The sequence below is a fragment of the Mauremys mutica genome, chromosome 23, assembly GCF_020497125.1.
Source record: "Mauremys mutica isolate MM-2020 ecotype Southern chromosome 23, ASM2049712v1, whole genome shotgun sequence".
Classification (NCBI taxonomy): Eukaryota; Metazoa; Chordata; order Testudines; family Geoemydidae; genus Mauremys; species Mauremys mutica.
This window is the reverse complement of record NC_059094.1, coordinates 19,407,314-19,695,671: the sequence shown is the minus strand read 5'-3', so window position 1 is coordinate 19,695,671 and position 288,358 is coordinate 19,407,314. Positions and strand designations below refer to the sequence as shown.

Genomic DNA, 288,358 nt, shown 5'->3' with positions numbered 1-288,358 from the left:
GTGAATGCAGTTTCTGATTTTTCTAATATCCACTGAGGATCCCTCCACTTGAATTGGAAATCCCTGAGCCTTTCTTTGCGGTATCCTAGGACAGGAATATAATGCTGGAACCTGGCCTTTGTTGTTGGCCTTTGATAGCTCCCTCCTTATGGCAGTAACCTCGAAGAGGTAAGGAACATGTCTGCCAAGTGTTGCTGGGGTCCTACCTTGGACTTCAATAGCAACTGCCCCTCTAACCACCACATGCTCCTTTCAGGGTTCGCTCTCCAGCATCAGGAGGCGAATTGTGTCAACATGGCTTGTTAACTAAAACCCTAATTTCTTTCCTCGGTGTGTGAGGCCTGTTAACATAAATGTTCATCCAGCACCAAAATGCATCTATCGCTACTCCCACACCTCCCGCTCCCTGCACACCCACACAGGGATTGTCACAGTTTAGCTCTGAATGAATCAGGTCATCGTTTTCGTACATTCCCTGTTTGAATTTCAGGCTGAGCTACATGTTCCCTGTAATCTGTCACTTGATTATACACGAGAGTCTCCATGCTCCAGGTCAGTAAGCATTCCCCTGTAGCAGTTGAGAATAGGCCAGGCCAGAAAACAACAATTCCATTTCAGGAAAAATTTTGAGGTTTCAAATGTTGTTGTTGTTCTGATGAGGAAGGAAAATGAGGCTTTTCGAATTCTTTCCTGAAAAAACACCAAGGCAAGAGCCCCACCCCAGAAGAGCCAGCCACCAGGCTCTAAAGCCATTCTCTCTCTCGCTCTCACCTCTCCTGTTGGAGCGGTTCCACTTTGTACAAATCATTAACTATTCTTTCACTCACCTGGGATTGTGGCAGAGCCAGGTTCTCCTTGCTCTGAACCAGGAAGAGCTGCTCCATGGTAAAGCTTCGTCCAAGAGCAGGTTGTTTGTTTGTTTTTTACTCCCTCTGAAGCACCACTCAGTCAGCTATTAAGGCAATGTGCTGATGACAAATCCTACATTCCCAAGGATTCGGGCTGTTTCTGCAAGTCACTGCAAAACCCTAGCCAGCTTCCTGCGGAGATACAGTGTTGATGCAAGGGGCACAGGTCTCTAGCCAGTTTGTTTTGTCCCATAGAGCCTCTCCCAGAAACTTTAGACTAATTCTTCCTGCAGCTGTAAAGCTAAAGTAACTACATCAGAGGCAAGTTTCCTAGGCAGTGTGGTAGCCCAGGAACAATGACATCCAGTGGAACAAAAACAAAATCCTTTTCTACAGGCTCCAGCTAAATTGCCTTAAGGCTCTGAAATAATCAATAAAACATCACAGCAGCTGTATCTAGGCTGGAACTGTCATTGCCTTGGGAAAAGCACTGGGGCCTGCCATTTCAGGTAATAGGTTTTGATGATTATTCCAGCCAATGAAATGCCTTGCAGGATTTTTGGCTAGGGCCTGGCATCAGGCTGTTGAGGCCCACACATACACACACACACACACACACACTTACTTTTTTTTTTTGGCCTTCACAAATAAACAGCTATTGGGTTCTGCTGCCGGAATGGCAGATTTATTTGTTCCACGTCTGTGCTACGTCTTGGGGGGTCTGACCTCCCCGTGCGAATTTGGCAATTCACATTGTACCTCATTATGCTGAACGGCACCGTGCCCAGTACCTGGGCTCATCCAGTGGCCCCCCTATGGTAGCTGCAGGTGTGGTGAAGTTCTGCGAGGAAGCAGACAAACCCCAACGAATGCAAGCCATCAATGCAAAAATGCTAAAACGTCAGAAGCCCTCACTGAATTATTTACTATTAAGCCTTTTGTCCTGATTACTCGCTCCCCGGGGAAAAAAATGAACGGTGGCCCTTACCAGCATAAGTGTTTGATTTTGTCTGCTGCACACAAGCCCATGCAAATATGTCCATGTCAAACAGAGTCCACGCAGGCTAGACTGCATTTTGTCTGTGTGTGCGTGTGTGTGTGTGTGTGTGCGTGCGCTAGTTAATAGGGTGAATTTTGGGTTGATTTCCATGCCTCAGGCCCAGATACGGCACATAGCAAGGGCCAAGGGGGGAGAGAGAGAGAGAGAGCGCGAGACTTTGCAAGGTAATAGATGCTCTAAGCATGCAGATGCTCAGACACTACTGATCTATTAAACAAGATTTTTCTAAAACTTGTTATTCAGGCTCTGTGTTAGCTGTTAAAAGAAATAATAAAGCCAGGAATTGTAATCCCTCCTCCTTTGAGGTCACAGAGGATAAGCCACATGGATCGTAGTGTACCCAGCCAGCGAGATGTCTGACTGAAGAGTCCAACTCTGACCTCAATTTAGACCATATTTTTTCTTCCCAGGGGTGGCAGGGTAGTTAGCTGTCCTTTCCACAGAAACATTAATTTTGGTACAAGAGCTACCTTTTATTAGGCTAATAAAATAATGGTCTTATAAAGTTTCTGGACCTTAAAGGTCATTTAGTCAAGGGTGAGAGACAATGAAAGGTAACAAATATACATTCTGCAGTGCAAGTTTCTTGGTGGAGGTCACTTTAAATGTTTAAAATAGCTGTTACACCTAGTAATGTGCTGTATGTTAAATAAACCAAACCTATTTCCAAGGCTTAGATTTGATTTTTGTTTTGCTCAAATGATAAAAATCTGGAAAGGGGATAAATTAAAATAAAAGTTTTATGACATATTTGAAACAAGTGAATGGTCCATGCTCTACTTGATGTAAAAGATATAGTCTTGCCTACAAGGTCCTTTTTATTCCACTGTCTTCTGAACCTTTTAGTATCCTTGCAACAATCCTTTGTGACTTTGAGGGGGAAAAATCCTTTGTTCTGAAGATGGAAAGGAAAGAACTTTTGATGTGAAAATTTAGGAACTTCTTTAACAACCTGGTTTAGAGAATGGTGCTTAATATGATCATGTCTTCAGCCCTGAATCTGCATACGTGACTACCAATAGCATGAAACATGCCTGTAAGATAAACATGCTGAGAGTCAGCACTAGGACCGCTTCAGCCATCACCGGATCTTATGTGGTGCCCAGGGCTTGTGCTGACAATCTTCAGAGGTAAGAATTTCACTCTCTGAGAACATACACCAGTGGACTGTGATTTTCAAAGCAACCTAGGGGATTTAGAGACACTGAAATTAATTTCAGCAGTAGAGAGAAGATGAGCTGAATCACAGAACAATTTGGGTTTGAAGAAACTGCTCACAGGTCATCTAGTGCAGTGTTTCTCAATGACCGGTCCACGGACCAGTACCAGTCCCTGACACAATTTAAGAAGACAGCAAGCTTGTTCCTGGTATCAGAAAGATTGAGAAACACTGATTCTAGTTCATCCCTCTAACATTTAATTGAGGCAGCAAAAATGTTTAATTTCTTTTTCTTAAGTGTTAATTCAGCTATGTTAATTTTTTGAACATGAATAATTTGATGTACCTATTTTTTTCATTGTTTGTAATTGCTGGTAATCATGCAGAAGGTCTCTATGCTTGATGTGTGTTGCTCTTTTTTATGTGAAATTTTATATATATATAAAATCTGATTATCCAGTCATAATTTATTTTGCTGGGCACACATTTTGTGCTGGGACTGCTGAATCCCATGGACACTGTGCTGACCAAGTGATTCAATTTTATCACCTGTTGCCAGGGAAATAGAGGAGCTCTCTCTCTGTCTCTTCTAAACCAGAGTGCAAGTTGTATGGGAGTCAGTCATCATTAGGACCAAATTTTCAAACTGGTCTCAGCCTACCCATTGCAAATGGTAAAAAAGAAGTTTGGGAGTACAGGTTTTGGAATGCACAATTTTTTGCATATGGCAAATATCCATGAACAAAAATGTCAAGCTCCAGTCACCGGAGTGCCAGGACACAGCTGAAGAAACCAGCACAGGAAGTTCCACCCAATCAAATAGGGCTAGAAATCTAGAATAGTTTTAATCATTATTTTTTCCTTCCATAAGATGTCAAATTAACGCAATTAGAAAAGACCTTGTGAGCTTTTTATTGATAGCTTGATTCCTTCCTCTGATATATGTTGGGTTTTATTTATTTTCTTTTCTTAATGGCACTGACAACATGTTGGGTTTCTCTTTTCCCAGTCCTGGAATCCTTTAGAGTTGGAAAATGCAATGTTTTCCTGCCTTCTTCCAATCCTGGGTTACATTTAAACCTCTCTCAGCAGTTACATGATTCACTTGTATTAATTGTTACATTAAATTATATAGTATTGCTCAGAAAGACTGTTAATTTAATTTTCCTGCAACTGTGTTCAACTTAAATTTTAATCAAAACTGACAGCAGCAATTTAAATCAGGTACTGTGTTATATCAGCTCTAAGAGGACCATGTAAGGTATGAATATTAAACTGCTCAAGACAGTTTGCAACACTAATACAATTTAAATATGAACAAGCCACTGTGCTACAGATTTTAATTATTCATGCTCTCCCAGCAAGCCAGACTACATGAGGGAAGAACTGTGCTGAGCTCTTACAGTAGGACATGAAAGACTATTAGAATTCTGTGTAATGCTGATGTTCCAGGAGAGAGACCTGGGCCTTCTAAACAGAAAATAGGTTTAAGAGTTGGCCTATGAGTGAAGCCCCAGAAAACTTATGCTCCTTTTAGCAGACTTAGAGCAAAATTAGATTAGAAACTAGGCTTCCATCTTTATAACCTAAACAGTAATGCATGGTGGGAAGAAGAAGGAAACAAAAGCAATTTGCAGAGTCAGAGCAAACATCTCAAATTGGAAGCAAAACTAGGAGTGTTTTCCAAACAGCTATAATGTTACTGAACTTTTCCAAATGAAAGATCCCCTTTCAAGCCTTGCCAAGTATCTGCATGGTTTCTGTTTAGCATTTCCTACAGCTGATCTGCACTCATAAATCACTCGTCCAGGAGATAAAGGCCCTGCTCACTAGTGGAGGCTGGCTAATTTGAAAAATAACAAACAGCTGGTGTGTACTCTAGTCACACTGATGGGCTGGTGAAGCAGCTTAGGAGCCAGGTTGCTGCTTGGTACTCAGGCGACATCTACACTTGGAGCCAGAGTCTGATTCCCAGCTCATGCAGACATACTCCAACCAGCTCTCATCAAGCTAGGCACTACAATTAGTCATGGACCCAGGGCAGCATGGGCAGCAGCGAGTGGCCAGTGGGGGCAGAGGCTAGCTGCCCAAGTACAAACCCGACTGGACCCCGAGGGTAACCCTAAACCTAACTCAGCACTACCTCAGTGTCAGCAAGTGTGAGCTGGGAATCCCCCACCCAGCTCCAAGTGTAGCTGAAGCCTTACACACACCTTTTTTGCTCTCTTTGCTTTCCTGAGAACACTGCGTTTAGAGTGCATTGATTTGCTGAAAATATTAATTGCCATTTTTGCTAAGGTGAAGGCAATGGGCGTGCATGGAAACTACGTGTGTGTTTCCATCGTCCGACAGACATTCCAGCAGCAGACGTGATGTGCTTTATTCCAAAAGTGATGTATGTCTTTGTTTGCCTCTGAAGTGAGATCTGCGTAAATTCATAATGGCCACTGTAATCCCGCTTTGCTATGAGAAGATGGCATTAATAAGGAGTGTCACAAGCTATGAATTTTATTGTGGTGATATTTATTATATGTGATATACAGAGGGAGAGGATAATGCAGGATGTACCAAGAATGATGTTTGTTACAAAGAGTAGAGTTAAATGGAAATAAATTATTTGTGCTGTGTTTAGGAGGTTCCACATTCTGTAGTAGGATAAGAAGCTGTTCAGAACTGTAGGTATAGAAGAGGTAAACCTGAAAAGAGAAAAAGAAAAATAGATAAGCTCTTGTTTACACACACACACACACACACACACACACCCCTCTTGGCATAGCTTTGTATTTGGGAGGGAGACCTGTTCTAGAAATGGACAGAACGAGGATAATTGCTATCTGTGGCTGCTATGGGAACCATAACTTTGCAATTCCAGACTTTTATGAGCATAAAGTTTCAGCCAAATATACGGCATTAATGTAGTTTTTGGCCTGTGGTTACAGGAAATCAGCCAATACATGGTTAATGGGAACACATTAGGAAGTGGCAATTTTCTAAAAATAAGGTTTTGTTTGTTTTTCTTAAAGAAAGAACGAAATTTGTTCCCATTCAAAAGCAAAGCCATTAGGGACAGGAATAACCATTTTCTGCCATTGAGAAATGAAAAATCTCCTACCTCCCGCCACTCACTGCATCTGGACCATTCAGCTAATTTGTCAAGTCTACTCATGGCGCAGTCATTATGCCAACCCCATCCCAAACCTTGTCAACCGGAGGATTGCAATAGATAACTCGGCCTCCATCACACCGAGAAGATTCCTCTCGTCTGTCATTCTCCCAGCAGGTGGGATTTGTCTCTGTGCCGCAGGGAGGGAGGAGGGGTTCAGTAGCAGTGAAGAGGGGATCTGGGTGGGTTACTCAGGTTCTGCTGGTATCAACAAAAGTCACATGGTCAAGTCCCTGCATGAGCCTTGAACATGTACCCCAAGCACACGGACTCTGCAAGCCACGATTTAAAGACCTTCCCTAAAGTGCAGCTGTCAGGCCAAAGGCCTCCCATGCATTTTTGTTGTTCACCCTCCCTACAATACCAGCACATGGCCCCCAGGTTCTTTCAGACCATAGACCTGTCGTGTCCATGGGCAGCAGCTGTGCTGGAGGCTGCAGTCCATTCCATGCAGTATATTCCATTCATCCCTTGGGCCCCTGGAAAATTACCAAGGCAGGTATGGGCTGAGCAGAGTTCGGGTCGTCTCGGCTTTGTAAGAAAGGCAGGGCCTGGGCCCCGGCCCAGCGCTAGAAACCAGGAACACAGAGTTCTCCTCCCAGCTCCAGCAATGACTCCAGCAGTGGCCTAAGGCAAGTCATTTAACCTTTCTGCCCCAGCTTCCCTGACCTAGCGTGATGATCGCATGGGGGGATGACAGTGAGAATTACATTGTGTTTGAAGAGCACCTTTAAACTCCCCAGTGCTGTCTATGTGCTAAGTATAATTATGATTATAAATTATAAACCAGCCCATCTTGCTGTAAGTTTAACTTGCTTCTCATAAGTAGCAGGCAAACCTTTCAATACAGGGAAGTCAAGAAATAAAAGCATCACTCCATTATGCACATGTAACTGTACTCCTAATAATTCCTATTCACTTCAGGCTTTAGTATCTTTTATGTAGGAATCACTTATACAATTAAAGTAGTTCCCTTTCAGCATTCAGGCTGCCAGTAACATTGTTCCAGAGCAGCTGAATTTATAAGTAGCGACATGAAATGTAGGCGATAGTAAAAGGTCAGAATGTTTCCAGTTTTGGCCTGGATTGTGGACACATGACCACTGGACACAGACTTCCCAGGCATACATTGCAAACACAAATGGCCTTTTAAAAATTGCCTTGTTAATCTGCTTTTGCAGGTAGATGTAGCCTCTCCATTTCAGCAACAGGCAGCGTTGTCTCTGACAGCCTTTATGACTCCCCTTCAAGAAAATTAATAATCCAGGTCCATAATTTAGATGAGGCATCCTTCTGATGTTATTTAGCTTTGCCAAAAATTGGTTTGTGTAGACGTAGGCAGAACAAAAGTATAGGTGGTCAGTTCCTTTGATTTGTACTTTGTATTATCCTTTTAAAAATTTATAGCATGTTTTCATATTACTACCAGGCTGTTTTTTAAGTGTTGACTGGGCCAGTCGCTCATTACTTACAGTAATATTATGGGAAAGAAGAGCAGAAATGGACATCCTGCGCCCAAGAGTTCTGTCTACATATAACCAGAGGCAGAAAAATTAAAAGGGAAAAACCACCTTTGTTTTTTGAAAAGTGTTTGTTCTCCTAGTTCCCTAGACACTTCAACATGATGAGTGTGATAGGGATAAAATGCATTGTACAGTAGTTTAAAGTTACACAACACCTAAACATGATGTGTTCCTATTTCATTCTGAAGGATGAGGAGGTTTTTTTACAGTAATGGAGGCAGATCAATGAAATATGAGTCCAATGTTTTATTTTGTCATTGCCTTATTTTACAAGACACAAATATTATGTCAACATTTTGTAGTTACAAAGTACATCGGTTTCACCTGGTAAATAGAATGGGACAAATTCACACCTGGTGTAAGTAAGTGTAACTCCATTTGAATTAATGGAGCCACGTCTCTTTAAACTTGGTCTGGCTTCAGTTTCATGTCCTCACATTCTAATCACTTGTTTTGGAAGAAGACATGGAGAGAAATCCTAGTCCCTTTGAAAGTTTTGCCATTGACTTCAATGGATCAGACAACAGTGTTTCCAATGTCCTGGCCCTTCTCTGTTGATGACAAGCCATTAACGTTATTGGCACCATTGTTATTATCATCATGATAGTTGTGGATGTGGAATTCCTTCCATTCTATTTATTAGTCTATTTTTGTTTTCTTCCAAACACTTTTATTCCCAGGTATTTAACTCCCCGTGTAAAGATGCATCAGTGACACACTGTGGAGATTTTGGAGTGGATTCGACTCTATGGCAAAGTGTAGTCTAGAATCGTTTCATACAGTATATTAGAGAAACCAAAACCAAGAGAGAGACAAGAGGGGCCAGATTCACTGGTGCGCTCTGGCTGCTTAGCTGCCAGTTAGCAAGATTCCCCGTCCACAACCGGACCTTCCTCTGAAGCTGCTTACGCATGTTTGAGAGGTGGCATAACATCTCCATTATTCACTTTGCTGTCTCCAGAGAGGAGCAGTGACAATTCTGTTAGCTTTACAGGAATTGGACCCTCTGGACTAGATTTGGCCTGGTGACCGTCACTGGAGGACTGATCTACAGAGACGGCAGTCAGTGGAAAGACTCCCATTCACCTTACTGGGCTGGGTCAGGCTCTCTAAGAGCACTAGAAAGTACTTTTCCCTTCCCCCTTTAAACACAGGCTTAATTCTTAGCAGGAGTCGTCCCAATGACAGGAACTACCCATGTTCTTTAAAGTACGTTCATGGCTAAGCACTTTGCTGGATCAGAGCCTCTATTCTTAGGTACGACATGTGGGTAAGAATGCAGTGCCCTAAGAGGACATTTCAAACCCACAAAGACTAAAACTGTCTTGAACTTGTTTCTCCATCATTCCAGACCCACGGGTTCTTCTGCAGTGTGACCTGTTTCCAGCTGTGGTTGCTGGCCAGACTCTGGCTCAGAGGAAGCCTGAGTCAAAGTTAAATGGGACAAATATTGACATTTTCAGCCCTGACAGATTTCAGTGTCTAGCAGCCAAAGCCAATAGCCCCTTAGTCTAGAGAGCCTCATTGCAATGGATTCTGAAAAGAGCATTGGACAAAGCAGCATCAAAACAGTCTGGGAAGAATAAATGTTGGTTAAACTCTTCCTTCTGGTTGGTTAGAATCTTTGACTAGTGGACTTCCCCAAGACACTTAGCACTGCCTGCTTTGCATGGGTTGTTACGAAAAACCAATGCTGAGGAGGACTCTAGCAAAGCTGCCTTTCTCCCCTCTCCCCCTGGGCTCTGATGGAGGCAGGGCACAGAAGTAGCCCCCCTAGCGTAGAAGCCAGGGGGCTACTAACCTATTTAGGGCATGATTTTCATTGGTGCTGAGTACCTAGCACTCGTGATGATTGGCAGCTGGGGATGCTCATCATCTCTGAAAATCAGACCCCCTAGCATTCTTGAGAAACAACTCCCTCCCCTCAGCAGCCTTTGGGAGAGACAGACTGTGATAACAGTGCGGTAAAGGAAGATCATTTGTAAATGGTGCACCATGGAGATTCCTCTTGGAAGGATAGGCGTAAAGTCCTTTTCCAGTGCTACAGTAGCTGACCGGTTGTAATTCATGCACACAAGGTTCTGCTGTGTTCATTTTTAATACTGTATATGTCCTATATGTGTAATCTGCATCTACAGATAGAGTGTCCTCCTTGCCCGGTCACAGATGCAGGCATAATGCTTCCAGGCAGTTTTGGCAGCTTGGTCTTTCAGTCCTAGTGCTTTTGATCTCTGGTAGTCCAGGTGGAATTGGCTTCGGACTGGCGCAGAAACAGTTGAATGGCTTCCATCACACTGGATCTTCAGACCCCAAACCATATGATTCACAGATAATTTGTTCAGATCATGCATTGAGCAACTCTGAGGAGCCTCAACAGGCTAAATAAACCTGCACACCTAGAGCAATTATTTTATTATTGTTTTCATTTAAATGAAAGCTTTCCAGGCTTAAACTACAGTCAAGGGTATGTATTTTTCCCATAATGCACTGCATCTCTTTTCTCCACAACGGACTGTTGACCATCTTTGTATAATAACCTACAGAGGTGTCATTTCAAGTTCTAGCTACTGCTTGTCACCACATGTGGAAACCATGTAGAGAATAACATGTCCAGCCAATCCTGTGTTTCTGCACAAGGTACAATTGGAATGGCAAAGGGTCAAATCCCTCAGTGGCAATAACTCCAGGGAAGTCAGTGGAGTTATGGCAGCAGAGAATTTGATCCATCATCTTGCAGATAGTAATATATATTCCAGTTGCATCCATCCTGAACAGCAGTATTAAATGGCCTTACTTCTGTCCTGGTGGGAGCTATGGGTTGCCAGTTTCTCAATTCCATTCAGAACAGGATGGCCAAGTTCTGTTTCAAGGTGGCAATTTTCATTGGGCGCTCCCCTCCCGCAACACAGTGTCCAATTTTCCTTTCTGCTTCTGCTACAGGATTTCTGGAGGACCTCCCCACTGTCAACCAAACAACAATGGTCTCTGGAGCTTCCTTTTCATTTTAGTGCCATTCCACTTGATCTTGCAGATCATTTTCCTTCAGACAGGTCATGGTAGGCAGCTGCAGACATGTTGTGTAAGTTAGAGCGGATGAGAATAAAGTAATTTGTTTCCCATCATACAGAACTAGTATCCAGTGGCACAGACTGCATCTGCAGCCACTATAGAGTATGAAATGCAGCAAGGAGTCCCAGCAAAATAAGTCTTGACTGAGTCCCAGATGCTGCCCAAATACACTGGGGCTGGTTTCTGACTTTTATCTCAAAAGGCATCAGGATGGTCAAGAAAATATCCCGAGTTCCTCTGGGTCTGTGCAGGGCCGCCCAGAGGGGGGGGCAAGAGGAGCAATTTGCCCCAGGCCCCGAGCCCCACGGGGGCCCCCACCAGAGTTTTTCAGGGCCCCTGGAGCGGGGTCCCTCACTCGCTCTGGGGTGCCCGGCAAACTCTTGTGCGGCCGGGCGCAGGAGCTTCTGCCGCTCCCGGTCTTCGCCGGTGGGGGGTCCTTCCGCTCCGGGGCGGAAGGACCCCCCAGTGGCGAATTACCGCCGAAGATGGAGCAGGACCCGCCGCCGAAGTTCAGCCCGGTCTTCGGTGGTAATTCGGCGGCGGGGGCCCTTCCCTTCCGGGACCCGCCGCCGAAGTGCCCCGAAGACCCGCGGCGGGGCCCCACTCCACCAAATTACCGCCGAAGACCGGGCTGCGCTTCGGCGGCGGGTCCCGCTTCGGCGGTAATTCGGCAGCGGGGGGGGCCCCGCCGCGGATCTTCGGGGCACTTCAGCAGCGGGTCCAGGAACGGAAGGGCCCCCCGCCGCCGAAGACCCCGGGCCCCCGGAATCCTCTGGGCGGCCCTGGGTCTGTGTGAGGCTGATGTATGAGTGTAGCCAGTTTGGCTTTGATACAAGCCAACAGGAATTTTCACCCAAACTCTGACCCCCGTGATTCTTTGTGAGGTCAGATCATTTTGCCTTTTATCTGTATTACGGTAGTGCTGCGAAGCCCCAGTCGAGACCAGGCCTGAGGATGGTAAATACACCAGAGTAAGACAGTCCCCGCCCCAAAGAGAAAGAAAGGGAGTATTATTATTGTCATTTTACAGATGAACACCTGAGGCTCAGACAGATTCAGTGACTTGTCCCGGGTCACAAAGGGAAGCTGTAGCAGAGCTGGAGATGGAATTTAGGCCTCCTGAATTGCAGTCAAGTGATTTAACCACAGAACCAGCCTTCTCTTCCCTGGTTTGAGAGAAGCTGGAGCAACCTAACTGCAACGAGAGAGAGATTTGGGTTGGACACGGGGTTGGCTCTGCTCTGTCACACCAGCACAGAGACACAAGATGGCTTCCCTGAGACCCTGTCAAGTTCAGCCACCTGAATCTTCCCATGATTTCCCCTGAGTGAGAGTCATAAACCTCCTTGTTGCTTCGAGAGAGAGAGAGAGAGAAATGAGGTTATTCCCTGCCTGAAGCTAGCTAGCAAGGAGCTGTAAGTCATCTCTGAGCCCTGCCCTCAACCCCATGGTATTTCTCATGTTGTTATCTCTCTCACTTAGATTATAAAATCCTTAGAGAAGGGCCCTGGTCTTCACGCTTGTCTGGTAAAGTGCCATACACACCAATGGTGCAATGAGCGCAAATATTGATCATAAAGAAGGCAGTAAAGTTCTGCCACAGTTGGGATCTTCCTCTAGTGACATCCTGTACTTATAGGACTACTAATGCCCATTGTTTAGGATAGTGCACTAAAAGGGTCTGCTACAGGACCAAAAAGAAATGTCTAAGGGTGTGTGACAATCATAAAGGCTGAAATTCACCCCATGCAGAAATCCAGCAAAAAACCCTTTGCATCATGAGCCAGCAGGAGTTTAGTAGAAGTTTGGTGCTGCATAGTCCTTGTAGGGATGAAGTGGGAATTACATGTGGCCTGCATCTCCTGCTGACACTCCACTCTGGGATGGATTTCATATTGGGCTGGCTGAATCATATTAATGAATTGTTTATTCAATAGATCTATTTTTCCACTGTCCATCAATAGAGTTGTATGAATCAAAGAACATTTGTCAAACAAATTATTCATGTTGTTTTTTTTCTTTCATTTGTAAATAATTCATTCACAAATAACTGTATCTACTACCTGAGCAGCCCGCACGATAAATCTTGCTCAGCTTTGGGGCTGCTTTTGCTGTTCTGCACAATTTCGTGCCTCCATATTTTTCACTTGCCACAGCTGTTTTCCAGAATTGCTCTTGCCATATGGAAAGCCTGTGAAAAATGTTTGGTGTTTTGTTGTTGTTGGGTTTTTTTGGGCGGGGGGAGGGGGGGTTGGCATACTTTCCACTGCAAATTCACTTCACTTGAAAATGGGCCATTTTTCACTGAAAATATTTCCAAGCATGGCTGTTTTGCTATTTGAAGGCTGGTAATGCTCACATTCGGGGGGTGCGGGGGGGGATAAAGTCACATCTCAGTGAGCTTTGGCATGTAGTAGGGCTATTTGCATGTGCCCACACCACTACACTGACATTGTTTAATCACTGCTTTATTATAACATTTCTTTTGGAGAAAAGAAAGCCCAGTCTTCGAGGGTGGCCTGAATAACACTGTGGCTTTCTGACCCTGATTATAGTTATGGTGACCCCTCCAGGCCCCAGCCGAGGTCAGAGCCCCATTGCGCTGGGTGCTGTACAGATGGATAGCAGCAGCCCTGCCTGAAAGAACTGACCATTCTAATTCCCAGGACAGACAAAGTGGGCAACAAGCTATTCTCAAAAACGCAGCATGTTCCCTCGTTGTAGTTCCTGTTAGCTGCACTTTCTACATACATTGTATTCCTAGTGGGTTCCAAGCGCCTGATGCTCATTAAATATGCAGCTTGGAGTGATAAAAGACCTTGAGTATTTGAAGTGCACAAGGTTCTTCGTTGTCTGTTCTCCTTTCAGACCCTTGCAACAGCCATCAGAATGACTGCTTTTTGCATGTGCATCTAAACATGCTACAAAGGTTTGCTTTACTTACACTGGTCTGACAACTTTAATAACTCAGTTTAACTGTAACATTAAAGGGCCTTAGGATATTAGATTCAGAAAAACATTCACCCCTTACTGTTAGCAAAAATGGCTTGAGGCAAAGCCTCCAGAAGACATCTGTGAGATGCTGCAATTTCCGACAAAACCCTCTGTAGCTCACCAGCAACAGTGGGGCCGGGGCTGCCTGGAACTCTCTGTTTGGGACTGTTATGAGGCTAATGTCGGCAGCAGCAGTTTGCAAACTGTTTACATGCAGGGTTGGGCCCAGAGGCAGTTTTTAGGAAATGAATTATTCAGCGATTATATTAGTGACAAACTTTCAGAAAATGTCAGGAAAGTGATGCTGGGAATGTTAACTGTTCCCAAACCGCAGAACCTCACTGGCAGGACCGCCAGGGCCCAGAGCTCACATCAGTGCCCCACCGGCTATCTCTAGTGCCTTCTTGAATATATTGTGCCCTGTAATCACAGCACCTCCCAGCCTGTACCCAGGAAATGCCATGCCAGCCTCTGGCTCAGGGCACTAGAGCAACACCTGAGTTAGTCAAAGATATGCAGGGGCCAGAGCTCCATGGAAGTTAATATACACACATGGCACCAAAGTCAATTGGCAACACTGATTTACAGTGGATGAGGATCTGGCCCACTGAGTGTGAAACCTGATTGGTTTACATGATTGGCAGTGGAGTAGGAGCAGAGACCTGAATCTAATGAGCAAAATGCATGAAAACCAGATGGATATATTGGCCCAATTCATTCTCCGAGTTCCTCCTTCCCCCTGCATGAATGCAGGATCTTCTTTCAAATCAGTGGCTCACATTCTGTGAGTCTTAATTCCAGAAAATGCCCAGAGAGATTTGCTCAACAAAGGACGGCAGAGTCTGGCCCAGACTAACTGTCAGTGCCGCTCAGTGGGCAGGACTCGTGACTCTGTATATCTGGAGTAGATACTTCTGTAGCTCCCATTACTGGATTATCTCAGCACCTCACATTTTTAATGTAATTATCCTCACAACACTCCTGTGAAGTAGGGAAGGCCCAGGGGTGAGCTGGAGCCGGTTCGCACCGGTTCGCACGAACCCGTTGTTAAATCAGAACTTTTTATAGGGAACCCGTTGTTAAGATTTTGGCAGCTCATCACTGGGAAGGCCCGTTATTCCCTGGTACAGAATGGAGGCACAAAGAGGCTAAGTGACTTGCCCAAGGTCACACAAAGTCTGTGGCAGAGCAGGGAACTGCACCTTGGTGTCCCAAGTCCCAGGCAAGTGCCCGAACCAGCAGGCCGTCCTTCCTCTCAGGTTTCCTCAGCTCCCTGGCCGTGAGATCATGCACTGAGTATGGGGCTTCTTAACCCCCTAGCATCTCCTTTGCCGTTCCTTGGAGGGATCCCTCCCGCTTAGAGAGTCTGGGCCACAGCTCAGGTTCTCACCTGACCCCTCACACGACTCTCACATCTTCACCCATTTGAAACCAACACGGAAATTAAAAAAAACCCCAAACAAATCTGATTGTCACTTGACTGGGGCCACTAGAAAAGTGCACAGTCTGCACTGAACAGTTGTCAGATGGCCAGGACTAATTCCCATCAGTGGCTTAGGGAGCTGGGGGCTGCGATTCCCACCTTGCATAGACGTACCCGCACTAGCTGGGATCAAGCTAGCACCTAAAACAGACGTGTCGCCATGGCTGCCCTGAGGACTATCCTGCCCGACTCCCTGGGCACATCTGCGGGGAGCTGGCCTGAGCCACTGCCCATGCTGCTGCAGACACACTGCTATTTTAAGGGTTCAGCCGAGCACAGCCGGAGTGGGAATGTCAACATGGGCTGGGAATCACATCTCCCAGCTCAAATGCAGACAGACTATGGATCACGTCACCTCCAAGAATATATTTCTAATGGCCTCCACAATATGAGCAACTTTTCATTTTCTCCTCTGTCCAAGGGGATCTCTGCTACACAGCTGGTGCCCTCTAACATGACAGCTTGCGAGTCCACCGTTTGTAAAGGATCTACTTCCAAAGAAATCCATGAAGGTTAAACTGAGTGTCGCTATGCAGCGATATGCAAAGCTTCCCATGTGGCGGTTTGTAAGTAACGCTTTAGTCTAATAGATTATGGACAGGTTGGTGAGGACAGACTAATGAAGTCATTTACAACAATCACTTGACAGACACTGAAATGTCTCAGTAATATAGACTGAAAGTCTCCTGACCCAACACTTCTCTTGTTGTCACTAAAAGAAGAAAGGGAAAAAAATGTATATAACAGTTGAATAAATATCTCAAGACAGCAATAAATTAAGTCGTTCATTACTTAAGTGGCTGCTTGAATCTTCCTAAATGTTCATACTTCTTAAACAAATAAATGGCCAGGAAAGCCTCTGACATTATACAGATATCTGGGGCAGATCCTCCTCCGGGGTAGATAAGTGTAGCTCTATTAACCTCAGTGAAGCCACACCAGGTTACACCCAGTGCGTACATGGATGGATTATTTTCTATCAGGACCCCATTATGCTGGGTGCTATACAACTACCTCGTGAGAGACAGTCCCTGCCCCAAGAGCTTATAATCGGCATCATCAAAACAGATTTATTATCCCCAGTTTACAGATGGGGGGACTGAGACACAGAGAGATTCGGGCTCACAGCCAAAGAGAGAGCCTGTGGCAGCGGCAGGAATTAGATCCCAGTTTCCCAAATCCCAGTCAGGTGCTTTAACCACATGGAGACCCTTCCTTTTGTGCAGATAGCCACAGTTCCGTTTATCCCTAGATAAAAATCTCATGTCTCTGTGTGGGCAGAAGAATTCTGGACAAAAGTTTCCATTCCTCTGTGACTTTGAAACTGCGTGGATGGAGCAAGCTTGGGTGTTGGCTTTTCAAGACAATGGCCATTCCGAATTAAAGAGCCAGATAAATATTATATACTAAATGGGAGCATTTTACAAAATGGCTTTTTTCCGCCTCCTCCTGGGGAATTATTGACAAATACTGTATGGCCTCTATTGTTCTGCGACAGTGCAGTGAGTGGTAGTGAATTATACTCCTGGATTCTCTCTCTCCGAGTGGTGCAATATGCAGGCAGAAAACAACGTTGACCTGAGATCTAATTCTACAAAGCACAGGGACATTTTGTCAGCTGAGCTATGCCCCTGTCCTCCGGCGAACAAGGCATCAGTCTGCAGAGCTTTAGCAGTGCAATGAAAGCAAGCACTGGAAGGGAAACAACAAATGCACAATACATTAGAGAGGCTGCTGTTGGCTGAACTCATCAGTGCAAGTCCCTGTGCTGGCAGAAGGGCCTGCTTCATTTTTCGGCAGGAATTATGTTAATGTGGCAGCAATTTTTTGCCGTTAGCTTCATTCTGTAAATGTCATTTTAACTGCCCATCATCCTCACTGGGATTTCTGAGAATCCACCAGAGCTGACCTGCAGTATAGCGTGCACACATTGTAATGCTGTTTCTCATTCTATACCTACTTCTATGCAGCTCGATAAAGGTTTGGGGCTACAAGAGGCCAAGGGATAAGAAGAAACTTCCTTGCGACAAGGCCATCTCACAACTGCCTTCCATGGGGTTTCTTGCACCTTCCTGGAAAGCAGTTGCCTTTAGCCACTCTCAGAAACCAGAGCTTGTTCTAGATGGAGCCCTGGTTTGACCACCCTGGGAGTAACCATGTTCTGAGGCATCTGATGCTCATCCAAACTTTGGTGTTCCCTAATCTTCTCCCTCTGTTCCTCTCCAGTATTCCCCTCTAGTCAGCTCCCATGTAACACTCCAAGAGGCCCCGACTCCCCGACAGCGGGAGTGAGAAGGGATGGATAGATGCCTACTGGAAGGAGCAGGAGAAGAGTGTTAATCACATGCCATTGCCTATTTTCTACCTTGTCTAATTAACTGGGCATAGGAACCTCCCTGCCATCTGGATGCAAAGGAAAAGGAACCTTTCCTAACACTTGCACCTACTCCTGAATCCCAGCCCAGGATGGAATGAAATCAATGCAAGGTAGAAAGAACAGACCAAAGGAGCTGTAACACCTGATTCGTCTCTTAGAGGGTTTACCTGCTTCCCATTTTCAGTCAATTTGGCCAGGTGCATGTGCTTGTCTGGGCTACTTAATCACAGGGGACATCTTTCCTTCTGCAAGTATTTTTCCACTCTGAAAGGTGGGATATTGTTCCCATTATAACACACTCCTGCCCATCCCCCGAATCATGACCAGTCTGGGTGCCATGTGGCATCCTAGCACATTTCTAGTGAAGCCAAAATCTCAGATACAGCCCGTTGGGTTCTCTTTCTTTTAACACCTCAACACAGGCTGCACTTCTCCTGCTCCTAAAAAGCTGCATCTGCCAATGTCTCATACAGAGGAGGGAGTGGTTAGTTGCACCAGTAACAGCTGCAGCCTTCTCATCTGGGCTGCTGCGGTCACTCCATACCTCCAGGCAATGGAACGTGAGCATATGGGCCTACTTGCTGGGTCTTCCAGGGCCAACACGAGATGGAACAATTGAAATTCCCAGAAGCTGGTGACTTCTGCTAGTTGGTGTCAGCTGATGCCATTAGTTGCCCTACAGCAATGGAGTTAGAGGAAGCAAAAGAGCCAGATGGGATACCTGTGAGTTTTACACCACACGTTTCATTCTCCCAAAGTGCTTCGCACAGCAGTGAGTCCGATCTCTGGATGGGAAGGACTATGGAGGTAAACGGAGCAGCTGTTTTGTGCTCAGCAATAGACACAGCCTTGCACGTTAGCAAACTGCCTTCTCGGGAGAGACACCACGCTTTCCTCACCCTTTCCTGAAGAGTGCTGTGAGAGTCCCACAGGTCAGACAGAAGGGACCTCAGTTTGAAATCTCAACCTAAGGCCTGCATTGACTTGGCACTGATCCCAGCATCACCACTGGGGATGCTGAAAGCCAAAATTATAGTATTATGGTCTCTAGAGTGACCAGACAGCACGTGTGAAAAATCAGGATGGGGTGGGGGGTAATAGGAGCCTATATAAGAAAAAGACCCAAAAATCGGGACTGTCCCTATAAAATTGGGACATCTGGTCACCCTAATGGTATCGTCAAGTGGCTCCAGCCATAATCAGTGCCCATTGCGCTGGGTGCTGCATAGACATATAGTGAGAGACAGGCCCTGACTCAATCTAAATAGCCAGACCAGGGAAGGGTCATTATCTCTTTTTTACAGATAGAAAACAGAGGCACTGGGACACTGATTGATTTGCCCATTGTCACACAGGAAGTCTGTGGAGGAGCTGGAAATAGACCCCAGCCCTTTTCTATTGCAGTGCCATGTCTTACCCACCACGCCAGCTTCCCTCTCAACTCAAGCCCTGTTGCCATCTGACAAAGAGAGGCCTCTTGAATGTATTCTGCACGTCTGCTGCACTCTGCACCCTGTTGTATTAGCAGAGGACTGGGAGGAAGGTTACTCACCGCTGCATGATGTGGTTCTCATCCTGAGAAAGGAGGACCACCATCACCAGGAAATAGGGAGGAGAAATTCTGCTGCTGTTTTAGTTTATCATATTGCGCCTGACCACCAGTCAGGGGCACATTCCAAACAGATGGACAGACGAGATATATAGAACCAACACTTGCCTTTCCAGAGGGTGGACATTTTGTACGATTCGGATCTATTTTACAAGTAACCGAAGAAATGTATTGAACATTTTTGTCAATTACGTGGGAAAAGAGATAAAATCATCCCTGATAAAGTTTGCGGATGACACACAGACTGGGGGGAGTAGTAAATGATGAAGAGAACAGGTCACGGATAAAGAACAGGCTGGCTCGTTTGGTAAGCAGGGTGCAGGAAAACAGTATGAGTTTCAATACAGCCAAATGTAAGCTTATGCATCTAGGAACGAAGCATGTAGGCCAGGATGGGGGACTCTTAATCCTGGATGGCAGTGTCTCTGAAAAAGACTTGGGGGTCGTGGTGGATAATCAGCTGAACACGAGCAGAAGTTAATTCAGGGAAGGTCTCTGGCCTGCACTATGCAGGAGGGCAGATGAGATGATCCCTGGGAACCCTGTTGGCCTTAAAATTTATAAATCTATGAAAAATCTGTGTTGCACAATATAGAGAAGCCTTGGTAGTGAGAAGTTGCTCCGGGCCCTCTCTCTGCTTAATGTCTGGGCTGGAGTGCAGCTCAGGGGCGGGTGGTCTGAGGCATTGTAAAGCTCACACTTGCGTTCTCCTGCTTGTGCTGTTCTCAGGGGCGAGTCCTTTCAGAAAACAGAGTGACATTTAATACTGTGTTACTTTACTGGCTCGTGTGTGCAGCCTACTCAAGGAAGTGCATGATTTACCAAGCGGCTTATTAGATTTTCCAGAAACTGCTGCCAAAATAGATGTTGCGAATTATCTGCAGACATAGCTGCCACATGAAATAAACATCCGCAAAAGGGCCTATTGAGAAAAAAAATCCTCATCTCCTTGAAAGAATTCAGTGGTGAGAATTTCCAAGAAGAGCAATGAATGCAGCGAGGGCTGCAGAGGAGCAGAACGAAGGCTGGCAGGAGCACTTTAAGCGCAGGCTATAATTCCTAGGTGCTCCCACAAACTTTGCCTCTACGCAGCAATCACACCTGGTGAGAATCGGCAGAGGAAAATGATGGCAAACAAAGGGTGTCTTTGCTATTATGCTGTGGAATGAAAAACGGCTTCATCTTTCCACTCACCCCACATGACCCGGAAACCCTCTAGTTTAGGATTCAAAAGCACTTCTCAAAATAAGTGGGACATGGTCCTGACCTTCTGCACAGAGATGAATTTCACCCCATAACCTCCCAGCTTACCAACCCACATCCCTTAATTCACCGTAGCGCCCACAATTATGGGCTCTGAAGCATTAAGCCCAAGAGTGAAGGATTTATCTCGCCCCCCACAGAACACACTGAACTGGATTGTGTTTGCAGCCCCAATTCTGCCTCGGGAGTGGCACGTAGCTCCCTCAGTGGGTGTCTAGTAATAGTAATAATTGGAGATATACCAATCTCCTAGAACTGGAAGGGACCTCGAAAGGTCATTGAGTCCAGCCCCCTGCCTTCACTAGCAGAACCAAGTACTGATTTTTGCCCCAGATCCCTAAGTGGCCCCCTCAAGGATTGAGCTCACAACCCTGGGTTTAACAGGCCAATGCTCAAACCACTGAGCTATCCCTCCCCCAATCTGCCCTCTGCTTTGTCATGCGGATGCATAGTCTGCTCCTTCCACATGTCCCTCATGGCCGAATATCACCCCAAATGTGGCTCGGCCACTTTCCCCACCTTGTCACCTTGATGCTGACCCATGGGAGGGCCATTTTGTTGGGCTGAAAGATGCATCCTTCCTTCCCTAGTGCTTGGAGGAGCTGCAACTCTCTGCTGCCCCACTCCTGCCTGGGTCTCACCGGCATGCCCTAGGCCTATAGAGCCACTGGAAAAAGTCCCTGGGAGAGTAAGAATAGAGGTAAAGAAACTGCTTGTCTCCCTGTAATGGGCATTATCTGTTTCTTGCTTATGTAAAGGTGTTCAAATTCCTCCTCCCTAAAATTATTGCCTGGCTCTTCTCATCTTGCTGAAGGTGTCTTATCCTGTCTCCCTCTGCTCCTTGCAATGTCTCTCCTCTGGAATACACCCACTGAACATTTTTGCCTTAGGTCTTTAATAAGAGGAATTTTGCCATAGCTTATTATTGCTAAAATTAAATGTCACCTTGGGTTTTCCTCGCTCGCTTTAGCACACTCTGCTGCTGTCTTCCACAGCTATAAAAGGAAACTTTATGACTCTCTGCTCTCCATTTCTTAACTATTGCATGCAAAGAAGAAATACTCTTTATTTTATTTTTTTAAGCTGAGCAGGAATGGAGATGTTGCTGCATGCTCAGTGCACAGGGACCCTCTGGGAAAACTGCACAAGCCTTTACAATTGATCCAGACCAGGTCTCTGAAATTCTAAAAAAAGGGGGAAAAACACAGATGCCTTATTGATTTGCAAGCCTGTGGGATTTTTCTCCACTTGTTCATCAATGAAGATACTATTAACCTACAAAGCATTTCAAGCTGTCCTGCTTTTACTGCCTAAATCCTAAAACCGAGGAGTGTTTATTCATGGAAATAAGGCAATAGCGGGTAGTTTTTAACTTTGAAAGAAGTTAGTTGGTGGGAGAGAGAGTAAATTCACAGCTACCCTGATGTCTAGGATAATGGACAGCCTGCGGGCAGGTATCCCAGCGTCTAGAAGCTTCATCCAAAGTTATTTAAACTCTTCTCACCAGAAATCCAATGAGAATAGAGCTCTCCCAGGAGAGATTTCCTGGGATTAGCATGGTTGAAAATAATTTCCATTGGGCTGGCCTTCCTCTGCAGAGGAGCCCCACTCAAGTCCATGAGCCCTGCTGAAGTCAAAGGGTCTGCCCCGAGGTGGGCTGGTGGTTCAGGACGTTGCCATTTTGACTTGGAAAGATGCAGAGAATGAAAATAAATAAATAAATGCTGAAGTTACCTGCCGTTTCCAACCCCCTTGAGAGCTCTGGGTCTGGAAGGCATGACGTGGGCTTCCCCTGCTCAGGACCACCTAGATTCACCTCCTGCATTACAGCCAGTTTGTCTAACTCCCTTCTGCAACAAAGCCAGCCCCCATCCTCCATCCCCAGCGCAGAGCCTCGCCACGGCAACCCCTTAGTCAGATGGAGAAGATTACGGCTTAGTGCCACAGGCTCTCTCTCTCTCTTATCTCTCTCAAAAGTGTAGGCGGCAATGCCACTCCTGACAGCCCAGGGAACGAGACACACACATGGGGTGAAATTCCATGGCCGGTGTTGCCCAGGAGGTCAGACTAGATAATCTCTGAGTCCATGACTAGGAGGCTAACTTGGGTTTCTGAGCGACACTTCAGACTGGGCCTGCCTTGTATTATTTCACAAGATTCCCTCTTGCTGGAAGGCACAATGGTGTATATTACAACCCATGTTCTTTCCTTTTCGCTGATAGCTGTTCACTCCCTTTGCTTTGGGCCGTGTGAGTTTTGCTGCTGCGCTTATGGGTCATTTACAGGTTTTTGGAAAATCCTAACTCAGATCTCTTTTGATGTTTCATTTTATGGAGGATTCTTCAAGCCTCATTCCCTTCCTGAAAGCATGTGGCTCCTTTCCCCCAAAACAAATGATTTGGATTCTTTTGAAGATGCCTTGCCAGCATCAAGGTCAAGCTGGGTTCATTTTTAATGGCATATTTATGTTCCCTGTTACACAGGTGCATATGGAGTGTTTTGAGACTTCAAGAAGACCTGACTTACTAAGTCAAAATAAGGCACTGGAAATTAACTAAAAACTAGCCTGACTAAAGAAGTTATTTTATGTTTTCATTAATATGTTCTGTAGGATTAAATCTGGATTGACTTCCCAATTAGCTATGAATGTCTTCAGTCGGAGCCAAGTTACTGTACAAGCCACTATGCTTTTTAATTAACCAGAAGAGTTGTTTCGTCAGCTGTTGTAGCTGCTAAGTGGTTTTCTTTACAAAAGCTATTGGGTGTTTGCATGAAGCTAAGGGGAGCGGAAGCAAAGGCATATCAGAGCGTTATCATGGAGCGTGAAAAGAGTTCACCCTGGTCCTAGATTTACATTAAAACAGTGCACAGAATTACCTGCTAATTTCTCACTAAGGCAACGGCCACCCTTGGAGCTGGGGTATGATGCACCCTTCCTAGCTCTCTAAAAATAGCAGTGTCGCCGTGGTGCCATGGGCAGTGGCAAATAGCGGCCTGGGCGAGCTGCCCCGAGGACATCCCCACAGGGTCCAGGCGGGTATGTACTCGGGGAGGCAGCCCATGCCACCACTTCTTGCTGCACGCCCTACCCCAGCTCACTACCATGTCCAGCTCTCTCTCTCTCTCTGTCTCGATGAGCGCTTGTGCGAGGATGTGAGTGTGAGCCGGGAATCACACCCTCAGCTCCAAGCGTAGCTGTAGCCTTACAGGCAATTCCCCCACAGATCACTTAATGGCACAAGGCCTAGGCACCATGAAACTCCCACGTACCCTGTATTCTGAGCATGGAAGTGGTGCCCAGTCCTTGTGCTGGCTCCCTGTGCAGGGGGGATTTGATCCTGGAGGTTTCTATGTGTTTACTGCTGTCTAACAGGAAAACAAACACTCTTTGCTAGGACTGACCCCAGCATTGTGAGGTGCTGGGGTTCTCGTACAAACACCCGTGTCTCATCCTACGCCACTGGGGGCCAGGTCTGTCTGCAAGGACAGCAGACGAATCTGGACTGGGACCCGAGAGAACTAGGTTCAATTCCTGACTCCACTACAGACTCCCGATAAATCTCTCGAGATTAAGGATGGCCCCAGCATTGGGGCACCAGTTGGGGACTTGAGAGACCTGGGTTGAATGCCCTGTTCTGCGCAGGCTCCCTCTCACCTAATCTCTATCTCTCTCGGCTCCCCCTGCTGTAAAATAAGGCTAATATCTCCTTTCCCCATACCGCCTGCCTTGCCTATTTGGACTCAAACCCTTCGGGGCAGGGACTGTCTCTTACAGTGCGTCTCCAAAGCATGTAGCACATTGGGGTCTCTGGGAGCTCTTGTAACATGTAGTAATTATAATAATAAAGAGGAACGGGGAACTAGAGCCAGTCAGATGCTAGTAGATGACCACGTTATTCAGGACATAGACGTTTTGCACTGAATAATTTATTTAATGAATATTTCAGCAGCTCTTTTCTTTACAGCTAGAACCTTGTTTGAGGAGGGGTGGCTAACATTCTCTGGAGTGCGATATTGGAGAATGCAGCACATAATTTAATTCCCCTATTACCTTCTCGTTCATGGAGAACACAGTTTCACCTCCAAGCAGGGAATGGAATGTGTGTGCACATGCATTAATAGGTAAAGGATGGCTTAAGGACAGACCCTGTAGATTATTCTAATAAAGGTTCTGAGCCTGGTTAATCTGGGAGAGCTATATGACAGATAGGAGAAGTCTGCACAAAAGCACACTATTGCACCGCCAAGCTTTTTTAAAGACCTCTTTCTAGATAAATGTTCTTGAATGCAGCAGATCCTTTTAAAAGGAAGTTAGCCAAATTGAAAGGAAACAGAACGACAGCTCTGGAGAGAGATGTCCTACATTTATCAGCAGGACAGCTACAGCACTGGGTAGCAGCCATGTAGGATTCCCCAATTAATGTGCCTTCACACTGCCCTGAGGGGGATGAGAGAGGAGCTCAGACTCCTTGGCAAATTTAATCTTTAGTTCCTCTACTAAAACTCCTAGTAAGGTGCCATGGATAGTTATGTGGGTGGCTGTCTACTAAGAACTGAGCAAAGGCCCTCATCTCATGTCACATAGGATCACCAAGTAGTCAGATAAAAGGAACAGGAGTACTTGTGGCACCTTAGAGACTAACACATTTATTTGAGCATAAGCTTTCGTGGGCTACAGCCCACTTCATCGGATGCATGCAGTGGAAAATACAGTAGGAAGATCTATATATACACAGAGAACATGAAACAATGGGTGTTACCATACACACTATAAGAAGGTGATCAGTTAAGGTGAGCTATTACTATAGTATTATTATATAATTATTAAATAACCTTACTATAGTAATAGCTCACCTTAACTGATCACTCTCCTTATAGTGTGTACGGTAACACCCATTGTTTCATGTTCTCTGTGTATATAGATCTTCCTACTGTATTTTCCACTGCATGCATCCGATGAAGTGGGCTGTAGCCCACGAAAGCTTATGCTCAAATAAATTTGTTAGACTCTAAGGTGCCACAAGGACTCCTGTTCTTTTTGCGGATACAGACTAACATGGCTGCTACTCTGAATCCTGTCAAATAGTCAGATAGTTATCACTTTGGGTGACTCCACCTGCGACTTTAAGGTGGAAATATCTGCATAGCCATCACATCTCCCCAGAGCTAAGCCAGTCTTCCTTATGCTACTCCCCGCCTTCCCTGAAATGCATATGAATTGGTTCTCTGGGGGCTTTGCACAATTTTTATTTTGCTAAACAGGATTTTTTTTTTCCAACAACCATATTTTGATGTAAGTCTTGTAAACAGGGGACTGGTTTGTTCAAATGCTAAACCCAAAAGCCCTTCCACAGAAGTGATCAAAACTCTACAGTAGTAAACAAGATGGCCTGACAATTCGATTAGGGAAGTCTGAGTGGATTCATGGGGAGGGGGGGAATAGACCTAAGGGCTTTATTAATTGCTTGGCAGTACATGGAAGGAGAAATGCAAAGTAGTTAGGGAAGGAAAAAATAATCAAGCTTCTCTTCTATTCATCTGCATGCCCTGTGTGTCGAATGTGCATTGGAAAGCCCTACAAGTGCAGTACAGCCCAGAGCCTGCAGTACAAATGCTAAGTGCCAAGGCAAATGGAAAATTTAGATCTCTAGAAGAATTGTTCAATATTTAACGTCTTTTCTTTGCAATCAGGTGTACCCATTTTGATTCCTTTTCAATTTGCACACCGTTTCTCAAATAACTACTGGGGGATAATTACAGTGCTTTTCACAAATGAAGTATGGAGAATACAAGAAAAGAAACCAAGCTGCCAATATCACTGCAACAATACACAGATATTGTCTCGCTTTGACACAAAAAGCATTGATCTTCCCTTCTCTGTGACTGAGCATATGGAAGACAAATAATGGAGGGGGACAAGACTGTACAAAAATAACCTGCTTGTTCTAGGGAAAGGCTGGGTTTTCAGATGCAAAGACAAGCAGCCGTGAGAAGTTTTTGAGTCTAAACTTGGTTGCTCCTGAAAGTTCCTGTTTGCTTATTTTTAACTTTGAATGAACTGTACAAGTAATTTGATTTTATTTAGGGAAAAAAACCAACTGCTGCGCATTATCACTTGCTACCCTGATCTCTAAGGTTGTACCCACTCATCATTCATATTAACTAGTCTCATCCTGTCTCAAGCCCTTGCAGTAAATGATGTTGTCCATCAGCATGATGGATGGACCTAAACTACGCTTGGTCAGTGGAAACTGATGAGATGACAGCCCTGCTCCACAACCAAGTTACTGCCACAATTGTATCTTTTGGAGATTAGCCACATTGGTCAAGTTTGTTGTCAAGGACCTGGCCTTGCCTTTTCCTTGCTGTTCCTGTCCTGATCCACCATCGCCAATCATGCCAGACTGGGTGGTGGTCCCTGATGTTGATCAGTTCATCAAATTTAACCTGGGCAGTGAGTTTTATCTTGGAATAAAGTCTCTGCTCAGAAGGGGAGTCTAATACATTAAGCCCTCCACCACATAGCCCCTGGGAATGCTTTATTTTAATGGCAATTGGAACAGTTAAGAAGAGAAAAGGAAACAGATCCCTTTTCCTCTTTTAACGATTCCTAGCAGGGACAGATCACAAAAGGGTATGGAATATGTCCCCAATAAGTAAGGCCCTTAGGTCCTTCGTTTGAATGTATTTGCATTATCAGAAAAATCAGCAATGCTGCCTTTGGTGAATTTTGCCATTGGCTTCAATGGAACCAGGATTTGTCTCTTTAGATTCAGTGTCCATTATTCTGTAATTCACAGGGAATAAAATACCGAGTTAATTCCTACCTATTGTATTTATCTGGCCCCCACTGCCAGAGTGCCTGAGCACCTCACAAACTGCTCTCAGGTGTTTACCCTCGTCTGAAGAGACTGACACAAGTTTGTGTCTCCTCCCAAAACACTGAATAAAAAGGGTCCAAGTTAAAGTGTAGCTGCTCTGCAATTTAAACTCACCAGTCCCGCGTGGAGGAGTAAGGTGTGGGAATGACCAACCTGGGTCTTTAAAAAATATGTATGTAACACACTGGCCAAGCATATCATGCACCCCGCTATTGGCTGGTCCTCAGAGAAGATCAGAGCCTACTACTGCTTCTAGCTGAGGGAGTTACTCCTTTACATCAAATGGTCGAGGCCAGCACGTCAGAGCTAGAGAATCAGAATTCTGTCTCCGCTGATGATCTGCCTGGGGTTGTTATATATGGTTTGGGGTTTTTTTTTGTTTTTTTTTGCCATTTAAGACCCTTCAACATCCTCAGAGTGGAAAATTCACCCAGCCTGGACAGAGGGGGCTGAGTGTGATGGGGCTGCACTCTGAGACCCTGCGTTCTTTCCCTGCCTCCCAGCGGCAGAGCTAAGCGCTGCCAGGAGAGGAGCATGGCAGGGAGCGGGGAGCTCAGTGCCCCATGCCAGGGACAGCAACCTGCACGTGCAGCACCCAGCAGCTTCTCAGCTTGCTCTCACCATCTTTGTAGTTTTTCTCTCCCTCTGTTTCAAGAGCCGCCTCAGCCGCCTCTGGAGGGAGATGGGGGCATGAGGGCCCCATCCCCGCATTCCCCAGCTGTCTCTGCGATTGTTGAGGAGGGAAAGGAACAAAACTGAAAGCCTGGCTGTGGAATCTCCCTTCCCGACTGCTCTCTGACTGGCACCTGTTTGTGGCTCAATAGAGGTCACTCGGGTACCTTCACCAGCACGGAAACGCACCAGATATCACGCAAAAAGTGCCAAGGCAAATGCTGTCTTAGGCCTGGAGCCACATGCCTCATCGTGTGTGTTATAAACACAGCCACACTGGGCTGCTCTCACGCTTTGCAATGGGCAGCTTTTGACATTCAATATCAGCCCAGAATCAGCAAAAGCCCTGAGTAAATCACGCAGCACAATCTTCATCATTTAATGGCCACTGTACATCCATCCCCACAGAGACCTGTGGAACTTGTGTCAGCAAACCCCACTAATCTGCTAATGTCAGATTGAGAACAAGATACGATAACTGCCTGAGCATCCCTTACTGATTCCTAAAGTCAGAAAAGTTAAGCCTGAAAACATAGGTGCACTTGTCTTTGCTCTCACTTCCTCGGCTCATCTTGAGCTTCTGACAACTTTAATTTTTCTTTGTATCTATAGAAGCAACCCCCACTCCTCCAGGTGCTTCTCTGCTTTCATTGTCACTCAAATGTCACTGTCAGCTGAGAAACAAACAAGGACATTGTGCTTTCATAAGTGCCCCAGCGCTCGGCAATGGAACGTTCAAGGACCGTTTCTGTCAGGAGCATAACAAGTTAATCTGTTCAGCCTTATGATATACCTAAACCTGGTCAGTCTGCAGTAGCTCCAGGCCTTGAAATGTTTGGGAATAATTTTGATACCGCAATTATTTTGCAATTTTGAATCTTTACTGGTAACTTAACGTGAGGCTCTGAATAACAAAAGCCAGGCATACAACAGTGCTTTAAACAAACGTCTCCTCTGACGGGCTGAAAAGCATGAGAACAGGGATGAGCTGCAATTATGGTTTTGCCCTATTGTCTGTGTGACTGTAGCCCTACAGACTAGAGCCCCATAGTGCTGGGTGCTGGACAGACACACAATGAGAAACAGTCTCTCCCTGCCTCAGAGAGCTTTCAATCTAAACAGACCAGACAGCAAGTGGGAGCAAGGAAGGATTCAGGAACAGAGGTTAAGTGCCGTGGCCAAGGTCACATAGAGAGTGTGTGGCAGAGTGAGGAATTGGCTCCTGAGTCACAGCCCCATGTCTTAACCACATGCTCGCCTGCAAAGTGCCTACATGCCATCCAGCTCTTTGCCCTCCGGTCTGTTCCTCCCTGCTACCATCATGGGACCTTCCTGTCCGAGCAGCAAGGGGCCCTGTGTGTGGGAGCAGCCGCTCGCTCCTAAGGCTGCTGCTGGAGAATAGTGGAGAGCTGCATGGGAGCAGGCTGGCGTTATGCTGCACCCACTCGCAGGCCAGCTATGGACTTGCATAGTCTGCAATGGCCTATTCCCAGAAACTGTCTTCTGCCTACACTGCAACAGAAGTTCTCAGGCACTGGTCACGGTGTCTCTTTCAGACAAGCCTTCCTGATATCGGTTGTTTTCTATCATCAGACTACGTGATAAAAACCCAAGTAGATGCTGCCAACTTTAAAATGGCAGAAGGAATAAACTGTGCTGAACAACAAACGTATTCCATTCCAAAGGCAGGTCCAGGCGTGTTTTCCAAGTAGGGAAGCCAATGAAAATTAAGCAGCTAAAACTCCATTCAATCCTTTTGAAAATGGAGGGGATAATGTTTGATCTCCTGCCATTAATATTTGATGGGAAAACCCCTGAAGCCGTGGTGAAGGAAGTGAGGATTTCATATTCCATTATTGCTCTTCAGATCCCCTGCCCCGGGTGTCACTAGCTGGTCTGCTTTATGCAGATGTGTATCTCCAAATTCATAATCCATTTTACTCTGTAATCCACTTTCCAGAGGCCTTTCTTCTTCGCTTAAACAAACAGACTGCTGTGCTACCGTGACTTGCCAAAGCCCCTCTATTGCTATGCGTTATTCCAAATACAGCATTTATCATCAGATAAAAATGGCTCCCTCAAATTGTTGAAACAAGAACATTATGACTGATGCCCTCTGGTTTCTCTTAACTGTGGCCAAAAACATTCTTCAGGCAATGCCAGAGGCAGCAGAACGTCTGGTTTAATATCCTGCTTCCAGGATGCAGATAAACAATTTATAAGGCTAAAACAAACATTTTAAAAGTGAGGCTAAAATCATTGCACTGGTTAGTCTTTGTGTGGAGGGATTTGTTTTAGTTTATCTGAGTCATGGTCGTTCTGCACCTCTCTTCAAACACACCGAGCAATTGCAATAGGTTTAAGGTAGGAGCCACCAAACAGACTGGATGGAGAAGTGTTCAGCCTACCAATGTCCAGACACAGTCAGAAGTGGAAGAGTTGTGGTGCGCAGTGCCCAGTACAACTAGAGATCAACCAAAATTCGGTGAAATTTTTAAAAATTTCAAAAAAAATTCAAAAAATTCTCATGAAACTGCTTTGTGCCAAGATGTTTTAAAAAGTTTTAAAATTCTTGTACAATTTTTGTGTGTGGCATTCTCTAACCAGCTCTGATTACAAGTGACTGATCCTGATTTTGGGTCAAGATTTTCAAATCTGGTGCCGAATGTTAGATGTCTAAATTAGTGGCCTGTTTTTAAGAAGTGCTGAGCTTGTGCATGATGATGAGCACCCAGTTACTTCAAGAGTTGCTGTAGACACTCATCATCTCTGAAAAATCTTTTTGTGTGTGGCCCAAATATGGATTCAGGGGCGTAAAATTGGGCAGACAAGTTTGAAAACTTTTGTTGCCTGTGGTTTTAATTATTTACTAGGGATTCTAGAGCTAGGACTGGTAGTTTTTATGTCTTGTATGTGTTTGAACTCAAATAAATAAATTCATCAGATCTTTAAGACCAAATTCTGCTGATTTACAACAGTACAAATCCAGAATAATTGGACTGAAGTCAGTGAAGTTACTCTAGATTTACACCAGTGTAAGTCAATGGAGAATTGGTCCTTAGTTTTCATCTTTGAAATGGCCATCGACAGCTCTTTTTAGGTCAGTCAAATCTGAGTACACAGCACAATGCTGGGCAAGCCAAGTTCCAGATGATATTTAAAAAACATTCAAATATTCCTTGCAAGGCTTTATCTTGTGTTTGGAGATTGGGTGGGGTGGGGTGGGGTGGGTGTGACACTTGGGATTCTTCTGCCCGCTCAAAGACCAACCTGGCACAGATGGTCAGAGATGCAGAAGAGCTGTTTCTCCTTCCTCTGGTTAATTTCTCCATCGCTCTGGAAGGCAAGAGGTAACTTCTCAAGAAAAAGCTGGTCAATACCTGGGCACTGATTGAGTGTTCAGCAGATGTTTCCTATACACCCACTCCTCTTTAGCGGTTCCCATTAGTTGTTATCACACCCTGATTGGGCCTTTTATTCTCCTTCTTAATTTCTCCAGGTTACATTTGGCCTCCTGGATCTGGATTCTCTTCCAAAGCCTTATTCAGAGAACACACCATCTTCTCTTCCACCTGTCAATGCCTCTGGATTTACAGTATCACCAGATTTCATCCAGACTTGATGCCTTCACCATCCATGTGCTCTGTGTAGCTACAAAGTCCATATCTGGCTCTAAGTTTAGATTCAATTTAAGATCGAGGTCCAAACTTCTACCGAAGTCTGGGAGAATCCATGATCAGGCACTGGGTCCCAACTAATTAGTGCTTTCTGATCCGACAGGCTGACATGTCCTTCTGTAATGCACCCCAGCCAGGTGAGTTCAATCCCACATGCAGGATCATTGCTGGGGACCACGCATGATCAATACGGAGGACTAGCTAAGGCATGCAGTGCCGCAGATAATGCATCCATTCATCCCTCCTGCAGAGACGCGGCTGGGCCCGACTGTTCTCACTCACCCCCATTGGCACTGCTGTGACTCCACTGATGTCACTCTGGATTTACAGGCAGGGTATGATTCAAAGTCTGCTGAAGTGATGGGGAGTCTTTCCACTGACTCCAGCAGGCTTTGGATGCGGACCCGAGCAGTCCTCTGTAGCAGATTGAAAAAAGCATTAGGCATGTTAACGCCCATCCTACCGCCCTGTTTCATGGACAGGGATTGTGCAGATGATGGGTTGAAACCATTCTGGAAAATGACCTGTGCCTGACTTTGGCAGACTTCTATTATAAAACCTCAGTGAGATTATTTAAATCTAACTAGCAACGGTAACTCAGCAGGGTCATTCTGTGGGGTGTGAAAATCAGCTCCTCTCTGCCCACAGCCAATGTCCCAAAATATCCCAAGCAGAAATCCAGTCACACTAGCATGCAGGAATAGTTCGGTAACTCTTGCTCCTTCCTGTCAGCCATCCCCTTTTTAACAGAGGCACTCGAAATTGGAAGTGACCCAGTTTAATTTAGAATAATGTGAAATGAATCCCCATAGAATCTCTCACCCATGAAGGGTGATTACATTTCTTTCCCATGTAAGAAAGACCTTAAATAATGATGGGTCTTACGGGCTTCTCATTTGGGGGTGGGGTGGGGACATAAATGTGTCCCCTTCATGGGTGAGGTGTTGTATATTTGTTATTATCTGGCAGGGGAAGGAAACAGAAACAAAGAGAGATGTTTAGAAGGGAGGCATGTGAAATGACTCAGATACAAATGGAAGCAGTAGCAGTCTTATTAGAACACAGGCATTCGTCTGGATGCAAAGCAGAGGGAAATCTCCATCTAATTCAAATACTTCGGAGTTTAAAGCTGGGTTTGAGCCTTTCAGCGTGAAGTTTCTCTCTATTCTCAGGACCAGAACAAGGATTATAAACAACTTAAGTCCCACCCCATCTAAGTTCTCAAAACAGGGCTTAGGGGTGCAGAAGTGCAGCCCGCATCTGTGAAGGGGGGTGTCATCCCAGAGCACCCTACATCTTAACAATTCTTTCCAGTCCGTGCCACATGAGGTCCTAAGCACACCCACCGTCAGGACTTTAAGACAATCCCTGAGCATAAGGATGAGCATCATTTCTGTATGTTTTAATTTTAAAGTGAATAAAGCCTCTCCTCCCCCCACACCCCAGGAATCTAACCAAAACATTTCCCGCAGTGCTGCCACCGGCTCAGGTGTGTGCAGGGTGGGAGGGGCGGGCTGGAGCACACAGGGGTGCTGTTGGGGGAACTGTTTCTGCCACCATGTTAGCGAAACCTGCTGTAGATGATGTCTAACAAAGAACAGAAATTACAAAACTAAATCAATAGCTGCAGCAATTTTCTTCTCCAAATGAGATGCCTCACATAATGGAAGGCCCAGTGCAATGAGTCTCCCACTGAGCACATGGGTACGTCTCCTCTGCATCTGGGAAGTGTGGGTACAGCATGGACACTGGAGCACACGCTCAGGGTTCTGTCTGGGGGGACGAGCCCATGCCACTGCCCATGTTGTGACGGCGTCATTGCTGTGGTTACTCATGCCAGCTTTCACCTAGTTAGGTCAAAACTAGGGTAGGTACCTGTACAGGTGCCGCAGTCACCCCCACCCCTCGATGGCTGTGCAGACATTCCCAGTGATGCAGGGCTTGTCTGCATGGCAAACGCTGCAGCTCTGCTGCTTCAGTGTAGACACTCAGTGAGTTCTCTTCTTGGCAAAGATTCTCCCCCTCCCCGAGAGGAGGTAGCTCAGTCGAAGGGGGATTTCTCCCATCAACTTAGCACAGCCTGCCCAGGGGGTTGGGTCAGCTTAACTGTGTCACTCAGGGGGGTGGATTTTTCACCTAATGTCCTAGTGCAGACCCGGCCTGAGCCAAACTCAGGCAGAGCATCTGTGGCAGAGCCTGGCAGTGAACCTGGGTCTTCCAATGCTCTAACCACTAGACCATCCTTCTTCCTTCCTTCAGCCCTGAGCTGAAGAGTTTGCCAGCGGTGAGCTGCTGCCAGACATGACACCTGCCGGGCAGGAAGGCATCTTCCCAGGCTTGCTGGAGATCAGCCGGAGGAGGCAGAGCTGGGATGGAGCTGGGGGGAGGGACCATAGAGGCAGGAGCTGAGGTTCAAAGGGATAAGGAGGTGGATGTTTTGCTTTGTTTTGAACTATCCTGTTTTGCTTGGTTCTGCTGTGGGAGCTAATCCCCAAATGCTCTTCAGTCACTTATCCACCAAGCTCCCCCACCCTGAGGATTTGCCTCATGCTGCAAAGGGCTCTTTAATGCAAATAAGGCTGCAGTCCAGAGACAAATAAGCCTCAGGTGCTGCTTATGTGAGTACCATAGCAACCAAGTGGAGGGAGTTATCCTCATGAGTTCTGCACCTGTGGTCAGTTGCAGCTCTCTGAGCATGATCAGTTATGGGGTACCAGGGAGGAGGATTTACCAGATGACAGGAGTTGCGCCCATGTGTTTCGGTTCCTTGGGCCAGGTTCCTTCATTGAGGCAGGGAAAGAGGATTTAAGGGTCTTGGAGGAAATTGATCAGGCCCAGCATTCAAACTCAGGTTCCTAAAGCCAGGCTCCAAAGTCCATCTTCAGGCACTGAAAGAAGCATCCTGGTTTTCAGAGATGTTGAGCGGTGACAGATTCCACGAGGTCAGTGGGAACTGCCGATGCTCAGCACCTCTGAAAATCCGGTCACTTTGGAGCCTAAATAAGGCCTTAGGAACCTAACCCTCCTTCCGGCCAGAGTTAGAAGTGTGGAGCCAGGCCAGCACAATGCAAAGATACCCGGATAACACGCTCATTTCAGAGGGAGGTGGCATAGTGAGTGTGATAGAAGTCCATCATTTCATTGACGAGGGGTGGGGAAGCCGGTGACGGAAAATCCTGCAGCTCTGCCCAAAATAGTTAACGCTGCCCCTATAAAATTCAAACTGTGGCTTGGATTCTCCTTTGCTCTCTAGTGTGTCTGCAAAGGAGCTCAACTTCACAGATTATGTTCACCTTCCGGCATAGAGACTCAAGTTCTCATTTCAACTTTCATTCTTCATAACCTCCAGCGAGGGGGGAGAGAGAGGGAGAGAAAAGAAAAAGAAGCATTAATAAACCCTACCTAAATTAAAATCAGATCTCAAATTCCACTGGAAGTTGTTCAGAAGGAAACAGAATCAATTGCAGTCTGTTCCCAGTTCTATAGAGCAGCTTTATTGATTTTGTTATGTTAGAAACAATATAAGAAATGCTTCTTATTGTTCATTTTAAGCTCAATACCAACAGTGCAATTTGACTGACAATTATGAGTGATCAGTTATCTCATCCAGCCAATCTCCTGCTACCCAGCCTGCCAGAGCCTGCAATCATGTATTATTGCTTGCAGGTACATTTTTAAATATTGGCTTGCTTTCCACAATGATCGGTCAGAAATAAACTGAATTTGCTGATCAATTTCGTTGACTGAATGCAACAGTTATTAATGCCTTCAGTTTGAAATTGGCTTCTAAACTTTTCTGATCCATTAGCTATGAGCCCCATTGATCAAAAAATCCATCCTTGTGGTATTGTGTATTCAGGGGAACACATGGCACTTTTCAGAACTCCTGTCATCTGGAGGGAAGACTTGATTTTTAGAACAACAAAAGCTGATAATGTAATTCCAACACAATAACATCCTTTTGTGGGTAATGGGGACAAAACTGTCTTTTAAGTGCTTCTTCAAATATGATTTGATTTTTTTCAAATCATGAAATCCTCTCTTTCCGCCTTTGTTTGCATTGTACCCGCTCTTTTCCTTCCACGCTTTAGAGAAATACAGAAACACAAGGTGTTTCTCAACTGGCTCTGAATCTCACCAATATCCTATCAAACTCCTTCGAGTCACGGTAGTACCAAAAGCCTTTTGGCCTTTCTCCTGCCCATGGCATTGGAAAAGCATGGCCGGCGTCTCACTTTGGGACCTTAGGGCCTGATCCAAACCCAGTAAAGTCAATGGAAAGATTTCCACTGCCTTCAATGGGCTCTGGATAATCTTCCTGTGCCTTAGTTCAGCAACTGTCGAATGGGTGGAATACTTCCTTTCTCAAACATGCATGCTAATACAAAACCTTAACAAGTGACCTCCGCAGTGTTAAGGCAGAATAACTTCCCAAAGCCACAGGTAGCACAGATGTGTGGATAGAAAAACATACTGGGTCACTGGTAAGGTTTTGTGCTAGAGTAGACACCTGCTGAAGCTGGGGTACATCTGGCTTATGGGTATGGTCAAGAGATGGAAGTGAAAGCTTTGGAGCACTGGAGTGGGTTTTCAGGAGTGCTGTAGGCAGGAGGAAGGTGAAAACAAATGCACAAGTTTTCCCCCTTAATGTATTTCCTTGCTTTTAATGTTTTGAATGGATGGGATGTGTCCTGCGGCAACCTTAAAATACCACTAAATGTAGTTTGCTTGCTGATAATAAATACTATTTCTTATGAAATGCAAATCTGTTACATAACACAATCACTTAACAGGAATGACCCTAACAAAGCAGGCTTTTGCCTTCACGTTGAAATGATTAAAGATGATACTGAATTAAGAGGAGCGTCAACCATTTTCGAGTTTAATCATCACTTCCTAGTACTGCAGATCGGACCAGATAAAACTGACAACATGCATTTCTGTTCTCAAACAGATTTTATTTTTATTTTAGTTGGTAAATATGATGTAATAAACATCCTTCTCTTAGAACACGACAGACTGGATTATAACCATCCTGTCAGTATTAAACAAGATTTTCCCTCAGAGTTTGTCTTATATTTGCACAGTCTTGGTGTTTAAAGGGGAAGTTAAAGACTAATGAAATGAAATGTATCTACATTGTAGGGCAGAAAGCAACTTCTAGGTGCAGGAATCACTGGGGGAGGTTCTCTGTCCTGTGTCATGCAGGAGGTCAGAGTAGATGATTGGAGATTTTTAAGAGCAGGTTGGACAAACACCTGTTAGGGATGGTCTAGATAATACTTAGTCCTGCCATGAGTGCAGGGGACTGGACTAGGTGACCTCTCAAGGTCCCTTCCAGTCCTATGATTCTATGATCACAATGATTCCGTTGGGCCTTAAAATTGCTGGGAAAAAATGAATTAAAAAAAATCAACCGTGAAAAATCCCCAATTTGAAAAGTGGACTGTCTGGACTTCCTCTTCCACGCTGCAGCCTCACTGCAATCAACGTGGAAGTTAAACACCTGCATAAGTGTCTTGCTGGCTCAGGTCCAGCAGGCTCACCAGCTTGCAGGACTGCGCCCCCTAGAAGGGCTTGGTTTTGTCAGAGTTACTCCCCTAGATGTTAATGGGAGCCAGATGGATGTGGAGTGCGAATAGTACGTCCATGCCCACAATCCCTTGGAACACACTGCACAAAGCTCACTGTGGCCTAATTCAAAAACAATTTCTAAGCCTCCAAATTACAAACAGCCATTTCCAGTGCAATTTACCAATATTTAATGTGGTCATTAAGTATCACCTGGCAAAAGGAGAAAAAGAAAAAAAATGGTGTAATTCTCATGTAGTTAAATCCCCCTAAGCATAGCTAAGCACTGCAGGGAATTACGCTTTGAGCAGTCTAGCATTAGTTATTCTCCCTCTTGGGTTTGGGACATCCCTAAATATTTCTTATTGTTACCCAAATCATGGGATCATTCACTATTCCCTAAAGGGTGAGTGGAAAGGATGAATTTGCTGGTGAAAATGGGAAACCCGAGAGCATGTGGTCAGAATTAAGTGATGTGAGCTCTGCATCTCTCTCTGACCACCCCTGCGCTCTTGAGAGGTGTTGGCGGGCTCCTTTATGGCTCTCTCAGTCCCCTTTAAAGTGAGCTGGTGGTCTCTGCTGCAGTACAAAGCCTGAGCACTTAGGGCCACCTTAACTCACCTTGAGTTGGACCTTATTGTGCAAGGAGTCCTGCTGGACTTTTCTGCAAAGCAAGGTACCACTCTTTGTTGGAATTTGGATCCCCTGGCCCTTGAAGAGGGACTGCTGTCAGGTAAGTGGCATGAGCCAATTTAACTCTGTGTATGTGATTTGTAATTTCAGATAATTGGCTGGGTGCTCAGAGCTTGCGCGAGGCTCTTGTTGTTGTTCATAAATCGAAAGGAAATCAAATGAATAAATACTCTCCCTGAGACAGAGAGGCAGAGTCCGGCCCTTCAAGCTTTGCCATCATGGGCACCCAACTCTTCTACCAGCAAAACCAAGAGGGAAACACAAGAGAGACTGAGACAGAGAAACCCTTTCCACTGCAAGGCGCCAAATACAAAGGAAAGCAAGAAAGTGATTTCCTCAAATGACCAGGAAACATTAAAGACACCTCCCCAAGATGGGACAAGGAGAAGCCATGCCTGACCTGGGAGATGGAAAGAGACAGCATTGTGCTCGGAAGGAGCAGCCTGACATCTGCCCAGGAATGACAAACCCCAAAGAGAGTGTGTAACCCTGGCCTGGCTGGGTCATAGCGCCTCCGACAGATACCTGAGGAGTCGGTCTTTTTCTGCGTCAGCATTTGCTCTTCTTGTCCGGACAATAAAATCTCACTCAGTTGAATTGACATTGAGCCCCTTTAAGGAAGCAGGATCCTTGACACTCCTCTTCGGTAGCGCCCTGTGAGCTGGTACATCTAATGGTAAGCAGGGTAGGGACTTGAGAGTTTCCTTGAAGTCACCTATGCTCACCCTCTTGCCTGCTATTTTGAGCAGCTCTGGGGATTGACCTATCGGATGAGCCTAGGATGGAGTAGAAAGAGGATGACACATTCTCACCGAGGTTATTACAAATGCAATTTTACTAGAAATGAACGTGTTGACCTGGTGAATTATGGCTTCAGTTTTCCCCTTAAAATTTCGATCAAACAATGCTGACAACATGAGCTTCCTAGCCACTGAAAGATTTCACTTGTCCTGTGCAGTCCTTAAAGGGGCCCATCCCCAGCTGGTGGGATTTCAGCAACATGTCTTCGTCTTTGCACTGGCCCAGAGCTTGTTCTGGGAGCATATTACAGAGATGACTGGTTTGTGTCTGCGTCTCACTCTGGACACATTCAGTGCAGTGTGCGACCAGCGGGCACAAAAAGCCCAAGTACCCGGTGTGAAATGGGAGAGGATAGTTAATGCAAAGTCCTAGGAGCCAGGAGAGCTGCATTCAGTTCCCTGGGAGTAACCTGAATATTGCTGTGATTTTTGGTATCACAAAGGCAGGCTTCCAGGGTGGTGAGACAGATGGGCGTGCTCCAGGGGATTAAGGCTGTTATAGCACTGAGGGGGTCACACTTGATGCTTGTTGGTGAAATCTAATTACAGAACACACAACCAGTTTGGGGTTTGTGCCCTGAGGATGGCACCCACGTTCGGCTTGACAGGGTTAGTCAGGATTGCACTGGTGGAATTGAGTCCAAAATCTGGCCCACTTTTTAAAGCTCATTCTAACAGCCCTCCACTCACACACAAACACACAGAGAGTTTGCCAGAGCCCTTGTGATTTCTCCTTTCTTATGAGTAAATTTGCTCCTGCAGCTTATTCCCCACGTACAGCTAAATCATAATCTTCTGCTTGGGACAGTCTAATATTTTCTGTAGCTAGGAATGGTGATATAAACAGTGGATTCTGTTCTGACACGAGGCGACGAGTAAAAGCAGCAGGAGCCAAGAAACCCTTCACAAACATGGACAAGGGTCTCCAGGCAGATAGATGCCTTTTGGCATAGCAGAAAATAGAACATATACATTAGCAGCAGAATCCTTCCCCAAGGGGAATGATTCTTATAGGCACCAATGACTCAATAGTTACTTTAACCCCAAACTAGTAAATTGCAGAAAATATGATGAAAATTTGCATGATGGCCTTTTCCAAATTGGCCCAGTGCCTTCAACATATTTAGAATTAGCCTCTCCAAGAAGAAAGGGGCAACACTTTGCTCTAAGTGGCTCATCACAATGTTGAATTAACTTGGCATTCACGAGAATAGCATTCGCTCGAATGACATCACTTTGAAATGTACACTCAATTTACATCCTCCCAGTCTAGAGTTCAGCTGTAATTTGTACGTGTAAATGGACATGGAGAACAGAGGTACAATAACCCAAGACAGATTTACCCTCTCAGTGACACTGGGCTGCACTGACTCAGCTCCAAAGAAGTGGGGGAACCACCAGGAGTTTAAGACTGAAGAGGTAAATCCTCTCCCTGCTTGGTACTTATCTGCTTGCAAATGTTGACATAATTACTATGGGTGAAATCCTGCTCTCATGACTCAGGGAAAATGCAAGGAAAGGAGGTTTCCTGGTGGCAAACTCCCTACTTTCTGCACTCATTGGAGTCGAGTTCCAGGCTGGCTGCACAGACAGCACTTGTTAGTAAAGTGGTCAAGGTAGTGCAGTGAGCCAGCAGTTTCTTCACTTGCAGACCAGTGGTATCACATGTGCTATTCACCATTACTGTTTGCACTAACCGGGTGGGGTTTTCAAAAGAGCCCAAGGGATTTAGGAGAACACGTCTCCAATCTCCCCCATAGTGCCTAGAAGCCCTGACTCAGCTTGAGGCGCCATTGTGCTGGGCATTCTACAGACATTTAGTGAGAGACAGTTCCTGCCCCAGGAGCTCACAAAATCTAAATGAAACAAGACAGACAAAGGGTGGGACAGAGGAAAGGTTATTATCAGGGCTATGATTTTTTCACAGAGGTCACAGAAGTCACGGAATCCATGACTTCCAGCGACCTCTGTGACTGCATCCCACCGTGGCAGGAAACTGCAGGATCCCCCCACCGCCCAGGGGGGCTGGGAGCTATGGGGTACCCCTGCCACCTGGTGAGGGTACCCGACAGCTCCCGGCCCCTGTGGGCAGTGGGGGGACCCTGTGACTCCCGGCTGCCATAGGTGCAGGGGTCACCTGGAGCTCCAAGCTGCCCTGGTAGCAGAGGGGAGACCCTGGAGTTCCCAAGCCCCCACAGGTGGTGGGGACCTCAGAGCTCCGAGTGTCCCCCACAGCTGCCTAGCTGCTCCAGGCAGTGTGGAGACCCCACAGCTGAGCTCCTCATTTTGTCATGGATATTTTTAGTAAAAGTCACGGATAGGTCACAGGCATCTGTGGATTTTTCTTTATTGCCTGTGACCCGTCCGTGACTTTTACTATAAATATCCACGACAAAATCTTAGCCTTAGTTATTATCCCTGTTTAGCACAAGGCACCACTAGATGAAAAGGCTTCCCAGGGACCATACAAGAAGCCTGTAGCAGACCCTAGATCTCCTGAATCCCCGTCTAGTGCTTTAACCACAAGACCATCCTTCCGTTCTATTCTCCCATGGGGACTAAACTGATTAAATGGATTCAAAACTGGCTGACTGATAGGTCTCAAAATGTAACTGTGAACATCATCATCAAGAGGGTCCGTTTCCCGTGGGGTCCTGCAAGGATCGGATCTTGGCCCTAAGCTATTGAACGGTTTTATCGCTGCCCTGGAAGAAGACATAAAATCATCACAAATCAAGTTTTCAAATGACTCAAGAATTGGGGAAGCAGTGAATAATGAAGAGAGGTCACTCATTCAGATCAGTTGGGCACAAGCAAACCGTACAAGTTCTAGTACAGCTAAGTGTAAACGTATATATCTAGAAACAGAGAGGGCAGGGCGTACTTACAGAATGGGGGACTCTATCCTGGGAAACAGAGATGCTGAAAAAGAAGATTTGCGGGGCATGGTGGATAATCAGCTGAACACGAGCTCCCTGTGTGATGCGGTGGCCAAAAGGGCTAATGCAATACTGGGATGTGTAAAAAGGAAAATTTCAAGTAGGAGCAGAGAGGTTATTTTACATTTGTATTTGGCATTGGTGTGATTGTGTCACACCGACCAACCCCAGTCGCTGGTGGGCAGGATCAAATCTGGGACCTCGGGAGCTTTGTTCATGAGCCTCTACTACATAAGCTAAAAGCCACATGGCTGCACGTGCTGCTGGAATACTGTGTGCAAACCTGGTACCCACAACTCCAGAAGGATGTTGATAAATTGAAGGGGATTCAGAGAAGAGCCACAAGAATGATGAAACGATTAGAAAACGTGTCTTACAATGATGGACTCCAGGAGCTCAATCCATTCAGTTTAACAAAGAGAAGGTGTCATGGGTCTACCCTCACTTGAAACTGGGGGGTTTCAAGGTGAGGACCCGCATGCCACCATGTCCTAGGGTCTCACCCCCACTTTGAGCTTGTGGGTTCAAAGATGGGGACCCGACTTGGTTTTTCTCTAAACTAAAATCCTAGTTTAGATCTAGTAAGCTGCCACCACTCAATCAGGAAATGTGGATTGAGACACAGTCCTTCCCCAAAATCCTAGGGGATTCCAAGAGCCCCAAATCCATGGAGTTCTTACACCCAGGAGAAACAAACCATTCCCCCTGCTTCCTCCCCCCTCCCTTTTTCTAGGAGAGAGATACCTGATTCAAACTGCTTGAATCAAACCCAGGAGGAACTGTCTCTTCCCCCCTCACCTTCCCCTGAATTTCCACAGAAGAAGGAATTAACCAAGTCCAAAGAAAAGAAAAGAATTTATTAAGAGAACAAAAAGAAAATACAGAATCTCTATGAGCCCAAGCTGGACACTCATAGGGTATAACCTTATCAATCTCTGGAGAGAATCCCCTCTCCCCCTTTCTTTCTCAGTGAAAGCAAAGTAACAGCAAACAGGAATAAAGAATTTCCTTTAGCAAACACACAATTGCAAATATAGAAATCAAATCATAAGACTAATTCGCCTTTCTAATTAATACTCACTATTAATTAGTAGAAACTACTCCAGGAGAACTTGGAGACATGACTGGTCTCTTTTAGATTCAAAAAGAGTTCTCCCAAAGAACACGGCCAAAGGCTTCCCTCCACAGAGATTTGAAATTATCTCGTCTCTGATTGGTCCTCTGGTCAGGTGGTCACCAGGTACTGCATGTTAACCCTTTACAGGTAAAACAGACTTTAACCCTTAACTATCTGTTTATGACAGAAGGTTATGGGGTTACTTGATTATGAGGAACAAATATTTAATAACGATCTCTTCAGTCTCGCAGAGAAAGGTATAACATGGTCCAATGGCTGGAAGTTGAAGCTAGGCAATTCAGACAGGGCAGGAGCAGGGACCACAGCAGTTCTCAGGATTAGTGAGTCACATCAGGAGTCACCAGAAATACTCTGTGGACCCTTACTCAGAAATACCTTCACTGTTTGCTTAGTGAGCTGCGAGCACCACAGCAGCCCAGTGCTTACTGACAGAAGATATTAGCATTATTTATGGTTTGCATTGCAGTTGCACTTAGAGGGATCAAAACCTCACTGTGGTAGGTGCTGCACATACCAAATATGGAAGCACAGTGCCTGCCCCAAAGAGCTCACGATCTCAAATAAAGAACTTAAATCTAAAAGGTTTGGCATTGCTGCCTGAAGCGACCCAGATGCCTACAACAGCTTTGTCGCACTGGTTCCAGTTCCCCGTGTTAGTTCATTGTACACACCTGCTGTCGTGCATCTTATCCTTAGAGGGGAAGTTCTGGGAGGCAGGGAGCACCTTTGTGTTAGATACACATTCAGCACCTAGCACAGTGGGGCTCTGGTCATCAGACAGTGTTTTCTCCTGACTTCTAACATCCTATGGCACGATCTTTCTTCATGCTGGAGACCTCAGCTCAGATACAACACATCCTGTAAGCTCCCTCCCTTCCAGCAGACATGACAGAGCCACAGCCGACTCACAAGTGATTAAGACAAGATTCTAATGAGACTCTTCTTATTGCCGGTACTTTGCTGTAACCATTAGACCACACTGGCGGCGAGCTCTGACTCGCTTTAGATCAGCGTTGCAGTGTTCGTGGGTGGGCTGCTCTCTCTTCGCTTGCTCTTCATTTAGCTTCTGAATTGTAAAACGTTATTAAACTTGGCCTTAGCAGTTTCACAGTGGCAGATGAGGCTGTCACACTGCCAGCAGTTGAATTATTAGTCAGTTCTGTAAGGCTTTAATCTACTCAGAGGATTTTTTAAAAATACATAAATGAGTATCTTTATGTTTAATCTCTAGTCAAACTGCTCCTTACTTGGTCTTTAAACTGTTAAACATGAGACTATGTAATTGTGTCTCTTCCATAGTCACATCATTCGGTGCTGTGCACAGACTAAATGGAATAGGTTTTGGTGAGATAGTGATAACATTTCTCTCTCTCTTCTCATTTCCATACTGTCTCTTTCTGAAACATGTGCAAGGCTGTTGCATTAGCATTGGAATAGCTGTCGGGGCTAAGAACATGTCCACTTCCCATCAAAACCAAAAGCCACTTGGCCTCACCACTGTTACATATAACTTGTAGCTGGAGGTTAACGGATTGACGTTATGAGCTCTTAGGTTTTTGCTAATAAAAGCAAGAATACAACAGCATGTACAGCAGCAGCCAATGTCCACACATACTGGGAACAATAAAGGTGTGAACAGAGGTATTTAAATATTATTTTTTACTGAATACTTTGACAAAAAATGGCTTTTTAACCAAAATGAAAGTTTGTCAGAAAGTTTTCATTTGTCAGAAACATTTCATTTTGGTAGAATTTTTCAGGTTTTTTTTTTTTTTTGAAATACAAAAAGTAGGAACCTACATTTTTCAGTAAAAACATTTTGTGGTCAGTGGGGAAAAAATCAGTTTCACATGAAAAAGTTTGGTTTTATTTTCCAAAAACATTTACCTAAAACTGAAAGGGTTTACCAAAAACAGTTTTCTGATCAAACAAAACCCACATTTTTTTCATGGTACATTAGTAAAAACCCAACTTTTAAAAAAATTTCCCCTTAAAAATAATTGGCATTTTCTAGCTAGCTTTAAGGAATTAGCATGTTGGCTGATTCCCCGGCACAACACACACGCTAAATCCACATCCGGTACCTGGTGCTTTGACCTATTTAAAGCCGGAATTTTTGTGCCCCAGCTCAAAGCTTAAAGTGATCTGTGCAAATAGCAGAAATGGGGCCAGAACAAGGCAGTTCAGATCCAGATTCCCTCCAGTAAGGCATATGAGTTTGAGCCTCTCTCTCTGTCTAACTGGAAAAGTAAATAGCTAAGGCAGAAGTCATCCTTTTCTCGACAAGCCACCACTTGAGCAGCGGGGGTCCAGTCTGAGATGGGGAACAGGTGTCTAGGAAATCAAGCAAGTTGAAAATTCACAAAAAAGACTTCATGACCTTTTCTCCTGTACCATTTTCATTTTTGGAGTTCTATTAGCTCAACTAGTTACAAAAATACATAATCACCCACAAAAATATCTATGCAGTTTCCCATCTGCTCTGTGGAATGGGATCTGTCCTGGGGATTCCAGTAGATAAAGCAGACGGGGTTTTAACTGGATTTTTTCCCCCCACAGGCATTAGGTATAAGAAAGGGACTTGGATAAAAAATGTAAATGTATCCAAAGGAGTCAGTTGCCCTTAGGTTTGTTCGGTATATGCTGTGGGTGGGGTGGCTGGAGACTCTCTCCACCTGCAAAGGAAGCATGAGTTACAGTTGACTGTCTGCTTTCATTCACAGTTTATTAATTATTATTATTTATTATTATTAATAATAATTTCAGTGTCCATGGTAGAGACAGGCCTGAATTATCTGGAAAACTCTGGGTGCAACCTACACACAGGGGTGGTTTTATCTGAACCCCTTCCCACCCACAAATCCAGGAACAGCCCCGAAGTCCCAAAAAGCAGTGAGTGGCTAGCCTCAGTACCCAGGACTGTCTATGCACTAGGCCGCAGCATGGCCTTTAACGCTCCTGTGTCCCACAACACCAGTCCGTGTTACCAACAGCAGCGATGTGCATATGTAAACACAGGGGCTAGTTATATCCAGGGATATTTTCCAAGGAGGTAACAGATCAGTTTTAGCAAAAGCAGAACCACTGGTTCAGAACTACACTAGTCTTAGCTGCAGGAGGAAAGACAACTGAGGACTAGCCAAGACACCACCAGGCTTACAATCTCGTTTACGGTGGAGTTGGCATTGGGGAAATTTGGTGACTTGGAGGCTCTGGAAACTGGGAGCCCTTGTGCATGGGCAGCGCAGGGAAAGCAGGTTGTTCTCTGTGGACCACCTGTGTCAGCCGACCCGGATGGAACACCTACAGGAGCAAGAGGCAAGTTTATACCCTGTGATCACATTCAGTTCTTGGCCTCTTTCCCAAGACAGCAACGGTGCCAGCTGCTGTGGTGGGGGTTTCTTAGATTTTTTGTTTGCTTGGGATGTGGATACTTTTACACCTGGCAGTTGCATGGAAACCCAATTAATTAATTTCAACAGGCCACTGAATCCCTCTGCTAAGCCAGGCACTCCCTTAGTTGGTTTCACTTTATAAAACTGCATATTGCAAAGATTTCAAAGCCTTGGCCACACCCCACACTGCTTACACTTCAGAGCCTAACCAACTCCTATCTGAGTGGGTGGAAAATGTGCTTCCCTATAGGCAGGTGATTCCATAACTGCCTAATTCATTATTTCTTGTACCTTTGTGACAGATTTGTTACCAGTCTGCCTGAGGCATCAGGTGATCAGGCTGAGGCCACAGGATCTTTAGGGGAGGAGATGAAGGAACACACCAAGTGACTACATTTTAAAGCTTTATTAATAAAATCCCAGCGGTGAGTGCTGGGTGCTCCCACGTCACTCAGAGGAAGGAAGAAGGCCTTAGCGCCCACGCCCAGACCCACTTTCATACTCACACACCCACGACTCGAGGCTGGCCAAGCCTGGGTGTCATGTAAGAAGAGGGGGAAGAGTGGACGAGAGTTCTGCCCTGTGCACAGGCTGTCCAGGGGCCGCTGTTGAGCTCCAATTTGCTTCAGTTCTCAGGAGGGTTTAAGTCCTGGGGTCTTTTGGGGGGCGTTTCGTTCAGGGACCTCTGTGCCTGGTGCTCTTTGTCCCAGTCCAACCCGGCCTTCCGTGGCTTCCTCAGCTTTCCCAAAACACATCAGCTTCAGGGACACAAAGCTGTTGTTTTCCCCCTTGCTGGCCTTCACCGTCTCACTATTTTTCGCAGCCCCTGCAGTTCTGTTCAGCTGAATCCTCCTTTCTCACGGCTGGTCGGGGTTGGAATCCAGGCCCCCGTCTTTCTTGGCAGGCAGCCGAGAGTCGGTTGTGTGCCATGGCCTTGGGCTGGAGTCAGCGTCTTATCTTTGGTCCTAGCTGGAGCGTCGAGTTAACCTGGTCCCTTCTCCCTTCCTCCCCCTTCAGCCTCTTGCAACCTGCAAAAGAATCTTTCACTCCACACTCACACCCTCAACCCTTCCCACAATACACTTCACTACATATACAAGCACTAGCAACTTCCAATGCTAAACTGCTTACCCCGGGGGACCCCATGGCGACTGTGACACCTTCACCTAAAACAGCTGGTCAGAGACAGGGTCCTATGCTAGATGGGAAACTTGTCTGATTTGTGCATGGCAAGTCCTGTTACTAGGCCCATTGGAGTATTCACAAGAATTAGGGAGACAAGATATATGTTCAGCTTCAAAAATCATTATTTTTCTCTCTCTTAAAACGTCACTTCCTACTTTTCCTTTTAGCACTTTTGAAATATCAAATAAAACCAGATTAAAAATGTGTCAATTAGCCAGAAAAAAAAATGTCCCTGTCTCCCTGTGCAATGGAATTGCAATACATGCATGCAGCCTCCCACTCCTCGCCTTTCAATCTATGAACACTACATGCTGTATGATTCTTTTTCAACAGGATAAAACATCAAATTGTTTATTGCTCGCTAAGCTGAAAAGCACTCAAATTAACCTTGTGCCCTGGCACTGGCAGGTATGAATAACAAGTATTTAAGTGGTGCAATGCTCTGGTTAGCATCAGCTTAAGAAGCAATACTAGATCAAGTCAGAATAAAACAACTTAAAATCTTTAGCTAAGAGGTTTGGTGAAGATGAATCTCCTTGCTGCTAGGCATCTAAGTTGCAAAACAAGTGCTACCAACAGAAACTGACACAAGAAATGTCCCTCTCGGATTGTATGTTTGTGTCTGTTCATATTTCCAGGCAGGGTGGTCAGATTTTCAGTGGGGTTGAGCACCCAGTTTTGACTGAATCAGGGAGTAGCAGGATGTTCAGTACTTTTGAAAATCAGGCTGAGTTTTTATAGCACTGATATCCATCACTCTAGATAATTCCAGGTCCCACGCCCATCACCAGAGTAAGAGCCAGGTACCCTGGTACCCAGAAAGAGAGATACCTCACGCAGAGTAGGAAAAAAAACAGGAAAAGCAGCTTGGTTTTCACAGCCCACAACAACAAGAGGAGGGTTGCGATAAGAACAACATATGTATTTGTAAATGATCTTAATCCATTACCTAGGAAAAGAGTGAAAAACAGGGCTCTGCTGAAATGTTTCTGCTGGGAACATTTCATTTTTCAGACTGATTTCACCCTAGCCTAGGCTTTTGACAAGGAGGATGCATGGGTGTCTTGGGGGAGGGAAGATGTGTGCCAGTGGGAACTGGTGCATGTAGTTCATTGAAAGATCTTTTTAAATCCCACTGTATCAATTGTGCTGTTGTATTGTTATTTTATTGTGGTAGCAGTCAGAAGCCCCAGTCAGGATTGGGAGCCCATTTGTGTTCAATAAAATACAGAGTAAGAGACAGTCCCGGGCTCCAAGAACTTATTTTCTAAAGCAGAATTTTAGGCAAGTGCCCTGTAAACACCTACACACCTTTACTCATGTAACTTTACTCATGTAGCATAATCAGATTTCTTCTGTGAGTGAAGTACATCCATCCCATAAATATCTGTTGGATTAGCATCTAAGTTTTCACCCTGGTATTTTTTAGTCCATCTGTCTTTGCTGGTTTAATACACTTGTGGGAGTTTTTCCCCCTAGATTTTGGTAATTCCTGGCTGGCTGACTTTGGTACCCTTCCAGCCCTGACTTCAGCCCAAAGTTATTTTCTGAAGGGCCCAGGCCCTCTCACTGAACCCTATAGAAAAAGTATTATGTTTGCTGCCTCTCCAGAGACAGTGAAACACTCCGACCAGCCAGCCTACTAGACACAAGCACTGCACTGAACTTACCCAGCACTGATGATTAATAATGAAAGCAAAACACGTTTTTTTAATAAAAGAGCCTGGATTAAGTGATAACAAATGAGAAAGATAGGGAGGGATGGTGACAAGCCAATAAGAGTGAAAACACACATCCACCACTCTACGGCTATGTCTGCCCTGGTACGTTCGTCGTCAAAACGTTGATTGTTCAGGTGGTGATAAAGAACGGCTACTCGGCGCACCTTACAACCGCATGGCTGTAGCGACACAACTGCGCTGTTGTGAGGTGCACCGTGTAGACACAGCCTAAAACTTTGTGTGGCGAGACACCATCTTTGTTCAAAATGGTTTTTCTCTCACCCACAGTCTCCTTTCCAGCTTTTCGCTGGCTGGCCTGGCCAGGATCCATCCAGAGATCAAATCACTGGGTTTCTTAGTCTCTTTAAAGTGAAGGATAACTTAGGAGTTTGCTCCCCCTCTCTTTCTAGTTCACTGAACCTTGGAAATTGAGTCTTCTGAAGGGTGCCCCTGTCTATGCTGAGTAGAGGAGCCAGGAAGTCTGCAAATTAAGGCTCCATACTGGTTCCTCCCTACCCCCACCTGGTGGTAGGTGCTACGATGCAAATGATCATTTCCTGCTGCAACCCCTGGATACATAACAAATCGCCCGTTGAATTTGGGCCACACCTGATGTGAGGAGTCCACATCTTTCCTTTGTCTAGAGAAAACCTGCCATGCCATGCCTGGTTTAAACGCCTTTTAGTCACAGTCAGCAAAGCATAACATTAGTGAGTATCCATGATTTCACAGACAGCGCTTTGTCACAGATTTTACAGTGATATTATTGACCAGTGTGTCATTAGTTTTCAGATGATATCTTGCAAAGCAGAGTTTGTACAGAAATCATCACAAAGCATGTAGGGTGTGAATACCGGGTTGCCTCGGGTCCCACGGTCCAAGCCTTTTTGTGTAACAATTATGCAGAACAGCCATTGCCACATCCTCCCCACATAACATTATATTATGCCCTCTCTGCAAGGGGCTGGTCCCACACCACTCAGATCAATGGGGGATTTACCCAAAAATGGAAGCAGGGCTGAGTTTGAGAGGTGATATAAAAGAACCATAAGATGAAGCCGGCCAAATTAATCTGTGGTATAATTCCACTGAAGTCCGAGTTTAACAAGCATCTGAAATAACGTGCTCTTTGCTTGCCCTTTGTGTGTGGACAAAAATAGGTATGAAAGACTCATTCCAAGTCTTTGCATGGGTAATTAGCCATGTGGGTAGTAAATTGTCCTGTGTGTCTACAGGTTGGCAGGTGCCCAACCTTCTGCTCGGCCATTTGGTGCATTTCTCCAGGAATAAGAACTCTCTTTCTGGGTTTCACACAATGGATCATGTTTTGTAGCTGACGGGAGAAAACAAAGTACTTGAGAAGTTATCAAAAAGCCAAGGAGCAGCCCAAATATTTTTGTAAACTGGTTCCATGTAAAGACAATTGCAAGCAGAGTAATTCCATAGCCTCTAATTTTCTTGCCTGACAAAGCAGGCATAGTTTACCCATCAGCTGCAAACAGCTTATTCCACCAATCCCAAGGGTGGAAGTGGCTTGAATTTTTTTTTTAAAAAGGAAGAAAGATGGCTTCCTATGGTGGCAGAAAGGGAGTGACTATGTTTGTAAAGCCTGCGTGACTCCACTCCTCGTTCCCCTCCCTGTCAAGCTCAAAAGATTATAGCGTAGCACAGGAAAGGGAACACAGGATGGAACTGATTGGCCAAAATGGTTTCACTTGTCAGATGACAAACATGTGCTGTGATAAAGATAATAATTTAAGCCGGCCTTACTTACTCATTTGCTCCCTGTTGCCCTTTTCAGAGTACAAGACATGCTACAATTTTACAAGTTCGCCTGCTGTTGTATACCATTGATTAGCTGACACATGGCACGCAACAGATCTGTTTTGCATACGAAGCCTGACGGTTTGACTCTCTGGGTGCTAAGATTACCTACTTTTGTTCCTTGCTTGTTGGCGATGTGCATCCATATCAGATAAAAGGATGGACAAATTCCAGCCAATGTGTGCAAATGCTGGGAAAAATTCTCTGCTGGTATAAACTGGTGCAACTCTGGGCACTTTGGTGGAGCTGCATGACTTTACACTAGTGGAGAAAATGGCCCATTTTCTCAAACCTGGACCTGCCAATACTTTCACCTTGACGAACTTAACCCCAAGGTAGTTCAGTGAACCTTGGAAATGGATTCTTCTGAAGGGTGCCCCAGCTCTACTTCACTAGTTTATGCTGAGCAGAGGACCCAGGAAGTCTGCAAGATAAGGCTCCATGTACCAAAGGTTTCAGAGGGGTAGCCGTGTTAGTCTGTATCAGCAATACAATGAATCATCTTTGTGGCACCTTAGAAAATAACAAATGTATTTGGGCATGAGCTTTTGTGGGCTAAAACCCAGTTCATCAGATGCATGGAATAAAAAATACGTTAAGCAGTAAATATATATTTCAGCACATGAAAAGATGGGAGTTGCCTTATGAAGTGAAGGGTCAGTGCTAATGAGGACAATTCAATTAAGGTGCCCTATTCTCAACAGTTGACAAGAAGGGGTGAATATCAAAGGAGGGAAAATTACTTTTGTAGTGCTAACAAGGCCAATGCAATCAAGGGGAACATTGTCCATTTCCAACAGTTGACAAGAAGGTGTGAGTATCAGCAGAGGGAAAATTACTTTTTGTAGTGACCCAGCCACTCCCAGTCTTTATTCAGGCCTAATTTGATGGAGTCCAGTTTGCACATTAATTCCAATTCTGCAGTTTCTCATTGAAGTCTGTTTTTGAAGTTTTTTTGTTGAAGAATTGCCACTTTTAAGTTTGTTATTGAGTGTCCAGGGAGACTGAAGTGTTCTCCTACTGGTTTTTGAATGTTACAATTCTTGATGTCTGATTTGTGTCCATTTATTCTTTTGCGTAGAGACTGTCTGGTTTGGACATGGCAGAGGGGCAGCCACACCATCAGGGGCACATCTACCAATGTGATATATGCTATCATGTGCCAGCAATTTTCCCCCTGCTGATACTCACACCTTCTTGTCAACTGTTGGAAATGGGCAATGTCTACCTTGATTGCATTAGCCTCGTTAGCACTACAAAAGTAACTTTCCCTCTGTTGATATTCATCCCTTCTTGTCAACTGGTGAGAATAGGCCACTTCCACCTTAATTGAATTGGCCTCGTTAGCATCGACCCCCCACTTGGTAAGGCAACTCCCATCTTTTCATGTTGTATATTTCATGTTGTTTCATGCTGTATATTTATACCTACTTACTGTATTTTTCACTCCATGCATCTGATGAAGTGGGTTTTAGCCCACGAAAGCTTATGCCGAAATAAATTTGTCAGTCTCTAAGGTGCCGCAAGGACTCCTCGTTGTTTTTGCATGTACCAAAGGGATTGCTAATGGGGTCAGCCTTTCACCTCCACATAGCTGCTCCCATTCCTGTTCAGAGCAGGAATAGTAGAGAGCAGTTGGCACCTAATTGCTGGTTAGTAGCTTATTTAAAAATAGTTAGTGGCTTCAGTCCACTTTACAGAAGACAGATACCATGGTGATGGGTTTGATATAAGAACCAGAGTGGAACAGACTAGGTGTTCCCAGCTCAAGAAATTGCAGTTTGTTAGAAGTTTATGCAGAGTGGCCAAGGACTGAATGATTATAGTAATCATCATGACACTCTGCTCTTTCCGCTTGCACAGTGGTGTAGCAGAGGATTTATACAGGGGTGGCTTTTCCAAGGCTGGAGGAGATCCACTTTTCAGCATTTTAAATATTGACGGGGCAGGGCAATGTTTAATGACAGTTTCTGTCTCCCACGTTTTGTGAGTGGCAGATGAAAGAGGTGAGCACAAAGAACACAGTCATACCCTAAAATAAGCTGTGATTCACTATTCAGTGGGTCATGACTCCAATGCACACATCGTAACAGTTATGTGGCAGAACCGCTTCCAAAATTAGCTCTGCGTCACTGCTCTCCTTCCTACATCCTGCCTCTCTTCCCAAAAGCCGCACCTATTGAATATCTAGGGGGCTGCCTGCCTGCCTCACTGGCTGAAACAAAGGGATCCCTGCATGCCAGATATTCACAGGTGAACATGTGCTGCTGCCGATCCATCAGCCCAGCATGCCACCTGCCAGTTGCTTCACACTAGGCATGAGTTTGGAAAGGGATCCACGGGAGAGGCAAGCTGTGGCATAATTAATAAACAAACAAACAAAAAAGACATTTTTCCTTGTTGCCCTAATTATTTCCTCACTCTAAAATTCATTAAGCCAGCCCCAGGCGTGAAAGTCTGGCAAACTTTCCTAATTTGATCATCGCTTGTCATTTGGGTTTTTGCAGCTTTGGGTGCAGCAGGTGTCTCTAGCTATGTTCCCAGAAGGCCTATGGTGCAGGGTCGGGGAACCAGCAGGATGGTAGCAGAGGATGTGTCTTAAAACTAATGACACCAAGATGAGGACCCGGTTCCTATGATTCTGCCAGCCTCAGTCAAAATGCTCTGGGCCAGACTCTCAATACACTCACCCCGGGTTTGCATTGCTGCAAAGCCACTGACTGCACTGGAATTTCCCCCAATCTGCTCTGGTGTAAAGTGAGATCACACAGGCTCCCTGACTTTCAATTCCTGCCACAACTGCCCTAGTCAAATCAACAGCTTGTTGCGAGAAGGTGGTTCTCACAAAGGCAGATGGTGCAAACTGTTCCACGGAATGAAAGGGGAGATGCTTTTTGATCCATCTAGACACATGGGCCACACACAAGGCTCTGATAACAGTTCTTCCCCCATAGCATTGCCACCCCACCCACAGAAATATTCATGTAAAATTAACGGGAGTACAGCAGGAGGTATGAACATCCTTCAAGTCTTCACAACCTTCACAGAGGGAGTTTGCTCTCCCATTTGACAGCAACTTCCATTCTTTCCATGTGTTTGCCTTATTTTCGCAATAATGCATTCCACAGAAGTGGATACATTTCAGACTCATTATTACACTACAGTATGTACGGATGGAAATGTACATCGGGTAGTGTAGCAACATTTCTTCTAGTAGTTTATACGGGACTACTGTAACACACTTTGCAGTAAAATCATATTTCTCCTCTCACTTTAGTGTCTAGTCTATTTAGCTGCACAGTAATGACTTTATACAGTAGGTTTAGCTGCAAAACATGCTTTCCTGGCAAATCTACAGGAATGTGTCTAGTGAGAATAAACTTGACAAAAATCTAAGATGCAGGAAGTCTCCGTTTGACTTTCAAATGATACTGCCTATGTGATTTTCTAATGGAGCTGGAAGCACATTCACTATCTTGCAACCCTTTACAGATATATGAGAGGTTTATGGCATTTCCAGAAGTCTTTAACTCTGTTGTCTCTGTGTGAGGGGGGAGGAATCCTTTGTAAGATGTACTAGCTGATGAAAGCATTGACTGCTCTGAGTCTTGTGGTGTATACAGTATTGCTGTAGTTCATAAGAGACAGTAAAATAAACTACTGTTCAGGCTCCTAGTGATGCATGGAAAAAATGTTTCTCCCATTATAGATGATGTGTTGAGACATGAGTGGATTTTTTCCCCTGTCCTTTTCTCTCTCTGAATCAACAACATACAACGCAGAACAAATCTAGGTTGTAAGCTCTTTCTCGTATATGTTCTTACACTGCCCCGACCTCAGTTAATTCTGTCTGTCTTCTAAATGCTACCATAACATAAATGTTAAAAAAAACTCTATTATCCTTACTAAAGTTCTTTGGGGCAAGGACTCTCTCTCACAGGTTTGCAGAGTGTCTGCCATAATGGAGCCCTCCTGATGCTAATCAATGTAATAACAATTCCCAGATTGTCTCCAAAACCACACTCCCTCCCCGCTGGCCAAAGGGCTTTCTCTCTCCACTGCCTGTACTGTGGCATATAGGAAGCTGGAGGAGAGGTTAGAATGAAAAACAGATAGGGTTAAAAAAAAGTGTTTAATTGGGGTGGGAGAAAGGAAAGAAGAATCTTCCATAACGGGTGAACCTGTGAACCACTAAAGTGAATTTAATTTAGCAAACCTATCAATCAAGCTGCTAACTGTCAAACTTAAAAGATAGCTGAAAATATTTCAGCAGAGGGCACTCAAGACCTAGGAATCTGTACTTGCCAAATCTTGCATATTTACTCTGTAGTATTTTATAAGACTTTAGCACATGAATCTCAGTAATGTGAGCACTGGGCCTCATATCTCACGTTGATTGTGGTTATATTATACCCAACGCATATAAATCTAAACAAAATTGATGTGCACGTGGCTAATTCAAATGAACCAGTTTAGATAACCATTGTTTTGGGGTTTGTTGGTTTGTTTTTAAATGATCTTTTTTCCCTTCTACAGTATTGTGGAAAAAATGTCCTGAAGGTAGAAGTGCTTATATCAGGGGTCGGCAACGTTTCAGAAGTGCTGTGCCAAGTCTTCATTTATTCACTCCAATTTAAGGTTCCGCGTGCCAGTCACACATTTTAATGTTTTTAGAAGGTCTCTTTCTATAAGTCTATAATATATAACTAAACTATTGTTGTATGTAAAGTACATAAGATTTTTAAAATGTTTAAGAAGCTTCATTTAAAATTAAATTGAGATGCGGAGCCCCCCGAACCGGTGGCCAGGACCCAGGCAGTGTGAGTGCCACTGAAAATCAGCTCACGTGCCGCTTTCAGCATGCGTGCCAAAGGTTGCCTACCCCTGGCTTATATCATATCTCTTTGTGTGAGTTTCATCCTTCCTAGGTTGTCTGAAACATTCATCTTATTTGAAAGTGTCCTTCACTGATCAGCAGTTTTTTTTCTAGATATTAATAAAATGTTTCAACATTTTGTCCTCTTTTGTAAGCAGTTCCTTTTATATTTGAAGAGAAAAAGCTTTGCATTAAAATTAATGGCATTTAGAACTTCCATAAATCTTCAGGCTTGCCTGTGGATGAGAGAACATTAAGGTTCTTACGTATACAATCAATGTAACATGTTCATGAGTGTCATAGTTCTATCAGTATAACAAATACAGCATGAACTACTAGGTGTAACCACTGCAAAAACATTTAGTAAAAGAGTCAAAAAAAATACCATGACACCTTAAGCTACGTGTGACCACACAACTTCCTAATTCATACAAATAAAAAGTATTCTATGTTTATGCACTGTAAATACAGTATTTAATTTGCATTAATTTGTTATGGATATACTGTGAAATGATGAATTACTGCCATAAAACTATTTTCACTATATTTGTGCATTCTGCAAATAGATTTTACCACAATCAATGGAAATCACATAAGAATTGTAAAACAACAATGTTATGCTATTCTAGTGAAGGACAATGGAACAATCAGTTTTCTGCAAGGTGTTCTAACAACCTGTGATGATACCACTTCATTCTCTTTTGAGTCTTCCAGGTCAATTTGTATTGTGGTCTTAGACAGACAGTAAGGTCTTCAAGACCAGGAAAGAGTTGATTTGGATTTTTTTTTAATTTTGTACAGCACCTTACATGCACTGTGTAAATAATTACATTATGTTGAAATTCAGTTAACTGGGATGTGCAACATTAATTCTGCATTTCACAGAGCGGTTTTCATAATGTTTACAATTGTTATGTTATTGCCAGAGCTATAGAATAATTCATCTTTGGTTCACCTCCACTGCAGTCAATGTATGAAACTGGCCTATTATCAGTAGGTCATTCCACACAGGTGTGTTAAATCCATCTACTGCAGCATGTTTCAGTGGGAATTTGTATGTAAAAACACATATGTAGAGTTACAGGCTCTCTTCCTAAAAACATTCTGATGTGACTAGGACAAGGACTCTGAGCTGAGGTTCCAAAGTGTTTTGTTATTGACCATGACATAGAACAATCCCAGGGCAATGTTTGGCGTGAGAGGGGAATTTTCTCTGGTGGGAGCATAGGCCAGAAAAGAATGAAGCTACTAAGTTGCCTATGCAAGAGAGAAGGGTGCTGAGAGCAGGCCAACCAGTGAGAGAGCCAGGGTGGGGCTTCAGGAATACAAGGGAGGATGGGAAGGGAAATATATCAAGGAATGGCCATCCTGTTCAATTTTTCCCCTTGCAAGACTCTCAGCTTCTATAAGGATGGGCAGGAGATATGAACCCAGACAGTCTCTATATACCACATTTTCTGCTGCTAGACATTGCAGGCATTTTTGTTTGCCTTGGTTATGTTTTTGCTGTTGTTTGCAGCTCTCTCTCCCCTCTCTGCCTCAACTAACAATGCAGAGCTCTCTCCACGAAAGCTTGCACCATCCATGGCCTCTGCATACCATCTAACCTAGGGTGACCAGCTGTCCCAATTTTATAGGGACAGTCCCCATATTTGGGGCTTTTTCTTATATAGGCCCTTCTTACCCCCCCTCCCATCCTGATTTTTCACACTTGCTGTCTGGTCACCCTATCCAACTCCAATCAAACAGCAAAAGATAAACTACACCCATGCTCTGTGATTAGTATTTATACTACACTTCACCCATCCATAGGCCCTAGTCAGGATCCGAGGTCCGTACTGTGGGTATGTGCAGCACCCAGCACTAAGAGACAATCCTTACCCAGTAACAAACTAACCCAACACATCAGTCTGCGGCTGGCTTTTACACCTAAGGCAGAGACAGAACCCACTGACTTAAATAAAATCAACCCCCCTTTTCTACAACCTGCCCAGACTGACAGCAACAAGGAATAGCTGCCTGCCTTCCTCGAGCACATCTGTCTGTGTCTCAGTACAAGTAGCCCCCAGCTCCTGCCCTTTATGAAGAGCTACAGCTGTCCCTCATATCAGCCATTAGCAGGGAGACACTTCCTCCATGCCCTTTCCCTGACTCTTTAACCACCAAAGCACTGTCAGGAGACGATAGAAATTGTCTTCACTTGAAACACCTTCATGTATACCCAGGATGTAGGTAATGAAATCCCCCAGGGGCTCAGGGCCTCTGCATACCCACAGTGCTACCAGCTATCAGCATTTCTCTAGGATTTAACACCTGTGCAAATGACAGCTGGAGAGCCCTGCCCCCACTGCTTGGTAATTGACCTAATCACTCAATGGGGCCAGGCGGAGGGAAAAGTCACATCCCTTGTGAAATTAGGTCCAAAGCCTATGTCATAATTTTGGTAATTTGTCTGTAGCCCAAGCAATATATTAGAGCTGCTGTCCCCACCAGTTACTAATTCTATAGTCTAGAGACACATACAGGTGATCAGACACCCCGGTGGTGGGCACATATGGATACCTGTCTAACCTGCTGTGCTACACAGATGTGCTCACTAATTGCTGCAGAACATAAAAATCAGAATCTTTCCTTCTGTACTTAAGGCTGATGGGGGGGGAGGGGCTTTTCCTCTCTTTCTTTAAGGATATGAATGATAAATGCAGGTTCATGGGGGCTAGGACTGTGTTAATTGCTCAGCGATAGGCCAAAGATATTAGCATTCCCTACAATGCTAGGGGGCTTTGAGCCTACCACGGAGAAACTGAAAAGACAAGGAAAATGAAAAGGATGAATAGCTACAGCCTATTAGTACCTTTGTAAGAAAATTAAAGATTTGCTCCTCAGATGTTCCAGGCAATGCAGTTGCAGACAGCTGGCAAATGAGAGCGATTGGGGGTGATGGAATAGATCAAACTATTTAAAAGAGAAAAATAAAGGCCCCGCAGCCTGGCCCCAGCAAGCTGACAGAGCAGCCTGCTTATCTGGTGAATTTCCAGCCCTTTGTCTCTGTCACGGAGGTCGTTAAACTCTTCTAACTGCAGAACCCCGGGCTGCTTGGCAGCGCCTCTCCCTGCAGCTCTGGGATTCCTCTCACTTCCCACCAGAGGAGCTTGTTTTGAGCCAGTGTTATGGTCCTCGGCCCCATCCCCTTTACCTGCCAGCTCCTCCCTGCAAATAAACTCCGGCTGCAGGATGCGCAGCCTCTGCCCCTTCCCTTCCCTCTGGCCTCATGCAATGCCCTGATCAGGAGGCGCTGCCCCGACGGGTCTCCCTGCTCCAGGCTGAAGTGATGCTGCGAGGCGGAGAGAGGCTGCACCCCCCGCGCCCTCCCTGCGAGGCAGCCCCAGCCGGGCGGGGGGAGCTCCCGGTCCCCTGGAGAAGTTTCCCACGGTCACTGTCCGGGCTGCCTGGGGGGGCTCCCTCCCCCGCCTGTGTCCTCACCCAGTCCTCCTGCAGGGACACCCCTCCCCGGGCACCCCACTGCTGCGCCCCCCCGCACCTCAGCCCGGGGCTCGAGGGAGGGTGACAGGCTCGCACGCGGCCGGGAGCAGCCCCCCAGGCTCGCGCCCCCTCCCGCGGGTCCCAGGCTGTGCGGGCTCCGCAGCCGCGGAATAGCCCCCCCCCCAGAGCGCACGCCCGGGCGCAGGGCTGCGCGTGTCCCGGTACCTGAGCGGGCCGGGACGAGTCCTGCGCCCCCCGACGGGCAGCTCCCGGGGGCCCGGGCGGCTTGAGGCGAGGAGCAATCGCCTCTGATTGTCCCCCGAGACGCGGAGTCGCCCGCCTGCCCCTTCCCAGCCCCCCGCCTCCCCTGGGGGCTGCACTTTGGGGCTTTCGTTCCCCTCCACACTCTGCCCCCCCCGTGTGTGTGTGTGCGCGTGTGTGCGCGTGCAAGACTCCACTCCAGGGCTTTGTGCTCACCAGCGATAGCATCAGTGGTAGGAGGGGACAGAGACTCCGGCAGGCTGAGCAGTCAGAGCTTTTCTGCAGGTGAAACCCTGCTCGGCCCAGGCACCAGCCGGCGGGGCTGAGCCGGCGCCGCTTCCGTGGGACTTACACGGCGCAGGCTGCGGAGCCCCGGAAGATGTGCCATGAGCCGCCTCCCGTCGCCCCGGCCTGCCAGCTCCGCCTAGACCCCGGGCACCGCCAGGACACGCTCGCCCTCGGGTCCTAGGGCGGCGAGGGGACCCCCACGCGGAACTTGCCGGGAGGCGTTTTCCCCCAACGATGCCCCATTTCTGGCTCGCTCTGCGGAGTGCGCTTGTGGAATACTGGGTAGGGCTCCTGGTCTGCAGCTTTGGGATTCGGGATTCGCATGGGATGCCCCATGTCATCCGGATAGGTAAGGGCGGGGGTGCTGCCTTCGCGCCCGGCTCCCCTTGGGGGGGTGAAGGGACGGGGGGGCTGTTTGCTGGGGGGGGGCTGTTTGCTGGGGGGGCTGTTTGCTCTCGGGGGGGGGGGGCTGCTTGCGTGGACAGGGCTTGCCCCAGCTTTGCTGGGATTTCTGGCGGCTCCCGGGTAGCCAAGTGCACTTTCCAAAAGGAAGCAACCAAAGTGCCGGCCCGATGCCGCGGACAGGCGGCTGCGGGCCCGGTTCGGTGGGGAAGGGGAGGGTCCGAGACCCACACACCAGCTGGGATGCTCCAGCAGCCTGGCTGCTGCTGGCACACGAGGCGATCTGTCCGGGGGGCGGCAGCCCTGGGGCGGGGAGCGGGACCGGGCTCGGGCTGCAGGACACTTCAGGTATTAAAGACGCCGGGCAGGGCGGGCAGGGGATGTTTTCGGAGAAAGGGCGAGACACCAGCTGCGGGCTTGTCGGGACTGAGTCGGTGCCGCCCCCAGTGACTCCTCTCGCTGCTTCCCACTGCAAAGGGGGGGGGGGCGGCTGCCAGGGCCCAGCGGGCGTCCCGCGGGGCGGCAGGCCCGGGAAGGGGCTTTGCAGAAGGGAAAGTTTGGGCAGCGGCTTCTCCGCGGCTGGGTGCTTTGGAGGCGGGGTGCTGGCCTGGGGGTGCCCCGAGCAGGAGCGGGGCCGTGTGCACGCGAGGGGAGGCGCTGGGGTGTGGGGGCTATGGCACATGGAGAGGAGTGGGCGCTCGCGGGGTGCTGGGTTCACGCCCGTGGCTCTGGCCGGTCCGAAGCGCTCAGCGGGGCGTGGCGCGGAGCCGGGAGCTCGCTGCTGCTGCGGGGAGGTGCAGCAACATCCCGATGCGCTGGCTGGCGGGAGCTGCTTGTCACCGGGTTTTCTGGGGGCTGAGTGTGACGGGGGAGGGGGGGTTACAGCCCTAAAAGGCGAGGGGTCAGATGCCGCGACTCCCACTGCCTCTCCGCCCAGGGCGGGCAGCTAACGCCGGGCAGCGGCGCCGGGCAGCCAAGTTTGGGCTGCGGAATATCGGAGGTTACGGGAGGTTTCGCCCCCCTGCAGTCATTGCACAGCCGGGCAGGCAGGCGAGTCCCACATGCGCTCTGGTTACAGCTACGGGTCCACTCCGGAGCGTGTGATCTCGGGACGGGCTGTTGGTTCTCCCAGCACGCGAGTCCACCTGCGGGTTGTGGTTGCGCGGTTGTGGTGCACAAAGCCAGGGGTTTGCTCTGTGCCACGGGACACAACTGTCCTTCGAGTTTTACAAAGGGACCCTCCGGGCCGCGTTCTCGCGGCTGAACAGTTGTCAGTGGAAGGGCTGTAGGGAGGAAAGCAGCGCGGAACAGGACCTCCGTTACCCAGCTGCAACTTCGCAGCAGCCCTCACCAGTGTCTGCCAGAGGAAGACAACGTAGCTGGGCCACACATAAAACCGGCCAGTGTCCTGAGAGGCAGGTGTAATCTCTCCACCCATGGACTGGTTTCCAATGACCACCTGAGCCAGCCTGCCCTGGGGACTGATGGCCTGATGCAGGGAGTCTGAGCACCTGCTGTGTCTGGGAACAAGATACTGTGGCCCTGAGGCCTGATGCTGCCGTTGTATCCACAGAGGCAGGCTCCTGTGCAGATCATCATGGATTGAGGGGGAAGGCTCAGGATCCAAGGGCAGGGTCAGGGGCCTTTGCATGCTTCCTAAATCCAGCCTGGGGGAGTTCAGCTGTGTAATTGCAGATCCACAGCTCTGAAATGCCCCTCCCTACTAGGGTGGTGGAAACTGTAGCATGGAGACGGTGCAGACCCCTGCATGGGCTCCATGATTCTGTGTGTCTCCGTCAGCTCTGTGGAGCAGAACCCCACTGTAGCTGGCCCGACAGTCCTTACTCAGGCTAAATTCCCAACCAAGTCCATGGAAGTTTCATCTGAGAGGGGTCAGGCATCTCGAGTTCCAGTCCTGCAGCTGGATGCACTTGCACAGGAGCACAGGGGTCCAACATTATCGGATCCAATTGCAATCCTGGGGCATTGGGAGCTGCAACTTGTGATCCGACTTTCTGCCCTACCAGGCACCTGGTGCAGCCATGTCGTCCTGAACAAAGGGGCTGTCAGATGCTGCCATTCTGACTTGGTAGTGATTTAAGGACTGCACAAGGTATAGGGCAGTGGAGAATCAGGCTCAGTCACTTGACCCACAGTGCTTTGCACTGTCATCTGCCTAGCTCATCAGAGCGGCAAGCTGCCCCCTGATTTGCCCAGCCTTCTGAGATACTCAAGCAGACACTTGAAGGGGATCTTATTGGAGGGGAGGGTGCTCAGCACCATAGAGGATTAGGCCCATCTTCCTGGGACCTCACAGTGGCTCAATGGAATCATTCAGCAATAAACTCCAAGGCCGAGTGGCCTCAACCACCCAGGAAAAGTATTTTCTGCTGGAGCTTGAAAAGGCTCCAGGCACTTGCTGGAAGAGCAGAGAAGAAAGGGACACTTCACATTCAGGTGATACTAAAAAAAATCATCATGAACCTTCCCCCCCCCCCCGGATTGTTCTCACTGGCGGAGACACTGTAGGTCTGATTTGCCGTTGCCTTGCCCACCCCTACACCAGTGCCGAATGCCGCTGAGTCGGATGGGCAGGGTTTTACTCTCACACTAGCCTGGCGCAAATGACCCCACAGTGGACAGCCAGGCCTTCCTTCCCTGCAAGCACCTCTGCTCCCGTCAGCGTTGTTAAGGGTTGATCGGAAGGGGCTGCTTTTAATTTCTAAACTTAAAAAAGCCAAATGCCTACCTCTGGCAGAGCATAACTTGGTTTGGGTCAATGAAATAAGAAAGTTAAAATGCAGAGAGGTGACTGAGGGTGTAAGGAAAGCTACAAATGCCTTAGCGCCATTCATTTAAAATTGGCGTCATATTTTCCTCCCCTTGGGTTCAGTTGAAAAATGCAGATTTTTCTCTCTGCATTAATTTGCCTGTCAGTTTGTGCACAGCTACACTGATTCCAAATCCCGCTTTTAATGACTAGAGTACACTGAGACATGGAAAACTCCCGAAGAGGTAGCCTTTGTGCTTTAAAAACAGTCAAGTTTTAAAGGCTAGTTTGGTTTCAAATGAAACTGACAATTGAATACGTGCCATTTGAATTCTAGGGAAGGCATCCAAGACAAGGAAGGGAAGAGCCAGAAAGTGCCTTCTCTCTCTCTCTCTCTCTCTCTCTCAGATCCTCATAATGGGGGAAAGGAGAGAGGGAAGAGATCGATAATGTAGAAAATACATGCCTTTTTTTAAATTATTAAATGGGAGTTTTCCCCAGCATTTTCAGCATCTATTTGAATTTTATGTGATCCATCGAATATTTTCAAATATTGCACAGAAACCTCGGAATAGATCTTCTATACAGTCAAGTTGCTGGATTCAGCTCCTAGTCATACTGGGGTAAATCCAGAGTAACTCCACTGATTTTTAACTGGAATTACTCCAGATTTTCACCGTGCACTGAAGAGAATTTAGCCCCCAGTGGTTTGTGATAGTCAGATGCTGGATGTGAATGTAATCAATGGAACTACTCCTGGTAGTAAGTGCTGCACTTGATAATAAGTATTTGCAGCGTCATGCCCCATATGTAGTAAAAGCTGCTGCTCTGAGGGTGTATAATATGATTAAGCTATTTTAAACAGCATATTTATCTGGCCTTTCTTTTAGATTAAAAAAGCGGCAGCAGCACTCTTCATGAGTGGTACACGAGAGCTTGCTGCCATCTTGTAATGTCTGAAGTTACTAACCATAACGATGTGAAGTGTCATTACTGGAGATGATGTCACACTTAGGATTTCAAGCATGTACTGTTTTTAACAAATGCATTTTAGTTGCTTCAGAAACTACTCAGAATTATGTCAATGCAAGCCCAGAAAGCAAAACCTACGTAGATATGAACCAGACAATATGAATGCAAGACCAATCATAAATAATAATATACAAGAGGAGAGTGAGTGGTAGAATTTAATCCACTATTTTAATGTTTGCAATTTTTGGTTGTCTGGTCTTTTGTTATTATGTAGCACCAGCCCTATACATATCCTGAGCCCAATCCGACTGCCTTCATGTACATGGGTTATCTATCCTGCTGGCTTTAGTGGATTACAGCAGTGAATAAAGGCTGCAGGACTATACCGTTTTCTGAAGTGCTCAGTGATATGTAGGTGCAAATTACTTGAACCTGTGCTTTCATTTCTTATATTGTCACCAGAACCCTCAGTACATACATACCACATCCTCCTCTATGCATACAAGGGAGCTATTGTCTGGAGCGAATTTCTTTGTTTTCTGAATATTTGAAAGGATTCACTTTCCCTTTCATTTTTCTTCAGCTTTAATTTTTTTTGTTGTTACTAAGATTACATTTTTCTTTTGATTTATTTCCATAGATTGTTATACTTCAAGCGTGATAGAAGGGCCCAATCCTGTGTCACTGAAGTCAATGGGAATTTTGTCATCTATGTCACTAATAACAGGATTGGGCCCTGACTGAACTTTTAAAGAAACAGTCTTAGATAGCTGAATTATAGGGCTTTGTCTCTTATTTTCTCTTTTTAAATTGTGTCGGGTAAGGGAAGAGGTCAGGGCATCGATTGTTTGGGTGATTTGCAAGTAATGCAGGAGAGAGAGACAATTGGATTGTAGTCGGCAGGGGAAAATGATCATTGATTATTTTTTATAAATACGTAGAAAATAAATTTGGAGCATAATTATCCTTCCCTGTGAGATCAGCTTTTTCAGGGCTTATGACTGTGTGTCTGGGATATTTTTAAAACCAGATTTCTAGTTTCAGCAAAGGAAATTTTATTTTTTAAAAACTCAGATTTCCCGAGGCGAGAGAGATATCTTCCAGCAGGGATCTGCACTGAATGCTATGGGATTTGTGAAGGCTGCAGGAGGTAATTCTCAGAAAGGCAGGTCAAGTATTATTCTATTCTGCTCAGGCTTGATTAATAGTTTGGAGAAATTCTTGTTTCAATGAGAGAGTGAGGGAAGGGTTGGACTGAATTATTGCCGGGCTGTAGAACAGGAGTTCCCAGGTGTGAGGGGTTGCTAGGTTTTGCCTGTCTTTTCCTAAATAGTGTAGCTGCTGGCCCCAAGCCAGTAGGAAACGGTTTAATGGTTTGTGTTCAGGGGAGTTCCTTGCCCTTAATCCAGGGTGTATATGGGATAGAGACCAACCCTATTCATCCTTCTATTATGAAAACATCTTATTTACATAGTTATTTTGTATAAGCCTCTCCTAATCCTACACACACAGACAGAGGGCCAGACTCCAATTAACTCCAGTTTTCTGCCAGTGGAGCCCCGCTGGCTTCAGCGGTGCCGGATTTACACTGGTGTGAGTGAGATCAGACTCAATCCCACGCAGTTTGCAGCAACTCTCCCAAGTCCATTGAGTGTCACTGCAGCCGAATGGGCCTAACACTTATCTTTGAATTTGGGAATCACTGAGTGTAAAACAATGAGAAATTTCTTTCAGTGACTGGTGATGCGATGAAACATTGGTGTGTAGGAGCAGACAGAAGCTGAATGAAGATCAATATCACCCCCCCCCCCCCCGGAAGCAAATAGCTTTAGACAAGTGGCTTCCTGCCACCTGGGATCAGCATACAGACTTAGAAAACATTAACTTGAGGAATCTTCCCTTCCAGCCAAGCTGACTGCACAAATTCCAGCCATTTTATTCTTTAACGGGAGGTGTAAACAGAAAGAACTGAAACTTGAATTCCATTGGGCTGAGTTAGCATGAGTTAGTCAATGCCAGCAAAATGCCCCTTGGCCCAGATTCTGACCCATTTACACAGCTGGTGTAAATCTGGAGTGACTCTTTAGAAGTCAGTGGAGTTACTTCCAATTTACAAAGGGGTAAATGAGATCAGAATCTGGTCCCCTCTTGTATCAGTGGGAGACACAAGCCCCCACAGGGAAACTGATTTCCTTGGGAATCTCTGCTTGTTTGCATGTTGCATTTTTGCAAGTTAAAACTTTTTTTTTTAATCACTTGTCTGCTTTTGTGGCTCTTTCTGTATTTCCAACATCATGTACTCATTGCTCCAGCTTTTTATAACTGAAAATGTTATTTCAGGTCACAAGATCCTTTGTGTCAGATAGTATATTTTAGTGATTTCAGCAGACTGTACATATGGCAGAATAAACGGTTGTTGGCATATTAGTTCTCAATGTATTTGAATAACAACATTACTTCTTTATTGCAGAGAAGTCTAATTGTTTGATCTCAGCTTCCTCTTGAGAAACTCACACAGGGTATTAAGATTAAACTTGAAAACTGACCCCAGTTAAACACAGGAATAGGAATACAGCTGAAATAAATATAACCTCTTGTGTGCAGCAGCTGCTGCTGCTTCCTTGTATGAAACAGACACTTTCTCAAGACTTTGTGTGCACTGATCCCTAGTGCACCTTTGCACAAAGTGAAATTCAGTAGGTTTATGTAGAGCTGAAATGATGCATTGGCCTTGGATGGACTCTGCATGGGGTGAGTTTCACCACTCAATCCTTAATGGTAATGGGGCCATTAACTCTGGTACCAGGTTCCATATGGTCTGTCATGAATGCCCTGTAATAAAGGCTGGATTGTTAATTTCGTGCCTTGCCACCTACTGTTTTCTACCTGCTGTGCAAACCCCTCCTTCTTATCTTGATTTCTGCTTCTCTGGACCCTTTCTGTTTAAAGAACTAAATGAAGATTGATTTTTAAACCTTCAGCCTGCTTCTGAGAAGACTTTTAAAAGGCTTTTGGATTCTATAATGCACAGAGCAATAGTAAAACCCAACCAATCCACAGCAAAGCTCTCTCTTCTTTTTGTAAACCGAGCACTTCTTTAATATGGATAAGGAATTGCATTAAATTAACCATGCTAAATAAAATGTGGGCTTGCCCCATGATAATCTGTTGTTGCAATATTGCCAAGAAACTGAAAAGCCGGCATTTAAAGAGAGCTAATGTTTGTGGAGTGCTTATTCTCTCGTTTCAGCAGAGGGCAGTGTTTTTCATTTACAGTTGGAGTGCTTTGTAGGTATAGGGAAAATCATATTTTCAACCACTTCTCTCCTTCTAGCTGTTGAATGTAGCTCCTTCGTATTAGCCATCATAGCTATTTTACAACCATTTGCCAGGAAGGGGTTTGCCAACCTAGCTAGACTGCTAGTGTCTCTGATGGAAACATAATAGGAAATAAACCCCCAGATTGCACAGACTGTTGGTTGTGAGCACTGTCTACTAATCCAATGTACTGCATTTCCCCTCTCCTATAATGCTGTACATTCTTCTCTCTCTCTCTATCTCTCTCTCTCTTCTTGGCGAATGGTTTAATGTAATGCAGTCTAGACAGCTTTTTTTCTTTGCATTCTCAGAACATGGACTGGTCAGAATCTCTGTGCAACACAGATAACAGCTAGAAAGCATCAGAGCCTACTTTAAAAAAAATAGACAAACCCAGGAGGAATTCAGCAGCTGAAAACAAGGTTAAAAATTTGTGCTACTGGCAGTGTTGCCAAATGGAATAAATGTGGAGTCAGGAATAAGGGATTTTTGCTGAAGCAGATAGGCTGAGTTTGGTCCTAAAGCTATTTGTACCTATTTGCTGAGACTCTGCGGATACATCTGTTTGTGCTGCCTTTGAGGGATTTTGGGGTGCTCTCTGTCTTAAAACACACAAGAGTGTTAGCTCTTTGAGCAAGGACTGCCTTTTATAGTGTTTGTGCAGCACATGCCACACTAGAGCCCTGGCCTGATGGGACTGCAATGTTTAGTAATAACAGTGAGAGGGTATTTGTTAGTCTGAACATTAAATCAAATCCAAAGGTGACATCACAATCAGGAGAGCTTTACGCATGGGGTAGGCCCAGTTCTGTACTGCATCTTTATTCTGATGGCAGCATTCTGCATTCATTCTACTTGGGATGTTATTCCAAACCCCCTGTCCTCCCTGTTTATGTGCCACTTAAGTCACATGTCAGCAGCATCCAGAGCCTCAGCACACAACACTGTGAAGCTAGGAACTATTTTCCTTTACATTACAATTTTCTTTCTTTAGCTTTCATTGCAGACAGGGAAGTTTCACATGCCAAGTGTAACCTGAGATGTTTAATCATCTCTGGTGCATTGAAATCCTCAGGCCCAGGGAGACACTATATATTCTGCTACAACTTGATAATTTTATGGCACAAATATATTGCCATGGACATAGCTGGTTTGTTCCGACAAGGAGAGAAGGTGGCTGTGATCAATAAAATGCAGGATTTTCACACGTTGTGTAATAGAGCTGTGGCATGAATAATTCCATGACTCAGCTCAGATTTTCTCTAAGGATATGCCCAATTGTTCTTCCTTTGAAATATAATTTAAAGAGCTACTAAAGCAAACAGCAATTAGCAGTGATAAAAGGCTACACCACCATAGCATTATTAAACATGTCTATTACACTAACACTCGTATGCCCCAGTCAGGATCAGGGTCCTATAGTGCTGAGCCCTGTACACACACAAAGCCATGCTCGCTGCCCCAAAGAGCTTACAGTCACAAGTCTCTTTTCTAGTGCTTCCAAATGCTGGAGTGCCAACCAAGCAAGGGCTACAAAGAGAGCAACAAGTTTTGGAAGTGCCATAAACTCTCCGGCTTCAGAGTATGAGCCACCTGTTAACTAAGGGGATCAGGAAGGCACCCCTCTGAGGAGCAGATTATCCCAGAACAGCTATGGTGGGGTCTCAGTTTCCTGCACCTTCCTCTGAAGCAGCTGGTGTTGGCCACCGTCAAAGACAGGATTCTGCACGAGATGGAGCCCTGTGTTGGTCCAGTCTGGCGACTCCCATGTTCCTGTGTTTAGTGAGGCAGAACCTGTCTGGGATCTGAATGCCATGCGAAGAGAGAGGCTTCCTTAGTTCATATCACATATGGAGTGAAGACTAGGCCCTCAGGCACAGCACACGGCGCAGAGAATAACCGTCCCCCTTTGTTCTTTAGTTCACGGTGACATTCAAATGCAGCCACTGTGCAGCACAAGGCTGTTAGACTTCCCTCCAGCAGTTCCTTTCCAGTCTGTGCCATTTATCCAGTGGCATTTATCTACTTCCCTTTGACTGACCACCTCCATGCATCTGTTCTGAGCATTGTCCTCTCGCCTGACACCGGGAACGGCAGCACACACGGAATACATCATTTGCTTGTGATGCGAAGCCACACAGGAACACCTTGAGCTTCTTGCTGGGCTGACGTTTCCTCATTCTCTATCTCCTGGTTGGTATTGCTGGGAAAATAAAGTTGGTAAAGGGATCTTACTCCTCCTGGGTGAGTGCTAGCACAAGGCTTCAGACACCAGGTAGTTCCCCCTTCAGTCCTGATGGCTGAAGTTGTGCCTAGATCTTGTGCCTGGGGTGAATAATTTCACCCCATATCCATTCTGCTAGTGGCAAGAGTGAGACCCGTGTGTTCTTGCTGGGTTAAAGTGTTTGTGCTTTAGTTGCAAAGGGCTTGTGAACATTTATTCCAGTCTTCCTGGGCAACTGGACCTTTCTACTCTGCCCACAGGCCCCCACCACTCTAAAGAAAATATGCCTCTGAATCCCTGAAATTACATCAGAATCTGGAGTTACAAAGTGGGAAAGCAAAGTTTTTCAGTAGTTGCTTAAGGCTTTGTTCATTTGATTTTGAACATTCAGGGAGGCAGCGTCGCGTAATGGATAGGGCACTAGACTTTAGCTCAGGAGACCTGCATTCAATACTTGGCTTTGTCACTGAGTGACCTTGAGCAAGGTGCTTCATGGCTTCGTGACTCAGTTTCCCCATTTGTAAAACAGGGATAATGATACTGACCTCCTTTATAAAGTGCTTTGAGATCTGCAGTGGAAAAGTGCTATGATCTATAATATTAGTCATACATTACTATCTATATTATCCTGTAGGCCATTGTCACAGAATACTTCTGAGAGTCACATTACAGATGAATTATTACGCATTACGGATGCACAGTTCACATCCGAGTGCTTTCTGATTTTAAATGGAAAATTGGGATTATGTTAATTCACCTGGAATCTTTTATCTGGTGCCTGATGCTGGAAGCCTATCAGTTCCTGAGCTTTATTGAATTGCTTTCTACCGTCACATGGGAATCCGGGCACCTGGCAGGGGAGTGCTCAGATGCGGGGAGGGAGGGAACGGGGAATCAAACTTGCTGAGAATGCTAAAAAACCACCAAGGGGGTGGGGGTGGGGGTGGGGGTGGGGGAGAGTCATTCTGAAAGGGCTGGGGAGACTCTGAGCACAGGGCAGGTGAGAGGTTTGTGCAGTTCTGTTCAGAGAACTGTCAGGTAATGAGGCTATGGGAAAAGCATGGGAAGAGAATGTCCCCCTGGTGATCATACAGTTTAAAATAATGAGCTGGAGAGGGCTCCTGTGGGAGTGGTGGATGAAATTCTGAAGCCGTTGGCACAATGCTTAATCGAGCTAAAGTAAAAGAAAAGGAGGAAGAGGCAAGATTCCTGGCTGCCTGAATAGAGGTTCCCAATGAGTGGGAGGCGATGTCGCCTGGCATTATAAAAGAGCCGACTGTAAAGTGACTGCAGAGTTGAAAAGACCACGCGCGCTAAGGTGAAGGGGCAGCACAATTGAGAAAAGCCGCAACGATCTTTGTTACACAGAAAAGCTGGAGAAACCTGGACTCTGGTTCCCAGGAGCATCCAGGGGGCAGATGGCTGGCAGGGATAGCCCCGGGGAACGCAACACTCCCCCAGCCAGTGTAATGATGGTGTGAATGGCTCCAGGGGAAGCATGTGGCTGGGGACAGGAGGTGGGTAGTTGGAGCTGAGAGGGGGTAATGCCATGTAGGGTTGCCAACTCTGACTGAAGCTATTCTGGGAGATTTTTTTTCCCCCAACATGACATAATGTCATTTTCTTAAAATATCGTTTTAAAATCTCCTGGGTTGCTTTCAGTAGTCACTGGGAGATCGATGCTGATTCTGGGAGACTCCAGGCCAATCCTGGAGGGTTGGCAACCCTACAGCCATGGTGCTTTGCACTTTGGCTATTCTGGTTGTCTAAAGCAGGTGTAAAGTACAGCAGCCCCGGGGGCTCCGGACGTCCCCCTCCACCAGGCCCAGAGGCGGTTAAAGTTCCTGTAGCCCCCAACTCTGCTTGGCCGTGTCTCCTGAGAGCCGCAGCTCAGAATCTAGCCCCTGTTCTTGTCCCTACTGATTTAGACAGTGGCAGGCCCTCAGTCTACTTTTTTCACTTTAAGATCTAGATGGGGAGGATTTATCGGCGATTCACTGAGGAATCTAACCCACAGATTCATAAGGCTCCAGTCACCTGGTTATCTAAATAACAATATACAGTTCTGAAGGAAACTCAGTGGGGCAGACGCTGGACCCCGCACAGGGCTAAAAAATGGAGATTGAAGAATATTCCTAGACTGTGAGCGTTTTAGAGCAGGGACCATGTTTTCCAACATGCTCATACGACCCCTAGAACAATGGGGCCCTGATCCCACCTGGGGCATCTGGGCACAGCTGAGATATCACTAGTTCAGAATAATTTGCTTGAAGAAATGCTGTGTGAAACTAGAGAGGGCAAAGCCAGATGGGCTTCACACAGCCTCTCCTTGCTGGTATTCCTAGTGGTTTATGAGGATCATCTTCATGTAACTCCTGTATGGGGGAGAGGCGATGTCACTGTCTGGCAGCAGTGCTGTGCACTCTAGCTCATTAGATCAGGAAAAGAATCTAGGCCATTACTTATTACAAACTTACTTCTTTTTTTTATGGTCTAACAAACAGGAAGGTTTGTCAAACCAGCTGTTAATCAGCTCCAAAGAGGCGGATGCTTTTCTCTTGAGATGCATTAATCCCAATTTTATCTCTGCTGTGATGATTTGGTATCACAATGAACACAAAACAAAAACAAATCAACCCCCGAACAACCCCCCAAAATGAAAATAGGCCCCTTTAAAAAGTCTTGTGGGTAGAGGCTGTCTCCTGCCTGCCTGCGCCCGACTGATTCACTCCAACACCAAACATGGGATATTTGCATCTTGGATTAGCTGGGTGAAAAATATTTGTAGAAGTTAATTTATTGCTAGCGAAAAGTGCCAGGTTATTGGCCCTGGAGACAGAGGCCCTCTGTGCACTCTCAGAACAGGTCCAGCTCCCGCGTGGTGTCTCTGCCTGCGGGCAACATACATTAGCTTTATTCACTTCTCTTCTCTTCTAGTTATTTAAGCTCTGATTCAGGAAAACATCCCCATCTTAACACATGCTCAACCCACCGGAAATCAATGGAACTTATGTACTTATCTAATTTCAAGCATTTGCTTATGTGCTTTCCTGAATCTGGGATTTATATTCCACTCAGTGCTATGGGATCTAACTACCGAGCATGCCTGGATGAACCACCTTTAGGGCTGGCCGGTCTCCTGATATGCAGTGGTGCCAGGCACATCACAAATGCTTGTTGAGACTGATCAGCCGGAATGAGCCTTCAGTCCTGGATAACTGCTCAGCCTGAATATGAGAATGTCAGTTCTTGCCATGATGGTGGTTTGTGATGTCCAGTAAGAACGGGACTGAGAGTGTCTTGGAGTATTGGCTGGTCCTTGGGTGGTAATGACATTTGCTCACTACAGCCTGGCCTTTATCCAACATGGGACTTAGAGATGAAAGGCCCAGTCCTCTGAGCCAGCCAACACTGAGGTGCACAGGAATGTGTCATTCTAAAAACGCCCCCTAATCATTTTTGTTGCCCTCCACTGGACTCTCTCCAATTTGTCCACATCCCTTCTGTAGTGGGCGGACCAAAACTGGACGCAATACTCCAGGTGTGGCCTCACCAGGGGACCACCCTGGGAATAAAAGAGTTTAGTGTCCACGGCATTGTGTCCTTCATCTGTTCTCCCCTCTGCTGTTCTGCTGAGGCTTCAAACAAGGCAGCTAGTTGGGAGAGTGACAGCCTTGAAGAACTGGGCTGAGGTGACCACAATCTCATTTCACACAGGGCACCAGAGCGGACAACACATGGCAATTGTTTTCAGTCACAGCCAAAATGGGTAGAACTGGGCCATTTCCTGGGCTGACTGAAGTCAACAGAGATTCTTCCATTGGCTTTAATGGGAAAAAAACATCCCCCCGTTAGATATTTCCTCTCTAAAATATACCTACTACCTTGGCCTTTGCTCTCATTTATTAATCCTGTTATCAGGCATTTGCATTCCCAGAGAGTTCTTAAAATGCAGCCATTCCTTGCTTGGTTTGTTTAAAGGCCTTTCTACTCCCATACCCGGAGAGGCAGAAGCAAGCTCATTGCTGACAGCCCAGTGATGGCGAGGAGGGTGGATGCAGTAAATATTAGAGAGCAGGAAGCTGGATGGAGACATGGGGCAGCGAGTGAGCAAGGCAGAGGCTGGACCCCCCTTACTGATAGATCAGCAGGTGGGTTTCCTACCCCGGCTCCACTCACCAGGCACCCATCTTCTCTCTGCCTTGCCTGGGTTTTGCCTTTTTTCGCTGCTGCTCTTGCTGTTCGTTGCCCTCCCCCGCATTCCTTGTTGAAGGGCTACATGCCCCTGGGTGGGCTCATGCAATCCTTCCCAGGAGGCATCCAGTGCTCTCCATTGGCTTCAGTGGGCTGCGGATCAGGCCCTCTGCAGTGTCACATTTCCTGCTGGAAGCAGGATAGGCCTGGGGCCATGCAGCTTTGTGTGTCCTCATTGCTCCTCTCTGACCTCCCTGGGATGGACCAGGCCTCTGAGGCTGGGAAGTGCTGCAGCACGGAGTCCTGACTGGAGACCCCGGGTTTTAGCATCTGTGACTCTGACACCCTTCCTGTGCAATGACCGAGCAGTATCTGTGTAACCAGGCGCCTGCCAATAAGGTTATTCCACTGAGACACCTCTGCCGGCCACACAGCTTCAGGAAGGAGACTGCAGAGACCCAAGGTGGTATTCATCCGTTGGACACGTAGCAAAAGATACATAACATTTACCTTATAAGCTGAGGCTTTTCCTTGCTTGCCTAAGACAGTGACTCCCTTCCCCAGATCTGAAGGAGAGCTCGGTGTAGCTCAAAAACTTGTACCTTTCATTAACAGAAGCTGGTCCCATAAAAGATATTGCCTCACCTACCTTGTCACTCTCATATCCTGGGACCAACACAGCTCCAACAGCACAGAGGGACAGCCCAGCTATGTCACTCAGGGAAGCGGTGTAGTTAAGCCGATCTAATGCCTGGTGTAGACAGTGCAAGGTCAATGGAGGAATTCTTTCACTGACCTTGAGGAGGTAGATTACTGATGCTGATTGGAGAACACACTGCAGCTGTGCCACTGTAGCATTTCGAGTGTAGACAAGCCCCAGGACAGATTTGTAATATTTTTCTCCTTCTCTTTTTTAAAAAAACACTGGATTCTTAGTGTAGACAATGATTTATTGAATAATCAATTTCCTTATCTACCTAATACTTTGAAGCAATCTATCAGTGCCAGATAATCAATCTAGCCTGTGAGTGTGTGTGTGTCTTTGTCCTGTGTGTCTTGGTGTATCTTTGTCAGGGCAAACGAAGTTTTCATTTTCATGTTATTCCTTTTTTCCCCCTATGGGTTTTGTTTATGGTGCATAAAGGAACATCCCGATGTTCTATTACGCCTTACAAGTTTTACAGGGCAGAAGAGGTTTATGCAGTATGAATATAAAGGGCAATGCTATAATGCAAAGGGCAGCGAGACATTCTGAAACACAGAAGGGTACACAGGAAGGTATGGAGATAAATCTAGGCAGATTACCATCCCCAGGTGTCATTCCTGTTTATGGAGAGAGAAGATATTTGGTGTAACTCATGCTCCAGGTCACTCAGCTGCACTCTCTGAATCTGCTTTGCATTCTGGGCCAGTTACATTTTTCTTTGCCTGACCGGTGTCCTCTGCCCTGGCATCTTATCCTGTTCTCCAGAGAGTCTGCTATGCCATGTGCTCAGAGTGCACAGAATTCACCCCTGTGCAGAAGGGCTACCACAATTCCACACCACTTAGGGGGTGACTAGGTCTTGCCTAAGCCTGTGATTGCAGCCAGTGGACAGGAACTGACCTGCTTCTTCAGCAGGAGAGGCCTCCTGGGACTTTTATGGATAAAGACGGCCTGGTTCCCTGTGTCTAAGGAAAGGGGGAATCAAGAGAATGAACCATGGGAGGAGGCAAAAAGAGTGAAGCTTTCAAAGAAAGAGGGGAAGGGAAGAACTGAGGGGTGGGTTTGATCAGAATGGAGGTAGGATGCAAATTCTTCTCAAGTTCAAGCTTGTCTGCAGCTGGGATTCTAGTTCATGCCTGTTAGAAAGCCCTCCAGAGCCTGGGTTTCATCTACGCTGCTGCATTGCCGGTGGCCACCCCGTATTTCTTCCTGCTTTGAGAGCTGGCCGAACAGCAATGGCTTTGCAGTTGCATATGTTCATTTGTCATTTTACATGTCCCAGATTCCATGCAGTGCGAGGGGACCAGGTCGTTTGCGTGGCTGAGCGCAGAGACAGCATGTTCTAGTGCAGTGAACTGAACACTGGCCCGCACGGCGGATTCTCGTTTCTAATCCCACCACTACCACTCACCTGGTAGTGTCCTTGGGGGAGGCACTTAACGTCCCTTGTGTCTCCATTTTCCTACGAACAAAACAGGGACACTACCTCCCAAGAGGGCTTGATTGTTTATTTGCACAACTACGGGGATTTGAGGCACGGTTGTGCTGGGCGTAGTAAGAGAGTCCTTGCCCCAAAAGAACTTACAGTCTAAATAGGCAAGCCAGAGGAAAGGACTTGTCCAAGGTCCCATGGCAGGTCAGGGCGAGGAATGGAACAACCCAGGTCTGCTGACTACCAAGCCAGCAGCCGCTGCACTGAGCCACACAGCCTCTCTCATGCCGCTCCTTTGGGGATGAACTCAGATTCATACCGTGCCTTGAAAAATGCAAAGCACAATATAAAATGCTAAGAATTACTGGCACAGAATAGTATTTATTTTTGCCAAATGCAATTGGAAACCTTCTTTTTTTTTGTCAGAACCTGATTAAAACTTAAAAGTAGAAGCTCTCTGTAGAGCGAAACTCCCTGCAGCAGATTGGACCCATCCACAGGATGTGTATTTTGTTCTCTTTTGCACCTTTTTTTAAATTTGAAAACCCAGCAGAATTGCCACTTTTTAATTTTCCAACATCCTCAGGCAGAGGGACAAACAAATATTCATTTTTCACACCCATAATTAAAAGCATCACCCAGGAGAATGCTCTCCGCTTAGAGGGGACAAGTGAAGTAGAATTCGGTGTATTCCAAGAGAATCGCACTCTGAGCCTAGGTAGAGCTTTCAGGTGGAATCCTGGCCAATTGACAAAACTCCCATTGACTTCAAGGGGGGCAGGATGCCATCTACCTTAGGTATTCAAAGGCCTCCATAACTATAGTAACTGAACACCTCACGATCTTTAGCATGTTTATCCTCACCACCCCCTCTGACGCAGGCCTGTGTTGCTATCCCATTGTACAGATGGGGAATTGAGGCACTGAGAGACTATGGGACAGATTTACAAAGGTATTTAGGCACCTAAAGATTGAACTCAATGGGAGTTAGGCGCTTAACCTACTTAGATGTTTGTGTAATCCCACTAGGCACCTATCTGCATCTTTAGGCTCCAAAATACCTTTGTAAATCTTGCCTTACGGGACTTGCCCAGGATCCCCCAGGAAGTCTGTGGCAGAGCAGGGAATTTAACCCAGGGCGGCTGCGGCCCAGGCTAGCACTCTAACCACTGGACCATTATTCCTCTATTCCACCCTTAGTGCTTCAGATGGGTTGGATGATTTGTTAAACTCTGAGCCTTCCAGTGCTGGATGGCCTGAGGGTGGCAAGGTAATTTCAGGGGCATAGTTCAGGACCCATTAGCTCAGAAGTGTTACTGACAGAGATTCATTTCTGAAAAGAGTACATACATGCAATAGAGGATGCCAGTCCATGAACCCCATTTTACGTCTTTTAAGAGGGGAAAATACTATATATGCTATTTCCTGAGTATCTCCCCAACTCTTGTGCAAACACACACGGGACATAACCCCTTCCAGAAGGGTGAGATGAACGCATCAGGGACTCAGGTAGAAAATGCGAGTCTCCTGGAACCCTGCAGGCCAGCACAGATGTGTAGAGCATGAAGGTGTCTGAAGCTGTGTGTCCATTGCTCTAATGCCCCCAAACCCACACTCCTGTCAGGGCAGCAGGACTCTCTATTAGTGCCCTGTGTAACCAGTGTGGGAACAGTGGCCACCCCAAGGCTTGGTCAAGGCTTGAGTGCTTCTCCTTTTCCCTGTATATTTCTATAGGCTTCAAAAAACAAGCCCACTGATGGAAAGGGCAAGATGGCCGGTTCTAAATCCAAGCAGGAGGAGGAGACTCTGTGGAAGCAGGGCGTGAGGACACAAAAGCACCTGACATCAGCTGGGCTTGGGGTTAGAGTTGGTTTAGAAACGCTTGCAAGAATATTGCCCTCTTGGGGGACCTGAATGAATTCTGTTTTCAAGTGCTTGCAGTCATGCTAGGCAAGGCCTCAGATTTATGTTTAATTCAAAGGACTTCACCTTGTACAGAGCCCCCTAGCACCTGGCTAAGACATTGCCTCAATTGTATGGTGAACAGGGAGGTGAGAACAACATCTCCTTAGTCACCAACAGGACTTCCTGCAGCTCCTTGGTGGGCTCCAGCCAGCTGGTATCATGTAAGCTCTTTGGGGCAGGGACCATCTCTGTGTTCGGTGTCTGTACAACACCTAGACCAAGTTGCCATTGTGCTCTTCTTGGGGATCCTAGGAAGTACCACAATACAAATCAAAATAGTTATTCAAACCCTCTCCTCCTGCTACAAGAGTCCCTTTAAAGGCACTGTACGGCTGTAGTGTATTTAAATGCAAGTGAAATCTGCTCTCTATGGGCAGCAACATGTTTCACTCTTCATATTAATTCTTCAAATCTGTTAAAGATGTTCCCTGTTCTTAGAAACTTTGAAGCTTTATGAATTATGTGTTGGCTGCATATGATATCGCCCAGTCTCCCTTGCATGCAGACACATACTGCTAGCGGCACTCCATATCCTCAAAGACCCATTTGTGCCTCACAGGGAAAGTAGAGGCCATTTTAATTCCCTCCACCATATTTTCTGTATTCCCTTTCCAACATAATTTATTTCTGTAAGACCAAATCCTGCAGGGCTTAGTTTGACAAAACTCCAAATGAGATCAGTGGGCATTTTGCTTGAGGAAGGCTCCAAGATTTAGGAAGGCTCCATAAATATTTGAATGGAAATAGGATGTTTTGTTTCTTTTAGTATTCCGGTGCTTATCCCGCACCTGAAGCTGAATCCTCTGCTTGTGACATCATAGTTCATTGCAATGGAAAGGACCACAATGTCTCAGAAAGGTAAAATTCATCCCTGGGCAGGGGGCCAGAACCAAACCTATGAACCTCTTTAGTACCATGTAAACACTCAAATTAAGAGTTTTGCTGACCCTCTGCTTGGGATGAATGTCATCCAGACAGGGGATTAGGATCTCAGATGACGATGTAGTTGATGAACTGTCAGATCTCACTTGCCCTTTAAATTAAGGGGAATTATAAATAAAAATCCCAAACAGAATCTGTCATCCCAGCATTCCTCTGTCCTCCCTGGAATTCTTTCCCAATGATGTTTCTCGTTAGGCAACATTAGTTTTGTACATATGCCCATTAATTTATATACTGTTCGGTTGATGATTAGTTAAAATAAACTCAATATTTGTTTTACTTTTTAAATATAATGTAATGTTGGTTATTTGAGTGTGGAGTGGAGGAACTTGAAATACTTTCTTTTCTGCAAAACTATTTTACATTTTGAGTGCCGAGGCTTCTGAGTCTGGATCTATTTCTCCCAATTAGAGAGAGAGCAATAGCATACTAAAATCTCTAACCCAACCCGATTTGCATATCATTATCCATAATGCTTTACATTATGAATTCACATTTAATTTTAGTACGTTTTGGAGGCAATTCTAACCTAATTAAATTTCTTTCTTTCTCCAAGAATCTGACACTTTCCCCCCTTCCTGCTTGAGACAACAGCTGAGCCACACAAATGAGCCACAGGAAAGCCACGCGACAGTTGTTGGGATTTAAGTCTTGGCAGATGTGGTTTGCCATTTAGTCTTGCTTAAATATTAGTCTCACTTTGCTTCCACTATAATTCCCCGAATGCCATCCACTCAGATCCTCATTTTGCAAATTACCCAAACTCTATTCGTCAACCTCATGCCTCAAAAGTAGAGAGAAGAAATTAATATAGCTTAAGTCTTGGGCAAGCTCTCCTTTTTCCTGTTTGAAAGAATAAATTGGATCCATTTGCTTTCTTAGCAGCTGGTCAAGATTTTTGTTCATAGATGCAGGCCAAGTAGAATAGGCTTAAAAGTAGCCATGTTGATAGAGTATCACTATTTTCTCAAAAGACAGCAACTAACATGGGCAAGAACTGGGCTAATTTTTGCAATGTCAGTTATCAGTGCTGTGAGTGCAAAGAATGGAGATGACGATGCATGATGTATGAGATCATTTTTCTTCAGGAGATCACTAATACAAAGCAGTGTCTCTAATCACTCTACCAACCTGTACAATAGAACGCTGGTTTTGATTAGCAGTAGGACTGGTCAGCACCATGGACAGTAGTAAATGACAATCCTCCAGTATCCCTGGCTATGATCTTCAGTTTTCCTGAGCTCTGATGCTAGGGGCTGTCACTGGTTTCAGGGGCTGGAGTGGGGTGGGGACAGCCAGCCCTTTTACCCAAGTGAATTATCTGGCATGACGCTTGATGGGAATCCGCAGGGAAAAGGGCTTGTCTGCTGTTCCTCCTTTGTTGGCACTACACCAGTCCAACCCCCTAATGTGGATGTGCTGTAGTAGTGCAAAATCAGTAATTTACTAGTGTGTCGCACTAGTGCAAAGTGGGTAACTTACCAGAGTGTACTGCACCAGCGCAGAAAGGGTAATTAACAAGGGTTTTATATAAATCCACATGCCTCTGCATTAATGGTTTGTGGCCATATAATGCATCAGTACAAGTACATCAATGAAAAGTTCCCTAATGTAGACAACTCTAAAAGGGGCACCATGTATCCATTTTGGCCCCATTCTGTACATGTATTAAATTATCTAACAGTTCATCTATCCATGGCACTGAAGTGCCTGTTATTCTGGCATCTATACATATAACATGTTTAATTTTGAGACATAGTTCCTAGGTCACAGCATATAATATATGGGAGAAAACTGGGCTTTTTAGAAATTGCAGGAAAAAGTTCCACAAGAAATGTTTTGAAATTTTAAATTTCCAAAAAAAAGCCCTTGACTACTCTAGTTGGTTGAAAAACAGCAGAGACATTTTTGTGAACAGTTTCCATAATAATTCACAATTTGTTTCAACTAACTCTAAGTAGGATAAATCTCACTCTTAGAAATAGAGATGGGTGAGAAAAATCCATTAATTATTACTAGACATATTTAGCAAGCAGGCCATCTGAAACCCAGCACTGCTCACATATCTTCAGTGGGAGTGTTATCTGTGGGAACCCCCCAGGGCGCTGGCCCCGAAGGTAAAGAACAGGAATTAGACAAGATGTTCTGTACCAGACAGGAGGGAATCAGTGGGGCTGACAGGCGGGCTGGTGCGCTGCGCTAGCACTATAACACACGTTTTTTTGGCCAGTTTTCAGTTGTAAAATTCCTCGCAAATACGCCTTTCATTTTGAGCTTGATGTGAGTTTCAAGAGGCCAGTGTTGTTTTTTGAGAGGCTGCAGTCCTTTGCACACATGCATGGCAGAGTTGCTATCATGCCTGAAATGGACAGAGATCTTTGCTATTTTTAAACAAATTAATTCTCACCAAAGCCACTAAAATGTCTGACCTCAAGTGCCTCCTTCCTTCTGGCTTTTCTGTGCATCGCTCCCCTGTAGCTGGTGTTGGGAAGCAAAGCAGTTAGTAGGTTTCCTTGTATTTTAAAGAACTCAGAAGGTCACTTCAATTTGGACGAGACTACTAATCATTTTAAAACAGTGCCATGTTGGCTACACAGCATAAAACACACCTACCTGCCTCTCAAATAGATTTGGCTTGGGTTGTTTCCTCTCCCCCACCAACAGTTTGACCATCTCTATTTAGTGTTTGTCCACTGGTTTGATATATATTTTTGACTGCATTATTATTAAGGTCACTTTGTGTGGCTAGATGGCTTTTTGTGCCTTGCGAGTGTTGGTGGGAAACCTATTTCCATATGAATAATGAATGTTTATGCCAATAGGACTGTAATTCATAAATTGTTACGACAGCTGCATTTTGAAAGGAAACACAGAGAAACCAGGGTAATAAACCTTGCCATCAAGGGAGTGGACTTCTGAGTCTTGGAAAATTTTCTTGCCCAAGGATTATTTATGATTATTACCCAACAAAATGTGGTTTTGCATTTTTATTGGTTGCAAATTACTTGTAAACTCACTAGGGAACTAACGATTTTTCCTCTGCAGCCCATGCCACTTGAGAGTTTTTTTCACATTTTTATGGCTGATATATACCATTATATTCAATTTATAGTAGCAATAATTACTTCTAAATCAGTCATTATTATGGAGAACAATCAGTATGTTAAAGGGTTAACCGCTCTGGGTTTTCAATTGACAAAAGCTGGACATTAGCAATGACTCATTTCAAAGGGATGATAGCTGGGGGCCTGTGTGCAGTTTTTCCTTAAGCAGCAATGACTGCTGCTTACTGACTCTAATGGAGAACACTGATTATTCATGTTCCTAAACACTTTCTCATTAATTTTACAGCATTACTGGATGCTGCAGGGTCAGATTTCTGAGTTTCTTTACTAGCATTACTTGCCAAATAATGCAGCTGAGCAGATTCGCTGGGCTGATTCATTTTTTTAATGAGGGGATAGAAGGAACTTTGGGAAGTCCAGCAATGACTTTTTCTCCGGCTGGCTTTTGAATGTGGTCATAAGACTTGGTGCTGTTTTCTAGTTAGCTCAAGATGGAACCTAAAAGTCTCACATTTCTGCACTTCTCTGTTGGATGATGCGTTTGGCTGCATGGCTGGGCCGTGGCACTTTGGATTGGGCCCTTGGGAGAGTCGCTCTGCAGAGGTGCTGAGAACCCAAAGCAGGGCAAGGAAATCACGACCTACGAATAGAAGAGAGCAATGACCGGAGGAGGGTCGGGCACGAGGTCGATACGCTAGACTGGGGCTCAGGTGATCTTGTTCAAGTCCCAGGTCTACCTCTGAATCCCCACGCGGCCCTGAGAAAATCCCCTAGTCTGTCTTTGTCCATCCAGACTGCGGGCATTACAACCTTCTACTCTTCCCACCCTTCATCTCTCTGATCTACTTAGACTAAGAGGTGCAGGGCAGGGACGGTCTCTTACTATGAGACTGAACAGTGCCTGGCACGAGGGCTCGCGATGTTGCTGTAATACAAATAAATAATCATTAGGAAAGTCAAGAATGGAGCCTGCTTATCTGGCGAGAACACAGGCTCAGCGTCCTGTGTCCAGAGGCAAAGCATTGCAGGAGTTTGTGGGAGCTGACAGACTAAAGCGATGGGAATTGGAATCTAATGAGACTAGAACAGGATGTGTCCTGAAGTGGAGCCCGTGGGTTGGGACCGTGTCTCGCCTGGTTACATGCAAGTACTTTTGGAGGGCCTGACCCTTCCTCGGGGCCCTCACTCCACTGGGGCCTGTCCCCAGAACCCTGCAGCTCTTGCTGCCAGCCTGCATGCGATTTTGCAAAGGACAGAAAGCGTGTGAAAAGGCTGCCCGAAGCAGGCCTGGATTCTAAGCTCAGCTGCTTTCCCTAATCTTCCCCGTTCAGCTGAATGGCTCAGCCGTGATGGGAGCCAGTCTGGCAAGCAAAATAGCTCAGGGTGAGCTCCCCCCGAAATGTCACATTTACTGTATTTCTGCAAATTGAATTTTCCATGAAATTGTTTGTAGAGGTGCGACATGGTGGCACTCTCCCAGACATAATTATGCATGTCACAGCCAAATATAAGTTAATAATAGAATGCCCTTTGAAATTACCTGTGGATCTTTTCATACAGGAGAGAGTGCATGTAAATGATGGGCAGTACCATTTAGGAGGAGTCAGAGAGATGCGTGTGCTAGAATTTAAAGGCTTTTAGTCTCTGCTTTCCCTCCCAGCAGAAACTGAAAACTATTTGCATTTTTTCCTTGAATTGCCTGGATTCTTGGAATGGATTATTCCAGTCGCAGGGCGTCAGTTCTACGTAGGCCCAGCTCAGAAGGCTCTATCAGTGCTTGCTAGGGTGACGCAGCCCACTGGTCAGTGTGCGCATTATGCCACCTGTCTGTGCTTGTTCCAGCCCCAGCAACACAACCCAGCTCGTGCTATACAAACCAGGCTTTACAGATACAAGAGAGTGTCATTCGGTCCCCTTCCTTGGTGTGTTTTGTGGGACTCCATCCTGAACAGGACAAGGGGGCAGGTGCTCATTTGCGCCAAATGAGCCGTCGTGCACATGCTCTTTCCTTCATGGACTGCGAGCAGCTGGACTCAGAAGGGCAGGTATCAAAATCTTCCCCGTTGGCTTGCCCCTGCCTTTGCAGAGCCCTCTCATTGTTTTCCTCTCTGAACTTTGCCCATCCTTGCTGGGTCTCTGGGTAGCAAATGCACCTTAAACCATCAGTGGGGGTGGGGGATTTCCAGGGCAGGATGATCACTCTTTGAAATAAGCCCATGGTTTCAGTAAACAGCAGGCAGCTCAGATCGACCTTAACAGAAAGGTTAAGTGGTTCCTAAATTATTCATTGTCATGGTTACCATTCTGCTTGTTGTTCTCCAAGTGCCACCTTGCAAAACCCCTCCCAGCTGAGATGCAGGTGAGAGCTGCCTTTCTGGATCCTGATGGCAGCTCAGCTAACCCCTGCCCTTCCTGGGGTCATGGGCTCCTTTCTTGTGGCTTGCTGAATGCAAGAGACAAATGCTTCTAAGTGTTCATTACATTTGGGAGGAATTCTGGGCCACTGGTGTATCAATAGCTAATGCCTTAGCTAGAACCAGCAGAGGATTAGTCAGTCAATGGAGTTTTCTGTCAGAGTAATGTTACAATTTGTTCCTACTGTCTCTGCCTTGTATGTCTCTTTCCTTCTAAATGTAACTTTATTTAAAAGTACTTTCCGACCTTTCCTGGATTCCACTCCCAGCTCTGCCACAGATTCCCTGGGACCTTGGGCAAGTTACTTAGTCTCTCTCAGTGCATCTACACAGCATGTGGCGGCAGCGAGCCCTACAGGCTTGGGCTCATGCTATTGTGCTAAAAACAGCTGTGTAGACAGTGCTTTTAAGCTGTGGCATGGGCCAGAGCTGGGGCTCTGACACACACCCCTCTCTAGGCTTCTGCCCTGAGCTCCAGCCCTTGCTGCCTCATGCACCCTGCAAGCTCGAGTCTGTGGACCTGAGCTGAGAGGCTCGCCACTGTGGGCTGTGTAGACGTACCCTCAGTGCTTTACTTCCCTGTCTGTGTAATGGGGATAATGGCACTGTCCTACTGGACAGGGTGGTGTGAGAACAAATACATTAAACATATTGAGGGGCTCAGATCCTAGAGTGGTGGAGGCCATACAACTACCTTCAGTAGCCACCTGTTAAACCAGTGAGACATTGAGTTTACACCCCAAGATGCTTTGGCTACAGGCATTTTGAGAATCAAGTGCCTTAAATATACTTAACTGCATATTTAATTTCGATTTTCAGGGGTATTTACTGAGATTGAACAACTGCGTACTAGACGCCGGTCTATAAAACCTTAAAAATATGCTCTTAATAATCCCTTGGTATTTAACTACCATACAATAGTGTCTTCTATTATATCCCAATTAAATCCCTATTTGAGACACTTAATTAAAAAAGTGACTATAATAAGCTCCAGAGAATTTACCTTTCTAGTCAGATCCCCCTGATCTATCTCTACCGCCCTGCACGTTTGTTACTATCATACCGAGGCAGCATATATCGAATATATTACTACATTACGGCTTGGTTTTTAATCAGGGCTTTTGTGCTGTGATATTACAGGGAGATTTTCTTCCAGTCGACACAGCTCTGGCGTCTCTGATGGGAATGGGTGCTCGCATTTTCCTCAGCAGGAAGCTACCCAGGCCCCACTGTTTGGTTCTGGGAGAGCTGAACTCAGCTGAGGAACTGTGGGTGGAGGGGGTGGCCAGGTGCTTCCTGCTACTTTACATCTTCCAAATTCTAGAGGTCCCCAGGTGTGGAGCAGACTCCGGTGCTCGTTAGGGTTAGGGTTGGTCAGCGCCCCGGGCGTGCTGCTGTGCTGAGGTTCTGATCGGAGGGTGGGTAAGGCCATTTCCCAAAGGGGTTCTCTCACAGCTGTGCAGCCCTTTGTAATGGGTGCAAAGACACGGCTCTAGACATTTCGCCGCCCCAAGAAGGGCGGCATGCCACGGGAGGCGCTCTGCCGGTCGCCGGTCCCGTGGCTCCGGTGGACCTCCTGCAGGCGTGCTTGCGGAGGGTCCGCTGGTCCCACGGCTCCACTGAAGCCGCGTGGGACCAGCGGACCCTCTGCAGGCACACCTGCGGGAGGTCCAGTGGAGCCGCCTGCCACCCTCCCGGCGACCGGCGGAGCGCCCCCCCGTGGCATGCTGCCCCGCTTGGTGTGCTGCGGTCTGGAGCCGTCCCTGTGGAAAGGGGCCACACAGGAGGTTGGAATCAGGGTCAAAATCTTGCATGTCAAATGGGGGAGCCTTGAGAATACTGACCCTGCATCACCATCTCCAGTCCCGGCTTCTGGGCAGCACTCTGCACAGGTCGCTCCTTCAGTTAATGATTATAACAATGGGATCCTTTGCATTATTAGTGTGTCTTCTGCCAGCCTTCCGCGGACAGGCTGAATGGAACCCTTGGGGGCACAGGTGTGAGGCCAGCTGCTTGCCATCGAGTCAGGTGACTTTTCTTCTTTAAACTTTCATTTAATTTAAGCATGTTTTAAAATGGCAAAAGCTTTCACATTAGACTCTTAGTCTCACAATGTGCCAGAGTTTTTAATTCATGTTAGTGAAGCTTCTCTGTTGATTTTCAGCCTGAGAGTCAAAATTCAGGCACCGGGGGGAGAGAGACACTCCATGACAGACACTCCAATAAGTGTATTTGTTTATTTGCATGTTTAAAATACAGCAATTTGTTTATATAAATACTTTTGGGGGGAAAAGTGAGAGGGTTAAGGCACTGTGCTGGGATCCAGGAGATCTGAGTTCACTTCCCAGCTCTGAACCAGGTCACCTGTGTGACCATGGGCCTGGCACTTTGGGAGAATTACTATTCCCATGTTACATCTGGGGGAACCGGTGCATGGAGAGGTTAAAGAGTCTGACCCAAAGCCCATTGAATAGAATGGAAAGACTCCCACTGACTTCAGTGGCCATTGGATCAGGCCCTGAATCTCTCTGAGCATCAGTCCCCCCAGCTGTAAAATGGGGCTAAAAATACTTCCTTTCTCCCCATTGTTAGTCTGTCCCATTTATTTAGGTTACACTCTAGCAGGCAGAGACTCTCCGACATTGTGTACGTGCAGCACCTGGAACAATGGAGCCTTGACTTTGGCTGGGGCCTCTCAGCAATACTGTAATAATAACAAACAACAACAAGGTGGGAAAAGTGACATTTTTAACCTGCTTTTTTGTCTAATGAGCTGCTCATCGCGCTCCACAAAACTGTTCTGGGGAGCAAAGGAACTTGCAAGGGCAAATAAAACGTATGGCTCCTCGGGGTAACCCCTCTGAAGTCACTGCATTGCAGTGGCTCTGGTGTAACTGAAGGGACCTTCGATTCAGAGAGAAAAGGAGTTACTTGGACTGCAGCAACCTGCCTCAGAAGTGCTCCCCTCAGCAGGGCCTTGTGAAATGGTCTATGTGCCAGTCCCAGGTCTAACACGGCTTCCCCAAGTCAGTATCTGGGTGCCTCTGTTTTCGATTTGTTGCAGTTGCTCAGTGGTAGTGAATTACAGAACAAACCAAATGGATTTACAAATGCAGTGTCAGTTTTCCTAAAGGCAATGGATGTTCTTTCCTTTAGTAGGCAAATAAAACTAAGCACAGCTCTGTGATGTAGCAGCTACTTGGATTTTGCAGAGGATTGTACGGCAAGCAGTGGTTTCTGAGCAGCCCATTACCATAATACATACAATACCTTATAAAAATCCTGTTTTCCCCATTTCAGCGCTACAGTTACATTTCATTTACAGTCTAAATCTAATCAGAGGATCAGCGTAGATCTTGGCAGAAGAGCCTTTTCTAGTTCTGGGAGTGGGGAATCAAAACGGCTGCACTCCTTTAGCCCAGCAAAGTGAGGGCTGCAGAGATTTGAGAGAGAAACAAGCCAAAATACAAAACCACTTTCCCAAAGTGATGTAGCCGAGTGCCAGATTGTCTGAGCTCAGAGACATCCGTTGGCTGGATAATAACACTGTGTTTAGGGGAGAAGAGTAAAAGATGGTGGGGGGGGGGGGGGGAAGTGCTTGGAAGGAAAAAAATGGAAACACTTTATCCCAGCCCCCATAAAACACAGCTGCCATTTCATTGTTTAGATTTCATGTGCTGCTAATTATGCACTCTTGTGTTTTCTGTTATTTAATGCTGGCTAGTGATGGATGCTCCGTAATCTTATGTAAGAGAGAGCGCATTTGTTTGCTAAGGCTAACTGCACACAGTCTGTTACTGTGTGGCACCGAACACTTGGAGGGCGGGTGCCTTTCAATGTTATCCATGAAAGCCAGGCTTCCCCCACAATAACCCTCATTAATCAGCCCCCTCTAGTTTGTGAGCATCTGGGACCATGGTGTCTTCCTTGGGTGCCAAAGCTTGCTAGGAATTCCACTTTGAAAATCCTTCAGTTGAGCCCCCATTCTTTGAATTGTATTTGTTTTGTTTAAAGTGCCTCCTGGTATTGCAGTCTTTTAGGTTGTGTCACGGCTGTGTTCACATTGAGCTGAAACTTGATGTGAAAGGGCTCCACTTAGAGGGGATCAAACTTCATTTATTTCTGATTCTAGGCCTGAGATTTTCAAAATTAGGATCCTAAAGTTAGCCTCCTTTGTAACTGAAAAGAGCAGCCCATTCTGGGTAACATTTCCAGACGTGCCTGAGTCACTTTTAATTAGGTTCCTGTGTCACTTGGATGGTTCAGAAAACGTTACCCCTTTTGACTGAAATAGAGCTGCTGGGCACCGAGTCATTTTAAAAATCAGGCCATTTATCCAGAAGCCTAAAATATGAATTTAGGGGGGAGATTTTTCAATGGGTGCCTAATGGGTTTAGAAGCACAAGTCCCACTGAAGGTCAATGGGAATTCTGCTTTTAAGTCCCTTGGGTTCTTAGGGTTGATTCTCAGAAGTGCTCTAACTTTAGGATCCTATTGTCAAGTTCTTCATCCACCTACCGGCACCTAAATGAAAGTGGCTGGATTTCAAAGGTGCTCGCCACCAAGAGATCACACAGACTGAGGAGAGCTCCAGCTGCACAGTCTTTGAAACACAAGGACCACTTTTATTTAGGTACCTACAGATGGAGTTAGGAACCTAATTTTGGGCATGCAGGTTTGGAAATGAACCTTATATAACAGAGTTTGGTATTTTGAGGTACATAAGGATAAAGCATAGAAACTACCCCAGGACTTGTCTGCTATTCTTGCCATTTTTTAAAAAAATGGCAATTGATTTTAGAGAGGGCTGGCAGAATTCAATTTTTTAAAATAATTTTGTCAGATATCGATGTTTATTTTTAAGCTTTTTAAATTTTTACTGGTGTAATTTTTCACAGTTGTGGGAATTATAGGAGGCGTCAGATAGTTATTAAATAGTAGACACTAAGGTTCAAAAAAGCTAAAGCTTTATAAACCATTAAAATACAAATTGTCAGCATCACATCTGAGAATATAGAAAGTAAATATCCTTAAATCAAATCCTACTTATTTTTGCTATTCATTCGCCAGCTCATTTGTAACAAGCTTTATTCTAAAGTCTAGATCACTAGAATTTTTTCTCTAATAAATTCTCAAGCAGCATTTTTCTTACATTGCCTATCTGTAAATTTTGATTATTGTCCATGGAAATATTTTTTCATTGGCATGTGTGTGTGCCTATCGTGCAATTGATGTTCACCAACATTTACAGATAATTTTATCCACCAAGCCTACTTTTAGAATGTTTTCTATTGTATCTTTATTGTCACAGCTCTAATTTGTATTCAGATAGTCATGTAAATACAGACTGATAGAGCACTCCAGGTCCTAAATCATGAGATGATCTCTCAAGTCAACAAACGGCATTTTTACAATCCTGTGTCAGCATTCACGTGATCTGAGAAACAGCTTGTTCGGGGTGCGGTACTGGCTTCATCATCCACCAGGACCAAAGTGACTGGCATGCATGTAGTGTAACTTCTGCTCAGAATAGCCATGCATTCTTCCTGTGGCATCTCTGGAAGCGAGATTAAAGCCCCAGCTGTGAACAATCAGTTCCTTAAAGACTAGCCTATCAAGGACCTGTACATAGACACCCATTTTGAAGGAGCCTTGACAACCTTAAAAGGCTTAGATAAGGCAGGAAAATAAAGGTTGCATAGTCAAAGTGCTGAGTTCTTGCAGAGCTTCCTGAAGTTATTTTTAAACATGGTGTCACAGGAGAGGCAAAGCTTCTTTCAGTGCAAAGGCTCAGAGAAGGATGGAGACAAAATGTGCAAAGCGGGTGAGTCTCGGAGAGCCAGAGGGCCCTCACTCATGCTGAATAGCACTTCACTGCATGAGTAATCCCATTAAGATGAATAGAACCAGCCGTGGAGTAAAGTGGTACCCAGCATTATATGCTCACAAGCTGATTGATGTACATACGCTAAGGGAGTCTCTAAGAAGATGGGGGACAATGCGGTCGAGGGGATAGGTATTGGGCAGGGAGATGGAAGTTCTATCCCCGGCTCCGCTGGATGATCTTCGGCAAGTCAATTTACCCTGGTTGTGCTTCCCGCTCATTTCGATGGTAAACTCTCTGGAGCAGGGACTCTCACTTCCTGTGCATGTGCACGGGGACCCTGCACGTAGCTGTGTCCTCTAGGTGCCACTGTGATACAAATAATTCTAGGAGCAGCGTGTGTCTAGGAGTGGGGAAGTGACTCTAGATTAGATTCTCTTACACATCCTCTGACTCAGATTTCTTGGGCCAGAGGTGACGTGTGTGCAGTTGACAGGCTTTGGGAATATAGCGCACTGGTAACTATTACCAAGCTGGAAGCTCATCAGTCATGCTTGTGGTGGGTGAGTTTATTCTTTAACAAGGGCTTCACTTGTCTCAGTGATAATGAAGCAATTAAAAATAACCCTCTGATTTCAGCTGAATACTCTGAGCAGCCTCGCCTTGAGCACATTGAAGCACTACTTTTCTCCTGGAAGTCAGTCTCCAACAGACTTCTAAGGGCAGCTTCTAAGCACAGGCATAACTCTTCAGCCGGTCACCAAAATAAGAGCAATTATTAGACTGTCTCTCTGCCACTCAGAAAGCCACTGCTTACAATCCTCTAATGCCATTACAGTCAGTATCACTTTAGCTTTAATTGCTAAATGTTGCTCTAGACTAGTTGTCTTGCTACTCTGTGTGTGCATGTGTTTGTGTGCACGCGCTCGTCCGGGTTTCAGAATGTAAGGAAAGTTTGTGGGGGTTTTTCTGTACATTTCAAATGCTTCATTGTCAAACTGGCTAAAAGCCCTTATTTATAAAATGCGTGCATCCCTTTCAGTTCAACTGAAAAGGCATTAAAATAACTGCAGCTGTGGAAGGAATAATTACAGCTAGATTTTGTCAAGGACTCTCTTGTCTGATGTTGCCATCTGTGACATAGTGAATGCAAAGATCATTTTAAACATAGGCAGTTAATGTAGGGAATAATTCAAGAGCTTTAGATATTTATGGTAAATTATTTAACTTTATAGTTGGGTTTTATTGCCACATTATTCCATGTGCTGAGGATCTCTGCATTTTCTGTTGTCCTGCATGTATTGAGTTTCACTTTGTAGCAGAAAAGTGCGTTGCAATAAAAGCAATACTTCAAACTCTTCAGAAATGTTTCTATGGCTATATCTGCCTACCTACCTATCTAGTGTTCCTCCAGCAGAATTAGATCTGTTATCAAACAAATTCTTAGCACATTGTCACTGATGCTTTTAAAAAAAAAAATCTTTTGAAAAAGTCCTGTCATTGATTGTTGATCAAGTATTAATACTGACCACTTCCAGCTTGGCTTATGGTAACCTGTCATAGATGCTGCTTTCTCACCATTCATTTGCCACTTTCTCTTAGGAGAATGTTTTACGGTATCCTCCTAGGAGAATGTTGCTATATTATTCCCCCCCAAATTAAAACCACCTGCCATCTTGGGAATGGATAAATGGCTACTAAAATGAAAGAGAGGGGGCTTGTCCTGGCTTTAATGATAGTCACTGCTCTGTCAAAGGGGCTCATGTTGCTGTGAAGCCAGTGACACTATCAATCAAACAGGGTAGAAACAGCCAAGCGGGGACTGGTTGCTGGAAGGATCTGAATGCTCTGTGCCCAACACTCACACAGTCTAAGAGTGTTTGTATTTTCTGTTGCTGCTGGCAATTAGCACATGGCCCATTCCCCCCCGTAGGGTTGCCAACTCTGACTGAAGCTATTCCGGGAGATTCCCCCCCAACATGACCTAATGTCATTTTCTAAAAATATCCTGTTAAAAGCTGGATTTCTTTCACTAGTCACCAGCAGCTCCATGCTGATTCAGGGAAATTCCAGGCCAATCTTGGAGGGTTGGCAACCCTACCCTCCTTGTAGCACAATAGGACTGGTGAAGATTTCTCCCCCTTTGTCTCTGGGTGGCATTTCTTTAACTTTGCCTTGGAGCGGGGCTCAGAGCTGCATAGACAGAAAGGATACATCCAGGAAGAGGACAGAGTAGCTCCCTGTGTGTGCTACTGGAGCTGCATGCATCCTCCCTTCCCTTGTGCTGTAGGCTTTGCTATCGCTCCAGGCTAAAAGAAAAAATCTTGGGAGCCAGCTGCCTTATGCCCTTCTTGGTGTATATGGCGGGAGGTCTGTGACTTGAGGGAGGCTGAGGTGTTGCATCTGAGAAGATGGCAGGCCTCTGCCAGCGTGCAGGACTATGACAAAGTGGACTTTCTAAAGGAACAGCTACTGCCTCCAACTGGCCTTGCATCCTGGATTCTTCACAGCGTTTCTGCAGCTCCGAGACAGGAGATCCCAAATGGGACTTGGTCCTGGGATTTGGCTGCTACTTTTGACCACATAAAGCCACCGTATAGCTGCATGGATGGAATCCTTGTTTGGATATGCTTCCCAATTCAAAGAGGAAAGCAGGAGAAACTCTCAGCACAAGGCCTCTTCCTCTTCTAATGTATGCCTGCTGCTACTTCTCCAGCTGTGCCTGTGGAAAAGAGAAATGAGATCACATCTGCTGCCGCACACCTCTGGGGTTCCTTAGGGCCCCTGGTGGTTCTTTCCCTATTAATCAGGAGGCAGTCATCCTGCCTACTCAGACAGTCTCCCCATGCTTCAGCTCATCGTTGGAGGCAGCAGCCCACAAGAGAGTCCCTGACTGGGACTGAGCACGGGGGAAATCCTACAAAGGAGGAATTGGTTTGGAACAGGCCCCTAAAGGTATCATTTATCTCAGGGAGACAAGATGCTCATCTCATGAGACAAAGGAAGGATTTATAGCCAAATGGTCACTTCCATAAGCAATTTCTCCAGCTGCCATGGGCTGTCGGCTGCAGCTCACAAGAGAGAGGAACCCAAGCACAGCTCAGTCCCAGTCAGGTTGGGAAAAAGTCTGTCTTGACACTGCTGTGAGTCTGATCAGCCTGTCACGTGGGATAACGAGGAAATGAGCCCGAGGAATGGCAGACCATTGGCTGTCTGAGGACACCTCAGGGTAACAAGCATGACTTGCGGCAGCTTCCTATTCATCAGTGTCTACAGAGAATGTGGCAGGGTTAGATACATGCTGCTCCATCATATTTAGGCCTTAAAAGGGAGTGGGACTGGCAAATGGCATCCACAGTCAGATGTGGGGCATGAGTTCTCCTGCAGACCTCCACCAACCTGCTAGAGTGCAGAGGCTCCTTGATTCAGAGCAGTCACCGAGTAACCACGAGCTTTTTTTCAGGAGCAGGGGACAAGGAAATTCCATAATTGCCTCTCAGTCTTTCCCAGGCCCCCAGCTGTTTTCACTAATTCGGAATTGCTAGATCGATTAAATAGAAACAAGGGCTCTAGATTCTTACTTTATGTCCTAGTTTCATCAGTGGAAGTTGCCAGCTGTACACGCCCTTCATGTATGTTCTCCAAGATTCCTGCTTCTTATCCTATACACTCTATGGTTTTCTTCACCCGGACATAGTGTCTTTGAGCTGTTATCTCTTCCACTGTAGCTTGATTCAGCCCGAAGATATAGAGCCAACATGAGACACTCTTTGCTTTGTGGAAGCTGCAAATCTCCTCAATTTTGCCTGGGCTGTAGTTAGCCCCTCTAACTCCTTGTTTTGCTAGACAGACCCTTGCTCTCTGAGTACAGCCTGGCAACTGGGTTTGTTACAGTCGCAACGCAGATCATTTGCTTTGTACATTACATACTGTGTCTCTCTCCAGTGCAAAGGAAGCTGAGTCTGCAATAAAGGTCACAAAGCGACCTTTTGGGGAGCTGTGGTAATCATAACTAAGAAAAGATGAAAACAGATTTCCTTCTCTCTTTCTGTACACAAGGGAAGCTTTCTTAATTATCACGTTTACAATTTGCCATTTATTTTCATCTTCAGCACCATTTCATTGCTGGTGCAATATTTTTTCTTTAAGCTATACTCTTTTCACCAAATTCACATTGAAAGAAAAACAGTCGTATGACCCCCTGTTGTAACATAGCATATTTCCACATTTTTGTCAACATTTCAACTTTCAGATATTGTGACATTCTGTCTTGGATCAGTCCTGTACACTCTCCTGAAAAGTATTCATGTTGTCTGGCAGATTCTTCTGTCTAATCTAATTCAATCTATCCATTGGTTGATGACTCCCATCACTATGGGAACTGAATGCCTCCAAAGAATTTAAAAATAGAAATAGTAATCTCGCTTTCTTCTTTTGCAGCCAGAAGCTGTTAGTTGTGTGTGCGTGTGTAAAAAATGATTGAAGCTAGGGTGAAGAAATTAGTTTTGAAGTTAGTTCTGTAAGATCCATGGTTGTTCTCTCCTGTGGCAGTAAGTCCAGGCCTATTTCTTGTAAAAGTTTTGTGTCATGAGCCTCAGAAAACTTTGACCTCCAAAATGCTTTGATTTGGGTATTGGGTTAAGGAGGTTCATAATGGATGTTTCTTCATTCAAAGAGATTTGTACATCCTCAGTAGGAATCAGATCTGAACACTCACCTTAAGTCTCCTGGTTTGTTTTGTTTTGTTTTTTTAAGGCCGACTGTTGTAGTGAAGGAAATGCAGAGGCTGCAAAAATAGCTCTGTGCGATGAAGTGTAGTATAAAGAGATTTGTATTTCTCTTGCTCACAATCTTTCAGCGCACGTACAACCAAAGACTCCACTTTTTGTCAGGTGAGAGCCTCATTTTATATTTTAGCTGAGTGACCAGTACTTATGTTGATAGATGCACAGAGAAGTCAGGAGCTAACGCATAATTCCTGAACTTGACAGGCTACCTTCTGCAGCTCATAACTTTTATACGTAAAGAGAAAAGATGATGAAAGTGTTTGCTTTGGACCTATAGAGGCTGGATTGAGAGTCCCTGATGATTAATTATGGTAATGGCTAAAGATCATGGAACAATGTGCAGACATGGCTTCTCTACCTGCTCTTTTTGTTTGGGTCTGTTACTGACACGCATTGTATCAAGATCTGTTTGCAGACCGTGTCAGAGCCTGTGGAGTGCCTGTATCTATGGCTCTTTGACTTGGGATGTTAAACGCCATTGTAATCTCCTGCCTTATAGAAACGCCGCTTTATAAAGCTCAGAGCTGTTTGCCTGGATGGATCGTGTCAGTCACATAGACAGACCTTGTCCAAATGTTTTCTTCTTCCTGTGTATGAATGTTACGGTGTGTGTGTGTGTGTGTGTGTGTGTGTGTGTGTGTGTGTGTGTGTGTGTGTGTGTGTGTGTGTGTGTGTGTGTGTGTGTGTGTGAGAGAGAGAGAGAGACAGAGAGACCCTAAAGCTGAGCTCCCCAAAGTTTGAGGGCAGGTGGGTATATGCATGAGAAGCTGGAGCTGAATTTTGTGGCCTTCTGCATGTCTGTAGTACGGACTAATCAGAACTCCAGACTCAGGCATCACCAGACCTTTGGTGAGGACCTGGATACAAACTTTCCAGCTCAGCCTCACCTCTAGTGTCTATGTTGAGCTACAGAGCTACACGGCACTTTACAGAACACAGAAGACAAGGTCTTTGCCCTAGAGCGCTTGTAATCTTCACAGGAAAAAATACCATACAGAACAATCATTAGAGCTTGAGGATGTGGGGTGATTGTGCCAGTGAAGAAATCTATTTACAAACACATGGATCTATGTGAAAGTCCAAAACTCATGTAGCCTTCTGTCAGTAGGCCGCGATATCAGCACCTTCTGTGACCGGCATCCTGTTATTATGGGCATTATTATTATACTTTGAGATCTTCAGATGAAGTGTGCAATATAAACGTAACATTATTTACAAATTGATGAAGCCCCAGCACCTGGGTGGGAATGGCGAATCACTTCATCCACCATTGAAATTTAGCCACTTCTGGGGTGAAATTCAGCTGCTTCTTAACAAAGCACAGACTCCTAGGACTGGAAGGGGCCACTCCTAGTCCAGCCCCCTGCACTCAGGGCAGGATTAAGTTATCTAGGGTAACAATGCTTCGCAGCCGTTTAGGTCAGGAAGTGAAGAATGCCGAAGGTCAGGGCACACCCAGGTTTTTACAGCACAGATCACATCTTCAGAGAGATTCTCATGGGCAGCCTCTCCTCTCTCCTTTGTGATTTTATAATACATCCCCATGGCTACAAAGAGCAACTGCTTCCAGGGCACAATTAAGTATTGGAAGCATTTTTAGCTTCCTTTAATGTGATTTGGCAGCTGGGAACAAGGAAGAGGAACAAGCCTCCCGTGACCAGATATAGACATCAGCAAGTGCTGAGCTCACCACGGCTAGTCCTCTGGCCCCAGCGTGCGAGCTGCTGCCAGGATAGCGGGAACGGCGAGGGAAATACAGGCTGGCAAGATGTACATTTCCTGGAGCTGGAATTTGGCCAGAAGACTGAGTCCCACTCCAGTGCGCTTGTGCAAAGTGCAATGAAGTGTGTGAGAAGCATTTCCAGCACTAATGTAGCGCTGGGGCCTGGGAGCTGCAGTGAGGGGCCAGCAACTGACTCAGCATCGCTGCTGTGAACAGCGCACGCGCTCCAAAGATTGGGCCAAATTCTCCACTGGAGTCACAGGATTTATATCAGCTGAGAATTTGGCCCATAAGGCCAGTTATGGGAAGAAACAGGCATGAAAAGGCCCAGTGTTTGCTGGAAACCCTCCTGTTCTCCAGTGTCTTCACCTCTAGCTATTGTGCTTGTTAACTCGAATTAAACATTCATAATTCAGAACTCATTGAAACATGCCTTCCAGACTCCCAGACATATCTGCCGTGGCCAGGATTAATCACAAGTGATAATTATTTCATTTAATACTCTAATTATAACTACGGCTCTAATAAGCAAATTCATGCATGTTAACGTCCAAGAAAAGGAAAATACAGAACCAGACAAGCTCTGAGGGATGACTTGGATGCATCTATTGGTCTCCTTGTGATGCGGTGTGCAAACCCCACATGAGTCAGGAAATGGTTGTGAGCTATTGGGGGCCAGTCAGCCCCACCCAGAGATACCGGAAGCAGGTGTCAGGCTTTGAGGTGGAGCTCAAAGAAGAGAGCCCTGCTCAGCAGGTGGCAGGCCGAGGTCAGGAACCGAGGAAGCCTGCTGCCAGTCAGAGCCTCCCTGAGGGCAGGCTGGCCTGGCCTGGCCTGGCCTTGTTTGGTTGCTGCTGACTGACAACTTCAGCTAAGCCCAGACAGGGTGGAAGAGTTTGTTTTCTTGGCATGTTGAGGAGCCTGGAAGGGGCAGAGAGTCTGCCAAGGACTGTGCCCTGGACAGGAGGAGGCGTTTATGTCTCTTGGTATTTATGTTGGACTTTGGGCACCCAGTGAGGGCTGGAACTCTGGCATGACCTAGCCAGGGGCAAAGTCACTTCACCCAGGAAAGTGTTGGAGGCCGGATGGGTTCATGGAAGACCAAGAGGGAAACAGAGGCAGAGCCACTGCAGCCCCACACCACATCACAAGAGAGGACACACGATTGCACTCTTGCATCTTTTTATAAAAAAATCTGCAACAATGGGTGTTAGGAAAACCCGCCTTAGTTTGAAAGGTTGGGAAGCCACAGGAGAGAGGGGTGGCAGAGCTGCAAGAAGCTGAGGGGTAAGTAGTGGAGAGAGCTGGTTGTGAATCTTCCGATGAAAAGTTTTTGCTGAAAAAAACCCCCACATAGTTCATGAAAGACCCAGCTCAAAAAAATATAGTAAAAAAGTTATAAAAGGGGTAAAAAAAAGTTTCAGGATTATTGAAATAGAAGCTTTGTTGAAAAAGTCAGCACATTTTGTTTTGAGATTTTAGGAAATTTACAATTCACCAACTTCGATTCCTGAGTGCCCAGGGCTATGATGGTACCATGGTCCGGCCCTGGGCATTACCTCCTTTGAGACGTTGGCATTTTCCTTTGCTTCAGGGGTGGGCTTTTTTGTTTTTATATGTTTGCCACATGCCCCTTGCCCTGTGTTCAGCCAGGCCTGCAGGGAAGAGCAAGTGTGCCGAACAGATCCACGGGAAATGGCCCAGCTTTGTGACTGTCAAAGTTTTCCTGGGGGCTGAGTGGCTCACTGCAGCTCTAATGTATGCATAGTGTCTTGTCTATATTCTGCACCATGCTACAGGGGAATAAATGTATTCAATGAAGTATTGTGCAGCTGCAAATGTTTAAAAATATCTAACTGTATGTAAATTTATGTAAACTACAAGCGAGTATATCTATGTGTAGCTGTGAGGTGTTATGCGTCTGTGCACGGACACAGGTACGCTGCTCATAAAATCTGCATAGTATATTTAAACATTTGTAGGTATTTAGGATGTGGTGAATCTTCCCCTTAGAGTCAATTTATTAACAATCCACTCAAATTCAAAATATTTGGATTCAGCAATCCTTTGTCCCCAACCAAAAATATTAATTCTCGATAATTAACCAGTTTTCAATCTCATTATCCAATTACATATGGTATAACAAAAATCATATGAACACCAAGCACCTCCTAAAACAAATGATAAAATAGATGGTCCCTTTTTATAGCTGGAAGCAATCCTGGTGCTTTGTGTAAGGAATCTCATTAGTCTGAGCTATTGATATTTTATAAAGCATAGTTAAGATGGTTCTCTGGGCTTATAGCCTGTATCCAGTGGGAAATAACAGCTAAGACTTGGTATCATCCAATTCCATAAAGGTGATTTGTCATGTATTGCGCAGGTGTGTTTGTGTGTATTCATATAGATACATAATACCCTTCATATGGTACACTATGCTACACATTCACAACGAAGTCCCCTGTGACAATGCTTACTGTACTTTGCATGTCGATATCTGTCTTGTTTCTTGTGTATGGAGAATATATTGTGCTGCTTTAGTTTCCGGACTACTTCATAATATCAAATGATAAAAAAATCTGCATAACTCTAACAGTGCAGTCAAAATCCAGTTGCAAATATTATGTTGTTTATTGATAGCTCCATAATATGGTGAGGTAGATTGCCAGACAGCTGCATTTCCTGGCATTTAAAAAGAATTCACTGTAATGTATTGTAATGCATTAGCATAATAATTGGTAAGCATTCGCAGATGAATAGTTTACTGACTGATAGATTTTGTACAGAAACTGTGAAGGTTACATGGAGGGTGAAAACATTTCATTGTGTCAATGAACATACTTAATTTTTCTGGAAGTGCTATTTAAATTGTGCAGTGGTATGACATTAACATAACAAAGACATAATGCATTAGTTTATGCTATAATAGGGAACACTGCCATATAGTCGCTTAATCAGGTGACCCGTAAAGGATAGAGGGCTAGAGAGTTCTCCCATCCCCATGGATAGTTCTCTGAAAACTTCAGCTCAGTGCGTAGCTGTGTCCAAAAGATGAACAGAATGTTGGAAATTTAGGAAAGGGAAAGAAAATAAGACAGAAAATATCACTACGTAAATCCTTGGTGCTCCTGCAGCTTGACTACTGTGTCTAGTTTTGGTCACCCCATCTCAAAAAGGATATAGTAGAAGTGGAAAAGGTTCAGAGAAGGGCAACAAAGATGTTCAAGGGTATGGAACAGCTTCCATACAAGGAAAGACTAAAAAGATTAGGGTTGTTCAGCTTAGAAAAGAGACAGTTAAGGATGGGATATTACAGAGGTCTATAAAATCATGAATGGCATGGAAAAGTTACTGGAGAAGTGTTATTTAACCTTTTCCACACAACAAAAACCATGGGTCATCTGATGAAATTAATAGGCAGCAGGTGTAATAGAAACAAGAGGAAGTACTTTTCCACATAACACACAACTAATCTGTGGAACTCATTGCCAGAGGATGTTGTGAAGGCCAAAATATAACTGGTTTTAAAAAAGAACAAGATAAGTTCATGGGAGGACAGGTCCATCAATGATTATTAGCCAAGATGATCAGGGAGGCAACCTCACACTCAGGGTGACTGTAAATTTCTGACTGCCAGAAACCGGGAGGGGAAGATACGGGTGGATCACTCCAAGTGCCCTGTTCTGTAGTCTCCCCCTCAAGCTCTGGGACTAGCCACTGTCAGAGGCAGGACACTCAGCTAAATGGACCATTGGTCTGACCCAGTGTGGCCGTTTTCATTTTCCTAGCTGCTGCAATGTGGAGCGATTAACCTCAAACTGCCTTTCTGTGTCTCACCCTCACCTCTGTGCTGCCTTCCCCTCACTTTCCAGGATGGGCTATTGGATCTGTTAGTTGTTTTGCTTTTCTAAATTATCAGTCTATCAGGATAGAAAAATGCTGTGAATCCTTTCCATTAGACACTTCTGCGACTTGCTCACTAAGAACAGCTTAGTCAGTTAACGCGTGGCCCAAAGAACAGCTCATCTCTCCAGCTGGGAGGGGTGTAGTGTAGGAGTGTGAGGTGCAAGAGCTGGGTTCTAATCCTGCGGGTGACCTCCTGTGGGACCCAGGAGAGCTTAGCATGCTTCTTTCTCTGCCTGTCTTGTAGGTTTGAAGCTGTTTGGAGGGCAGAGATTGTCTCTTGCTGTTTGTATAAAGAATAGCAAAGTGCTCCTGTAGTGATAACTGAACCCAAACCCCAATTACTGGGTTTGAAACCATTTGATTAATCAGCTTTCCCCTCTTCCTCCTGCATGACTCATTCATCTCTGCTGAATTTCGTCTTGGGAACTAGCCACTGCTGCCTTCAGACTTCACAACTCTCTGCTGGGTCAGTGCCCACTGACCTGGGGGAATCCCTGGAGTAGGTTAGATTCCAACAGAGCAGATGGCCAGAACTGAGGAGAGAGAGGACAGGACCTAACGTATCCTAGTACAGTGTTGGCAGGCCCTGCTGGGAGCCAGGAGGGATGAGGGAAATGGATTTGGGGAGGGTCTGTGGGAAGGGAAGGGATTAATAAAACAGTGGGTGTGGGGAGGGGAGGCAGATCCCCTGGGATTGAGAGAAGGGTGAGCGAGAGAGGGAAAGGGAACATTGGGACCATTTCTGAGCTGGCCCTGATTGCTAGAATGCTATGGTAGATTATGAAGATGCAGGCTGGGGCAGGAACGAGGAGGGATCTGGAGTTAAGAGGATGTGACCAGGATTTGTGAGAATTAGGCTGGGTTTGAATTTACTCCAAAGTTTTCTCTGGGTCCCAAGTTCTTGGATGTTAACAGCTGTCTCCTGGGTTCCCTGTAGACATGTGCAGCATCCCGAATAATTTACATGCTTTGGCTTCTGCCTCATTCTTTTCTTTCTTCGTTTTTACAACATTGCCAGGCTAACAACTTCACAATTAACTTAGAGAAAACTGAAAAGCTAATTGAAAGGGACAGAGCTGAATCTCTTGAAAAGGACGGTTGAAAGCATTCTGAGTCATTCTGTATGCTAATTTCATTATTGCTCGGATCTAATTGGGGGAAACAGATGTGAGAGGAAATAAAAAATTCCTGCCTTAGAGAAAAAAAGTTTTAGCTCCATCATGACCCAAATGAGAACCGAAGAGGATCAGTCGTACATATGCACCTTTCCTGCTGAAGAATCCCAAAGCATTTCAAACGCGTTGCTGACATCCAGCAGCACTGAAAAGCCTCCACCTCTACATCAGGAACTGCAGCCAGCAGGCTAAAGAACAGAGAAGGGAGGAAACTTTTTGTCCAGGGCACAGGGGCAAAAGCAGAGTCTCCCAAACAGGACTACCAGCCCTGCAGTTTCTGTGAGGAATTCACAGGCCGTTCTCATTTTAAGATCTCATTTGAAAATCTCCTTTACAGCAAACTGTGTGCATGGAATTCACTTTAGTCACATCCAGAATGATGGAAGGACGAGTCAACTCAATCACAATGCACTTTTCCTCATCCTGATGTTTGGCATTTGCTGTTCTTTTTTGGAAAATGGCCATGGAGCGGATAGGAAGGAAATCGATGAGACTTACACCAGCCAGAGTATGATGTCCTTTAGATGGAATTTTTAAGCCATCCTGTCATGTGTATCCATCTCCCCCACCTTTTGCAGAGCATTATATCCTCTTTATAGAAGTCTGTCGATTTGTTTAGAAAAGTTATGGGTTTTCTATTAGATTTCCCATAAGAGGTTTTCTGCCCACTAAAAACAAAAGCAAACATTAAATCTACTCTGCAAATGTGCCCAGAATTTCACTGTATGCAACCGCCCTGCCTAGACAGGGATTCCAGGGAGTGCAGCTACCCAGCATTTGGTCGATGGATTTTCCTCCTGTGCCCCTGAAGCTATACATAAGGGCACCCCAAAGTGTCCCCCAACTTGTTGAGTATGATTCCAAGCCACTTGAGTGACCATTCCAGGGAGACGCACTCAGTGGTTGCTTAACAGAGAGGTGGACTTTCAAGACAAGATTCGCTGTGTGTATGGAGGGACTAAGCCAGAAACAGGACTGAGATACGGTGGCCATTTCTGAGTGGCTGATAAAGATTCCGGGGGAGGCAGGGTGCGTATCTGGCATGCTTAGGAGGAACTCCTGTTATGCCAGGCACATGTACTTCTCGAGGCACTGAAGAGACACAAAGCTCACGCAGCAGGATTGTGTGTGTCTGTGTGTGTGTGTGTGTCCATCTTAACTCCTTGCTGAGTGTTAACCCTCACTTCTCTCATGGTGAGTAATGAAAAGGCATTTGACACCAACCCGGGTCTTCGTACTGTGGCACCCAGCCCTCTCCACTTTCTTCATCCTCAGATAAGAGTCCTCATCTCAAAAGGAAGGGTGCACACTCTTCTCTAGCTGAGTACAGCAGAGACAGAGAGCCTGCACTTGACACTACATGTTCACCAAGGAAACCTTCAGCGTACCAGGAAACCTTTATATTAGCCAGCACATAAGCACCTGTATGTTTCCTAGTCAAAACAGTGAAGGAAATGATTAAACAGCTCTCTCTCTTTCTCAAACATTATTTTTAACAAAAAAAGTGCTTTTATTAAAAGCTATTCACAAATGCCCCAGCATGTCTGACTTTCTTATTCTAACTGGCAATAAGGAATTTGAAATGTAATTTATGGTAACAGATTTTTTTCTACTTTACCTTGCAATATGTGTTACTTTAACAATGCTCCAGCGCTTCGCAATATCAGGGCCCTATTTGCTTCCACTAGTAAGAGGCACAATTACCTGATCCTGTCACTGTGCTCTATATCTTGTTAACACTTTGTGTTACAGTGCAACACTAACACCATCATTACAATAGGGAGATGGTTAATTATGACACACTTGGCTCCTTACAAGTGATAGACAGTACAGGAGCTTTTATACATATCCTGAATGATCTTCGTTTACAAAACAGAAAGTAGCACCAAAGTCTTGAGAACAAACCCCTTCACCCTAGTTTGTGCCCTTAACATTGGTTCAGAAGATTATTCTCTTTCCTCTCTCCACTTAGCAACATTTTCAGACATTTGTCACTCATCATTTTGCCAAGAAAACACCCTGTTTACCTTCTACTATAGTGGCCATTTTTTTCTGTAGCTGCGCATGACGTAACATCCTGTAACTCTGCTGCTGGGTCACTTATTCTGTACAATGCGTTTTTACATTTTAAGTTTGTTTTGAGCTATTTTCTACAGACAGGATTGTCTGGTGGGTCAGGGGCTGGACACTAAACTCAGGAGATGTTGGCTTCAATTCCCAGCTCTCCCAGAGACTCCTTAAGGTTCCTTGGGCAAATCTCTCATGTTCTCTGTACTTCTGTTTCCCCATCTGTAAAACAGGGATGATACTTCCCTGCATGAGGATAAAGCCCTAAATTGTTTAGAACCACTCTGAGGGCAGGGATGGGAACCATGCAAGTACTGGGTAGAAGCTTGGTACATGTGTATGGATGTTGTTTTGTAGCTTCAGAAGTAAGTTAGGCACTGCACAGAAAACGTAAGAATACCGGATCCCTGCATTTAAAGGTTTAGAATCTAAATGGGATTAGCTAGTAACATCCATTGGTTTCCCTGTGCAGTTTATTCACCAGCAGAGCACTTGGTATGATGAGTCCAATCCATGTGTTTTATCCTCTATTCCATTTACTCCTGAAGATGCTTTTTCAGCAGTACAATCCAATGAGGGTGGGGACTCACTTTACAAAAGAGGTGGCAGGATGAAAATAATTTGGAATTTTCCAATCACAGTTTGCTGGGGCACTGGTTGAATAAATCTTAGAGACAACTGAAATTCTCCGAGATAAATGAAACGAATCCCAGCCAACCCTGACAGTTCTCTTGATCCAGGCTTTAGAAATGACTCCGCTGTGCTAGACGACCCATACAGCTGTACGTATCCGGCATGTGGCGTTTCATCTTCATTGGGGAAGGGAGTGGGAGTTGCTTAGCTGTAGAGTAGAAATGGGAAGAGACAAGAGCCCAATGGGCATGGCCAGGCCAGACTGCTATTGGGGAGGGAGCTTTGTTGTGATCTCGCAATGTGAAACCTGTCATTCATCAGGCCAGATTTAAGCCTGGTGAAACTGAACCCTGAGGCAGTTTGTCCCATTGTGCCTAGGAGAGCTGGGGAATGTACTTTGCAGGCAGCCAGAGAACAGAAAATGTTGGCTATTTGCTGAGCCAGCGTTTGCAGACCATGGGCCAAATGGAATTACACCATTGGTGTATTTGGTCCGATCAAGAGACAATAAAACTTGCTGCAGAGGCCAAGTTGCAAGTAGACTGGCAAATTCCACTTACTGTAGCGTGTTTCAGCATGGTCCTGAATCTTTCCCTCATCCCCAGTGATTTGCTACTAGGAGTGCAGAGTAATTGAATAGGCAAGACAGGTCCTAAGCAACGGGACTGACCTAAAACTGGCTGGCGAGGTGGGTTCTCTGAAAGCAGACCAGTGTCCCTTATTTTGCTTGCAAATAAAGCAATCTGAATGTATTTATGTAGCTGGGGGTCTTGGTTACCAATCTGAGCGAGAAAAGGGAACTAAAGTGGCTGCCAAGAACCAGGACGGCGCTAAGGGACTTGTTGCAGGGAGGAGGTTTCGGAAGCAAAAGGCCCTGCTAATTCCAAATCTCTGGTATTCCACTGACCAGGGGTGGCTGAGCTCCCGTCACTCTCCTGGCAGCTGCTGGATACCCTGGTATCGGAATTCATCCAACCCATTTCTATTGGCAAGTGTGTCTCTGCACGTGTGTTGTGAGCCCTGGAGTTACAGTGAGCTCAGCAGTCTGTACATATTTCATCCATTCCATAAATAGCTCAAAATCAGCATGCAGGACACATGGGCATGGTTATGCCAAAGACAGAAAAGAATCTGTTTAACTCAGGATACATTAGGATTATTGCAACTACAAAAGAAAGTGCTGGTGTCCACTGAGCTATCGTTCCTGCTTTTTAAAAATTCAGTAATTTACTCCCATTCAGATATATTTAGCAGTTAGCATGAAAGGGGAAAGCTAACTGCAGATGGGACTAGTCAGTGTTGAATGGATATCATTGTATGTACACAGGTGTGTGTCCTGCACTTGAGACACAACATGCAGCTCTCTCTGAGAGTTTACAAATGCCATCTATACTATTCACCTAATAGGAATAACAAATTGTGTTTTATTTCCTGGGACCTGGCCAACTGTTCTAATGGAATCACATTGATTCAGAGCTATCTGTAAAGTGGGGCCCACAATATTTGGTGTTTTTCTTAAAGCATCAGCTCACAGAGTCCTGTGGTTACTTGAGAATCTCAGGGGTTTTTTTTTGTTTTGGTTTTTTTTGGTATGTTTCTAGCCACTGTGTTTACAGAGAGAATCTGGAAAACACAACCCCCTCATAAGGTCTAATAAGAATAGCCTGAAATGTATTAGTTTAAATACTCATGATTTTTAAGCCAACCTTGTGATATTTTGGAGCCCAACTCACAGTTTAGGGTTGGCAATGGTGTCCGAAGACCAGGCATGGTCCAAAATACATTGAACCTGCTCCTTAATCCATGGACAGTGCCCAAGTGGATGAGGTTTGGAGACAGCCTCTGGCTCAGAGGAGACTCTCTGACGTACTGAGATCATAGGAGAGAGTTTGGCTAAAGCAGAAGGCTCTTGGTGGTCAGGGAGGGGGAGTTTACTGGGGGTAGGGGAAGTCAAAGGTCAAAAATGGACATTGCTGCTCTCAGTGGGCTGAGATTCCTGATAGTTCTTATTCCTTCCAAACATGGCTGCCGATCTAGGCAGTGGCCAACTGTTGGAGCTTCAGAAGTAAACTAATTAAAGAAAGAGAAGAGGCTGCTCTGGCTTAACGAAAGGAAGAGCGTGCAATCCCTCTGTAGTGATAAAACTTCCCACCTCCAGGCCACCACTCACCTTGGAAACTTCACTTTCCTCCACTCCCTTCATTACACCAGAATAAAGGTGAACGATTCGGCACGTGGGGGAAAGGAAATGTTATGGAATTAAACTGGAAAAGAACTGCAGAAAGGTTACTCTGCTTCATGCATGCTCTTTTGAAAGTGTTTTGTGTGCACATGTAACATGAATTGGGAGTGATGGAGAAATTCCCAGCGATAATTACGATTTTACAAAAAGAAAGGGTGACATTTGTGGTGATATTAATCTCGCTACCTTTTCAAGAGCAAGTGGGGCATGTGAACAGTGTCTGACTTCAGCATGGGATAATAGACTAGTAAACTTAATTTGTTGCTGTCCCAAGGGGAGGAAATTGAAAAGTCTCAGTCTTGCTGTTGGGACTTGGGATGAATCACTCTATTTGCTCAAATCGTGGACTATCAAACAATAATCAGAAAATGATAATGGGCCTGCTTGGCAACAGCCCTGCCAAGACAATTGCATCAGTTCCTGGGACACACACTGCTGGCTCTTAGCTCTCTGCGATGCTCTCCCCTATAGTTAGGAAACTGGGGCCACCAAAGTTGTCTGCCTGATCAGTACATCCAAAGCCTGGCTGAGCTTGTTACAAAGGACACACCTTGCTCTTCCAACATACCTTTCTGCCATATGGACACTCACAACACTGACAGCCTCTGCTGCCAAAAAATAATAGAATAAACCCCCCAGAAACAAATCAACCCAAAACAAACAAACAAAAAATCAGACCCACAACCCCTCCCACAAGCAGAGCCAGAGTCTCTAAGGTGCCACAAGTACTCCTCGTTCTTTTGACTATATGAAGTCTATTAGGGACTTGGATTCTCATATCTATCTGTGGGTTTTATACTGGGCCCATCTTCGTAACACCTGGGAACCCTCCATGCAAAATCTGTAGCACTAGCAAAGAATCAGACCTCTTTCCCCCACCCAAATCATTGAGATGCTGATAGGATTTCAGCCACAAGTTTACATTCGAGTCACAAGAAGGGTATTGGTCAGAATTCTCAGATACATTGAGATCCCTTAATCTCATTCTGGCTGAAGTGGGTGTCAGTAATCTGCATTGTCAAACCCACTGGGTTTATTCTACTTTTCAAAGCAATTTTCAGATGACCTATGGTTGTCACTATTCAGAAAAGGCAATACAGTATTTACCAACAGTCACCATGCACCTACGTTGACCTTTTGCTGGAAAACATTAGACTCATAGACTCATAGACTTTAAGGTCTTGCAAGAGGTATTATAAAATGATGATGGATGGAGCAGACAGTGACATTAGAGAGCCTGTATAATATTCACACATATAAACGGGGACAGAAACTGGCCCAAAACTTCACCCCAAATTTGAACCATGCATGGACAGTTCTATGAGGTTCAAAAAGGCTTTTTTTGGTTTCAGTTTTCTTGCTGAGCCCTTAGTTCATGATTTTCAGGTAGAGTCAGAAACATAAGCCTGAATTTCCTGCGGCGGAGTCGTTCTCAGAGAATTTTCCACCTTTTTTGAAACCAGGCAGGAAAGCCTGGGAATTTCCTATGGCAACTTCATTGCATTGGGGTTGCAGCACAATTGCCAAAAGCGACTTCTGGAGGTGTATCCATATAAAGCCAAGGATGCGGAAACCCGCAGAACCTTCACTCAGTGCTTGAAGTGGACCCTCTTCTTAAAGATCAAAATTGGATTGTTACCCCCTCCACACACACTCACGCTTTCATTTCCCTTCGCACTGCATGATCCCAGGTTAGTCAGGGAACAGAAGCACCCAAATTCTGTGAGAATCCTCATTTTGGTGCCCAACCATGAGCAAGAAGTACACACATCTCAGATTGTAAAATGGGCTAATTGACCTGAAGATGAAATACAGTGAAAATAAATAAGTTCTTGGGACTTAATTGTTGCAAGCTGGAGTGGGGAGGCAGCTAGAGGAGATGCTTTGCCCGGCAGAGCTGCAATGTGCCCACTAAGTTAAATGCTGGACTGTAGCTGAATCCAGTGCAAATAGAGCTGGTCGTCATTTTTTGAACAACAGCAACAAAAAAAGTGTGTCTACATTGGCCATCTTTTTTTAAAGTTTCCTGCTTTAGAAACTTTTTTTTATTTTTCTGAATGCCTGATTTTGATTTGGTCAATTCAATGGTGTGTTTTTTCAAAACGGAAGTTTGGTTTTCAAAAACATTTGATTAATTCAGCAAAAATGGCAGAAAATGACATTTCAGACCACTGCGAAACACAGTTAGATAAAAGCTACTTTTGAATTTGTCCAAATTCCTGCAAATGTTTGTCTATTTTTTACCATCTCTATTTTCAATCAGTATAAGTGATTAAAATTAAGCTAGATTAATAAAAGCTGAAGATTGTTAAAAATTGAAATAAGTAATGCATGTAAAGACTATTTTTTTAAAAGATGTGAATTTTCATTTAACAATATCTCTTTAAGGCCCCACTAGCTATTCTGCAAATTGAGATTGTGTCAATATATAATTCTAGTGAGGGCTTTGTCATTGGTTTACTGACCTCTTGAAATCTGAAGGATACTTCTTGTGTTGCAGGCATTTATCATATTGTATTCTGTGTGAGAAAGAGGGACTCATTCAGCGTATAACATCCACTTAAAAAAAAAATCAGATGTAATACTGCCTCAGCAAATACAAACTTGTAATAGTCAGCTCTCTCAGAGAAGAGTCTTCACATTTCTAGTATCTAGGAAAGGAAGTAAAAGGATAAAAGGGCAAAGAAATACAAAACAAAGACGTTTGGAGGATGTCTTCCTGTAATTCAATAATTACCAGCATTGCTGACACCACAGGGAAACAGATTTTGAGCCTGCTGAGAAATGGGTAGAATGTTAATAAATTTGGGGTTGCTGCCATTAACTTTATGGTTCTGTGGCGATTTAAATGCCTTATTTCCATCAGGGCTGCCTCTGTCTGTGGATACTTTCATGAGAACATGAAGTTGGCTGAGTGAATACAGAGTGGTCATGGTGTTCAGAAGAACATAAGATGCTAATGGAATAGAGAGAGAGGAGCAGTGAATACATCTGAGGTTACATAGTCAAGGAATTTTAATGAGACTTGGGTTTCATTTGAGAAATGTAAGTAGAAAAGGGAGAACATCAATATCATTTCAAAACATCTATTCCAGTCTATGTTCCGGCCTCTGTATCTTTCCTGATCACAGGAAGTGCCATGAGTGTATTGAACTCCCTTGTTAACTTCCTGCCTGACCCCAGACTTGGAAAGCAGTTGGGGGGGAGAGAGGCTCTATGTTTAACTAACTGAGGCCAGATTTACAAAGGTATTTCAGTGCTTATAGGCACCTACTGGATTACAATAGCACCTAAACTGCTTAGGCACCCAATTGACATTGATTTCAGTGGGAACCAGGGGCCTGACTTGCTGGGATGACAAAAGCACCTAAGTGCCTATTTATTGATCTATTTAGGCACCTAAATACCTTTATAAATCTGGACCCTAATCCTGTTTAAAGCCCAAGATCCCACTAGTATCCAAGCAGCTGTCCTTTCCAGCAATGTGTTGGAAACTTCCGCTAGGCTTCCAGAGATCTCACTCCCCTGATTTGAGGTTTATTCCAGTCTGCGCCTCTCTCCATGTTATGTACATTGACGTGTGTGTGTGTTTAAATAATAACTTCCTGAGGCTCATTCCCATATGGATCCTCTGTGAAGTTTGCCTCCCTCCTGGATCTGCCTTCTCGTGCTCCCAGACGGGCAGTGGATTTAGCACAGAGAATCTGGGGGCGGGGCAGCACAGGTCCCAGAGCGGGCAGGGAGTGTGGGGGCAGCTATCCAGACAGTGGGAGCAGAGGTCAGGAAATCAGGTTCTGCTGGCTGTACAGTGCAGGCGGCTCTTGGCCAGGGTCCATCGGGGGAAAGAAGCATCCAACTCCCAACGAGTCAGTGAGACTTCAAGAGTGGTTCTGGGCTCCGTATGAAAGAGGAAGATGTCACAGAACAGTGACCAAGTGACCAGCACGTCAGGCTGGAGCTAATGCTGTCTGGCTCCCGAGGAGCGAGCTCTCTGGGCAGCACAGTCCCCTGGTTGCTCCCAGTGCAGTATCCTTTTTCAGAAGTGCATGAACCCCTCCAGTCACTTCGCCTTCGCTGCAGTCTGCAGGGGGCCAGCGGGGAAGGAGTTAGTACGGTCCTTGCTGAGGGCAGCCTAGACATTCACAGTTCGGTGGTATGCAGTCAAGTTGTATCCTGCATTAGAATGGTTTGTCTGCACAGCCCACTATGCTACCCCCATCTATATTGGATAATAGATGCCCCTTTGGCAGGAGCAGAAAGTATTTCATTACAAAAGTAAAAAAATACTAAGGGGAGGGGGAAAGTGCTATCTCAGCTGGTTGCATAAACAGCTAAAATAAGCAATCTGCAGGCATCTCGTTAGGAACACAGAATAATAATTTCTGTTCTGAGTGGCGATAGCCATGTTTAATTTATTGTGGCAATGGTATTATGGCCTCAAACTTTATTGTCCTTTAAATTATAGTGCAGTCTATACAGAAAGTAGACAGGGTCCTAAATCATGCATTATCGCCTGTAAATTTGAAAATGAATTGTGGTTTTTTCCCTATAAATTGCTAACTTCACAGCTTTTGTAAAATAAAAATAAGAGTCATGACATTTATTTTATTTTAATTAGTGAGGAATTTCCTCCTCTGGGGTCCTTTCATTTCCCTCTTCCCCTTCTCCTAACCCCTTCCTACTCCCTGCAGGCCTCAAAGATCTGGGTGTGATAATTTTGGAGTCCAAAGCTTTCCATATGGGGTGGGGAATGAGGGAATTCACCTCTCTTGGAGGGTGCTCTTCATCTGACCCCAGACTCTGTGTGCTACCGCAGGCTCAAACGCAGAGCATTGCCTTGGCTCAATATATTGCATGCAGTCTGGGCTTATTTTCCTTCCAAAGGCAGCATAGAAGCAACTCCGATGACGCCAGCCCTACTTGTACATTATTTTTTCCTTTGTATAATGGCCACAATGCATGTGTTGATTGTACCATGGAGCTAGTGACTCCGTTGCTTTGGGGACAGTCCTATGTATGCATAAAGCCAACTGCATCAAGGCAGAAAAGTCCATATTTGACAGGGTGACATTGGTGTAAAGCAACGTAACTTATTCTCTCCCACCCTCCTTGAAATAACAGAACAATCAATAATACCATGGGAGTTGATCTGTGTTCAGAGAGCCTGCAAGCTTAGTCTTTATTCCTCACCTTTTCTGAGTAAAGGGACAGCTGGTCTCTTTATATTACAAGGCCTGTGACTCTTCTGCTGTCTTTGTGAGATCCACTTTTCAGCAGGTAATTGAAATGATAAGAGAAGAATGATTCTTCCCATCAGCTCCGCTAGCCTGGCTACTGAATTGTAATTCATTTACAGGCACTGGCGGGCTGCTCATGTTTTGTCATCTTAGACCTGAATCTCTGGATCCAAGGCTTAATAATTTTTTGCCTTGCCCTCTATATTCTTCAGGTTTAGCTCCTCCAGTCTCGTTTCAGATTCCATTTGCTGCGTACACCATGTGCTGCGGCGTGCAGCTTTCTCCTATCGGAATGTCACCGATGTAGAGCAAAGATGGGATACTTCAGGGGAGGGAGATGAAGGAGCATGTATACAATGGGGCTGCTCACCTGTACCTGCGCTGCTTAGGGAAACGCTCCTGATCCAGTGACATTGGATTATCATTTCAGTACCACACTAAAGGCTCAACCAGCCTTAGGGAGGGCCCTGTTGTGCTGTACAAACATGTGGCGAAGGATGGTGTCTGCTATAAAGGACCCATGGTCTAGACAGACGAGATAGATAGATGGGAGGAAGGAAGGAAGGATTATTATTCCTATTTTGCAGATGGCCCACTGAGGCTGAGAATGACCAAGGGATTTGACCAAGATCACACAAGTCGCCTGTGCTGGAATTTGGAATTGAACGCGGGTCTCATGAGTCCCCAAGCCCATGATTCTTCTGGCTCTTTTACCTTTAATGTACTAAGCCCGTTCCAGCCATCCCCTTAGACATGAGAGGGGCTGCTCCTGGTCACAAGGTCATTCCCAGGCCAGAGGGACCATTGTGATTGTCTAGTCTGACCTCCTGTACAACACACACCATAAGACTTCCCTGAATTAATTCCTGTTTCAAAGCAATAGCTGTATTTGAACTGGAGCAGATCTGAACAGCCAATCTCAAGTCAGTATCCTCCCTATTAAAAATGTGCCCCTTATTTCTAGTCTGACTTTGTCTTGCTTTAACTTTTAGCCACTCAATCTTGTTCTACCTTTCTCTGCTAGACTGAAGAGCCCTTTATTATCCAATTTCTATGCCCCGGGTCGGTACTCAGAGACTGTGATCTTGTCACCCCTTAACCTTTCCTTTGATAAAAGGAATAGACTGGGCTCCTTGAGTTATCACTACAAGGCGTGGTTCCCAATCCTTTAATCATTCTCCCGGCTCGCCATTTTATCAACGTCCTTCTTGAACTGTGGACGCCAGAACTGGGCACAGGATTCAGTAGCAGCCACACCAGTGCCAAGTACAGAGGGAATAGGACCTCCCATCCTACACGAGATTCCTTGGCAGTGACCGGGGTTCTCTTGCACATTCATCTATCTCACCATATAATAGAACATTGCAGTACATAGGCCTATGGTTGCTAAGTCACTTTGCAGCTCTAATGATGCAAGTATGTTGGCCTTCCCCCAGGCAAGAAGGAAAATGCATCAGGTGAAATGTTTGTATGTTTGTACACCTAGAACAAATCGTTCTGCAGTTGCGGCCAATGGGGAATCTTGATAACCATAGAAAATGCAGTAAAATGAAATTCTCTCCTGTAGTGCCCAGGAAATGCCATTGGGCCTGCTGGATTTAAACAGACAGCTTGTGACTGTGTTGTACCATTGCCCTAGTGCTGTTGAGGCAGCATGCTCAGCTAGAGGGGGAGGGAAATGCCCCATGTTGCTGGGCTGAAGTGTGCTAGAGGAAGCAGAGCTCAGCCCTCATCCCCTAGAAGGGGGTGTGTGGTCACTGAGGAAAATGGAAGGAGGCCAGGCAGCACTTCCCCCAGAAGAGCACAGCCGCACAAGCACGTCGTTCAGCAGAAGAGAGCATGCCAAGGTGTGCCCGCGCTGCCTCAGAGACTGCTGAATAAAGGCTCCACTAGAACAAGGGAATAGGGCCTGACTCACTTCTCATGTACACCAGTATTTCACTGATGTAACACCACTAACCGCAGCAGCTACTCCTGCTTGACACCAGCATAAGAGAGAGAAGACTCAGCGCCCCAGCCTCCTCCAGTCAGACATCACGTCCATGAACTGCCCAGCGTCCCTTCGCTGGGTCCATTCCCTAGAACGTTTGTTACAGGCTCCTCTCCTTCACTTGTATATTCCTGGCCATCCAGGAAGGCTTTGATGTTTTGCAGCAGGTTTCAAAGATGAAGAATTGATACAGGAGGCAGCCAGGGAATTGATCCAGGAGGCAGCTTAAGTCAGAACCAAGTTCATTGCTTGTTCCAGGCTATTCATAATACCATGAAGCAAAAGGCCCCTCCCAAGCTGCAGAGACCGGGTAAGAAGGTGGGAGGAACAAATAGTGAGCTGAGGAGAAGCTTGTGGGCACAGTGGTTTGTTTGCCGACTGTCTGTCCTAGGCCATATTGTGTATCCGATATCTGTTCTGTGAATGAGTCAATACTGGGTTTGCCAGAGATGTCTTGGCAGAACTTTCAGACAGAGCCCTGCCAAATGGCGCCTTGGCGCACAACAATAATTAGATTTTGGTAATAAAATAAGTGCAGGAATTCCTGGTGTGGAGTGAGGCTAGCACTTGATATCCTGGGCCCAGTCCTCTGTTCACCTCCGGTGGTGTAAATCAGGAGCAAGTCCCTTGAGGTCAGCAGAGTTACACTGGTGCAAAATGCAGGGAGTGGAGAATCAATCTCCTTTTCCATTATCCACTTTCTTTTGCTGTGTCCTTTTTTTACCACAGTTTTTTTAGCCCTGCTGTCACCCACTCCGGGAGAGTAAAACTCAGAGGGCTCCATACAAATGATAATAGCACAAATGAGAAAAAGCTTATTCTGCCCATGAAAGTGAGACTAATACTCCCTGTGCCTTTCCTAATGGGGAAAAAGGCTGAATTACGTGTAGCATAACATGTGCACTGATTGGAACAAGTTGGGTGAAATATGGATTGTTAACTTTCGCTGCCTCTCGGACACATGGTGCCCATTCACAAGAGAAACCACTGGACATAATATTTTACATCTATACAGCACCTGTTGTCCCAAAGCAGCTCATAAATCACATCAATACAGCCCCATTGGCATGCAGCTTTCGGGAGGTGGGGGTGGGTGGGAGGGATGGGGAAGGCAGTAGCCACACTCTGTACTAATGGGATGGGGGCAGGGTAATTTAATTTTTGAAATTACCCCCTTCTTCCCCCATATAACAAACCCAAAGGTGATTCAGTTTTAAACAACTACGTGTTTTCTAGCTTATTCTCAGCCTTAAAATAGGAGAAGGCCTCCAAGCATGAGTAGCGCCAAAGATACAGGATAGAGACCGTGGGGCTGATTCTGCCCTGCCTTGAACTTCAGCTGGCGATTTACACACGGGCAGACAGACTTCAAAGTGGATGCAAAATGTTTCCATTCTGAGGGGAGAATAGTTCACCTCCTTTCACACAGATGTATGTGACGACGACACCAGGCAATAAGCAGTTGCGAATCAGGCTCCGTATTTCCCCTTTCGTTAGGATCTCTCCCCCACCCTCTCTCTGCTCCTCTATTCGTAGACCCTCGCAGCTGGGACACAAATTCAATAATGGATTAAGTCAATCTTGAACCCCTGAAATTTGAGTGGGTTTGAAATGTAGGAAACATGAATGTGCTTTTCTCTAGTGTATTCTATAAAAAGCAAAGTGAAAAGTCCCCCAACAGTGTATCAGCATCAGAATATCACTAACAGGAAAGTGATTTCTCTCTCGCTTCTATTTTTAAACAACCTCCCAGAGTCCACTCTGCCCATCTTCTAGGGAATGTGTTCCAAAGCTTAACTGGTTTGACATGTTCATTTCTGTTTTCCTCAACGTCTCTGGCATCCTCTGATTGAGCATTAAGGCTTGTTTGCATTCTCCAGCCTGCAAATGTATTTCCAAATCCTGATGCCCCAAACACACATGAGACAGTGGGCCTGTCTGTGACACAGGCATTCTGCTTAAGTGAATGATTGTATATTAGCTGCTGCAGGCCTCTGTGTCTGCGAGCCGTGCTCTGGTCACATCCCTTCCTGCGGATGATTTGCTTTCTGGATAATAGCTTCTGGCATGTAGCACAAGAGGCACTTTTTTATTTTATGAGCACTGTGGAGGCTGCATTGCCCAGATTTTTCTGTTCCATTTTGCTGCTAACACAACTTTGCACTTCCCCTCCATCAGCTGCTCCGATAAGAGCATTATAGGGCCTGGCAGTGCCATTTAATGCTGCCCCTGTGTGCAGCCACTCATCTGGTACAATCCATTTGGAGAGTGAAACACAACCTCCTTGAAGCAAGTCCTGCCCTTGATTGTATAACAGAGCAGTGCTGCGCTGCTGGGTCAGTAGATGGAGCTCATTTCAACCAGTCTAACTGCTGGGAGCTCTCCAGATAAAGAGCTGCTGTTGGAAATGCCAGCCTGTTCATAATACTTAGCACGTACCTAGGGCGCAGCATATTCAGACGTTAGCTACTTAATCCTTCCAGCGCTCTCCAGTTCATGTCCCAGATCCCTGCAGCATCGCCTCCTGGAACACCAGGCCTCTTGCTGTGCACAAAATCTGTGTGGCCAGGCACAGTTGTGGAGGGGGAGCCCTGCTGCCTCCAGCAGCTCGAATGCTGTGCCCTGCCCACAGGCCAGGCTGCACAGATAAGGTGTTCCTGTCATAAACATACAGCTAAGGGTAGCATAAAATCCCTCCTTTACCTGTAACGGGTTAAGAAGCTCAAATAACCTGGTTAGCCCCTGACCAAAAGGACCAATAAGAAAAGATACTTTCAAATCGGGGGCACGGGGATGGGGAGGTTTGCTTGTGCTCTCTTTGTTTGTTTTCTCGCTGGATGAGAGAGGGACCAGGCAGGAGAAAACATCTCCTAAAAAGCTACCTGAAATGAGCATCTAAGATTACAAAAATTGTAAGTAATAGCAAGGAAATGCATTAGCTTATCTTTTGTTTTAGCTTGTGAATTTTCCCTATGCTAAGAGGGAGTTTTATTCCTGTTTTTTGTAACTTTGAAGCTAAGCCTAGAGGGGAATCCTCTGTATTTTAAATCTTTTTATTTAGCTTGTAAAGTTACCTTCCATCCTGATTTTGCAGGTGTGATTCTTTAACTTAAAAAAAAATTCTTCTTTTAAGAACCTGATTGATTTTCAGTGTCCTAAAAACCCAGGGGTTTGGTCTGTGCTCACATTGTACCAATTGGTGAGGATATTATTATCAACCCTCCCCAGGAAAGGGGGTGAAGGGTCTCGGGGGAATATTTTGGGGAAACAGGGACTCCAGGTGGCCCTTTTTCCTGGATGTTTATCTAAATCACTTGGTGGTGGCAGCAATACCTTCCAAGGAGAAGGAAAGGATTTGTGCCTTGGGGAGTTTTAACCTAAGCTGGTAGAAATAAGCTTGGGGGTCTTTCATGCGGGTCCCCATATCTGAACCCCAAGCCAGAACTGCAAGAATTGAACTATCGCATTCAGGAAATACCCTGGGCAGGCAGCTTTATAATTCTATACTCGCCCAGCTCCTGGGTCCAGAGCTGGCCAGTTAGTGAATAATCCAGTGTCTGAGCTCCATAAATCCCTGGGGTCCATAGCCCCCATTATCCTGCCACCTCTTTCTCTGACGTCATTGAATCCTGTACAGCCAGAGCGAGTGGCACAATTCCCTTATTCAAAGAGCTTTGCCCAGCCCCATCAGCTTTTCTGAGTGTTAATGTATTGGACAGTATGTGAACTTTTTGTTCCTTTCCACCCAATAGCAATTAATCCCGGCACAATTAATATGACGACAACACTTCAGTGCTGTGGATTTTTGTTCCCCTGAAGTGACAACACTGCAGAAAAATGACAGACCACAGTATAATATGTCTCCAGGGACCTGCCAGTGACCCTTTCACAGGACATATGTTCTATGCGGTAACACATTTAAGGGTTTCACTCACGTCTTGTTCTATTTGCTGAAACCTCCACAGCTTTTCATCTCACTCATAAGGATTCAATACTCACTCCTGGACCAGATTTTGCCTAGGTTACATGCAGTGTATTCTGAAGGCGTGTGCTCTATATCTAGATCAGTATAGCTGGAGACAGTACCTGTATAGGTATAGTATTAGAGGGGTAGCTGTGTTAGTCTGGATCTGTAAGAAGCAACAATGAGTCCTGTGGCACCTTAAAGACTAACAGATGTATTGGAGCATAAGTGTCTGACGAAGTGGGTATTCACTCATGAAAGCTCATGCTCCAATACATCTGTTAGTCTTTAAGGTGCCACAGGAATCTTTGTTGCTTTATATAGGTATAGTCACTTTTTCTTTCCTCCACTTGGGAGGGCCAAAGCACAGCTGGATTCACAGGATCCCAAGCAATACAATCGTCCAGAATCATCTTTGGGAGCAAGATTATAGTTAGAACTGAAAATTGCACAAAATGCCTCCTCAGTGACAAAGATTGCAGGGAGGCTGGGGAAATTACCCCTGGCTCAGTATGTTTTTAAAAGATTGCAGTCTCAGGCTGTGCCTTAGATGCTCAGAAGCGGCTGAAGACATGTAACTCAAACAGCACCATTGGAGTGGACTTGTGGGAGAGCAGGGAAAGCAGAGGCTTCTCTCAGGAAGACGCTGAAAGGTACACATGGCTGCTGGCCTTTGTACCCTTCAGAATCCCCAGAACCCCGACGCGGTCACAGGTGTTGTGAATGCACCTTGGCTGATTGATGAACTGCTCCCCACCGCTCACAATAATCCACACCAAATATTGCTGGGGTCTTTGTGGAAGTTTAGAAGAGAGGAACGGGGGATGTCTCTGAGCATATTATGGAGTCTCATTGGATGCACCATGTCTAGATTTAGATTTCTGAGCTGCTTCTGCTGACTCAGGACCAGATCTTGAAGATCCTATTCAGGATAATGCAAGTGTTCAGCATCTCTCAGGTTCAAACCTTCCATGCCAGAGCCCATTGTGAAAAGCAGCAGTCCTGATACAATTGCCCAGTGGGGACACATCACTCTTTTGAGACACTTGTGTGCCATCTGGTCAGCAAGCAACACCACTGAGTCTATGTCCAGGAGACTCCAGGAAGTGGAAACGGTTCCTGAGTTGGTGCTGTAAGTGGATCTCTATCTGGTCTGAGTTCTGAATGTGCCCCTAGGTCCTGTATAGAGGCTCACAGGTTGTTAAATAAAGTACTGCTGCTGGCTTCAGGTGTGCTGACATGAACGCTATATATTCTGAGGCCTGGACTACACCTAAAATGTAGGTTGATATTGCTACTTCTCTCAGCAATAAGAAAAATTCACACCCCTAAGAGACATAGTTAAGAACATAAGAACGTACACACTGGGTCAGACCAAAAGTCCATCTAGCCCAGTATCCTGTCTGCCGACAGTGGCCAGTGCCAGGTGCCCCAGAGGGAATGAACAGAACATGGAATCATCCAGTGATCCATCCCCTGTCGCCCATTCCCAACTTCTGGCAAACAGAGGCTAGGGACACCATCCCTGCCCATGCTGGCTAACAGCCACTGATGGACCTAACCTCCATCAGTTAAGCCAACCTAAGTCCAGTGTAGGCACCACTGGGCAGAGGGAAGAATTCTTGCGTCCACCTAGCTCCTGGCTCTCAGAGAGCCAGATTAACCAGAGCGATGGAAAAAGCCCGTCTGTGGCTTTAGCAAATGTCTCTGCTTTGGCACTACAATGGCACTGCAGCAGTGCCATGGCTGGGCAGCGATAGCAGAGACATAGCCTGAGAGGTGCAATGACTTCCCCATAGTCACCCTGCACTCAACAGCTCAGTCCCCTGCTCCTAGCTTCTCGGCTGCCGCCTCCGGTGCTCTCCTGGATGACTGCAGGAGATCTCCCAGGGCTGGAATGGGTGAGGGCGGGCTGCTCTCTGGCTCGATTTCACCTCCTGGGCACTGCAGACGGCCCTGTGGTTTTAGTCATTTCCATCAGCAAGGAGCAGCTTTAGACCAACTGGCGGGAAGGCGTCTGCTGATGTCTGAGCGCTGTGGCTGCCAGGCAGTGCTCCCCACTCCAGCCTGGTCACCAGGCGCAAGAGTCATATAACAGGTGTGCTAGTTTCCCACTCCCTGATTTAGAACAAGCCTCTGTGCTGCGGTTCTGGGGTGCTGCAGGCCCCACTCCCGGCCTGAGATAAATGTAACGTGTGAGCATTATCGCAGGCAAGACCGGGATTTGCACCTTGCTACTTAGAGAACCCACGAGAGCTGAGAGTTAGCTGGCTCGGCTGAGGTCTTAGCCTGGTAACAGAATAGTTCCCTCAAAAAGTTGGAAAGCCACTGGATCAAGTTCCCTTTAGATTTACACATTACCAAGGGAATGTCCTTCTCGAGGTGCACTGCCCCCTCCCCAAGCTGCCCTGGGTCTGTGGAGTTAAGGAGAGCGAATTGCCTCAAAGATCTGCCCCAGGAGGAGTGAAATCACTTCATTGAAGTGCAGCATTTGGGAGTCTGTCCATTTAAAACGTCGTTGTTTCACAACTGAGACTCTAAGTCATTTGAATTAGTGTGGCTGAGACGCTGGGCATTGAGTCATTTAATCTCTCTAAGTAACTTTCCTGTTCTGGGCCTCTGCTTACACAGCATTGGCATCCAGCTCTGAATCTAAGAACAGGATGCTCTCATATATCTCTTGCTGATCCTTCCATATTGGCAGACAGAGGACCGTCCCAACCAGAGGACCGTCCCAACCATATGTATGTATAATATATATACATACATATATAATTATATATATATATAATACACACTTGGTGCCTTGGAAAGGCTAATTTCCCAAAGCCGAGGAAAATTATGAGTGACATTGACTGGGATGAAAAATTAAGACAGAAGAATGCGAATGAAAATTGGGAGTTCAAGAACAGTTTATTTGATGGCCAAAGAGCCACGATTCCACAATCAAGAAAGAGGACAACTTTGGGTAAAAGCCCATCCTGGCTCAGTGGGAAAGCAAAAGCAGCAATTAGAGTATATTTTATATATAAGATGGAAAAAGGGGAAATAGGAAGTAATCCATATAAATCAGAAGTTATGAAATATATAAAAATGATAAGGGAAGCTAAAGACTTCAGGGGAAAATCCATGGCTGTCAGGACAATGAACAACACAGGAGATTTTTTAGTATCTTAGGAACAAAAGAAATTCCTATAGTGACATAGGCCCATTATCAGATGGAGATGGTAGAACTGTTAATAATGAGGCAGAAAAGGCAGACATATTCCATAAATACTTCTGTTCTGAATTTGGAAAGAAGCAGAATTATGTACTTGAGGATGATGAAGTACTTTCTACCCCATTAATAACCAAGGAGGGGTTTTTACAATATCTACTAGGGATAAACATTTTGAAATCAGCAGCCCCAGATAACTTGCACCCATGAATCCTAAAAAGAGGTAGCTGGGGAGATCTCTGGCTCACTGATGTTAATTTTTAATAAATCTTGGAATACTGGGGAAATTCCAGGAGACTGGAAGAGTGTAAATGTGCCAATGTTTAGAAAGGGCAAGCGGGATGACCGGGGTTACTATAAACCAGTGGAGCCAGACATCAGTCCTGGGCAAAAGAATGAAAAGCTGATACAGGATTTAATTAATAAAGAATAAAATGAAAGGAATATAGTCAATGTCAGTCAGCATGGGTTTTATTGAAAATAGGTCTTGTCAAACAACCTGATTTTGTTCTGTGATGAGATTACATGTTTGGGTGATAAAGGTCAGTGCATAGACGTAATATACTTAGAGTTTTGCATGGCATGGGACTCAGTACCATGAAACATTCTGATTAAAACAGTAGCACTATATCATATCAATAGAGCACATATTAAATGGATTAAGAACTGACTAACTGACAGATCACAAAAGATATCATTAATGGGGAATTGTCATGAAATGTCAGTGTTTCCAATGTCGTTCTGCAGGGTGTTCCCTGGGCCCAACGCTCTTCAACAATTTAATCAGTGATCTGGAAGCAGATGTAAAATCACTGCTGACACATAGATTGGCAGAATGGTAAATAAGGATGAGGACAGATGAGTCATATGGAGTGATTGGGACTGGATTGCTTTGGGCCCATTCAAATAAAGTGTATTTAAACACAGACAAATGCAGAGGGGAGATAACATGGCCCAACATACTCTTGGCTCCTGTGAACTAGCCATTCTTGCTTATGTATCACATAAGTTTAGTCAGTTAAATCTGTCCTTGTATTGACTTTGAAACCCAGCATATTACTGGAGCTGAAATGTGGAGGGGATCATAGGCCACAGAAAAAACATGTCAACAAAGGAAACTAACTTAGTGCATAGCATAAAAGGCCACCCCCTTCTGTCTCCCACCGTTTAGTCTCATTGGAATGGAATGGAACAACCACTATAACCCAATACTGAATGATAAAGAAAGAGGGTGTGTATGAGTGGAAGAAGCACATCTACTGTTTGTGGAGCAGAAAGAAAGGGAATGAAATAATGAACAGGCAAGGAACTTGGGGGAAAGATAAATACATGAATAGTTGGTGCATTGGGTCTGGAGGATTTTCACAGGGGGTAGGTGTTGTGTGCTGGAGGTGGAGTGGACACTTCCAGTTCTCTTTGCAATAAAAGAAATAAAAGCAAATTTAAAAATACCTTGAGGAGAGTGGGCATTCTCTTGCTCTCCAAGGGTTGTAATCGGGTTTACATGCATCATTTGAGTGGAAAAGTCTCCTCACTTTGATATTAAATACTTTTTTAAATCCTTGGCCAATGAATTTATGAGCATAAGAATTGCATTCTTGGTACAAAGCAATGGTATGAATGGTTATTTTTTCAACCGTAGTTAGTTTGCTTTGGTCTTTCTCTCTTCCCCTCTCTCTTTCTCTCCCCACTGTGTCTTTTAATGTGTTTAAATCTTCAGTAGAAATTAACATGTTCTTTGTGTTCTTGAATGAAAAGCAATAGGGACTTGCCAGCTCTAACTGCAAAAAAACAGAACACTGCACATTTTGGAAGCAGTTAATTATTCTGCTATAAACAGAAGTTTATATAAATTTGTAAGTGTACAGCAGAGCCACTTAGGTTATCTCTTGTATTGCACACTACCTCCTTCCTGCACGCCAATCAATTGTCTGTGTCATTTTTATCTTCTAGTGGATCTTCTATCTTCTAGCTGTATAATTGTCAGACACCAAATAATTTCATTAGGGAATGTGAGGAAAGATGCATCCTGGTTTTGAAAGTATTATTTCCAATTGGATCAGCCACATGAATTCTCTGTGTAGGGACATTCAATAAAGGTTACTTTGCTTTATGTGCTTTTCCACAACGTAAATCTAGTGTGTGACTCCCAAACTTTAGGCTCCATTGAGTTTGTATTGACAAGGGAGATTTTCTGGCTACCAAAAGCGACAAAAGGCTGCAATGTCACTACTGATTTATTTCTGCTTGGGAAAGCCAGAGATATTCCGCTTTGTGGGGCCTGTTCCCCAACTCTAACAGTTAATAACTTTCCAGCCTGAGAATGAATTTATTCCCTCTTACACTTTCTATGGGCAAAATTCACCCCTGTGCTGAAGGACAGCACCAGGTCTGTGCATCACTTAAGCCCTCAGATTAGGCCTTGTGCTGGGGCAGTTCCAACCTGCATTTCTGCGGTTTGCAATAGCATTAGAAAAATGCAACATAATCAGAGATGGTTCACCTTTTTCAACCAACACTTTTTTCCATTGAAAAATGCAGTTTTGTCAAATTCACAAATGCTTTGGGTAAAAAAAGTTTGATTTTTCTGAAAAACTTTGGATTTTCAGTTGAAAGAATTTAGAATTATTTTGTGGAATTGTTTGAAATGTCACTGCGATAAATTGGGATTTTTCAACCAGTTCTAATTATGATTTTTTGAGACCATCGTGTAGCTTTCAGACACTAGAACCAAATATCTGAACTGAGATACAGTATTGTTCTGGATAGGCTGGAGAATAATAGCATGGATCCATTTAAAAGAAGCCTCGTTAAAGTTAGATTATGACGAAGCACATGCTTTGAAGCCTTACAGAGTAGTGATCTCATCCTTGTTGCCAGATGCTGAGTCTTTTGCTCGTTTATTTAACCATATGAACAAATCACATGTGCAGTTGGGTCCAAAGAACCACATTTACTAACTGCACACAAAGATGCAAGGCCTAGTTATAAACATATTGCTGCTCTAACTGATTTCTGGTGTGTTCCAAAACATGGCACATGGACTATTTTAAGTTATACTACCCTAGAGAACTTAGTGCCTAGAGAACGTACCAAGAATTGGACCTAGGAAGATTTTGATGCTAAATGGCCTGGAGGAAGGTCTTTGTTGCTGAGAAATCTCCCTCTCTCTCTTATTATTTGCCCACCATTTTACAAAAGTGGGTGATCATTGACAAGTGAGTTTTACTGGATAGAACTGAAAGCGTAACCGCATGATGAATGGATTAGCACGTCCTGGTTAAAGCTGGGAAGCTGGAGTCAGAACTCTTGGGTTCTTTTACTGAGTCACAGTGTGACTTTGAGTAATTCATTTCAGCTTCATTTTCTCCTTATGCTGTATCTCTGTTCCTTTTGTCGCCATGATAGCCCATTCGGCATGGTCCTCTGCTAATCTCTTTGTGGACGGATAGTCCCTTTGATCCACCCAGGAGACCACTTCATCCATCCAAGATTTTCTTTTTCTGCCTTGTGTTTTTCTGCCATCAACTTTCGCCCCCGGTACCCATAGACATGCATTGCCCGCTGAGCCTCGTAGAATGTGCCCTGCAAACCAAAGGTCTCTTTGGTAAGATCTTTAATGAGTATTTGCTGAGCTCTAATCATCTTCAATACATTTTTGTTGCTCACACAAGCTAGCCATGATATAGAAGAGTTCTTCTATAACATCATCATTTGAAGGATTGTACTTTCGTTATTATCAGTTGTTTGAATGTCCATGTTTGACAGCCATAATGAAACACAGGCAAAATATACATCTTTAAGAATCGGGGTTTGGTCTTCAGATTTATGTTCTTTCTCATCAGGAGTTGATTCTTACAGAATCTCTCTTTCGTTCTGGCTATTCTGATGCTGACTTCAGTATCTGATCTTCCATCTTCCATAATAGTGCTTCCTAAGTAGCAATAATTTCTCACTTACTGTACAGCTGTGCTGTTCGCTGGAATCTTAAATGTTTCCCCAGGATCCTTGCATACCCTAGTTTTTCTCTTGTCCACATTCAACTCCAGAGCGTATACTTTGCATATTCATAAATAATCTCCAATAACTTCATGTTTCAGAGTAGCAGCCGTGTTAGTCTGTATCCGCAAAAAGAACAGGAGTCCTTGTGGCACCTTAGAGACTAACAAATTTATTTGAGCATAAGCTTTCGTGGGCTACATCGTGATGTGTCCGATGAAGTGGGCTGTAGCCCATGAAAGCTTATGCTCAAATAAATTTGTTAGTCTCTAAGGTGCCACAAGGACTCCTGTTCTTTTTGCCAATAACTTCATGACACCGTCTAAAGCAGTCAATAACACTGTGTCATCTGCATAGCAAATGTTATTCACCTATTTTCCATACATCTAAATACCATATTCTGTTTCTTTGATTAACTTCAAACAAACATTTGCTAGAAATGTTGAATAAAGCCAGTGACATTACACAACCTTGTCTCTTGCTTCTTGATCTCAATTAGATTTTCATTTTAATTTCTCCTTCATTGATCTAAAACATCCTGTAGGTGACCAGCAGAGGTCAGAGATAGGATTTAAAGATGTCATACCATGAGCAGCCAAAACCCATTCCTCTTTGTTGTGTCGCTTGCACAAAGTACACTGGGTATACTTGTTTGGATTTTTAAATGAATCCACTCAGCCCGTTTGTGTGTTCACGTCCTGCAAATACAGAAAGACTGAAGGAGTTTTATTGTGATGAATTTTTGAAGCAAGCTAATTTCACTCTCATGAGCACCTATATTCGACAGAAACTGACTTTTGAGCACCACCATGTGAGCATTGATGCCAGAAGTGCTCATCCAGCCTCTTCCAATCCGGTGAGGCTCCGAGTACACACACTCCTGATGGAGTTCCTGGCTCTGCACACCTCACGTGACAAAACCATTAGGGATTAAGAGTGGGCAGGACCTCATCATATTTTATGTCTTGTCCAAAAGATGGAGAGCAGATGATATGAGCCTGGGGTCAGGCCCAATGTAACAAATCTTGAGTTACTCCTTCCTATAAAGGCATCGGTCAATTCAGCTTCCATGGTTGAAGCCTGTGATAGATTTTTTTTCTTCGCATCCAGCCCAGGGCTGGATTATTTTTTAAATAGAGTCTATACACAAAGGTCTCCTCAACTTGGCAAGTGCTAGATAGACTGTATCTTCCTTTGTAGACTGCTTGGAAGACATGAGATGTTGAAGGGAGCCATGTTAGAGAGGAAACGACACCCCAGATACAACTATCAGGCATTTTTCTTAGTGTGCACTTCAAGAATTAAGATACAAAGCAGTACCTCCCAACCCAAATAGCACGTACTGTATACATGTCAGAGGATTGAGTGAACAAGCTTAGCAAACAATGGAGCATCTGTTTGCAAAAAGCAGACAAAGAGCCAATAATCAGGTCTATGCTTATTTTTTATATCATAATTCACTGCTGGAGTGTGGAAAGTCTGTGGCTCGACTCCTGATAAGCAGCAGACAGATAAAAACATGGTTACCAGCTGTTGCTGCTGGCACCATCATCTGCATTGCAGCATGATCGGAGCTGTTCTGGAACTGGAGTGTGGAAGTGCTTTATAAAACTACAGCAATTCAATTTCAAATGAAGGGAAGGAGTGAACAGCTGAATCCTGTTTCTTTCTCTTTCTCCACCTACTTACCTATCAACCTCAAAGACTCCTGGCACCATGGTGCCTTCTAATTTTCCATGAAATCTGTTTTCTGCATGGGAAAAACAGAGGAAAGCGAAATCCCTAAAGAGAATGGCCTCAAATCCCGTCATTCTCAAAGGAAACTCTGGAGGATTTTGCTGGAGGGAGGTGAGCTCACGAAAGGGTCAGACTGGTACTTGGGCAGTAGCTTGTCCTAGGTTGAAATGCTCTGAGTTGGCACTGGTCTCCAGTCACAGGGTGCTGCCAAGTGAAAAGAGTAGAGAATGTGGGACCTGGCTGGGGGGGGGGCTAATAGGACACACACCTTTTCACCCCCAGGCCACTGCTTCAAACCCAGCCCAGCTGGGCAGTGACCGAGCAGGTGGGCATGGCCTGGTTTCCTGCTGTCAGACGTCCACCCTCACAAGTGAACTCCCTTGTTGGCAGTCCTGGCTGTTCAAACACAGCATGGCAGTGAGGAGACATGCCCTCATCCACCCCCCGGGATAACCAGAGGACTCCAGCCTCCGGGGTTGCTAGACCAGTGTCTTTGACAAGCACCGGGATGATCAGGGCTAAACTGAGCATGGACCTACCAATTGTGTCCTCTCACTTCTATCCCCATCACCAGACTTGCTTTTCTTCCCAGCCCCACTGGGAAACTCCTGTCTCATTCCCACTGCTGAATCCTTTACCCGTCTCCCAGGCTAGATAGCCCGCTAGCCCTTCCAGCCTCAGCTGGTCATGCTCTGCACCTCACAGCTGAGTCTGAGCCCCAGGCTGCCTACAGTAGTAGTTCAGAGTGCATGTCTACATGATGTTGGGTTTCTCCTTATTGTGTCCTTAGGGAGGTTGTGATGCCATTAGCTAGACGGTGCCTAAGTTCCTAGAGGTGCCTTGAAACACTTGGAGTTGGTGCGTCATTGCAGCTAATGTTCTAGCCCACATCTGTGTGTAAGTCTGTAGTCACTGCTGTCCAGAGAAAGATGTTGTCAGAGAGAGCTACTTCCTAACTGCTAAGCAGCTACTGCTTGTTCTCTCTGACACCCTTGGCCCTGTTTCTCTGACTTGCACAAAACCAAACCATGTTTTATTAAGGAAATACAGGTGGGTCCTGCTGTGTCTACAGGACACAAGGGCAGTGGCAGTTGGCCACGTCTGTGCTGAGCCCATATGGTGCTAGGTGTCCAGGCTCCCACAACTTCAGTGTAAAAACCTGGCATCAGGAAGGAAATTAAAGATTTGAAGCCAGAGGGTAACATGCTGGCACAGAGCTGAAGTGACAAGCAGCATCTGACCAGGAAACGGTGCATCACCGAACTCTGCACTGAAATGAGTCAAGAAAAATGTCCAGTGCAACTTGAAGAACTTTATCAAATTCCCACAGGGAGCTCCAGATGGCCTGTGCTGCTCGCCCGGCTTTTGTTGTTCATGTAAAGGCTGCACAGTGTGTTTCAAAGGCATTTGTGATAATAATGGTGTTTGCCATTTCCTTTCCCCTTCACCATGGATGCATGAATTTTCTTTTATTTTCCATTGAAGCAGGCAGGGTCTCTCTCTCTCTCTCTCTCTGGCATCTGTATGGCTCATTTGAGAGAGGAAGGTCTGAGAATACACCAGCCAGCAATTTCCCCATGAGATTAGTTATGCTGCCAGGTCTCTATGGGCAGAGGATAACACCCCAAATCTTACATCATGTCATAGCTTCTCTGGCAGGTGCTACTGCTCGAGCAAGCCTCCATCCTGCCTCCAGAGTCCAATATTGCATTACTGTTAAACTTTGCAGGTTTAAAATCACAGGCACGTGGCTACACATCCTAACAGAGGATGTGTGTACAGCATGAATAGTTGACATTCACACGAAGATGTTCATATGCATTCAGAGTATCTGGAGAGCGCAACCCAGGTAACCAAGCACAGACCTGTGCTCAGAAATATCTGGTGAGACACAAGACCTCATGAGGGTTGCAGCAAGTGTCATGACCACCCTGCCCTTCCCATACTGGTGAATGGGGGGGCAGGGGGTTCCTAGGTACATCCTAGGTAGGGTTCTGATCCAAATCAGAACTTAAGCACATGCTTAACTTTAAGCACCTGAGAAGTTCCATGGGGCTGCCATGGCTGGAGGGTCCTGGTATGGAAAAAGAATTACTGCAGTAGATACATGACGGCTAATGTGTGTGGGGGGAGAGGGGTTGACAATTTTCCCCATCAAAATAGGTATTTTCAGAGGAAATATTTGTTTAGTTTTCATCAAAACAAAACAAAAACACACCCCATGTTTGGAGAAAAAAATTAAAACAAAAACTCCTTGGTTCTCATTGAAACGTCACGGGAACAAAAGGTGTTTTCCAAGCAGCTGAAATAACTACCACCAACTATTTAATGCTCAAGTGAAACCAAACTCACTTTCTGCCTCGATGCAAACATCCTTCAGATCTCTCTTATTTAAATATTCAAAGTAACACTCTCTCTTGAATGCCAGCCTGCACAGAACAAATCCTGAGATCTGTTGTATGTGGCTCATTAGCCTCTGGAAATGGGTAATTCTGTGTATCCACGCAACAGGGATGACACTGGCAAAACATCCTTCCCCCATGCTCTGCAGCTGTACAGGTTTGGCCTGGAGAGCCCAGGCCAGCCCCTCCACTTGGGTCAGATGGTCCCACTCCCTTGGAGTCAACAGAGTTACACCAACCGGCTGAGGATCTGACGTGCAGATGTTAAAGGGCAAGAGATATAATTAAGTCATTGCTCATTCAGTCCTTCTTTTTGATTCTTCCCTGGCATTTTCCAACTGCCTTTCTCCCTTCATCTGTACTTTCCTCCCTCCACTTGTCACTGTAGGGATCGGTTTTTTAGATGTGCATGTTTAATTAGGGTGTAAATGCCACTCGGTTGTGTTCCAGAATGTTAAGGTTTGTATTTTTCTGTAGAACTGTGTTTTCTTTCATGGAGTTAGAGATTTATTAGCTCATTTTCACACCTTTTGGTGTGTAGTTTTGCCTGTTTCCTGGTTAGTTACCCAGAAATCCCCCATTTTCCAATCTTCTTCTGTTTGAATTTGCTCGGGTCTCCTTTCTCTTCAGCAAATTGAGGTTTATTTTCCTCTCCCACTGTCTTTGGGACTTTTCTTGGGAGCCATTCTTAGAGCTGCATTTCCGCTTTATGTGTAGCTGCAGATGTCTTTGTAGTTTCCATAATTAGACAATACCTTGTCATTGAGCTGTGTGATGTGATGATGTTTTTATATCTGTATTTATCCCTCTGAACAATGCCTTCTGCCCCACAGAAATACTGAAGGAGGGACCAGTGTGCTGCTTATAACACACTAGCACACAACGTAATCACCTCTGCCCTTCGTTCCAATCAGTAGATGAAGCTCCTGCAGATTATTAGAGAAACCATTAGAGCTCTGCATTGTTGCATGGTGTTGTATCTATGTTTGGGAAATGGGAGGAGCGTGGAAATAAAGTCAATTTAGACTTAAAGAACTTGTAACGTGGAGATTAAGCAGGTCCCTAATGCTGTGCCCGAAAACACCTCTCATTAATCTGTGTGAGCAGCACATATGCAGCCATGGCATAAGTAGGACAAAAGCGATGCTGAAGTAGAGCTAAGGGTGTCTTGGTTTGTGACACACTGTCCAGGTCCACTCTGGGGTATATTAGCCACCCAGATGGCGGAAGGAACCTTGAAGTTTTGCTAGTTTACTTTGTACAGCTGGTTAACTGAAATCTGAAAAAATGCCATTAAGTAGAACTTTGCACTGTTCTACAAACGTTTTAAAAGGGGCCTTTAATCTGACCTCCCCTGTTTGCACTTGCAGATAATTATAGGGGGTGATTCGTCAGCATAAATGTAGCTGCCAGATATATATATATATATATATATATATATATATATATATATATATATATATATATATGCAGTTGTGGTTGGGCACGTGTCCTTGTTTGCTCTTCCAAAAGGAATACTCCCACAGCCACATGCAGGGACACAAGGTTTTAAATATCAGGCTCTTAGTGGCTGGTACTTGACTTTCAATGTCCTGACCTTTCCACACGCAGTTCCCGTGTTTGTTTTTGGAAAGCCCTTTCTGTTATTGCACTGAAGGAAGCTCCGTCCTTCAATATTGTTTTAGCCAATTTATACAAATTGTGTCTCAGCGCAGACTGCAAAGGTCACCAGAAAACCTGGAGAGTTATTTGGTGCTCTAAGTAGAGTCTAATGCATCTTTTGACACAGGAAAGAGATGACCTGAATGCCACATTATTAACTCAGAAAGAGGCTTTGCTTAATTAGCATCCGAGTACTTCTCCAAAAATTAGAAATCAGATTGGATATCTATCCATATGGATGGGGGGGGGCGGTATATATACGCAGGCCCTCATTTATATGTCTAAGATTTGGAAAGAGCTATTCTAAAATATTACATTTTACTGTCAGGGAATAAATAGGTCATGTAAAATAGGCCTAAGACTCTTGTTTGATTTTTCACAGTGCTTGTATATTAACTCTTCACAGAACAAAGAGAAAAGGAGAAATGTGTGCCTGTTTCCACAGAAAGCTGTTCTCACAGAGACAGCACTTTGCCATCAGACGAGCATTTTGACTCCTTTAGTTACTGTGAAACAAGTAACTTTCCTTTCCTTTGGCCCAGTAGAGACACATTCTTGTGACTCCTTGGGTGTGGCAGCTCCACACTGAAACAGATCCAGAAAGCAGGACCCAGTACACGGAAGGGGAAAGGTTCTTCTCTTTGTTGGCTTATTAAGAAAACATTCTTTCCATTAACGATCGGTGAGCATCAAGAGGGAGAAAGAGTCAGTTAGAAGCAGCATCCAAAAGTTCAGAACATCTGAATACAGACCTCTCGCTTTTATCTGCCCCCTTAGCTCCTTATACAGCCCTCCTATTGGCTCCCCTATGTTCCTCCAGCTCCCATTTCTCCTGCTGGCATAGGGGTTTGTACTGCCTTGGCTTTTGACTCACTCATTCACCAAGGTCCTTTGAAGAGCTCTTGAGCCACGGCTCCTTTTGGTGTTGAGGAGGCAACAAGTTTGCTGCATGCATACAGAGCGTGCGCGCCCTAATGTGGATTTATTACTGACTTGCTAGTGAGACACAATAAAAAAAGGATAAAATATCTATTTTCATAGGCTCAAGATTTCAAGCAGTGGGAGCCAAGAATGAATGAGCTTTGAGCATGGAAGAGAAAAGCAATGTGTTGTCTGTACACACACACATGCACACACACAGCCTCATGTGTCTTTCGGTAGCGTGGCCTTAGAACTTCACACACACCACTACAAATGTATCTTCACCAACAAAACTGTGAGCAAAAAAATCCCCATTTACCAGCAGTTTTCGTGCAAGTGCTGGAGCGAGGGGGAGTAGCAAAATAAAAGCTGGTTTTGAAAAAGGAAAAATTGTTTTGGTGAGAAAAGCTGATTCCGCGTCAAGTATAGTGAACTTTCACCAGGAACAAATTCACAAAGAGGTTGGTAGAACCCCTCTTTTCACACAAAGCCACCTTCACTAGTAGAAATGGTGAGATTTCATTCAGGATGAAATTCGTGAATTCACATGATTTGCTCCTAAATGCTGGTGGGATGGAATCTGGCACCTTCACACCGAACTCTTGCCAAGAGTGGATCAATCCATCCTTTTAAAAGATACTTATGATTAATTATGTGTATTACTGTAGCAGCTAAAAGCTCAAATCATGTACCAAGACCCCATGGAGCTAGCTACAAGCACATAACAAAGACAGTCCTTGCACCAAAAAGCTTGCAATCAGGGTATCTGACTCAGTGGATACAGACAGACAGAAGGGGTAGCCTAAAGAAACAATGACACAAAACAATTGGTCAACATGAGAGGCAGTGATATCAGCACACAGCTGCCTAATTGTTGTCAAGGTTTGTGAAGGATATTGTCTAAGCACAAAGCACTTCTGCTTCTGAAAAGTCATGTGACTGGATCTCGTCTACACTCACCTACATTCATTTCCTCGGGTTGAGCTGGTTCTGAATTAGGCACGTGGGGTTTGGGAAATGTCTTTCTTTAATTCCATTTCCCTCTTGTCCTTGCTTCCAGTGCACTCACTGCGTTGGTAAGTGTGTCCTTGGCAAGAAGGGTTTTTTAGCTGCAGGACTACAGAGCAAGGGCGGCCGTTAATCCAAAGACATGCCGTTGTCAGTGGTGCTGCCGCAAGGTCTCTCTTCAGATTCCTCTTGTATCTCACAAGGAGACACTGGTGAAGGGCGTGATGATGTGGGGAATCTGTCTACACAACTTATGAGTTTTCTGTGAGATGATGAACTCTCTGATCTGGACATCTGGTGAGCAGAACTTTAACTGGCCTCAGTGTGGGACTCACCTGCATTAGGCAATTATTTTAAATGAAACCCCCCTGTCCCCATTTGAGAAAGAAGGTTCTGGCTGGTTTCCTCACCTGCTGATGCTTTTTGATGAGGTGTCCAGCTGCTGCACAGAGCTGCGCCTGATAGATCATGTCTCGGTGTTGGGGGAAGCAGAGCTGGTTGCACAGATGGTGCAGCATTCATCTTGCAATTTGCCAGAATAAATAGTCATTATTGACTGTATTGTGCTTTATTTATTTCTTTGCACTGGCATTCCTGACTGGAGCAGCCTAAATCCAATGGTGAATACAGGGTGCAAGCGATGCCCTGCCTTAACTCCTAGGGGGAGCCAGCAGCGTGAATGGTACCCGAGCCAGGCTGCCCACACGAGACAGGCAGGTGCATGGCAGGTGAGGGTGGGGGAATCTCAGAGTGGAGTGCACCTTACTGAGACTCAAAAGAGGTGCAGCAGGCACCCTCCTAATGCAGTGTAGGTGCAGGGATATGGGGCCTCTCCCGTCGCAGGGCTGTGGAGGATTAGCCAGTTATGGCAGGTCTAGGATGGCATCATGCTCTGCGGCTGCTGTGCCGATGTGCTGGGGAACAAGGGCCTTGGGGTGGGGGAAGGATTCGTGCCCCTTCCTCCCCTTGGTGCACTGCAGAACTCAGATGTCCCGGGCAGGGATGGGTCACTCGCTGCTGCAGCTGTAACCGAGGGCTGTATCCCTGTATCCCAGGTGACTGCTGGGCGTCCCACTGGCAGACTGGCTCCTTGACAATATGCTGCAGGCAGCAAGGACTGTTTCAGACGGCCACACATTCAGTTCCCAGCACAAACAGTCTTTCTTTGGTGGTGCCCAATTCCCTTTGGAGTCCCTCCCTAGCCCCGCCAGGGGTGGAGAAAGGCAGGCGCATGGGTAGGGCCTGGCCCTGGGAGCTGGAACATCGGGGCTCTCTCTGATCTACAGACTCCCTCTGTGGCTCCAGGGAACTTTCTGTGAGTCACCTGGAATGTTCTTTCTTAGCCTGCTGCAGATACCGGGCTGTGGGCAGCAGAGAGTCTGGCTAGTGGGGTGGGGGCGGAATGGGGGGCTTGCAGCAGGGATCATGGCCCTCGCTCTGCTCCATGGCCCACAGTGAGCTGGGCTCTCTCAGTACATCTGGCCAGCCCACTTCCTGCACAGCCTCCTGCAGAGCCCTGGCCACTGCTTTAAAACTGCTTTCATGTGGCAGCACCCGTGGGGGGTGGAGGTGGGAGTGACAACCCTGATGATATCCTGCCTGGGGAGAGGGGGTGTGGGTATAAATTCCCTGTGGGAGCAGAACTGACCAGTCTTCACGCCCCCCTGCCCCAGTGGGGTGAATCTGGCCGATAGGACTAGACAATTCATGTTGCTTGGCGTTTCTTTGCCGCCCATCACTGCAACGTGGACCATGTTCCAGGATTCAGTTTCACCAGAGCCCAGCCCAGTGCAGCGTGGCATGTCACCACCTGGTGGCCACGCTTTTACGCAACCTCGCATGCCCTACTGACAGAGCCCCGCACCCAGCTCCGGGGGTGCGAGGCACACGGCAGGTTTAAACGGGAACCAAATGGGAGGGGTCCCCTGGATGAGCCAGTAGGAGAAGGGTGGGAGACAGCGAGGAGCCTGTCCCCATGTGGAGCCCCTTTTTAGCATATGTTGCATTCTGCACTGAAATCCTCTTTGCTGCCTGCCCAGGTAGCTAAGGGTCATTATGCTGGTGTTTATTTTGAAATCAAGCGAGTCCATTAAAGTTGCCACATCAAGAGAAACGTGCCCCTTTGAAATCTGTGAGTTAGAGAGAGGCTCTTCGATACTTTGATTAAAACAGAGTTATAATAGCAACATGTTCTTCTGTGGCAGGGATTGCTAGCTGGGCTTGTTACATACACCAATGCGTGCCACCAACATGTTCATACTTGTCCTGCTACAAAAATATGGCTGGGTAGCTATTATTTCCCTACTAGAATGCGGAGCGGGAAGTGTTGGCACTTTCTGCCATCGGTTCCCATACAAGAGATTAGCCATTTCATAGATTCCAAGGCCAGAGTGTGCCCTCCTGGATAACACAGGCCAGAAAAGGCCCTGCAGTGATGTTTGTTTTTGGAAAAGCTCGGCTCTAGTTCAAACAGGTGAGCCCGCTAGGAGCAGAGTGCCCCCACAGGTGTGCACAGCGAATGCTGTAACTCTAGTGGCAGCGGCTAGTGCTGCTGCTAACAAAGGTGAGGAGAGTTAAAGACTTTTGGTTAACAGAAGCAGGGTCTGGTGATTAAGGCATCAGATTGGACTCAGGAGATCTGGGTTCCAATCCTGCCTCTGCCATGGACTCGCTGTGAAATAACCTCTCTACCCCTGCTCGAGATTCCCGTATACCCATCCCAGAATCCCATGTGCTTTTTTGGCCACAGCGTCACACAGGGAGCTCATGTTCAGCTGATTATCCACCACAACCCCCAAATCTTTTCCAGAATCTCTGCTTCCCAAGACAGAGTCCCTCATCCTGTATGTATAGCCTACATTCTTTGTTCCTAGATACATACATTTACACTGAGTCAAATTGAAACGCATAGTGTTTGCTTGCGCCCAGTTCACCAAGCCATCCAGATCCCTCAGAATCAGTGACCTGTCCTCTTCACTACTTATCACTCCCCCAACTTTAACAGGTGATGACTGTGGCCAATTCACAATCTCTCTGCACCTCAGTTTGCCATCTGTAAAATGGGGCTCGCAATCCTACATTTCTCCTAGTCTTTTTTGTGTTGTCTGTTCACACTGTAAGCTCTTCGGGGCAGGGATTGACATGTATTTGTACAGCACCTTGCACAACGGGGCCTTTGATCTTGGCTGTGATCTCTAGGCACTACTGTAATGCAGAACGGTGATCATAGTGAGGTGCCAAAAGTGCCCGTGGGTAAGTTGGGTAAAAAAATCACGTGGTGATTTCTGCCACCCCGGTGGAATAATAGTGGAGGGGCTCTCAGTGCTGAAGACAGACAACCTGACCAAGGTATCCAGAGAAGTGAGTGATGCTTGCAGCTGTACCAGCAGCAACATTACCCAGCAACCTTCTCAAGCCAGCTGAGTGGGAAATTGCTGATTGGAAGCTGGAATCTCCCCAGCTGCAGCATCTGTTTAAAATTCCAAGGGTGTGTAAGCGAATCCCCCACTCTGTGACCTCAGCCACTGTTTGTGTTCCTGCTCCAGCTGCTGCAGACACAAGGCTGGAACTCTGCATAATTGTCTCTGGACAGCTAGACAGGGGGAGAACTAAGCAGTCAGGTGTTTGGAGGGAAAAAACCCAAGCCCCCATTTTGGCTAAGCTCTGTGCACGTGCTTTGATGGCGCATTAATGAATAAAGTTCAGCCAGATCACTGTGAGCTCAGAGAACCTCAGCAGGAATAAGCAGTTGAATGAGAGTTCAGCATGCTAATCCTGTTTAGGTTTCCATATTCATCTCTGATAGGATATTGCAATATCCTAATTGCATTAAGGCTCAGCTACACAGTGCAGGCCGGGTAGCGGTTGGACCAGTGGAGCTTTCTGATCTGACTGAGCCTGCTGTCTAGATAACACATCATCTTCATTTCCATTATGCAGGAATTCCTCTATACTTGAGAGCATTAATAAAGATTTGTTAGTTCAACATGAATGCTGTAGGAAGTGCCTCCCAAATCTGAATACTCCATGCGGGGCTTGCACGCGGCCACATGAATTCAAGTTTATTATGGAAATAAGAACTTTTTTTATTGTATTGCTGAAAGGGAGTATGGCAATTAAACGCCTTTGAAGGGAGCGTGAGTGCCTAGGGTCATGGATACTGAATGCTTTTCACGGGCAGGAGGGGGGTTGTGAGTTATTTCTTGCATCTAGGTCTGGGGTAGGAAGAGGAGGGAGGAAAGCTGGAGCCGTCATGCATCAGGATTCCAGCTGCGACATTCAGCTCTGCAGCTGCTTGGCAGATGCATCAAGTAATGACCAGCTAGGAGTGAGAGCCATGTGGGGGTGATGGGAGCTGCTCGACAGAGCTCAGGTTCTGGGTGAGGAGAGCAGACCTGTGCTACGTGAAAATAGGAAATTGCATCATGGGATTGCATGGAACTAGACTGCAGTCCTGGCTCTGCTTTAACGGATACCTGCTCCTAGCGCCTCGACAGGTAGGTTACATCAACATAGACTAGTGTGCACATGGCTAGAGAGGTGGCAGGAGGCCTAAGGGAGTCAGAGTGAGCACAAGGGGATCTGAACTTGCACATTGTGCATCTCCAACTCCGGATTTCAGTTTGGATGAGCCTCCAAATACGAACATCCGGCGCTTTTTCTGAAGCTGGTTATGGAAACAAGACACCTTTCTACTTACTCCTGGAGCCTGGCAGTGTGCTTATACCGCCATCAAGTTAGCATTGCAAAAGCATCTATCAGCACAATATCTAGGTGCTGTAGAATATGTATCCCAATTCACCAGACCACCAGCCTGATCCCTGCTAGCGCCCCATTTTCAGCAACACCCTTCAGAAGTGCTTTGCATCCACTGAGACACCCATGCCCCTGGGATTTTCCAGTGCAGTCAGTGTTTTAGGCCCCTGTCCAACAATAAACTCATCAGCGCATGGAGCCTTTATTGTATGTGCTGTACAGCTCCAAGTGTGACGTTGGGGCTCTTTGCCCTGTTTATTTCTTAAATGTCACAAGGTGATGGCAGGATTGGCAGGACTGCATCTGGCTCCAGGCCATGTATCGCACACGTGTTTGGAAACTGTCTATTAAAAGAAAGTGAATGTTTCCAAGCCTCCAAACCAGTCTGATAGGAGACGGAGAGAGCGAGCACAGGAGTGCATGGGGATGGGTGTGCGGGCCCGCCCGGTGTGACTGCTGAGTGAAGGTTCTGCCTGCTCACATGAAGCACAGCCTTCCCCTCCCGCATCATTTGGCCTCAAACATAAGACATGTCTGCAGAGCACTGATCCACTGGAAGAAACGGCCAGCTAAAAATAACTGTGTTAGCGTGAGGCAGGCTTGCAGATTCTCCCTTGGCCAGGGCTGTCCTCAGGGGTCTGTGAGAACTGAAAGCTTTTCGCACACAGCCAGGAAAAAGGCCCCTGGAACGTCTTGCTCTGTACTCTGAGTGTGGAGAGATTCCCCCCCACCCCGCTGAATGTGTTAACACGGCACCAGTTTTGTTCCCAGATTCCATTGCTGTTTTATCTGAGAAAAGCAATTATAGCTGAGAATCTCTCCACTTCGCTGCTCTTGTCATCCTGGAGAACACTTCCACTACATCTCTCCGCTGATCAAACAGCTGCAATCTGCTAACGAAGGTGCCACATCCCCTTGTGAGGAACTGCAGCGAGAGCATCTCTGGGCAGGCCAGCTCCAGCGAGCAAACCTCTCCTCGAGCAGCTGGAGGGACTCACACACGCTCTTGTGTGTTATGCAGGCAGGATCACAGGAAAGGTGTTCAGATCATGCAGCGAGGAGAACCATGCAATTACTCAGGTGGATGGGACTAGTTTTCACAGTGGGAGTATTTCTCCTTTCCTCTGGAGAACAGGGCTGTGCGTGTCAGAAGCTCCCGCCCATATTCAGGAGTCGTGTGTAAAATTCAGAAACCCCAAAGAGTAAATTTGTGACTTTGCTCCCGCACATTTTCACAAGTCAAGCAACTCTCTGGGGTGGTGCAATGCCGGTTCCGTGTGTGCCCAGGCCCTCTCACAAGACTTTTCCTCGGAGCCCCTCTCTGGTGAAAGACAAACGATCTTCCAGCCCTTTCCTGGGTAGCAAAGGGCCACAGATGTGATCATCATTCCTTTTAAGGTCAAAAGGGACCACTTGGGTCATCTAATCTGACCTTCTGCATAAGATGTGTCTGTATCTGTATTAGCTGCTCTGCCAGCTTTTCAGGGATGGTTTCACCATATCATTTCTTTTATTTTTGCAATGTAAAATGCGGATTCCCCTCCACCCCATATGGATAAAGTGGGAGTTTTTTGTTCTGGGAAGTATCCCCAAACCTGCCTCTTCTCAGCTTTGGGGGAAATGGCACAATGGAAGCTGGCGGGGCCAAGGCAGAAAGGCTTGCTAGTCTCACTATGCGTCTGGCAGAGCCCCGTCTGCAACCTCACTAATTACCAGGGAGTTCTCCGCTGCAATGATGCACAAGATGAAAACGATTGGAGCAGGCTGCCTTCTACGAGCAGAAATCAGAGGGATCCTGCACATCAGTGCATCTGCAGCTGGCAATGGCAGTTGGGGGCGGGTTCAGTGATACGGACACTGACTGCGAGGAACTGCAGGTGCTGCCTGTGGATACCGCAGATCTAACGGGAAGATGCTGCTGGTTCTGATGGCTCATTAGCACAGGGGGAGGGAGAGGAGAGATCAGATCCAGATCAGGGAGGAGAGGATGCCCCAGAGAACTTGAGCAACAATAGGAAACACTCCTGCAATTATCTCAGTTGTTTCCTTGCTTTGGGCTGCAGCCCTCTTGCCAGCCCAGACTTTCTATCCAGCACCATTGCTCATCCTGAAAAGCAAATAGATCGTGGGTAGCTATATGAGACAGTCAGCAGGCAGCGGAGCCTGCTCTTTTATTAATGGGCATGGCGGGGTGTGTGCGTGCGTGTGCGTATCCCAGTAATCCACACACGTTACATTTGAGGATGTAAGTACCTTCCCCTACTCCCTCGCTGTCAGTGCTGCACATACACCCAGGGCCACAGGGTATCGCCAGTGCTTGGAGACGTGACGTGCCAGCAATGGAGGAGTCTGGCAGTAGGCACAGGGGGAGGATGACAAGGCCGCAAGGCGACCCAGCTTGGCAAGCAGCTAAAACAGGAAGCATCCGCACTTCACAGGTCAGTTCACAAGGCAGGGGATGAGAGAGCACACCACAAAATGAGACCTAAAAGAGATGGAGCATAGGACCAAGTTTATGGGCCTAACACTGCCTAGAACTCCCAGGGACTTCTGCAGGAATTTTGAGAATGCAGATCCTGCAAAGCTCCATTAGATTGCTAGGCTTTTCCTGTGCACTGCAGTTGTAACCGTGTCTTTTCCTGTCCAGCACGGGATCGTTCTCTGCAGAACATCTCTGAAACCCGCCTCGGCAGCGCACCAGCACCAGGGATGAGCCGTGCAGAGGCCTGGGGCTGGGTCTCTGCATAGGAGCAAGTTTCATTCCAGCGATGAGGAATTCCACCACTTCCCTTTGGAGGCTGCTGTCCCCGCCCAATCGCCCTTGTGGCTGACAAGTTTCCTATCCTACACTGACATAAACAGGAGCTGATGCCTTCCAAGTAGTGGGAGACAGTTGTCATATCCATCTCGGAGCTGATCTCCGGTTTTATCTCCCTCACGGGCTGAAGGGGCCCAGGTAAGGCTCAGCCCACCTGCCACATGCTGTTGGGTTTGGCCACAGTGTCTGTGGTGCGTAGAACACGTCTGGCCTTCCACATCATGGCCATTTGAAACAGCCGCGGTGGAGAGTGGGGAGGCCAGAGGCAGCGTGGTGCAGGGACCCAGCAACCAGGGCTTTACAAACCAGCAGGCAGATGCGGTGACCGGATGACTGGAGACGCTGCCCTGGAAGGAAAGAGCCTGATTCTCACACTGCCTTGCAACTTGTGTTCACATTGACAGCTGGCAGCGTGGGTGGGAACAGCCCCCAGGTCAAGATGGCAGAGCGTGACGCCAGCTTGCGCAGGGGGAAGCGTAGGTGCACTGCAGAGCACTTGCTGTGCTGAGTGTCAAGGTCTCAGCCTTTGCTCTGGGCAGGTGCTAGGAAGGACCGTTCAGAGAGAAGATGGTCGTGTGGTTAAAGTACTGAACCAGCTTGGGAGATCTGGATCCAATTCCCAGCTCTGCCACAGACTCCCAAGTGACCTGGGGCAAGTCCCTTCATCTCTCTTGCCCTCAGTTCCCCTGCCTGTCAGATAGAGATGATAAATTCCCTTTCCTTCCCCCCTTTGTCTGTCTCGTCTATTTACATGGTTAGATCTTCAGGGCAGGTGGTGTGTCCATGTCCATGTCCGTATGTACACACAGTGCCTGGCACTACGGGGCCCTGGTCTCTGGGGGGGTCTCTTGGAGGGCCAGAAAGCATTTCAGCCTGAGTACATAAAGAGGGAGCAGAGTGGGGAACTATCAGCTGCACCCCATCTGATGGCCATTTTCATGGTCTGACAGCAAGGGGCCAGCAGACATTGATTGAGAAGGCCTGTGGCTGACCCCCAAGCGTTCGCTTAGCAGGAGCGATTGTTTCTAAAGACCGGGCTTTTCGAGGGGGAGGGGGGGGGGGGAAAGACGTTTTTTTCCATAAGCCTGGGTCTGCCAATGTGTATGAAATATTGGTTAAATACTAATTGGATAACAATATATTCTTTATGCTGAAGAGGGCATGTCTCTTCAGTGGAAGTTAATCTACCATGGATGAAATGATGAGCAATAGGCTTACTTAAACAGGGTTATGTATATTCATTGTCTTAATAAGGGATTTGGAAAATATGAGCCCAGGAGCAATCTGGAGAGTTGAAATTGAGGTCATTCCAGGCAGTGTTTTTATAAGTGATATTTTAAAAGTGAAATCATGACAGAGGCCACTTTTCCTGCAAGTTACTGCTTGAGATAGGCCCAGACCAAAGCCCATAGGCCTAAATACAGCCAGACTAGGGGAAGCGGAGATCTGGATCCAAATGTTGAGGCTCTGAACCCATCTGCCTCCCTATTCTCCTGCCGAGATTAGCCACTCCCAGTAAGGCACCAGTGGCAAAGGAGAGGAAAGAGCAGCCCCTGATCTTCCAGTGCCATGGGAGAGTGTGACTGAAAATGGGGGGAACCCACACATAGAAATCTTAGATCTCACTTTATTTCTTGGGAGATTTTTCACTCCAGTCCAGTGGAGAAAATGTCGGTTTCATCAAAGTAGGAAGGTGCTCGCGATAGAAGCAGGCCCCTCTCTGGAATAAACAGCAGCACCGACATGCTAGCCCTGGAAAGTCGTCCCTTAGGAAGCAGGCAGCAAATTTAATATGGTATAATGCAGTCAGGCCAAGCAATGAATGAGACGCACTATACAGTGAGGGGTAAGCGGCCTACACGTTACTAAGGAGCAGGGACAGCATGAGGGTAACAGGGCCGGGAGCGCTGGACTGAGATGACTCTACACAGATCAAACGGGTCTGGCCACACAGATCCACACTTCCATCACAGGAAGGATAAAGAAACAGCTCCGACAAACTCATTCTACATGGGTGGGGGTGGGGTTTAAACAATTTTCAAATGATTTTTTAATTAACCCCCCAATCACATATTTACTCTTGGGTTAGAATACCAGGATATAGTAAGAAAAGGAGTTGAAGTTCTCTCACGTTTGTAGTGTGGTGGCTTATAAAGAAGAGCAGACAGTGAGTTTTCTAGCATGTGCTTGGGGATCTGGCCAGTTCAGATGTGCACATTAGCTGTGAAATATCACCCGGAATGGCAGCTTCTTCCCATACTCCATTCCCAGCATGCAGCAAAGGATTTACACTTTATAATTAACTCTTGTAACTTCACTGTAAAATTGGCTTAAAATCTCGTCTGCAGCTAGGGATAGATTCCATGCAGAGCCTTTGGTACTGTGCAGCGTCTGCACTGAAATCACAAAGCTCCCGGTGCAACCAGAAGGAATTCTTATTGATTTTCAACACCAAAGTCATATATTTTAATTATTATGGCCCTTAGATATTTGTATGAATTAGCGACTTTTTAATTAAATCAATTCATTGCAGCACACAGTACATTTGCTCCTTGGAGTGCAGCTGAGTTTTAATGCTAGTTTCCAAAGACTGCTACTGAATGCTAGATTTTTTTTCAAAGGGAAGCTGGCAACTGGCCTGCAGTGTCATCTGCTAATGCATTCCTAGACTTCCACACAAATCTGCCTCAGTCTTGAACCACAGCATCCCTTGCTCGTCCAGTCCTGGAGCCCCACATGCAAGTCTGGCCCTGGAGAATATGTGCAGAAGAGAAAGTCACAAGGAGCAAACCAAGCATACAAATTGCTCCCTCTTATTTCTCCATGGGGGACACGCCACCCAGAAGGGAGTGGAGAGGAGTTGGGACCATAGCCCTGGACTGGCCTGCTAGCTAGCCAGCCCAGCAGCGGGGATCATACTGCAAAAGCCATACTTCCTGCAGCTCCAGGAATGGAGGAACCTGCTGGAGTCACCACCATTCCCAGAGCCCGCGTCTCCATGCAATCCCCCAAGCAAGTGCTTCTGATGCACAATGGGGCCCAGCATCACTCAGACTACGTTATGACACACAGCCGTATCAGTGCATCTGGCAAGGGGCACTTGCATCGGTGTCTCTAAGACAGACTCGATCCTCTTATCGATCCATCCCAAGCTTAGAGTATAACTGTTTGGCTTGATTTGTTGTTTTTCAAATCACTCCACGGCTCTGGAGTTAGATCAGGCCTCCTCCCGCAGATCTCAGTCCCCCAGACCTGTTGTTCTTGGCCAGGAATAACATATTCAAAAGGTGTCTGGTGCATTCGATGCAACATTCTGAATGGCTGTAATTCACATTCTCCATCATTGGCTGTGCCCCTGCTATTATCCAATAGACCAGGGGTAGGCAACCCATGGCACGCGTGCCGGAGGCGGTACGTGAGCTGATTTTCAGTGGCACTCACACTGCCTGGGTCCTGGCCACTGGCCGGGGGGCTCTGCATTTTAATTTAATTTTAAATGAAGCTTCTTAAACATTTTAAAAACCTATTTACTTTATATACAATAGTTTAGTTATATATTATAGACTTATAGAAAGAGACCTTCTAAAAACGTTAAAATTATTACCAGCACGCGAAACCTTAAATCAGAGTGAATAAATGAAGACTCGGCACAGCACTTCTGAAAGGTTGCCGACCTCTGCAATAGAGATTCCCAATGAGCACCAATAGGAGATTCCCACAATGCCTTTCATAAGTAGCCTTGAAATATATTGAACTGTTATTACTAGTGTTGAGGACAAAGCAGATGCTTGGGGTGATATCAGCCTGTATTGTTATAATATTCGCTACAGTTCGCTTTCAGAGGAGCTGTTCCTGCATCTAGTGATTTCTCGCATGGCTCTTTGTAGCTGAAGGCATTGCTCGAATTCACCTCTAATAAACCTGTCCTCTCTTAACTCAGAAGATGACTTGGAGCTATTGTCCTCAGATGCAGAGCTGTGATCTTTACCCCACTGTTAAATCAGCTGTGACTTTTGCCTGATCTACTAACTGAGGAATTACCTCTGCAGGACTTACCAGGGAGGAAGGCCTTCAGTGTAAGGTAATGGGCTGGGACTCAGGAGGTCTGGGGTCAGTTTCCAGTTCTACCGCAGACTTTCTGGAGAAAAATCATGTCCTCTCTCTGTGCCCCAGTCCCCCCATCTGTTAAATGCCAATAATACAGACATGTTTTATTAGTACATGATCACTTGGGTGGAAACTGCCTTAGCACCTGCACATACAGCCCCCCGCACAATTCAGCCTTGATCGCAGTAGGGCCACCCGGAACATCTCTGGGTTCTCCCCGTGGCCTGTGGACTTTTCTCTACATCCTCATGAATATGTGATCAACGAGGGTGAAATTCACAATTGTATATTAAGAGCCATGTAGGCCCCACCCCCCATTTGGGGGTACTACATGATAGACCCAGAACCCACAAGAGCTGTGCAGAGCCCAGCAGCACCTATTCTAACCCAGGAACCGCAGTATTAGCCATTGAAGAGCAACCTAATATCCTGCCCATGGATTAGGGGAGAGGGTTCTGCCCCATAACCTGGTCTGGTTACTCACACCCAGCCCATTTGCTCAGGCTCTCTGTGTACGTCACAAAGAGGAGGGTGATTTTCAACCCCAGATTCCTGGATTTACAAGGAAGATGGTAAAGAAATCACTATTCAGGAGGCTTTCCCCCTTTTCTCTCGTAGCCAGAGCCCAGGATTCTAGGGAGAGAAAACTGGATGCAGCAGTGTTCACAGCCCCTTTCATGACCACTAGCCACACGTACTCCACCAACTGAGCCTCACTAGCACAAGTAGTTGTGGTAGGTGTATGTTTAGCTGCACTTTACACAAGGGAGAATTTCATATTGTTTGTTGGATGGCAACATTCTCAGTTTGCAACTCCCACTTCACCCCATATTGTGTAGCTATCACACTGTGGGTACAGACAAAGACACAAAGTGCAAAGGACATCAGGAGTCCATTAAAATAAAATAAGGGACTAATTGAAGATCCCCTAGGAAACAGATTTTATAAAATCCTGGTAGCAGCTTCTGAAACAATGAACAATCCTTTTTAAACAGGTCTCTTTAAGGTAAATAAGTTTCTGTCTGAAGCCCACCAGCTCTAGATCATACTTTGGGCTGAAATTCTTAACCCGTGATGCGCCTCTGAAACTGGCATAGGTCCCCCATTGCTGACACTAGCATAAGCTCCTGAACAGAATTAAATTCCAATCTACATCAAGCTTCTGAGCTGTGCCACATTCCCGGCCAGAAATATACTGCTGAGCTAGGCTAACCCTCCACCCCAACCGCTGTCTCAGAGCTGGAGCAGGTTTCCATCTAAAATCTGAGTTCCTAAAGCAGAGTAGGAAACAGGGGCCTAGAGACCAGTTTTATAGTCCCCTAGCACCACCCCTAATAGCTTCTGGCCACTCAGCCGCCTCCACCTGATCCTAAGTGGACTCACACAGCCAGCCACAAATAGTGCAGCACCTCCCAGCCCAGCAGTTGGGGGGAGGAAAAGAGAAACCAGCTCTGCTGCAGTGGGGTTTTTACTGTCTAATCTCTCCTGGGGGTCAGAATTTTGATGTTCCTCAGGTTTCATTGTGTGAGGGATCAGAGTTCAGTTCATTGCTGGAGGTAAGATTCCTGCATCTAAATCCTAAGTGATTTAGAGCTGTATCACCCTGTAGAACCACTTACATTGGATTTGAACCTATTAATAAGGTTCCCCTCTCGGTCTCCCCTGGAGTTGGAATGGTGCTAGGGATTTCCAACTCTTTGAGTTGCCAAACTAGTAACTTACCCACTTTATTTCCTGACTGGTTCTTAGTTTGCTTTACTCAGAATGAATGGGCAGCTTCATTAGCATGTATTGGGTTCAATTCATATTTAAATGCAGTCAGTTCCATCAGCTTTACATTAGCAATCGCTCCTCAGAAAAGGAGGCGTTTTTCTTTAAAACCATGTGTAGTCATGGTTAGTCACCCCCCTCATTTCCAAAAGGGGGTAGCAGGGTTGAGATGGGGACGGTGCCCTCTAACCTACCTTTTACCTGCCTCTGACACAGACATGTGCAGAGCAACTGGCTGCTCAGACCACTCGGAGGATGTTTTCTGTCCCTGTTTCAGTTCTCCAGGCTTGCTGCCCCACTGCAAACCTTGCTGTAGAGTTGACACTAGCACAGTAAACTCGAAATAGGTTTCTCAGCCTCTAGGGAGGTGTGAGCTCCCAGGTCCCTTTCTGGTGCAGGCTCAGCTCTTCACTCCATTAACAATTTCTGGACTCTTCACTAGAGCCACATGCAATTTCCAACCCCTTTGTTTCTCCCCCTCTCTTGCACTGCCCTTATGTGATTCATTAATTCCCTGTGAAAGTCCCCCCTGCCCCTGTGCATTGGGCCAGCACAAGGGTTAGGTCACAGCGATGGGCCATGTGAGCCTCCGTTTAAGGCTATCAGTGACGTACTGGCCTCCTATGCTGGGATGGATTCACCCTGAGCGAACTGTCAATCTTACAGCTAACGGTCTCCCTTGTGTTATTAGCCAGCTAAAGTCTCTCTTGACCCAACAGAGAGCGAGAGCCTGATCCAAACTCAGTGACCTCAGTGAGTGTCTTTCTGCTCACAAACAACATGAGCCAAATCCCATCTTTGTTTACATATGTGGAAGGCCCTGTGCAGAGTTGGTTGGGTGTGAATGAGGGCACGCTAAAGCATCGTGCGCATTTTGCAGCCAAAAATCAATCCTACAGGGTACAGCTGTGGCAAAGCGTTAACTGTCCACTGCAGCTGCCTCCTTGCATGCAGCTTTCATTTTCCCGTCCCTGGAAGGCTCCTCATGTGAGCTGTGCTAGGGGCATGAAATGGGGCCAGTAGGGAGGCTGAGAGGACTAGCAGCTCTGCAAAGCACCTGAAGGAATGATTCATGAACTGGGTAAATTGTTCGTCAGTGTGAATAAGACCCTGTATCACTGCCAAGGTCACTAAGACCCATGGAGACTTGTGCTCCCTGTGAGTTGCTCTCTCAAGTGTCACATTTTTACAAGAGATCAGAACGTTTTTGAAGGAAGAACTTGCTCAGCTGGGTCAATTCCTCTTGTAGTTTTATGTTGCAGTTGCTTTGAACATGGGCATCTTCCAGTGCTTTCCTGCCTGCTACTTTCTCTGGGTTTAGCAGAGTCCCACTTCCATAGGCTTGAAAATGGAGATGGTGGAAAAACAGAAAAAGGGTCCTGGGAATTTTGGCTTCTTACCCCAATTTGTCATTTTTCAAAATTTTCTGCCTTTTAAAAAAAAATGGTCACTTTTAGGGTGAGGGAAGCCCCCCCCCCCCCGGGTGTAACTATGCTGAACAGTCCAAATGAGCAATGCTGGCGGGGGGGGGGGGGAGGGAGGAAGAAGAGAGAGTACAGAGGCTAAAGAAATTTTTTTCCTTACCAGTTTCCATTGAAAACCATTGAAAACAGGCAGGATTCTCTAGTGCCTGGCCAGACTCTTAGCGAGATGGGTTGGCAAAAACCATGATGTTTTATTAAAAAATGACATTTTGATGAAAAATGGTGTTAATTGGAAAAAGTCAAACCCCTTTTCTCACCCTCAGCCACACAGGCAGTTTGAGGCTCCACCTGACTTTCCTGCTCAGCCTGTTGCTTTGGCAGTGATGGGAAGAGCAGGGGCTGCTCAGCCTGTACTGCTGCTGCCAGCAGATTGCAATGGAGGGGCAGGTTTCCTGGCCGCATCCTCCCTGCTCAGTGGCCAGAGGAGCTGGCTGGGTGCAGAGGGGAATGTGAACTGTGCTAGGAAAGGGCTGAACTAACTTCCTCCCTGGCCAGAGCAGGCGGCAAGCATGACTGTCTGAGCAGCAGCTCATTCTCTGGCCTGCTCCTGGAGCACAGCAGGGCAGAGTGCAGCCTAGCCCCATAAACAGTTGTCTCCTCGTGGCATTCACAGCATGTTCTCCCCCTTTGTGCGCTTGGCTTGGCATGGTTCCCCACTTTTGCACCGGTACATCACCCCAAATTCTAAGATGGCACCAACCCTTTTAACTCCATGAGAACGGGTGCTAAGGAGGCTAAAATAGGTCTCTAAATTTCCCAATTATGTCTTTCACCTGCCCCTTAGCAGCAGCAGCAGCACAGACCAATTTAATCACTCACCCAGCACTAGGCATTGGAGTCTACCCCACATGGTCCTTTGAAACTTCTTGAAATCTATTACAGACCTTTGATCTTTTCCTACATAAAGGGCATTCTGGAGAGAGTGGATAGCATTAAACAGAAACAATTTTTCCATGGGGCTTTCTTTTCTCTCTCTCTTTCTTTCCTTTTTAAAGAAACCTTCATGTGACAAGAAGAACACTTATAAAAAGGCCCAACCAGGCTGAGTTTTGGGGTCATTAGCTCTTGAGTGGAATTCATTGTATTCATTTTATAAATGGTGAAACAGAGTCAGCTTGAAAATTCAGCATCTATTGAGAGCAAATTCAAAGCATGTGGCATCAAAATCACATAAAGCTGAACTGTTAAATATTTAGGGCAGATGATGAACAGCATGTCATAATATTTGTTGAATTGCATTTGCTATTTGATGCATCGTCTCACTTAAAGCCCTGACTTTTGCAGGCAGCAACAGAAGAATAAAAAACAAATCAGTTGACTGCCAGTATTTGGTTATGAGTGTGTGATTTAATTTAGACTTCATAAAACTAATATTGCATGCTAAATACCAGGTGGATATTAATTTTAATTAACGGAAGTTTAGCAATGCATAATTAACAGGCATTCAATTCACATACAATAATTCTAATGTAATGTAGGTAGAATCCTTATTTGCACTCCATTTGAATTTTCATATATGGAATCTTTTTATTTTATTACCATTCAGGGTCATACCTGGAAAGTAGTTCTCTTTGGAATTTGAGTGCTCGTGGATGGTATGGGAGACTGCAGGTTCTTGTTCATGTAGGAAAAATTCACCCATGTGCAGAAGGCTGGCACAAGGCCACTAGACTTACGTTATGTCTACACCTCTGGCAGAATGTGGAGTACTGTACATAAGACGCATGCCTCCCCGCCCCAGCTCAGGTATAAATAGCAGTTTAGATAGTGAGACACTGCTTAGGTGAGAGGAGTAAAGACATGCCAGAACCTTAGGGTGTACACCCTGCAGGGATCTCTGCACACTCAAGCACCGCCTTCACGTCTGCACTGCTATTTTAGCACTGCAGTGTCCTGCTGCCTGAGTTGTTGTTCACCACAGTGAAAGGCTCCAACCACCTGGGAGCTTCTGGAGCTTTTCCCGGCTGCTTTTGCACTGCCAGAGCCTTTCAAAGCCGGGTGCAGCTAGCCAGACCCTGCACACCGTCGCCAGTGTATACAAGGTCTGGTACAAAGCCCATTGAAGTCCATGGAAAGGCTCTGCTCCAAATGGCTTAAATGGGGTTAAGTAACAGAGCCCGTGTGCTGGCTCCACTCCAGGAGGGCAGAGAGAGAAGAGGCAGTGGCAGTAGAAGGTTCTCTGACACATCGTCCCTTTGCTAATCTGTCTCCATCCAAACAGGGGTGGAGGGTGGCACCATCTCTAAAGATGAGAGAGCTGGTCATTCCCAATGCCCATTCAGACCTTGCCTTCTCTGCCCGTGCTACTAACAAGGGTGTTGGTTGCTGATGGTTGCTGGGGATACAGGCACTCGATGGGACTGGACTGGGATGATATCATCCTGGCATCACAGGCTCACACAAACAATGACCAGAGGGTTACAAGCTTTGGCCATTTCCATTCCAGGCTGGATCCGAGCGCGTGAAATGCTATCTATCGCTCCTAGACAACGTTCCCTTCCCCGGCAGTGCTTTCTTTCCCTCGTCCTGACTCCGGACATGTGGCGTTAGAGCTGATCAAGAAGTGAAAAACGACTTTCACCAACAATGCTGGAATCTCAAAGGGTTCCAGATTGATCCATTTCTTTTCAAAATTGTACTGAGAACTTTCTTAAAAGGATATAGAAAATGTTTGTTGACTGAACACCTGGCTTTTGGCAAACAAACAAGGGAACAAAAATGTTTAATAACTATTTTGACAACATTTGGTGTTTTCAATACACATTTTGATTTAAATTAATACAGATTTTTCTAAATACACCTCTACCCTGCTATAACGCGACCCGATATAACACAAATTCGGCTATAACGCGGTAAAGCAGCGCTCCCCCGGGGGAGGGGAGGGCTGCGCACTCCGGTGGATCAAAGCAAGTTCGATATAATGCAGTTTCACCTATAACGTGGTAAGATTTTTTGGCTCCCAAGGGCAGTGTTATATTGGGGTAGAGGTGTAAGTCCATTTTTTTTATAGAAAAGATAGCTGCGAAACTTTTTCAAACTCTTTTCAGTGCAAGCTACATACTGGATACAACTACCGTGAAGCTGGTAACTCTGAAACCAGCATCTGAAGGATCAGCAGTTGCTGAGAGTAAAACAAGTGGGCTTTTCATAATGTCTTTTTATTTACACTGATTTTTATCTACATTTCCTATTTACGCTTTTTTAAAGAAAGTCCCATGACTTTCCTCCTTCCACTTGTTTAGTGGGCTGAATTCGGTCCGTCTGTGGTATTTATGTGATCCCACCACTATAGTATTTGAGCACTTCACAGTCATTGACATACTTATCCTCACACTACCCCTGTGAGGTCAGACAGTACATTCTACAGATTGGGAACTGAGGCAGAGAGAAGCTAAGGGACTTGCCCAGGGTCACACAGGAAATTGATGGCAGATCAGGCAATTGGATTTAGGACTCTCACGTCCCAGGTCAGCACTCTAACCCCTGGCCCATCCTAAGTCTCTGCAAAAGATGTTCATGATTTTCAACCACCTCTTATTCTTCCAGTGGATTTCTACTAGCGTAACTTCATTGACTGAAACAAAGTCCCACCTGATTTACCTGGGCAAAAGTGAGAGGAGAATCAGACCTGTACTGGAGAGGGGCTGGTGGCCAGAGTGCAATGGCCTGTGCTTAAAACCATTGCAGGTGTGCAATTTAATGGCCATGTTAATCAGATAGCAGCAGGTGTACTGGGGAGTCTAGTGCTAATATTGAGCTTTGTAACATCCATAATAAATACAAAGTACTTTTACTATGCTGCAGTCTTTGTTACAAGCCCAGTCAATCACACACACAAGCCTGGATTTATTTCAGTTGTTGCATCGTTTTTCTGCTCCAGATTTTCGGTGGACTGTGCACCAGATGGACAACACATATAATACAAGACTTCAGCACGGACAAATATATTTTTCAGTGTGTTTTATTGATGGCCATGTTGCCTAAAAATGGTATTGTGGATCCTTAAGAATTTCAAGCTTTCAGACACTTTTTTTTTCTACCGTGCATTACAGTTTAAAGCATGCTTATGGTCCCAAAGAATGGCTATAAAAATGACACGTCTGTGTACCTGATTTCATCTCCCATCAGTGAATTTCCAGGGTAAATTTGCTGAGTTTACACAAATCAAAATAAGATTTTTATTTATTTATTGGTGAGTTTCTCACTGCCTGTGCTGCCAGCTCAGCCTCATGTCTGGTTATGAAATTGGGCTCATTCTAATATGTGTGGGCCCCACCAGCACCACAGCTTCTGGAATCAGAACCTATCTGGCTGGATGAGTACCATTAAACCCAGCTCACTCTCCAGCAGCATGAACTAAAGTGGAGACGGACAAATACCTTGTTCCAATGCCACTCCAATGGAAGCCAGTATAAGAAAAAACTTGAGTTTGTAATTAAACCAACCAGAGTAAGCTCAAGAGAACCTCTAGTTACCACTCACAATGGAGTTACTCAAAGCTTTAAAGATGTTTTGTTTTAAACAAGTAGGCCAGAGTTTTCAAAGTAATTTTGAGAATCTCAGTTTCTGGGAGCCCCTCTTGACCCATGTGAGTGCACTGTACTTTCTCAAAACTAGATCCTTTAAGGTGTCTGAACAACCAGTAATAGACACTTCCAAACTCCCTGATCAGTTTTGACTGTTCTAAAGTCTGCTTATCTGGTAAATTAAAAGTTTCTTGGCATTTTCATTGCCCTTATCTTGATAGTGCCCTATTCCCAGGCACTTGTGGTTCTTTTTGTAATTAATAGAGCATGCTAAAAAAAAAAAGCCTGTTTCATTTTAATCATGTTTTATGCAAATTAGAAATGTAAATATCATGAAGAAATCTGTCGCTAACTTAATTTGTTTCTGCTGTAGCACTGTTGAAGGCCTTTGATCTCAAATTAGTGCTTTGATCTGCTCCCTTGATCAGGGTTATGCACATGCTGTTTGTAGTAGACGCTCTTTCTTAGACGTAAAAAAAATAATATCCGAATGGCTCATTCAAAGAAATAGCACAATAACCATTGCCAGTTAGACTGCGCAAACACGAGGTGCAAACGACTGAAAGTTAACTACCAGAGAGAGATTCCCAGCCGATGTAAATTGATACACCTCCACTGAAGTCTTTGGAGCCATGCCAGTTTATGCCCCCAGTTGAGGACTGCACCAATAGTTTTAAGTTAAAAGAACAAGGAGTCCATGTGGCACCTTAGAGACTAACACATTTATTTGAGCATAAGCTTTCGTGGTTTGTTAGTCTCTAAGGTGCCACACGGACTCCTCATTCTTTTTGCTGATACAGACTAACACGGCTGCTACTCTGAAATCGGTCTTAAGTTAGTGACTTACAAGATTCTGACATTTGGGTGAGGAGCGGGGGAAGTAATGCTCTCCAGTACGTACTGCTCACTTCTAGTAGCACCCACGCGGTGCGAGGCCCTGCCAACATTCATAGAAAGACCCAGCTCTGGCCCTGTCTTTGGGGCTGCCTCTTCCCCAGCTCTCCCCCTCACCCACTGCTACTCAACCGCTGCTCACAGCTGGCAAGGACAGAGGTTGTTAAGCCGATTAGCACAACAGGCAAGGGCTAGAGGGGATTGAGGGAGGAAAGCTCAGTGGTTTGAGCCTTGGCCGGCTAAACCCAGGGTTGTGAGCTCAATTCTTGAAGGGGCCACTTAGGGATCTGGGGCAAAATCAGCACTTGGTCCTGCTAGTGAAGGCAGGGGGCTGGACTCAATGACCTTTTGGGGTCCCTTCCAGTTCTAGGAGATGGGTATATCTCCATAACATGCATTTTCCCCTCTCTCAAGTGGCACTGATGGGCCCTATGGCATCTCCCTGGGGAATCTGTCCTGTGTGTGGGAGTGGCACTCAACAAACATTCATCTGTGTGCCAGGCCAGCACAGCTGCTGCAGAGCTGAATAGCTGGTAGAAGAGAGACGGGAAGGAGAGTTAAGAACCACCAGCCTGGTGCCTGGATGCCCTCCAGAGGGCTGGGTCAGGAAAATGCAGCGAGAGCTGAGAGATTTGGCCAGTTCATTTGTTTCTGTGCAGCACCTGGATTTAATCCCCAACAAAGCCTGATCTTTATCTAGGGCTGTTGGTTAGTTTAGCAGGACGTAAAATGCAGCCAAGTGGCTTTGTAGAACAGCAGTTAGAGCCTTTGGGTGGCAAGTCTTGTAGAGAAGCTGGCAAAGTGCTGGGGAAAAGCCTTTGGCCTGATTCTCCGCCTGTCCCAATGCACATCAGAAGTAATGCCCGTGAGTTGAGGTGAGGGCTCAGATCAGACTTTCATAGGGGTTAGATTATCCCACATGTGTCTTGGGGGTTTCATGTACTTTCCTCTGCTATGTCTGGTGCTGTCCATTGCCATAAACAGGGTATTCAACTGGATGGACTATGGGTGTGATCTGGGAATGTCCATGTTACTATCTAACTCAATGGAACCACTCTGATGGTAAATCAGCAGTAACTGCACCGAAATTAATGGAAAAGTTTAAATATTGACTCCAAGGAGGGGCCGGTGTCTGTTCTCACTTACACCAGTCTTATACCAGCCTAACTCCCGGTAATTGAAAAGTTACTGGTGACTGGCCCTCTCTGTTAGGCAGGGGGCAGCAGATCCCCAGGGAGACAGTGACCTTGCTGGGAAGGGACCGGAGCCAGGCACTGCATCCAGGAAACCATAGGAGAGCCACAGGGACATGCCAGCCAGTCAGCAGGGAGCAAGATCTTCTGGTCTTAAGTAAGTTCAATACACTCAGGTGACAGCTGGCTTCTCCTGGAGATGGCTGCAGCTTCCCCCTAGGCTAGTTCTCCAGGGGGATGACAGCTCGACCTCCCCAGACCCAGTGGGTATCCAGGGCACTATGGAGGCACCAACTTACCCAGTCCCCAAGGGCGGTGATGAAGCCCTGGCCACAGTGCCCAAGTTACATCCCACTGTGTCTGTCTGACAGTGCTGGCCCATCGTCCCATCAGTGTGATTCCCAGGACTCGAGTGCCCTGACGCATTCCTGCAGCATTTGATGTGACTTCTGTTTCCAGTTGCCAGCCTAACTTTAAATACAGCATTTGGTGCTTAGGTGCCAGTGGTCAGTGCCCTGTACGTATGCCAGACAGAAAGGGAGGGTGGAGAAACACAGAATCATGAACTCAGCTCCTGGCAGGTAAGAGGAAGAGTAGGAATTCACCATGAGGGAACAGTATGAGTTAAAATGTCAATACATTTCCAATATTTACATCTGCCCAGAGATTCTGTTACTGATTTGGGATCTTAAACATATAAAGATGCTATTAGACATTTCTGTACCCACACAGATGTGACAAAGTGGGGTTTTCCTCCTTATTATGTTGTACATGAGCCTATGTGAGTCTTACTGTGTGGGCCTCAATTTCCCTGTGTATTGCACAATGCCTAAGTGGTGGGAACTGGGTGTGTGACTTTTGCTGAGACCCTCGAGGACAGGTGAGGCGGCTCCAGCTCCCAGGAGGGGGATGCGACCAGGTGACACTTTGCCCAGGAAGTGAGACAAAGACCAGGAGGAGGGCCCACAGGGATGTTGGAGGTTGGGTTGCTGGAAGCTGGGCAGTCTGCTGTTGGGGACTTGGAGACAGAGGAGTCCAGGACGTCCGGCCTGGGGTTCCCCTAAGTTGGACTTTGCTGAAAGTCACTGATTTCTGTGCTAACAAGTTCTGTTCTACGCTGTGTTCTTGTCGACTAATAACCCTTCTGTGTCACACGCTGGCTGAGAGTCACGGCTGACTGCAGAGTTGGGGTGCAGGGCCCTCTGGCTTCCCCAGGGGTCCTGCCCAGGTGGACTCACCAATGGGAAGTGCACGTTGAGAACAGGGGTGCTAGATGCTCTGAGGTCAGTCCCAGGAAGGCCATAGCCAAGGAGACTCCGTGCCCTGAGTCCTGGCTGGCTTCATACCAAGCAGTTCCAGAGCATCGGGCCTGTGACAATGAGCGTTGCTGTTTGGCTGTAATGTCTGAGAGGAGACAATCCTACATCCAGAGATGAACGATGGTCTGGTGGTTAAGGCTGAGACAGGGACTTTGGCTCTGCGGCTCTGGCTCTCCGGTGGGACCACGGACAAGTCACTTCGTCTATCTGTGCCCCCGTTCACCAGCTGTGGAAAGGGGGCAATAACCTTTCCTTTCTCTGGGTTATTTAAGTTGCAAGCTCTTGCAGGGCAGAGATTAGCTCTTACTATGTATGTACAGCACCTGTGCTGTTACTGCGATCCATAGAATGGTGTCAGTCCATCCGTCCAGTGCCAGGGAGATGAGCTGGATCTATTGGGCCGTTCCCGTCTCTGACACTGGAGATTCTGTTGAGTCCGGAGGTTGGTCGGGGTGTTGGGAGTATCTCCCAGCTCTTACCTGCCTTAGCCCTGCTGCTAAAGCCGCCTGACACACCATGTCCTGACCGAGCTGCTCTTGGGGGAAGGTAGCAAGTTAACGCCGGGAAGAAGCTGCTTAATTCCTTCTCTCCACATGAGGAGTCACATCCTTGGCTGAGTGCTGAGCACATGTGGGAGGGCAGAGCTCTGGGGTCTGCGATACGCCTGTTACAAACACTATGCTGCCAGGAGCAGCCCCTGAGCATGGTAAACATATAGGTACAGACCAGAGACAATCACAGCGATAGCAAGAAAAGCCCAGAGCCAGTCCAGAGCTCATCCCTTCCCCTACATCGTCCTTATGCCACTCAGCATATGGTCTGACCCATAGTTATGAGATGTTTCAGGTGCTCATTCTGCGCTCATCAGCATGGCATCTTAGCCGATGAGATGGTATGTATGGTGGCACATGAGAAACAGCATCTCGCTAAAGGCGCAGAGGATTATAGAGATGGTACCAGCTGGGAGGTCACCGCAGAGCAGGTGTCTTTTGTAGATGACCTTGACCCCAAATCCCTGTGCTGTTGAATCAAGCCTGCAATCCCAAACAACTGCTGACCTGAAAGCAAGTCCCCTGCCCTTTGCCAGGAAAAGCCCAATAGAACTAGGCTGTTGTGTTGGCCAAAAGCGGCATCACTTCAAAGCCACCTCCAGAAAATGTAGGCAGGAAAGCAAAGACTGTAATGAGTGCAGAAGACTCCCTGAGAATCCTCCAATCCAGTATCAACCCCCCACCTTCTGATCTGATGGGTTCTACTATCCATAACATGCAATTTCCATTAAAGGTGGCTCACCTTTTCAGACTCTCCCTATCTGTTTTTCATTAAAAAACAAGCCACCATATTCCATTAGTTTCTCATTTAGTGTGTGTAAAACGCTGAGACGTACATTTTACCCAGGGTGTTTTTAATCAGTTAATTTAACCAGAAACATTAATAATGTATTTCTTTGCCCCTTGACTGCTCATCTGTTAAACAGCTTATACATGGGAGAATAATGTCACCCCCTGTGACATGAAGCATCTAATACAGTGCGAATGGAATAAGATTTTGCATGTTTAATGCCAAAATGAACAAAGAGGAAGATACTGTCTCCTGGGAATGGGTATTACGGGATGAATAAAACCACTGCAAAGGACTTGTCTTTCCTAGCAGCCAAGCAAATCCTTCCAGAAAGGACACACATTTTCTGTACTTCTTTTTCTGCTTGGATTCAGTTTCTTGGCATTTCTCAGCACATTTTTGTTATGCTGCAAGACATGGTTAAAGCCGGGTCTCGGTGAGGTGAACTTTCCAGCTTCAGCTGCATCCATGAAACCTCACCAAGGTATAATGGCAGGTGCTGGAAGCTGGAGAGCGCTGAGACCAGTTGAGAACTGAGCTGCACTCAATGGGTGAAATTCATGCTGTGCAGAAGTCCAGCAAGAGAGGCCTGTGTACCAACGGAGTCCCACAGCCTCAAAATCGGGCTGACGCAGGACTTTAGTGGCACGTGGTCCTCAGGCCTATATGCAGCAGAAACTTTCTTCTCAGCGCTTCTCATTCATTTTTAGCTGATGAATTTAGCAACATCAGTTAGCCTGACTTTAAAAAAATCTGCCTCCTTAAATGCAGACATGGGCAGGAGACCCGAGCTGCAGAGGAGCAGAACCTGCTGAAGTCAGTGGGGAGCTGCAGTTGCTCCGCACCTCTGGAAATCAGCCCACTTATTTCTGTGCCCAAATTGGGAGTTAAGTCCCCATTTTAACTACCCACATTTGCAAGTTTTGGCCATTTGTACTGAAGCCTAGCAGGGAGCTGCTCTCCTGGCCCTCACGGCTCTGCCCCAGGGAGTCTGAGCACGGAACGGGAGCCTGTGGCTGGGAATGCCTGGGATTTTGTCGTTTGCGGTCACAATCTTACCTTTCCGTTCAGCATCTTTTCACTGCATCCCTGGAGCTACGGGCAGCAGTGATGAGATGCATCCTGCTGTGCAACAGCCTTGATGTCACACCCTGGCACGGGAAGGGAAAACGCTGCACCCCCCGAGGGATGAGAGACTCCATTAAGGAGATTTCTCCTTCCTCCAGTCGGCCTTGTGTGGAAGCAAAGCAGCACCTGCTAAATGGAGACTTTTCCCCAAGGACGGCGGGACCCACAGCAACTCTGCCTGACCCTCTTAGTCATGCTGCTAACACCTCTCTGGCCAGCCTGATCTTCAGTGTTGTGCTGAACTTTACTCTTACATGGAAAGGCTTTTAAAATGCACCCACCACGAGGATACTTGGAGATATTATGCTCCGAGCCGAGGAGAGGGTTTCCAGCAACAAGCACTTCACTTCTCCTTCTTGGAGAGAGACTGTTTGTTAGCACTGAAGATTTGGTTTTCAGTCTGACACTTCTAAGTGCACTTGGGATTGGAGCCCAGACACAATCTCGTGTTTTCCCCACAGTTACAAGGTCGGAGGACAAGCTGCACAGAAGTGAAACGAATCTTTCATTGGGTAACTAGAGAGAGGCGGAAGCTGGCTGGGCATGTCCTATGCCACGATGCTTCCCCGACCTTTCGGCCACAATGGCCAGCATGATTTGAGACAGGCTCTCGTGCTCTGGCTTTCGACTTGCATTCTGGATAAACCAATCCAAGCCCAGTGACATGCTGGGTGTGAAATACCGATGCTGCTGGTGCAGATGGTTCCCACGGCGTTTCCTCTCCAACCCCCCCCCCCCAGACTAGAGAAATCTGCCTTGGCAATAAAATGCCACAAAAATCCTCCGTTCAGGAAGGTTTAGAGAGGAAGAATGGTCCAGAGGGTAGCCTGGAGCTTGAGACACCTGGGTTTATTTCTTAGCTCCCTCACAGACACTTCATGTGGCCTTGTGCAGGTCACTTTGTGTCTCAGAGCCGCAGTTCACCATCGGGGCAATGGGGAGAACAGCCCTGCCCTGCCTCACAGTGGGGAAAAATGCCTTAAAGATTGTGATGTGCTCAGAGGTGACGAGGGCTCGCCAAGGGCCTGAGACAGACAGGAAACCAGCGCATAGCTAACGGGCCTGATTAGGATCTGTAACTGGGAAGTGACTCCACTGAAAACCACTTCATCACTGTGTATCTCAACTGTATTGTTACATTTATTCACCTACTTTTGGGTTATTGCTGGTTATGTATCTTTAAAACAAACTTTGTATTTGTGGATAATCTAAGCACTATAGCCAGATGGACAGACACTCTTTTCTCAATCTGTGTATTATATAATTTTTTTAACATTAACTTTAATAAAATGTTTAAATCTGAGTGCTTCACAGAGCAGGGTTTATTTCACCCTCAGAACCCCCACTCTGAGGTTTTAGCTTCAGATGGTGAACCGAGAGGAGGAAAGAGATGAGGTGATTTGCCCAAAGTTTCAAAGAGAGTCTGTGGCAGAGCCAGACTCTGAACCCTGCCTCCTGAGTCCCAGGCCACTGCCTTAACCACAAGGCCAGCCCACCTCTCTGCCTCAGGGGAGTCGCACCAGTTCCACAAAGCTGTGTGGAGACACAGGCCACGTCTGTTTGCCTCTGCTGTACCCATCTGCACACCAAACCTGAACCCATTTTACAGAGCTTAGCCTCTGAGGGCTTTCTCCAGCCCCAGGCAGAGGGGTTTAAGGTGTCTCTCTCCTGAACAGCCCAGACTGGAGATTACTTCCAGGAGCCTGCGTCCAGGATTTACAACGAGGGGTTGGTTTTTGGTGAGCAGCGCTGGTCCTCTGTAGTTTCCCCAAGCAGTCTGTTAACTCCTCCTTGGCTACGGTTCACGTAATCCAGGACAAAGCTAGGCTCCCAGTTCGAGGTATATCGATGGTTAGGACGTGATAGCCCCGTATGCTGATTGTTTGGGGTATGTGTATTTACAGAGCCCCCCGTGCAGCTTGGGAGCTGTGGAACGGTACGTGAAATGCCGGAGAACCGGAGGAGTTTCATTGGGCCTGAAGGTTCCCCATCCCAATCCCATGAGCCCGCCACTGCTTTTCAGCACATGGCGTCATGAGGCTAGGGCCCAGGGACCCATGAGCGGCAGATGAGATGTACGGCTCCCTCCCGGTCACCAGTAGATTTCCCGTGCCCTCTCTGCCACACACGCTTGCCAAGCAGTAGGACACTAGTCAGCACAGCTCTTTTCAAGCCAGGCTATTGGGGAAAGGGAAATAAAGCACGTCGGGTCTGTCCCTTAGCTCCAGCTGAGTTGCGCTCAGTGGTAGGATGCGAGCTGAGGAGGGAGGAGATTTACCCTGTACTTGGAGGCTGTTCAGGAGCCTCAGGGCTGCTCCCAAATACACCCAGTTGCTCATGGTCCCACGCAGCCCTTCCAGCAGCCAGGGGTAACTGGAGCTGTGGGGGGCTGCAGTGGGGTGATGGCTGGATCTGTGTCACTCAAGGATTCCCCTTGTGCAGGGGAAAGGCCAAGGTGGCCAGACCTGCATTCCTCCCTGGCTTCCTTGATGTGGCATGAAGGAGTCATAGTGGAAAGAAGCCCTGGTCCCTTAGAAAATGCAGGGAGAGGTGGCAGAAGACATGCCCTGGGAGAAGGACGTAGGGCTGCCCCAGGAAAGGCCCAGGTCCCGTCTTTTTTCCTTTAGAAAAGAAGGAAAACGCTGACTAGAACTCTGCCGGTGATGTTACAGTCGTGACACAGCCCTGCAAAGCCAGTCTCTGACGCAGGGGCTGCTTGAGAGCAGTTAATATTCACACGGAGAATCCCCTTCGGAGAGCTCAGTCCTGTAAGTAACAGGCAGCTGATCCCCCAGGTTTCTGTTGCAGTCAGTCCATGCCTTTGTAGCCTCAAATTGCATCAGCTACATGACCACGTTGCATCACATTAGGCTCTGCCAAGCTGACGTGACAGGGCCAATGCATCATCACTAAAAGTGTACAGGGGGCAGGAATTCAGTTCCTTTGCTGTTCTGTCAGAGCAAGAAACCAATCTATGCCCTTAAGAAATCATTCCTGCCGTGGAGGAATTAAAATGTGCAAGTTCCAGTCATTGCACATAGAAGAGCCTGGATCTTTGCTGCTGCTGAGCAGATCTCTGCCTCTGCCCCAGGAAGTAAACTCTGGGTTAGTGTTACTGCAGGGGTCTTACTTCCATCCTATCCATTGGGGCAGGAGGTGTGAGCTATGGGGCTGAGGGTGAGGGGTAGGGAGCACTAGGCAGGGAAAGGATCTCTTTGTGCATCTTCTGCATGCTAATAATTCCCACTCAGCACAAAGGATTCCTCAGTAAAATGTGAGTTGTAGGATGGAGTTTCCAGCTTCTTCTGGACTTTATCTTCCCTTCCTGCTTCATAAAGAGTCTTCCACAGGATCGCTCTGTGTGACTTTTGGAAGACACCAGATTGCCCTGCCATGGAGGTGCAGGGACTGGTGAGCTCCAGCTCACCAGGCACTTAAGCTCAGGGCCCGGTTATACACTAATTGCGGTTTGGAGCACAGAAAAGGCCATTCTTGAGTAGATCAGTCACTGCGTCTCTTTCTCTCTTATCTGTGTATTCGTTCCCTTTTGGATGGAGTTGATTTCACTGCATTTATTTCATATTTTCACTTCCAAGAATAATTTTTCACAAGCTAAGAGGGAATCTCTTGGTGAAGTTTAGCTCCAACCCCGGAGGCTCAGAACAGGGTCAAACCCCCTGGTGGGGGGGATTCCTCTTTATGTTCTGATGGGATGAGGCTAACTTATTTCCCATTGTTCCCATTAACAACACACTGGAAACTAACGGCCTTGTGGACCACAGGGATTTTCTTCCTGCTGAGTCACTTGGTCGGTTTGCAGGTGTGAATTTTCAAAACCTTCCCTGAGTGTGGACACAGCAGCATTATCTTCCTTTCCCAGGGGCCATACAGAGCACTGCCTCCGCCTGAGCACTGCCCCACCCATCCCTGCCTTGGGGGAAAACCCCTTGCTGCATTCTGAGCACTGAGGGGTGGGGAGTCAAAGCCTCTGGTGTCTTCACTCGGTTTCCTGGTCGGCTGCAGCTCTGTGACTCTCTGGCAGTCATTCCGGAGGGAGGGATTCAGAGAAATTAAATTCTGGAGACTCGTTTTGTTAGTTTGTCATATAGAGCAGTGATTCTCGACCAGGGGCCCGGGGCTCCTTGTGGGGCCACGGGCAGGTTTCAGGGGTGCCGCCAAGCAGGGCCAGCATTAGACTCACTGGGGCCCAGGGCAGAAAGCCGAAGCCCCCCCGCATGGGGCTGAAGTCCAGGGTCCTGAACCCAGCCACCTGAGGCTGAAGCCGAGGAATGTAGCTTCACGGGGCCCCCTGTGACCCCAGGTACTTTCCCTGCTTGCTGCCCCCTAACGCCAGCCCTGGCTTTTATATGCAGAAAACCAGTTATTGTGGCACGGGGGGGCCGTGGAGTTTTTATAGCATGTCGGGGGGGGGAGGGGGTATCAGAAAGAAAAAGGTTGAGAACCCCTGCCATAGAAAACAGACATTTTCCCCACTCAATCTCATCAGAATAATTTGTCCCAGTGCCAATTTTTTTTTGCCAGTTTCACCACAAAAATAGAACCAACCTGAAAGGGACAAAACAAGCAGCCCAGCCCTGGGAAGGAAAGAAAACAATTGCAAGGGAAGGAAATCCCACGGGCCCCAGGTTTGAGAGAACACACACAATCTGGTGCTGAAGGGTAGATGGGAGGTGTAAGCAATTCTTCAGGGGGCATCCCATGTTTTCTCTGCAGGAAGTAAGTAAAGCTCTCTGCATCCTCAGTCAGATCTTTTTCAAAACAAGTGCTTGTTCCAGAACGCCATCGATGGAGGGGACTGTCAGGACACTGTCGAAGTGTGTTAGCAACACTGTCAGCAGGGGAGGGGAAAGTGTGATCAAATGTCGCTGTTTTTCGAAGCTAAATAACACCGTGATTTCATAAGGAGAAAAAGGTATGTGATTACACGACAGACTAAGCGCTGCTGAAATTCCCTTTCCTAGACCCAGCTGGTTTGTTTTGTTAAATTGGAAAACACCTGAAACGCTTTGACTTTCTTGTACATTTAGCTGCTGTGAAGCTAAAAATAACCAGCCATTTAAGGAAAATGGCATTTGGCCAGAAAACTTGTCTGGCAGGTTTTGACTAGACAAGAATTAAACTGGTGGGATACAGAGCACAGAAAATGAGTTTTAACCTGGCAAATGTAAAGCAGCTCACACCTACATGGTTAACAGGGTCCTGTCCTGAGATATACAGATAATTTCTTTTATATGGACAAGACACGTCTGTGTAATAAATGGTATAGAGAGACATTCTGTAGAGCACTGTCAGCTGCTAACGAGATCTTTTTGCTTTGTGTTAGTGTATGGCCTTTGTCAATGGGAGCTGGGTACTTAATTCACTTGGGCCTCCTTAAGTCCCATCTGGGTTGTCCATAGCCACATTCTGACTGGATGCTTGGTCTGTTTTGAGGTTGTGTGGGTCTTGTCATGAGCCAGAGAATGGAGGGGATAGTACGATGGGATAGCCTAATTTTGGCAATTAATTGATCTTTGTCTATTAGCGGTAAAAATGCCCAATGGCCTGTGATGGGATGTTAGATGGGGTGAGATCTGAATTACTACAGAGAATTCTTTCCTGGGTGTCTGGCTGGTGAGTCTTGTCCACATGCTCAGGGTTTAGCTGATTGCCATATTTAGAGTCGGGAAGAAATTTTCCTCCATGGCAGATTGGCAGAGGCCCTGAGGATTTTTTTTCACCTTCCTCTGCAGCGTGAGGCACGGGTCACTTGCTGGAGGATTCTCTGAACCTTGAAGTCTTTAAACCACGATTTGAGGATTTCAATAGCTCAGACATCGGTCAGGGCTTTATTACAGGAGTGGGTGGGTGAGATTCTGTGGCCTGTGTTGTGCAGGAGGTCAGACTAGATGATCATAATGGTCCCGTCTGACCTTTCAGTCTATGACTCTATGCAGTTGTGCATGAGTGAGGCTTATTGCTTGTGGTGTGGTTTTACAGCTTTGGTTCGGATGTCAGAAACAGGAGGATCAATGCCCCTGCTGTCAAAGGAAAGTGAATGAAGGAGATGGGGTAGACAGGGACCTGGGGCTGTTGCCTCCTCCTTGGATTTTGAGTGTGGGTGAAATGAACCGCAGAGCTAAAACATGCCTGGCTACAGTTTGGCAAAAGAACTAAATCCATCCTCTTTTGGCTTAAAATTGTTTGTTCCTTTGAAATTGAGATGAAGCAGAACCGGAGTTGGTCACAGGACATGGACCATTCCTCTCTCTGGAGCTTTGCATTCAAACCACCCAGAGCCTCGGCTTTAGTAAAGGAAAAAAAATGAACTGATTATATTTTGCAAAGCCAAAACTACCTACCCTTTGTTCACCCCTGCTGCAAATACACCCCCAGGTCCTTACCCTGGCTAGCCTAACTCTGGGCCTTTCTTGGGCAGAGACTGGTGTAGGTTTGGTGATCAGAACAAATGTCAGCAAAGCCTGGTGTGATTTTACCAAATGCTCACTGGCAATGGGATTTGAGCCAGGGTCTCCAGGGTGGAGAAGCGTGTTCAGCACTGTACTGTGCCTCAGAAGAGAGTTATTACTATTATTATCTGTAGTCTTGTGATGCCCAGGAATTCCAGCCAGGACCTCAGTGTGCTAAGCACAGTACAAACAGAACTAACAGAGGGCCCCTATCTCAAAACTGCTTACAAGTAGAATTGCAAACACTCTGTGCCTGCGGCCATTCAACCTTCATAAACATGAACCAATTCATTGCATTGCAGCATGAGATCTGTGAGCATCACTGACCACCAGGGCAATGGCATGGTCCCTTCTGGGATCAGTTAGGCAGCCAATACTCTCATGCTTATCAGGAAGATGTTGCAAAGCATCCCTGAAATCAAGCTGAGTGGGTGAGAGACCTCAGCACGGCCATCTTTTATCTGCCGGCAAAGCCATAGGAGGCAAAGGAAGGGGGAAGATGAGCAGCTGTGAACTGAATAGACAAGGAGGTAACACTGTGAAAAGGCTGTTAGCACTAAATCAAGTGAACAGTAACTCAGTTAATCTCCAAGACATCTCGAACACTTTTTAAAATAGGGTGGCAGTGGGAAATGCTGTAGAGAAATACATCATCACTAAGGGACCCTTAGTTCTGGTGTTTCATATGACGTGTATTTATAGACAATCCATAAAAGTGGATACCTTTTTATTGCTGATTCTTTTACAGTCCATTGACTTCAATTTTTTTTTCATCTGAGAAAAGTCATGGTGAAGTTCTTGTCAAAAGACCAGGAAGGACACCCCCGTGAAACCTAGGGGAAACGCAGACAGCTGATTGTATTGCTGTCCCCTCACACTGCCGTACCTTGTGGTAATGGTTACATTTGTGTTAGTACAAGAGCTGTATTTCAGAAAGACTTTGGAGCACAATCCCACTGAGTTCAGCCCCATTAATATGATTGACCATTTGCTCCCGATAGCACCGTTCATTCTCTAGCAGCGACCACTGTCGGAAGACAGGCTACTGAGCTAGATGGGCCACTGGTCTGCCCCAGTCTGGCCGTTCCTTTGTTCATTCCCACTGTGCTGAGTAGGGGCGGCCTCAAAGAGCTTACAAGTACCAAGTCAGGATAAAGGTGACCTGGGTTGAAGATACTGGGCTGGAGCTTAGACAAGCTGGGTTCTGTTACTGTCTCTGCCACAGGCTTTGCCTGTGAGGTTGGTGTCAGGGTCTTGGTTCTGCATCTCCACCATGGAGATAACCTTCACTCATTGTCTGTATGACGACTTATATCACTAGCAACTTGAGGCAGAATCTGTCTCTTACTATGTGTCTGTGCAGCTCCTTGCACCGTGGGGCCCTAATCTCAACTGAAGCCTATAGGTACTACTGGAGTACGCGTACATAATAATGAAGCACCAGCTATTACAGAGATCAGGATTTAGACCACGCCGAGAGCTAGGTCTGGCCGATGCAATTAGCACTAGCACCACGGGAACATGCTAATTAACTCTCCTGGAGTATTCATGTTCACAAGCTGATATTTTCATGTGCAAATGTGCATCTCACAAGCAGCATTTCACCATTTTTACTGACTTTTGAGTAAAAATGTCAAATCTGTCCTCCATAGGTTAGTGTTATTTACTGCAAAATTGGCAAATATCCATCTTCAGGGAAAGAAAAAACTGTGCGTACCTCCTTCCTTTCCACCACCCCCACCGGCCTTGTTTGTTTACTTTTAAAAATAAAATCACAGCGAGGTCAGGAATGAAAACTGTTTGGCTTTTCTGGGCACTTGTGAGAGCCTCAGTTCTCACTGCGTCACTGGGGGTGAGAAGGATTGTTTCACACAATGTGAACAAGGGGGAAACTCTGCTTTGAAATATTAACAAGCTGCTTGTTCTGAGGGTGGCTGAGCTGTTTGCTGAACTGAGGCTCACCTCACTATGGCTGTGTTACTCCTGGGAATGGCGAGCGGAGGTTGGTTTTCAGGGTATTTTCCTAGGTTATTTCTTTTCTGTTGATAGTTTTTCTTATTGCAACCCTGAAAGATTGTCTTTGCCCCGACTCGACTCAAGTGCCGGGTATACATGGAACGAAGCAGATCTCCATAACCCTGGGCTCCACACGCTATTACTGTATCCCCACTTCTCTCAATAGTTCAAGCCCATTTTCCCCATTTCATTAAAATGGAAAAGCTGTGACAATTATTTTCGTAATTAGCTGGCTCTCCAAATTAATGCCAATTACACTGTGTAATCACGATGAAGATTATGCATTAATCAACCCTTCCCAAGCTAGTTATTAGGCTCTGTAAGTAATGATTGTGAAGAACGTATGTGAAGAAAAGACACAGGAGCTAAGAGAGGAAACCACGCCAATCCAGGGGAAAAGGCAGCAGGGAATTTCCAAATGGATGTAGTTGTTCTTTTCAGCACATTTGATTAGACTGAAGAGATTTGTCGTCAGTTGTTTCCCCCCCCCCCCCCCCCCACACCACCACCACTCCTCCTCCAGGGCCTCTGTGTAAACGATTATTCTGTCACATATTGCTACCTGTTGGCTCTGTCTAACACCTTAGCAAATGCAGGTATATTTCACATTGCCTCTGTCCCAATGCGTTCTTCAGCCAAAACTGTAATCAGAAATATATTACCTGTGCCTGTCTCCTTTCTCATCGCCTGGCACTAAATTCAAGTTGCTGGGTGGTTGCACAGAGAATCCTTTCTCGAAGTAAAGCCTATTATATCCAAATGGATGTCTGGAGTGTTAATTTATTTGGGATCAAACACTGATAATCCGCACACCGAATTCTACTGTATTCTATCACAGTAAGACACACTCAAAACCAACTCTGAAAGCTCTGAGCTGGGAGAAAACACAATGTCAGCCATTTGCTAATCAATGCAACATGAAGCCAGTTCATTTCAGCATAATGCTAGAGAACAAAATCCTGCTGCTGAAATGTGCTGGGTTGAAAACCTTTGTGCGAAGGGGAAGGGATGAGCCTCACCGATGGGTTTTATTTTTATTATTGTTCATTATTTCTACAGTAATATCTGTGCTTTTGGAGCAGTGCAGACTTTTATAAAGGTAAGTCCCTGCCTTCAGAAGTACAAATTAAGGCTCCAATCCTGCAAATGCTTATGCCTGGGAGTAGCTTTGCACAATCGAATGCTCCACTTGTGTACGCACAGTTTCTGGGATCCTCATATATGTACATACAAGGTGTTACTATCGCCATGTGCAACATGGGGAAACTGAGGCACAAAGAGAGCCAAGAAAATGACCTGCCCAAGAGCAGAGAGCGAGTGAGTGACAAAGCCATTGGTGAGCCTCATCCCTTCCCCTCTGCACATTTGCTGTTCTCTGTTGTTTGTACTGGCATAAATAACTAAGGATCAGTATCCCACCCTTGCCCTGCCACCATGCACCTCTCCTGCCCCTGCTGCTCCCCGAACATCTGCCCCTGCTGCCCCACCCCCGTATCTGGTCCCTGGCTGTGCCTTCATGAGGAGCTCTCTATAAGCACTCAGTACTGCTTCCTGGTCAGATCAGCCCCTGACAAGCCGTCCCCGTCTGACTTCCAAGCTGCTGTGGCAGTGCGAGGCTGAGCTGGTATCAGTAGGTTGAAACCTGTGCTTGGCCTGGCTGGCTGGGCCAAAGGAGCAGATGGGATGGGATGGCATCTCTCTGAGTGAAGAGTTTTCGTAGCTGGGTATTTTTAATGTGATAATTGAATGAGAGAGACTCCTGAGGATAGATACTGAATCATTAATGTCAATAAGGTGGAGTTTAGCTTTTGCTGGGATGAAGAATGGCTCTGTGGCCCTATGAATATTTCACAGGCTAAAAAGGGAACGAGAGGGAGATCTCCAAGCAGCAGTATGGTGTGGAGGCTCCTTTGGGTTGGGGAAGGGACACCCTTTGCTGGCTGAGCAGAGCAGTCTGAGATCTTCTCTGAGATACAAGAGTAGCAAGCACTGCTAGAGGACAAGGATCTAGGGGTCAGGGAATTCAGAAACGGGACCGTACAGCATTGAGGACTGCGGCTAGCGTTTCCAAGATCACTTGGTTGCATCTGTCCCCAGTTGGCAGTGACCAGAGGTTATTGCCAGAGAGTTGTGCTTCTTTCTTATGCACTCCATGCATCTGAAGAAGTGGGGTTTTTACCCACGAAAGCTTATGCCCAAATAAATCTGTTAGTCTTTAAAGTGCCACCAGACTCCTCATTGTTTTTGTGGATACTGACTAACACAGCTACCCCTCTGATACTTGGTACCAATTTTTATGCCATCTGTAAAACATAAGAATTATCTGCCCTAAACTCAATAAAATCATGTGCCCACCTAGTTCAGTATCCCGTCTCTAGCGGCTGGTGCTGGCCACTGTCAAAGAGGAGGGTATAAGAAACTGATAACCTGCCCTTAGAGTAAATTCCTTCCTGTCCCCCAATCTTTAGAAGCTGGTTATGCCCTGAAGCAGGAGAGTTAAGAGCCCTTCCAAAACTGGGGGAAATGTTTGTTTGTTTTTTGAATCCTTGCTATATCAACTCTGGACATTAAATGCTCCATTTTTTTTCATCTCGCTAAGCTCTTGGCCTCAGTGACATCTTGTGGCCATGATGTCCGCAAGCTGAATGTATATCGTGCAGAAAAATCTTTCCCCTGATCCATTTTAAACATGGTGTGGGGGAAGTTTGACCTATTAAGTTACTGGCCTGTGGATGAATTAGGGAATCTCTACACTGCAATTAAACACCCGGGGCTGGCCTGTGTCTGCTGACTCAGGCTTAAGGGACTGAGGCTAAGGGGTTGTTTACTTGCTGTATATACATCCTCCTAGGGGCTTCAGTTCCAGTTGCCATCAGACTGGCACTCCTGACCAGCACCAAATTAATACGAACATGTCTAGACAGTGTGGTTTGGACCTGGAAGGAGGAGGCAGGTAGTTTCTTAAATACCAGTAGAGCTGATAAGGTGTCTGCCATCTCTAACGGAACATTGCAAAGGCTTTCCTAAATCGAAGAGGAAGGCTTGCTTCCAGCTAATGAACCTGGAGACCATCTGTTACCAGCTGCATTTGCAGAGCTCATTCATTCATTAAGTGTTTTGATTTGCGTGTTATCAGACAGAGTCAGGTTTGTGTGTCTTACCAGGGCTCTTTAGGGGCAAAAGATTGTTCCTACATCGCTGAGACAAGGATATACAATTACATAATTTACGCCCTCACTCAGGCACTTCAATTAGAGAGGCTGCCAGTGGGGACTTGAGGACAAGACTTACAAATGCAGAGCCAAGAAAGCTAGCGACACCATGACATGAGCTCGCTGCCGTTGGGGAAATGGAATGGCATTAACAATTTCCAAACATGGAAAAGCATGCATTCAAGCCGTGCATTATTGAGCAGTGCAGGCTGTAGTTGGAGGCAAACTCAGAAGTTTCTGCTTGTCTGAACTAAGGACTTGGAGAGCCAATTTCAAGGAGGAAAAAAATAAAGATGGGGCAGAGGAAACTAAAAAAAAAGGAACGACAAAGAGGGAACTTAAGGATGAGCAGAAAGCAGCTGGAGATTTCACTCCCAATTCTTATATTGATTATAATTCTGCATTATTCACACAGCACAATGACTGTGTATGGGGAAAGTCAACACACCGATTGCCTCAGTGGTGGAGAATCTAAGACATAAGACATCACAGCATGGCAGGAGGTAGGGCCCAGAAGGAGAAGCCAAGGCAGCAATTCCTGGTCACTGTCAACTTGGACCATGTTCCAGTTGGTGACTTAGAATGTAAAGGCTCCAGATTGTGTTCCCAGAACTCTGCAGCGTGGGAAACCATTTAACTGCTGCAGGAGAATGTTCAAGATTTAAAAACAAAAATTCTGTTCCAAATGGGGACAAAAATTCAAAATCTAAAAAAAAAAAAAAAAAAATTGTGAACCAATAATGTGAACAAAATTTCATTTTGGTTTAATTTTGACCTTTTAAAAAAAGTTTACTCTTGTTTAGTATAAATTAGCTAAAATTTCAAAACAAAATGTTGTTTCAAAACAACTTGAAAAGCAAAAAAATATTTTTTAAATGTCAGAATTTCCCATTTTGATGACTTTGAAACTTTGTTTTTCATAATTTTTTTCAAATTTGGAGATTCACTGAAACTGACCCTTTCCTGTGAACTGTTTTGGTTTTGACAAATTGGTGTTTTCCAGCAGAAAAAACGCTTTGTTGGAAAATTCCTGACCAGTTCTCCTTACGCTCCACACCCACTTTATTCTTATCCTCCTAGCAACAGCTGGTTGGAAAATATCAATTCTGTAGTCAAAATGCCTTTTGTTTAAATCGAAAAAAATTCAACCCGCTCTATCCTGGCCTCTGTATCCTTTCTCTCTGATGTTGATTGAGGCTCTAATATCTAATCTCAAATAGTCAGGGGAAGGCGAAGGGGACAGAAAGTAGAGGATGGCAAAACAGGGCAGGATAGGGAGAGAGAAACTTATGAAAAAATATTTCCAGAATTGTTTCTATCTCTGAGCATCCCTGGTTTCAGCCCCAACATAAGCTACCAGCATCTCCCCAGCAGTAAAAGGGGAACCAGGGGAACCCTCCTTCTCAGAGAGGCCCCGTTGCTTGTTTTTAGGTGTCACCATAATCTGACTTGGCTTCCCTGCCTGCCATCTCTGGGCTGGGTGCTCAAGTCAAAACAGAATGTGAACAATCATGTACACAGCAGTGAGCGGCTGGGCTCCCAAACTCCCCTGAGCTTCCTAGGGAAATTGAGAGAGGTCCCCCATGCAGTTTGGAAGACATGGAAGTTCCCACTCGCTTAGAAATCCAGGGGAGACATGGCTGTAGCCAGTAGTGAAGTTGAGCGTAAATGCGGGTAAAGGGAGATTAGTTTACCTCCTTCTTTTTTTACCACTGGCTGTAGTCCTAATGTAGCTTTGCAATGTGTCGGCTTTTCCCAGGAGTTTGTCTCTGGACACGCTGTGGGAGAGGGTGCTCCTGAACCTTCATGTTGTTGGTAACTATTTTGGTCCTGTCTTGCAGGAGGAATTTTCGAGTATGCAGATGGCCCCAACGCCCAGGTTATGAGTGCCGAGGAGCAAGCCTTTAGATTTTCTGCCAATATTATCAATAGAAATAGAACTTTGTTGCCTAACACAACATTAACCTATGACATTCAGAGGATACACTTCCATGACAGCTTTGAAGCCACTAAGAAAGGTAAGTAGATATCATGTTTCTCCATCTGATGAAGAATTGGCTTGAGCAGAGGCAGACTGCTCTCTGCTCACCTGTTGAACATGTAGCCAGGAGCTTGAAGGTCTTTAATGGCTTTATTTAATTATTTATTTTAAAAATGTCATCTCTTCTACCCATTTCCATTTTACTCCATGTCAGCTGAAGCTGCTAAGGCTCAGATCACCTACAAGTGACTGATATATGCATGTGGCAAAAATAAATATCTTATGAGTATTGCGACCAGCGACAGTAACAATGCACTGCTGGAGACATCATGTATATACCCACTTGGATGACATCTTTGGCAGCATCCTTCCTGGAAGTACATCACCTGGTGTGCATGGCAGGGAGGGAGATTAGAACCTACCTGGAATGCTACAAAGGTTAACAACACAGGGCTCCACTGATACAGGTGGACCCCATAAAATCTTGGCCCTGCATCTCCCAGAGGAATCTGAGTAACCACTGCATTCAGAGCTGCTCACGTTGCTTTCTCTGAATTGGGGCTTACACACAGGCACATATTTTTTAAATAACCTGACCACAGTGAGAAAAGGTGGACAGCTGCAGGAGCCTCAAGCCAGCCAGACTGGAGCTTCCTCGTCTTCTGTAGCCTGGGCAATAGTTTCTTTATTAAAACGAACACACAAAGGAACAGGTGTTGAAGCCCACTATATTTTCATGCAGATGTTTCCATTTAATTGAACTTCATGCAATAGGAAATTCCAAGATGCCACCAAAGGTGTTGATGGCAGAAACTAGAATAATCCTGACTCTCACTCATCGGGATTCTCCCACTTCAGGTGGAAAGTGGCCACCACTTTACTGGATTTGATGAATATCTTTTCCTAGAATTCTCAGGACCATTGTAGCACCCAGTATGTGCAGGTCTATTGCCTGTTTCTACAGCTGAGTTGACTGAAACACCAAGGGGTCAAGTGAATTCCAGATCAAAAGCCTTGTAAATTGGATGCTCAGCCATGCATCTCCCAGCTCCTTATCCTATGCCGGTCACTAGACTACACAACTCCTTCACCCGCTAACCCTACACAGCTAACCTATTTCTCTTCCAACTCTCAAGTTTGCAAGGCTCTTGAGCAGCTCCACTTAGACATGATATTAATGGAATATGACAAGTAAATAAAGTTATGTTTTTAAGCCTCTCCTTCATGTTTAATTGATGTGCCGCTTCCTGGTGCATTTGCATTGCTAGGTAAAGGCTGGGAACTCTATCCAATGAAACAGAGTCCTCCCTCCCCCACCCCTCAGTACACATTAGAAGAAGGGTAAAACTTGAGCATTGAAATGATGGGTTGTGCCGGTATGAAATGCTTCTTGCCTGTTGTGGTTTGTGTGGATGTTCTGTCATGTTTGAGGTGACGGTTTGGTGAACTTTTTAAAAGCACAGAAGTGTGGAATAGTAACGGTGGACCCTAAAAAGCTTAGAAATTGGATAAACCTGGAAAAGTTTGTCTGCCCACCACATATCTCTAGTGTAGAGGGATTGCACCTCCCTTCGCCGCACCGCGGCAAGTCATTATTGTTATTGGATGCCAATTGATTTGAGCTGCTAGTGAGTGAGGTCCGGAGGGCGGGAGGGGGAAACTGGATGGCACAGCAAGTGCTCTGGTTGTGGTTTACCTGTTAGCTTGTGAGGGTGATGGGTTAGCTTCGGGGGCGGGGGGAAACCCTGCTCAGCAAAAGTATGACTCTGTCCGAATTCACAGACCAGAGAGGCATCAATAGACAAAGCTGGTAACTGATTGTCACAGAGTCTACCAGGAATCAAGGCTGATATTTGCTTTTTTCAGGGGGTTTTATCTTGGAAGTTCCCCTAGGTTTTGTGACCCCTGCACTGTGCTAGGCTGAAGTGTAAGTATCATGTTTATCTTCACTGAAGCATTAATTTTTTGCTGGATGTTAAACCACACAGGAACGAATAGAGGGGCACTCGTGCGCGTGCATACGTGAGTGTGCAAGTGACCATGTATGTGCGCACACTCCCTACCTGTCAGGAAGTGGCGTGGTTTCTGCCTTGCCAAATGGCATGTAGCTTGTACGCCCCAAGATGCAAGCTTCTGCACAGTGTCGGTTCTATGCTTATAACACAGGTGATGACATTCAGTTCATTTTCCCCCCAAGCCTGCTCTCATTACATCAGAGAGAACTTCCACTGACTTCAGAGAGCCTTTTGTCTGAGCTGCTAGTACTGGACCAGGCCAATAAAGGCCAGCTTATTCCATTTGGTAATTTATCTAGTGGCTTCCCTACACAGAGGATAAGAACCTACTACTGCCAACGGCTAGCAGACGTAGTCCTTTGAGCCTTATGGTTTTTGTACTGAAGATCTAGAGTTCTGTCCCCTCTGGTGACCTATGGTGTCACTTCCATACCCAATATGATTGAATTTCTGGCCCCATTGTGGCAAAACTTTCTGGCTTCAGTGGGGCCAGGATGTCACCATATATCTGATAACTCTCTGAGCAGAGCAGCATGGAGGAGTAAAATACCCTGCTCTGGGGCTCAATCCTCAATCCGGTCCCCATGCAGCAAAGCATGCAAGCAAGGGCCTGATATTCCGGTGGCCTCGCTGAGCTCCGTGTCAGCTGGTATCCTAATAGAAAGGGGCTGTTCACATGTGTAAGGGCTAGAGGGTTAATCCTGTAAGTGTTAGTAAGTCTCTCAGTCTAAACCATTGGTCACTGCTGAGCTTGACACAGATAAATATATTTTATTTTTAAAAAGTAATTGCTGTATGCATTTCAGAATGAAATAATTTGTGTGTTATTTAATGTAATGACAGAGTCAAAGCCCCAGTCTGTGCTAAGCATCTGCAAAATATCTGGGTTTTAAGCTTAAATCATGCATTCACAGTAAACTAAATGAAACCTACAAATCAAAATCCCAAAATCTCACCAGCCATCCACCCCTGTTTTCTGGCCACTGAAAATATATTGAATAAATCACAGATAATTTTTGTATGGAAAGAGAGGTGTGGGGGAGATGCTTCCAGACCGCCAATGGCTATGGTAAATTTCAGTCGCCTGGGATTCAAACCAGTAGGGAGCCCAGAAAAATGGACATTGTTTATCATGCAAATAGGAATCAGTCCTTTTCCATACTGAGCTGATTGGGAAATAAGTGGTTTCTTTTTCTGTGAAAATTTCTGGTTTTTCTTTAAAAATCCCAAACCCCAAACTCCCATATCTTAGGTTTTCAATTTTTTTAATGCAAAATTTAGAAGAACATTGACATTTTTTATGAAAATTTCAGTTTTGTCAAAAAGCCATTTTTCATTTTCAAAACAATTCAGTGGGAATTTTTTGCCCAGCTCTATATTTATACCAGTCACTGCCCAAGTGACCCTCATACAGGGCCTAATTCTGTTCTCAGTCTCCTTAAGTAGTAATTACTCCTGCAAGTAATCCTGCAAAGATCAATGGAGCTACTTGCTAAGGGCTGCTGGGAGCAGGTGAAGGTGGCAGCGTCAGGCCTTGGAGAATGTCTCATCACTGGAGCTTGGCTTTATGGTCACTCTTGATGAGATAGGAGAGGGCTCTGTGACCCAGCGCTGTTGATAGGATAGTGCCATTAACTAAAGAGCAGTCAGTGTTATCACCGTGCAGAGCTGGGATTAAAAAATGAAATATTTGTGTGTAAGGAAAAAATCCTGAAAATCTCAAGCCTTTGTACATTCCCTCAGCTGTATCAGGCTTGGATAATCATTCCTTGATCTAGAACCTGACCTGTCATCTCTCGTCTGTCTATAGAACCTCACCTGCCTCTCCTCTCTGTTCCTTTCTTTTCTAATATTTATATTTTGGTTGGTCCCCAGAGGCTTCTGTCTGTCTGTCCGTCCATCCCCATACATGCCACTGTCTCTCTCTCTCCATGTGCCAAGACAAAGCCCCAGCGCTGTGCTGTTTGGGATATGACTGGGTTAGTGACACGCTCTGGATGGGCTTGTCTCCCCCAGTGTCAATCAGTCCCAGGAGGGATATTGTCTGGTGTATTGACAGCCTCGATCCCTTTCTATTGCAGCCTGTGACCAGCTCGCCCTGGGGGTTGTAGCAATATTCGGGCCTTCTCAAGGCTCCTGTACCAATGCAGTTCAGTCTATTTGCAATGCACTGGAAGTCCCCCATATACAACTTCGGTGGAAGCATCACCCTTTGGATAACAAGGACACTTTCTATGTCAACCTTTACCCCGACTATGCTTCTCTCAGCCATGCCATTCTGGACCTTGTACAGTATTTGAAATGGAGGTCAGCTACCGTTGTTTATGATGACAGTACAGGTAGGTGAAGGGGGAGCGAAGCAGCTCATCTATTGTGGGTTCCATGTTGGGACTTTTCCCATGCGCCCTGGTGGAGTAAAATCATGTTATGTGCAGTGAGACAGGGACAGATCCGAATTCCTCCTGAACTCACAGCAGAAGTGCACAGGGTTCTTTGGAATACGTCTAAAGCTTTTACAGACTTGTCAATCAGCTAGCCTTCATCACCAGGGCTGCCAACAAGGGCCAGATGAAGGATGAAGTTCTCGGCCAGTGTAAATTGGTGCCACTTCACTGAAGGCAGCGGCGCAGTGTCAATTTACATGAGCAGAGAATTTGGCAGGTAGTTTTGCCACTGAGGGCACAAAGCTCCCGCTAATGGCATAACTGAGCCTACAAAGCCTTTGTTGTCTGGCTCATGCCATAGAATGCACCTTACAAACATTTGCATGTAGACGGAGCTGTTGATAGTGGAACAAAGCCCAGCAAAGCACCTGCTCTAAAGATAAAAACATGTTGGGTCGCTTGTGCAAGACAATTTCATGAAACCAGCTAGTTTCCTTAGGGGAAGTGCTGAGGAGAATGCCGTGTGACACTGCTGTTGGCTAATGTGGCTCCCTGTATATTCCCCTCCGTGACATGTTCAAATGCACTTCTTCCATTTTGCATGAGGACACTTGCCATTGTCTCTTCCCCCTTTTCAACGGCCTTCTACTGGATTTCTTCTTGCAACGCTAGATCCCACGAACTTTCACCAGCTGTGGCTGGCACGGCATTGTGCTTTCTCCAGAGGAAAGAAATGAGTGCACGGGTAGAAAGAAAATCTCCGATTATTTTCTTTTTCTGCCCACAGTTATGGCCGTAATATAATATGATAGAGATGAGATTCTTCTCTTCAGATTGGAATTAATTACCCCTAAAGACTCAGTTTGACTCAAGTCTCATTTAATTGGACTTTCTTTTTCTTTTTTAATCTATACACAGTAAATGAAACAGATTTTTGAGTTGTTGGCTGGCTGGTTGTCATGCTCTCTTTTCCCTCAAACACGGGCTCTTAATTTGCAGGGGCATGACCCCAAAGTTGTAGGGGGTCATGACTGCCCTGCCAATCCCACATGGCCAAATGGTAGGGGGAAGGGCGCATCTTGGTTAGATCTCAGTTAGATGGAAGGTGGGTTATTAGGAATGGGGTTTCTGATATGATAAAAGTTGGAAAACAATTGCCCTAGATGTGGTTGAAATTTAAAACCATGGCCCAGCTGCATCCTTTGTTTTGGGTAGACATTTAAAAAATGCTAAATATTAGGGGGTGGAGGGAGGAAGGGAAATGATTTTGTGAAATCAAATTGTGAATGAAAATGAACAGTTGCCCAGTAAAAGTTTGTGGAGGAGCCTGGAGCCCAGTGGATGTGGAAGGGACTCGCTGCTGGCAAGAGCAGCCCGCCCTGATAATGCTGTGGGTTTTGTCTTTTTGAAACGCTGCTCTCTAAGGCCTGATACGGCTGCAGGAGCTTATCATGGCCCCATCAAGGTACAACATCCGACTGAAGATCCGCCAGCTGCCCATCGACACGGAGGACGCCAGGCCCCTGCTGAAGGAGATGAAGAGGGGCCGGGAGTTCCGCATCATCTTCGACTGCAACCACTTGATGGCAGCTCAGATCCTCAAACAGGTGAGCTCCGGAGGGGCTGCAGCAGGAGGGGTCCTTTGGAAAGTGGGAAGCCTCTGGGAATTCATGCTCATGCAATGATGATAATCCAGCTAAGACATCTGTGGTGTACCCCTGCAGGTAAAGTCCTTTACAATAAATACGGCACTTTTGCAGTGGCAAATGCTTTGCTTAGGCTCTTTGGGGCAATGTTCTGAGGCTAGAGTTAAAGCTACTTCCTCTACACTTGGTTTTTGCACCTGGAAATAGAGGTTTTGTACAAAGAACTATGCTACAGGGTCAGGCTGCGGTGCAGAGCACACAGAGAACACCAAAGCTAGGGCTGCACTGGTAACCCCCACTGGTGCAATGGAGCCTTGCTCCCTGCAGGAAGGGTAATGGAGACCGTGAGTCCAATCTGCTCATCCCCTGCAACTTCTGCAGGCCTTTGCACCCGTGCGAAGTGCCTGTCAAATCCCGCCAGATTGCAATGGCAGGGTTCTGCTCCCACTTTGAATTAGTGGGTGGGAGGGGAAGAAGACTGTGCAAGACACAGGAACAGCGCATCGCGCGTCACACGTTTGTGCAAAAGGGACCCAGACCCTTTCCGTTAAACAACAGCAACTTTCCTGTGTTATTCCCTTCTGGGAGACTTTAGCAAACATGCCAATTAACCCACACGCAAGCCTGACCTGCAGCTTTTGCATCCCGTGTCAGGACAAGTGCTCTGAGTTCACCTATTGCACTGGACTCATTTGCAATGCAAAGCAGGAGAGGAATCCTGCCAAGCTGCCCCATTAAATAACATAGATATAGGGCACGTTTTCCAAAAGTGACTCCTGCTTTTTGGGTGTCCAGTGTGAGATGCCTTAACGCAGTCTGATTTTCAGAAAGTGCTGAGCACCTGCTCTCTTCAAATCAGGCCCCTCGGAGGTGGCCCAGGTTGGGCACCCTGGATCACGAGTCACATTTGAAAATCTGGGTCCCAGTCTATTTAACACATTCATTAAAAATATCCCCATAGCGATGATGGCATCAAGGCAACTCATAGTTACCCTGGGCAATCCTTTTAAACCCCACTAGCCCACGACGGACTATCCCAACAGCTTCAGCACCACCGAGAGCACATAGGAGACCATCCCATTCCCAGGAAGCAGGTGTGGCGTTTCTTGGGGTAGCACCAGGGAGTTAAAGTATTTACTGTTTTATCCTCTTGCATTATAAGTTCACCTGCGAAAAGTCTTTGTCGCCAGGTATCTCTGGTCTCAGCCTTTCTGATCACGAGTTTACAATCACATGTGTTCTCTGAACTCCCAACTTTCTCTCTCCTCCCCCTTGGCAGCTGTCTGTGACTGGATTGCTGAGCTCCTGCTCTGCACAGTTCTACCTTTCCTACAGCTCCCACTCTCGTCTCCTCCTGCTGTTTGGTGATAACCTCTCTGCCGTTCTGCGGGTTGTTTTTTGCTTTATTTCTTTATAAAAGCAGAGGCATTTTCTGCCTTCAGACTCAAGCATCACACCAGCATCTGATGGCAGGACTGGGCCCCAGCACATTAACATTTGCCATCATGGATGACTCAGAGAATTACAGCCTCATTGCTTCGGGGTTGAAATCTTCTGCTGAGACCAGAGACCTGATTATTTTTGCATTTCTAGCATCATGTTTTTTAAAGACATCCAGGTCAAGGAAAGGAATTAAGGGAAAACTTTGGATTCTGGGTTTCTAGGCCCTGCGATCTGGATTGGCCCGTCCTCTCCATGTTCCCCAACCCCCCGCTTCGTTTCAAACTGTCCTTCTCTTCCTCTGAGCTAAACTCTTCCCTAGTAATTGTAGCAGAACCAAACAGAAAGCAGAGAGAAGCAAACATCCCCCAAGGTCAAAAACCCAAACCTCCCTTCTATTTGAAAACGTTTCCAGGAGGATTCCTTTCCTAGATAAACTAGAGCTATGCCCTGTTGCAAGGGGAATGGATTTGGTAATTTACTCCAGGCTCTTTCTCGTCCAAAAGATTCAGTGAATTATTCATTCAGTCTAGTTTTATTAACATCCATCCCGGCAATGATGTGTGGGAGTCAGCGTTTATATGGACTCCTGCTTCTTCGTCTACCCTGATCCCTTTTGCATCTCACAGATTAGCTGTAGAAGGAAACACTAAAATATTGCATCCATTAACTGGACACTGCTTTACACCCTGTGCTTCAAAGATGCTGACATGCTATTTCCCCCAGACTAAAGGAGCTAAGGCAGCTATGAAAAAAAATAGCTATTTGTTTCTCTGGGTATCTGCAGCTCCTGCTTCCTGCCAGAAACTGTCTCGCCCTTCATTCCATCCAACTATTAAGATCTACTACAATGCTTCTTGGAAATAGTAAACATTGCCCTGGGTGCCAGATTTTGCTCTGACTATTTCTGGAGCAATCCTTTCAGCCCATCAAGCAGTTTTAAATGTATACTAATGGATTTGACTTCATTGATAGAATAATACAGAACGGCTGAGTGGCTTCCCTCCATTCTCCTCCCTCCCTGGACTTTTTCTGACCCCCAAATATTTCTAATTAGAGTCCCAAATGCTAATTATAATCCTCCGTTGATTATGTTCAGAAAAAAAGGACACAGTCATTTTTTTAAAATGAGTTGTATGAATGTGGTAGGCACCAAAGACCCACGCTAGCAGCAACAGATGGAAATACACAGCAATGCCAGTACAAATTTAAGGAATAAAAAGCTTTACACTTCACCTTTTAAGATCAACACAAGGCAGCATTACTCTGGTGGTGGGCTGTTTGTCTGCCTAGATTTCTATAATGTTGCCTATTGCCGTGGTATCCGGAGGACCTTCCTCAAGAAGTAAACACAGCCATATCTTTCTCCCTCTGTCCCAGCCAGGCCAGCAGCGGTCAGCTGATTGTCAGTGTTGGGATTTCATGTGGTATAGGACGTGTGGGGATGCCCAGGTGTTGTAGTAAATTCTCTAGATTTTTCTTACTTCTGGAGCACCATGCCCCACTGAAGTCAATGAGATCTGAATGTGCTCAGTACCTGTCTAAAACAGGCCACAAGGGTCATAGGCCTTGATTCAGCAAGGCATATAAGCATATGCTTATGTCCCAGGAACTTAAAGTTAAGCACATGCTTAAGCACTTTGCTGAATCAGTCCAGAATCCAAATGTGTTTCCTGTTTCATCTCTCTCTGCATGTATCAGCCCATCAGGTGTTTTTCTTTCACAGTTTCTTCTAGACAGTTTTACCATACATCTTGCTAACCCTCTGTTCCCCCCACTCTTCTTAAGGCCATGGCAATGGGAATGATGACGGAATACTACCACTTCATCTTCACTACTCTGGTAAAGTATCAAATCAATGCAACTCCTTTTACTGTCCCACTCACCGTGAATGAAATGTGAGCGGGTGCTGCATGTAGTCAGCGAGCCGTATGGAATGCTTTTTTCTGGGTGTGTCCTACAGCTCCAGGACCCTGGAGGGGCGGGGTGGATCTGTATTAACAGAACAGTGACTAGGAGGTTTTACTTAGCTTTGGTCTAAAGTCATTTATTTTTTCATTTAAACCGGCCTTCTCACTGAAGCATCATGGAGCTGTTCATGTTAACAGACACGCTGATTCTCCTCTCACGTATGCTGCTTTTCACCCGTGTAACTGCATTTACTTCTCTGGAGTTACTCCACATATACACGAGTGGTGGCAAGAAGAGAATCAGGCCTGCACTATTTATTCAACTTCTCTTCCTCCTGTAACTTTGATCTCAGTGCGACTGCTCACACGCTGAAAGCTGAGCATGTGCACAAGGGCCTTAGCCATTGTGGATGGGATTTGTGGGTGCTGAAATTCAATAGGTGTTGGGAACCTCCTTGCCTGATGCTCTTTTGAGAACCGCAGCATAAGCCTCCTTGCTCTGGTAGATATTTCAACACGGCAGGTTTATTTTGCATGAGAAGAATTCAACTTGAAATGATCTTCAATCTCATTAAACATGGGCTAGTTCCCCTGTGACTCCAGGAGGCATTTTTCTTGGCATGTGTTTGTTTGTTTGTTTTAATTTAGGGTGTTATTGTCTGGGACTCTCCTGAATTTGGCATGATGCTAAAAAAAACTCATGTATCTTTCCCCTTCAGGAAAGAAACATAATAAACTAACCCTTAAAATTTGCAAAACTTATTTTTCAAATACAAAAGACATTTTAATTACTCCTACTGCCATTATCTATTCCAGGCAGCTTTAAGCAGTTCCCAGATAACCTCCTATTAATCAGTCCCAGCTCAGCCTATAGTACATCTCGTGTGTAGGTAAAGCCTGGAGGTGGGGGAAAATGATAATAAATTAATAAATAAGCAATCACAATTAATGCCACTTTCCTGAAATAACAGTTATACCATGGGAAAGACGTTTTAATCTATTGTTCCTGAAGGCAATGTTTTCCTAGCTCACAATGCACATTCTCCAGCTTCGACCGTACTAGACCCATGAATTGGTCTCTAATGTTATAGGGAATGTTTCTGAAAGGTCCCTAGTCAGTGCTGAGTGCACCGTACCAACACTGGGCTGGAAAGCGTCACCATTTTGCCGAACAGCAAAGCTGAGTTCAACACGTCGGGCCCCCTCGTGATCTTCCTTCTAACAGACATGGGAGCCGGCAAGATGCCCCACGAAGCTGTTGTCTGGTGTCAGGCATAGCCCCTGCTTCCACACGAGTTAGGGTTTGATCCTGCAAGGTGCTCAGCACCCTCAGCTCCCGTTGGGGTCAGCGGGACTTGGCACCTCTAGAAGTGGTTCCGCAGCTTGTAGGATTGTGCGGCGCCCGCCCGTACAAAGAGACGTCTCCCTAACGCAGCTGTTCGAGGGTAGGTAAGGAAAGCTGGGGACTCGAACTACTGAGTGTCCTTAGAATCCGTGCACCGAGTTCAGAGTGAAAGAACGTGCACAGGGCAGCATCGCAGGTAGGCGCATCCACCAGCAGAGGAGCTAGAATACCGGGGGAAGAGGGCTGATGTTCTGCTGCTTACTCCACTCATCCAGCTGAGCTCACGATCTCCACTGCACATTGGGCTGCTCTGAAGAGGGCTAAGGCTTAACGCTGATGCAGTCTGATTGTTGGAAGAATGAGGAATACGAAAACTGTTCCCCCGGGGTCGAGCAATAGACGAATAAACCCATAGTCTGAGATAAAGATGATCTTAACCATCCAAACCCCGCTGCGATTAAACATCCACACTCTGAGGTCAGTCACCTGGCATCATTTATGAGAAGACACTCAAGTCTGACTTTTCAGCCTGCTCTTTAACCGAGTCTCTTTTTTTACCTAAAATGTTGCAGGTGAAAAACTGATAATGCAGTTCTTTGTGGGCGTGATTGGTGACTGGACCTGCAAACATCTACATGGCATCAGCTGTGCACTTTGAGGGTGCAAAATAGGAGGGCAGCATTTAAAAATAAAATCAGGCCCTAAAAGCTTATTAAGGTCCAATAGCTGCAACGATTCCCAGTTCTTCTACTGAGCGTGCAGTCACAGAGGTCTGGAATTCGCTGGTGTCATCACACACTGATTATGATTCTGCATTTGGGGCCAATGCTCTGTTAGCTGTTCCATAAATTACAAATTCTGCTTGCGGGAGAGTGAGCCATCAGGGTCAGCCTGTGACTTCACCAGAAACCACATTTGCATGGCGAAGCTGGTTCCTGTTGGGTGTCAGGAGAGATAAGTGTCTCGCCACTAAGATGCACAAAGGCATAAATATCTCAAGTCCTTGCTTCCTCATTGAGAGATTCCCTGTCGTCTCCTGGATGAATCCCCTTAAGGAGTTGCCAAGCTTATTCCTAAACTCAATGCATGCTTGGGCAAAGCTTCCTTACCAGGCAGAGTTCTGGCCTCGCTAACTCTTCCCAGTGCTGCTCTTGAACAGCTAACGAAATCCCAGCAAATTGCTACACGTGCTATTAACATTGCCCAGTAATCTCCCAAGCTGCGGCTGTGTGTTTGCAGTATGCTGCCTGTACAGGCACACTGGCCAATACAGGAAACATGATGGTCTGTTCTTTAACTCCCCCTTGGGTAGAATGGAATTGTGTGGCTGAAGTGGCATATTGCATGGACCATCTCTCTCCTGCATTGAGCATGTACCCAGTGATCCTTGCCTCATTGCACAAGCAATCTGGGCCAGATGACTCACACAGGGACTGCCAGAGACTATCAGACAGAAAAACGAGACTTCACCAGCAGGGGATCGATTAACGGTTAAAATATAACCCAACTTTTCAAAATCCCTTCTGGGAACAAGAAACGTATCCCCATCCTTATCGCTTCAGCCCCTGTGAGCCATAGCAGGGAGACCTCATTACTACCCACAATAACAAAGTGTTGCCAGAAAAGAAGGCACTGGCCCGTGTGGGTGGACACTGAGGCTGGGCTTAATAGGGTGGAAATTCCCCATGAACAGCCATTCACTCTACATTCTAGAAATGCTCTCTCCTTAGACAGCTCCTGTCACCACAGCGATAAGGGAGGGTTTACGAGGCGAAATGACAACAACAGTCGCTCCCTTTCTCCCTTCCCAGCTGGAAAGAGAAATAGTTTGCTGAGTTCCTCGGGCTCCCTGTGTTTGCATGGGCGAGTTGTGTACGTGTGCAGAGGACAGGGGACGTGAAGAAACTGCTGAAGCTGAAGAAATGAGTCCTGTCTCTAGGCCTGAGAGTGGCTGGATCCCAGGTGTTAGTTCTTTCTCAGGGCGGTGAGCTCCATAGCCTGGGGACATCTGGTCCCCTGCACCCATGGGTCTCGCCCATTGGTGTAGAGCTGCACCGTTGTGCGGGATCGTAGCTGTCATGGAGGGAGAGGCAACCACAGGCAGCTAGAGCGTTTCCCATGGAGGCCTTTGTAGGTCAGGAGACACACCCTCCGCTGGACTATGGACTCAGCAGGGAGCTCTCTAAGCGGCTTATGTGAACCCCCTGCTGCAGTAGCAGCTGGCCCTGGAGCAGGCCGGACCACGTGCTTGTGGGAAGCAGCAGGCGCTGCTCTGCTGGGACACAGAGCAAGATTTAATCTGTGACTTGGCTACTTCCTTTGACAAACTCCTCCATTCAATCTGGTGAGGAAACCCGCTGGGCTCAGACGCGCTGTGTCCCAGAGCTGAAGGGGGTGCATTATGCTAGGTGGGATAAAGGTGTGTGGAGTTTACGTAGAGCAGGCATTGCCATCTTCCCTAAATACTGCAATGGGCATTGCATGTGAATACGGTGTGTACGCATAAATAACGCGGCAGAGAATGACTGACTGGGATGGAGATGAACATACTTTCCAAATTCCAGCCTAGTGTCAAAATCAGCCTCAGTTTGCACTTTGGGTTTTTGACATTGAACAAAGAACAGATGCCTGTTGGGTTAGCTTTGGGGGTCAGCCAGGCTGTTCATCTAATCTTGTAGGGTTTTGTAAATGCCTAAATCAACACACCTCGCACATGTCCTGCAGATCTAGGGACTTCACCTCATGTCATTGCAAAATTCCCTGCCTTCCACACAACTTGGGGGTCCCCTCACTTGTACTGTTGAAGACTATTTACATAGGGCAACCAGACAGCAAGTGTGAAAAATCGGGGCAGGCATGGGGAGTAATAGGTGCCAATATAAGACAAAGCCCCGAATATCAGGACTGTCCCTATAAAATCAGGACCTCTGGTCACCCTATATTTACATCAGTGTAGCTGACCCCTCTCAAGGCCAGGGGTCATTTGCATGTGCCCTGCCCCCTGTTAGCCTTCTCTTGAAGGCCCTTTGAGAACTCCAGTGCAGTCAGTCTTGTGGCTAACAGCACCCCCACCCGGGGATGGTTTAATAACAGAAATGATTCAAACAAGCCTTATGGTTCTTAATAACCAAAATGGTTCAAACAATCCCCGAGAGACCCCAGAGGGAACCCCATACGCGTAACACAGAAGTTCCTACCCAGCCCTGGTTTAGTCGGCCACACACCGAGCTCTTCCTCTGACCCAGTGTGCTGCTTCACCCCACTGCTCTCTCCAAGGAGGCCCCGGGCCCCACGGGGGTGTGCCTCTTCAGTAGGCAGGGTTGGCTGGCCTCAGCCCTGCAGCCCTCAGGGACGAGTTGCCCTGGTGCAGTCAGCACTAAAGAAAGTGTCATTTCCCATAAAGGAAGGAATCCCGCGGCATTTTAACTTCCCAGCAGGGATCCTTTTCACGGCTCACATTTCACCCCAGGTCTGGTTCCTGACATCACTGTGGTAGTTAAACCCTGACTTTGATGCGGCGGTATCAGGGTATAATCGAATCCGGCAGGGACGCCAATGGATTTGTATTGCAGTAGCACCTAGGAGCCCGAGCCCTGTCCCAGGACCCTGTTGCGCAAGGTGCTGTACAAACAGAACAGAGACAAGTCTCAACCCCAAGGAGTGTACAATCCATGACTGGGACGATTCATTTTGGGGTGTTTTTCATCACGTTTTGTGGGGTTTTTTAGTTAATCTAGTTTAATTTCTAAACAATGTCCTTTTGAAACAAAAAGTCAAAACAGAAACTCAGCACTTCCTCGGATTTGGCCCAGGAGAATGTGTCGCATGCAAACTACTTTTTTATTGCCTCTCATCTGTTTTAGAGAATGAATCAGCAGAGAGATGGTAGGAATGGGATGATCTGGGATTACAAAATCAATAACAGTTGCAGAAACTGTTCAAAATGAAATATGGTTAAAGCGACTCATTAAGCAGATTATTCCAGGACTGAAGCCCCCTCCTGATTGCCATTCTCTGCCGCGCTCATTCACGATCCCCTCATTTGTGAGCTCCCAGGAAACCTTGTTCAGCTTCATCATCCAGGCAGCTTCCAGTCCCCTTGGGTGAGCTGTTCTTGTTTTTTGCCGAGCTGAACAGCTGTGGTGTGTGCCTGGCGTGTCTCGGATCCCAAACCCATTCAGATTTGTTTCTGAGGTTTGAGCTCCCGACCTCCCTGTACTGAAGTTAATATTCAGATGTGGCAGAGCCAAGAGACGCATTAAGGAAGTGGGCTAACAAAGGACTGCAAATACCCCCTCTCTCCCTGCCTGCCAAGTGACAGCTTTGGGCGGGTTGCCAGTGGAGCTAAGACTGCCTGGCTTCTCTGGCTCTCTCTTTTTTTATTGTATAAAGGGCACGCTCATTCATTTGCAGACTGTGTAAACTGGTCCTAATGTCAAGAAATTCATCTTAGCTCCTCTTCTATAGTGATCTGCAAATTGACATTCCAAATTTGGAGTTATTCTGTCATCCAAGGTACCGTCCAGGACTCAGCACTCAAAGCAAATTTTCCAGGAAAAACCTTAGGGAACATTTATAGGATTAAACTCAAATGCAAAAACAATGCCTTTTAAGACCTCATTCTGCAAGGTGTAGTGGCCAGGCACCAGTCTCAGGGCGAGGGTTGGATGAAATTTTTCAGTCAATGTTTTTCACTGAAAAATTCAGCTTTGAGTCAACCAAAACATTTTGCAAAATCTTATTGAATTTGCCAAATAACAAAAATTAGAACAAAATGGAAACGTTTCATTTCAATATTTTGAAAAAAAACCCCAACATTTTTCAATTCAAAACAATTTAATCTTTTGATTTAAAAAAAACCTTGAAAACTATCAGAGGGGTAGCCGTGTTAGTCTGGTTCTGTAAAAGCAGCAAAGAATCCTGTGGCACCTTATAGACTAACAGACGTTTTGCAGCCTGAGCTTTCGTGGGTGAATACCCACTTCTTCGGATGCAAGTCCGAAGAAGTGGGTATTCACCCACGAAAGCTCAGGCTGCAAAACGCTTGAAAACTAGACATTTCATTTTGGGTTGAGCAAAACGTTTTGTTGTTGTTTTTCATTGTTTGTCCTGTGTGTTTAGATTGTGACGTCTTAGAAAGGAGATTGGCTTTTCCTAGATGTATGTAGCACCATGGGGCCCTGATTCCATTGGGTACTATCAGAATATGATATGGATGGAGCTCTACACTCTGCATTCAGTACGGCAGCACCTTGTATCCCACTTTCTGTGAATCCTGAACTCTCCAGCTTAGTACAAAGACACCACATTAAATAGAGGAAATGAGACAAATAAAAGAAGTCGCAAAAAGTTAAAACTGATTTCTCTCTTTTAAGGATCTTTATGCACTAGACCTGGAGCCATACCGCTACTCTGGAGTGAACCTGACTGGCTTCCGGATCCTCAACGTGGAGAACCCTCACGTGTCTGCCATCACTGAGAAATGGTCCATGGAGCGGCTGCAGGCCGCACCCAGGGCAGAGTCGGGCCTGCTTGACGGGGTCATGATGGTACGATGGTCACTTTAAAATCCCTTTGGCATGCGGGTGTGTTGTCCCTGCCCTGACACAAACGCCACTCCCGTTATATCTGCTCTGAAAGAAAACTGTGGAAATGTCAAGAAAGTTGTTCCCTTTTTGTTTTTAATTCTGAAATTTGGAAACATTTTGACCAGCTCTAATTGTTTTATTGGTATTGTGATTATTTCTTGTTAATAACAGTAATTCTTTGCCTTTCTCTAGCACCCAGAGGCTCCAGCGGGTGCTGTACAAACATACAATAAAAGATTCATTGGGTCACATCTCAGCCAACTTGTCCCAAGACACCTCATCCCAGGGATCCTTCCTCCTGTACTTAGTTGCCCTCTCTTGTAATTGCCTTTTAAATACAACAAAGCTCCCATGGTTTAACCTCTTCAGTCCCAGTACTGCACCACTCTTATTACAGTCCCTCTGTGTTGGCCAGCATGCACGGGGACCACAGCTTCCGTGCAGCTATCTGACTTGTCTTAATGGTGCAACCCCCTGTCATGTCTCCGCCACAAAATCTGGATGCACGTAGACTGCTCAGAAGCTGTTAGTTCAGGCTGTCGCGTGGCTGGGCCATGCAGTGACCATGACTAGGTGCAGTGTAAACCCCACACAGTATGTGCTGGGAATGAGAGGCAAAGGACGGTAGCTGTTTCTTTAATCAGATAGATACTGTATTCCACACCTGGATTTCTCTGTGCCGGCCTGATGCACAGTGATCGCTGAACTGGAAAGGTACCTGATGCATGTGCTGCAAACCCTGGTGCTCCCAGGCTGAGGAGGGAACTCTCTCCTCATTGCTCTGCACAAGCTGCGTTTCAGGTTGGGGCAGGCGGGCGCCGGAAGGGCTGACCGCCCATGAGCACCCTGCTCCTAAGAACAGGCACTGGGAATTCGGGATGCTCATGCTGTTCAGTGTGAGATGCGTCACCAGGGACGTGCCTGCCACTGTGACAAGCTCTTGCACAGAACTCACCAGAGGGTTGGGCTGGATTCAAGACAGCGGTGTGATATTTCACAGGACACAATCCTGCAAGATGCTGAATGCCTCCTGGGAGGTTTGCCAGCACCGCTGCCTTCCACAGACTTCACTGGGAGCTCAGGACCTGTCAGGATAAGGCCTGCAGTTTGGAGCGAGTGATCTGGAGAACGGGAGCAGAGTTGACACGCTTGTGTTGGGAGCTGGGGTTCCCTGCAACTCCTGAATGCTGCTGCTGTTGGTAGCAGCTCCGCTCCCAATAGTTATTACTGGGAGGATGCCTCACCCCACATAAGTGCTGCCTGGCTTCCTTCTGGCCTGCCTCTTCACACCTACCAGGATCCCTTGCATGTCAGAAGCCAAGCACCTGGGGCAATGGTGGAGCCCGCAGCCTGGCAGCTGGCAGAAACGAGGACAGCGGCAGCACTTCTACCATTGCAGCAAGACAGTTGGAAATAACCAGAGGCACTGGCGTGACCTTCCCCCTCCCCAATATGGCTTGTTAATCTTCTGCTCTGCTTGTCACATATGGGGCATTATGATAAAATGCTACTCTGCAGTGTTGCCCGCATGCTGGCTGTGATTTCCAGCCTCTCTCCTTGCCAGCAAGCACTGAACCAGCATGCGGTGTGCTTTCTAATAAATTCTTTAGAAAGCCTCCTTCCAGCAGAGCTGAAAGTTTCTCTCTGCAGCTAAGAGCAGCATCCTTCTAACATCAGACATCTCTGCCCAAGACATCGGAACCCTCCCTTCCCCCACCTCCTGCATCATTCGTTAGCACTTACTAAACCGAGAAATGACCCAGACACACAGGAGAAGTCTCTCCCTTTTTATGTCTTCTGGTCAATGCCAAACATCAAAACGGTGGGCCAGGCTTTCAGAAGTGGGGACCCCAAGCTCTGGACGCAAACAGGGCAACTGTGAGTAATGTTACTCCGTCTCCATACATGTGAGATTTGAAGGAGGACCCTGCAAAAACAATTCCCTCTACTCCAGGAGTTTGCTGGTTCTGGTTCTCTGCCCTGTGTGAAGCAGGAGCTCAGCCTGCATGATCATAATTGTCTCTTCTGGCCTTAGGGCTAGTCTACACTTACCGTCCGGGTCGACGTGGTGAGTTCGACTTCTCGGAGTTCGAACTATCGCGTCTGATCTAGACGCGATAGTTCGAACTCCGGAAGCGCCGCGGTCGACTCCGGTACTCCACCACTGCAAAAGGCGGTGGCGGAGTCGACCTTGGAGCCGCGGACTTCGATTCCGCGGCGTCTGGACGGGTGAGTAGTTCGAACTAGGGTACTTCAAATTCAGCTACGCTATTCACATCGCTGAACTTGCGTACCCTAGTTCGACCCCCGCCCTTAGTGTAGACCTGCCCTTAGACTCTGGGAATGGCTCCCCAGTGAAAAATGTCTCTCTCTTGCAGCTGAAATTTTCCTTGTAGCGGGCTCTCCCCCTATTTCCTGCCTTTCTTTGCTGACTTTTTTTGAGTCTTTCCTCTTCTTCCAACACTTCTCCCAAAATATCTTCTCAATTATTTCGTTTTTATATGCGGCACGTACCCCTAGCTTCGCATGACCCCGGGGAGAGACTATTGCACTGAATGTATGACAAGACCTCAGTTAGTAGAACCCTTTGTTATGTGGGCACTAAGATTTGGTTGTTTACCATCTCTTCTCCATAACAAGGTCACAAAGCTCTCTGACCTCCGGTTTTAGGGTCCTTCCTCCCTACCAAATATGACCCCCCAGAATACTAGCATTGGGGATTTAAGAGCTTCCTCTTTGTTTTAAACAATCTTTAGATTATGCAATGGGTGCACTATCTTCCATAGCTATCTGAGCATACTGGGGCATGCTGCGCTCCACTCAAATGCACACTGAGTCTCTGCAATATCTGCCGTAGTGGTGGATGATAAGAACAGAAGCTGTTTTAGGAGCACGCAGAGGCCACGGGTTTAACGAGCCAGTCCTGTCTGAATTGCTGTTCACCCGACCTTCATGCTTCAGAATCATGTCCTTCCAGCCTCTCCTCCAGCAGCTAAGTCAGGTGTCTTTCATACTCGATCTCTTCTCTGGTAGCTTATTGCAGGGTACGTGCTGCCTGATTTCTTTATACTCTCAAATACAGTTTGGATGGTGGGTCTGATTTTCAGCTACGCCTTAATTTGCTCACTGAGTTTGCATCATCAGAGGCACATGGGGTAGCATTCGGATGCTGAACTCCCAGCCCCGGATTTGTGGGTATAACCAATCAGAGCCATGCAGCTCTGAGTACAGGCGCTATTCGCAGGTGGAAAACCATGACTGCAAAATCGGAGGCTAGCGCTGAACCCCCCGTTCTGGCCCTTTGCTTTCGAAACACCCCTCACCTTTGCGGGGAGTTTATCCCCAGCCACCCTGGCTCTGCCTTTCTAATTTTGGGAACCTCTACCACGGCACCTGGAGGCTCACTCCTCTCCTATGACAACAAAGCCCAGATCCCTTAATCCTTTCTTGGAACGTAGGTTCTTTACCGCTTTTGGTTAGCTTACTCTGCGCTCTCCATGCTAGTTTGGTTTGGGGAATGGACTGCCCGGGAGGGTTCCACATGAGAATTCCTGGCTAATGCACATTAGCTGTAGGTATCTGTGAACTCACCCTGCCCGCTCGGGGTAGAACATTGTGCTGTCTCCTACTCCTCTCCAGTATTCCAACACAATACAACAGAACAGAAAGGCAGCCTGGCCTAGTGGGGGAGGGCACCAGCTTTCTTCCCAGCTCTGCCAGGGACCTACAGTGGGACCTTGGCCAAGTCTCTTTCCTGATCTGTGGCTATGTTTCTCTCCCGCCCTATGCCTCTCTTGTCTGTTTAGCTCTTGGAGATAGGGCCTGTCTCTCCCTATGTGTCTGTAGAGTGTCTAACACAATGGACTCTCAGCTGCAGCCCATACATGCCACCGTAAAACAATTAATAATTACCCACCGTCTGTGTGCTTAAACGTGTCCCAGTGTCCCCCAGACTTACAAGACCCAGTATCCTGTCCCTTAGAGCTGCAAAGTGACGCTAGCAGGATGTAGGCCAGGCTCCTGCTCTTCACGCTTGGCAGGAATAAGGTCATGGGAGTGATTGCCAAGCTGGGACAAAGCATTTTCTCTACTGTTTGATATTTGCTCTGTAGTTTGCTCTATTGTTTGATTTTTTTACAACTGTGGCTACTATTCTTGGGTCTTTGGCATCCATTTTTGTGAAACCAGCAAGGAATGTGTTTTTAACTAGTGGGATTTTCCCCCATCCCTCTTTTAGAAGTGGGGGGGAAAAACGCAACTTTGTCAGTATCTGGAGGTGGGGTGCAGTGTCACAAAGCCATTCCAAACCACACCCCACGCCCCCGCACTCGCTGTCCCATTGTACAGCAATAGCCCCCACTGCCTGAAATGTCCCAGTTTCATCATGGATATTTCATGGAAGCAGGACTGTCAAGCATTGCCACCTGGGTGAAGATTTCACAGCACCAGTGCCCAAGAAAAACTACCAGGGTGGTGGGGGAATTTTTTTACTCAGAGTCCAACTCCTTGCCTGGAAATTTCATCTTGAAATGGGGACGCTTTGCTTTTGTTTTCTCAGGAGGGCAGCTCTGACTTCTCTGTGTTGTTTAGTGGTTCCAACAGGGACTAAGAGTTGGGAGAACAGAGTTCTGCGCTTGACTTGCTGCATGACCTTGGTCACTTAACTTTTCTGTTCCTCATTTTTCCCATCTATAAAATAGAGAGACCATTATTTTTCGGTGCTAGCACTTTGAGATCCTCAAAGAAAACGGGCTACATTAAAAAAAACCTTTTTATATCCACTATTTGTCTGACATATCATTAGAAAGGGCTAGCAATCTGTTCTGTGTGACATGTAGACAGCACAGTGGTAGATGCATTAGAGATACCTAAAAAAGACATACATATAGAGATGGCATTCTCGTAGTCTATGATTTACAGAGATGACTATGGCCCTTTAATGTAACCTAACACTACTGGCAAAAACCTCCTGTTCTGAAGAATTTCTTTGTTGTGTACATATTTATCCATTTAGAAAATGAAAAGAACAACAAAGCCACAAGTTCTGCCCCAAAAGCAAACCCATTTGCTGTGCTGTAGCTGTAGCTATTTCAAAGTTCTGTTGAAGTCTGAAATTTCAGCCTGAGAAGACATATTTTCTGTCCTGATGGGAAAGCCTGTTAGGGTTAAGAGTGGTTGAAATTTTTTCTTCCTTTTTTAAAGGGGTTTCACAAAAAAATGATTTTAAACCAAAGTTTTTAATTTTTGACAACTTTTTTAGTTTTCAAATTAGGGGGGAAATTCCCCTCACAACCAGTTATTATTACTGTGGGTTTTTTTAACCCTGGTGGAGGGAAGAATAAAAAAGTGAGAGAAGGTGGGTTTTCGTTCACAATTTTGAAACAAAAACATAAAAATGCGGAGCGGGATTTCCCCCCACCAAAATGAAATGAAAAATTTCAAAACAAAAAATGTTATCCAGAAACTTTTTATCCAAATCCAGAAATAATTCAGGAATAATTCCAAATGAAAGAAAAAATATCCCCCCCCCCCTTCTCTGACCCTCCCTCCGCACAGAGTCATGAAACATTATTACTTTTTTTCGATCAGCTCTTCTTTGGATCAAGACTGGACTGTTCCACATCTACCCCTCTGAGGGGAATTGAGGACCTGCTTGTCTTTGAGCTATAGCATATCTTGAAAAAACCCGCACTCTAACAGACGTTATGGGCTTCATGCAGAAATCATGGAGCAAGGTTTCCCATGGCCTGAGTTATACAGGAGGTCAGACTAGGTGATCTGACCTTGAAACCTACGACTCTCTAGAAGTTCATTGAGCGCACCATTGTAACGATGTAGAGAATACGGCTCTGTTCTGCTCCCTTTCAGTCCATGGGAGTTTTACATTTGACTTCAATGGGAGCCGGATATGAGGCCTTTGATTACACTCATCTAGAGCTGAACAATTAGATCCCTCAATTAGCCAGGAGTCAGTGTGACTGTAGGTGTCGTTGCAGTAGTCAGCTGGTTCTTGCCTTGGGCTTTGGTTTTTATTTATCCAGCACCCTCCTCCCCCCATTTTACCAGTGGTGCCAACTGTCCCATCAATCTGCTCTCCACTGAAACCATTATACCCAGGCCTTCCTCATAAACGCTCAGAGCCCCCTGCTGCTGGCAACTGTGCGTGTGCTGGAGGGTGCCTGGCCTGCAGTTCCCGAACCGATCAGCAGCATCGGGCTGATCCACCGGCAGGATGCAACCCCTCAGTGCAGAAAGCCCTGCCCTCAGGGGAGCCGTGTGCAACTGTGTTTCAGACGCCAGGGAGGAAAGATGTCAGGATGCAGGTGAGAAGCCAGAGGCGACCAGGGAGAATTTAGAGAAGCTTCTGCAGCTTTGCATGAGATGGATCATGTGTTTTCCAAATGGACCCGGCACCAAATCACTCTGCTGCATTAGTGCCTTTTTGCTTTGGAACTGTTATCAACCCAAATGCTGTTCCCCTTCATTTTAGACAGATGCTGCCCTGTTGTATGACGCAGTTCACATCGTCTCAGTGTGCTACCAGCGAGCCCCACAGATGACTGTTAACTCCCTGCAGTGCCATCGACACAAAGCCTGGAGGTTCGGGGGCCGCTTTATGAATTTCATAAAAGAGGTAAAAGCTTCTTTCCTATTGCTGCAAACCTTCCGTTGGCAACGTGGGGGTGGGGAGCAGCCGTTCAGAGCCCAGATTTAGGAGCGGCACAGTGGCTAGACAACGCACTTACGAGCACTACAGACAACCCTTGCAGAGATGGATGGGAGCAAGGATCCAGGAGTCAGATTGTTTGTATGGCCCCTTTGGGACCAAATAAGATGCGCTTGAAAGTAAATGTGGTGATAGAACAGACTGTGCAGCTCTCATCTGATAAAGGCCAATAACCAGAGTCTTGAGATCGCTGGGCTAACCTGAATCCTGGTGAAACACCCCTGACTCTGGCGGAGAGAGAGCTGGGCTAAACCTGACCAGTCACAATGGTCCAGTAGCTAGGATCCTGGACTGGGAACTTCTATTCCTAGCTCAGGTGTGACCCTGTGCTTGTACCCTTTGCCTGTCTTGTCTCCAGCCACTGCTGTCACTGTTTGAATGTCCCCACATACACTGTCAGCCCCATCTGCAGCTGGAGCTGCCTGGCGCCCCATCCATCAGGGGGCTAGAGGTGGGCTGCTTTGAGCTGTGCATGTTGAGGCCTGGTATAGAAAAAAATCCCTGATGCAGCTGGCTAGTGTGTGAAAACTCCACTCCTAACCAGGAGCACAGCCAGAGCTCTTGGGTGCACTGGAATACTTTTACAGGAGGCATTTTAGAGCATTAGCCCAAGTGTGTCTGTGAATGAGAGTCCAGGCCTGGATTGGGGCCTGTCTGTAGTCAATTGTAAAAGTGCATTTGTTGATCTAAAAACCGATATTTAACTAGAATTGCAACTCACAGTGGTTTACGCTCTTTGCAGATGGTTGATCTTCACCCCTGTGCAAAAGGCTTGCATGAGGCTTATGCACCACTTACATCTCACTTACGTCCTCAAAATAGTTTCAGTGGGGTCACAGCAAGACACGAGGAATGCGCTAAAATCTCCAGTGCTGTTACAGACGCTCACCTGTGCCTGCTCTGGGCTGCTCTCCTTACAAGGCAGTTTCCTAGCAGAGCGAGAGCTGTTTGCCTCTTGCAGGAACAGTTGGTCGGTGTCCACAAAAAGCACTTGACACAGGTCTGGGGGCAAAACTGGCAGCGTCTTGCATCTCTGCCCGTGTGCTGATTGCCCAGTTTTGGCAGAGCGGTGGATTTAGTAAGATGGGAGTCCAGGAAGTGAAGAGGGAACTTCATTTCCTCTGTTTTGTGTAATTATAAATTCCCTGGGTTCAGCCCATGTAACTGTTTGTTTGGCTTACGCATGCAAACAGCAGCGGTACACTAGTGATTGCGAGCGGCAAGCTTACCAAATCACTGCGCTGCAGGGAGGCTGGAACGAGACGTGGCCAGGAGAGCAGCCATGCAGGGCATGTTTCAGGGAGCTACTTTCTTACCAGGCCTGTCCTCTGCTTACTTGCTGTGTTTTGGCTCCTGCCAGTGTAACGTAGCTCACCTCCCTGGGAGACAATCCTAGCCTGAAAGCACTAACGAAGAGTGAGGGGTGAGCGGCAGTTCCCTAGTGCTGTGCAAAGGGCATGTTGTGGGGCCTGGGATGTGGTCCTGCCAGTAGATAGGTGCAAGCACTCTTTGGGATTGCTTTGGGATTAAGGGCTGGAGTCTCATTGACACAAAGGCTCCTTTACACTGCTCTGGCTGCACCTTTTAACATGGGAGTAGTATAATCAGGCCATAGTATTTTATGCTATTACTGGAGCCATGGAAATAATTCTCTCTCTTCTTCCAAGGCTTTGCAATGGTTAAACTAAATTCTCTTCTTTCTGTGGCAGAAAAGTCAATGAAAAGATCATTATTTATTGTTTATTTCTTATCTGTATTGTGGTATTGCCTACGGGCCCATCAGGGTCCCCCTGTGCGAGGGCCTGTACACACACAGAGTGGGAGAAAGTCCCTGCCCTGAAGCACTTACAATCTAAATAGACAAGACAGACCAAGGGCGGGAGAAAGGAAAGATTATCCCCGTTTTACTGGGACATTGAACTGCCACTTTGCAGGCTCTGAAAATCTTCTGTTCTCTCTCTCTGTTTGTTCCCTTCTGCAAGGAGCTGCTCCTGTCGGCTGCCAGAAGAGACTGTTGAATAATTTCATTTGTTGCCTCCTTTTGCAAATTACTCTGAGCCCTCCACTCCAGTGGCCGCCTGTTGTTCCCCTTCCTGGCACGCTGTCAGCTACTTGCAGGGATAAGCTTCCTCCACTGCAGCCAAAACACATAATAACTGTGCTCTCTGAGCGCCGGAAAGGACAAAACAGCAAATGCAGAGGGATGTCCCGCTGCAGAGCCCAGGCCCCTTAGCCCCGTGTTCCTCACGGAGAGAACTGTGCCAATGTTTGTTCATGCCGCACCAGCAAACACACACTGAGGGCTTGTCTTCAGCAGGATTTTTTCAGAGCTGTGATTCGCCAGGGGCCCAGCCTGGCTTGTTGTCACTCGTCAAGGGCATCCCGTCCTGTGTGGGAACTGTCGCCCTGAGAATGGCTGGGCGGTGGTTTGGGCTCCTCTCACTGCCGCAGCAGCCGAACAGGACACGGGGTTGAGACTGGGCAGCTCAGCACCCTGCTGAAGTAGCAGAGGAAGCCAGGCGGGTCGCCTCGTTGGCTAGCAGGCTGCTGTCACCTACCAGAGCCTCGTAGGGCAGCAGGAAGCCAGGACCAATGGGCAGGGCCGGCTCCAGCATTTTTGCCTCCCCAAAAACAAAACAAAACAAAAAGCCGCGATCGGCGGCACTCTGGCGGCAGCTCTACCGCTGCCCCTTCATTCTTCGGCGGCAGTTCAGTGGCAGGTCCTCCCCTCCGAGAGGGACCAAGGGACCCGCTGCCGAATTGCCGCCAAAGAGCCGGACGTGCCGCCCCTTTCCGTTGGCCGCCCCAAGCACCTGCTGGCTGCGCTGGTGCCTGGAGCCGGCCCTGCCAATGGGCGAGGCAGAGGGAAGTGAGGCCGATATTCCCTTGGCCTCCTTTCTCAGTGCCACCACACTGGATCCCCTCTAAGGCTCCAGAAATGGGAGGGCCTCCCGAGCGCAGGGCAGCCTGCGGCCAGCACCAGCGAGAGATTTAACGCAAATGAGCTTCAGAACAACCTGCTCTGCAGAGGGTAGGAGAACCCGGTCGGCGCTCTGGGGAGGGGAGGTGGGGGAAGCGGCTGAGCTGACCCTTCCTTGTCCAAGTTTATTTTGGAAAGGAGAAAGCAAAGGGGAGACAGACCCTCCTGGGTGACAGGCAGGTGCCGTGTCTCATCAGAGGGAGACGTGTCTCTGGGCTCAGGGGTAAAGCAGACTGAGGGAGATGTGGGGGAGCGCTGCCTGCGGCTGCCAGGAAAAGGAGGGGAGCTCTCCTTGGCTCTAGCTGCCCCTGCCTGCGCTCCGTTTCCCTTGTGCCATTGCATTAATGTGACGTCTCCCTGCTCTGCCAGCTCCGTCACCTGCCTGCGGTGGGCGAAGCGGGAGAGTTCGAGCCCCAGCGAGGAGGTGACGCGCTCAATACACACCTGTGTTTGTTTCCAACTCAGTACTTCAAACACTGTGTGTGGTCACTGGGTCCTGGAGAACTTCCCAGCTGTAGTTCTCACCTGCATGCTTAACTTGGCAGATTGCGTGCAGCGTCCCCGAGCACCCAGGGCAATAGGACTGTGAGGTGGGGGGCAGCATTCCTTCAGGAATGAACCAGGCGTATCCCAGGGGAGAGTGGAAGGGGGTTGATCTGGGAAGCCTGCCAGTCGTCCTCCCAGCTTGTGCCACCTTCATCATCAGGGGATATTTCTGGCTCATCCCCCCCAGGGAGAGTCACTTGTTAGAGAAGAGCAGGCTGCAGACGAACTCCGCAAGTGGAATGAGTCAACCCAGTAAAGCATGCTACCAGTCTGGCATTTCGGAAAGGGAACAGGGAAATACCAGCCTAAAGCTCAGAGCGTGGCAAGCATACTTCACTCGGAGTGTATGGGAGGATGGTATCCGGGTGTCCTGCATTCAGGGAAATGTCACAAGAAACAGCAGAAAAATTGGCCCTTGTGTCCGTAGACATTCCAGGGCCAGCACTGCACACTGTGGTGACATTAATCACCACTTAGCCTACAGGAGCAGCAGCCATTCTTCAGACCTCTCCTGCCCCTGAAACCAGGGAGTTCCATTTCTGTTTTGTTGTTTATTAAAACACCAGGAGAGTCGCTCTGAGACACAACGGCAATGCCAATATCATTGCACTTTTCATCAAAGTGGGATTGGCTCCAGATCCGCTTGCAGATCTCCCTTTCCCACCATGCCGGGCTCTCCCTCCACCCCAGAACGGGGCTGCAGTTCACAACAGCTGCATGCCCGTGGGGCCAGTGCAAACCCTTAAGCATGTCCTTACGTGCTTTGCTGAACAGGGGTGGACTTATGAACCGGGGCCGAGAAGTTCAGAGACTGACCTCCCAAGTCCAAAGAATCTGAAAAGTTATTTACGTTTATTTTTTAAAAGAAGAAATAAGCAGTTTGTGGGAAGCAGTGGGAGGGTTTTGTTGCTGTTGGGTTTTGTAATGGTGTTATCGAATGATTCATTTGGCTGGTGCTACCGTCAGCAGGTCTCAGAGAAAAACATATGCAAATTATCTGAGCACAGGATTGGAAGCCAGGAGCAACTGAGGTCTAATTAAGGTGACCAGGCAGCAAATGTGAAAAATTGGGACGGGGTGGAGGGGTAATAGGAGATAATTTCCACCCTGGACTAGTCCCTGGGGCCTGGGGTACACTTCAAAAGATTTAGGAGTTTAACTAGTTAGGGCTGCGAAGTTTCACTTATGTAGTTATGCTGGTAAAATTCCTATATTGGTACAAGATGCTTTGTACCAAAAGAGCTTATTTCTCTTTGCCAAGAGTTACTCTCCTAAGCATTTTATGTGAGTCTACCCTGGGGTGCAGGGTTGCTGCCTTAGAAACACTGGCATCGTAAAAGTGGCAAAGGGCCAAACGCTCGAAAGGGGTTGGGGGCTGTGATGCTCAGCCTCATAACGACTGACTTCTAGGCGCCTGGAAGTCACTGCAATTCACATTGCCTGATTGAAGTGCCTAGGCACCTATACAATGAATGCAAAGTATCAGGGGGTAGCCGTGTTAGTCTATATCCACAAAAACAACTGTTAGTCTTTAAGGTGCCACCGGACTCCTCAATTTATTTGGGCATCAGCTTTTGTGGGTAAAAAACCCACTTCTTCATTCAAACAACCCACTTCAAACATTCATTTGCAAACTTAACACCATCAGTTTGGGCTTGAATAGGGACTGGGAGTGGCTGGCTCACTACAAAAGCCATTTTCCCTCTCTTGGTATGGACACCTCCTCATCAATTACTGGGAGTGGTCCACATCCACCCTGACTGAATTGGCCTTCAATATTGGTTCTCCACTCGTAAGGTCCCTTCTCTTCACGTGCCAATATACACTTATGCCTGCATCTGTCATTTTCACTCCATTCATCTGAAGCAGTGGGGTTTTTACCCATGAAAGTTTATGCCCAAATAAATCTGTTAGTCTTTAAGGTGCCACCGGACTCCTCGTTGTTTTTATACAATGATTGGGCAGAGATAGGCACCGAAACTGAGATTCACAAAAGCCAGCAGGCTAAGCTGAAGCCAGCCAGTGGGAGAGGGGTGTGAAGTGCCACCCCTCTCCCGGATCGGGGCCAGTCCAGGTGGCAGGGAGCACGATTCTCAGCCCAGACACCGCTTCGGAGTTAGGTCCCGATGCCATTTTAGCATGAAGCCCAGGATAAGGTGGGAGAAGGACAGCAACCTCCCTCATAACAGTCAGCCCAATGGTTAGGGCACTCACCTGGGAGAAGGGAGATCCCTGTTCAAGGCCTCCCTCCCCCATCCGAAAGGGGGGGAAAGATTTGAGCAGGGATCTGCCTCCTTTCAGGTGAGAGCTGTGGGATATTCTGATGGGGGAGTCCTGCAGTCTCTCCTGTTGAAGATGTGGCACTGTGGATAAATAATGAGCTATTGAAGCAGGGGAACTGGATCCTGGATCTCCCCGTGCTGGGCGAGTGTTGAAACCACCAGGCTCTGCAGCTGTTCTCTGGCCCAAGCAACCCTTGAAGGGAGAGACGTGCTTCTGGAATTTTTACTGCAAAAACTGAAGCATTGAGATGCCTGCCCGGTTTCAGCTGGAGTTTTATGCATTGCAGTGGCCCCAGCCCTGGAACTTAGGTGCCCATCTCCTTCTGAGCATTCAGCCCCAAACTTCCAAGCATCGAGCAGGTCTTCGCCTCTTTGTGCTTCACTTTCCCCATCTGAAAAACGGAGGTGAAAATACTTAGCACTTTTCAACTCCAAAGCACCTTGCAAAGGGTAAATAAACATTGGACTACCCCGGCATGGAGGCAGGTGAGGGGGATTTGTTTGTGTTTGAGTGGCGTTGTCCAACGCTGAAAGCCGTCCGCTCCCCTCCCCCAGACATTGTCAGAGCTGCAAAGACATGAGCAGAAACACAGCTAGTTTTGCACCGACCCAGCATGCCAGGGACACGTCCCGAGATCGATGTTGTACACAAAAGGTGCAAATGTAAATCAGGGCAAGGAGTATAATAGAATTTATGGAATGCTCCAGCCCGTGCTGCAGCATGAGCAATGATGGAGGTGATTATTAATTAATCATGCTCGTCGGGGAGAGAGTATCAGTGTAAGGAGTAATTAAAATGAAGCACTGTACAGCAGTAGCAAACGATGATTTATGAAGCTGAGTAACTGCTGTGCTGACTTCTCTCCCTTCCACAGGCCCAATGGGAAGGATTAACTGGGCGTATTGTCTTCAACAAAACCAGTGGATTAAGGACAGATTTTGACTTGGACATCATCAGCCTCAAAGAAGATGGTATAGAAAAGGTCAGTAAAGTTTGTCCTTCCTGCTAGCTAAAGAGTGAATGAAACCTTCAAAAGATCCACTCAGGCCCCCTGGAAAATGGTGCATCAGCCTCAAAGCTCCTATATCTGCCTATTTGACGTAAGGATATTTGCTGACCTGGAATTGCTCTGCTCCTGTTTCCTGACGTACACACACACACACTCATTCACACACCTGAACCCGCAGCCCTCAGCCCAAGTTGTCACAATTAGTTGCCATGTAAGATTGTTGTGGTAACACACATGGGAAATGGTGGAGCCGCAGAAGCAGAAGAAACTTCCTGAGCAGTCAGGAGCCTGTTTTTTTTTTCCATGCCAATGATGGGAGGGGAAAAAGCCCAACCCAAGTGCTGCCTACACGCTACAGTTTGTTTATGAAGTGTTTTCCCGGAAGCGACAGCAGCTCTTTAAAGCCCCCCTCTCGGTGTGATCTCCTGCTATGAAAATTGCCTAAGGCTGGAAATATCCCCAGTTTGTTACAGCCCTGATTGGCCCTCTTGCAGCCTGAGTTTCGGAGGAGATGATAATGTATGGGGGGTTTTTTTTTGTTGTTTTTTGATATCCGAGAGAGGGTACGAAAAAAATGAGGACAGGTTAGTTTCCTGGCCTGATTGGAAATGTCCCATTTGGATGTGGAGTGTTTGCAGCAGCAATCCTGCTGCTGGGGATGCAAGGTAGCTGCACAAACACAACCATGTAGAATCTTCCTAATTAGCACAGATCCCTGCTGGATACAGGGATATAATGCCACTGAAGTGCAGGGCTGATTCTCAGGTGCTCATGGGGATTTCATTCCTGTTTCATGGACCGCTTTAAAAAACAAAGAAAACTCAAAGCATTAAAACTCCTAAAACATCATTTTCAAGGGGAGAGCAGTTCATTCAGTGGACAGAACAGCGCAGCAAGTTTCCTGAATAGAACAAAGATCTGCACCGTGGACAATGCATACCAAGAGTCACCTATTCACATGCGCTGTGCTCGAAGCAGGCTGCAGATAGTGCCATTACAGTCTCTGTGAGCTAGCTAGCCACGGTCAGAGAGCCTTCAACCTTAGGGATGGGAGAAACCCTGGGGGCTGATTCTTCGCTGCTTTACCCTTAGGTGGTTGCTGACACCTTGCAAAGTGGGTTGCTAGGATTGGTGCCACTGGTAACATCAGCCCACCCAGCTCCCTGAGCCAGTGGACTGCTTACCAATAATGATCCCGGTAGAGTAATAAGCAAAAATGACAAACGTTTTGGATATCATGTGAATCTGAACCTTAAAGTACTGCCAAAATATCTATCAGTCAGCGTAGTTACTCCTCAGCTGTAGGATAGAATTGCTGGCCCTGGTGGTATTTATTACTACTGTGTGTCACAAAATGCTCACAGGATATTGCCAAACCCTGAAGCATATTCCTCAGGGATGTTCAGCTTTTATGTCTAATCTCCATCTAGACACAAGATTTTGTAGCTCTGCTTTTTTTTTTTTAAGCTTTTTGTCTACTTTAGAAAGGTTTTAAAGTATCGATGTCAAATCTCGGTGGACACTAAGATTCTGTTAATAGCTAATCTGAACTAATGAAATGCCAAACGGCATGAATCCCAATATGTACTTTGCATTATGTATAATAGCTTATATTTGTTGAGCTTTAGGATTGTACTTCTGATCCTGCTGCCTCCTGGCTGTTCTGAGGATTAAAGCAGTATTACCCAAACATAATTACATGTTGTTTGACTATCTGACTTGCACAGTTCTCTTAATAGAATATTTGCATTTTTTCTTTATTTTAATTTTTAAGTTAATTAATGCAGACTTGAGTTCCATGTATTTCATTTTTCTTAAGGAAAACTTAGCAAGGGATTCTTAGCGGAGTAGGTAGCACTGCCAAAGGCTCTTTATAGTATTGCTTCTCTTCCCTCTAACAATAATAATCTTCTGATATTTTAACTGCTGCGTGATTGGAAGGAAGGATGGAGGAACGCCTGGCTTTTGTAAAATATTTAGAGATTCTCAGAAAGTTCACGAAAACTCTTTTAAAATTTATACTGTTCTTGCCAAACAGCATTCATTGTTCAAAAACCCGCTCTGTGAATGCAATAAAACCAGGTTCTTGCCAGAGGTTGCTGGGGAGGTTGAATTATTTAAAAAAAAATAGAAAAGAAAAGAAAAACAATCAAGGAAACAAAAACCATAAATAAATAAATAATCAGGAGCTCCTAGCTCCACCATGGGATTGCTCTGTGGACTCTGTTTTCAAGTTTCCATCGCTCATGTGGCCTCGTAGATGAATCGACCTGGATATTCTGCGGTTCCTATTTGCTGTGTCTCTGTCTCTGTCTATTTGGGGACATAACAAGCCTCAGAGGGGCAGCGTTAGACAACCAGCCACAAGGTTAGAATATGCCAGGAGATTTTACACCCGCATTCTTGAGGTCTGGGAGAGAGTGCGGAGTAGCGGTTGCAGCAGGACGACGAGGGGCCAGATCATCTTTAGATGTAAATGGGCGCAGCACAATGGCGTCACTGGAGCGGTCCTTTATGCCAGGTAGGCCCAGGAGTCAGACTCTTCCGGGGGCACTCTGCGTGGCTGTCACCGGGCTTTTCCCCTCCCAGAGCGTCAGGTTGCCCAGTGGTAAAATGGTGTCTCACCGGACAATCGTTAGCGTTGGTCAAGTGGTGTGAGATCCCGGCATGAAAGACTCTACAAAAGATCAGTCAGCTCTAAAACCGGGAGGCAGTGTGGTAGAGTGGATAGGGCACTGGATCAGGATCCAGGAGATTTGGAGTCTAGTCCCAGCTGTGCTGTTAAGCTCCTCTGTGATGATGGGTAATTCCCGGCCTTGGCTTCCCCTCCCACCTGTGTCTGTTTTGTTTGGACTGTGAGCTCCTCAGGGAAGGGGCTGTCTCGCACTTTGTTTCCAGAACGCCTAGTGCTACAGGGCTGCTACACACCACCCTAAGAGAAATAATAATACGGTAAACCTGTTGTTACCAGCTATATCCACGAAGGTGGAGGAAAGTGTATTCAGATGTTAAACGCGGCGCTTTACTGAAAGAGTTTCCTTTCCAAGAAGTCTCTTTGCCTTATTTTTTCGCATTTGCAGTCGTGCTGTTAAAAGGCTTTTAACAACAGTAAAATATAGATGGTGGCTGGACAGAAAGGACCGCTGAATTGTAACATCCCATGCCGCATCTATTCCTGCAGCTGGGGGCAGGCCGGCCATGTGTGTTTGCATTCGTTTAAAAGGGAATTGGACCAAATACCGGTGATGACGCTGGACCAGTCCCACAGCTGGTGTCAATCATCCTAGCGCCCCTGGTTGTAAAGAGACTGTGACATTTTACCTCAGCTAAAGACCCGGCCCTCTATCTCTCGGCAGAAGAGAACTGATTAAAATGAACACTTTGCCCCTGTTTGTGACACTTTATAAGGGAATGTAGGAATTCCCAGATTGGGTCAGACACATGGTCCATGTACTCCAGGATCCTGTCTCTGACAGTGACCAGCGCCAGCTGCTTCAGAGGAAGGTGCGAGAACTCCCTGATGGGCAGTTGTAGGGTAATCGTCCCTTGCTAGAAGTGGGTAGCTGGGAGTTCCTGGCCGGTTGTTTTGTGTCCAGCTCATATTCTTCCCAATGTTAACAGTTTTCAAGGTGGTGCAAACTGGAGCTAAATTAAATGCAGATGGGCTTGGTGTCCACTCCGTGACACTAATGTTATGCCCTTTGTACCTCCAGGGACTTCGATGCAGTTGCCCTGAGTGGAACTGACGGAATGTGGAATCTGCCCACATACAGGATATTACAGGAGTTCATATTTCTGAACTCTCTCTCTAATACCAGTGCCTCTCAGCACTTCTCTCTGCAAGGAGACTGTGATCTCCGGGTGAAATCAAACACTCCCACCTAGGACAAAATTATTTGAATGGAGAAATCTTAATTAATTACTTGAGTAAATTTCTTCTCCCACATTCATGTTGTGTGCTAGATCCGGGGACATTATTCTGTCCATTGGCGAAAATGAGTGCTCCATCCATGGGGGAATTGAACAATAGCAATCCTGCAATGCAAACCAGACAGGAGAATTCATAAGGTTACAGTTTCCCTATTAGTGTGTATGGTCGAGCCTGACATGACCAGACACATTTTTCACACGATCACAGATAGAAAATACATAGGAGACACAATGAGTTGTGATGCAAGTCACATATATTCCATGTACTTCTAAGTCTAGTCAGGGGTGCTGGAACACCACCGGCACCCCTATTTCCTGCACCTATGAGTCCAGTGCTGCAGAGAAGGTGCCAGATGGAAAGCCTAAGAGGAGGATGCCCACTAAATAGGTACAGCGAGGGCAGTGGCTCTGCAAACTTCGATCACATTTGGCTGTGGTTTTTTATTTTTTTAAGAAAGACAAGTTTTCATGGAAATCCTTTATTTCTTTTGAAACTTGCTGGTTTTTCAATGAAAACACTTTTAGACTTTTGAAAATGGAAACCAACCAATGTTTTTAATCATAGAATTTCAGGGTTGGAAGGGACCTCAGGAGGTATCTAGTCCAACCCCCTGCTCAAAGCAGGACCAATCCCCAGACAATTTTTGCCCCAGATCCCTAAGTGGCCCCCTTAAGAATTGAGCTCACAACCCTGGGTTTAGCAGGCCAGTGCTCAAACCACTGAGCTATCCCTCCCCCGTTTTTTTGTTAAAACCCCAAAATTCCAGCAACCACCCCCAAAATGTTTTATTTTTTTAAATTTTCATCAGAAATACCATTTTCCAGCCAGCTATGTTCTCAACCTTTTCCGTACCAGAATTCTCCTCCCACCTAGCTGCAATGCCCTTCCATTTAACAATACGGGCAGGATCAAGTGATCGAGACTGCAGCCCCTGTCCTCTGGTCTATATGACCCACAAGACTCCTTCCAACACAACTGACTCTAAATACTGTCTAAACACATCCCTTGTGTGCAGCCAAAGCCTGTATTTTGTTTGACTACATCCCATGACCTCTTTTTGGTTCCTATAGGAGATGGGGCCAAGCTGCAAAATTATGATCTAAATTTTTAACCCTTCACAAGTTTGGAAGTGTTAGAATCTGGGGTTTCTGGTGCCAGCCCTGCTGTTCACCAAAGCTTAAGACATTTGCATTGGGGAATCTTTGATTCAGGAATAGCTCTAATCACTGTGAGGTTTGGCCAAAGTTCACTGAGCTCCTGTGCTGCATGGCGCTATTGTCCACTGTTGAATGAATTCCCGAATTCTAGACGTCAGGGACCTCCATATTTGTCCACAGGGATCAGTTTCCCCCATTAGAGGGCAGCAAAAAGGAAAGGCATTAGATATTTGCAATGTCTGCTCTGCATGGGTGACTGTTGGAGTGGTCTGCAACTGCAGGATTAGTGTCACTTTCCCTTCTGTTTAGGTCAGCCACACGGTATATTCAGCTTTGCTTGCCTGTGCAGCAGAAGACAGAAATAGCTGCTCTTCAGCCAGGCCTGTGGGATCCTGGAAGAGACTGAACAACACATGTCAAGTGTCTAGTAAATTGTTTCTTTGTTTCATTTCAGGTTGGAGTGTGGAACCCTTTTGATGGTTTGAACATCACGGAGATTTCCAAGGGGCGAGGGCCCAACGTTACAGACTCACTAACCAACAGATCTCTTATTGTCACCACTGTCCTGGTAGGAGGCTGCTGGCTTGTATTTCTCATCCGTATATAAATGGCCGGAAATGTGCGACTTCTCCGGTGCTTTACAATGCTGCAGTAGCTTTGCCAGTCCCTTTGCTTTTGGCCTGATGTTTTGGGGCTCTCTCCTAGCTGCCTGTGCTATTGGCGAGGTCAGAAACCTGCGCTGGTCACCAATAAGACACCAACAGTTGCCACACAGCAGTACCTGAGACACCTCAGCTCTTCGCTTTACTTAAGATAACAAGAGATAAGAGACACTGAGATTTCAGTGCCCTGGGTACTGTCATGTGCACATGGTTGGCAAATATTGCCTCATTCATGGTGACCAATTAACCTCTACTGGTTAGCAGCATTTTACCTCCTGCCCCATGAGAAGGTGTGATGGCTCCCAGGGACCTGCTAGCACATGGCTGATCTGGGTGGGGTTATAAAAGGGAAGGAGAAGCTAGTGCAGAGGAGGCTACCGTGGAGAAAAGGTGTGTTCTCTCTCCTCCCACCTGGCTGGAGCTGGATAGACCATGGGTGCTTTTTAGCCAGTAGTTTGAGCTGCTTTGTCTGGAGTTTGGAAATCAAGCCTTCAGGAAAGGATGTGGAATGACCTGTAGCTGGGGTGTTTATTTTCCCATGCCCCGGCTGGTGAGTCTGTCTGAACAGTGGCTTACATGCCCTTGCCTGCATAGAAGTGAGGTTGGACTAGAGAGAGGGGGAGACCTGCATCCATATCGCTATCTGCTCCACACTGTCTCATATCCACACGCTGACAGTGTCTCCTGGTTTATCAGTTGGGCAGGGCAGGCTTTAGCAGCCCTGAATCCCGCAGCTGCTCTGTAGGACAGTTCCAAATGTTTCATTCGCAGTAATTGACGCAGAATGTGGACAGAGTCTGAGGGAGATCTGTATTGAGTGTGCGTAGAGGCAGATGCTACATCCCAAGAGGCCTGTGATTGTCCTGTTGCCACGTGACCCAACTTGCATTCCTCAGCCCCAGGTGCCATGCCAAACTGGCTCCCTCCCATCCCTCTGTTTCCACTCATAATACACTAAACGTGGGGCTGGGTGAGGCGATGGGGTGGGAGTGCTGCACGTGTCTTGAGTTAATCGACCAGAGCTCTGCTAGCTTTGTCTCATCTTATGGAGACAGAAGAACAATGTGCACAAAGGACTTGGCTTTGGGGGTCTCCGTGCTCCTCTGACCACCAGTTGGGGACAAGGGGATGGGGAAGTGGAGAGGCCACCTGCCACCCTGCCCCTTTAACCTGACAGCAGGGGGCCACTGGAGGAAAGAGGCTGGGGAGAGAGGAGGTGAGCTGAAGGCCATGTTTGGGAAGGAGCTGGAAAAGGTGCCATTGGTGCCTAAGGCTGCACAGAGGGAACCATCTCCTCTCTGCCCCAGGCCCCCGAAGAGAGAACTGAATGGCTTTGCTGTCCCATTTCACTCTTTGGGGAGATCTTTCCCTCAGGCAGCATCTCAAACGAGCGACCCACAATCCCGCTCTGCACCATGGCAGCTGGCATGAAGGCTCAGACGGTGAGTGCATTCCCAGAAGCCCTGGCCCTTCCCAGGAATGTGCTGGGGGGATCATTTAACGCGTCTGGTAACAGATGTATTCCTCCCTGCAAGCTGGGCCTGCTGCTCTGGGCACTTTAGCCACCTGAAGAGAAGCCAAGGCTATTTGATGTGCTGAGCAATGACTCTGAGGCATCAGAGCCCACTATAAAGAGTGAATATCCTGCAATATTTTCACTGGTGTTAGAATTCACAGTTTGGGGGCGGAAGATCCTTTATTGCATTAGTGGTTAAAATAAAAGATATTGAGTCAATCTGTTTGGTATAAAATGGCACCATTGACATCTATGCAGCAGCACTGATTTAGATCAAGACAAAATCTGGCCCACTGAATACTTTCCCAGACAATCAAGTACACAGAAGACCTGGTGGAGATACCTGCTTTCATTGCCTGGTAGGCAGGCCTGGGTTTATGGCACCATTGTCACTCCAAAAAAACCCAGGAGTACTTGTGGCACCTTAGAGACTAACAAATTTATTTCAGCATAAGCTTTTGTGGGCTACAGCCCACTTCATCGGATGCATGCAGTGGAAAATACAGTAGGAAGATCTATATATACCCAGAGAACACAAAACAATGGGTGTTACCATACACAATCTAAGGAGAGTGATCAGTTAAGTTGAGCAGTTGTCAGCAGGAGAGAAAAATAACTGTTTGTAGTGGTAATGAAAATGGCCCATTTCCAGCAATTGACAAGAAGATGTAAGGAACCGGGGGGGGGGTGAGGGGGGGAGCATGGGGAACTTTGGCACTTCCTTGCTGTTGTGACTGAACAGAGTACTTATGGGAGCTAGTTGGTACTTTCTAGAAATGCTGTACACGGTGCTGAGTGAATGGCTATTCTAACTGCACCCGGAGGCATTTCGATACCTGTGTATCTAGGCAATGGAACTGAAAGGAAGAGGAATACGAGAAGGAGAGGAAATTTGGTGCCCAGAGAAAGTGTGAGTGTGCTGGCTGGGCTGAGACAGGGCACAAGCAGGTGCTGCACAAACTCCCCCGTACAGCTCTGCCAGTGCACATGTAAGGCGCTAAGCTGCAGCATCCCCTGCTGTTCCCACACTCCCGAGAAACAGCTGCTCCTTGTCCACACGTGCCAAACAACTAAGTGATTCTGTGTGTTGCTGGGTAGACGCCACTACACTTCCAGTAGCCATGAGGCTGCTTCTTGTTCCTGCTGCACATTTCTTAACCTCCACGTCAACTCTTGTGCTGAATCTCAGGTATGTTCTCTGTCCCGGTGCGTGCTGAAGGCCCAGCGAGGGGCTGCCTGCACTGGGCACAAGAAAGGTTCTTAACTAGCATACTGCAGAGGCTGTGCAAGTGCCTGACTGACTAGCAGGAGAGGCAGTGGAGAGGGGTGGGTGTCTGCTTCAGATGTAACTATTCTCGTTACAGCAAAAAAATAAGAGCAAACACATGCCTCAGTATCCTCCCTTCTGGGGCCTTGGTGGCTCGGGGGACTAAGAAGGGGCTAGAGGGTCTCTTCCTCTCTCTGTCCCTGATCTATGGAGGGGCACATTGCCATTAGCATCAGGTGGCTGCTCAGCGGCCCTCTAGGAAGTGACCTGTCAGTCTCAGCAGATTTTCTATTGGACAGATGCCCCCATAACTCCAAAGGCAGAAAAGCCCCAAATTAGCCGCCCTGCTGACAATCTTAGCAGAGAGACCATGGGCCTTAGAGACTGAACCCCCGTCTTGCTTCTAGATGAGGCCCTTCAAGGTCAGAGCTGACGCTCCGTGCCAGGAGGTGGGGTGGGTACCACCAGGGTCCTTGTCCTGCCACTGCCTAGGTTGTACCTGCTCTGCGGGTACTTCGTGCTCCAGCGCTGCCAGTCTGTCACTTCTCACTATCCCGGAATTCATTTATACGCACGGGTTATAACTGCAGCGCTCGGGTTTCTTTCCCTCATAACTACGTACGTGACAACCTAGCCCAAAGTAATTGAGTTATCCAGCAAACCATGGATACTTAACCGATCTCTTCTCTGTCTCCAACTGTCACACTGTATTTAGTTCTCGCCTTCACCATTGGATTTGATAGCAGGCAGCAGATCAGAATGAATTTTTATTTAACATCTAATGAATTATGACTAGTCGCCTTGGTTTGTATTTGGCTGTGTTACACAATGCTGGGTCGTGCTGTGCCAATCGGCAGCAACAGGAAATAACGCAGTACCTAGAACAAATAAACTATAACAAAACTTGGGCAGGTTGCGTAGATCAGGTTTGAAATTCTGTTTATGCCAATAATTTTTCCAGCCAATTTCCTTGCAGTGCCTTCAAGGAGCCTCTTCTGTCAAAGAATTGTGGATGTTAGAGATGGGAAAGCATTGCTAGGTCATGTAGGGTTTAGAGAGTATCGTCTTTTATGACATATTGTCTAGGGTTCCTAAAAGAATGTGTGGATGTGAACTGGGCATTCATAAAAGAGAAGGACAAGTGTTTGTCCCAGTGCCATGTTACAAGCAGTGTGCAATGTATCCTCAGCCCAACAATTTGTTCATGCACCTCGAGCCTCACCTGAAGAACCCCTTCCCATTCCAGTTCCACAGCTCTGCCAATGCACCTCACTCCCAGCCTGCAGCTCCTGCTATTCCAGTCCCTGAAACATCATTCTGAGCCAGGCACAACAGATAATTTGGGGTTCTTCATGTTTGACTTTTGCTATGCTTGGGGGATAGCCCTCTCCTTTCAAGAGTGATAAAAGCTAAGGAAAGTAGCAATTAAAATCATTTGTTCCATCGTTATCTTGCCAATGATGCACTTGTGCTGTGACACTGCTATCCAGTAACACCCCTGTGTAATCACATCTCCTGACAGAGGCTGGACAAGGTAGCTATGTAACCTGATCCAGTGCAGCAGAAAGGATGGGAGATACTGGACTTGACAGAGCAATGATCTGGTTTGGCATGTTAAGAGGCTGGATAATGGAATTAGATGGACCACTTGGGTAATGAGGCCTGACTTCCTAAAATGAAACCACCACCCAGCATCAAAATAACCCAAACCTGGCACACAGCAGCTCCATCTTCTCTGTGCTCGTTGTCACAAAACGTTTTCCCCAGTTGAGTTGCTCTGCTCAAACGCCTGGGTGTGAATGTGCTGCAGGAGCCTCTGGTTGTCTTATTTTAGCCCATACCATGCTGCTTTCATGCCTGGCTTTGCAAGGAAGACTGCAGAGTAAAAATAGATGGTCATTTTCTCCTCTTATCTCCCCTGCACCCTGTTCAGGAGTTTCATCCTGTACTGATCCCAGGAGGTGTGTGCACACGCGCACTCTCTCTCTCTCTCTCTCTCGGTAGAGCTATCTCTGCACAGATAAAGCACCCTGGTGCAGTTTGCATTAGCATCAGGAGCAACAACAATGGATCCCACTGGCTACAGTTGTTCAAAAGAATGGTCCCATCAGAAGCGACTGCAGAGTCCTTAGGGCAGTAGTGAGCAACCAGCGCCCGTCGGGGGAATCCGCTGTCAGGCTGCGAGACGGTGTTTCCATTGACCGCCCGCGGGCGGGGCCGCCTGCAGCTCCCATTGGCCAGGGACGGCGAACCATGGGCACTGGGAGCTGCGGGCAGCCCTGCCAATGGAAACGCTGTCTGGCAGCCTGGCAGCAGAGTACCCTGATGGGCTGACGGTGCCCACCACTGCCTTAGGGGAAAGGCTGGAACAAGAGGCATTTTGGCAGTTCCCGCTCACTCCGCGTCTGGACATCTCTGCTCAGGCTCCTGGCCCAGGGTCAGGTTTTGCAGTGTGACAGGGTGGCTTTGGCCTCGTGGGCTGGAGGCCTCAGGCAGAAAAGCCCCATTACTGCCGGAATGGCTCCAGCCCGCCCGGGCCACGAGACCTGACGGGGCCTGATGGAGCACAGCTCATTCCCCTATCAAGGGCAGCAGGAAGCTGTGGGGAGGAGGGACAGTCAGGAAACTGCAGTGAGTGAAAAAAGCTCCTGCAGGGAAGAATCTGACACGAGGGGAACTGAGAAGTCAGAGCCAGGAGGCTGAACTCCAGCCCGGGCAAGCCTGGGAGAGACTTGACCTGGACCCAGCTCAGGGAAGAAGGACGGGGGAGGGAGACACTGAACTGGTGTGTTGAACTCAGGCCTGAATAAACTGGACCCTAGAACGCGTGTGTCTGAAATGCTGTGAAGTGTGTGGTTCTTCAGGGGTCCTGAAGAGCGGCAGGGTACAGGCAGGGTGCTGCAGGGCTGCCATTGGGTGGGCGGGGGGCATCTCTTTTGTTTTATTTTTATCCTTTTGAATTTACTTTTTTTTTTTTTGCTTGTTCTGAAAGTTTTGGTCTGAGGAATTTGAATCGGGCCCAGCGGAAAGACTGCAAGGTTACATGAGCTGGAGCCAGTCCCTGTAAGTGGGAGCTGGAGCTGGGTGAATAATACAAAATAAATGCACAGAGATAGGAACCCTAGGTGAGGCCAGGGATCAGCGGTGGGGGAATTATCTGAGGTTATTTCAACTCTCCAGAGATTGAGCAGAGACTCATTCCCGCCCTGCCCTTGTCCATCTGTATCTAATTAAAACCCAGCGCGGTGCCACAAGGGGAAATTATTGGATGGGGGTAGCTGGTAATACTGAAACGCTGCACCAGCCCGGGTGTGTGGGGCTGAGGGCTGGAGCAGCAGTGAGAGCTGCAGGGCCAGGACTGAGGAATGCTGGAGGAGGGAATACGTCAGCTCAGAAGCGAGACATATTGGTAAAGCTGAGCCGGGGTCTGGATCCGGAATATCTCAAACCTTTGTACTGGAGCCCCCTTTCACACAGCAAGCCTCTGAGTGCGACCCCCCCCCATCAATTAAAAACACTTTATATATTTAACATAATTATAAATGCTGGATGCAAAGCGGGCTTGGGATTGAGGCTGACAGCTCGCCCCCTGCCCATGTAATAACCTGTGACCCCTGCGGGGTCCCGACCCCCAGTTTGAGAACCCCTGCTGTAGTGGGAGTGGTGCAAGGCAGGAGTGAGGTGCATCCGCAGAGCTAGGGAGCCTGTTTCTAGCCAGAACTTTAATCTCTCTGCTCTAGCAGTTCTACTGCCAGGAAGGTCCCTAAGCTTTATGCTCACATTCCAATTCGAAATCACCACCCTCTCATTGCTCAGCTCTGTGTGCTGGAATGGGCGTGGGCAGGCCTACCGCAAAGCCACCCCGACGTGAGGGACACGATGGGATTGGCGCACTGACGTGTGCAATAAATGCATTGCCATAAATCGGCTCCTGAGAAGTAAAATACAACCCTCAACTTTATTGACGTTTGCTGCTGCCCTTTGCGTCTCTTCCGCAGGTGTAACTGACAGTAGAAAAACCAGAGGAGGGATCTTTAAAAGGAAAAGCAGGAAAGATTGTCCACCCCTCTCCTCCCCACACCCGCCCGCTGCCTTTTGCTCGTATTGCAGTGACTTGTTGGAAGAGAAATATTACCCCAGCAGCCAGCGCCACTCTCCCTGAGCAATACAAGAACTGTGAAGTTATGAAATTGAGGGCACCTTCACTGAGAAATCGATTAGCAAGCCGAGGGAGCTTGTGAATTGGATGTCTGGCCATTCTCAGTAATAAATTGTGAAATAGTCTGTGAATAAGTGGTTCATAGAGATCAGAATTACCCCCTAGGAAACGTCTGAGACCAGGAGATACATTACGGAGCGAGTGGCATCCTAATGTTCAGCGCTTTGCCTGTTAAATATGTATGTTATCCCTATAGTGCTTCCCAAAATTAATAGCATTTTATGGCTGCTTTGGAGCTGGTGTATTTATACCAAGATCCGTAGACTCAGCTGGTTCACAAACAAAACACTAATTCCTGGGGAGAGGGCTGGAGAGAGAGGGAGTTTAACGGGCTTGCATGCACCGCCCTAACTCCATAGGCATGACGTTGTCAGCCTTGGTTTCTCATCCAGCAGACCCAGACCCAGGTGCTCTCTCTCATCCACTCCCCACCAACACCCAGAGCAGGACGAACTGCCTTCTGCACAGCCATACGCGAATGGCCTAGGTTTGACCACTGTGGGTGCTGGATGAGCGTGGATCCCTCAAGGCAGGAGGCACAGGCAGGGATGTTGCTGGAATTCCAGCAAAGCCTCCACGCACTAGGGTGAGGTCTGGGGCACCTCCAAGCTAGGACTGTAGCATTGTGCGAAACGTTATCCAATGGTTCAGTCTAATCGATTGGCTTTGCCTCAGGTCAGTCTCCTGTCCTGCCCTTGTCTCCTAGCGCTCACCTGCTGGATAGCGCACCTTGAGCTTCTCCGCACGCCTCTTACGTATCTTCTCTCGCCGGCCATTCCCACAGCTTCCTGGCCCCTTTCGGTTGCCATGACTGACAGCCCAAAGGTGTTGCTTTGTGAAAGGCTATGATTTTCATTGCATACTTTATTGTCTTCACTGGCATACGATGACCTCATTCATCACAAGAGATGAGAAGAAAGATGGAACCTTCCTGTGTAGAAGCCTGTTATAGGGCTGCTAATATTATGTTTCAAGGCCTCATTGTGCTGGGCATTGTACCCACATATAATGCAAAGAGAGTCCTGGCCCAAAAACTGACTGTCTAAGAGTAGGATGAGAGACACTAGTTGGAGCAAAGAAAGGAAGAAGAAGGTAACAATGAGACAATTTGATTATCGTAATAAACAGTGGTTCTGTATTTGACAGGCAACCTGGGATCTCCTGGTGTGCCATATATCTTGGGCATTAATCAGTGCTTCAGTGTGGAATGGAATAATAATAATCAATTAAAAAAAACATAGTTTGCTTTCTGCATCTGGACATGATTTTCTCAGAAAAGTAATGGCCCATTCTGGATTCCGACAGGAGCCGGGTTATCAGCCTGATATCTCTGAACCTTTCAAGGCATCCAAGCTGGACATCTTTAAACTAAAAAGAGTGGCTATTTTTGAGCATTAGCGGAAGTGCAATCATTTGGACTCAGAGGAGAGCAGCCCTCTGAGTGTTTCAGAAAGTTCATTGTGGAACATTCCTTTTAGATGTGCTATAACTTACAACCCTTCCTGGCGCTGCCTGCAGTCGGCTAGCTAATAAGGCAGCACTTTGCTGCAGCTTGTTAAATTTTCAGAGGCTTTTCCGAATACAAAAGTAATGAGAACAGTTCAGGAGGGGGAGAGAAGGCCCCAAGATCACATGGCGGGGTACTTAGGCCAGCTTGCTGTGCCCTTCCTGAAGTAATGTGCCGTAGCTTGTTAGAAACTACCAGTTCCATGCAATATGCCCATGGTGCATGGGCATCTACCCCACACTAACTACAGGTGCCCAGGGTTGGAACCACGGGTTTGTTGCTTGAGCAGCCAGGGTGATGCCTGGTTATTGAAAAGTCCTGGGCCCTGATCCTGGGCTGCGTCTGAGCTGATCTCAGTGCGACATGGGAGTGGGAAAAGATGCCAAAAGCCACCAGTACCGCTGCTGGCTAGCATAAGTTAGAGCCACCTAGGAGCTGCTGTAAATTATTCCTGCTCCTCTGACTTCAGTGGCAGAGCACCCCCTACCTCTTGGGCATGCCCTCTGCACTGGCAGCCAGATCGGGGGTGGGGGCATATTGGGCACTAGGCCAGTGAACAGGGCAATTCCTCTGCCAGTCAGTTCGGTTGCCTTATGGCCAGAATCAAGCTGTGGGTCAGCACTGGAGGGGATGTTCCTGGGATACTGTGGGGCATGATCAGAGCCAGGTGTTTGTGGAAAACCTGCCCTTTGTAACCGCTCGCAGGAAACCTGCTTAGGGTTCGGGTTAGGCTCTTAGGCACCTCCTCCTCTCAGTACAGACCTGTGCTCTCAGGGAGTAGGTGCTGGTGTGGTACAAAGGAAAAGGTCTAAGACACGCGCTGGTCTCCTTTTGACCTGCCTCTGGCCAGCACTAGAATCCCTGCCCCATTCTTTGTTTTGTCTTGTTTTGTCACCTATCCCGGGGGCATAAAGAAATAAAGCCACTTTATACCAGCCACTAGCCACGCATGGTGTCCTGGCAAGACACCCAACTCAAATGCTCTTAAGAACCCTGATGGTGCTGAGTCCACAACAGTCCCCAGGGATCGGTTCATTTGTGTTTCTAGTGCCTGGGATTTGGGGCTGAATTTTTTTCCCCTTTGTATTTTTATTTTTCAGCGCCCTTGTTTTCATTTGCAGAGCATGAAATGGTTATTTTCAATCTCTCTCTCTCTGAAATCCCGCTGAATGGAAAACAGTTGGCTGCTCAGAAGAGACAAAATTAAATTTAGTGGGGTAAACAAGGTTGCTAATTAGCTGATGCACCATGCAAAGTTAATTTATTCCCAACATGTCGCGGTGCCAACCTTGCCTGCATAATGCGTGTCACATTGCGCAGGGTTACCTGCAGGAACAGCCACCTGCTTTCATCGCTTTTCTGCTGGAAATGGGACTGGCAGCCTGCCCTTAACTGTGGCTCTTTGCTGTGCTCTCACCCGTCTGCGCAGGAAGAGCCCTTCGTCATGTTTCGGAAGTCAGACACAGCCCTCTTCGGGAACGACCGCTTCGAAGGTTACTGCATTGACCTTCTGAAGGAGCTGTCCCACATCCTGGGCTTTACCTACGATATCCGCCTGGTGGAGGACGGGAAGTATGGAGCACAGGATGAGAAGGGGCAGTGGAACGGCATGATGAAGGAACTCATTGACCATGTGAGTAAGACACGTATGTGTAAAGCTACCGGTAACTAGGGGATAAACCATGCTGCAGCCTGAACTGTGGGTCAGGACACCAGGAGTGGGCTGACATCCCCCCTGCTCTGGCATCCCAGAGCTCCGTATCTTCCCCGGTGTATACTGAATGGACTCTATAGTACAAATATTCTTGATTGTTGCCAGGGGCCTCTTCCAGCTTTTCCACAGTCATTGAGAGAAGAAATAAATTAACCCACCAACAGATGTCTTCCTTTGCATCAGTGTAGGACCAGCCGGGTAACAACCTGGCTCTAAACCACCCCTTCTAACTCCAGCTGCTGGCACAGGGGGCATGTTGGGGGCATGCCCAGTGCCGGGGGCTTTGCCAGAGTGCAGCAATGCCCTGGACATCACTGACCAACGTAATGACCCATGGGGCTGTTTCTTGCCTCAGTGCTGCTGAAACTCCTGGTGGCTGTCAAGTCACATCTGGGGTGGAAGCATCCCTCAGCAGCTCCTGGGCTTGGGGGGTGGATGGGGACAGGCTGGGGTACAGAATAACAGAGATAACCAGCTGCCTTAGACTCTGTGCCCTCAGTCTTGCACAAAGCACAGCCCGAGCAGACTTGAGGCTCTTGGATACGTGTCGTGCTGTTAAATATAATCATTATACATGGCGGTCCAAGTCCCTCCCTTGGGGATGCACAGCTGGAGTCAAGGAGAGCTCTGTGGAGGTGTGGAAGAACAGAACAGGGTCCTGTCCTTCTCCCATTGAGCTGTGCACCAACGTCAGTGGGAGGAGCGGGAAGCCCCCTATATGGGTAATAGGGTTCCCAGGAGATACTGTCACTTCTGGGTGATGCAGATCGAACCTCAGCCTTCCATTCACATACATTTCATCCTCCATGTCTCGTGTAAAGTTGTGTTTGAATGGGAGGTGAATTCTGGTCAAGCGTATTTAAATGTGTGTCCCAGAAAATGTGCTTACCAAGGGGAGGGAGTCATAGGAGTGGAAGGAACTTTACAAGGTCCTCTGGTCCAACCCCTGCCCATGCTAAGGCAGGATTAAGTACACCTGCCTCAGCGAGCGGTCATGCAGCCTCTCCTGGTATTTAGTCACAGCTGAGTGGAGCCCGCCTTGCGACTGTATCCTGAGAGGAGTTCATTTGCTGGGTTTCTCTCTGCACAGTCAGTGTCTGACATATTTGGCTACATCCCTTTTCCCTCCCTCTTCTTATTGTTACTTGGCCAAGCCCCTGATGACACTCTGACCTCAAGCCCCGGTGCCGATTGTTCTTAAAGATGTGGTGGGGAGTAGGCCACAATGCCTGGTGTCTTCAGTTCTGAAATATCACCTGCTCCTGACAGGATGACATGGAGCTATTCCCTTCCCGAGTGCCTGTCCTCTGGGCTAACAAATGTACAGCAACCAACCAACTGGGCAGATGGCCCCTGGTGCAGGGGCAGTGTTTCGCCAGCCTGGGATAGCATGGACAAGCGTGTTGCATGCTTGGCTCCATCATGTAACCAGGCTGAGTCTGAAAGGGTGCAAAAAGCACGGTCCCAAAGAAGGCTAATCCCCTTATGCAGAGACCTGCTTCGTTATGTGCCACAGAGTGCAACACCCCCGCCATCCTCCCCTGTGCCTGCCCTACAGCGTGGGATCACTGGCCCTGGCTTAGCAAGGACTCCTATTCAACAGAGCACATGTTTGTCTGTGAGTGTTTGCTTCCATCCCACAGACTTCAACGGGACTCAGGCATGTGTCGAAAGTTAACACACCCTGAAGTGCTTTGCTGCATCAGAGCCTAGTTGAGAAACAAACAATGTGTCTAAGCTCTGGTCCCTTTTCCAACCCGTGGCTGAAAGATCCCAAGCAAACGATTTGCCCTTCACTAAGCACTACACGCAACTGGCTGCGCTGACCATGCCACCAGCTATTAAGCAGAAGGGAGTCCATTCAGCCTGCTTTAATCTTTGATTATACCTCCTAAACTTTCCTAGATGTTTTTTTCCACCCAGCATTCCTGTCACTCAGAAGCCGCGACAGTTGTCCTTGTGCTGCTGCCAGTAATTTGAAAGTCTTAGTTGATCACAGCTCCTGGAGAAAATCCTGTAATGCGTGTTAACAACTGTGATGCTGTAGTCATCAGTCTTAATACAATGAGGCCTCTTCCATGCCTGTGATCAGGGTGATGGGGGGCTCTGCCACTGGGTGATTAATAATTGTGTAGGGGTGTGTGTGTATGATTGCATGGTAATAGGGTGGGAAATTGTTAGATACAAGGCACACAACTGTTTGCCAGGCCGCCCAGCCGTGCAGAAGAGAGAAAACAATCAAATTCCTCCTAAATCTTATCTTCCAAAGGAGACTTAATTATAGGCCCATTTGTGGACATGAAATAAATCCCACTGCACTTTTTTGCAAGACTGGGGAAGCATTAACCTCAGTGTCCTGACCTGATTCCAGTTCTGCTATTTAACTTCACAGAGGGCATTTTCGATACTCTTCTGCCTCTCTTCCCATCCTAAACTCCTGTGTGTGGTCACCCTGCACTCTTACACCCTTCACAGCTTTCTTCTGCGGGAAAGGCTCCAGGGAGCTGTTCAGACACTGTCTGGGATTTGCAAAGAGGCAGCAAGGAGTTAAGTTTCCAACTCCCATTAAAGGGAGCAGCCAGCGCCCTCTGGAAAAACCCAGCTGGGCTCCATCACCCATTTTCCCTCCCACTCCTCAGCAGTACGTCCAGAAAACTGATGCAGTAAATAAACCCCTGTGGGGAACTACAGAAACAGATCATCTTATCTGGCTTGACTCAGGTGAACCTCACACTAAAGCTCAATGCAGCTAAATGTGTGACCCAGAGCCATAGGACATCAGCATGATTTATTTTTATTATTTCACTGGCTGTTTCCTTCATTGCTGGTGAGCCCAGAAGTATGATATCTCCTACTTCTCTGGCTTAGTGGCAAGCTTATTTATTGGCAGCACTACCTTGTGTTTTCCCTGGCTCTGAGGTGAAGGAACGATCACTACTGCAACATATAACAATAATATCTAGCACTTCTCTAGCAACCTAATCCCAGTGTCTCAAACTGCTCTACGAGCTTTCATGACAACACTTCTGCAAATCACCCCAGTGGCTCCTGTCCTTAGTTTACAGACAGGGAAATTGAGGCATGAACACTTTGCTGATGGGCACACGGTACATCAGTGGCAGAATCAGAACCCAGTCCAATGTCCCATCCACTAGAGCATGCTGCCACTCTCAGGACATCTCCTTCCCTTTCTGAGGCACACCTGGGTGGCGGGAGGAATTTTCCTCATAATTGCTTGTGATGCACCATGCCAGGGTCTGTACTAGCTGAATGGCAGGCACCCCAGCTCTCTGCCAGTATCCAGACTCAGCGAGGCAGGGGCTCCTGTTTCACGGGGTGGAGAGAGTTCTGCCTGCAACGCAACTGAGAGGAGTAGATAAGCCAAATCAGTGGAGCTCCTCAACATCCAGGCAAGCTGAATCAGTCCGGTACCCGCCCCATGAAACAGTTGCTGTTTGGGGCCAGCCCTGTTGCATCTCCAGACCTTGCACTGCATTCTCACAGGAGCAGGCTTTCTTGTGAGATCCCAGGGACTCCAGACTGGGAGTTCCTCGCCAGCAGCTTTTTCCAGAGAGTGCTTCAGCCACAGCCCAGGAGCACAGCTGATGATGAGGGAAAGAATAAAAGCAGTAAGGGTTAGATTTGACTGGGCTCTGTACATGGAGCAGGGCTGAGAGCAGATGTGCATTGGGGGCGTTTGGTCCGAGTCCCATCCTTAGCTGAGACCCCTCGTTTAGGAATTAGTGTCTGGATGCAACGTTCGTTGGCACTTGAGATATACCATGCCAAAGGGTCTCTGCCTCCCCCTGCCCCCAGGAGACAGAAACTGTTGAACTCTCCCTCCTCCAAAAGGAGAGTGATCACACACCCCTGAAACCTGTTACAGTCGCTGGTTGAGACTCCGTGGGTGCTCTTGATAGACAGGCAGACCAGTGGCTATGTTCTGAGTTCTCACCGGGCCTAGCACAATAGGGTCCCTGGCTGGAGTTCCTGGGCACGTTGGTAAGACAAACAACATTGGGGTAAATGCGTGATCGGAGGCTACAGGGGTCTGTATTTGCATCGCGAGAGGGGCGTATATTGTGCTAGATAGGACGTTCCGCTCTTTTTCTAGCTAATCCTCCTCCCCACCATTAGCGTTCCCAGCAGACTCCACACAGAGCATTCCCTTCCATTTTTATGCGGAGCCTAAAACATTTGCAGAGAGCTTTGTGTGCTTGGTGCACCCCAGGTAACGCAGCCACCTGGGGGACTTCTGAAGCGAAAGATGCTTTCGGATATAGAACGTCATTATGGCTTTGTTGCCCCTGGATCTGAGGGGGAAACGTGGGGAAGGAAAGCAAAGGGTCCCGAATCCTGCAAGCTTTACTCCTCTGAGCGACACGTCGCGATTTCATTGGGGTGAATAAGTGCGACTCCGAGTGAGAGCTGCCAAACGTCTGCTACAGATGAATCCTGTACAATATCACAGCTCTGTCTAGCATGTGTAGCAAACAGGCAGTTGTGAATGATTAGGCTCTTCTCTAGTCTGGAATCCCAGAGGCATCACCTGCTCCTAATGATCTGCTCTCATGCTTTACGGAGTGACCCTTCAGTGGAACAGAGGGTGAGAGCAGGTGCGCAGGGGACAATTTAATTTATTTATAAATTCAGCTTATTTTCTAAAATCATCTGACTCGCAGAAGGGGGGGGAAAACCACGTCACTTACCAGAGCAGCTGCGTTCTTGCTTCCACTGCCATTTAAAAGAGCCCATTAAACACTAGTGCATTTCCAGTGGCAGCTTTACTGAGTCCCAACGCAGCCAGAAAGGCAAATTGTCTGAGACCTCAGCTCATGGCCAGAGGTCCCTCAACTTCCTAATGAGACGCGTTGCTTCCAGTGCATGCTGTGATCCCAACAGCCAGCCGGACAGCGGAGGAAATCTTGCGTTTTTGTGACGCTCTTATTCCCAGAATTGGGTCTAGGAGAAGCGGTGATGACAAAGGGGTCTAGCTTCTCACAGTGCGGGGAGCGAGACAAGCAGCCCTGGTGTTTTGGCATCACAGCTATTTTGCATCTCTTTCAAGTGATTCAGCCTCCTAGACTGCCTCTGAAGTTCCTGGCGCCAATATGAAATCATTGCCTAAGCAAAATAATTTGTGTAGCCGCTGCAATACTCTTGTAGCTTATGGGAGGGGAATGTAGTTGCTGGGTGACTCACGTCAGTAAATTAGCTTCTCTGTGAATAGCTAATAGGCTATTGCCTTGTTGTTAATCACAGGATTGGGAGTCGAGATCTGGGTTCTGTTCCTGGATCTGCCTCAGACTCCCTGGGTGACTTTGTTGACATGGTTTGTGCTTCAGTTCCCCCATCTGTAAAATGGAGATGGTACTAATTACCTGCTTCGCACAAGTGCTACAAGGCTTAATGCTTGTAAAGTGCTTCCAGTGGCTCCATGGAAAGCACAGGGGAGGTGAAAAGTGGAGCAGGGGCATGGCAAGGTAGCTGCAGTAGAGACTGTCCCCTCACTGCTTACCAGGAAAGAAGCAAACTCTTGGATTCAAATCTTGCCTTCATATTTGTGCTCCCCGTGAAATCCACAGAGCACAAAATGTGACCCTGGCTGGTTATGATGGTTTCCTATCTGGCTAGTGCTGTGGGAGATTACAGTAGCCTCCGTATGCTGGGCGGGCTACGTTACAGAGTCCTCATTTTGCTAGAGAAACTAAAATCCTGTTTCGTTTCAGCTGGCAAGATGAGTTAACCCCTTAAATACAAAAAACCTGCGAAAAGACATGACCCTGTCTTGGCTCTCTAACCGTGCCCAGCTCCTCGTGCTTTTATGCAATTATTTCCGTCTGTGCCTTCTAAGCCAAGATGTCTAGCTCTGTAGCCTTTTCCTCTTTGCATGTTCTGCATGATCCCCTAATGGAGCTGTCTGGTACCTCGGTCTCTGAAATGCAACACACATGGCTGAGCAGGTGTTCTGAGGCTTTTTTTTATGTTACATACGTTGCAGGAGAAGGTCAGGCCGTGGGGCAGGAGATAATGGAGGCTGGATAATGAAACATAATTTGAATATGTAGCATATTGAGATACAGAACTAGACCAGTGATTCTCCAGCTTTTGTACTGGTGACCCCTTTCACACAGCAAGCCGCTGAGTGCGACCTCCCCTTATCAATTATTTTTTAACTATATCTAACACCATTATATATGCTGGAGGCAAAGTGGGATTTGGAGTGGAGGCTGACAGCTCATGATCCCCTATGTAATAACCTCGTGACCCCCAGTTTGAGAACCCCTGGACTAGATGGTCACAATGGTCTCTTCTGGCTTTAGAATCTATGAACATGGACTAGACAGTCCAAAGCTACATTTCTGTCTACTGGAATGTGGGAGGAGTCCTAGCCATCCTAGATTTTAACCCGTGCCCCACATTTCCCTGTGTTTTCCCTCTCTGTGTCTGGGACCCTGCATTAGCAAATCCCTACAAGCTAAAGGAAACTTTGCTGTGCTGTAATGCAGGAAAGGGGATTTCGCTGGAGCATGGCTGGATTGTGGGGTACAGGCAAGAACCAAAAGCAGCTGAGACTTACGTGCTTCCTAAACATGATTTTGTTACCCAGGATTGATAGAAACCTGCTGTGTTAAATATTATTGAATCTTCCAGTATTCCTGAAGCATTAGGACCCCAGCTCCTACTCTGCACTTCTGTTGCAAGTGTAATGGGAAGAATATTACATCTCACTTTATACAATATGGTTCTGAAGTGTGACTAAAATCTGACTGGACTTTTTAGACACACTGTTGGCAAGTGCAAATAATAACAATTTTTAAAGTGCTGTGAAAGTTTCAGATAAAGGGGGTATATAAATATGCAAACATTAATTAGCATCCCTGCAAGGTACTTTTAATGGAAGCATTAAATGACTTGCCCAAAGTTACACAGCAGGTGTGCGGCAGAGTCAGAAAATGGACATAGGAATCCTGACTCCCACTCTCATACTCTGCACTAGGCACAATTTCCTCTTGGTTCTTATTAGGCAATGCTAATGTCTTTTTTCCACCACTGACTTTATCATCATCTTGGAAAGTATGAGAGCCTCAAGGCAGAGGGCACTGCCTGACCAAGGCTCTGAGATCCTGTGGTAATACAAATAAATAATTATAATAGGAGCTGATATGGGAGACCTTGTTAGCCTTGATTAATTCATACAGATAGGGTCAGGTTAAACCTGGTACAATGCCTTTATTAATAGGATCATAACCATTCATAATTTATTTCAGCCATCAACTCATTAATCTGCTCCACAGTGTGCAGAAAGTGGTGCAATGCTTTGGAATATTGTAATTTCGTGCCTTTGATACCCCCACCAAAAAACAAAAATGCAATAATCTGACATGCTAAATTGCCAACTCACTGAAGTGTCTTTCATGCTGATTTCACTTCAGGGACCTCCTGGAACAGACCCGGTAAAAGAGAACAACACAATAATTAATGGTATAATCCCATTAGAGTGACGATGGGAGAGTGCTGGAGATGGGTAAGAGGCAGGAACATGAAGATAAGTGGCCACTCTCCCCTAATGATGCAGACTTGACCCTCTAGGCTGAATAAAGAACAGAGCATGTCAGGCACTACTTGGAGAGCATCTTCTCTTGGCTGTTCCTTTCACAGCATTAATTCTCCTGGTGAGATCTGAGTTTTGCTGTCTAGGGTGTGGACATGTCCTGCTGCTTCACTCTAGCTCCCATAGTTCCCTCGGAAGGAGCAAGAGACACTAAGTCTGTGTGGCTGCACTGGCCCAGTTTGGGTCTGTGTGATACTGACACTGCAGGCACCGTTCAAATGGAAGCCCGGCCTTAGCACCCCCTCTCCCGGCACACAGGAGCTCTGGGTTTCTGCACCATCCAGGCTGCCTCACTGCATGATTGACAGAGATGGCCCCACAGTGAAGGGAAAAGATTCCCTTGGATCATTTGGAAATCCCAAATCTGTTGCATGAGATTCACTGAGCAACACTCTTCCTACTAAGTAGTCCCATGGCCTGGCAGGCCTTAAACTAAGTCCTTGGGCCCAAGGGAAGAGGCATTTGGAAGACTCATAGAAGGGAAGCAAAGCACAGCTGCTGGTCTCTGGGAGGTTTTAGCTGCAGCGCTGCTGGCTCTTTGAATCCTCCTTTCTAGCAGGCCTGGGTTGGCGGGTGCTTGCCTTGGAGTGATTTATCAGTATTACCCAAACCCCATCTAAAGCCATTATTTATTTTATCCCTGGCTCGTTACGTTTTATAGAACTGTTTATGTAAAACATTAAACAGGGAAACTGTTTGAGTGCAACCAGATGGGGCCTGTCTTCAGCAGAGAAGCATCCGCAAATCACGCTCAGAAGGAAGAGCAGTTGATTGGCACCGGGGGAGGCCCTGAGGTTAGGAGTCCATGCTCACTGAACGGCTTCTGAGACCTGGGCTTGGACTGGCCCAACTTCATCTCAGACCTCGACCTCCTTCTCAGTGAAGCGGGCGCATCAAGGGAGAAGCATGAGTCAGGTAGGACCATAGGATCCTGTGAGGTGCTGAGCACACAAGGTAACGTTCACCCCGTGTAGAAGACATGATGTCCTGGTGCAGCCCCTAAGTGGTGCACAGGGCTTCAGTAGGACGTTAGTGGTGCCTAGGCCTGGAAAGGCTGACATGGGACTTGTGTGCCCGGCCCCTCTGAACAGGACGAATTGTCTCCTTCCTGAGACGTGAGGCTGAAATGTTATGATGATTGTTTAGTGTCTTGAATGACAGACTGATGGGAGATGCTGTTGCCTTAGGAATGTCTGAGGCGGAGAGACGGGATTCAGCCGGTGTGGTTTTGGGGAAGAGCGCATGGGAGAAGCCACATCCTGTCTGAGCATTGTGAAATGTAGCCAAGGAGAAGGGAGATGTTAGTCGTGTTGCTTAATGCACTAATGGAAGGTGCTCAGATACTGTGCTACTGAGCACAGTACGGGGACTAGAATAGACCCAGGTAATTCAGGGAAGGGAGGAGAGGAAGGACTGGAACTGAGGAAATTAGCTCCTCTAGGGCTGCAGCCAGAGACCGTGATGCTCAGAAGAAGGGGTTAGGACACTCGCTGCAGTAAATGTGTAATGAAGGAATGTGCACGAGCCCTGCTCCTGTCATGTAATTATAGATACGTCTGGGCTTTATACACATTGTGTCATTTCCCCAGCAGTCTGCAGTGCAGCGGTGCAAACTCCAGAGTGCGACAGAGCTCTGGCTGTTTACTTGATGGTCTCTTGTTGTTTCTTTTGGAGCTATGTGAAATCCCGGATCCAGACAGGGCTGTCCAGAGGTGGTAAAGGCTTAGTCTGAAAACCTTTGTAAAATTGGCTTGGTTCTAGTCTGGCCTTAAGCACAAGTAGGAAAAGCAACAGCAGCCTGAGCCACTCATGGCATGACTCTACCTTCCATCTCCCAGAGGTGGGTCTGCAGCGAACAGCCTACGACTGTGAGGTGCAACTTGTACATCCTGTCCTGCTGGGTTTGCTGTGATCTTCATCCCTCCTAAAAACAAAAAGCATGGTCTGTGTGAAAGGCGTTTGGTGGCCTTGAGACCATTTCCAAGCTGACATGACTCATCACATTAAAGCACCACCACAATCGCTACTAACTGCACCCCGTGGTTGGCAGCTTCAGCAGGGAAGCCATGAATGGATTGGCCCCTGGGGACTGAACTTGGTCTCAAACCATGAGCAAAGCTCATTTTGGGAAGGTTTGGGGTGCACTGGTGGTGCGGGGGTGGACACTTTCAGTGCCATGGTTCTATGGATAAACAGAAAATCTTATGGCTGTCAAATCTACCTCCTTTCGCCAGCAATGCGCATTCTCTCTCTCTCTCTCTCCAGACACCAATGACAACTAATGCAATTAAACCACATTATGGATTCGTTATCCATAACATTTCATTTAAAAATTCAAGCTGTCTGACAACTGCATCTTGAACTCTCTTGTTGCTAGAGTGTGGGGCATGGCATTATTAGGACATAAAAGCAGCAGAAAATGGGTTATTCTTGAAATTTTGCACACGCACATACAAAAAAATAAAACTTCTCTTGTGCTGAAACTAAGTGCCAAATTGGTGTGAAATTTCATGTGGGAAATAGAACGGCATGAAAAATAAGAGGGTTTCTAATGGAAATTCCTGCTGACCGGTAAGTGTAGTGGAGACATAATATCTGTCTGCAGGGACGATTTATAACAGTTGATTTAACACTTTCACAATAAATGGACATTTATTGACAGTAAATTCTGGTGGAATTACATATTATGACCACGTGGCCACGTTCTGATTAATGCTTTTGCGCGGGGTGCCAGGGGGCTGTTTATTTCAAGTGCCTGTTAGCTGGGAATTCATTCGGAAGCCATTGCCTCAGGAATGGAAAGAACCTATTTGTTTGGTCCCGAGGTGTATTTCATATTTATTTCTACACTGCAGGGATTCAGCATTAAGGAGAAGGCATAAAATAGGAGGAAACGCTGTGCTTCCAGCTGGCTGACCGCGCTTCTGCCTTTTGTGTGTGCTGGAGCATCATTAATTAGGTGGATTCATCTTTTTAAATCCAGTGAACACAATGGAAAGGCAGCATGGCCCTGTGGATGGGGCTATGGACTGGAGACTTAGGTTCTATTCCTGCCTCTAGCACCATGCTGCTGTGGGACTTTATGCAAGACTCTTCCCCTCTCTGAGCCTCTGGTTCCCTTGTCCGTAAAGCCTAGTTAGGTCTGGTCCACACTAAGAAGCGGGGTCGAACTAGGGTACGCAAATTCAGCTACGTGAATAGCGTAGCTGAATTCGAAGTACCCTAGTTCGAACTACTCACCCGTCCAGACGCCGCGGAATCGAAGTCCGCGGCTCCAAGGTCGACTCCGCCACCGCCTTTTGCAGTGGTGGAGTACCGGAGTTCGAACTATCGCTTCCGGAGTTCGAACTATCGCGTCCAGATTAGACGCGATAGTTCGAACTCCGAGAAGTCGAACTCACCGCGTCGACCCGGCTCCTAAGTGTAGACTAGCCCTTAGATTGTAAACTCTCCAGGGGAGGGACAGTCTCTTTCTATAAGTGTATACAGCACCTAGCACCATGTGGCCCTCATCTCAGGTGGGGATCTTGGCTGTACTGCCCTAGAAACAATGAGAGCACTCTGCAGAACAGACCATGTCCATTAAGGAAAGAGAAGCAGGAAGCCATTGTAGTAGCAAGAAGCCCGGTAGGATGTGATGATGCTCATTTCCCATGTACAGCACATAGCCGAGTTCCTCCCTGGCTGTGTTTGCTTCACCACTGAGGTTAAATAAGTTCACTGGCCAAGCACAATGTCTAAATGAAGCTGTAAGAAGAGCCATTAAGAGCCAGAGGGGTCAGAGTCTCACATGAAGTCAGGGAGTGGGAAACGTTCGGGGCGGCTCGGGTCACAACCTCGCCGTTATTCAAACATTAGCTCTCGCGCTGAGGGATTAGACAAGCAGAATGAGCAGTCGCTCACAGAGGGCTCTGCGCTGGGCAGTCAGTCAGGGCAGTGGAGTGCTCAAAGGCATAATGACCCCTGGCCGGCTCAGTAGGCTGCAGCCCTGCGTATCATCTCTCAGCTCTTTGGTGGCCTCTGTGAAATGAGCTGGTTGTCTTAGTCCTGTTCATAACGGGCCTCCTGTGAGATCAGCCCATGCAGGGGGAGCCAGAACCCTCCACTTGCCCCTCGGGCTGGTTCCCCAAGGTCAGAGCTGAATCTCATTGGCAGGGAGGAGCACGGGGTGAGTAACTTACGCAGCTACTGCCCAGGCTGCGACCCTTGATGCTTTTGGTGCTCACTAGATAATAGAAGAAGATGCAGTCCCTGGCCCAGGGAATTTATGGTATGAATCAGCCCTAGGCACTTTATGCACTGGCAACAGGTGCAGTCTGGGAGTAGGACAGGTGTCTTCAGGGGCTCTCACCCCCATGGAAGAAGCAGGCTTTGGAGGAAGAGCAGCAAGGAGATGGTGCCAAGCAGACAGGACAGCGTGGAGGAACAGACAGGAGAGGAAGGAGGCAACCGAGGGAGCCTTTGGGCAGCATAGACAGCAAGGGAGTGTGAGAGGAAGCTAGGTCAGAGATGTAGGCAGGGCACAGATGGGGACGGCACAAATCAAGCTTGCCACGGGAGGGGAGAAGAAGCCAGTGATGGAGCCAGGCAAGAGAAGTGACCGGGTCAGAGCGGCGGGAGAGGATGAGGCATTGTAGTGGCTGTGTTTTGTGTGTTCTTGGTAGGAAGAATCGAGAGCTGCACTCTCTGCCATTGTCAGTCAGGCACCAAAAGAACAATTAATTCATTAAATAAAATATGCATTATTTACCTGGCTCTCAGGCAATGCACACATAATTAGTTTATGCAAATACCTAGCTCCGGATGGTGAAATAATCATGGAAGTGTTCTATTTTCCTGAATAAATATGTATCTTGGGCCCATGTTTGCCAGACAGGCTGTGAATGGCTGCTCCATGCCTCAGCTGTGGACTAATGAGCATTACCTGCGCTGACCCTTGCGAAGGGACAGTGGCTGTTTGGGAGCTGCTCTGACCCCATTCCCTTGCACAGCTGAGAGATCTGCATGGGGCCAAAGGTTTTTAATAGGAGTCGAACATCTCTGCTCAGAGTTTGGTTCTCCATCCACTTACACTGGTATAAACCAGGATTAACTCCACTGAGCTCACAGTGGGGTGAAATCTGGGTAAGGGAGAGCAGACTCACACCCCTTTAAAGACTGTGGGGGAAGTTTCCTCATTTGGCGTTCAGTCTGCTGGGCAAAGTTCTGCTTTTGGCTCCGATTCAGCGAGGCACTTAGGTAGCTGCTTAACTTTAAGCAGATGCGTAAGTCCCCAATGAGACACGAGCCTGTGTTGAAGTGGTTTTGCTGAGTCAAGGCCCCCGCGCAGCTGGCACTCGCAGTAATTCTGTGGCTATACTAAAAAGCCTTTTTGCTGTTCAGCAATGCAAAATTCTGCGGGGAGTGGATGAAACATTCCGAGGCTGTAAGTGACGTCCTGGTTTGTCATGCCAGAACGCGACAATGAAAGCTTTGCCCCTGCTAAGCAAATCCTTAACTAGAAGCCACCTTCCAGAAAATCTGCATCGATGAGAAAGGATCTCAAAGTGCAGTTCTGCACTACGGTTACCAGCATGGTATTACCAGGTATTTCCATGCTGGTTGTCTGCTTCAGGCTGACATTGTCTGGGACACTTCAGCAAAAATGGCTCGGCCATTGCTCATAACAAGGTTAGGGGAAATACGTAGTTTTGCCCGTGTTAAAAAATTTTGATAACTGTTTCGTTGAGAAGCTCTAGCACCTCTGTGGTTTGGAGCAGGGACCTGATTATTTCCATACAGGATCATGAGGGAGTCCCCATCTAGAGGGAAATAATTCCCTAAATCCCCATCTTCTAAAAGATTTCATTGGGAATTTTCATAGATTTTTTTTTAAGGCCAGAAGGGATTATTATTCTGAACTCCTGATAACACAGGCCACAGAACCCTCCCCCCACCCCCCGTGATGCCTGCTTTTAGCCCATAAAGTCTGGCTCAGATAGACATCCTCACTGATTTAAAGATTTCAAGTGCTGGCGAATCCACAGCATCCTCAGGTAAGTTGCTCCAGTGGTTAATATGGTTTCATAATTTCTAAGAGCAAATGCTGGGCAAAAAATACAGAATAAATAATAAATCAGATGGATCAATTATGTGTGTGTTAAGCACCAAGTGAGCACGACATCAAACAAGACCGAAGTCCAGTCAGAGACACAGCACTTGCCCTGAGGAACGGGCGATGTCACGTTCTTACAAACCAAGCCACCTGCTGATCTGTGATTGCATTTGTAAGACTCTTTACCGGATGCTGCCCAGGGTGGTCTGTTAGAGCTGAAGCACGTGGTCAGTGAGGTAGGGTAGAACACGTTCCCTCCCCAGGACAGCTGTGTTTCCACTGGTGGGTTTTACAGCAGCGTATGTGCTCGGTTTCCACATGACAGAGATGCCGCAAGGATTGTGGTGTCTGGCGCACCCTTGAAATGCTCTCAGTCAGTCATCCAGAGCAGCTGAATGTTTTGCAGTTTCCACCTGGAGGGCTTAAACTTGCTGGGTGAATTTCTTGTTGCCAGGCACCTGTTCATTGCTGGTCAGCAAAGCTGTGCAGGACAGTGGTTTTAAGACTGCACATTGGGGCTGTCCTACTCAGTTGGACAGGGAAAAGAAGTGAAAATCCAGGGCAATGCCAGATTGAATCAAGAAATTCAGGAAGAATGTGACCCTGTGTGCCTAAGTGACCTGGGTTACATGTGCCGCTGGTTGTAGCCGGTTTTGTGCATGACTGAAACATTGGTTGTAAAAGCTTTGGATTTTTGTGAGCTCTGTCAGAAGCTGTGGAAATGTTGGCTACATGATATTTTATACTCAGACACAAACCCTGCTTTCAGCTGTTACAAATTACCATAAAGCGTGTCCGGGAAAGCAAACTGCCTTTCAGAGAATGGAGATTGTTCCACCAGCACTTTGAGGAGGCTCTGCCTGAGTTTCCACATTGGTGTGACAGACGTTACCAACGTTGCTTGATGCGCTAGTGGCTCAGATACTAGGGTGATGAGTGTGGCCTAGGAACCTAGATAGACTAGACTAGAAAAAGGTTGAGTGTGTATCTGGGGCACATGATGCAATTACCTCTATTGAGTGATCTGGGTCGTTGACATGGCAACAGATTTCCTTAAACTGCCAGGACCTGAGTTCAGATCATGCTTAAGTAGCAGGTGGAATTTGATGGTTTCATCTTTGGTCTTGGTGGATGGACAAAGATTTCAAACTTCACCCTCTTTTTGAGGCTGAGACAAAAGGAGACCAAAGGGAAGAGAACTTGTGACAGACAAACCTCCACAGGTTCAGAGTTGTGGTGAATTTTGAAATGCTGAACCAAACACTTCTCTGGCTCCATGCTGGCCTGTTTGCCATGGGACCTCCTGACCTTTCAGCTCAGCGAGACCAGGGATTGGCAACCTTGGCACGCAGCCCGTCAGGGAAAGCCGCTGGGGAGCCGGGACTGGTTTTTTCCCAGTAGCGTCCGCGGGTTCGGCTGATCGCGGCTCGCACAGGCTGCGGTTCGCTGTTCCAGGCTAATGGGGGCTGCAGGAAGCAGTGGCCAGCACATCCCTCGGCCTGCACCGCTTCCCGCAGCCCCCATTGGCTTGGAACGGCGAACTGCGGCCAGTGGGAGCTGTGATCGGCCGAACCTGCAGACACTGCAGGTAAACAAACCGTCCCGGCCCGCCAGCAGCTTTCCCTGATAGGCCGCGTGCCAAAGGTTGCCGATCCCCGAGCTAGACTATTATTCTGTGCAATTTGTGCTTCCGATCCCCTTAGGTACTTCTGAAAATCTCTCTTCTCATTGTTTATTACTGTTATTTGTATGACAGTAGCGCCTAGAGGCCTTCTGGAGCCCCATTACGTTAGGTGCTGTACATACATATAGAGAGGGGCCCCGCCCACAACGCTTGCAGCCTAAGACAAGCTGGAGCTATCGCAGGAACGGCCGTTTGTGTGGCATCCTGGTATTTCTGCTTCAAGTCAAAAACCAGGAAAGAGGGAGGTGGACGACATCAAAAATAATTCAATGAGGTACTGCTCTGAGCCCTGGACAGAGCTTCCATTTCCGTTTGGTTTGAGCCTCAGGGCTGGTTTGTATTGGATTTGAACTGATTTGCCATTCCCTAGCTGCCATTCAGCCAGCTGGCTTAACTGTCGTTATTTATATTTGTTTTAAATGTGCCTGCCTGAACTCTAAACACACGTACAAGGAGTAACTCATGCTACCCCAAACAGACCATAGAAAAGGTTAGGGCTTTGCCAAACCAGCCTGTCCAATCATTGAAACTCTAAGTACCCATATTCGGGTGAAAGTCCCTCTGTGCAGAAAGCCAGCAGAAGAGATGTGACCCCTGTGAGGTCCCACTCACATACTAGGTGGTGGCCAGGCCATGTGCTCTGAGTTTCACTCAGAGTTAGCAGAAGCCTATCACTGGGAGTGTTTGCAGTAAGACATGAGACGTGAGGAACAGAAGCACAGTACAAAACGTCCCAACCTTCATTCACACTCAGCACTGAGACACGCCCCCCAGCATCCTAGAGCTCTGTTACTTCTTTGACTCTCTGGGGTGTCCACGGAGAGCCTATCGAGTTTCACCATGCAGTCGACTGCGGGGAAAGAAAATGAACACGCTACCTCATGCTGCTAGAATATTACTTCCTGCTACTTAATTTCTGGGATGGCCTCCCTCTGTGACATTCTGTACTTGAAGCAACATTGAAACAAAGGCCAAAAAATATGCCTTCTATGTGGGATGGCATTTGCAGCACGCTGAAATCTCTGGTTGTTAAGTGTTGCTGCAGGAGGCAAGGTCACAGCCACGGGTTAGGACATTTTAAAATACATTGTCTTTGGATCTGTAATGAAGTCTATTAAAAATGCAAACTCATTCCTGGGCAGATCACAGCTGAGTCAACCCCCCCAGAAGAGAACATCTCCCGCTGGTAAGCACAGTGTTTATATACCTAGGATCAACGGAAAAGCTACGCAGTAAAGTCATAGACTGTAATTATTAAACAAAGTGGACCAAATTCTGCCTGCCGCTACGCTGGCGTACATCTGAAGCCACTTCCTTGAAGGTCATGAATTTACACCAGTGCCACCGCATACAGACCCTGGCCCAATGCATTAAGTAGGTTCTGCACCATCCAACTGCATTTCTTTTTCTCCATGGAAGGTATTTATAATTACCACAACACCTGCCCACCTCACCCTCTGCCTGCCCCCTGGGATCTGCATGGCTAACGTATAGTCCAAGCCTGGGATCTGGATGCCTGATCCAAACCTCATTGTAGATAGACGGAATCTCATTGACTTCAGGGGACTTTGACCCAGGCCCTGAATGCAGATCAGGGTGCAGATAAATTCTGGGGAAGCATCTCGTCCCCAGCGAGGCTCCCTAGGAGGTCTTAAAACTCATGGGGCACCAGCATAAGTGGAGCCCCCTATCTCTGCCCCCATGTCCATCCCCACACACTTTGCAGGCTCAGAGGGGACCCTGCTCAGGGAAGCCATAACGAGCCATCCTGGGAGCATCATAGCCCTGCCGACACCCAGCAAGGAGGAAGACAGTAGCTGTGCAACCAGGATCACTGGGGCTTCTGAGCAGCAGTGCCCCCTCCTCCCCCGGGCCATATTAATGGGAGCCGAGACCCTCCCTAAAGACCGTGGTTCTTGGCATCCTAAGGGGGAAAACAAATGGGCTGAAGGAAGAAGCAGGAACCAGGGAGGGAGTGCAGGGGTGGGGGGGAGGGAAGGAGTAAACTGAATAATTAAAAGGAAGGAGTTCCCTGTGGCCTTGTTCAGATTAATAGAAGCATAATAAGTTGAAGCTGTATCACAAATCCATCTCTCTGCGTGAGCTGCTTGCTGCGCCAACTAGTGCCAGGCACTGCAAGACCCAGATGCCTTGAGGGCATCAGAAGGATCCTGTGGCTATGGCAATTATTATTCATGATGCTTACTACTTGGCCTCCCTGGGCTCTGGTGTGAGAACCAGGTCAGATGTAGGTGCTGGATAGACGGACACACACCCAGACAGCAGGCCAGGGGGGCAGATTTCTCCTCTTGCTCCAGCAGCAGCGTACTCCTGACAGGTCCCACATGCAAAGGAAGAGCAAAATCCTGGAGCTGATCTGCCCTGAGGGGCCAAGATTAGAATTTGGCCTGCGGATTAGGCCCTGCTCAGCATGGCAACTGCAGTGGGATTGGACGGTGCTCAGCACCACACAGGATCCCACCCCAGGAGAAGGAGCCGGCCCAGGGTTGGTTTGTTGTGGAGCGAGCAAGCTTTAGGCTCTAGTCTCCAGGCAACATGTGCTGCGAACCCAAGTGACCCTAACAGAAGGGCTGTGTGGTCTGGTGGCTAGAGCCCTGGGCTGGGGTGGGGAGACCTGGGCTGTATTCCTGCCTCTCCCACCGACCTTCTGTGACAACCTGGGCAAGTCACTGCTGCGCTTGGTGCCTCAGTTTCCCCTTCCATCTGTGGCTGTTTATATTGCATACCCTTGGGGGCAGGGACTCCCTCTCACTCTGGTTTCAGTCAGGTCCTCTAGGTGCTACTGTAATACAAATGAATAGTAATAAGCTAATGGCCAGTGTGTACACGAACTGGGGGAAAGAGCATCTCCACCATATGTCTATGTGCTTTCTTCCATCTCCTCCCCCCGCTGCGTCCACCTTCCGTCTCTCCCCCTTGTCACCAGGCAAACCTGGTCTTGCCCTGAGCCTTGAGCCCTTCGGCTGACTGTGCTCTGAGTGCTGGTGACTCGTCCGAACCCCCCCGCGGGATGTGTCACTGAGCAGGGTGGGCACGGGAGCCTGTGGACTGGCTCTGGTGAGTTTCACCGTGAACTGAGTCAAAGCGTGAAGAACAAATCTCTAAATGTTTTGCGTCCGCTCAGTTCTGACACGTCCCTGACTCTGCAACCCTTGGGCCTGATCCACAGTTGGTCTAAACCGATTTCTGTGGCGCTGGCCCAGACTCCACCCATCGAGACCCAAACTGCTTCCTAAGATCCTGGTATCGTCGTCTTCAGGTTGGGGGCGGGGGGGAGCCAAGGAGGGGCCGGCGTGTTTCTGCTTTGGGTGAGGCCGGGCCTGCCCCAGGTTGGAATAACCATCAGAGGGAATGTACCAAACACTTGCTGCTGCTCCCTGCATTGGGTGGGCTTCTCCCCTGCCCTGAGGGCCCAGGCTCCCGGGAGGGCGGCCGGCCTGAGGAGGCAGCGTGCTTAGCTGGGGATGGAAGTGCCTTGGTTTCTAATGGCTTCTCTCTCTCTGTCTCTCTCTCCCTCTGTGTTGCCGCACAGAAAGCTGATCTGGCCGTTGCTCCTCTCACGATCACCCACGTCCGGGAGAAAGCGATAGACTTCTCCAAGCCTTTCATGACATTGGGGGTCAGCATTCTGTACCGGAAGCCCAACGGGACCAATCCCAGTGTGTTTTCCTTCCTCAACCCCTTGTCTCCTGACATTTGGATGTACATTCTCCTCGCCTACTTGGGGGTCAGCTGTGTGCTGTTTGTCATAGCCAGGTAAGGGGCGCTCCGATGCCACGGCTCCAGACTGCCACCGCACATCACGCTTGCTGCCCTCTGCCGAGTTCAGAATCATTTTGCTGCTTGGTGTCCCACCCCCGAGAGCCTGCAACTTCAACCCGTTCTTCCCTTAATTCAATTACATTTCCTCCATTGCAGAGAGCCGGGCTGGGTTGTTATTGTAGGGTTGCTCGTGATTGTCAGACTTCATGCACTGTTTATTTCCCCTTCCTTGCTTTGGGATAACTGGAGCACCAGGCTGAGCATCCTTCGTTACTGTAGGGCTACTCATGATTCAGACGGTGTACATGGTTTGTTACTGTACTGTTGGGTTACTTCATAGGGCCTGATTCTGATCTCACTTAAACTGGTTTCACACCATGGCAGCTCCAGTTAAATCAATGAATTTACTCCTGGTTTACTCTGTGAGTGAAATGATAACCGGGTCTGCTGTTTGGGAGATGGGAGTTATTTATTTACTGTAGAGTGACTCACTGAGCTAAGCAGGCTTTGTTATTGTGGGATTGATGATTACTTCTCTACCCACTGGTTTGTGACTGTAGGGTCAGTCATTCATAGGCAGGGTGGTTTGTTATTATGCAGTACGATGCCCTATCCGCGTTAGGGCTGACCCTGCTACGCAGTTAAGGTGGGATTTCTTAGCAGTGGTATCATGCTGTGCACATTGCTTTGCTGTTGTAGGGTCCCTAGCGGTGGCTGCTGCTTTTCTCAGTGGAAATAAACAGCCACGGAACACAGGAATTGGCAGAATGGATCAGCCCATTTAGCCCAGTATCCTGTCTCGACAGTTGGCGAGTGCCAGCTGCTTGGAGGTGCCAGAAACTTTGTAGTTAAAATGTTGGGTTAGCTGCCCACAGCAGAAGTTCCTTCTACGCCCTTTACTCCCTCCCCCCCATTAGATAGAGATTGGTTTATAGCCTTTCCGATATTTTTTTTTACCCTACAAAAAGTAGCTGAGGGTGTTCTCATGTGTAAGCCTCTTTTGAATCACATTAACCCCTTGGCCCCAATGATGTGCTGTGGCAATGAGTTCCCTGGGCCAATTACGTGGTTTGGGGTTGTTTGTTTGTACGTATTTCCTTTTGTCATTGTGAAGCCTGTTGCCTTTCCATTTCACTGACTGTGTCCTACTTGGGATGAAGGGCAACGGTTGCACCTGATTTATCTTCTCTGTGCCGTCCATTACTGAATATGCCTTTTTCGTATCACCTCTCATTCATCTCTAACCAGCCCCACTCTCCCAAGACACAGATCGCCCCAGAGCCTCAATCACTTTCACCTTCTCTCGCTGAACCCTCTGCAAGCGATCCCCCAACCCATCTAGATAGCAAAACACTGCGAAGCCTATTGCTATGGACCGGGCAATGTGTCTGTTTACAAAATTAACATGCCGCTAATCTTCACGTTTAAAACCAATTCCTATCTTTAAAAGCAGCAACATTTGCATACATTTGCATGCGTTATTAATTTCATAGAGTCTTTGTTTGATGAGATGCACAGTCTGGGGCCGCTTCAGAATGTGCACAGGCAAAAGTGTCCTCGTCCCTCCCATTGGGCAATGGACCATACATAAGCTTTTGGGCCTTCCATGCAACAGGCAGGTCTCTCTCAGAGGCACTAGCCCTCCCTCGCCTTTTGATTAGTATCCTTAATTGAGCCATTTTGTAATGGCTTTGCTTCCATTTTGCCTGCCACTCATCCATATTTATGGGATACAGAGACAGCCTTGTTTTGGTTGTCTGAAGGGATCCTCAGGGGTGCTTAATGCAGCACATAAATGAGCTATTATGGCCACGCTTTGCTGTTTATCATTTCAAAGCTCATAAATTGGGAGCGTGGAGAGCAGCCTGCTCCATTGTGGCTGTGCTTTTGAAGTGCCACTCTGCCTGGTGCCATGCGGCTTGAGCTTGCTGTGGTTTTTTATTCCAGTACCTAGAAGAGCTCTCGATAGAATCCTGATGGGCTACATTTCCTCTGCAAGCTATTGACCATCTGTGTCCCAGAGACCAGCCTGAGATGGGCTTTACCTATGGGCACAAATAGCAGTTCGGTGCCCGAGTCCCATTGAGAGTTAGGTACCTCACTGCCATTTGTGCCTTGAGAAATCTCCAGCACCCCGCACTGCACCAGCTCTCAGGGCAGTAGTGCCCGATTGCTTCCTAGGATGGATGGAAAGGTGTTTTCCTTAAAGCGTCCTTCAAAACGAGCAGCCTGCCTCTAATCCACTGACATTTCAATCAGATATTCAAAGCAGAGATTAATTATCAAACTGCAGTATCCAGAATCCATTAACCCCGATGTTCCAGCCCTCCTGGGTTCTCTGCAGCATTTAGAAATGATTACCTGGGTTTAGCATGTAATACCCTAATTACACATACAGTAGTTGTCAAAGTAAACTCTGCTTAGCAGGCAGAATATTTGTTCTCTCCGGAACATCTGGGCTGGTGAAGCAGCTGATTTTTCTTACACTGGTGTAAATCAAGAGTAACTCTACTGACATCAAAAGACGTAACTAGGCCCAGAGTGTTTGGAGGGTAAGTCAAAGGTTTAGTCTTACAATGAGAACTGTTCTCCTTATCAGTCCTCACAATGAATCTCTAGCATGTGACAGTACTTAGAGTGTCTCAAACCCTTCACAGCTTCCCGTCACTCTGCAGACATTAACTATAGCTCTGTAGGAAAGGGATTGTCTCTTTGGTCAGCATCTAGCACATTGGGGTTCTGGTCCCGGACTGACACTCCTGGAGTTACTGCAAGGCAAATAACAAAGGGTAATAATTATCCATTACTTTATCCCCATTTTGCAGATGAGGCAACAGGCAGAGCTGGTTTAAAAAAATGAAATTCAGATTTATTTATTTTTTGGTGGGGATGGAGAGTCACATTTTTTTCATGAAAATTTAATGCCATTTTCCAACCATTTTCCAGACCTGTCCGAGGTCGCACAGGTTGACCGAGGTGGGATCGGGACTCAGTAGTTTCTGGCTTCTACTCCCATGCTAACTCCACATGTTGAGCCACAGTTGACTTCAATGGGAACCTTGCCCAGGAGGTCACAAATGATATTGGCTGTACGTTTATATAACGCCATCCGCCCTCAATAATACTGAAGGAATTTACAATTCAGACATGGACCCAGCCACAAAATTTGGGTCCAGATCCCAAGGTGATGTTACGAGCCAATCCCTATTAGAGAATTAATAAACAGCTGGTGAATTTCATCCCCTAGGTAGCTGCAAATAATGGGAGGATGAGGATCCCTGTACATCATTTGTACAACTGGGATTCTTGTACATATCACATACCAACACAACACACCAGTCACTCACTCCCAGGAATATCCTCCATTCAATACTGTGTCTAATTGAAACTGCAGGGGAGCTATGGAGGTAGAGCCAGAGAAGAGAACACTAGCTGCTGAATTACCAATAGTGCTTTTATAGCTTCATACTTTAAGACCAGAAGCGACCATTAGATCATCTAGCTTGACCTCCTGTATATCACAGTCTATTAATTTTCACCTATATACCCCTAACATTGAGCCCAAAGACTTTAATTAGACCAAAGCATTTCAGTCCTTAGCTTTGGGGAACTGGCCGCCTCACTGCACTGGGTGGCACGGCTGAAGAGCTACAGAAAAACGTGCTAGAGAGCTGCAGAATTTTGCTTTGGCAGCACTATCCTGGACCTCCTGATGTCAGTGGGTGTTTTGTCACTGATCCTACTGGGAGCAGAATCAGTTCCTTAGCAGTTTTGCAGTGCCAGAGAGAGATGCTACCAGACACTTAGCAGGGAATGAGATGTTCATCTGGGAAGATGAACACAGGCTAATCATGATTAGTGAAGTAGTCGTTGTGATGAGTAATAGCATTATCTCTGCTCTCTGTCTCTGCTAACAATGCAGAACATTGCTAGATGGACTCTATTGACATGATGACTGTGTTTGATTTCTTGTGTGGTTTGAAATTAGAATTCTAATACATTTTTAGATGTATGAGTTTACGGTTCCTTCTTCACAGTGGGGACCAAAACATCCCCAAAGCTCATCCTGATTTTCCTTTCCAGACATTTTAAAAGGTATTGATTAAACCTAAAACAGAAAAACCTTTTCAATGAACAGTGATGAAAGGCACAAAGGACACTGGAAATGAACTGCCAGCTCACCCACAGGTGGAATGGAATTAGGGAGTTGACCTTTATAAAGAGGAAATTTGGAATGATTCTTGCACTGGGCCAAATGGTGTATTGTAAAATGGATGGGGCTGCTTACCCAAATGCACACTGATGAACCTCTGTGTTATCCACAGGGGCGTACGCATTCAGCACCTGTCTGCTACAAAGGCTGATAGAAGTCCCATGCAGAATAAAATTTTGAGATCTCCATTGTCCAGTGACATGCACTGGCTCCTGCTTGCCACTAGAGGGGGAAGATAGGGGATTTTGGCTGCAGCGTCTGTTGCACACAAACACGCATGTGCCTACACTCCAAAGTGGGGAGTCCTCTCTCATTTTCTGACACGTATAGATAGGAAAGGATCGGACCGCTTGGATCTGTTGGGGCTTGTGTCCAGAGCATGTGAGGGGGACTCCGAAGAGCTGTGTTCTCTGTGGCTCTGCTTTGGGACCTGGGGCAGGCCACTTGCGCCTCTCAGGCCTGCTTTGCCGGTGTGGCACTGCAGGCGAGAGGACCATATGAATACCGAGAGCAAGAGGTGTCAAATGGTAACAGCGTGTGTGTGACGCAGTCTGAGATCCTGCAATGGAAGGGGCTAGCAGCGTTAACTCTTGTTTTTTCTGCCTCTTTGACAAATGGGAGAAAAGAACAGCTTTGACGACTGCCTTCGGTTCCCTGGGCAAACCCCCCATTGCAGAGTAACCTCTTCTGGAGGTCTTGGCTAGAATGACCTGTGGCATCTCCTGCTGAATGAGCACGTAGGAGAGTGTAACCCCCCATAGTGTTACCCTGCCCTACGCCAAGTTCAGCTACTACCCGGCATTTCTTAGCTGCCTTGGATAAAAGGGTGCACTTGAGTGCCCCGGTTTGTTATTGTAGGGTTGCTGCAGAGTGCTAATAGGGCTGTGTACATTGGGCTGGGTGACTGGAAAGCTGCAGGGGTGGCTGGGTGTGGTTTATCCATTAGGGGGGAAATGGCTGGGTTGCCTTTTTGTCTCAGGAACCCATACAAATAGCTTTGCTTTTGAAAAGAGCTAAAACAGCCCCCAGGAGCAATCCAGGGGCTGGTTTCTGGCTGGAATGGGCTGCCATCAGAACTGAACCCATACATGAAAAAGCCCCGGCTGCTGTTAATATTATTCCTACTGCCCCGTCATCTCCTGCTGCGTTAATGTTATAACAACGTGTATCACTGAATGGCAAGGACCAGGATCCTAATTACCAGAGTTAATTAGCACGTGGCCATCAGTGCTGCTTCATTTCCAGTAACATCTCTATTCGGCATTGACTGATGTCACTGGTCTGGTCGCTGAGATTACAGGAGCGACGCGCGTTCACAATTCAAGCTGCAATTTGCTTCTTCTTAAACTCTACCTGATGATTCCAAAGGGGACTCTCTGGATGCTCAAATGAACTTCACAGTGCACTGCAAATCCCGGGCCAGAATGATGAGGGAACTCCTTCCATTTAGCTCGTCCTGCCAACTGGATTGTACCAGAGCACCTTGAACTCTTGAAGTCTCCAATGAATCTGGCTGTCCACTGTCATAGTGTCCATATCTCCTCAGGCTGAGGGTCTCAGCCCCAGAAAAGTTTGAAGCCTGGCCCCATTGTAAAGTGGCAGGTTTGGTCTCGCTTTGCATGGCCCAAATCTGGGCGTTGAAATGGGTTAACATTCATTTCTTCCATGTCATTTATCAGTTGCTATTCCCTAGCTTTCCATCCAGCTTCCTTTGGTCTAGTTTGCACTGATAAAATGTACAGATTTGTAGCGAAGCCAATGCCTGAGTCACGTCATGATGCCTGCAATGTAATATGGCATTTTTCCTATCCGGTTACTTACAGGATGCAATAATTATAGGCCCCTTTGCATGTACAGTTTTCATCTCTCCTCCCCTTTCTAATAATAGGTTCTGCTTCTGCCATTTTCTTCTGCCCTAGTGCCCTTTTAAGGAATTTCTAGCATCCAGTGTGATTACAGTTGTACAGGAATGATCCTTTAATGCACGTGGATGGAGAGCTAGAGATATCATGGGAAAAATGCTGGATTTATTTATGGTCTCTAGACATAATGGAAACAACACCTGCTCCTGACCCTCACAAAGCCTCTGGAAGTTCTATTCTCTGAAGAAAAACACAGTCAAAATAGTCAAGCTGTAATTCAAAGACACGCGCCTCCCAGACTAGGCACTGGGGGCCTCTGTCGAAGCTATCATCGTAGGTCAATGACACTTAAAACCGACTTGGGGACTATTTAGAGGCAGGCGAAGGATGTATTTGATCCATCGCCACTTTTAATCAGTCTTTCCTGCTTCTTGATGGGGCCACTGCCTCTAACCGCCCTGCTCCCCAAAGAGCCATAAACGCTAGAGATAGAGAACGGCTTCATGGCAGTAATTTGTCTGGTGACACTTGTACAATGATCCAGGCCAGCAGTGCAGCTGGCTGTTCCCTTCTGATGGTCACCTGTTGCTCTCAGTGACGTGATCCCCAAATTACTACTAATCAGGGAATCATGCACAGAGGTTTTTAAATATTTTAATCCTAACAAGGGCCGTGCCACCCATGAGAGACTTCTCTGGAGATGCAATTTAGCCTCAAAGTATTTTGTGATAGATCCTTGCTTTCTACTTGAGCCTTCTTTGAAATGCCTCCCCGCTCTCCCTGCAAAGAAAGACCAACACAAATTGTATTTTCTCATGAACCGTTTCACTTGAAACCTGTTCCTCACATGGAGGAGGGGAGGAAGGGGAGAGAAAAGCCTGCGCTCTCATGAATCCTTAGCAGCCCCCATTTATTATGGCTCCAGTGAGAGAGAAGGCCAGGACTGAACCCCTCAATGCCTTCATTATGTCTCTCTTGCTTTCATGGCCCCATGAGCCTTTTCAGGCACTGAAGTCACTGCCCCTGCTTTGCAGTCTCCTGAATATTTCTCTGTAATTTGAGCAGCACTACCAGGTTCTCACTCAGAGACCTTGAAGTTCTCCGGCGTGTCATCTTGTTGGGCTCATTTGATCTTCCCAATTCCTCTTCCATTTTATATTCTTTCAGTTGGGAGCCGGAGAAAGTTTTTATCTAATTCTTCAACTCTGGCTTCAGTCAATAGGTCTGGCTTGCTCGCTATATTTTCTGTACTCTCAATTTAAAGCACTGGCACACTTGCGCCCAGGTCATTAAAGAAATGGGCACTATTTCAAGCTGACTTTGATTTCAGTACAATTTTTTCTTCCTTTCTCATTTTTTTTAAAGCAGAAGGATGGCTAACGGGGTACACCAATCAATACCTAGACAGAGCAGTATCATTGTACTGCTCAAACCAAAGCAGGGTGCTGGGTGTCGTGCAAACACTGGTAAGAGATAGCCCCTGCCCCAATGAGCTCACAAACTAAACAGACCAGGCAAACAATGAGAGGAAGGATGGAATATTATCCCCATCTGACAGATAAGAAACTGAGGCACAGAGAAAGGAAGTAACTTGCCCAAGGTCACACAGTAGGTCTGTGGCAGAGCCAGGAATTGAACACAGACCTCCAGAGTCAAGATCCTCCGTCCTCTCAACTGAGAGTGCAGTAACAGTGTATGAAGTAATTTGGGGTCCATGTCACAAGGCTCTCCCACTTGTCCCTTTGTTGGCAGTCTTAGCAGAGATGTCTACGATTCGATGGGTCATGGAAACATACATGTCCCTGCAAGGGTGGCTCTGGCAGGTCGGGATTGAGACACTTTAGTAGGGCAGAGCTGGGGAAGCATGGACTGCTGCTGCCAGTCGTGCATATGAGTGAAAATGCAGGAAGGAATGTGGTCTCTGGGATAGGAACTCACGTACTGCACTGACGGGCACATGGAGAATAGAGATGGACAAAGCTTTTCATCATGACATTTCTGACCAAACAAATGTTCCCGTAATAATAATAATAATAATTCAGTTTTCATTGATCTTTGAAGGGTTTTCACTGGGGGTGGAAATCATTCATTTTCAGTTGCCAGATTTTCAGTTAATATCCAAAAATGCTGAAGAAATGTTCTGACAAAAACTATAAATGTCATTAACGGGGGAAAAAATAACTTCCCAACATGGAGGAATGGATGGATTTATCTATCAGATCCCTCGCACGGCACAAATATACTCAAAATTAATTTGCAAGACTTTGTGAAGTACAAAGTCCTGTGATGCCTCATTTAATCCATACCCCTGGCAATTCAGGATTGTTCCCTACAGGGTATTTTCTAGTGCTTTGTTCAGTCTAGTTTTTAATTTTCCAATTTTAATATTTAATGTTCTATATGTGCAAGGTGAAGGTGTGCCGCTTTCTGCAAAAGCGCTGTTATAAGGTTCCTTTCAGTGCCTAAAGTCTGAATTCCCCTCTCCCCAGCCCCCGAAAGACATCTATCCCTCTCCAATTGAGGAAGCCCAATAAAACTAAATGGGACATCTCCCTGAAGAGCACAGCACCTGGTGTAGACCTACAAGTTATTTTAAAACACCTCTCCTAATACAAACACTGGGCTGCAGGATTTGAGGCAGAAACTACAGGGATTTCTGAAGGAAGCCAAGCTGATAATAATTAATATGTCTGGTTCAAAAGCAATTATGCCAATTATGTCTTTAATTTAATCACTGCAAAATTTGGGACTCTTAGCAAATGTGAATAAACAGCTCTAAAAATATTAGCATCTCTCCTGACGAGAGTCCCCTCAGGATCCTGGCTGAGTGAGCTCCATTAAAAGCTGTATTTACCAATCCATCTTCGGCAGGGCTTTCAGCTGTGACTGCTGTGCAGAGAAGCGACAGTGCAACATGCTGTTGATTTTGTCTGTAAACTGTTGGGCTAGGCACGAGAACAGACCTGTGCAATTAACAGACTCCTCCATTCACCACCTGCACTGTGTCTGCACCTTGCTGAAGCCAAGCTGCAGGTTGTGATGCGTGTTGGGGCTGTAGACAGCGCTTCTGTTAAGGAGCCCACTGGAGCCTCCCCTGGCTCAGCAGGTATTTGCTGTGTTAAGCTCATCTCAGCTGCAAGTAAGTCTTTGCAGAGCTACCCCAATGACAGGGAAGAGGGGTTACACTTCCCCAGGTTGCTAGGCACTGAAATGGAGCATCTTGTATATTCCTTATACTCTTACCTGAAGTACCAATCCCACAGTTCCTAGCACATCTGTCTGACACAGAGCATTCTGGGAGATTCTGCAAGGCCACTGATGCATTGTGGGACACTGAGTCAGCAGCTAGTTCAACAGTTTCATCTACCACCCATTGGCATGAAAACAGTTCTGAATTAGTCAGTATTTAACCCTGGTGAAGCGTATTCTTCTCCAAATGGCAATTAGCAGACATGCAAACCAGCGTGAGCACATCTGTACTAGTGCTTGGGTGCTATAATTGCTTTAGGGGGAACAATAGCAGTTACCCTGGCATGTTGCAGTAGCATGGGCAAGTCTTGACAGCAAAGTTATTCTAGGGGGAAAAGGGATAACTCCAGTGGGAGAGATGCAGGCGCTCCCTACCTCCGCTGGGAGGCTGTGCCAGGTTCCACTGAATGTGCTGTTGTGCCCACTGCAAAGTACTCCTCTTCCAACAGCAATTAAAACACAAACAGATCCTCCTGTGCTCCAGGGGCAAGAAGCTCCCCAGCGTCCTTGGAAATACTACACTTTGCATGAGATGACACTGAAAAATTGTTGCAGAGTCTGCTCGATGGACACAGAAGAGCCCTTTGTTCATACTAGGTGCGAGAGAAGCGCCTGTGTTTGTGCCTCATTCTTCTGTTGATGGTGTATGACTGGAAAGTCCTCCGCCATGCTTTTCAAAAGGGGCCGGTGATTGTGGGGGCCCAACCTGAGACGCTGTAAAGGGGCCTGGTGCTGAGCACCCGCTGTCTGAAATGCAGGCCTCTTTATCGTTGGGCTCCCCAAACTTGAAGTTCCCCAAACTACTAATCACATCGGAAATTCTTGGCCAAGCTTCTCCCTAGGTTTGAGATGGAGAAATGGCAGGGGTCAGCGGGCGCCCTGGAGCAGCTCCATGTGCACGACAGCTCTGCCTTTCCCAGTCCATTAGGCCCTTCTCATGCAACCTCGCAACTAACACGCTCTTGTTTGCCACAGGTTCAGCCCGTACGAGTGGTACGACGCTCACCCCTGCAACCCGGGCTCAGACATTGTGGAGAATAACTTCACCCTGCTCAACAGCTTCTGGTTTGGAATGGGAGCGCTAATGCAGCAAGGTAGGGCTGGCTCCTCCCGACCCGACCCCCCCACACACCCTGCTATTTTCTGTGAGCGAGAGAGCTTTTGTTTGGTGCCTGGTTTTTGACAGGAGCAAGTTAAAACATAGTTGTGCTTGTCAAAAACAACCGACTGTAGCAAAAAGAATAATGTGGCAGCCCTGGGCCCTGGTTGTCACACAGCGCTGGAGCCGTGGAGAGGAGCTGTGTCACTGCACGCTGACAAGCACAGACACTGGGTCTGAAATTGTGGAGTTTGTCTCTTAACAATTACAGAAGTGCTTGTCAACACCGGCTTTTTGTCTCCATGCTGGGTAGGCAGTTAGCTGCAGGAACTGGGAGATCGCTCTCCGCTGACAGTTTTACTGCTCGTGGTATCCACCATGGGATGAAATATTTGTCTCGCCTGTTACTCTTTCTGATTGAGATGTACCATACACATGTGGCTCGCTCAGATAGAAGCAACTCTCCGGAGAGCTGGTTGGATTTGTGTGTGTTGTATACAATCCAGGGCTTTGCGTTATCCAGCTGCACATGTGCCAGTCAGCCTAGAGCAAACAAGGTCAAAAGGGGTTAATTAGATAAATGCCTAAGTGGAATTAATCTGATCAATGGAAACCAGCCATGACTTGGAGCTCAGGAGGGTCCTGGGGACTATGTAGGGCATGATTCATTTGCCGTGATTTTCTTTTCGTTTGTAGACTCTATTCTCTGCTTTGTGTAGCTGGCGGGAAATAGGGGAGTAAGGACGTTAAAACCAGTATGGCAAAGAACTAACCCAGCCTGAGATATGAATCCAGATGCCTCAGCCTGAGGCACTGGTACTGAGACACTCCAGAAAGACTGACCAGTTCCTCATCTGTCACAGGAGGCTGGAGCTGGAGGACTCTTCTTTGCTCATCCAACAGAGACCAGCATGTTCTTTTTCATCTTAACTCCTCATGAGGGTGGCAGCAGGAGAGTGCTCACCTCCTGCTCTGAATGATCGAAAACAGAGCTTGTTTCCACTGTAGACGTCGCTGTAATTAATTTGGGGAAGCACCTACCCTGCAGTAAGATAGACTGAGCTAGCGCAGAATGAAAGAAGCGCTTCCATGAGGACTATCAGTTAGAGCCATGCTGCCCAACCTGCCATCAGCAGAGACCTCCAGCTTCATCCTTCTCATTATAAAACAGCCCCTTTTCCATTGCCATGTTCTTCCTACCCTCCAAGTTCTGAAATCGCCTGGACCTGCTGAGCTCCTGGGCTTGTCGCAAAGCCCATCTGTCTGAGCCGGCCTTGGTGCAGGACCAAGGGAGGTTTCGGTCTGGTGGAAAGGTCTGGTGGCACTGTTAAGCTGTACTAGTCCTGGACACCTGGTCACCCTATGCCCAGAGCATGGGGTGGAGTTACCAGGAGGCCTAAATCGATATAAAGAATAAATAAGTAAATAAACTGAGTTACTAAATCTTAGGGGTCCAAGATTCAGCCAGGCCCCAGCCTCACCTCTTTGTATGAATGAAGTTTTGCACCCGCTTATCTTTGTGCCTGTAGTTTATTGTGGATGCGGAATCTCCCATTTAGACAGCACAGCACCTGGCTGTAGGAACAAGTATTTAACTTACCCAAACATGCAAAAAACCAACAATACGGGTGCAGTTTTTATAGGCACAAACTATGTCAGAAATAGGAAATCTGAAAATATACCCCTAAAGGATCAGCTGGAGGTGCATTTGTGTGTGTGTGTGTGTACATACATTATGTTACAATCCATCTCAGCTGCTTAAATTCACTAGGTGGATCAGTAGCCCCCCATCTCTCTTTCTCTGGTGACACAGCTTTCATAATTTAAGCAATTCATTTACTTTCAGGAAGATCTAACCTGCCTCACACCATTCACTGGTCGTTGTTAGAATCAGCTCTCACACAATGCATGTGGCTGAGGGTGTAATATTTCTTCCCATGTGGTTACTCCATCCTAGCATTGCACTGAAGGGAGAACAGACAATGCACAGATCCTAAAATAACAGAACCCTCTGAGTAAGGCTTTGGTCATTCACTAGGTACCTCATCCAAAATACCAGATGGGTTTCAGCTCAGTGAATTGAGAAGAAGTTAAAAAACTACAAACACATCCACTGATCCTTGGCACAGGTAATTCATAAAATACTCCTAGGTGGTAATAGGGCTTCCTGCTAGAACACTCATTTTGATAGACTCCATAGCTGCCAATTAAATAAAGTCCAGTTGAAAGGACCTTCAAACACCTGTTTCCTTAGCTAGCAGTGGAAAGGCTCATCATCTAAGGAGAGCTGTATAATGAAAGTACAGTCTATAGTGTCTTTCTCTCCCACATGTCTTCTCCACATCCCATCTGTGTCGCAGTCTTGAGGAAGCTGTGCACCATTTGACAAAACCTACGAGGCCGCTTTCCCAAAATGCCCTTCGATGCTGTCTGCATGAGTGAATGTTTGAGGGGTTCTTTGATACCATGGTGACAGGAACCTTAGAAACAGGATGGATGGATTAGAGCAGAATTGTTTCAAGGAGAGCAGAGGCTCAACAGGAGACTTCTTTTACTTAGAGTCTTCCAAATTTCAAAAACAAACGTTAAAAGTAAGTAAATTCAACCTGATGATCTGCCAAGGCCCAGCGGTGGGGCACAGTATGTGGCAGAGACCCAGAATGTGGGACATAAAAGATTTACCCATGCAGGAAACAAACAGCTGCAGGATCCCTTCCCTTAGTGTGACCAACTCTGTTTATAGCCTCAGTCTCAGGATGCTTTGTTCTTTGCTGTGAATAATTTTCTGCAGTCGAAGTGAGAGGCCACCATGGAACTTTGGGACTGAAATGGGGGCTGTTTGAGAGGGATGACTTAAATGAGTTCAGAAAGACCCAGGGATGTGTCTGTGCAGAGCGGGGTTTGGAGCTCAGCAGTCAGCGGTACCCTGCCTTACTTGGGTGTCATTTGTCTGGTTGCATATCCAGGAATGAGAGTGACATTGGACCAGTGGAAGAACAATATCTGACCATTTGTCAGAGAGAGACCTGGCGGTGGAGGTGGGGGGGTGGGGGGGAGTGAGAGACGTGAGAGAGAAGTGAGACACACATTTGTGGATTGAGAAAAAAAAATGTTTTTCCAACCAGGTTTTTAAGCTGAAAAGAGACGTCAGTTTGTACACAAAGTGTCTAGTGCTTTTTTCAAGACCCTGAACCTCCATTGACAAAAGGCTGTTCCCGTGGGAGCAATGCTGGGCTGTATCTGCATTGCTGAATCCTACACTGCTCCCTGCCCTGCACACAGTGGGTGCAGCTCAGGTCTAGCTCCACAGGCCCTCGGTGCCCTAGAAGAGCCCGGGAAACTCACGCCCATCCCACGTGTTACCATGCAAGGTGCTTTTCCTGGTACGGTTCACTTGGCTGGTCCCAGCTCCTTTACAGCCTCTGCTGTTCCATTTGGGCTCTTCAGCTGCTTGTCAAGCACCATCTGGTTTTAACGTTTGCCCAGACTGGAGCAAACAGTCTGTTTGCGAGAGGCTGGAGCTCAAATGGGAAAGGAGTGGCTGGATTCAGATTGTGAGAGGTGCCAGGGATGGCTGTGTGACTTACTAGGGCTAGAAACCCTGCCAGCTTTTCTGTAGAAAGAAAACTTCATGCTCAGCTGAAACTTGTCTCATCAACTAATTTCATGTAGGGCCTGGTCCAAGCCCACCAAAGCCAATGAAAAGGATTCATAGCCATGACCATTTACACCAGAGGCTTGTGCCCAAACGAGGACATACCATGCGAATGGGCTGGCCACTCAAAATAGTTTGAATTTCAAAGGTGGCATACACGCAGTGAACTGTGCACAAGGGAGTCCCAGTGCAAGGATTTGTTTGGTGAGTCATTTTTAAGTCAGGAATAAAATTCAAGAAAATTGTGATCTGGTTGCAGACAATTCCGGATCGGAGAAATGAAATGTATCGCGCACATGATTAATTCTGAATTATTTCACCCTGATCCACTTATAGTCATGGCAGGAAAACTAAAAGAACCCAAAGCATGAGTTCAGTGACCCCCACAAGAAATATTGTTGTGTGTCCCCCTGCCAGCACTGTAGCATCATTTATTCACGATTCTTCCCAGAGCTGGACAAGGTTAGTACCCAGGGAGACACTGTAGCAGGATGAATCATTCCCTTACTGGATGCAGTTAAATTAGAGGTCCCCTGTGTTGCTTTTAACTCCATTCTACATCTAATTCAAAAATGGTTTTCAAAGCCACGCCTTCAGCTACACCAAAAGATGAGATGGAATGGAGCAGGAATAAGTTCTTGGTGAGACAACCTTCCTTCCTCGGGCACCTAATGAGGGGAAAATGCTGCATTATCTACCACACTTTAATGCCACACTCCTTAAATTGCCTTGCAGAATCCAACTTTCCATGCAAATTCCCGGTCAGAAATGTCACCTGACTGCAGCTGTTTCAAACCCAGCTGCTTTCCCCATTTTTAATCCGTGTCTCACGAGATTGCAAAAATAGCGCAGCCCATTTAGTCCTTCATCTCCGTTCAGTCAAAGTCATTCCAGACATGTTACACCTTTCATGCTGTATAGTATCTCCTACTTTTCTGCCTCCAGCAGCTATTCAAAGTAATGGATCCTGATCATTTCTTTCGTGCACTGTTTGATTTTTTTAAAGCCTTGTGTATTTGAATACTCCCCCTTGAATGAGGCCTTTGAGAAGTAATTCATATAAAAGCAAAGCGCTTTTCAAATGGCAGAGCAAAACACTCATAAAAGTTCATAAATGGCTTGCTGTTTAAATCTCATAAAAGCAGCCTAGTTAATTACTTCAGTTTTGAAGGTTTCCTGTAAATTGTGCTCTGTACCCAAGGTCAGCAATAAAGAGAGAAAATTCTGCAAATGCTACAGAAAAAAAATACAGATTTCCTTGTATGCAAGACGTCTGGGTAATTTGCATTAAAAACAATTGGCTTAATTTGTGCAGTTGTTACAGTTCAGCAATGTGACCTAGTGCTTGAAATATGTACTGTTTCCTTTTTATTTCTTTTCTCTCTTTATTTTCCAATTCTTTTCAACTGCTTTTCCTACTCTCCCAGGATCTGAGCTGATGCCCAAAGCTCTGTCTACACGGATCATTGGCGGCATCTGGTGGTTCTTCACGCTCATCATCATCTCGTCCTACACAGCCAACCTTGCCGCCTTCCTGACTGTGGAGAGAATGGAATCCCCCATCGACTCAGCAGATGATCTGGCAAAGCAAACGAAAATAGAATATGGAGCTGTGAAGGATGGAGCTACCATGACCTTCTTTAAGGTGAGATCAAACATATGCATTCCATCCTTGAGGCAGAAATGCAAATGCACAAGGAATGATACCAAAGCAATGTTTTTAGACCAGAGGGAGTAAGAATAGAGAAAAACTAGTTATATCACGTAGTCCTCTTAACGCAAGGTTGTTCCCTCTTGCATCTTTGCTAGGACTTTGTCCACACCCATTTGAAGTCACCCAGGCTATGAAACATCCATAGCTCGCTTCTGCCAGATGCTAATTGGTGTTAGAAATTTTAAATGACATTGATTTTACAGCTTCAGAGCTACAAAGACACTGGGTGATGCTGGCTCAGACGTGCCAGATGGAAGGTGTATTCCCAAATCAAAGCAGAGCTTCTGTGCAGCTTATACTAAACTCCTCCAGAAAGTCTTATTTTCCCCAGGCATCTTCCAGACCTTCATGACTCCCCTAGTCCCTGTCCTCCTCCGGCTCAATGAGAATGCCCTGAAGCCCTTGAAAACAAACTGATAGGCTTCTAGATGAATTCAGAATCAAGAGGAGAGAGATTAATGAAAATTAGAGCTAGACAAATGCTGCAAACATCTTTCAACCTTTTTTTTTATTTGCATTTTTAAGCAACGTCTTTTGCCCCATTTGCATTCACTGAAATATTCACATAATCATGTCTTACTAGCATGAATGTTCTCAAATAGCAAATTTCAAACTTTCTGGGAACTTTCAGACTGGAAACCTGAGAGTTACATTCACCCAGGCAGGGAACAGAAATAAGACCGCATGCCTGATATGACCCAACCACAACTAACCAACACAGCTCAAATAGAATGAAACAAAGCACAGTGAATGATTTTGAAGAACAGACAGTGGTTCAGGAGAAGGCTCGGATCTGCTAACCTTCTGTGGCCCATTTTTCTCACAGGTGCTGAGGGAGATGGTGGTTTGTACAGAGGAGGTTTTTTTATTTACTCATAAGAGCATTAGGTAGGGATTGAGTATCTATTTGTCTGCCTAGATTGGAATAAGTAATCTGTTCCTTGTTACAGTGTATATTAATATGAAACTGTCCATTTTTAGTTGTTATCGGGTCTTGTATAGCACAGGATGGGCACCTGCTGATGGTGTTACATCTTTAACAAATCATAAGAATAAACAGCATAAATAAATTCAAGAAAATCATGTTTTCAGATGCAAAGAGTTTAAAGTCATCAGATAAACTTCCTTCATGGACTGCTAGTAAGTAAAAGACTCTTCTCTCTGCCTTGGGCCTATTACATACAAAGCAGGTTATTCCCTTGCTACAAGGTTTTTGTTATAACACTATTCTTCCCCCATCTCTGAATACATTGGGCCAAATATTTCATCCATACTAGGTCAACAGGGTTGCAGAGCTGGAATTTAGGAGTCACAAGAAGCAAGAATATTTCCAGGATCATTCCACCATGGTCTTCAGAAAACAATTTAATGCAATTTTCTGCCCAACCTTCTCGCATGTTTTGGAGGAGCAAGGAAATACAACATGCCAAATGTAGACCCATTCATTGTCCCAGAACTGAACTTTCAGGTGTGACTAGTGATTTGGGGTAACTGACGAGCACCACCTTAAAGGGGCCTGATTCTCAGTGTGTTGGTGTTCGACACTTTCTGAAAACCAGGCCCCGTGAAGGTGTCTCACGATGCAAATTTAAACCCCAGTCTACAAGTTAGCTGGTGTGTGACTGGCACCACTGTTCCAATCATGTTCCCAATACTAATGCTAAAGGCACAGGGTGGATACAAGCCATGGAGAATAAACATCAATCAGTTTTCAGTCAACAGAACAGTTGTTGGGACACAAACAGAAGGTTCAGCACATGTTGAACTTGCTGGAGAAGCATTGTCCAAGTGGCATGGAAGAGGCTTTACTCTGCCTAACAATAGAGCTTTGGGGTTTCCACTGTCTCCATCACACTCTCTCTCAAATCCAGACAGATAGAACAATAGCATCTGGTAGGACTCAGAGAGTAACTAGCTACTGTGACATACATCCAACCTGTGTTAATATTTTATCAAGCACTAAGCGCCTTGGAGAAAAAGACCCATGGCAAAGGAAAGGGGAAGAAAACAAAACAACAAACCCAAGCAGAAAACAAACCAGAGAAAAGGAATCTGATGCCTGCTTTGTGTCTTGGCAATTCCATGTTAAGGCTTTTAGGCCACACCTATGAAAGTCCATGCAGTGCAATGCCACCAATCCATTGCAACCACATCATGGAAGGCAAATTACATGAATTCCTTCTATTTAAAAGGAAATTAATTTTTTAGAAGTTGTCCGACACAGCAGAGAACATGCAAAGAGCTGTCGCATTTTACTGCCGCTTAGAAGATGAAAATTAATTAAGAGATTTAAAAAAGTCTTTGAAACCACAATTGGGTTGTAAAAGTATGTGTTAAAAATGAGAGAGAGGGAGACGATAAAGGAGAGTGGGAAATGGGGAGGAACTTATCTAGGAATTAGCCTCCCTTGTGAACATGACCTGTTTTTTTATGTTTTGAGGATGATTTTTTAATATTCCCTTGCAAGGAAAAGATTGAGACTGGAGAATGCAGGCTTTTACTCTGTGCCACCGGTACCAGTCAGAACCAGGAGGGTATGTTAGACTCCGATTCACCAAAGCACATCAGAGCTTAGAAAGGGACAGTTGTTAGCTCTGATGACTGTCTGTCTGGTGGCCAGTGTAAAAGGAGATCCCAATCCAGCATCACTACACTGGGATCACACCGCCACTTACCAAACCCTCGTTACTATCACGTTTGAATACCTTGCCATCATTAATGAATGTTATCCTCACAACACCCCCATCGCGTGGGGAAATCCTATCCCCGTTTTCACAGCGGGGACCTGAGGCCCAGCGTAAGTGAAATGACTTGCCCAAGTTCATGTAGAAAGTCCACAGCTGACCTGGGAATTTAAACCAGGTCTCCTCAGTCCCAGTCTAGTGCTCCAGCCGGTTCCGATCACATAACAGACCATTTGCATGGGTTACTCTGGGGTAGGTGTTTTTAATACTGTGCAGCTGCCAATTAAACCATGTAGCAAAGAACCAGATTTGTGATTGATCTTATATAGCTAAGCACAGAATTATAGCTTTGAAGAGGGAATGACAAATATTATCATTATTATATTTTGCACTTGTTTAAACATTTCCATCCAAGGATCTCAATGCACTTTCTCATTGTTAACATTAAATGTAAGGTAAAGAGTGAGTGCTCTGTGTGGGTGATCCATGCATTCCCTGCTAGCAGGGAGATGCCAGGATTCAGAGAAATGGGGACTTTGATTGTTTGGATGGTGGAAATGTGGCTGCTTTTCTGATCTGGTTAGCAAGCTAACAGTAGTGAGATATGTATCTTTCCCCAGATCCTTTACACTTTCCTATCATTTCAATTCAGCTGGAAATATATGGACCAAAACGTGACAAAATACTTCACATCTTAGAAGCCAGGTTGTGCCTGGAATACTGTAAGACGCTGAATGGGTGCAATATAATAGCATTTAGATTAGCCAGTCAGCAGTTTAATAGCCAAGACTCATTAAAGGGAGCTAGTGCTCTGAATTTTAACAAGAAGAAAGAGCAGAGCAGTTCCCTGCAGATTCACAGCCTGCTGTTGGCTATGACAATGGTGACCAGAAGTTACACTTTCCAAAGCCCGTGCTTAGTTTGACAGGCAGCAGATGTGCCTTCAGAAGGAAATAGGATTTTTTTTTTCAGTACAAACATTGCATAGAATTTCAAACTCCAGCCACTCGGTGTCAGTCTGCTTTTTGCAGCAGAGTCTGCGTATGCAGGCTCCTCTTTAGCATGAACAGCCGTATCGTGTTACCTTCATAGGCAATAAAAGCTTAGAAGACCCATTAGGAGGAGGTTCACTTTCACTGTTGCATTTTAAATACTCTTTGTAATGAGAGTTCTATGTGGAAATAAAAATAAGTAAGAGTGTGTGTGTGTGTGTGTACAGTGTCTTTGTAGCTTCTTAGCCGTCTCCATCCCACCCATTCTTTGGTTCCTATCATGCATCTGGCAGAGTCTGTTTATGTTCCACCATATATTTTATTTTTCTGTGTTACAATTGGAAAGAGATGAATTCTCAGGTCTGTTCCCCCCGACATGGGCTTTATTTGCTGGAGCAGCCAAAATGCTCCTGTGGGACGCTGTGTGTTTGTTGTTCCTGGAAAGAGAAATGTGGTTCAGTTTCCTTAGTTGTCATCCAGACGCTCCCACCCCAAACTCTGGCTCAGACCCTCAGCTGGGGTAATTCATCAGCCCCCACCATGCCTTCAGTGCAGCTATGCCTGTGAACACCAGCTGGGGATCTGCCCCAGTGTTTGCAAAGACACCCACTCTTGGTTCCGTTCATTGGGGATGATGCTGTGTCAGCCGTTCTCGAGACACAGGGTTCTGCATAACAAAGTTCCTGGGCAACTGGAGACCAAGTGTATGCAGGTTGTGTGATACAGATTATCTTCTGGACAAACAGAGAAGTGCAGCCTCTGTTGTCTATTTTATGGCATGCCAGCCTTGAAGGGAACCAGACATCGCATCCTGCTCGCTGCAGGAAAAATGCCCCATGATTGATTGATGGGGGATCCCCCCGTGAAATTATCACCCCTCCCCTTCTCCGTGACTAGCTCTAAAAATTCCACGCAGCCTGGGAATCTGTATTCCCAGCTCCTCTGCTGCCCGGTTTGCTGCGGCTAGCGTTGTCCTTTGCTAACTGCATTATGAAGACGCAATATGTCACTTTGGTTTGCAGCGTCTCTAGCCTGTAGGAATGTCACAGAGAATTGCTGACGAGGGCCAGGACAGGAACATCTGCTGCTGCAAGGAGCGCACGATCAAGGTGCTGTCACTTGTGGAGGAAATGGAAGCAGAAAGAAAAGGAAGGCAAAAGCCTCCTCCTGCCAGCTGATGTCCCTATCTGTAGGCAGGGGGACATCAGCCCAGACTTTGAAAGGTTTTTAGGTGTTGCTGCATTCACCATCGTAACACCTAATTGAGTGAAGAGCCTAAATCTTATCTCTCCAAAAGGGATTTAGGCACTTGAGTCAACGCTGAGTACAGCAATGCCTAAATAGCTTGAAAAATGTGCGTGGCAGCTTTTGTAGGACTTGATTAAAAGCCCACTGGGAACACTGGAATGATGTCCCGTTGGCTCAGGTCAGTAATGCTGCGATCAGTCAGTCCCGATGGGGCCTTGCTTTCTTGCCAACTCACTTCATTGGTGGGTTTCATCATTGTGGAAAGAGCTTATGAGAAGCCATTTACTGCCATGGAATGCAGGTCAGATAACCTGGAAGATGAGGGTTCCAGGAAGAAACCAATTAATTTAGGAGCTGTATCTGGTTTCCATTGTAGAAAATACCAGAAATACTGTGTTATGTGTTAAGAAGGATGCTATCTCTCTCGGAACAAAAATGCTGCTTTTAATGTGCCTTTTGCAGCATTCGTATATATTTCCTTGTACAGAAATGTTAAATTCTCAAGATTAAGTATCTTCAGTTGGTGAAAATCAATTTATTTCTTTATATGGCCTGGAATTGAAAAGCATAAGCCTGAAAGTTACTTTCTTGCCAATTTCACTGATAAAAAAGCATATATGTCTGGCAAGGCACCTTTATTTTGGCTCCTCTATGCTATTCCATTAATTTATTTGGGTGACTGGCCTTGAAACACTGGTTATTACAGGTAGCTCCTGAGCTGTGACTATAAAGAACAGTCAGAGTCGTTTGCAATGTTCACAGCATTTGCTACGTTCAGTGTGCTTCTCGTTCAGCTTTTTTGTAAATACATTTGGTTCAGAACACAAGGTAGGATGAAACAGAGAAACAGCCACATCCGCTTACCCCACTGCTGTAAAACGATGTAGCTGCACTGATTTAAGTAGAGCTACATTTGGTGTGGTCTGGCCAATGTGTTTGTTTACCTAGAGATACCATAGGCTACCCCTGCCTTTCTAGTCAGGCATTTCTGACAATCCAGCGTTCTCTGGCAGTTCACAGCCAGAAGATGGTCGTTTGATATCAGCTCTTACTACTCCAAAGCAACTGAGCAGTTTCTCTTCACTGACCTTTTGCAGCAGGTCTGATCTGGGGGGTTGGGGCTACACCACGTGTCAGAAATCCTCCATTATTCCCACCTGCCCAGATGGTACATGTTACCAGTGGGACTGAATATCAAGGTAGCAGATGGACATCACTTCAGATTGACTCTGTATTCAGTCACTTCCTTTAATTTGAACAAAACATCCTATTAAAATTAAATGGCAATTCATTAGTAAGACTGTGTTACTAACATCCAACCACTGTGTTACAAACGTCCATTTAACATAGTTGATGAATCCCAGTAATTTTTTTATAATAATCATTTAGCCTTTAAATCAATAGGTGACAAATATCCGGTTACCTCTGAAGCAGGCACAATTAACTGCTTTCTTTACTGACTGTCAGTTTCATACCAGGCAATTATTGTGCATGTTCAAGAACTCTTTGATTACGAAGAATACACTCTCTGAGGTGCTATAACAATTTAAGTGGGAGTTAATTTGCTTCTAATCACAATCTAATCCTAACTGGAGCACGTTTCTTTGAAGTGTGAATGGAGACTTTTCAGTCACAAGGAGGGAGGATTAACAGCATGAGCCCATGAAAGTTTTTCGCTGGACCTTTAAAATTCCTCCAGCCTTGCAGGAGGAGGGAGCACCGTCTCCACAGAAACTCGGTGCTTTTCAGTAGAAGGCTGAGATTGCACACCTCCCCATCTGCAAGGATGCTAACTGCCTCTGGCAACTGCAGATCAGTGGAGGGGCAGTGGATCCCACTTGCAGTTTGCACTGACGTTTTACAGTCCAGTGCCCTTATTTTTTCCCTCTTACATTGGCCCATGTGATTGGACAGGTCCAAGCAAGTAACTAGCTAGTTAGAGACGGACAGATTTGTTTTTTCCTTTTATTTAGAAAAAAAGATAATACTGTACACGGTAGCAGTACCTTATATTAAACTCTGCCTTGTTTTCACCAGCATTTTACCTCCTCTTAGTTACCTGGTGTTAGCGAACACGAGTAAGAACACACCTTTTACCCTAGTGAAGAGACGGCCAATGTGACTAGTGGCATTTGGCCTTGACATATTGTGAGGTCACTAAAAGCATGGATTGGAGGAGAGCAGAAGAGGCAGAAGGAGCTTATGTTCATGAATTTCATGGCTCTGTTTGGGGGATCCTATTGCCACATTTGCTCTCTGAAGTGGCTCAGCAAGTGTTGCTGGGTCTTTAATTCTGTTGGTGCATTAGGCATGCATGAGTGACTGTAAGTAGCTGTGGCAGAGTGAAGTGCACTCATCAAAGTGTGATCTAAAGAGAAGGGAGCACTTGCCATTGACCCAGGTTCACACTTCACGATGATGCAGAGTGAAGAGCCGGGGGAGACACGCTGCTGCTCTAGCACACATTCCCCCCTGCGCCAAATGAGCTCGTGTGATGGGCCTGGGGGAGGAGGGGGGGAAATGGGCTGCCCTGGCATTTCAAGCTATTCTTAGGTTTTTTTCATTCGGTCAAAGGGAGAGATTTGAGGAGGAGAGAGGAGAAAAGTGGCTTTTCTGTAGAAGAGAGGCTTGTCGCCTGTAATTTAAGTTGCCTGAAGAGCTACACTGCCTCATGCAAGTCCTATTAGTGTCCCTAAATGCAGCCGATTGATTTTTTGCCAGTTTACTTCACTCTGTGCTTTAAACTGGGAGAGCACTGATGTTGCTGAAGAGCGCCGTGTCAGCAGGCAATGCAGAGACAGAGAGAGAGGGAGTGCTCTGAACTCAAAGGTCTCTGATGTGAACTATGGAAGTGTTAAGCAAGTCGTTGTCGGGGAGGAACGTGTGTTATTCACGTCAATTATGCATTGTCATGTGCAGATATTTAATAGTCTTTGGTGGCCTAAATTTTCTGCTGCTTTTTTGAGATCCAGTAGTTGCCCCAAATCTACTTCAAGGCCTGGGTCTGATCCTCAGCTGGTGTAAAGTGCCAAACCGCCACTGAACCCTGTGCTGAGCGATAGCCGCTGAGGATCTGGCCCATTGGAACAGGATTGCTCACAGGAGCTTTTGCTGGAGAGACGTGTGGGTTAGGGTGCGAGCCTGGGGATAGGAGACAGGTGTTCAATTCCCCCTCTGCCGTGGAATCCCCATGTCATTTAGACTTTCTCTGCCTCGGCTCCCTCAGGGCAGGGGTTTCCCTTCCTTGCAGGGGTGCTGGGCAGATAAGCACATCGAAGACTGTGACGTGCTCAGTTGCCCATCGATAGGAGGAACTTGGCTCTGGGGCACATACGAATCCTCTTAAAACAGTGGGTTGGTTTCATGGCCAGGTACTCAGTGCAAGGAATAAATTGCAGCCACAAGTGTGTATTTAAAAAGCAGCCATTTCTTCCGTGAATGATGAGACCTCACTCAGGGATGTCCGAGTTCACCCATTTGTATGCTTAGTGGAGGCGCTAATTAACCCAATGCATCAAGCAGCCACCTTGCCAAATGCTGTAGCAAAAGAAATAGAAATATATGACCTGGCAAAGGCACAGGGGCAGGCCCTTCACTTCAGAACACATTGCACAGCCACCACTGCCTTCCCTTCTGTGCCTCTCTTCCCGAGACCCACGTCTGCTGCCTTGCCTAGGCATCGGGGGCTGGCCTAAGAAATGGAAGAATTTAGATCACATATATAGCGACAGAATGCTCAGGTACCGCAAGCATAACTTTTTCTCCTCAGTCCCAGAGTCCTGGGCCTTCTCATGTGTCCCGTGCAACGAGGAGCCCAAAGCACAAAAGAGCCAGGTCTGGCTTAAACAGTATTGTGGACTTTTTCATGCGCTGTGTCTGCTTGACAAATTTATATTCCTGTCACATCCAGCATGAGGACAGAATCTTTTGACACCCTCCATCCCCATCCTCTCCAACACATGGTAAATTTCATCAAAGAAACAGACCGAACCTGTGATGTGTTCTCCAAATCCGCTCCTTCTTGCTCGGCTGATGGTATCTGCCTGGATGATGCATGCTGCTATCTTGTGCAAACATATGGGAAGGGAGATTGAGGAGAGAGATTCTCCAACTGTTTGTCATGGAAAAAATAAATGACAAGACTGAACAAGCACTGCCCCCTTACATGCCTCTTCAAAAGAGCTCTCACTTTGGAGAGCTTGGGAGATTCCTCCCGTCCCTTCTAGGGTGACCAGATGTCCCTATTTTATAGGGACAGTCCCGATTTTGGGGTCTTTTTCTTATATAGCCTCCTATTACCCTCCACCCCTTGTCCCGATTTTTCACATTTGCTGTCTGCTCACCCTAATCCCTTCCATTATTAAAAGAGCTACGGTTCTCGGTGATCCATTCCCCAAGGGGGAATAATTTCCCTTAGCCCAGAGGTGTAGGAACTAGATCTGTAAGGCACACGCAAAGAGACAAGTGTCACATGCCGAGACTCTAGTTTGTTTGGTAGAAACCTGGTTCAGCTTGTATCTCTGAGTCCCTTGGGGCACCACCAGACTAAATTCAACCCTGAAACCCGACCCAGACCCTCCTTCTCCAGCGGCATTCGTCACAGTCCACTCCCTGCAACAGTTCTGAAGTGAAGGGCCTGCCCCTGGGGCTTTGCCAGGTCATATATTTCTATTTCTTTGGCTACGGCATTTGGCAAGGTGGCTGTTTGATACATTGGGTTAATTAGCGCCTCCACTAAGCATACAAATGGGTGAACTCAGACATCCCTGAGTGAGGTCTCATCATTCATGGAAGAAGTGGCCGCCTTTTAAATACACACTCGTGGCTCCAATTTAGTCCTTGCACCAAGTAACTGGCCATGAAATGAAGATTAACCAACCAACGGTTTTAAGAGGACTTGTATGTGCATCTGTTTCTGTGGGACCTTCCTAAACCAATGCATAAGCTTAACTAATTTTTGTTACAGCATGTGTAAAAGACACTTCAAAAGGCGATCTTAAGCCAGTTGGGATCATGTTATAAAGAAAACAAAACTACTTCTTTCCATCCTAACAGATTTTTGAATGAGCAAACGAAGACAAAAGTTCACATCATATGCCAGTCCAGAAAATGTGTAGTCCCCATTCCAGTGGAATGTCTGCCAACAGTTAAAAAAAAAAGTCCCCATTTCTTAGCTATAGCAAAATATAGTAGATGCTTCTCTAATGTCTCTCTGCATCTGTTTATGTAAAAATGTAAAGCCTGTTTGACAGTTAAACATATCTCAGAAGGGACACAGATTGCCTGTGGTGCTTGAAAGTTGGAGAGAGTGAAACATATTCTCTAAAACACTCTCTCTCCTCTGTCAGTGGGTAGAAAGGGATAAGCAGAATTCAGGTTATTATTCTTCAGAATAATTTAACAAACATATTGGGGGTCTATCATAATAGCAACTTCTGCAAGGCATCAAAGCAAGGTGCGATTGTGCATTGTTGAAATGGACAAATATATTTTTATACTTAGGTTGGAAGCTCTTTGGGGCAAGGATGCTGTATTTGTTGTGTGTTTGGTGCAGCACCTGACACAACAGGGTCCTGGTCTGTGACTGGGGCTCCCAGGCGCTACCTGAATATAAATGGGAAATAATGTGAGGGAGTTCCTGTGGTGTTAGTGTCGGTCAGGATACTGATAGTTAGGAAATGGGAAAACTACTTAGCTCCTCTGTGCCTCAGTTTACCTATTAGGTAAAAGAGGCATTGGGGGCACTCGTGGGGCTAACGGTTGTTAATAACATTTTTCATCTGAGGATCTCCAGTTATCGTGCAGTCATTAATTAAGTGCAAAGCATCATTGTTGTTAGTAATAGTTGTGATTACATCTGGTGTGTTAGACAGCCTCAAAGTTACTCTGGTTTTCCTTTAACAAGAAGGATGCCAACATTAACCAATGGGCTTTCCCAAAGCCGCCACTGACATTCTTGTACATTTTGGTTCTCTCCTGTGGCTTTAACTTTATTGGTATCCTTGTCACAATTTGAAAGCTTCCAGACACTGTTTAGCAGCAAAGGAATAAAAGGCTAATTTATTTCTGGTGGGGGGACGGCTTGTTATTGTTGTTCCAGAAATCCAAAATTTCCACCTTCGAAAAGATGTGGGCTTTCATGAGCAGCAAGCCATCAGCACTTGTTAAAAATAACGAGGAAGGAATCCAGCGAGCCCTCACTGCAGAATACGCCCTCCTAATGGAGTCCACCACTATTGAATATATCACACAAAGGAACTGCAACCTGACCCAGATTGGAGGGCTGATTGACTCCAAAGGCTATGGGATTGGAACTCCCATGGGTAAGTGACAATGGTGCAGTTTGTGTACACGGCCTGGAGAGGGGCTGCTTAGCATAAACACAACAGCTGGCATTGAGCTAATCACTCCCAGCCATGTATTACTGAATAAAACACCCAGGAGTATCTGCCGGGTGAACAGGGATGCACAGCCCTGCTTACAGAGACATGCTGGCTGCACTTGGTGGCTTCTGTCCTCCTTGCCCGCTGCGTGTGTAACGGCAGCCGTTCTCGCTGCCCCGCAGGTTCGCCGTACCGGGATAAGATCACCATCGCTATCCTCCAGCTCCAGGAGGAAGACAAGCTGCACATAATGAAAGAGAAATGGTGGCGAGGGAATGGCTGCCCGGAGGAGGAGAGCAAAGAGGCCAGCGCTCTGGGGATACAGAACATTGGTGGGATTTTCATTGTCCTAGCAGCAGGCTTGGTGCTGTCGGTCTTCGTGGCGATGATCGAGTTCATCTACAAGCTGCGCAAAACAGCGGAGCGTGAGCAGGTATCGGCACCGTCGGTCTCCCAGCCCCTGCCCTGCAGGCTTTGAGCCTGGCTCGGGTCCCGCGGTTGGCCTCTTGCAGGAGTCTGGGAGTTGTGCTCTGGGCGCACACTGCTCGGATTGCTGGAAGGCTGGTAGCATTGCCCCCTGCTGCATGCCCTGGCGGTGTCAGAGCCCTGAGCTCTGCTCAGCCTCACCCGCTGGGGAAAGTCCTGGCAGCCCAGAGCAGGGATAAAATAAGATGCCATAGGGTGGGACTCACAGCTCCTCTCCCCATACTGTATAGCTTGGATGCCCTAACCAAATCCCCCATCTGGAAGGCCGTTGCCTCCAGGGAGGGGATGACGGACTGTACCTGCCTTGGGCTAGGTATGGCCTGGTGCTGAAGAAGGTGGACAGAAGACAGGGGGGAAAGAGAAGGCCTGGGACTTGCAGCGAGCAGCCCTGTAGCCAATGTAATATGCATCTCCCAGGGAAACAAGAAACCCAGTCACCAAAATGGGCTCAGTGAGCTGCAACTCCGTGAGCAGTAAAGGAGCCATCAAACATTGTCTTGCCATGCTATGGCAATTGTCTTGGCGAAACCAGGGAACTGGCATAGTATTCCATGCGCTATTCCTCATTTATTAACCCTTTATACACTATTTATAAATGGAATCTTAGCAGAAAGTGTGGCCAGGCCCACCTCTCATGGTTGGCTTATGCCCTTGTTAGAAGAGGGTTTACGCCCCTCAGCCCCTTTTACCTTGTGCTGCGTATGCAGCGATGTTACGCATAACATAATAATTGTGTGTATGAATAACTTCTACAACCAGAGACTGAAATAAGTTGGCATAAGCAAAACCCAGTAAAGCAGTCAGCCCAGGCCAGGCTGCAGCAGTCCTATGAAACTCAGGATGCCACAGTACTCTGACTCCCAGGGACCAGGGAATGCCCCTGCACTCACTACAGTAACCGTGGCTTTTTCTTTAGCCAGTCTCAATAGACTGAAGGGGAAATCTCACCTGTGTGCAAAGGGGCCCACAAATGGCCTCCATAGCCCTGTGCAGAGTGGTACATAGGAAGCAGGCTGGCCCTCTGCACAGCAGTTCTCAGAACACCTTCCTGGGAGTAACAAAACCCTTTGCCTCCACTCTTCCCCAGCGCTCCTTCTGCAGCGCCATGGCCGACGAGATCCGGCTGTCGCTCACCTGCCAGCGGAGGGTCAAACACAAAGCCCAGCCACCCATCATGGTGAAGACAGACGCCGTGATCAACATGCACACGTTCAACGACAGACGGCTACCAGGGAAGGACAGCATGACGTGCAGTACTGGGCTGACGCCCGTGTTTCCATAGGGAACCGGGGGGCGGGGCGGAGGGAGGGACTTGCTGGAGATGAGATCGGATGTTCTCTCCATTAGCGAGGAAGGAATAAAAATCCTGGTTTGGTTCAGTTTCAAGAACAAGGCCTTTAAACACAACTCCATCGGTCGTCGGAACGGGAACTTCAAAGCATGGACTGTAACCTGGTTTTATTTTTTTAAAAAGGCTTAGATCCTACAGGCCTCGTGGAGTCCAAACACACTACACATCCAGGAGTCTGATGTTTACATATTGAACACACATGGAGGCAAGCGAGAATCAAGCCGGACTGACCTTCAGTGGATACCGAGGAGCCCCCCGAAACCCCAGGCTTCCTTTAGCATGGCAATAAAAAAAGAAACATTTTGTGAGTACAGTACAGATGTGGAGTGAATGACAGTCCATGTGAGCATCTATTTCGAACTGACGTACACAGCACATTTAGGATAGAATGACCGGGAAGGGGAACACACATAAATAAATAAAATGATTGTCAAAGCTGCTGCCTTCTCTCAAAGCAGTCCACCATGACCTTTTACCTCAATGCTGTGCTGGCTTCTTGTCGCCGAGAGCGGGAAGTCCACGTGTGCGTGTGATGCAAAAAGGCGTGTGGAAATACATCGGAGTCAGACAGCTGGCTAAGAAGGGGCAAGTGATCTTTAATGGACTCCCAGACACAGGGCATAGGATTAGGGTAGTGCACCAGAAACTGCTGCCATCTGAAAACACAAAACAAAACCCTCCTGTGCCAATTTCCCCTGCAATGCCAGGGTGAGATTGTGATCTTTAGGTCACCAGCTCCTTCACAGCCTGTGGGAAGGTCACGTTCCCCTTAGAAAAATCGATAGACTTCAGCATTAACACGAAGGGAAAGTGAGGGAGCTGTTTCTGGGAAGCTAATGGGTAAGTCTACACTGCAACGTAAGCCCAGGATTAATAGAATTCAAGTTTGTTAACCTAGGGCTTGAGTGTCTACACTCATTTGTAACCCCAGTTTCGGAATTGTTGAACCTGGAGTCCCAACCTGGGGCTCCGGCATCTACACAGCATTAAGTGGGATCAAGTCCAACCACCCATATCCCAGACCTCCTAGCACCCTCCAAAAATGCAGCCACTCTAGCCACTCATTCACGGTGCAGTTTGGGAAAACTCGACTGTCCAGAGGACAAAGAAAGTTGCCCTATGGGATTATGGGATTTTCTGGCAGACTTCCAGAGCACAAGTCCAGTGGGGCTGCGTCTACACTGCAGAGCAATAGGGCTTGGGCCCTGGGTCCCGGCTTGACTCAGGCTTGGACCCTCCACCTCCATGGGGTCCTTGGACCCCAGGTTAGTGTGATTTGTGTGTAGACCAAAAGGGGTTAGGCTTGAAGCCTGAGTTCAAACCTTCGGCTTACATTGCAGTGTAGACACACCAAACGTTACTCACTCCAGCAAGTTTGATGGTGGTGAATTATGTCTGCGTTGGTTTCATATTCCTGACAGGCAGGGAGAGCCGGGTTGTTTGTCTGATTTAAAATTAATGTTTAATTTGGGGGCCGGGGGGTTGTGGGACATCCCAGACTTGCAAAGAAGATCTTGGTCCAAATAGACAGGACCAGTCTTGGGTCAAACAGCACCCTGGATGAGCCAGAATGTGGCACTCACTGTTGCTCTCCCAGTGCACTCACTGTCCTACCACACAACTGCATTGCCATTTTACGCCACCAAAAACCCAAACAAGAAACTCCCATTTAAAACCTTCTCCATGAATGGTGCGCGGATTTTCAGCCATGCCCCAGGTTGCTTGTCCCACAAGGCTGGTCCTGCAGATGCATTCAGTCAGAATTACCAAAGACGTGTGAGCTGATTTAGAGGTAATCTTTGAGTAGGGTTTGTTTTGTTGTTGTTGGGTTTTTTTGCATTCTGCCTCCTGAGAGCATCACACAACAGCGTTCAACGTGACATTTCACTGGCTCATTTCCTTCCTGGCCCTTTGCAGAACCAGCGATAGGCTGCAACGTGCAGAGATGCTTTTCTAAAACGTTGTGGGGAATATGCTGAAAAATGAGTTCAGGGATTTGACGCTGCCCGATTATGGGGAGGATTTAGTGTGGAGGAAAATGATACTCAGCTTCCTCGTTTAATGCAAAATCACTAGAGATCTGCCATAGGGACTCACTGCACCTTCCATTCTCTCCCATCAGAACAGAGGCTAATCCTCAAGGCTGATGTTCCCTCCCACATTCAGGGCCAACACGAAGCTTATACACCACTTAAGTCCTACTTTGAGGGCTTTAGCAGGGCTTTAAGTAATGCCTTGTGCTTGGTCTCTTCACGGGGTAAATCTCACCCTACATAGTGTGAATTTAGGAAGGTTTTATGGCTACAGCAGGAGTCAGCTGCTAAACTAATCCAATTTTTCATGTTCTTATTTAGAAACATTTTTAGAGACTTCACCTGACCCCAAAGGAACAAATCCGTTTGCAGTTTTGCCCGTCCTCTTTCTTTTCTTTGTTCAGTTTTAGTTTTTAGGGTGGTGGAGTTTGGGCTGAATTAGCACATTTGCTCCAGGGAGAACTGGGGCTGCTTTTCACCAGAGAGCGTACTTTGGTTTGGTTTCTTCTCACAATGAAAAAAGGCAATGTTTTATCCTGAAATAAAATGGGAACTTTTCTTGCATATGACCCTAATAAAAAAATAGCCATTTGGGAGAGAATTTGCCACTATTCTCACCTTTTCTTTTCATAGACGCCATGACAAGTTAGAGGTGAAACTTGCCAACTCTCCGTGGGTGTCAGACTCCTCCGAGTTTGGTGACCAAGGGTGAAATTCACCCCAGTGCAGTGGGCCACACCCCACTTAAATACCTCTTCGGCCCTCAAGCCAGGCAGAATGGGATGGAAGTGGGACGTAAGTGGGGCCTAGGCTTCAGAGGGGGGAAACACCATCCCAAGAGCAATAGGCACCGATCTGATTGCTGACTCACAGAAAGCAACTCCCTTTAATTGTGACAAGGAGGTGACTTAGCCATTTTCCCCCCTGCCACCTCCTACCCTCATATCTGTCTCCATCCCCAGCCTCACTCAAGCTGAATTTAGACTCTTTTGTTTGACTTCCAAAAAACTGGCTGACTTCAAATTCAGTGTTTGATCCAAAGGGGTTGGATCCCAGCAGCAACATCATCTCTGTCACTAAAACAACAATAAGTGAAGAAATGTACCAAGAGCAGAAAGTGGGGTGGAAAAGGACCTCCCTCTCCCAAAACTAATTATTTTCCTTCTCCATCTCTTTGCACATCTGGCAGCATTTCAGACAGGCAGTTTTTACACTTTCTTCTGGGCTTTCCAAGCTCTTAGAAATAGATTTCACAATCATGGGGAAGTTGAAAGCAAAGCCAAAACCCTGCTGGACTTTAAAAAAAAAAAGTGCCCTCTCTCTCTCTCTCTCTTTAAATGCTCCAGCAAGGTGAGTAGTAACAAGACTGTACAAAATAGCATCCATTTCACTCCTCAGAAGATTATTTTAAAGCATAAAATTTAACCAACACCATTTACTTAGCACAATGTGATGAGTGAGTTTCTGTCACTGTTGTCCCAAATTTATAGGAGACCACATGGAATTAACAGTGCTTGCGACCAGCAAGAAAAATCCCTGCAGATTAACCTTTTCTCTTCTATCTCCACAATTACAGTAAATTGGCCATGAAAGAATAGCCCATTTCATGCTTCTAAATGTTTAAAATCCTGAGTATTAAACCTTTCTCCATATAGGGCTGAAAGTCCTGCTGGAATGTAGAGGAACTAGCCAGAAGCCAGACACACATGGGCATACAGGTTAGTGACAGAATGGACAGCAGACCCACAAGGAGTCCTAAGGGTGCTGGTGTGTGTACCCAGCAGGGGCCGGGGGGGCATATGGCCCCAGCGGTGTAACTAGCAAAGGGCCGGTGTGGGTGTGGGTGGCTCAAAGCCAGGAGGAAGGCACTCACTATAGATGAGTGACTCTGTAACTGTTGAAAGGTGGGGGTGACATCTCTCACGTAATTCACAGCACGAGCAGCAGCAGTTCAGACCTCACCTCCTCACGGGTTGTTCCCCCCCCTCTAACGCAGATTCTCCTGGGCCTTTACTGAAACGCCAAATAGGTTTCCTCGCAGTGGAGGTCTTCCATACCCACCCACATCTGTGCAATCAGCTTGTCACTGCAACTACCTTCCCATAAGCTCTGCTCTCATTCATATAGAGAGAGAGTCAGACATGCGCACCTGCCTAAAAATATATATTGTTAAAAGTATATGATACACATACAAAGGTTTTTAAATACTATCTGTATATATTAGCAGAATGCCATCATATTTTTCTAATGCCATCTGGCAATGAGCTACAAAATCCGCAGTAAGAGTGGACAGGTTAGAAGTCTCTGTGTCTCCTGTCATTCCACCCTCCTTGCCCACCCCGACACAGAGGGATCTCGGGTAGGGCTGGAGGCAGTTTGTGGAGTCTGGATGGTGACCTCTCTTGTCCCAGGTGGCCGTACAAACCCATTCGGTTTAGCAGCTTGCGATTTCAAGCTCCTCTGAATGTCCTGGCTGCACCTCATTGTTACCGATTAATCCCATTCCCTTCGTTGAGCTACGGATATTGGTCCAGATTCCCAGCCAGTGTAAACCAACCTCACTCCATTGACTTCAAAGAACAGCACCAATTTACACCAGCTGAGGATCTGGCCCATTGCCTTTATTTGTGGCAGGGAGCGGGGAGGGGTCCCCTCAGTTAGATTGGTTCATTTCAACCAAAATGTAGGGCTGGGGCCTTACAATTTCTGTTCTCTGTTATACTGGTATAAATCGGACTGAAGTGGCTTTCGAGCTGTGCTGCCTTTGATTGAGATACCTGAGATCAGAACCTATCCCCTTGCCTCCACTAATCCTTGGGGTGCATCAGGCCTTTGGACTGGCTAGCAAAGGCAAAGTGTGCACCAGGCCGTCTCTGATTGTGGAAAAGTGGTGAACTAGGAGCTAAACAGACATTTGAAAGGAAACTTTGGGATGGGTAGAAAATTTAATACAAACTAAAGATCCTTTGCAAATCATTTTGTCACACAGCACACACATTTTTCTTAAATACATGTCACAAAGTAATTAACTTCCACTGCATACAAATCAATCACACAAATTTGGGGTGGGGGGGGAGACATGGGAAAAAACGTGGATACAAAATGCTGCTGTTTCAGTTCACTGTCACTCTTACAGGATTCGATGTCTCCTTTTTAGTCTCTTATAAGACCAATGAAGTAACACAAGGATGGGTTGGTTTGGGGGGTTTTCATGGTTAAAAATCTTCCAAACTCTCACTATGGTAAAAGTTGGATCATTTTTAATTTTTTCTCTTTTTTTTGGCTGATTTCTAGTGTAAATTTCCAGCACCCAACACTCAGCCTACATAGACACCAACGGAGTGAATATGCAAAGGGGGGCGGGAATATGTTTCAAGATCGCTGTTGTTCTCTCAGAGGTGTGGGGGGGTTGGGTCAGAAATGTTGTTGTATGTTTCCATGGTAGAGGTTTCTGCCAGGTCTGGGCTCCAGTATTTCTCCCTATAGCAGCCATCAGTGCAGTTCTGGCAGCTGAATTCCAGCACCGGAAGTCATTATGCAGCATTCATGATCTCACAAAGTTGAGCCATGTGCTATGTGCCAACCTGCTGTGAGAGACCAGGTCGAAACATACTCAACACATTGTTTGGTTTAATCACAGCTCCCTTGCTCTGGAAAGTTATGACTGGGCCTTGCAAGTTAAAGCCAGTCTGCCTGGATGACATGGATTGCTGAGCATTGTTGTAGAATGCCCTTTGCTGTCTATAATTTTCTTTGACATGTTTCTCAAAAAAACTGGTCTCTGTGACATTCAGGGGATTTTCCTTTGTGGACATGCAGAATTTCTATGAATATAGTTTTTTGTAAACATTTTGTAACAATTTTGGTTTCATAGTAACTGTGTTACTTGCTGATCATTCTAGGCTGATGTAAATAAAATTTCCAGAAAAAAAAAGAAAAAAAATTCTGATTATTTTCCTTTTTAAGACACTGTGATATATCAAAGTGCACAGTTTGCTGTATGAGGTAATATGGTTTTAAATTTTAAATAAAAAATAATTTCTAGGAAAAAAAAAGTTTGTGCCTGTTTGTATTAAAGGTGCCTCTTTAGCCTTGCTGGAATCTGTGTCTTAAAAGCAACTACGTTGTTTAATGGCTTCTCTAATCTATTCCCCATCTAGACAAATAGTTCTCCCTCCTCTCTTCTCCCCCACCCCCAGTTAAAAACCCTGTAACAAACAAACAAACAAAAACAAAATCCACCCCAAGCAGAGTTTTTACCCTAAAGGGTAAAAGCCACAGCATGAGAAGACACGCTTGGCAACTTCTGCAGTTCAGTGTTCCCATCAATAAGGAGAGTTGTCATTTAGTGCCAGTTGGGAAACCACCCAGCCCTTCTCCACCAATGCACAGGCCACGTGTGGGCAGGCTGGGGATGCAGAGTTGAGCTGGTCAAAATATTTCCTCAAAAAAAATTTTTTTTGGACCAAAAATGGCTTTTTTACCCTGAAATGAAAATTTCAGTGACACATTTTCATTTCAGCCATATTTTTCTGATTTTTTTTCAATGAAAACCCCAAAATTAACACTTTTCTCTCTCTCCTCTTACTCTCCATTTTCCAATAGGAAAAGAAGGAGGTAGGGAGAGGGGAAACTGAAAACAGATTTTTTTTTCTGCAGTTTTTGTTTAGTTAATAATCAGGAAAAAAAATCAGCAAAAAGTTTCCTCAAAAGAGGAACATTTTGTATTTCTTTGGAAGTTCTTCATAGATAATATTTAGTGTTTTCCAACTGGTTGTGCTGCGCTGCACTTTTATATCAGTATTTGTTTAGCACGGAGCACTGTGCTTTGGACTCCAGAAGAAACAGAAGCAGCTACGGTCCCTGCCATAAAAAGCTTGAATTCAGCCCGTGAACATGCCTTATGATTCTTCTTCAAGTTATCAAAGGGGTTTGGGCTCTGATGAAAAGCCTGGAGAACTGGACATCCAGGCCTGATTCCAAAACCCACTGAAATCAATGGAAAGACTCCCACATTTGCCCTATGTTTGCTGAGACATGAACTGGTGACGGGACACACCTGGTCTAACCCCCGTTCCTTAGAGAAAGTGCTATGCAGGGTAGGTAATAAAGTCCTGATGCTTCACAAGGAACTGCCTGTAAACATTTGCTCCCTGTATTACACAGCACTCAGGCTGGAGCTGTGCTTTTCATTATGAACGGATGCTAGATTCACCGAGTCTAGGAAAGGCACACAGATTCCCCGTGGGCTCCAAGTCTTAGAAAACCTGTTTACATCTTTCCCTCTTTGATATGAGTCTAATGGCAATTAAAAATCTTATTAGCTTGATAAAGGCTTAAAGAACTCAAAAGGCCAATGTTTATTAGTATGAACTCTACAGTTCTGCTTTATTATATTAAGCCAGGGAGCTTAGATTTCGGCATTTAAGGGGGAAAATTCTACTCTCGTATCTGTACATTGCATCTCAGTTCTGACATTTTGAGTGAAATGTGCCACAGGAAACCCTGCATGTGTAGGCTGAGCAGAATATTGGAGGCAAGATTACTATGACTTCCATTAACCCCTAGAGGCTCCAACTGAGATCTGAGCCCCATTGTACGAGGCACTTCACAAACAGAGAGTGGGAGACAGTCCCTGCCCCAAAGAGCCTACAGTCTAACGAGACAAGAAAAACAAAAGGGTAGGCAAAAAAATTACCCCAGTTTACAGGTGGGTAAACTGAGGCACAGAGCAAGTCAGTCATTTATGCAAAGTTAGTTGGGGCATAAATGCAGCAAAGTCAGCAGTGGAATCCAGACCTCCTGAGGCCCCGGTCAGTGCTTTACCTACAATGCCATTCTTCTCTCCTATGAAGGTCAGGCCCCCAGGGTCTCAAATTGCTCACATAAAATGAATGGCTGCATTTGAAAAGATAGGCCACAATCTTGAGAAGTTCTCTGCGGAGACGTTTCTCTGAGGAAGACTCTCCTCTGTCATGAGTAGAGGCCTGACAGTAGGCACAGGGTCAAATTTTCAAAACCATGTAAGTGACTTGGGAGCCTAAGTCCCATTTTCAAATGTTACTTAGGTTCTCAGGAGCCCAAGGCTCATTGACAGACAATGGGACTTGCCCAAGCGCACTCTAGGTCACTATTGAAAATGGGATTTAGGCTGTTAGGTTGTTTACACACCTTTGAAAATGTTACCCACAGTGGTTTTCTTTGGAGCATAAGTTCAACAATTTACACACACACACAGGGTTTTTTTTATGCATATGCATTAACCACCCCCCCCCCCGCCAAACACACACAAAGCCTTCATTTATTGTACGCTGGAAATGCACAAACAATTCCTTTCCATATTCATTATTTTTAAGGGGCACCCTCATAAATTTCTCTCATTTCCATTCTCTACCAGCACCTGGAAAACGGCATCCTTGAAATTTGTGCCCAGAAGAGTGTGCCAGAGGATGGCAGAGATTCACTTTTATGTTCTGAACTCTGATCAATATGCAGAGAATATGTCAAAAAGGGAGAAAGCAGCAGATGTTTTTGCAAGGCTCCTGCTGCCTAACCTAGCATGAGAGCGTTGTGTACAATAGCGAAATCCACTTGTACATGGCGTAGGTTGCATCAGGAAGAGGCTTTTCTCTTTACGTGTCAGGCCAGGCCAGGCAGACCTTGCCTGAGCCAGCAACACAAACTTACGTCTGCATTAATAACATGAAAAATTGTCAATCGCTAGTCAGAGGAGGCCTGTAACGAGGGAGAGCAATTAACCTTATCATTCAATGAATCACCTTTCACTGACCGGGAACCTGCCACCTCAAAACTGCCAATCATGGCAGGCATAAATAATTACTCTGACAATAGATTTCACTCTCAAAAAGGGAAAATTCATCACCTCCCAGGGCGTGAGAGAGGGGGAACAAAGGAACGACAGGGGAGGGGGTAAAGCTGCTCATCTATCTTCCCACTTCCCTCTCTTCAACCAGGAAGCTTTGGAAATTCCTTCAGATGATCAGGGAAAGCAATTTTTTGTAATGCCTGTTTATTTATTTAAACCAAGTCTCATTTTCGAAGGTAGCATCCGGGCGTTTGTCTCTAGGTGTGGGAGGGTATTTTCCTCGTGTTGAATCTCGGAAAATCTGATCCCACCTCACATCTCTGCCTGCTCCACCTGTTCTGCCACTGCTCAGCATGTGCCATTATACCTGTGCAGGGCGAAAGGACAGCTGGATTTTCAGTCATTCTCTGCTGTCATGTTACGTTTTGCACTGTTCTTTCTCGCTTTTAAAGCCTCTTCAGTTATGAAGGGTTTGACCAACCTCTGACTGACACAGCAGAACGTGCCGGGTTTTCTGGAAGACAGTCAAAACCGAGGGGGTAGGGTCAAAAACACAGTTCATTTAGGAAGAGCATGTGAGGCAAGGCAGCAAGAGGTGGTTTATTACATTTAAATACAGAGAGTAATAGATACAGTGCAACTATCTGTAAATATGCATAACAATTAAAGTATCTTTGTACTTGTACAATCCCTTGCATTTGAGGACCTACAAGGTAGTTTAATATTGTTGGGCTAAATTCATCTCTAATGTGAATTCACTGACTTACTATTACACCAGGAGTTACTTTGGCCCATGGAGCATCTAACTCCAGTTTTAAAGATGAGGAAATTCAGGCCAAGTGACTTGACCAGGCCACGTGGTAGGTTGGTGGCAGAATTACAGGCTCCCAGGCCTTTGCGTTAAGCACTAGATAGCCTCCCTTCCTGTCGTGTTACCTGGAAGGTCTTCAGATCAAACTGACCAAGACCTGACTTGGCTGCAAGGGGACGGTAAATGAAAAGGGGAGGAACGATCAGTGGACTCCTTACGGGAAAAGGAGCTAAAAGGATGAATTTTCCCTTTAGTCACAGGGAGTTGCCCATGTGAGCACAGACTTGGGCCCGAAATGTCCAATGACTCAACATTATTAAGACCTAAACTCCAGGGAGCAGAATTTTGTTGGCCTGGACAAACCAGTTTGCATGAAATTAGAACAGAGCTGCACCTTTGCTAGCAACTCAACCTGAATCCAAATCTGCTTGTGACATTTGGTGACATTTCCTTTTAACAAATTCCCCATCAGCCTCGGCACTGGATATTTTCAGCCAGAAGCTGAAATATCAGACTTCTCAGGAGGCCAGACTTGTATATTTAAACACCTGTTTGTAACCAGACGGTGCTGGGAGTCCAGCTACAAAAACAGTTCTAGCGACTGTCCCAGGTAGGTGTCTAGAACCCAGCAGATGGCAACACCCCAAGATTTTTGGATTCTTCCCGATGCAGAAAGCACCTGAAATAGCTAAGACATAAACTTCTGGAATTTGTTCCCTGAGCCCCTCCTGCAGTACAGCAGCATAAAGTATTTCTAGCTTTATAGTTAATTCCCATTAACTCCTTGGCTAACCTGAATGCCTGTCGCTAGTCCAAGTCCCTCTCAGTCCGTCAGTCCTTCCTTTGACCCCACAAGGCCTCGTCTATACAAGCAGGCCGCACTGGCATCATTTTCTTTACATTGGTGGGCACAGCCATCTCCCATCAGCTGTTCCCTGAACTCCCATCCATAGAGGGGATGTCTGGACTCTGTGGACGGAGCCATCCTGGTTTTTACTTATTAACTTATTCCTAATGTCAAACTGTTCTTTCATGCGGGACAACAATTCTGGGCAGTCTGGGCCTGCTTTTCATAGCTCTCCAAGAACCTTGATGTACAGCCACTTCCTCTGCCCTGGAAGCAGCAACCTCTGAAATCTGGGATTCTCCAGATTCAAATTCAATATTGGGTCAAATTTGATCCTTTTCACTTCTGGGAGAAATTGTCTTTCAGTTTTGTGAGAGCCAGCCAGGAACCTGGAGGCCAGACAAGGCTCATCATTCAATGCCAATCTGACATCCAGCACCCCACAAGGTAAGACCAACAGCTTCATTTAATAATAATTTACTACTGAATGTTTCCCCTTCTTGGAGTTCTTCCCTGCCCAGTACAGGCTGCACACAAACAGGCTTTCCCAGGACCCAATGTTCAATAATAGGAATGTCACAGGTTGAGGCAGTGAACTTTCATCCTGATGGCTCCCTGTGCACTACTTAAATCGTGCCATCTCTGGATGGAAGGTGGGACCACAGGCCAACAGCTGGGACACCGCAGAGCAGAAGCTCTGTGTCCTGTGGGAACTCACTGGAGCGCTACATACCACTCCAGAACCACAGAAGGGCTAAATGGCTCACTGGACGTGTGTCCGGGCTGCTTTTCTGGCCAGTTGCAATGAACATGACCCTCTTTGGATGCATCGTCATGGTTGTTGAAATTGTCCCCTATGCAGAGCACTCGCATGAGGCCTCTCTGATGGTGAGTCCTTGGATTTACATGGTGCATTGCCCGTGCTCTGGCTCTCTGCCCAGGAAAGAATTTCATCCTTTCAGTGTATACTCAGGGGGCCACCAACTGTTTGAAAACTCAGTGTCTAGCCAGGGACAACAGGAGCTCAGTTATTCACCTCTCCTCTGGAAGCTTTTACACCATCAACTTCCTGAAGCACACGTGGACCCAGGGCCAAAATCAGCCTGCTGGCACTGGAAGGTGGGTTTCCAGAGCTGGGACACAGGCCACCATGCTGCCCTCCCTCTCTGTAGATCATCTCCTAGTTTGCAATACGTTCTCTGACCCTAGCGGGGACTGGGAAGGCAGAAGGGACCCACGCCCAGGTCCTGCTCCCAAAACACATGCCATGCTGTTCAAAGGCAAAGCGAATGAAAGCAAGTTTTGATGAATAGGCTGGGGGTGGGGAAGGCAGCGGGATTCCATTCCCCATTCGTGAGAGGCTCAGCCTTAGCACCAGGGGGAGATTTATGGGGTGTGAAGGCAAATTTGAATTTCACATCAGGCCCAGGACTGCACTGCCATTGCAGGGATCTGCCACATCAGGCTGCTCCAGGGAAGCAATCTCGCTAATGAAACATGAACGGAAGAAAATGGCTCCATCCCCGTTCCTCACAGCCCCAGGAGGGTCCATTCTTGTACCAGCTGTTTACAGCATGAATCATTCATTAATATTACATAAACAGGAAGCAGTGGGTGGGATCTGACACCAGTATCTGCATGGGGAGGGGGGCTAAGAAGAGATGCTTAGATGCCAGTGGCCAGAGGGGTGTTGGCGCTCCTCCTTGTTTCCAGCCACTGACTAGCATTAAGAGAAGTTAAAAACACATTCAATATATTCTTAATGTTACTCTTGGCCATATGAGCAATGCTGTGGCTGCCCCAGGGATGTTCACGGGGGAGGGGTGGCCTGTCTGACACCAATGGGACAGGAGGTGGGTCCACAGGATAAGATGTGTTCCAGACTATTAAAAAGTTTGGGCCTGATGTATCTGAGGTGCTGAGCCCCTGGAGCTCCCATTGGAGGTGTTAGTGTTTGTGCTCTCTGAAAGCCAGGCCTTTACATGCGTCACTGTCTGCAGGGGAGTTTATATACAGCAGCCAATGCTTTAATATCACTTAGGATAAAAGGTGTCAATGGGGCCATTTAGCAGTCTCTGGAAATAAGGTGAAGCAAGATGTTAGTAAACAAGAATTCCTTTGGCAGCACTTGAGTAACATATGTGCTCCGTGCATAATGCGCCTTGAAATAGCTTTGGTTGGTTAGCAAAGTGACTTTGGGATACAACTCACATTGCACAGCAGCAGCCAAGAAGTCCTGCACGAGAAGAAAAGCAAGGCCAGCCTTGTGCTGACTGGTCTGCGTGGGGAATGAGGGGAGCACTGTCCTCTGGGTATGAAAAGAGAGAAGGGATCCTTCCCGACGGAAGAGGCTTCTGTTTTCATTCTGACACCAACGGCTAATGAGCTAGTTCACATCAATGTTTAATAATAAAGACTAATGGTAAAAATGAACCACAATAAAAATAATACTTTGTATCTACCCAATGTCTTTCACCTCAGGTCTCAAGGTGCTTAGCAAATAAGAGTTAGCATTCATACTAGCCTTGTGAGGCAGACAAATATTCCTACCCTAATTTTACAGATGAGGACATTGAGCTACTAAGAGGTTAAATGACTTGCCGAAGGGGAAATAGAAAATCAGTGGCAAAGGCTGGAGCAATCCTGATTTGTAGTCTCTTTGCTCTGTTCACTGAACTATACTGACTTCATCTCTTGCAGAGAACACAGAACGTTTTCCTTAGTTTCCACTTGGAATGAATGGGATTTTGCCAGGACAATAATTCTCTTAGGCTTTGCCTATCCTGGGGATTTGCCCTTTGACAGGGTGAACGCCATGCTAAAAGCAATATTTTTCCTCTATTCCAAAGACTGAAAGCACAGTATCAAAATAGGAACCAGACTTAATGGGAATCAGGCCTGGGATCTTGAGCGAACAGAGCTTGTAGCCAGGGGTGCTGGAACAATTTGTATAGTAGAGGTGCTGAGAGCCATTGAAACAAACTGTAAACCCTGTATAATGGAAACCACTTCAAGCCAGGGGGTGCGGCAGCCCCCCTGCACCCCTTGTTCCAGCACCTATGCTTGTAGTTCAGTGATCCTGGATTTGGGTTGGTGCAGATCCACAAAATCCCAGCTTGTGATAAATGATGCTTCATCATACTGGGATAGAGCCTGTAATTGGCAGGGTATGTGTCAAAGAATCAGTGTCAAAGAATCAGCTTTGATTTGGCACCACAAGATTTGCACATTTCCCACGTGGAGAACGCTACAGTTTGCTTGAGTGTGACCACACTGGCATTAGTTACCTGAGGAGGTTGTGAAGGCTAGGACTATAACAATGTTTAAAAGGGGACTGGATAAATTCATGGTGGCTAAGTCCATAAATGGCTATTAGCCAGGATGGGTAAGAATGGTGTCCCTAGCCTCTGTTCGTCAGAGGATGGAGATGGATGGCAGGAGAGAGATCACTTGATCATTGCCTGTTAGGTTCACTCTCTCTGGGGCACCTGGCATTGGCCACTGTCAGTAGACAGATACTGGGCTAGATGGACCTTTGGTCTGACCCGGTACGGCCTTTCTTATGTTCTTATTAGTTGTAATTACTTACAGCCTGATTCCACCATACTCATCACTGCTTCAGCGGTTCTGTGGACATCAGCAGGGCCATTTGATCTGTGAGGTACAACTCACCATGACTAAAGGCACCAGAAACCATCTCAAGTTGAGCATTGCAGAACAGGGTCTTCAAGAAATGTATTCCTTTTACATCACTTCTAGTCTCCCTTAGCTGCACTTCGCCTAGCGCCGAGGGTCTTTCTGCATACTTGGAATGAAAGCTAGGTGCTACGGGACTCTACATTCAGTCACATCAGGATAGCTCTTAGCTGTTGCCATGTGAAACTCAAATGTGTTTCTCTCACCACATGTGGCTTTTCTTCACTGGTCATTACTGTAAATTACTGGTATCAGGAAAGCTGAATAATGCAGGTGAGCTACTGGACAGCTGGATTCATGCTACGAGTTATTCCTATTACTGGCACTCATGCAGCATCTTTCTAGAATTTGGTCTGCATCATAATATGATCTAGGCCAGCCATACCTGGTGGCAGGGAATGGGTGAATCTCCAGAAAGCAAACTCACAGACATTCTCCTTTCTAAAATCCCCTGTGATTCTGATGAATGTAAGCTGCCCTGTGCCACTTTAATGCAAACTTCCAGCACTTACTCAGCAGCTCAGTGGAGGGCTTGGTGACCGCAGCAGTTACAGGGCTCAGATGAACCATTGCAAAACATTTGCTGCACTAAATTCCAAGCACAAGCTGTCTTTTTCTTTGACCTCAAGCACCAATTGTCTTTATGGTCTTTTTTTCCCCATCTTCTGCAGACCTGAAGATCCATTTTTTTTTTAAATTTCATTTGCAAAACTGCATGCTGCCAAGCACCAGCTATCCCATTACAATGCTCATTGCTCAGGGAAGTGTAGGATCTTCCCTGTTACGACTTTATTTACTGTTTGTATCACAGTAGCACCCAAGATCAGGCCCTCACTGCGCCGGGCTCTCAACAGCCACATGGTAAGAGACAGTCGCTGGCCGAAAGATCTTACAGTCTAAACAGATCAGACAGACAAAGGCTGGGAAGGAGGCAAGTACTTGTCAAGGGCAGACAATGAGTCAGCGGCAGAGCTCAACTCCCAGCCCAGTGCTCTCTCCACTAGACCAGGCTGATGAAACAGACAGTGAAAATCCATCACTGTCCAAAACTTGCACAGAGCGACCCAGAATATTTTGGGAGCAGAGCATGAGGCATCCAGTACACAAATATGACCTCAGACACCACAGTGGTGCAAGGGAATTCTTGTTTTCATTTTTTACTGCCGGTGCTATCTTTCCCCATCCTCCAGTGTGGAGTCATTTTCACCCTCCACATAGACAGAGCACGAACAGCATCTGTGCAAACTTCCCCCCATCATCTGGAGATGAAGGGATCCCCGCTCAGGATGACAGAGGAGTTCAATCCCAATGCCCCAGTCAATCTTCTACTTCTCTGCACAGACCACCCACAAGGAACGGGGGAATTAATCCCCCTTTGCCTTTTTTTAATGACTATATCACTTGCCCACTAGGTACCAGACAAAGAAATTATGTCCCATGAGCAGTCACTCTCTCACCACTGCCATGAAATGACCCACCAACAGCCTGTGTCCTACATCCTACCATCCAACCCAGCCTGCCCTGAGTCAGGGCTGGAACCAGGCAATGAGCTAGAAATGAGGGACTCTCTCTCATCTCCTTAGCAATCCCCTAAGCCCTGCATGCCCACAACCATTACAGCTCTTGAGTTGGAGAACTATGGAAAATGTTGTTTGGGGAGAATTTAATATTGTAGGAAGAGAGTTCTTTTTGTTGTGAATACTTCAGCCATTTTACTATCCCTTTTCCTAGCCCAGCTGAAGTAGCACCGTGAGGCATAATAAAAGTGTTTAAAAAGCATTTGTCATTATTAAAAAAAGGGGGATTTGCAATTTTATTATTTTGCTGCTGTTTCTATTATCTTATGTAAATGAGCCACGTATTCCCTTCCGCAGAGCGGGCCGCACAGCGATACGAGTCCCAGCTAGAACATTTCTTGCCAGGCTCTCGCTCTTGAGATTATCAACCGTCAGTGAAGGACTGTAAATACATCTTCTTGAGCTACCCAGGCCACATAACCATGCCCGCCTTGTTAGCGGCTTACCTGCTCAGCGTGCTGGGGTGGGCTGGCCGAACAGATCCCCAAAGTCCTCGCTCCCACCCAGCGCACAGAAAGTATTAGACAGTCTGGGGCATGGAGCCTTTATGCTAAGGGGGTGCATTGCTATAAAAACGCTAATCCCAGTCCATCCTTTGGGTGATCACGCAGCTGCAGCAGATAATTCAGTCAGAATTTCTTTGTAATTTAGCTTGAATGACTGTCCACTCTCTGTACTGTAAAATACACCCCCCACACACACACACACACACTTTGCTTATATTCTCTCTCTCCACAATTCACTTTTATGTAAGGGATTTCGTGGTTCCAAGCTGCCTTAAATGCCAGGTAGCCATACAATGGCCCTGTATGTGCTCTCTATCTAGGGCCTTATGCTGGGCCTATCACCCTGGTATCTGAGCATCTTAATATTTTACAGACAGTGCATCGAGCCTGATAGTCAGGATGAGGTGCTGACAGGAAAGCTCTGTTTTGGAACCAATGTTCACCCTCAAAGACTGCATCCCACCACCTGCTCCATAGCGGCCTCAAAGCTTTTCTGCTGGGCTTTAGGATGTGACTAGTTCGATATGCTGCAGAATTACAGGGGGTGTGGGGGGGAGACAGACTAGGAACCCCAATAATTGGGAGCCTGGAACAGCAGCAGTAGGGTTGCGAATTTTGGTTGGATGTATTCCTGGAGATTTAATTGCATGATAATCTTTAATTAAAGATTGATCTTTAATTCCTGGAGACCCCAGGCCAATCTTAGAGGGTTAGCAACCCTAAGCAGCAGGGAAGGAGACTTCACAGCAGCCCAGGATCAGGAAATCAGATGTATTTTAAAGAGGGCCCTTGTGTAATGAAAAGAACAAAAACCAAACCCACAAACTCATCCCCATCTTTGGCCACTTCCTCTTCACGCAGCTTAAATTTTTAAATACAAAACCATCCACAAACACAAAACTACGCAAGAAATCAGGACTTGCTGATACTAACCCCGCCCCCCTTTCCCCAGCTTCTAAACACCAGCCCTCCTTTCTCTTCTGAGAGGAGTCAGCTCCTACTTATGGTTCTGAGCCTAACCAGGCTCAGCTGCCCCTAATTTCATCCCAGCTGGGAAGTCTCTCCCTGAGCAGACTGAGACCTACTGCTCGGATTGCCCCTAGAAGCACCACAGACTGTTATTTAGCTAGGCCAGACAGTGCTGGGAGCAGGGCTGCAGGGGGCATGGGAGGAGATGCTTGCTCTGTGAGGGAGCCTAGCATGAGTTCCAAAGGACGTGTGACTCCACACTGTTCAGTCTCTGGGTCTGTGCCGTTCCCTGCTTTGTGCAGCCTGGAATCTCCCCTGGGGAGAAGCTGCTGCATTTTTCCACATGAACAGTGGCCTCTGCCATGTCAGCAAGGTCCAGAGCCCTCCTACCTCTTAATCTGTACCCCCGGGCAATGCATATTCATGGCATTGCCGCTTGTGCTGCTCGGCCCTCACATCTCCAGACCAGACAGCAAAGGGCTGCGGTGCCCGGTGGCTCCTGCAGACAATGAGGACCCTAGAAGATGGTATGTAGGCAAAGGTCTCTTCATTGTCTCAGAAACCCTGCTGGAATGAAGAATCCCTCTGGGCTGGCTGTGGCAGACTCTCTGGGTATGTCTACGCTGCAATGAAACACCTGCAGCTGGCGCCATTCGGGCTCGCAGGGCTATGAAACCCGCGAGGAGAGAGGTCCCAGAGCCGAGCCCAGAGGTCTACACTGCAATGGGACTGCCCCGCAGCCCGAGCTCCAAGAGCCCAAGTCAGCTCACTCAGGCCAGCCAGGGATGTGTAGACACACCCTGTATCACATGTGCAGCACTGCGTTAACAAAAGCAAACAGTGCCCCGGGGCTAACCTGGAAGGGCGCTCTGGGCTGGTCCCACACGCAGCTTGGCTTTGCAGCTGTTGCCCAGCTCAGGGGAGATCGCAGACCCTCTGCACATGGCTGCTAGTGGGAGCAACAGCCCAGCCACAGTTCGCTGTGGCAACGACACCCTGCTGAGCCCTTGTGTCTCCCAACAGGGTCCACCTCTCTCTGCTCACCCAGAACACACACTGTGTGATAAACTGGCCTTGGAAGGTAAATACTCAGGGAGGACAACTGCCTCCTAGAGTCCCTGAGTTTAAGACCAAGAGATTATCTAGTCTGGCCTCCTGTGTACTGCAGGCCAGTTGGTTTCACACAGACACACTTATACTGAACCCAGTCGCTTGTAAATTGTCACCTTCTCTTAAAATTCGCTTAGCGGCAGCAGAGTTTTATGAAGGAGAGTTTCTATCTTCATGGCCTCAATAAACCCTGTGGTAGTTTCAAAAGTCACTTGTCAAAGCTATGTTCTTGCTGCTCTTGCTCGTTCTCTCTTGCACGGGCATATGCACGTGACTCGCGTGCACTCTCACACACGTATAGAGAAAAACACTAAAGCACAAGGGGGAACTGACTCACTCAGAATCAAGTGACTTGCCCAAGTCACTGGTAGAGTTGAGGATTGACCCTAGGTCTCCTGAGTTACTGACCAGTGCCTTAACTGCAAGTTTGCCCTTCTTCCCTGCCCTGCAGAAAGGCTATGATATGGCCCCTGTAAAGGAACGATGGCACTCACCTCTCTAGTGCTGCCTCTGTTTATGAACAACAGAGGAGAAAGGCATGGACTAGCGGGTGGAACACAGGCCTCGGCACCTGGAGTGGTTGAACTGTAATCCTGCTTCACTGCCTCCTGCTGTTGTCTTGGGCAAATTATCTAAACCAGGAGTCCTCAAATTTCAATCAACCATGACCCCATCTGACAACAAAAATCACTACATGACCTCATGAGCGGGGACTGAAACCTGAGCCTGCCTGAACCCACCACCACCGCTTGCTTCCATCCTCACCAGGAGCCAAAGTCTGCTCTCCTTTACTCCTGTGTAAATCTGGAATAACTTCATTGAAATTAATGGAGTGATTCAGTGTGTAACCAGTGTAAATGAGAGCCTAGTATGTTATTATCTGCACTTAGCATTTACAACCTACAGCAAATATCTGAAACTTTCTTGGTGCCTTGAAGGCTTAGACAGAGTGAGTGGCCCTTATTGCACTGGGGCCAGGGGTGGCTCTAGGGATTTTGCTGCCCCAAGCACGGCAGGCAGGCTGCCTCCGGCGGTTTGCCTGCACAGGGTCCACTGGTCCCGTGGCTTCGGCGGACCTCCCACAGCGCCAGCAGAGCGCCCCCTGTGGCTTGCCGCCCCAAGCATGCGCTTGGTGTGCTGGGGCCTGGAGCCGCCCCTGACTGGGGCAAATCCTTCCCACTTGCCCTTGCTACCATCAGCTGGGATAAAACCAACATACCAGCACCAGTGCTTAGTATTCATAGAATAGAATATCAGCATGGGAAAGGATCTCAGGAGGTATCTAGTCCAAAACAGGACCAATTCCCAGATGGCCCCCTCAAGGATTGAACTCACAACCCTGGGTTTAGCAGGCCAATGCTCAAACCATTGAGCTATCCCTCTCCCCCAAGGGCCATTAGGAGATAAATAATTAGCTAAGTAGACTGGCCACAGTCATTCAGGCCTTGAATGTCCATAGTGGTCTGTCAGGCAGCCATTGTGAAGTCTTAATGCTTGTTTTAATAATACTCTCGTAAAGCCCCTCTCTCCTGGCTACTCCTGGGGTGTTCTTCATATGCCGCGCACGCAAGCAAACTCGAGCTAAGGTAACGCTATCGGAACACTAGAAACACATAGAAATGGCGGATAATGCTATGCAATCTAAACCTGGCAGCCAGCAAGCAAACATCCATCAGAAGTGGGTAATTGATGCTATCTGGGGCCAGTTTATTCCAATCAATATAGCACTCTCTTTACATTGACATTTCTCCACAGCTCTCGTGTGTTCTAGAGGTTTAGAAAATGTTATTATCCAGACCCCTAATTCCAACAAATCCCATTATCCAGGCAAATGAAAATAACAAAAACAAAAATTACTGAAATTCTTACGGCTGAATTGCTTGTTGGGGTTTTATTTATTTATTTCTAATGGGATTTACAGTGCATACCATGGGCTCACTGGGCTTAAAAGCAGTTTGGAAGAGGGGCCCTCTGGCATCATCTTATGCAAACACTAAACAGTGATTATCTTAAACATTGTACAGCAAATGGCTTCTTGGAGGGCCAAGGCTCTTCTATGCTATTTGAATAAATCTCTTACTCTCTCTCATCTATTTTAGCTTCACACAGAAAATTGCAAGCAGGTTCTGTAAGCTTTAAGCATGGCCACTCAGAGCTATTTAATGGCCATGGATTTTAACTAGGAGATTTGGAAACCTTTGGAATTTTTTCTTTAATCTTTTTTTTAAATAAACAAAAACAGGTTTTTTTTCCAGAGTATGCTGCTAGCTAGAAGCATCAAACACGTTTACTAGCAGGAATGTTTGCTATAACAGCATCATTTAAGTGAATGCTGCAGGATACTTCTGGGAAGCAAATTTAGGATTTGTTTGCACCCCGGAATCAACACTGTAAGAGCTACACTCATCCAGTCAGGGAAACAAAATGTCTCATGTGACTTCTGTGTTCAAGAAAAATAGTTCAAATTTCAATATTCATACTGAAACAACTCTCGGTGAACTGTTTTGAAACACTCCACAAAGCACAATGGATTGCATGAAGCTGGTTCAGATAAAGCTGGTTGAAACTGGTCTGTTATTTTTCATTAAAAATTATTTTCATTCAATTTATTTTGCAAAAAAAATTTCTCAATTAAAAATTAATTTTAAAATTTTTCTTCATTTTTTAAAAAGACGTTCTTTTGTTTTGTTAAGAAAAAAAATCTGACTTTTCCATACTTTTAAAATCTTCCCTCTTATTTCCACTGGACGTAGCAGATGGGGAGAATGGGACTGAGACAAAATGAGGGGGAGAAAACCCTACTTTTGCTCCCTTTAAAAAAAATTTCACCACTAGAAAAGTGAAAGTGTTGCTCTGTGTTACTTTCTCTCAATTAACAAGAGAACGTTAAAAAGCAAGAGGAGGTACTTTACTGACTCAGTATTCAGAGGGCTTCCCTTGAGTCAGGAATGATTTAAGATCCCAAATCAGGAAAGAACTTAAGCATGTATGGATGCATTCCTGAATCGGGGCTTTAATGTCTCAGCATCATGCTAAACAGAGGTGTCTTTCATATGAGATATAAAATCAAGACTCTAACTGCATCTAGACTTTAAATATTCCAAAACACTTCTTCCCTGTCCTTCAGCTTAAGGGAGCTAGCCCTAGGGTCTTGGCCACATGACATTTTGTTTAAATGCATTCTCGCTAACTATGTTTGTTCCACTGGATAGGGTAGCTTTCACTACCTAATTGATTGTTACAGTGTTGGTGTTTGCTGTTGAACAGCTGCCATGTTCCATTTCAGAGGTGGCTGCATTTCATTGGTAGGTGAAGGAATTGCTGTATGCATGTACTCAGATAGTTTTAGTATGGAGCTTTTCAGTATAGAAGGTGCTATATAAATGTATTATTTAAACTCCAAAGAAACTGTATGTGAGTCTTCAAATAAAGATTCTCCCCCACATTTCCAGAGCTTCATGGAATGTAACTCGCTAGCTCCCACTGATTTAATGATCCTGTTAATTTTAATGGGCCTGCTGCCTTCCCACTAACTTTAATGTGAGTTGGGTGGCTAATAAAACCTGTGCAACTCTTTGAAAATTTAGAATTAAACATTTAGTTGAGTCCATATTTCATGTATTATGGTATTGACCTGTTTGTATCCACATTATGAAACCACAAATTCTGCAGCATGAGTTCATTGCGCAGTTAAAATCCTGAAAGGCGAAACATAAAATAAACTTTGGACTTTATTTCTTCTAAGGTTCCTTAGTATGAGGTTTACTGGCACCCCCTGCCTTGAACTATCCCATCTTGGGCTGGAAAACGCAATGCCCCACCAGGACAGAAAGAGAGCTCTTGATGGTCTGTATGATTGCCCTTGTAAGCCTCCTCTCGCTGTCTGCAAGATAAGCAGTGAGACAAATACATGCCAGGAAGTAAACCAAGCGTATCACAAAGACCCTGTCAGCGCTGAGGTATGGTACTATGCCACCTTGCCTAAAGGTGCCCACCTGCTAACCCAGATTGCAATACCCAGCAGGTGTGCCAGCCCCCGTTTGCCTGAGAGATTGGAACAAAGACTTTCTTTCTCCCTTTACCTTTGCAAAGGTAACCAAAGGGTGTTCAGAAGCAGATGATACAGGAAGAGTTGGCGGTGAGCCCAGTCTCTACCTTCTG

General features: G+C 46.5%; 1 protein-coding gene across 3 annotated transcripts; it reads left to right on the top strand.

The window, feature by feature from the left end:
• The first annotated feature begins 59,937 nt into the window (after positions 1-59,937).
• GRIK3 (glutamate ionotropic receptor kainate type subunit 3) lies at positions 59,938-271,910 on the top strand. 3 transcript variants are annotated; one of them, XM_044997878.1, is made up of 16 exons: positions 59,939-60,301; positions 171,725-171,901; positions 175,961-176,218; positions 177,689-177,870; positions 181,138-181,191; positions 187,980-188,153; positions 194,683-194,826; positions 201,603-201,710; positions 207,280-207,393; positions 217,426-217,629; positions 236,657-236,880; positions 247,186-247,304; positions 252,392-252,609; positions 263,703-263,925; positions 264,168-264,418; positions 265,559-271,910. In XM_044997878.1, the coding sequence occupies exons 1-16, from the start codon at positions 60,187-60,189 to the stop codon at positions 265,751-265,753; spliced, it is 2,760 nt and encodes a 919-aa protein (XP_044853813.1). In that variant the 5' UTR covers positions 59,939-60,186; the 3' UTR covers positions 265,754-271,910. The 3 variants fall into 3 exon arrangements, 2 of the variants coding, with proteins under 2 accessions (XP_044853814.1, XP_044853813.1); XM_044997879.1 differs by lacking the exons at positions 263,703-263,925; positions 264,168-264,418 and having other exon boundaries at positions 59,938-60,301; positions 269,511-271,910; XR_006575104.1 differs by lacking the exons at positions 236,657-236,880; positions 263,703-263,925; positions 264,168-264,418; positions 265,559-271,910 and having other exon boundaries at positions 59,938-60,301; positions 252,392-252,525.
• Positions 271,911-288,358: the final 16,448 nt, after the last annotated feature.

Coding starts and splice junctions, on each gene's coding strand:
- GRIK3 (XM_044997878.1), top strand. CDS start 60,187: ATGCCCCATTTCTGGCTCGCTCTGCGGAGTGCGCTTGTGGAATACTGG. Junction 60,302..171,724: donor GCCCCATGTCATCCGGATAG/GTAAGGGCGGGG, acceptor CCTGTCTTGCAG/GAGGAATTTTCGAGTATGCA. Junction 201,711..207,279: donor AAGAAGATGGTATAGAAAAG/GTCAGTAAAGTT, acceptor GTTTCATTTCAG/GTTGGAGTGTGGAACCCTTT.